The sequence below is a fragment of the Hippocampus guttulatus genome, chromosome 10 (genome assembly GCF_054856545.1).
Source record: "Hippocampus guttulatus isolate MCC_2025c chromosome 10, RoL_Hgut_1.0, whole genome shotgun sequence".
Lineage (NCBI taxonomy): Eukaryota > Metazoa > Chordata > Actinopteri > Syngnathiformes > Syngnathidae > Hippocampus > Hippocampus guttulatus.
The window spans coordinates 9,506,818-9,785,144 of record NC_141270.1 but is presented as its reverse complement, the minus strand read 5'-3'; the positions used below and the strand labels follow the sequence as shown (position 1 = coordinate 9,785,144).

The window sequence follows — 278,327 nt, the reverse complement described above, 5'->3', positions numbered from 1 at the left end:
TGGAGGCTGCAAACCACGCAGTGTACTCAAATGAATTCAGTCTCTGAACTAGTTTTTACTTTTTAGTTTCCTCAAAGAGAATCGTACCATATTCCGACAAATTATTTAATATGAAATTAGAAATGGAAAACTGTTGCATGGAAGAGTTTTTTTTTGGGGGGGGGGGGGGTTGTTTTTGTTTTTTACATTGGAAAGTCCAAAATATACATCTAAAGTCGAACGGACTTCACTTCAAACCAGTATCATGCATGATGTCACACAGGACTACAGAAAATGAAAAACCCTGCATGTTTTATTTGGGGGGGGGGGCATTAATGGGGACGTCAATGCAAAAATGTTCTTTCGAATAATTTCCATGCAGATCTACTAGTCTCAACACGGCAATCGGATTAATATTTGTGGAATATGAGTTAACCAGTAAAATCCACCCTTTTTGGCCATCTCAGGGGTCGGCCATTTTTCCATTTGCTGTCAACATTTGCTAAGAGATCCAAAAGAACCAATCTTGGCACAGCTTGAGAAAACAAGTGAGCTGTGATGTCATTTTCAGTTGACAGAAATTGCAAAATGGCTGAGCTAGCGAAAAACAGGTGGACGCTGCTTAACTCATGCTCCACAAACGCAATGTTCATCCAAATGCCGTGATGAGAGTAGTGGAGGCGCATAGAACATATTACTGTAAAAAACACTTTTGGATTGATTTTCCTGTTAGGGTACCATTAATGAAGAAGAGGAAAAGTGTGATGCTGATGGTCGACCTGACAATGGTGCTGATGCCGAAAGGGTCTGCCTGATCAATATGAGCAGTTCATTCGAGTAATTCCCACAAAGACAGGCAGCCGCAAGGCATTTCATAGCACATCAATTCCAGAAATACTGACGAAGTGAGTAGTTTTAATTCAATGTCGTTCAATTTAGTTGAGTTACAAACAATTGTCAGATAAGGATATTAATTAAAACAATGCCTGAACATTAAATAGAAATCTTACAATGGCAACAGGTTCAGGTTTGAAATGATTTACTTCACCCTACATTATTTTCAATGGGTGAATATCTGCTGTTATTATTAAAACAACTTGGAAGTCAACCAAAAGTTCACCTTTAGAGGTTCCACTGTATTATCAAACCAAAATTTTCCCTTGTTGTGGACTTTGACAAATTTCACATTTTGGTCATGTCATTGCCAAATATAATTTATTATGATCTATATTTTTTTTCCTTTTGGTTCTGATTGGAAGAGCTTACGTTGTTAGTTCTGGCTGATGCATTGCCAGAGTAGAAAGCAGAATAAAAGCGCCCGTGTCAAATGGCTGACAGCTGAAAGAAAAAAAACACATCTAAGTGCCCAACAAGGACATGGCATGAATGTGTTTTGTTTTGTTTTTAACCGTCTTTTCATCTCATGCAGTTGTGTGTGTTGTTTTGTTTATCTTTTTGGGGGTTTTAGCTTTTCTTTGCAAAGGATGAATTATTATTAGTCAGTGGATGACATGAGTGCAGTTATTGTGAAAGTGAATTCATTTGTTTGTATACAATTTGTTCCAGGTTGTCCCACAAGTGCGAATGCAGACCTCTGGAGTGGATGCTAAGCCTTTAAGTACACTACATTCTTCATTCCTGCCACAGCTGCTCTTGTCTATTTCCATCCTGCTGTTTCCCTTCCCATATATCTACTATCGCAGCACACAGCCGCACACTGCTGCGCTCGCCCGTCTGCCGTAGTTATTCTCCAACGTATTTGTGGTACAGTATATAGTACTCCAATCAGATTGAAAGCAGTGTTTGATTCTATAGGTTGTGTAGGTTGTATAATTCACCCATTACAATTCCTTTGCTTCTTAGAATAAACATTTGGTATGATTTTCATGAGATTATATTTACCAATTTCCAAAACATTTTATAGTTTTATACTGTATATATATATATATATATATATATATATATATATATTAGAGCTGTCAAACGATTAAAATATTTAATCTAATTAAAAATGCAACTGTCATAATTAACTCAAATTCACTAAAAATTAATCGTGATTCCCCAAGCATCTTTTATCGTTTCTGAATTTCCTTTTATTTTTTTTTTGTCCTATTTTTCCCCATTTTAATCCTCTCATCAACATGGAACCATGAATTAGTTTTCTATGTGCAAAATGCAAATATTTACTGAAATAATTTAGATTTTCAATTTTACCTGAACATTTTTCACATGGAGCAGTTATTCACACATAATCTCTCACACAATATTGCTGTCCATCAACAACAGTGAAAAAAATATTTTGTCACACAACAGCTCTTTTTATGGAATCAAAACAGAGCAATATAACATTATAAAGTGCAGATCTAAGGTAAACTAGTACTCAGCCTATAGTGGATTTAAGCAATGGTTGCATACTTCGTTTTTCTCAAGTTTGCTTTGAACACAGCAGTCATGCTGTGTTCATTCTATTGGTCCTTCTTGCGCGCAAGTCTCTCTACGGTTTTGTGTAGACACTGGCGACGTTTTATTTTCAGTGTTCGCTAGGTCACTACCACTGCACCGCTGAACTCACGACGTGCCTCAGCGCACCGTCACTGTCAGACGAACACAGAGAAGCTCCACCCGCTTTATTTATATGGACACGGAACACTGTAACCTTCCACACAAAATAGTTCCAAACAAGTAACAATCGCGTCAGCTTCAGCAAATTTGTTCTTCGTCGTGTCATCCATTTTCTTCGCTTTGTAATGATCCATAGCTGTCTGTCTGAGACGAGGGGGCGGAGTACTCACGTCAGCTGTGTGCTTGGCCATTAAGTGGTATTTCAGACTCGACGTGCTATGATGATAGCTCAGTTTACGACTGCAAAACATACAGGTAACTTTGGTCTTGTCAGTGGAACAATTTGGCAACTTTTTAAAAGAAACTTTCCATTCATAAACTTTTTCAGTATCCGTTTTTGGCGTCTCGCGCTGCCGTGGCTGGCAAAACAAACGTGCGTGGACCTGTGCAGCACGCTTGTTGTTTTGTTTCTGATTTATTTATAGAGCAATGTAATATCCGCTGTGACGAATTTAATCCCGTTAAAATTCTTTTAAATTAATGCCAATAAAAACTCGCTAAACTGACAGCTCTAATATATATACAGTATATATATATATATATATATATATATATATACACACACACATACATATACATATATATTTGTATTTATTTATTTGGGGGGCGGGATAGTGTATGAGCGCAATTCAATAGTGTGCATGTTTGAGAAAGTTAATTCTGAATTCTGTCCATGACGGACAGATAGACTCCTCGTTGCTGGCGCCCAGCACTGCAAGGCATGGGGCCAAGGGTCATTCTTAGTTTTTAAATATTAATGAAGACAAAAATTGGACTCCAACAGATATATCTTTGCTCCTGTGGGTCAAAAGGGCAGGTCCTTGTGCACCACTGGGGTCTAGCTGTGCATGTGCTTGCCATTGAGCTTGTTATTTGCTATTTTTGTCAAAGCAACGTGCTCATTGCAGAAAATAAACCTCTTCGACAGGGGACAAATGTAGTGGGTCACTAGAACAACTTTCACTCTTCTGGCTTTCAAGAAAATGTTGGAGTGCGTCTACGGCAATTATTTTCCTTTCATTTGGAAGAACATTTATGCAATCAGAGACCCCTTGAATTATACTGTGTAGAGCAGAGGTGCACAAATTACGGCTTGCGGGCCAGATCCGGCCCGTTGGCCTTTTTATTCCGGCCCACCGAAGGTTGGTGCACAATTACGGTTCGATGTGAATGATTGCATTCATTTCATTTGGACTTGTAATGGCAGGTTTTTCAACACCCGGTGGCGCAGTTACTTGAAGTTGTAGAGCACAGGAAGGGAGGGGGAGATGAAGAGAGAGGGAGAGAGATAGAGGGAGAAATCTTATCCACCACCTGCGGACCTCTGTCAAACGGAAATCCCCAAACCCGGTAAAAAAAACAAATTTATGGATTAAACTTTCTACTACTATATTATATTAATGATCGATTAATAACAACGGAAGTTTCGGAACCTGTAAGCAATACGGATAATACGGTCATAAATCTGTTCCAGCTCCTCATATTTAAACATATTTTTTAGCTGTTTTTACCTTATAGAGAACATACATGAATAACATAATTATCCGTCCATCCACTTTCTAATCCGTTTGTCCTCACGAGCTGTCCTCAGGCAGTAGGCGGGGTACACCCTGAACTGGTTCCCAGCCAATCGCAGATCTCCAAAATAATAAATATGACAGTATTTGTCAATGACTAATTTATCTGCAATTTAAAAAAAACTGCAATTGGAACAACCATTTTCTTGCGTTTGCTTTCAAGTCCCCTCAGTGGTTTCAAGTTTCCATGCGTTCAAGGTGGATAAAATGCGCTGTCAAAACATTCTAAAGGGACACAACTCTCTGAAATGTCTGAATCGGGTTGCGACTCTCTGCTGGGACCTTGTTGTGAGAGCTCTGCATCTTCATCAGACGTGGAGGGATGAGTAAGGATTATCCGCGGAATCTGTCAAAGAATTGAGACGTATTGGGTTTAGGATGCAAATAATATCAGGTGATGTGTTGCACAGAGAGCTATGGAATACAGATGAGGTTTGACAGAATCAGGCAATCGAAGAGTTGAAACAGTTTTCAATGACCAAAAAAAAGAAATAAATCAGAAAAACGGCTCTGTCACAAGTTATGAGGGAAAACATTGATTTGCAATCTATATTTGTGTATTTGTGTTGTCACATGATGTCTGAAAAAGATTTTGGCCAGACGGCACAATTCCTTATACTGATTATCTCCATTTTCTGCATGATTTGGCAGTGTGGCTGCAAAGATCACTGTGTCCACTTCATGTGCTACATTCGCAGATCTGCATCAGTCAGCCACTTTGCCACTTCCGAGATTTGAGCTCAAGTAGTCTCCAGCTAACTCAGCCCCATTGGCACCGGTGCTTCGGTTAAGAAAGGCTAATAAACTAAATTGACTTAATTTATTGATCCTTGGTGTAGTGTAACCCAAGCTTGTCACTGACATGTTACAAAGATATCTGGGAAGTGTTTGAAATTGTGGGGGGAAAGGGAATAAAACAATTCTTACATTCATTGCGTTTTTGTCCAAATGCAAATTTCTTTTGGTCAAAGCCTTTGCCCCAACTTGAGATCTCAGCAAGTCACTCTTGAAATCAGTCTGAAAAAAACCAAGAACAAAAAAGGAAATGAGACTGAGTTTGTAAGATTGTTATTGAGGGCATCATTTCAACGAGGCACCATGAGAATTACTGATGGGATTGAAATTCATTCTGTTTCTTCTCTACCCACAATGCCGTTGCCGTTGCACACCACCGCATCCATTTTCTTGGACAAACTGCCCTCCACCTTGTGCGGCGTGCCGCTGTGACATTTGGCGTCGTCGTGGCCGCATAGCCGCCAGCTCGCAGCATCTTCAGCATCACAAGTGTCATCTGTCACCTGCCGTCTCACATGCGAGCCTCCCCGCAACACTTTCATCTTAATACAGCTCCCGGCATTCCTCAGGGCTCGGACGGCCTCCAAGTGAGTCGCTCCCTGCATGCTGAGGTTGTTGACCTGGAGGGTGACATGAAACTTTTATCAAAAAGCCAAGCCTTACAACTTACACATGAATGTGAATCCTAAAATCTTTCTATTCTATTTCTATTTCCACCACGGCCACACAACTATTTTAATCCGGGAGGTAAAATTGGTAACGCGAGTATCGATTCAGATTTTCCATAAATTGTTGGGGTTTTTTTGTTTTCTAATGGTCAGTGGAGCAACGACACTTCAATAGTGACTCGGCCACTTCTGTCTATACTATAGTGCCCCCTACTGTGCAAAAGGGGAACTAAATCACAGTTTGTCCATCGGTACATATGGAAATGTTTACAGAAACTAAATAAAAAATATCAAAACACACATTTAAAAAGAATAATAATTAAAAGAAAGTGCCAAAAAAAATGAAGAATAGCAAGCAGGAGGAGGAGGCAAAAACAATAATACCTCCAGTAATCTGTCTCCAACGTGGACCCCTGCTTTTTCCGAGGGCCCCCCTTTTGTTACTCTGGAAATAAAAATACCCTGAAAGGGAATAAGCACACTTGAGTGACAGCTAAGGTCAGTCTTGCCCACTGACTGCCCTGACAGAAATTGATTTGCTCAAGGTAAACACGAGTCACATGAGGCTTCTTATTAAAATGCTTGGATTTGATTCAGAGTGGGGTTATAAAACAAATATATTGCAGGAAATGAAACGGCTTCAGTTGTTATTTACCAACCTCGTCGTGGTCTTTATAAGGCAAAGAACCTTTCCCACCAGCTATGCTTATGCCTAGCCCATCCTTCTGGCCTGATACTTTGATCTGTAACTAAACAGACAGCCATATAAATAACACTTCTAGACAATATACACTTATATTGATTGGCACCTTCAGGAAGGAACGCAGTGGAAATGAACCCAACAAAAGCGAGAAGCAGGAATTTGCCTCCATCAGTATTCACTTTATTACGTTGTGACATTTAGCAAAGGTGCAAGTACCCCTAATGGCACATGTGAGGTGAGCGATTCGTGAGGAGTCTGCAAAACAGGCTTCAGATGCCTGCTGACGGAGGGGAGCTTTGAACTGTGGGCAGAGTCTCCATGGAGACGGCATTTGGCATTAAGAGGTCCGTGCGGCTGAAATTTCCGTCCCTCTTGAGTGCCACTTCTCTGGTGGCGAAATCGACATTGGTGGCTATCACTCGACGTCAGCTGGCTCGTGGCATCCTGCTGATAAGGAATGAAAAGACAGCGAGATGCATTTTGAAGTGACAGCGGCGCAATGAGTGAGATCAAAACTGTGTGCAAGTGAGCGAGCACAGAGTATACAGAATAGAAAGAAAAATATACCAGGGTCAACGTGATGATTACCTACAGGGAAGGTCTCCATTACTTATAATGTGCAAACCCCTTATAAAGATAAACACACCTTAGTTGGTTCCTCACTTTTCTTCGAATGGCGAGTGCACACACCATCGATGCCTGGGAGGAGGTGGACGCCCCTGTGCAGACATACTTTTGCCACCTTGCCAACACCTGGAAGGGCCCAATTTTGGCAGCTGGCCCTGAGGGCCAGGCCCGCTTGATGGGTTGTACTCTCCTGGAGTATATTGGAAGACCCCACCTGCTGCTAAAATGTGATAATTATATTATGATCAGCTGGTTGATTTCAAATATCCGAGTGACTGTCATGTTGCTCATTTTGCTGATGGCGATGAGCAGTGAGGGACACTTTCTCCATGCTGATTGCAAGGACCCTGCTGACAAGTGACACTTTAAACCACATGGATGACAATCAAGTGATTAGTCAACGAGGCCATTATAGGAAAGTTTCTCCGAGATCCCAGGTTAGCCCAAGAAGTCCCAAGACTTGTGAAATGAGCAGAAAATAAACTGAATATTATGAAGAAAAAAGGGCTACACTTGAAAGTGTGCAGAGATGCAAGGCATCAAAGATGTGGATATAGCAAAATGAACATGCAAGCTGCTTGGTACACACTAAACAATACCCAAGAAGTAGCTCCCCGTTTCAAAAAGGTTGGTGACCCAAGATTTGGTCCAGCGGTAGTGAGATGTGACTTTGGTACGCAGACCAACTTGGACAAGAAATATAGAGGCTCAAAAGAATCAATGCTTGATCTGGCTACTGTTTGCAGATACTGTGCTTGAATCGACCTGGAACACAAGACACACCATTGTCGCTATGGTCCAATCACTTGAGTCCTCCTAACGGTTAGGGGATACTTACATAGTGAAGTCAACCATGTAAAAAAAAAAAAAATAATTCTCTCATTAAAACCAGATACGGGGGATCCTATACTTTTTTTGTAGCATGAATATGACAAAGAAGGTGCCTGAGGTAGGTAGAGACAAAGTCAATACATTCAAATCATACAATATTGATGTAAAAGCATGCAAGAGTTGGTCCGTGCAGGGTGGACAAGCTGAGCATTCCAAAAGCGCAAGCAAGCAATCGACTGGCAGGAAATAATCAACAAGACACTAGATTGCTTTATTGATGCGCAGGATATCCCAGAAAAATGTGCCTTCATTTCAAAAGGATGACAATTCTTTGGAACGCCCTGTATTTCTATGATTGTATTATCTTGTTTGAGTCTGTAAATGAAATAGATTAGCAGTGATAATAAACCCATTTAGTGTGGCATGATGAAAGTCAAAGTAATTATGGAAACATGACATTTAATGTTGCACTCGTTTTATTGCTCAGTGGTTAAAAGTCATCCAGATCTCAAGGTAAAAAAAAACGTCTTTTAAGATCCGAGTTTGTGCAGTTTGATCAGGAAATAATTACAGACAAATAAAACAACTCTCGAAAACCTGGTCCACAAATCATACACTAGATTACGTGTCCTCTTAAAAAAAAGAATGCGCTTGGAGGGAGGCTGACAAGTGCATTACGCTGGAATTTCCAAAACTGCATTTCTAAAGGATGCCATTGTTGTTTTGTCAGGCCTTGTATCAATCTCCCACTGTTTATTTTGAATAGTGGTCTTGGGGAGGGGAAAAAAAAGCTGGGAAAGGAACAGCTGTATTTTGGCATCTATTTTGAGAAACATGACAAATCAGTGAATTGTATTTCGACATTGGTGAACTGAAGTTATGTGCAGTCATTCAAACAGATGCTAAAAAAAAAAGGCTCTGAGGCCATCGTACTCAACGATATTTATGGACTGAATAAGACATGAGTGAAAGAGATTTTGCTAATTTCATTTTTTGATTTTTAAAGAATAAAAAAGAAAGTACCAAGTTCCAAAATGAAAGAACTTTTTTAAAAATAATAATAAATTTGCTATACATTTCTATTTACACTGCAGCTGCCAAAAAGTATAAAAGTATTCACATGAGACTATACAACAATCCGTAATCAGTAGATCCAAAACCTCCTGCTTTTATATATGCCCAGAATGGAAAAAATAATAATAATAAATCACCCAGTGTTTAAAAATCGATACTGAACACATACATACGACATTTTAAACGGTTTGACTGCATTATAGAGATTTAAAATAAAAGTGCAACTATCTAGTGTCTTTTTTTTCTCTTTAAAAACATAATTTTCATAGGAGCATTATTGCTGTGGATGTGAATTTAAAAACAGGAAGGCACAGCAGCCCTGAGGGACAACGAAGCTTTACAGGCGTTCCGGGGTTCAATCACAGGACGGGAAGGCCACAGTGGGGTTTGTCGGGTTAAAGGAAGGAGAAGAGGGGGGAAGAAAAAAACCCGTTGCTGGATTGTGCAGGACAACATGGTGAGACACGGGAGGTAAAAACACAAATCTAAAAAGAAGTAAAAGTAGAGGTGTCACACAGACGTGGTCACATTGTCTGCTGTGTTATTGACCTCGTTCTTGTTGGAGTCCAGGCCTTTGCTGGCATTCAGGTCATTGCGGAGGTTCTCGGCCGCTTTCTTCATTGTTTTCAGCTCGCCCGGGTGAGGGGTGGCGCGGCGCATGAGCGTTCCCTGAGAGGAGGACGCAAACTTGTGTTCACGATGCATGTGAAGCACTTGCGGTCGACATGAGTGGGGCTGATGCAGCCACAGAGACCCATGTAAAAGCCACTTTGCCTGTAACCACTTTCATATGCATGCACTGTAGCACAATCGAATAGAAATAAATACTTTTGTCATATTTTTTTCACGAAAATGTCCTTATATAGGAAAATGCTTCATGTTGAAAAAAGCTGTAATCATACAAGAAAAATGTCAACTTGTTGCAGGTGCACTTTTAGATTTGATATGTCACTTTAATGTCATGATTCATTCTTGCTACTCAACAGAATCTGACTTCAGTCACATAAAAATGACAACTTTTTGTCCTCGCGATGGTACGACTTTATTCTCTTCATTTGTCTTTTTTAGTTTGGCTCTAAAGCTCTTTCGCAGCCCGTTATTCGTGCTAGTATTACATTTGAAATCAGTAAATAAAACCCACTCTTGCTAACAAGCTGAGGGACAGCACACCGCAGGACTCATTTGAATTTAAACAGAAAGAGCTTGGCCGTGTCAAAGCGATTTTTGTTAGTGCACGTTGGCAACAACCTGTCCTCGAGTTCGAGGCTCTCACCTTTTCATCGTCTTCCTCCTCGTCCTCATCCAGAAAGTGAATGGCGCTGATCCTGTTCCTGGCTTTGTTGTCCCACGTGTCGTCTGCCATGTCGTTCACCAGGCTCTCCAGGGCTCCGAAGCGGGCGAGATTATCAGAGCCTGTGGTCGGTTATTGACGGGAGACGACACAATTGATATCAGGCTGACATTGAGACCGGAGCGAGTGCTGGAATGCTGGAGCAAGTCATATGCATTTGTTGACTTTGTACAAACTCATAAGATGAAAGGTGTCGTTCTTCATGAGCTGACGCACAAACTGCCAGATCACAGTTTCAAATCCCGGCTTAGTCACAAGCGTACAGCAACGCCATCGTCCCTGCCCCCCGCCATCAGTTTCCGCCTCATTTCAGTGGCCTGCTACGGTCTCATCTCAAACGTCATCATCCATGACATTTTAGTCTTCAGTAGGAAGCAATTTCTTTTCAAAACTTAAAACAACCACGAGGATGCATACAGACGCGTTTAAACTGTTGTATCCAGCAGCAAAAGAGCCAGCCGGCATTGAGGCGCGTCTTTATACCGAACAGGCAAGCTTTTCATGGAAGTGTGCCAGCCGTTGCTAAGCCTCTTGAGCTGTCCAATCTACCACATTTCAGAGGAACATTGCCAAGGACGGTCTCAAGTGTTCTGATCCTATACAGGACACACTCGTGATCAACAGACTCTACCGGGAAGGATCAGAGTGGAAGAACAAGAAGTGGGCGTCTACATTTTAAATCATGCGGTCATGACCAAGGAGGATGACAAAGATCACTCAAATGTCACTAGGGAGGAAACCCGACAGTGCATGTTGGCAGAGGAAGAAAACAACAGTAGCATGACGAGAATAAAGTAGCGATATCATGCACTCTTAAATCTGCTGGGTTAAAAGTAACCCAAATGGAGTGAACCAGCTCACCCAGAAATGGAGTCAGTGCTGGGGTATTTGTACCCAGCGCATTAGGTTGAGGTTTTGACACAGCCCGTTGGGTCACGAAACAAAACACGCCGCAAGATGCGATGCAAGATCTGATGGGGGGGGAAAATACTTACAGGCTACAATAGACTCACATATTTTCCTTGACAATCACATCATGTTTGAGGTTCAGTAACATAACAGCGTTGCCTTAAGATGTCATTAGGCAATAAGAACACCACGGGTCGCACTCTAATCCTTTGCACCTAGTCTGAAGGATCAGCAGCAAATTTGGCAAGGATCATTCAGACTGTAAGTGATTGTCCAGTTTAGTCTCATCGCTTGGTGCGCGGCTAGCCGGAGGCGCATTGAATGCACATACATGCCTGCTGCAAACGTATCCCACCAAAAGAGCAAAAAACAGTGCGTACCTTTGTTGTCAGTCTCAAAGGGCTGTTGAGGCAACAGCACGCAGGTGAGAACCTTCACGCCCGAATCGGGGTCCTCGTCCGTCTGAAAGGTGAGGAGGGGCTGCGACTGGTTTTCTGACAGCCATAATGCCTTCAGGCAAAGCTTAGTCAGAGACATGGGTAAGTGGGCGAGTCTGGTGGGGACACACAGCAGAACTCAGCAAAGCCAGGACATCATGCGTTCTTTGATTCTTGGATTTCTAGTTGGTGATACATGTGAGTACCCCTGCCATTTTCTTTGAAGCCGTGTGTCAAAATTCCGAACAGACAGTGTACCCTTTTCAGTAGATTTTGATTAAAAACTGCTTCACATACACACAGTATTGACTAGTAGCAGATGAAACGACGGACTAATCATCCTCCACTACCTTACTAATGAAAGCACAGACCTATTTCCAGAAACGTCAAGTACGTGCAGCTCCGTTGCTTGCGACAGCTCTGAGGGTATCCTCGTCAGTCGATTCTCCCGCACACAGAAGACATTCAGGCCACTGCAGCCTCCGATCTGAAGGAAAAAAACAACAACAGGATTCAATGAAACCAGCAGCCTGAGAAGCAAATTAACATCGTCTAAGGGTGTGTAAATATTGGGGCTTGTAACTGTTAGTACACTGAAAATAATGGATGGAAAAGCTGCTTTTAATCCGACTCAGAAACAAGGGTTGGGGGAATTTGTACACTTTGTTTCAGAAACATTAATGGCACTCGAGTCCAGTTAAGGCAACGTAATGTGGCAGGCAGCGCGACCTAAAATTAGGGACAATTAGGCTCGCACTTGATGAGCCATCTAATCTGACAAGTAATCTATTAATCTTATCAAACGCAGTGCATCGTGTTCAAAGGTTAAACACGAGTAAAATGCTTCAACAACGTAGATTTATGCCAAAAGGTAGACATTCGGGAAAAGAGCTTGTGGTGACAAACTGCCTTGCTCAGTTGAGAGCCAGTGAGAGAAAAATTAAGAAACAATCAATGGGATCTATAAATGTTGACCAATGGTCAAGTTGCTCGGCTAAACACACATCAATGCCGTGCACCGTGGTTACAATGTGAGCATTGATGTCATGCAACGGCCTCTTTGACAAAACGGTGACAGTGACATCATTGTAGAGGGCAAGTGTGCCATTATGTTTCTCCAAGCTCCGCATCATTATGACACAAGAGCATTGTACGGCAGTCCGGAGGAGCCCCTTACATAGTTTTGCGTCAGACCAGCCTCCACTTACACAGACAGTGGTGTAAAAGCACATCACATGCAGACGCAATCGAGACACTCAGATGGATGATTTGTATTTTTATTGCTTACAATTTGGAGCGGTCAATCAACCTACCATGTATGTTTTTGGAATGTGGGAGGAAACCGGAATACCCGGAGAAAACCCACACAGGCACGAGGAGAACATGCAAACGCCAGAAGGCCAGAGCCGGAATCGAACCCTGCACCTCTGCACTGTGAGGCCGATGCGCTAACCAATCGACCACCGTGCCGCCCATCATAATATATGAGAAGTACATTTGTAATGCTTCAAGAATACAGATTTTCTCCCAAAAAAAAAAAAAATATATATATATATATATATATATACACATATACTGTAACATGTTATGAGACGAATGTGGATTCAATGGGGTGGGGGGGGGGGGTGTGGACTAGAAAAAGGATGTACTGTCGTCACTACGGGAAAGGTCATTTTGAACATAACAAACAAAAAAGAATATTTCTTCCGAAGAAAAGCACTTCATTTTCTCTGCATTATTGTGATATCAGTTGACTGACTTAATCGTACTTGTAGAAGCTATTTACCTGCATAAAACAATGTATGTGTGTGTGTGATAAGCGTGTGGCTTTCAGCACATAATAAATAAATAGGACGATGCACTGATGCTTTAAATTTGACGACAAACCTCTTTGGGCAATGACGTCAGCAGGTTCCGGTCACAGTTGAAATTGGAAAGCCGCTTCAATTTCCCTATGCTTCTTGGTAAAATCTATAGGAACAGCAAAGAATACATTTTCATGTTTACAATCCAACCATATCGTCGGTGCGTCTGAACATCTTGTAGCATTTACAGATGGTTTCATTTTGACAGGCGAATCAATTGCACTATTAGCTAACAGTTTAGTTGCGAGATGTTGACCTTTCACGCTACTCATTCAGCAACAAACAAAAGAAAATATTCAGGCAAAATAGACAACTCTTTGCCTTTCATCGAAAGCGCAGGCATTGTAAGATGCAAGTACAGCATTTTAATGACACTTGAACAAATGAAGTTGTAAGTTGCAAACAAACCTGTATCTGATTCTCTGTGAGCACAAGTTCAGTCAGACTCTCACAGTTGCCAATGCTCTCCGGCAGGTACGACAGTCTGTTCTGATCAGCTTTCAGAATGGACAGATTACGCAGTTTTCCTGCGGGAAAAGAACAAAAGCAGTAAGTCTGACAACGTAGAGACAAGCACAAGTGGGCAGCTTTTCAAACAATTTACCGATGCTTTCTGGGAGAGCGTCAATGAGGTTCTGCGACACCAGCAAGTCAGTGAGTGCCAACATGCCTCCCAGTTCCACGGGAAGTCGCTCCAGTTTGTTTTCGGACACATCCAAACACAATAGGCTCTTCATGCTGCCCATCTCCTGAGGTTTCGTTTAAAAAAATTTTTTTTAAAAAACAGACGCATTTCAGATTAAAAGTGGCTGTCTCAAGATAGCCGCTCGTAGCGCTGACTGACACAAATCTATTTGAGTGGAGCAGTTACAGTGAATCGACAGAAGTCAAACACAATTCATTCAAAGAGGCTATTGACCCGATTAACTTTACACCTGATGCCTGAATAAAATACAATAAATCCTTTCTATAATGTATGTGCTCGCACTGTAAAACTGTTTAGGTCATGTTTATGTCACAGTTTAGCACTGTAATTGTCATGCAAATGAATTTTTCAAATACAATACAATACATGTATAACCTCAATGTTTCACAGAACAAAGAAAACATTTTACATTAATTCAAATTCTGAGTTACACAGCTACTGAAATGTTCGGGTGCTGAGGGGGCATCACTGCATGCATGCTACAAATGGGGGAAAAAAAAATAATAATAATAATAATCACACCAAAACTACTATTGAACATTCTGCAACCCAAATTTCAGCCACTTGAGAGGCAGTTTAGCCTTTAAAAATGTGAATGGAAAAGAGGTAGAAGAGGTGAAAATGTTTTTGAGCTGGAAATAAATTGCATGATGATCTTACCGCAGGTATTTCGGCCAACTGGTTTCCATCCAGCCACAAATCCTTTAAACTGACAAGACAGCCTATTGTGTCTGGCTGCGTGGGGGGGGGGGGGGAGAATGTCACAATGGAATGAACAGGCAAAAGGATTCTTTGACAACAAAATACAAGCAAAGACAACAGTGTCATTTTTAATCTTCCGCTTGGAATATATATTTGATTAACTCTACAAAAATATGAAAGCAATATTCTAAAACTGCATTTTGGACAATGTAAGGAGTTGGCTGTGGCTTTCAGCACACAGACAAAAAAAAAAAGAAACGCAACACGACAGCCACGTCACCGCGGCCTGCTTTTGGCTCTTGTGCCAGTAAATCACTCACACGATTTTGAGCGCTCAACATAAGATTACACCCTAAAACCCAAGCTGGAAACAGATGGGCCCCCTCCCATCTGCGTGATAAGACAGGAGGAAGCAGTTCTTGAGGAATTCTAATCTACTCTGATGTGATGACAGCAAGGAAATGGGGAAAAGTGACGTATTAGAGAATACAGATTTCCCAGAATCCACAAAGAAACTTACCAAACTATACAATTCATTATTTCCTAAGTCGAGTTCTTCCAGCCTATGGAGCAAGGACAGTGAACTGTGGATCAAAAGAGAACAACGTGAGTGAGGATCTACAACCGGTTGGAAAATATGCCAAAACGTGAACATCAGTACATAAAAACGGTCTGTATGTGCAACAAAGCAGGCAAACAGTTTGAATACTCACTCTGGGAGGAATGTCAAGAGATTTTCTCGGAGTTCTAGTGATACCAAATTGGAGAGGCTGCAATGACAAGGCAATGTTTATCTAGCACCTTTAAATTTCCACAGCACACGTAAACACTCAAGAGTGCTTTTTAAAACAAAGAGAGGGGACGAATCAAATCGGCCCGCAAACAGCCATAAAAGACCTCTTTGCCATCTTGACGTAAGGAACAGGAAACATTACGGAGGCCGGACCCGTCTTATCGCAAAGGGCAGCAGCCTAAACAAGTGAATCGCTTCAACGGAAAGCAAAATGTCTCCTGGGCCATCAAGAGAGCCAAGTACAGTGTGGCGTTTATCTTCGGGTGGTGTTTATGTACATCTTGTGCCCTTCTAATGGACAGTTTTATGACAGCAAGTCATAAAGTGCCGCCTTCCCGAGAGATTCCAAGGAAGCGTTTTGAAGGTACTTTTAGGAGTAGGTGATGATCATTTGAATTGAGTTCCTTGATTGACCACACTGGACAATTACTGCTCTAATAATTGCAAAAATGTTGCTTTCGACTACGCTTCCCAATAAAATGCATATATCGACAAACAATACACTAAATGGCGAAAACTGCGCCTACTTCAACCTCGCTATGTGGACTTTACGTCTCTTCAGTGTCATGTTGGTCAATCATTGGCTAAACGTAACATCATTTACATTTCTGGGTTTTGTTGTAAACTTTCTACTTTGAATGTTACGGTTTAAGTCGAACTTGCTGAAACAATCACTTTTTAAAGACATGCTTCACCCTTTCAGGGACAGCGGTCACCGCAGTGGACAGCTTATCATGTGATGTTGACAATAAAGTTGTACTTAATGTGACTTCTCAGGTTGCGGGGTGCATGAAAGGGTTAACTTTAATGGCGAATGAGGAAGGTGCAGTAAAAGCCGCCCAGTTAGATGTGCATTCCATAACATGAACATTCAAATGTGCCTTTGAGAATGAGTGGCAGTTGCTCCCCTGTTGGCGACCGGCTTGCGCCCGCACGAGAGAATGGCGTTTGCAGTCGAAAAAACATACGGTATGCTAGGATTTCAGCAGCACAGGCGTTTTGTCCCACCACCCCCCCAAGAATTTTGATCCAATTACAAATTGCCTTTCATGCATTTCCACTATACCTCCCCAAATACCACAACATTATTTGCAAAACTGCCTGCTCTGACAGCAAATTGTGTGGCTAAAACTCATCTTATTTTATAGTCATGACCTCAGACACCCCTCCAAAGAGTCTCAGGATTGCTTAATGAGACTTGTTTTGTGGACCCAGACTAAGTCGGATTCCGTCTCAAGCTAACAGCTCAATGATTCAAACAAAGTCTTCATGTTTGTGCCAGAGACATTTTTCATCAGGCGAAACTCCCCGATGCCACCCGGCCCCCAAGAACATCCATCTTATCCTCTTCGGCGAATCCAAAAGATGTTGTTCCGTAACTGTTTTCTTTCGCCTCGCCTCTTGACGATGAGCAGCACTCGAGTCAAGAGTGTTACGCAAGCGACGAGTTATGGGACATATGGGCACATCAGCCGTACCAAGAAGAACAAGGTGCAAGGAGATCATTTGACCCCTATGTGCTATATTTCATGGCTGTCGTCCATGCAGACTGCACAAGCACATGAAAAAGAAAAAGCTAATTTATTTTTAACAATGAAAAATAAAAAAAAGAATAATTCTCTCCATATTCAATGTTTAATTCAATGGATGTTGAGTATATCAAGCAGAGTTATTTGTAGATTTTAACAACCGATTGAACTGACTGTCAGTAGTTTTTTCTTGATAAATGCTTTATATTAGATGGCACCAGGTAGCACCCCCACGAAGAGCTGCCCGATGGCCCAGGGTCACCCGTGACTGTGTCTGGCCACACAAAGCTCTTGGTCTCTAGGAAAACACGCTTCAAACTCTCATCCACATGTAGGTCGAAATATATAATTCAGAATTTTGTGAAGTATTGTTTTACACCAAGACAACCCCAACTTAGTTCATCGGACGACCACCCAAAAAGGCTCAATGTCGGTCTCTGATGAATTCTTAACCGTATCATAAAACTAAATGTAATTTCATCATTTTCGTTTTTAATGTACCAAGCGGGTATCAAAGTGGTAGCACTTTGCATTAATCAGCACCAAGAATGGCACTCTTTTGCCACTTTTCCACTTGCCCCAAAAAGCCCCACACCCAAACACACCGCTTGGCCCGGCACCACACCACGGCGCCTCTTTTGCTTTTCCATTAGCTGCGGGACAGGATGGAGGCGCCTGAACGGAACTGTGTAAGGCTTCCACTTGCAGCGTGTGGGGTTGTGCCGAAACATTTCACGAGTGGTGAGTCTCGCTCACTGTTGTTGCGACGACTGAAAATATGAATCGCCGCTGCATGATGTGGCAATATCGCAAAATACAGCCCGTCAAATTTTTACAGGAAATCCCGTTTGACTTCGGCAAGCATTAAAGGATTTCCTTTATCTTTGGCTTTGTTTCTTCAACGCAATTTATTCCAATAAGATCGAGTGTCATTATGCAAGATATCAAGAGACATATGACGATATCACGAGAGCTCAATTCAGCTTGTATCAAATTATGTTTTGCTTGTGTGTTGGCTGTTTGTGACTTTAAAAAAAAAGCTGCAAAAATGCGTGTGAAGAGAAGAATATACAGTTTATGATAGTAAGCCTTAAGATACAAAGAAGTAAAGTTGAAGCGGCACCATGCGCACTGTTACTTGTTATGAGCGTTAAGGTGGCGCGTTTCATGAGGTCAACGTGCGGTATTTTTACATTTGTGTGTGGCAGTTAAGAATACTACAAAGTGAAACGCGCCAGGCAAGCGGATTTCATCTGTGTCATCAAATTTTTACATTTTACAAATTGGCATTGGATAACTGATTGTTACACTTGTATGACAGTTAAAGATGACCATGTTACGTCGCGATTACCCATACAATGAGTAAAGGCTTTGTGTTTGTGACATTTTGAGGGACCATTTTCCTCTTTATCTATTAATTTGGCAAGAAAAGTGGAAAAAAAGAAGACTGAGCAAATAGGTCATCGATCGGACTGTTTACCATTAAAGGTCCACTGTATTAATGTGCAAAGTTATTGAAAAAAGGGCGGAGGGGCGGGGGGTACAACAAGGATGAATGAGGGCGTCTGCAAAAGAAAATCAGGATATTGTTGACATTTCTCCCTTAAACAGTGCCCAGATTTTCTCACGAAATCCACCCTCTAAGGGCCGAAACTCAATTTCACGTCAAAGTCCACATTTCCATTAAAATAGCCCTTGTGGCAATTTGACCCACAAGTTCATAGCTGTGTTATTAAATCCAATTATAACTTGATAGGAACAAGAATGTTGGCAGACGGGCCTTTTTACGACAGGCTGATTATGTGACATCTGACAAGCCGTTCGCTTTTCAGAGAAAAAACAATGAAGGAAAGGTTATGTTCGCATAAATTAGATTCCAACTAGAGTCATACGGAATTTGCATATTTCAAAATAAGTTGCGGAGAATGTGGTGAAATGCTTGAACAAGCAATTTTATGTGCTTACTTGTAAGCAGGAATGATGGTGTGTTTTTAAATGGAACGCAAGATAGAAAGAGTAGGGAAAGGGAATCACTTAAAAAAACAAAGACAGAATATTGAAAATACATTTTCTTGCTCTTGCTACAGAATCATGCTCATCATGTCCAAGCAAATATGACACGGTGCTGCAGTGACTTACTTTCCAATGTTATCTGGTAGGACTTGCAATGAGATATCATTAATGGAAAGGCATGTTAGATTCCGGAGCTCTGGAAAGCTTTCGGGTAGCCTGGAAGAACATGGAAAGATGCAAGATACTCAATACTCAGGCATGATTCTGGTACACGTGTCGAGTTTGGTACATGAAGCACCAAGCAAACCGTGATGTCTTGTATGACGCAATAAAACCCATTGGCTCTGGTCTCCTATCCATCCATCCATTTTCCGAACCGCTTGATCCTCACTAGGGTCGCGGGGGGTGCTGGAGCCTATCCCAGCCGTCTTCGGGCAGTAGGCGGGGGACACCCTGAATCAGTTGCCAGCCAATCGCAGGGCACACAGAGACGAACAACCATCCACGCCCACACTCACACCTAGGGACAATTTAGAGCTTCCAATCAACCTGCCATGCATGTTTTTGGAATGAGGGAGGAAACCGGAGCACCCGGAGAAAACCCACGCAGGCCCGGGGAGAACATGCAAACTCCACACAGGGAGGCCGGAGCTGGAATCGAACTCGGTCTGGTCTCCTAATGGGCTATTATTTACAGATTTTCTCCCTCCCTATAGCTGCTTGCTTATCATTTCTTCCAAACCATTAGAGCTTGTCAGGCTTTGTCATGGTGATCTAGCAGATCTAAGCGCGATTAAAATGCTCGCTGTGGTCACGCCCTTTCCCCAGCAACAACACCATAATGTGTTTGTCACTTCCCACTTGTGCAAATAACTGTCAAATTACCTTGTTAATGGATTCCCACTGAAATCTGCCACTTGGAGGGCTTTGCAATGTGAAATGGTCTCTGGGATTTCCATAATATCTGCACACAACAAGAGCAAACCATGTAAAGCAGAGAACATAATTAAGGGAAGATGATATTGAAAGTGCTCATAGAAGGGCTCAAAAACATGATGACGGCAAGCAACCAGGTCGAACCAAAGGCCACAGGAGGTTCCTGCAAGCCTGTTCTTATTAGCCACCCTGTAATATGCGTCTAATTTGTTTTTAAATCCCACTTGCATCGGTATGAATTTGGAAATGGCAAGATTTAAAATGAATAGTATCATTCAAAGGCAACTATTGTGGCATATAACCAAACCACAACGTTCCAGGAGACAAGCTCGCAGGCGTAACGATGTTGGGAAGAGCATTTACACCCCCAAAAAGCATTCTACTTACCATTTCGCGAGACATCCAGCTCTACCAGTTGCATGAAGTTGGCGATTTCTGGAGGAATTCTCTGGATCTCATTGTCACTCAGGCTGAGTTTTCTTAGCTTCACCAGCTGGAAAAATGGCTGTAAGATGAAAAGAAAATTGCAGTCAAATATAATTTCCAAATTCTTTTAATCCCTTGATTTAACCCAGAAGGAGGAGGCACACTGATGTACCTCTCTTAGTACCTCTGGTGAAATGTAATCTCTTCCGTATTGGACTTTATAATCGCACAGGTCAGACTTCTGTGGTGCAGTGGTCAAAATCACACCTGATTTTGGTGCAGTTGGCTTCAGTTCCCAATCAGTGACAGTGTGAATGGTTGTCTGTCTCGATATGTACACTGTGATTGGCTGTACATCAGTCTACTGTCTTGTCTACTTTGACTACTTGACCCCGAACAAGAGAAGCAGTATGGACGCCGGATAATGACTTCAATGCTGTGCAACAGCAAGGCCAGTGTGGTGATTTGCAACATTTATGACTGGTGCCTTTAGGAGGACCAATGAGCAGATTTATTAGTGATGTGGTGAGGGAAGATTTGCAGACGGCTAGGAGATAGAACAGAGGATACAGAGGGTGATGTGCAAGAATGTTTTGATGTGGCGATCTCGCCAACTATGACTGATGAAAATTAGTGGTCTAGCTGGTTTGTGTGAAATTGAACTCAGTCATTCAAATTCGTACTGTTAGAGCAAACGTCTGCAAAACTTCCATGTATTAATCCGTCATTCCGCTATAACGGCTGCACTGATGATATCCAAACAAACATAAACCTATTTCTGTGTGTTGTGCAATGCATCTTTCTTTCCAAAGCAAAAAAAATATACAGTATGCATTGGGACTGAAACTAATTAAGAGCTAGAATCAACTTGCACTGAGAGCAAGCCAACTGGCAGGCGCATGCAGTTTATACATGCACATACTTGATACGACTCACAGGAAACAGCAGTCTCGCCTGGGTGACTGTTTCTGGCAAACAAAGCAATTGGGTCTTATTTTTATTGTTCCTTACTCAAGGAGAAAGAATCGCCTGGTTGAAAACTCAACACATATTTGTTATTATTTCTACCAAGGAAGTTATGTTTTCATCATTTGTTTGTCGCTACCGGCAAACTGAATGAATGAACGAATGAATGAAATCCGGACACTGAGAACCAGCTGGGTAAACATGGCTTCATTGGAGCACCTCGGTCCTTCTCAGAGTGCACACTTGATATTCGTGAGGTAGCCAGGTGTCACTATGGAGGTGGAAAATGTTTTCTTTGGGGGAGCGGGTCATCGCCCTGTTGTGGCCGCCTCAGACAGCACTACCACTAGGCACAATTTCGCCGATGGCCCACTAGATTCTAAGGGAGTCGACAATAAAGAGACATGCTGACCACAAGATGCCCACATACCAGGAACTAACCAATCAGGGGAAAGCTGTTTTGCATTTTAAATTAAGGATAGCTGACAATCACTTGCGAAACTTAATTCAACGGTGCATGTTATGTTGTGTGTATGTCATGTCATATACTCGTGTTGTCGCGAGGCGGACCAAACTTCCAACTTGGTGCAATACATTCACCCAATCACAGATGCCAGAAGTGGCTGCATTGAATGAATGCGGAAGCCGGTCCCGTGTTGACAGACATGTTGAACCTTTCCGAAAGATGTAAATAAAGCACTGGACAATCAGAATAGGAAAAGAAGAAAAGGGAAACGGTTAAATGAAGCGTTCTTGGAAACTCGTGTCATACAGGAGCAGAAAGACCTGTGGTCTTCCTCTCGCGTTTTATAACCAGGCTATGTATGTGGTGTTGTGATTTTTAAATGGACAGACATATGAGAAAGCACTCAATGGTGATAGCGTAAGATATGCAATCAAAAAATTATTTTTTTTAAAAAACACCCTTAATCCTTCATCACTTCATCAGTGCAAACACAGTGAGCAATTGTAACTGGGGGGGAAAAAAATGAAATCGCATTTTATACAACCAAAGCTGAAAATCTCAATTTGGCAATACCATCAAGGAGGCCCTCTTTGCGTAAAACCTGCACGTTGCCTGATTTAGCAATGTTCCTTTTGCAGTACTGTTCACCATTCACCTTGTGACAAACAATCACAAACACACAACTGCGGACCGATACACCTGTCATCAAAACACGCATCTCAAAAGAAATTTTATAGTGGCACATCAATCTGCTTGACAATGGCACGAAAGAAAAGTGCATGTTTGCAAGTTCAAACCTGTTCTTCCTGTTAATCAATCGGCTCCACACCCCTCAAAAAGAAAAAATAACCTCACGTACAACACGAAAATCCCAATAGGGTGAGTCAAGAGTTTAACCTCTGAAATCCTAAGTCAATGATTAAAATGTTGGTTTCACCTTCAGCACCATCTGTTTGGGTTGGAGCAGAAGACACAACCAACAGATGGTTGCAAACCACAGGAACAACCTTGTTTAAAAAAAAATGTTCAGCATATGACAGCGACTTGAAATGTAGTTGAGAGACAAATGGCTAGTCAAACCAATTACGGTAGACACGCGGCAATTCAGTTAGTATATATTGCTTATATCCTGGTAATTTGCCATCACGATTGTCCTTGGACGACTGACAAGAGCACTCCCCATAAGCCACAAACGTATACGGCTTCAAGCGACGAACGCCTCAATGGCATGCTGCATTCTAAATCACAGCAGCAAGCTTTAGCACCAGCTCAAGTGAATTCCGAAATCGCTTTCTAAATACATAATACGTGTTGAAGATAATTGCTTAAAATATGCAAATACTGTACGAACAACCGCATCAGAGATTTCATGCTCACCTTGACCCACAATCAGAATCAGATTTTTGGATCATGTATGCAAGAAACACACGAGGAATTTACTTCCCAGTTACAACCCGTTCAGAGGAACATAGACAAGACTGACATGGGCGAGACAGAACGAGGAGTCTTTTTGTGGGGTATGCAAAAGGAGAAAGTGTTCTCGATGAAGATGACAGATTTAAACCACATGCGGGAAGGCATTACCAGTCAAGCAATACATGCAAAGCGCATGAAATTATGCATTGAAATTTATGGAACTACAATGCCAATACTATTTATCAAATTTACAACTGAATAAAATCGTTTCATTTTAAGAACTGTGTGATTTTTTTTACCATGCACCCACACTTTATGTACACCCTGGAGTAACAAGTGGACATGCAGCATGAAATCGTTTTTCATTTTTTGATATTTTTTTTCATCCGTGGCTAATATGCAGTTAGCTAGCTAGCTCTGCCTACACAGAAAATAGTTCACACACATAAAAAGACTAAAGAGCAAGGTCTGTTTTAGTTTTTGCAAGTCCAACTTGACAGCCAGTGTGCGGACCAGGATTTATGCTAAGATTAGATTGAAGGCAAGTTAGCTGGCGATGCCTTACCATACTATATAGTTAATGCAATGTGTGCGGTCAGGCAGGAATGTGCGCCAGGTGGCGCGGATGAAGCGTTTGACACAAAAACAAAAAAACAAAAATTACTTCTTCGCCTGTTTCGCTGGGGCTTGCAAATGTGAATTTTTCATGACATTGCATCGCCGACAGCCAATGGGCGTTGACACTATACTACTATGTCCCACACGGCAGCATCATATACACAAACAGACACACACACACACTGCTCGGGGGGAAATAAAAGTGTGACAAATGCTTATTCGGACATGTCTATCACATCTTGTCCTAATCAAGATTGTAAACCAACAACAGGGTGCAAAGTTGCATGATGAACGCACTTATGAAATTGCAAGACCAATCAAGATAACCTACGACTCAAAGGGATCAAATCATAACAAACTGTCAGACCACTTACTCTTAGTGTGGTGCAACTCATTGTGTTTGTTCTCATGGCTCCTCTACATGACTTTATGTGCCCCTTCAAAATCACACGGCAAACGAAATGCTATGTTACGGTGCCCTCTATAATCATGTAGATATGAAGTTGGTCCAAAATAACATTCTGCAGTGTTACCAATCGGGATGCCAAGTGGTCAAACTTTCCCAGGAGGAATTCCCCTCTATGATGCAGAAATATCTTTTCATGCAACTGCACAGGTCAATTGTGAGGGTTTATTTTTTTATTAAAACAGCTTAAAATGAAAGCATTCAAAGCAACCAAAAGACACTCAATTTCAGCAAAGCAAAGAGTACTTCATAAATGCTGGACAGCTGCCAAAATGCTATCGCACATTGTTCTTTATAATTGCTCAGTTTGATGGGCATTTCATCAATCGGGTATTTACAAACCAGTCTGATGATATACTGTGCATCAGGAAACACACACACGGAATATCCACCACTGAAAAAGAAGTTTGGATTGTCACGGAAGACTCTTGTACTATATTTGATTTAAAATGTCGGGCTTCCAGAATTCAGTTGTCACACCTGAAGTTCTAACAGAAATGTGTTGAGTTTTCTATATGCACATATGACAAATTGAAGTGAGTTATGATTACCAAATGAATATTAAAAATGATTCCAATACTTCTCAAAAAGCTGGAATATTGGTGCCGATAATATCGATCCCTAGGTGAAATTATTACCAATTACACAGCCCCAAATTAATGAATAAGCTATTATGGAGTATGAGAATTTGGTATTTGTCTAGATCGGGGATCGGCAACCTGTGACTCTGGAGCCGCATCCGGCTCTTTAGCACCGCCCCAGTGGCTCCTCTGGAGCTTTTTCAAAAATTCTTGAAAAAAGGAAAAAGATGGGGGAGAGAATTTTTTGTTTTAATATGGTTTCTGTAAGAGGACAAACATGATACAAACATTCTTAACATTTTCCAATGCTGTAACAATGTGTAGAATGAATATTAAATTTCAACATTTCTGTCAATGAAGATATGTGTCATACCCTGCGACACATGTTTCTATTAGCAGACCGGGATGCCAGACAGGTGGCTGTTGTCAAGAAAAAAAAAGGTGTTTTATGTACAATTCACCCAGGGTACTGACAAAGAATGGGAATCCAGAGGGCAGAGAGAAGCATTTTTAAACGGTACACGTTAGCTACGATAGTTGAAACGCTGCAAAGGTGCGTCCCATGCCTCGCTCATCTTAGCGGCCGTTATGGCTGTTGCTCATTTTGGCATGCGTGTGTAAGTGCGTGGGTGTGCGGTAACGGGTCGAGCGCGGGAGGTTGGTTGATCGAGAAAAGGCAATTTAGTCATTTCGATAGTAGGCTAATATAGCAAATATACACATACAGCAAGTGTTAGCTTCATTATAAGGCTTTTAAATTTTTGCGGCTCCAGACTTTTTTGTTTTGTTTTGTTTTTGTGGTCCAATATGGCTCAACATTTTGGGTTGCCGACCCCTGGTCTAGATTGAAGCCTTTGCTTGTAAGGGTTTGACAATACAAGTGCCTCAGTGAGACGCTTACGGTTTTAAATGTGCTTGTAAAATGTTCATCTGAGGAAAACTACAACTCCTTTGGGGGAAAAGTGAGTGCCAAGCCATGTCCACTTAATCCACCACAGAGGCAAATTACAGACAGCAAGCGGTTGAAGTGGATGGTGAGCTAATACGAGGGTTCATCCAGTTATGTTTCTTGAGTTCACTCAGCGAGCATTGATGACATTAGTGACATGCCACTAAGCATGATTAACTGCTTCTCTTTGTGGGCATGCTTCGAAGAAACCCATCATTACGCTAAACATGCATAGAATACTGCTGAACTGGACTGTCACATCACTTGAATGTCACGTGCATGTACGTATGACAGCTGTCTCGAAAACAACACACCTGCCATTAGCATCCTCACAGGCAAGCAATAAAAGTAACGTGTACTTCACACTCCACAAGGTACTGGCAATGTACTTTTATCTGTGTTCATGTGATGCACCACCACAGGCCTGTACGTTGCAGCTCAATGATTCTTGAGCAGGAAATCATGCTGACTTGTACTGGTATGATCAGACCAGCAAGAGAAGTAAGAATGGTGCCCATGTTTAGAAACTAAACAACTGCAATTAAGAAGCTGAATGATTTCTCACCAGTTTTTTTAATAGAATTTTGTAAAATCAACTAATACCTTTAAAAAAAAAACTATAAATGTATTCACTGTGTTTATGGATTTGCTACTGTGTTCGTGATCTAATTCATGGCATAGTGTCAAACATACGGCTTGAGGTCCAGAATCGGACGGCCGGGGTCCAATCCGGCCCATGTGTATAGAGAAAACATTTACTCCAAATTGTTCAATAAAAGTTGTTGCTAATTTTGTCCACTCTAGGTCACACTGGTGACCACTGAAATGACATTGTGAAATTGACTGCTAATCAGTCATTGTCAACTGATATTGATGGAAGTGGCGAAAAGATGCCAGGTTTCAGGAGGAAACCAAGTCAAATTTTGGTAAAATGCTGCGCCACCTTTGCACTGTGAAGGATACGGTTCGGTGAAAATGACTACATCTTGTAAATATTTGAAGACAGTCAATAATGCAAAATATCAGTCAACAGCTTTCATTCAAAAGAGTTTGAGCTGGTGGAACACTTTTTTTTCTCTCATGCACTGCCACAACTTGAATGTGTGTGGTTCTCAGCCAGACGCTCAAACGCTGACCCACTTCGACGGTCAATATTTTTCCCCACGACAATCAATCAACATATTTCACTGCTTAGGATATTCCGTATATATTGCAGAGATCAAATAAACATCCTGACTGAGATTGGTGCCATTTAGGTGTGACTGCATTTTGAGTGGTGAAAAATAGCCATCACGACTACTTATACCCTTAAAAAGCATAACTTTCAAAACAGCATTGGTACTAATAAACTGGCAGCATGTCAATGCAACACAATACCGTTTAATCGAGTCCTACAATGCTCATAATGTGACATTAATGTATTTAACTAATGACATAATGACAATATTGACATATGAAGGTGTCTTGAGTAGCGAAGGCATATTTCAAAAGGTTGTTCAAACGCAAATACATAAAACTTGACAGGCATAAACAAAACAGCAGCATTCTCGCTACCCCGTCTGCTTCCACAAGTGTACGGCCAACGGTGCCCGTTTCAAATGAACACAATGAAAAATATGAATATAAAGTCAAGTTCATTTTGGCCACAACAAAGTTTGTGAAAAAGATAAGTAAAGCTTAAAAATGAACAGTATGGTTACTTTGCAACAAGTACAGATGCCTTAGCACTGTTAACATGTTAGAAGTTAAGAAGACATTTCGCAAGTAAGAACACGTTGCACATGGTAAGAAATATGACAGGATAAGGTTGCTTTCCCACTAAAACTGTTTCAATTGACCTCCTTCATTTTCCCCCTTGACGATTCACTTGGTCAGCAAAGGAATGGAACTTGGATGTGGACTAAGTCAACCTAGAACAGGTGCCGTTCTTGTTCTGGGCCCGCGCAAAACGCTGGTGCAGTTGTGGTGAGAAAGCAACCCGACCCCATCTGATGAACACATCGCATTCTGAACAGCGTAATGATGACCTGGTGTAGCGTGTAATGTGATGAGATCGTTAGACTTCAACATGTCATCGAATATCAGCGTGTCGTCATTTTATCGTGTGAAAAAGATGCCTCTCAAAAAGTCAACTTGAAGGGCACCTGCATAATTGCTGATGGATTACAGTGTGCGTCAATACGCCAAATATTCTCACGAAGGGAAGAGATGACGTGATGTCACAAGGTTTGTCATAGCGACCTGATGGGCATAATAATGGACGTTAAAGTGAGAAGGGTGGGCGTGAAAGAGGACGCTAAAGGCACGCCCCCTGTAGGTGTATGTTATATAGTACGTGCGGTGTGCAAAACAACATCCCAAAAAAGGAATTGACGAAGAAAGATGCTTACAAGTGTACGGTTAAAACTGCAGGGTATCAGTAACGCGGAAGACCACGGAAATCGAGCAGCTGCGAGAAAAGTCAAGATCAACTAATCCATGGTGCTTGGTGCTTTCGTTTTAGAATTCAGTTTTGCTCCTGCTGCCTTTTTAAAAACATATGCTCGCGTATATATATGTATATAACATATACAATGCGTCTTGTATATGTGTTGAATACAGAAATAGCACCCATAAATGACACTACGCCTTTTAATGTAGTGTGCCATATGGTCATGAAAATAGAATTCATAAACTCAGACCACTGCTATGGCAACTCTTTTGGGCAGCATTATTCTCCTCAATACAACAGCACATTCATATAAAAATTCTCCTATGCAATAAAAAATAAGGATCATAAATAAAACCACAAGTCGTGTAGTACAAGAATCAATCAATTAATTTTGTGTGGATGTGAAAGCACTTGAAAATGAACCTGTGGCTTTAAGGTACAGGACTAAAGGTAGACACAAAGAAGAACTTTTAAAGAATTGTTGTCGTATTACTTGCAATAATCACAGCTAGCATGTCATTTGCCTCAGTAGACAAGCAAATGTTTACTTTTGGGGGGGCAGGCTTAGCAGCATATCTCCTATTGCCTTGAACATATAACCCAGGTGAGTTGGAGTTAGAGTTCACTGAATGACTGGAGCATTTTTTTTTTTGCTTCCAACACATTACAAATCACTCATTGGCTTGCCACCAGTGCAGTGTGTACCTTGCCTCTTGCCCAAAAGTCAGCGATCATAGGCTCTACATTACTCATGATCTTAATGAGGACAAGCGCGATTGAAAATGGATGGACAATTATTTGAAGATTTTTTTCACAGCAGCACAGCTATTTACTATTATTTAAGGCCGATCTCAAGAGTGAGGCAGTAAAAAATAATTTATGAGTGATCACATGAATTGAAGACTGTTCCAAGTGGCCTTCATCCTGTTTCCACTTGTCAGGGTCAGAGGTACAGTAGAACTGGTTTGGCGGTCAAAACCGAGAGTACTAATGGAAATGAACAAAACCAAACAAGTTGTCAGACACAGAAACCAGGTCTGAATCTTGGATAGTATATAGCGACAATGTTGAAAAGGGACTAACGCTGCAAATCCTTTAAGTAGCCAAATTAATCCAGAAGACTGGGATCAAATGGGGCCAAATTTATGGCCCTCATCTCGGGGGGCCTGCAGTTTACCTTGCCTTCTATTTAGCTACTTGGGCCTCTGTTTTATCACACAAGGCTGTCAATCAGGGCCATATGCAGTATTTGGCTTTCACACAGTGCATGAAAGAGAGGTCGTCTTTTTGAGCTATTCTCAAATTCTGTGAAAGTCTGACAGGAATTTTCCTCCATTTCATAGTGTGGGGGAGGTGAGGGCAGAAGATAGGATATCACAGTTTTATTACCATGACCCACTTTGTACACGTTCTCTTCGTGATTGTACCACAAACTATAGGCCTACAATGTACTTCCTGGAGACGTTCCTGTCATGTCACATTACCATGAATATTACACAGAATAAACAATCAATAAAAGTTCAACAAATGAGGACGGCCAGAAATGTTATGACTACATACAACAGGTTAATTTATCATAAATCGGTGCTTATGTTAGTTGATAGACCCAAACACTTGCCTGACATGGTTTGATTGGGTTCTGTTGACCATTTTAAAATAATTGTTTGTTGCACTGAATGGGACAAACAGAGACAGACTTCTCTCTGACACCTGCGACCAAAACAGACATGGTTTGCCACACGAATGCATGTTGCCAACAGTACAGTGTAGTTAACCCGTGGAGTAGAGTGCGGGAAATTTCCACCTCCACGGGTTTGCCTGCCTTGCTGATCTTGCGTAATGATTGTCCCCAGGTCCCAGTGCGTTCTCACGGGATGGATGGATCAACTCAGCCGCCTGCTGTTCCGTGTCACCACTACTTTCAACTTCCAGCACAGAAGCGTGGCGGCCTTTTGTGATCGTGTGTATGCGTTCGTGAGTTGGTGGGTGGAGAAAGGTGTACGGAAGCTGCTCGTCGCTCGCTTACCTTGGGCAAGTCTCGAAGTTGGTTGGCGTCAAGTAAGAGTTCCTCCAAACTGCGTCCGTAGCGGTAAATCTCATCTGGCACAAATAGCAGCGAGCAGTGGCGTCTATCGATCACCTCCACATGACGGTTGCACCGCCACAGGGGGATACAGTGAAACATCACGAGGGTGGTGCGGCTGGATGTCGTACCCGGGCGAGAAACTGCACACGAACTCGGGGGAATGCAACAGATGGCGGCGGGACAGTCCCGGGTTTCAAAAAATATATACCGGCAAACGAAGCTAACAGGTGTTTCGCAGCGAAACTCCAGTCGTAAACAAGTCCAAGGTGGCGTTTGTTAAGTGGCAACCGACATGGGAATCACTCTCCGGTCGTGCGTCGTCACTTTGCTTAGTTTGAAGGCACCCGCCTAACCCCGCTTGGAAACACCGCCGCTTTTACCGCATTGAAGCCGGGCTACATCTCCGTGAGGCGGGGGGGAAACAGAGCCATTGCCGTGTCTTCGCGTAGTTCCCGGAGTGAATTTCCTCTCGCGTCCAGATTCTGACCCGGAACACTCACTCCCTCATTCCAATCTACGTCATCACTCCTGGCGGCTCCTCCCTCTCTCCTCACTAGGCCGCCATGTTGGGACGGAACGGGCCCACGGCTGGCTGGGGGTGCACCCCGCTGTGCCCGGGACGACCCCCCCCCCACACACACACACACAAACAATATATCTATAGATATATAAATATAAAAAGATACACAATGCAAAAATAGTCGTCATTTACAAGTCTATTTTCATCAGAGTACACTGCAAATTAATGTCAAATTGGACAGAATATGACAACTCAGACAGGTCAATTAAAACATAAAACACGACATAGGGAGATACTGACTATTATATTTGCACAATAGTGAGAACAATACCAAAACAGGCACCAAATGAACAGTAAATACATACCTCAAAATGATTGATACTCGAAACAATACAGAATCATGCAGACAAATACCTTATAATAAAACATTTTTAAACGTTTTCTGATACAGTTTCAGTTCAACGATTAGTTATCATGCCCTGGACCTCCCAACAGCTGATAATTAGATTTTAAAAAAAGAAAAAAAAGGAACATGCTTAACGCTCACTTTGTCACCACCCACAGACGAGAATTATCTACAATTGTATACGCCCAGCGAGCCCACTTCAGGCGCAAATCCAATCTATCTATGCCAGGGGTCCCCAACAAGGTGCCCGCGGGCACCAGGTAGCCCGTAAGTACCAAAAGAGTAGTCCGCCAGTTGTGATTTGCTCATAGAAAGTATGATTTTAAAATGTAAACACCTACAGTATTGTGAGATATCTGTTGTGATCAGTCTGAAAATTAAAATCAAGTATTAAAAATAACACATTCGTTCTTTCAGACGTGTATCAATTTGGTAGCCCTTCACACAATCATCACACATGAAGTAGCTCTCACCCTCAAAAAGGTTAGTGGCCCCTGATCTAAACACGCTTCAAATGAGACCCCCGGATGTTTCGTTTGTAGTTTTTGCACCCTCTGGTGGTTAGTTGTGTGAAAGCCTACTGCACGTTATTCTCGAGAGAAAATGATCGCAATACAAAATCAATATTTTAGGTTTGAAATATTTTTGAACCAGATTCTCGACTTCACTCGGCATGTCCCTTCAAACAGAATTGTATAAAGCAAGTTATTTGAAGCCGTCTATTTAAAGCATCTACATTACTACAGTACTACTGTTTCTTGCGTCAAATAGGACTACCTCTGCCGGCTATCCTCTGTGGGATGGTTTCCTCAGACAACACAGTGCCCCCTCAAAGAAAAATCTGCGCAAGGTACAACAACTCAGCCGAGACCGCTTCATGCCGGCTGTCTGTGATAAATCTCTCTGCAGTGATACTGTGTAACATGCCGTTAAGTAATTTCTTGTTTCAGGAAATACTTTGTTAATTTGTGTGCCTTAACACCTATTCATTTTGTATTGTATTAACTTTGTAAAACAGGTGATGGCTGTCATGATGTGTTTGCATGCGTGTGTATTTGCATGACACGTTTTGAGTGTTGAAGTTCTTGACATGCATTGACCCTTTTGCCGTGTGGCGATTGTGTCACTGTCACTGAAAGTGGTACAATTCTGTGTTTCAAAATAAGAGCACCTGGCGGAAGAACTGTGACAGGGAAAAGTAACTGCAGATTAACAGTGATTCTAATGAATGTGGTGAATAACCAAAATCTCTACTCAAACGCAAAAAAAAAAAAAAAAAAAAAAAAATCACCAGTACACGACCCAGTGAATCTAGGGCTGTGGGGCCCCGGGGCAGTCTGCTTCATATTTTAGGAAGTCTGCCACACTAACATGCCCTTTTTACTTTTTAATACAGTGCATTCACTTTGTTCTCAATCCCACCCACTTGTAACTACTCCAACAATTCAATGCTAAATTAAGTGAATACTGTAGTTGTGCAATCTTAAGGCACCTTCAAAAGAGCTCAATTTTATAAAAAGAAAGTGAAAATGAACAACTCAGGAGATTGTAAGAGCAGCTCCTCCGCGTAATTAGAAATGAAGCATGCAGGCATCATCATCTCCATGGGATATCTACCACAGGTGGTGCTGTGACACCTTTCCAACATTCTGCCAGCATCTCACCCATTTTTCTCAACATAGCCCAAATGCGGACAGAATGATGCTTGTGAAGTGGGAACCAGCAAAAGACAACAGATACTATAATTTGGCAAGTTTGTTTTTCATTTAAGACAATGTCACGATTGTCTATCGAAACCAAATGTATTAGAATAACTCACAAAGAAATAACTCGTATGCACGAGAACCAAATTTGAAATGTATTTAAAACATGCAATTTATTTACAGTATAGTGATGGTCAGTTTCTATGCCATTGTAGGTATGAGAATCAATTACCCAACAATTCCTCTAGAGGGAGCCACAACCCATTTGGTAATTGGGACGTTTTTAAACCCGTCAAAATGAACCAGTTTTGCATTTTATTACTGTTTATTATTCAATCATGGAGAAACTTAACATTTCCAGAGAAATATAGTCATCACTTGTATTAGTTGTCATACAGTTAATCCAAGGTGAACAGTTTCAATGACCCTGGCCCAACACAAAGTGCAAGATCATTCAAGTGCATGCATTTTATCGCCGTCCCAGTTGCTTCTTGAACGCCTTTAAGGACTTTGCCATCATTGGCGCCACCCCTGTGTTGACAAACATGACCCAAAAAATTATGCAAGCTATAATAAAATGGGCACAGTCACCTGTATAGCCTACAGAACAATTACACACACACACGCACGCACACACACACAAAAATACCTTTATCTGTACAGCCTGACAATGGAATTAAATCATGCTGCTCCTTTTAAGAAGCTGCAACAAATGTACAAATCTGCATCAAAAGCACTCAAGTGAGCTCACGTGTTTTCTTGCGAGGTTCTTGTGTGCTGCTTGGCCCTGAGGTCGTGCTGCTGTTTTTTGCGGGTTCATTGCTCAGCCTTGATTTGCTCTCCTGGGACTTGACGCTGTATATAGAACAAGTAAAAGTTTACAGAACTCTATCCATTCAAGATGTGTCACCTTCACTACAGCATGACCGACGGCTCACATTGCAAAGTAAGCCTGATAGCATTACTTGTCCAAGTCAGATTACATTCTCAGAAACCGAGGGGGGGGATTGCAAGCACATTGGTACTTTTATTGCTTTGGTAACAGTGAATTAATAACGATTGTGTTTGTGCTGTAAAATAATTTTACAGGTTCTGTTAACGTGATCTATAACCTGAACAACACAAAAAAATTAATAAATCTTTCTCAGATAAAATGGAAAACCTCACCTGTGTTTGCACAAGTCTTGTGGCTGGAAATCTGTCTCCGTTCAAAATTAACCAACATCATTCAAACTCATTAAATCAGAGTCAGGACACACCTACCACCTTTAAAGACCTCTGATTAACTGCAAATAACAAGTAAGGTGTTCTCATAGGCTTTTTCTTGTCGTTGCATCTTAAAAACCAAGCAATTATTCGCATCAAGGCATTAATAATACCATGGAACACATTAAGTCGAGAAAATACAGCACATCTACACACATTACCAAGAACCGATGTCACTCCAGAATGTACGTCAGATTCAATTAGCATTATTTAATGTATTCAGAACCAAAACAATTCAATGATTTATAGACCAGTCGCAGAACTTTACAATCTATTCAACAGCTGACTGGGAGCTATTGTAAAGCCTTTAGAATTAAGAGTAATATGTTCTGATCTCTGTGTTTTGGTCTGAACCCAAGATGCAGCACTCTCAATGAGCAACGGCCGTTTGATAGTCTTTTGAGGGAGTCAAAGTTAGAAGACCCTGACAATAAACAAGTCTACTGGAGATCAAAGCATTTAAGTGTAGGCCCCTTAAATGAGGTGTCTTAAGAGATGGCATTCCTGATGAAGTCACAAATATATTGGAAGAGTCGACACGTACCTGTTCCTGGGTTGCTGCGGTTGCTGAACCGCAGTGCCATGGATTTCTTGTTGAATACGCACGTCTCTCGGTGGCTTAGCAACAGTGTGAATAAATGCCATCTTCACTTGCCGGCCTAAACGGAGATGAGTGTAGACTGGGTCAAGAAAAATAAACAACGGTTGCCTCAAATTTTATTACTATAAAATGAGTGTATATATTGACACAAGAGGTAAGAGTCAGATGAGAAACTGGAGAGTTGCGATTGAATGATATTAATTATTTGTCTATAGGTTGTTTGTTCTAAGAGTTCAAGTGAGAAAATTCAAGATGACATCTGACATGTGCATGAAATGATTTTTTTTAGTAAGGATATCTAAACAATATAGTATGGACAAATTGTAAAAACACCTGGGCTTTACACCTTCAGGAAGTGAGAACAGAAGAAACATGAAGGCACAATCAAACTGGAACAAGGTTCCTCTTGCTCAACTGCTTCCCAAAGGTGGAGGCATAGATTTTCTTCCATACTATAAAATGGAAGCATTTTTCTATTTCCTCTTCAACTTTTGACCCCGTTTATTTTGGAAATTTTGTGCACACCTTTGGGTTTCTTGGAATGATCCAAAATTATTTTTTTGGCCAGCGTCTGGAATTTTCTTTCCCTCTCCTCGGACACTCTGATGTACATTTCCTTCCACGACTCGTACTGCTGAAGTTTGGCATCCTTGAAGTCCCTCTGGCAGTGTTTCCCCCACAGGTGGTCTGTAACTCCGATGTACAGCTGAAGACACGAACAAAAAAAGACAAAAGAGTAAATTGACATATCTGATCACAAAGCAAAAACAAGATAGTCTACAACACCGAGTCAAATTCTACAATCAGATTTGAATGTAGAAATATACTGGATCAGATCATACCTGTATATGACTCAATCACTGTGAGGAAAATCAGGAAGCCTGTTCAACGACTGCCTCTAGCTGGGCCCATTAACTCATTCACTCCCAAAGACGTTTTTAACCGTCTTTTCAGACTTGGTCAAGAATTGACTGGTACTGAATGAGTTAAACGCAACTCACTGATTGAGGTTAGGATGTCAAGCTATTCAAGCAAAATAACTAAGACATTGTGGCTTCTGCTTCCTCTTGTGCAACACAGTAATAAAAGACTGGGCAGACGCGGAATTTATGTCGACTGAATATTTGTGTCAGTTTGATGACCCTGGACTTTTTTTTAAGCATTGTTTTACATGCCTGGTAAAACCATAAAAGAGTCTTTGGCAGGTGCATTTGCTGATAAGATCTGTTCTAAATTTATTCCTACCGGATTGCAATCCTCAATACGTAGCAACTGCTCCGGGGTACACCTCTCCAAAACCGGCTCAAGGATTTCAAACGGGACTCCGCCGGTTTCATAAAGCACTGACAAAAAGAGAATGGTACACAAAGCAACAGAACCTCAAAACATCTTAAAAAAAAAAAAAAGAAAGAGAAATAAAAGAAACAAAAAGATTGCTCGGCCTCATTCACAGTTGATATTGTTCTGCAGCGTGCGGACACACTGCTGGTACAAGCTCATCATAGCAGGGAGGAAGACCGTCTTGGCTCCCGAGTAGACCTGCATTTTTTTATTTAGCCGATGGCCTGTGAAGAATGTGGAGTCCTCTGATAAGTCCCCGAAATCAGGCTCCTTCTCAACTTAAACAAAAACAAAACAAAACAAAAAAAGTTTAAGTTGTATATTAGTTAGTGAGAATGCATTCGTTGATTGGACAAACTGTACCTTTCTTCTCAAGGTATTCAAAACTGAATCCTTTGTCACATTCAGCTAGAAGGTCAGGTAATGGAATGTGAAGCGGGTCCTTTAGAGATTCCAGAAAAATCTAAAATCCAAGTTAATCACAGTTTAACCAGTCGTCCAGAAGTTCAATGTTCACCTTTGCCCGAGCACCTTTTTTGGAGAAACGGGCATCCTCGGGGACTTGGTGGGTTTTACGAGAGGCTGCTTCTTTATGACAGCATTGATCCGTTTGGAGGATTTCTTTCCATTGGAGCGATTCTTCTTCTTCGTGGCTTTTTGGTCGTAGCTCAAGTACGATTCAAAAGACATGGATGGCTCCTCCAGTTCACTCTCACTATTTTCTTGCTGTGTTTTGACCTTTTTGTGTGAGAGTTTCGACAGCTCATCATGTTCAGACTTTTCTTTCTCTCGTTTCTTCCTTTTCCTATTTCGTTTGTCTGAGCTACTCGATGATCCCGACGATCTGTCCTGTTGAGCATTGTTCAAGTTAGCGGACTTTTCTGAGTGTTTGTCACGGGATGAGAAGGTTTCCTTCAAGTCTTGCGGGAGTTCCTTCGACAGCTTTGACTTCTTTTTTGACTTCTCTTTCTTTCTTTCCAAAGATGAGACCTCACAGTGTAAGCCACTTTTGTCTTTGGGTTGTACCTGACAGCCAGACCTGGATTTACAATGTCCATTTTTCCTGCACTTAGAAACAGAACGATCACATTTGTCCTTGAGAACAGCATTTTTTAAACTCAAGATTCGATTTCCCAAACTCTTTGGGTCGTCTCTTTTACTCGTTTTGGACTTGTCCTTTTTTCTTTTGGCATTTTTGTGTATTTCCCCAGCAGGACATTTTTCAGTCAAATCTTCCAAACTCTTTCTCGCTGGTGTTAAGCAATTATTTTTTAAATCATCCACTTTATGGTCTTCATGTTCTGGGCTATTTCGGTCACAGATGATTCGCTCTTTGATGAACAAAGTGTCCGATATGTCTCTGTCTTCTGTATGACTGCGTTTAGGAGATGAAAATGTTAAATGATTTGAAGGCTAAAAAGCAACAACAAAAAAAGATGCGCACCTCGTTGACTTCTTGGGGATTAATTTCTTCCAACCTTTGACCAGTGACTTGGCCAATTCTCCAGCTTCTTTGTGCTTGCGAAAGGAATTCACAGTTCTCCCAATTCCAGTTTCCTAATTCATAAAGAACATTCACAAGTGAATGGACGATGAAAACAAATTCACATCCAAATAGTCTCATTCGCCACTTACGGCAAGAACATCTACAGTGATGTCTAGATTGTTGAGCTTCTGCAAGATTTTGAGAACCTGAAATGAAATTTATCAAGACCTGAATTGTAATTTAAACAAACATGAAACACTGTGTTACTGAACACACATTTTCATGCCTTATTCTGACACAAAAATGAACCTGAAACACCAAACATGGCATTCTGGGGTGCCACAGTTGCTAATTATGCATTCGAAGCTGAAGCTATGTATAGGACGCTTTCCCGCCCCCTTACTCGTTTTACTCCCAGCTATAAATGGACAAGCCCTCTACCCTTTGCTCTCCATTTTATCCATTGACATAAAGTGTGTAGCTTTAAGCTAAAAGCATTTATAATCTCCTTCAAGGATATTTAAGTACAGTTTAATACGATCTAGTCTTCATGTACTTCCTTGTTAAAGAGGCCTCGAGATGTGCAGGTTGTCACAGCTGATAGAAATGATAGACAACAGTCATAAATTTAACAACTGGCGGCGAAGCAATTTTAGCCGCAAACCACCTCCCATTTACGTTGCCTGACATCACTACTAGTGAGGCATCCATATGCATGGCGATGACTCAACTCCTGGCAATTCTTTATACTATATCATTTTACTGTACTTAGAAAATTGTTCTGTAACATCGGACGAAAGTACTTGTGTCCGGTATCATTAATCACTAGATCTAATTTTATTTCCATGACATTCTGGTACAATAAAACACAGTTAACAACCCCCAAAGTCTTGCGTTCAAAAACAATTCATTTCCATTCAGATGGGTGATTGAAACAATGTTATCATTGTGTGTGGTCAAACGCATTTAAGGATGTCTGAGTATTTATGAGAATCATTTGATTTTATGAACCATTTGAGGAGGGTTTTTTTCCACAAAATTTAAATTTGAAACTAGATTTTCTTTTATTCTAGGTTAACATACCAATACAAAGTATAATAAGTAACTCTGCCAAATGGTTACTTGTACGACTATTTTCAATCAATTGCTTTAAAAAAGTGATACAGTCTTGATCTTTTTTATGTCCGATTATGTGTCTGGGTACATCAAAATCTAAGTTGAATAAAATTGTGCATTATACCACTTTCCAAATATGTATCATCAACATTCATTTGTAAAGGAGCATCGAGGCTAGTTGTATTGTTTCTTTTATGCCAAATAAATAGTAAGTCACCTTGTTTACGTTTTCTCCAGGTGATATGGAACTAGTTTATTTTTAGAAACTGTGGTCATATTTAAAATTAAGAGTTTTCAATGAGCTGTCCTTCAATTTAAAATGAGTCATGTGATTGTTACTTCCGTTTTCATCACAGGTTTTTTTTCTTATACAATTTCTTAATGACTATTCTAGGATTCTTAATGTTTATAAAGTGTACACACAAACACACGCACATTTAAAAACAACTGCTTATTATAAATAAATAATAAACTAACTCAACTGCTCTGTCGAGTTAAACGTAATGCCTGGTACAAGACAAAATACTATGTACTGTACTATTTTTCAAGTGATACACGAAGCAATTATTGTGCAACCTGATGACGTAGCCTCACTGAACTCTGTATTGATACAATTGAATAAATCAGTGGTGCATTTAATGTAGCCTATGTGTAGGAATAAAGGAAGAATACAATGTTCGCTACCGTGGCAGACTGTGGCGTGTCTGATAGCTGAAGTTTGAAGCGTAAGACTCTCTTCACCACGTCCGAGATTCCTGCCATCACTTGGCTGGCATGTATGAGCGTCCACGCGCACCTGACGAACGGGCGACTCTAATTATCAGCAACGGAAGTGATGGAGACGGCCACTTCAGTTTCCTGTGGTAAAGTCGAAACAGTCGTGTGTGACGTCACGTATCGGAACGCCGTTATTATGCTGTCATGGTTACAGTTGATGAACGTGGCATTTGGAATGTATTTTAGGAAACAAATGTCACAGGATTGTTGTCAATATTCAAGAAAACAGACGACATACCCTCGTCACAAAAGGTTAGGGACACACAGAATAGAGTGCTTTTCCCCATGACGTCGCAGGTAGGCTACTTCAGAGTAGCGGAAGCTTTGATGAATTCTTGTATCTCTGTTCAACTATAAACGACACCCTCTTTACCAACTGGTTCTGATGAATTAATTTAGATTTTTATAAGGAAATCGGGGAAAACAATTAAATTGAATGGGGAATTTCATTTTGGTTTTGTTTTCTGTTCAACTGATGTATTTCCAAGGATGTCAATGTCTTTTTCTGACTCCTCAAGTCACATTCTGCATCTCTGTTGTTACCCGCTGATGACACTGCGGCAGTGACCTAAATCCCTCTCTGTATACTGTATAGTGTGTTTGCTATTTCGTAGTGCTATTTGAATATATAATGATTATTGGTTGCCCCCTACATAGTGAATTCAGTATATCCAATGATGCATTGCGCCAATACAGAAAAATTATTGGTGTCCAGGTATTTGATTTTTGACATGAAAAACACATTCATGAGTCATGGCACAAAAACACCTTCACGCAAAGGAAAGGATGTACTGTACTCCATTAATATTCAGGGGGCGAAGGAGTTGAAGTCCAACTACAATTGATTGACTACATTGATTATTAAGAGAAGCGTTTCAATACGTTTGTCCATTTAACGTGTGCCCTTACACCCAGTGCCAAAAATTAAAGGTCCTTTAAGACTCTCTGAATCTACCCTTACTCCTCCATCCTCCACTATATGTATCAGTCACACACACAAATACACTGATGCTTAAGAATGGAAAACTGCAAAAATCTAAACAGACAGATACTGGCGAGTTCACAGCCAAATTCTTGACATCAACTAATTGGAAATGATCGGTCAATGAGGCCTAACTAGAGGTCGGAGTTTTGGGGGTGGGAAGCTACTGTCTACCCCCTGCCACATGTATTTCACAATGTGTGATTGGCACCCAGACCCTGAGAGGAGGAGTTAGTGAGGATTTCTCTATCAGCGTGGGTGACTGCTGTCCTCTCTCTCCAGCTCTAGTAAGTGGAGGCACAAGTTCCTTTTCCCCCCCAGCCTCAACTTCATTCTTCAGGTATTTGGGATTTATTCGCAAAGTATTGCTAATTGTAGAGTTCATGATGCTATGTTTGATGTTATAGCTTTAGTTGTGAAGCATTTTATTTGGCCGTTGGTGGTTGGACGCCATGCTCGAAGTTGTTCAACAGTTTTATACATTGTTATAGGGACATGCTGGGCATGGTAGGTGAATTGTGTGGAGAGTCATTGTGCTTTAAAGTTTTGTAAATTGTGCTGACGAGAAAGTCATTCAGTTCAAGTTACAACTAGCAGTTATAAAATATATTTTTGAATTCTAAATTGAACCAAAATAGTAAGCGAGCACAAGGCCTGCTTCTGGTGCCTCAAAGTCTATAAAAGGAACATCAGTGCTGAGCCCTTCCAGTGTGCTATTCCTGGCCAAACAGCTGATAAAGTGTGACAGATGCAATGAGGGCTAGCTGCTGCATCACCTGGCACAACACATGCTTCAAAGGTGTCAGTCTCTGCTTGTGCCTTAAGATAATTTTTTTCAAGGAAAAACTTTTAGATTTCAATGTATTCACTTCCATGAATGGCGCAGATAAATTATGCTAGTGATAATTCGCTTTTGATTAATGACATTTAAAGCATAAAAGCATTTTTTTTGTCCAAATGTGACAAGTTATATTTATGCTTTCAAAAGGTCTGGGTTGTGCTCTGCCGCCTCAGCCATGGCCCCCAAAAAGAACAAGACGACCAAGAAGAATAAAGGAGACATCAACGAGATGACAATCATGGTTGAGGACAGCCCTGTCAACAAGATCAACGGGCTGAATGCACTGTTGGAAGGCGGCAACGGCTTCAGCTGCATTTCAACCGAGGTTACAGATTCGGTGTATGCCCCCAACCTCCTGGAAGGTCTGAGCACCATGAGGCATGACAGTTTCCTCTGTGATTTAACAGTTGCCACCAAGTCAAAGTCCTTTGATGTCCACAAGGTTGTCATGGCCTCTTGCAGTGAGTACATACGCAACATCTTGAAAAAGGATTCCACGCTGCAGAAGATCGACTTGAACGACCTCTCACCTGTCGGCCTTGCCACAAGCATCACATATGCGTACTCCGGAAAGCTCACCTTGTCGCTCTACAGCATCGGCAGCACCATTGCCGCGGCCATGCTCCTGCAGATCGGCACTCTCGTCAAGATGTGCAGTGACTTCCTCATGCGGGAGCTCAGCGTTGAGAACTGCATGTACGTGGCCAACATTGCAGATGCCTACGATCTCAAAGAAACCAAGGCAGCGGCGCAGAAGTACATGCGGGAGAACTTCATTGAGTTCTCAGAGATGGAGCAGTTCCTGAAGCTCACCTACGAGCAGATCAGCGACTTCCTCTCAGATGATTCCCTGCAGCTTCCCTCCGAGGTCACAGCCTTTCAGATCGCCATGAAATGGTTGGACTTTGACGAGAAGAGGTTGAAGTACGCTGCAGATCTCCTCACTCACATCCGCTTCGGCACAATCTCCGCCCAAGACTTGGTGAACCACATCCAGAGTGTGCCTAGAATGATGCAAGACCACGAGTGCCACCGTCTTCTCGTGGACGCCATGAACTACCACCTTCTGCCGTACCAACAGAATATCCTTCAGTCACGTAGAACAAAGGTACGCGGTGGCCTCAAGGTGATCGTCACAGTCGGAGGACGCCCAGCCTTGACGGAGAAATCCCTCAGCAAGGAAGTCCTCTACAGGGACATGGACAATGTGTGGAATCGGTTGACGGAAATGCCAGCAAAGAGCTTTAATCAGTGTGTGGCAATGCTGGATGGCTTCCTGTACGTGGCAGGAGGGGAGGACCAGAATGATGCAAGGAACCAGGCCAAGCATGCCGTCAGCAACTTCTGCAGGTAGAAACTGATCTCCTATGTCGCCATTTATCCAAGTGGTTTATGTCGGCTTTTTATGTATTAACCACCTTCACATTCTTAAGGTATGACCCCCGCTTCAACACCTGGATTCATCTGAACAACATGATCCAAAGGCGCACCCACTTTAGTCTCAGCACCTTCAATGGCCTTTTGTTTGCTGTTGGTGGCCGTAACGCTGACGGCGTTCAGGCATCGGTGGAGTGCTACGTGCCATCTTCCAACCAGTGGCAGATGAAAGCTCCAATGGAGGTGCCCCGCTGCTGTCACGCTAGCTCAGTCATTCATGGAAAGATCCTCGTTTCTGGCGGTTACATCAACAACGCCTACTCCAGGGCCGTGTGCTCATATGACCCATCCACTGACAGCTGGCAGGATAAGAGCAGTCTGAGCTCGCCTCGCGGTTGGCACTGCGCTGCCACCGTGGGAGATCGCGCCTACGTCATCGGTGGCAGTCAGCTTGGGGGTCGTGGGGAGAGGGTGGATGTCTTGCCCGTAGAGTCCTACAACCCTCACACCGGGCAGTGGAGCTACTGCGCTCCTCTTCACACGGGCGTGAGCACAGCCGGCGTTGCCATTTTGAACAGCAACATATATGTCCTCGGGGGCTGGAATGAGGGTGAGAAGAAGTACAAGAAGTGCATTCAGGTGTACAATGCTGACCTCAATGAATGGACTGAGGACGACGAGTTGCCAGAAGCTACAGTTGGCATTTCGTGCTGCGTCGTCACCATGCCCACTCGAAAAACATCACGAGAGTCTAGAGCCAGCTCAGTTTCGTCTGCGCCAGTCAGTATATAGGGATTGAGATCCTTATGATGATGTCGTTTACATGCTTCCTTAGCCTCGGGTTGTCTGTTACGTAAGCCTCGGATCTAATAACTCCCTGTGGTGAGCACGAGAAAGGTTATTCATAGGGTCTTTCATTTTAATAAAAGGAGCAAAGGAAGTGCAAACTGAGACATTTAAAGTTACAGTTTGGCAGCTGGATGTCTATGTCTGGCCTCATTAGGGATTCGCTACATTTATGATGCAAACAAACTGGGCAGTGATATCTATCACAACAATTTGCTTTTTATTAGGCAGACATTTTGTCTATGGGGCCAATAGAGATGTGAGCATTTACTTTGCCCTCCTGTTGCATATAAAAAAAATCTCTAAAATTTAAAGTTACAATGTAAAGTCATTTGTCATTCAATATTAATTTCAAAAGATCTATGGAGTTTCTCAGACACTTGAACAGCACCAGTTTTGGAATCAATGTTGGAATAACACCTACCAGGAGTAGGTGTTTACAATGAGCATTCTCAGCATTCAGTGGTCCTGTAGTGTGACAACAGAGAGCGAGGGGGGGAAACAGGTTCTTCTTCCGGAAAAATGCTGCAAGAGTGAGATATGAATGTGTTTAGAAAAAATAAAATGGAACTGGAGACAAATATTTCTGCCTGAGCTGTCTTGGGAGTTTTAAATAGTTCCCTGGTTGCTCATGATTTTTTTTCTTTGTTTTTAAATTAAAGATTTGATATTTTCACAGGACTGTTGTCATCATTTAATAAGACCTATACAGTATTTACATACTTAATTAAAAACTACCGGTGTTACTCGGATTATCTGAAAATAGTTCCATCTACCTAAAGTTTATGTGTTTTGGATCATAATGGGCTGACGTAATATTTTCAACATCAGGAGCTGTTGTACTGAAGTAAACCCGTCAGAGCCAAAGCAAACTGTGTGTGAGAATATCAAAGTACTATTGCAAATGTAAGCCAGTTCTTTTTTTTTTTTTTTTTATAAAGTATTTATCCCATTGAGGGTTATTTGGAGCTCCAAACTATCCCAGCCAGGCGAGTGTACAACTACGCAGTCAATGACTTACTCATATTGTAAGTGAAGTTGTGTTTGAGAATGTGTTTTCAGGGTTTGGGTATACAAAATATCACATCAACAAATATTGTATGGGCACATCACCTGAAACCCAGTTGTGGATTACCAGCGACATGTAGTTCGACCATTTTAATTTACATGTCGTATTAAAAATTAAAATAATGTGGCATGCTCCTTTGTATTCCCATTTGAGAAATAAGTCAGAAGCCAGATCTGGAACAACACAACAGCAGCCTGGCAGCTTGACAGTAGTTAAATACTTGGTTGAGTGTAATGAGTGACAGGTGCTCCACTGGAGGGAACCACCCACAATTACAGCTGGAACAGAGATCAAAACAAAACAGAGACATGTCAGGCTCAAAGGAAGTAGGAAGACTGCACTGTAATTCCTGGCAACCAGTTCTGGGTGTAACCTGCCTACTGCCCAAAGACAGCTGGGATAGGCATGCCCGCAACACTTGTGAGGATAAGCAATTCGGATGAAGGATCGATGGATGAATAAAATCAGCCCTAATTTGTTACTTTATTTTTAGCGCACAGTGCATTTTTAGCATAGTTAATTTAGTATATGGATCAATATGGTCCCATTTTATCCACTCATAAATAATGGAAAGCATGTCATTTCATAAATGACAAAAACTTCCACTCACCTGACCTCTGAAATGTGAGAAAGAGCCTGAGTTAAGAGGCTCGTAAACTACGGCCATGTTTGAACTTCCTCAGTGGAGCGGTTCGCGTGTTGTGTCACACCAGTGGTTGTGTGAGTGCATTTGTCAACGTATGCTTCAAACTATAGAACAACAACTCTGTGCACCCTTGGTCACACTATTGAAACTGTAAAGGGAGCGTGAATGGTGTGGTGTCCTATTTATTGATTAAACTGGGGCGGAAATGAAGGAATGAGTATAGAAATGTAATGTGTATGCGTGGTCTATGCGCCAGCGTCACCCTGTGCGCTCAGAAGGTTACGGCAGTGCGTAATTGCTCAGTGTACAGCTCAGAGGGAACATTGGTTAATATGTACAGTATCTGTGTTCATAGGGATTACAGACATGGGTGCAAATAAAATGTGTGCCGGTGCGCATGAGAACTGGAAATGTAATATTGCTTTCCAGTTCAAGTCTGTCATTGCGGTTGTGTTCACTAAGAGTAAGTCAGGCTAGCCTCAATTCAAAGTCAATTCTGCCCCCACAATTATTGTTTTTGAGGAACAATTTCAAAGTAAAAGCTAGGTGAAGCATTGCTGTGTCACTGTCTCACAGTAAATGTAGTTTAAGCGCGGGGGTCGGTGTCTGTGGTTGGTCAAGCCAGCCTCGTCAACCCAGCCGCCACACCGGTTGTTCAACGATGCGCAAGGGTCAACTTCAAAATAAAAGTGAAAGAAGTAAAACAGTACAGCAGGGGTCACCAACTCCGGTCCTTGAGGGACCCGATCGACAATGTTTTGGATGTCTCTCTCCTCTAACACACCAGCTCTGATGGTACGTCGAAATATATCCTTAGACGAAATCGGACGGTGTTGCAAAAAAATTGTGGACTGCGGACAGCTGCCCTAGAGAAACGTGCTAAGTAAGTTAGATGATTATATGGTCTTATACAATGTGTAACCTTGGTATAATTATGCCGTTGGGATTTGATTTGACTTTTTATTTGGTCTCCCATAGGAGAAACTTGTCTCGGGCGACATGCCCTCCTTGCTGCTACATGCATTGAACAATACATGCACATACGCTACACCACATACATTGGACAATACATACAGTACCGGACGATACATACTCTACACACAATGGATGGTACATCACAGTCACATGCACACCCCACACTGCCTTCATGTCCTCCTGCCTGTCTGTATGCCTTCCTCTAGGGATTAGGAAATAAAAACTGGAAACTGGGAAAAAAAAAATGAGAAAAAATATTTAAAAAGATACACTAAGTCACCTGAGGTGACCTCTAAAAATACTTTCACAGCTTCTCAAACAGGGGACAACGTCCACTCAGCCATGAAGTTATTTTTGTTTGAGTCTCATACAGAAGAGGATAAGGGCCTCTTCCGCATTAATGCCACTCAACCTGTCAACGCTATCGCTTCAAAAAAGCCATTGTTCACAGTAGAAACTGATAGGAAGCCATCTTAATGCAAGAAAGAAGGGGAGGCAGGGGGCTAAAACACATATGCTGGACCTCAACCAAAACAACAGAAATAAATAATTAGCCCACCAAAAGGGCTATCTGACTGTCAACCTGTTGAATTACTCGCGAAATTCTTTTTGAAACGTTCACTCCCCAGATAAATGTCTTGTGATTCTCTTGTGGCACCAGCCCGACAAATATTTTCTATTTCCTCCCGTTTCACATAAAAAAATGCAAACTTCCTTTAAACAGAGATGGTCAGTCTCTGTTGGTTACACCCTTCTCCCACTCCCACCCCTCCAAAAAAACAAAAAAAAAACAAGCTACTGAGATTTGCAGTGCAGTGTACCAGGTTTATTATAAGCAGATTTTGTGGTGGGCTTGTCTGGGTTGATTATTTTCTGTTTCGCATTTATATTTGTGCATATTTCAGGAAGTTTGATTTCTTTGGAGTCTTATGTTTCTTTGTGGACATTTGACTCCTCTGTCTTATCTAAATACTTTTACCTGATCTTTCTTATCTTTTAAGCCCCACCCTTTCCCCCTGAGTAAGCATTACTAATCATTTTCTCATGCTCTCTTCTGTTTTGTAGAAGCATTAGCTTAGCCTTTTTCTTCAACATTTGTGTGATCAATTTTTGGGGTGCTATTTACAACAATTCCTCTGGGATAATATTTGTTTCCAGAATTTCCTGGCAGGCCGAAACAAATGCTCTGAGGCAAAAGGATGGATATGGTTAATGGGACTGTGTTTTGGTGTAACTATAGTTACAGGGTGTGCCTTCATTCTTTTTCGCTCAGTTGTCATTTACTCCAGTCTAGAACCTAAAACACGTTTGTATGTTTGCTTTGTTGACATAAAACCTTTATCCAGCTTCATCCAACAAGACGTGTGGATTTAAACAGGACTGAAATGCTTACCTAAGTATAGCATAAAACAAGACCTGTTCTATTAATTATGCATTATTTTTTCTTTTCTAAACTTTATTGCTCCTTCTTCATCCTATCACTGCTGACTTTGGATGCGAAGCTGAGTACAAACTGGCCTGGTTGCCACCTAGTAGTAGGGCAGTTCATTTTGTTATAAGTGACAATGGTATTTGGGTCACATGTTTTCTCAGCACGATGGAACACTCTCATCATCGTTTGCTGTGTCATGCTTTGTTTACTTTGTCTTCCAGAGAGATTACATCAGGCATGAATAAAGTCAAGGTTCTTTAAAATAAAAACAATAATTTGAGGTACTGTACGTTATGAATTATATGTTATCTTTCTAACACTGAAGAAACAAACCTTAAAGTGCTAGGACAGTCTTGTATTTTAAAATATAAAAAAAATACTGTGACTATTACTGGACATTTAGCGCTTGGTTTAATATTTGTCTTTAATCCAAATCCTGAGACAATTTCAGTGTAGTAATTGAACAATAATGAATTGAGAAATTACATTTTAAAATAGATTTTACGAATAAAAAGTCTAGGAAAGTGGATATTGAAACATTGAATTGCTGAATAAAGTGTGACTATCTCACTTCATGTAAAGGTTGATGAAACTACAAAAGATATAATTGGAAGTATTGGAAAAGAAAAGTACAAATCTGCATCTATGGATTGTGACAAGTCGAGTTTCTGTGAAATGATGACGAGGAGAAAAATTGGAATTTTGAAATCTGCTTTCCAACAAAAATACTTCAGTCTCAGCGTTACTCAATTTTACGTTTTAATTGTTCCAATTTTACGAGGTAATCAGTCAAAAACATTCTTTCTTAATCTCCTATTTTTCCGCGGTCGTTTGGAAGGCATCAGCCTTCCGTATGCCTTGACAGGTGGCAGAGGAAAGCTTCTCGAAGAATGCTGAGTCATAGTTACGTCATGTAAAGTGGGGTTGGGGGGTGTCCATTATGTACGACAGCGTACTCTGGTGAAGTGGGCTGGCTCGGTAGCAACGGCCAAACCGGTTCAACCCACAACAGAAGTGAATACTTAAAAAGCGCCCAAGCGAGCAGGCAAGTGCAAGAAAAAGTCACAGAGCGCTTTCTGCGAGCATCGTTGCTACCGCAGCGTGTCTTTTCGCTCAGCAGATATTAGCAAGTGATGATCAGGGGCCCTTCTTATTTTTGCCTCTTCCGGGGAATAATTTTAAAGTTAAACGGGAATAATCTGGGGATAATCGAATCGAACAACACTTTTAGACAACCACTACATGTGTGTTATTCTGAAAAACAAATTAAGGATCATCCCGCTGGTTTCGTTCTCGGGGGTACGACTCTATGCTAGCTGAGCACAAGTTGGGACACGAGCTAGGGAGCTAGCACTCGGCGTAGTTAGCCGAAAAAGGCAGCGAGGCAAGCGATCGTCGCCTCCTCCTCACCCTCACCGAGCGTCTGCGAGATGGGCTTACTGAGTCAAGGATCCCCCCTCAACTGGGAAAACACCAAGAAGTATGCGGATTACATACGATCGCACGGCATCATTCAGTTCATCAACATTTACAACAACTTGAAGGACCGGCAGAAGGATGTACTCAAATGGGGCGATGAGGTAAAACATTTTCCCCTTTCTTTCATTTTGAGAACCTGCTACTGTTGCGTTCAGTGTCTTAGGGTATATTTTCCAGACGCACTGACAGTCATCTGTCATGTAGCGCCTCTGTGTGTGATTTAAACACCCAAGTCATGTGAGCAGAGCTATTAAAACAGTGAAACCGATTATTCCATTCAATAGTGCCCCGCATTCGAGCTTTCACGTTGTGTTCCATTGACCCGTGCACCAGTAAACGTGAAAGATTGGCTACATCGATTTTTTGTCCTTGCACAACTGCCATAAAAATTGTATCTTGCCGAGTTTGAATAACTAACGGAGCACCTAAATCAATAAAACCGGGCTTTACAATTGTCGTCACTCGCTTTGATCTGTCATGTGGAATGTGATTTCAAACAATGTGGAGTGCTGTTGTTATAGAAGAAGCCCTCTTTGAGCCATGGGATTACATGACTGAGGTAAAAGTCAAGGAAACTCATCTACACCCTCATGACTTGGGTGACTGGTAGAGTGAAAACAGGATGAATGTTTTCTCATGCAGAAGTGATCAGAATATTATCTGAATATGCAATATGATCATAGGTGGAGTACATGTTGGTGGAACTGGATGACAAGGATGAAAAGGTTCAACTGGTGTTGAATGGCGATGAAGTTTTGGATACCCTCCAAGGCCAAGGTGAAAAGATAAATCCCAAGTAAGTTACAGTAGCACTTAGACAGAGTCAGGAGAAACTTTGCCCTGCAGCCAAACTGCTGACTACTTTTGTTTCACGCTCACATTGTGTTTGCACACAAACATGTCATGTTAATGTGTCATAAGACGATTGGTTATACTGCCTAGGTTTCCCACAATTTTGAGCTGCCATACATTGACATGAGTGAAAGTCTTCAAAATAAAAATGCAATCGAACAAAAAAGTAACTCTCCTAACACATTAAAAGACATCTGACCCCATGTAATGGAAGAGGACTTGCTTATTTTCATGAGCAATTATCCTTTCAGTTACAAATTCGATCTACAATGAGGGCTATGTTGACTTACTAGTGCCCAACTATTTTACAACAAAGTGCTGTTTTTCGCATTTAAAACAAATACAAAGTTTGCTTTTTGCAGGGAGGATAAAATCAATGTTATAGTGAATGAGTTTTCAGCTTGGTCACGGAACAAATTCAATTCAAAATCTTTTCAAAGGTTCGCCCTCCCATTTTCGGTCTTGTCAGTTTTACTCTTGTGGTAACGTTAGAAAAGAAGAAAAGTTATTCAGAACAAAAGGATTGGAATTGGAAAATCGGGTTTTCATTTGCTGAAGCGGATCGTTACTTTTTAAAATCGTTGCATCCTTGAAGCGTATCGCACCCCATGTATCGAGTCGTCTTTTATGACGTTCACCAGGGATAAATCGCTACATGTCTTTTCTGCTACACCTGGAGGGTCCACTCCAAAAGACTGTAAAACCTATGGATCTGTTATTATAGAATGTGCTAGAATTACTGTATATCGAGAAACGAAAGTGAAATTGGAGCGTGATTCTCAGCTCATTATGTTTTCACACCCATGTGTTCATACCGTACAGGCCCCACCCTGCCCCAAGAGGGCATGTCATTGACAAAAGTCAATGACATGCCAGTTTGAGTGGTTTGAACATTTAGAATGTGGCCACTGGCTATCCTTGTTCAGAAAAGTCTGCTTGTTTGAGCAAATGGGTCTCGCAAAGTAGGTATCGAACTCTGCCTTGTGTTTAACTCGAATAAGCTTCATCCTCCTTCTCTAGATTTTAGGGGGGGGTCGTTATTATTATTTTTTTTAATATGATCAGAACTGCTTGCAGATGTGGCTTCCTCCAGACGTATCACCTTCCAGTCTCTAGCCCCCACCTTCTAAATTATTGTAAAGCTCCACATACCTCACTCTTGACGTATGCTGCACTTTTTATGTGCAGCAACGTGGCAGTTATTTAAAGTGACCAAATGAGCTTTGGATTTCTGATGTTGAGGTTGAAACTGAAAATTTAAAAAAAAAAATATATATATATATTTTATTAAAAGCTCTTCTGAAAATGTAATGCTATGCTGAGGCAAAGTAAAATTACTTTCACAATTTAAAATGTGGCTATGGTAAGTAGCGCTTCTTTTGCACAAGGTAACATTTGGTCTCATAAATTTCAGCAAATAGGGACATCATGGGTGAACATTTCCCTGCGTTTGAGTGCATGCTCCACAAAGACCGAAAATAAATGTGATATATTTTAATATAATCCCCTGAGAGGACATTCCCTCTATATGGTGCTTTATTTTAGTCACATGCATTACACGCATACATATGCAACCCACATGTAAAAATAGATTCTGCAGTTATGCAGGCGAGGGGATGGATGTTCCTTGCTTAAGTACACCTCAACAAAAAAGTAACCAGGAATCGATTCAACATTCCTCCAGTAACATTTCTGTATTTGGTTTACTGTGCGATGTTCTGTTAACTGCAGCTGTTGAAAGCGCAATGTAACTAGAGACGGATTGTACCGGTATTGTATTCACCACCAAATTGTCTCAATTCTTGCAGCATCATTTGACAGTTAAGTAGTTCCTCCAAAAATGTAAGGCTATTATATTCTCATAATGAACAGACATCTGCTTGGCAGACAAGTCCCCGCCCATTCTTTGGAATGTTTCAGGCACATCCCCAACCTGAAACTGCGTTACTTTCGAAAGGAAGGCCATGTTTGTACAAGCCTGCCACATTGTCCAGGACATTGCTCTAAATCTGCGCTGCCAGCTTCGCCCAGGGGAAATCCTGGTGGCAGTGAGAATAGTAGAGCCCAACATTCCACATCACTTCCCCTCTGGCACTCTCACACCGGTCCATTGGGTACTCTCGACCCGCCAAAATTATTGCTACCGTAGGCTAAAAGGGGGGGAGCGGTCGATTGAGAATTCTGATCATTTCAATTGAATGCTTTTCTTTCTTTGTGCAGCCATCCCACGCTTTGGAGGCCAGAATATGGCAGCTACATGATAGAAGGAACTCCAGGGCAGCCGTATGGCGGCACCATGTCGGAGTTTAACACTGTCGAGAGCAACATGGGGAAGAGACGACGAGAGGCTTCTTTTGTCCTCAACCAAAATGAAATTCTCTGCACAATCACCTCTTTTCCAAGGTACACAACAGAGATTTTTAAAAGGTAGCGCATCTTCAACAAACGTAACATCTCCTTCCCTATCGCAATACATCTGTAGGCGTTCAAGTCCATGCCAAAACCGCAGGTGGGGTTATTCTTGAACTCTAAAGCCATTATAACAATTTACAGAAAAAGAACAGGAATGGATTTAAGTGGGCATACTCATGACTAACACAAGTATGTATAAGGTAAAAAAAAACCTTACTAAACATAGTCATATAAGGCATTCCTCCCCTTTGTCTCTTAGGCTGGGTTGCCCCGGTTTTACAAAGCCTGAATATCCGCCAACGCCTTTTGAGAGTGGAGCATCAAAGTCACTGTTTTTCCCAGATGAAGCCATCAACCACCACCCAAGATTCAGGTGAGCACCAACTCGCTTAATACTTTGTATTCCAATACTTTTACTTAATGAATGAAAGCATTTGTGACATAACGATAAAATAGGTGTTGTCATGGCAGTTGTGCACGCCTGTTTGTGGACTTTCCTTTTCAGCACCCTCACCAGGAACATACGTCACAGACGAGGAGAGAAAGTCGCAGTCAATGTACCAAGTAAGTCTCAGTGATACATGAATGAGTTCATGATTTGATCCCAATTGTAAAACAAATGAAATTGTGTTGCAGTATTCAAAGACAAGTGCACGCCATCTCCTTTCATGGAGACGTTTCCTGAAGATGATGGGGAGTCGGCAAGGGCAGCTCTCCCTGACCACATCTATATGGACTGCATGGGCTTTGGGATGGGCAACTGCTGCCTGCAGGTAGTGACCCTGTCCATGTAGCCGAAGCAACATCTCTAACAGCCCTTGTTTTTTTTTTTTATTATTATTATTATTATTATTTCATCAGTCCGATAAGATGGTGCAATCCAGTCTGCCATAAATGTACGTCATTAAACGGTTTATTATATCTGCAGGTTACTTTCCAAGCTTGCAGCATTGATGAGGCAAGATACCTCTATGATCAACTGGCGACATTCTGCCCGATAGTGGTGAGTAGATCTAGAAGAGCGCGTGCCAGATAATTAGATCTCTCACATTTGTCGTCCAGCGTTACAATAATGTATATTTGACTTTATCATGAATGAAGTTTATCTACGATTGGTGTGCAAGTCCGCTGCCAGGCAGGCTACGAGCAAATGCATTGGCTACCCGCCTCTTCCTCATTCAATCACGAAACATCCCGGTTAGATGGCTGTGAGTGTGGTATCCAGACTTGGATGGTTATTTATTTAAACGGAAAGGATGTCACCCGACCCACAGCCCTCTGTGACACAGAGCAAGCAAAATGGGCGTCGTCAGTGACAGAGTGACAGACGGCACCGAATCTAGAAAATAGAGCGAATGACTCCGGATGGTCAAATTCTGACCAATAAAATGCCGCGTTGAATTGAGGAGATGGCACGGCCAAGACGGTTTCCAATGCCGCAACGTCGTGACTCCGCCTCTTTCAGGCAAGTCTGGCTGAGCGCATTAGCTGTCGTGGAGTCTCGAGAAATAGGTGCCACGAGTTACTATAAGCTTGTAACCGAAAACATATTTGGATGGTGACTTTGAGTAAAACAGCTCAGCAGTGACCCGGTTCTTGCAGTTCAATGGTCAAAGTCCCATTTATGCTCATGTAGTGGAAATATACAGACACACACACACACACACACACACACACACACAAACAAAGCAAAACATACTCATAGAGCTGATTATCACAAGATTCGCTGATGTGCATGATAAGGCTTTAAACTAAGTTTGAACGTTTTTAGGCATATATTCCGAAACAACTTGAACCACAAACTGTACGACTGAACGTGTTTCTGTATTGTAGCTTTAAACAAATACAGCCACCGGGATCAACAGTGTATTGTGGCTCTAATCATTTAAACGCTGCCACCACAGAGCACTAATTTGACTGTGTGCGTGCAGATGGCTCTGAGCGCAGCCTCTCCCTTCTACAGAGGCCACGTGTCGGACATCGATTGTCGCTGGGGGGTTATTTCTGCCTCAGTGGATGACAGGACGCAGGAGGAACGTGGCCTCAAGGTGAGCCGCTTAAACAACATGCTGTGTAGTCTGACACTTTTGCCATTTTCAATCATCCTGTCAAATTAGTTGCATTCATTTAGTTTCTTCCCTGACTTATTATTTAAAATATATATATATACTCGAATCTACATAGACAAGTCATCATTAAACATTTAATATTCATTACAGCTAATACTCATTTAAAGTGTCGTTTACAACATGGTGAAAAAAATGTTAACTGGCGCATGACCGTTTGTTTTGTTTGTTTTTATCTATTGCAGCCTTTAAAAAACGACAAATATAGAATCTTCAAGTCAAGATACGACTCCATTGACAGCTACTTGTCTAACTGTGGCGACAAGTATAACGACATTGAATTGACGATCGATGAGGACATCTACAATCAGCTACTGGGTGCAGGTATTAAATCTACGCGTATGGAGTAATGCGTCATCTTGAAGTCAAACGTACTGCAGCGGACGCATGATCATCTCCTGCAGGAATTGACAAGCTGCTGGCCCAGCACATTGCTCACCTCTTTATCCGAGATCCGCTGTGCGTCTATGAGGAGAAATTGCAACAGGACGACGAGAATGAGTCGGACCACTTTGAGGCGAGGATCTATCCTGTGCCTGCATGGAAACAAGGGCTTAACATTGGTTGTACTTGAGACGTAAACTGTTCATGGTACTGTTTGACAGAACATCCAGTCGACCAATTGGCAGACGATGAGGTTCAAACCACCTCCTCCCAACTCGGACATCGGCTGGAGAGTTGAGTTCCGCCCAATGGAGGTAAGTCGTGCGGTTTCACGTTTGGCCTGCTTAAGATGAGGATCACAGACATGGGCAGGACTTGTTTCACTTCTCAGGTGCAGCTCACTGATTTCGAGAACGCTGCTTATGTGGTCTTTGTCGTCCTGCTCACCAGAGTGATCTTGTCCTACAAACTGGACTTCCTCATCCCTTTATCCAAGGTGAAGAGATGTTTATTTGAAGACGCCTATGTAGGTTCAACATACTGACTTTTCTGTCATCAGGTGGATGAAAACCTAAAAGTGGCACAAAAGAGAAACGCAGTGAAGGATGGAATGTTCTACTTCCGAAAGGACATCTTCAAAGGTGATCTAAAAGGACAGCGTGATGTTCAGTGGGGCGCAGTCACACCTGAACACGTTTGTCTGCAAACAGGATGCAACCCAGGCCTGGATGGCACCTCCTCGGTCCAGAACGGCTTGGAGCCAGACGGAGCTCACGAGGAGTACACGCTGATGAGCATCGACACTATCATCAATGGACAAGTAAGAGTCGCCTCCTATGGGAAGAAACGACTGTAGCCTATGGAGCCCACAAATTTGTAGTGTCAGAACACTCACCATAGATCAGGCCATCACCCAGCTGTGCCTTTTCAATAGAACCATGTTCCAAAACTAACATGCCGCATTAAGGTGATTACATAACGGCGTGTAGTGAAATGTATAAATACTTAGCAGGCACAGACCATTGGTTTCACCACACCAGGGCTTCCTGGGGTGCGTTCCACCATCCTGGGGCATCTTGGTGCCAGGGAAGTATGTTGAAGCATTTCATTGACTGCTTTGCTGCCATCAATTGGTCATCATTCAACTTTTTGGGCAGAGGCATCAATTTCCCATGGATTCTATTACTGCAGGGCTCGGTCCCTATTCTCTGAAAGTAGCGTGGGCGCACTATATATCAGGGTGCAAATCTTAACGGCCCATGAATGGGTTTTTCAATGAGTCAAAGGTTTGTTTATGGAGGTCAGTCAGACCATGTGGTAATGTAATAATCACAACAGAATGGGGGGGCTTCTCCACAGGCTGTCTGTTTGCTTGGCATGGAGAAAAGTTCCGTTCAATGCGTGCTGACCCAACCTACAGTAAGTGTTGGTTAGTGAAGGAAACCAATGTGGCCTTTTTTTTTTATTAAATAACTAGGAGGGAGTTTTTCAAGGGCTCATTCCTATCCTCAATTGCTATCTGGAGAATATGGAGGTTGATGTGGACACCAGGTGCACCATTTTGAATTACCTGAAGCTTATCAAGAAGCGCGCCTCAGGTACAGTACATTTTAACCAAAATGCTGCACTACAATGTAACACGTCAACATTTTTTTCCCCAGAATTTTTCCAATCAGAGATGCAATTATACTTTTTTTGACATAAGTTTTTTTTCCAAAAATGTTTCTTTGGCACATCAGTTTTAATAATTATGATGATAATAACAATAATACTGTAAATGAAATATTTCTGAATGAAGAGCTAGGTGAGTTTATTTTTCTGAAACATCGGAGCTACAAATTACTCAGATCCGGCTTTTTTGGCATTCGAGTCAGTGTCTTTGGTTTAAAGTATCTGCCGATCCCAAGTTGCAATGCATTTTTTAAAATCAATGTAAAAAAATTGCTTAGGGACGCATAAAGCCATCTTTGATCTCTAAAATTTGCTGTTGACCAGTGTCAGCTTTGCATCTTGGGCTTTACTCTGCTTTGCTGTTCAGGCGAGCTGATGACAATGGCAAAGTGGATGAGGGAGTTTGTGGCCAAGCATCCCGAGTACAAGCAGGACAGCGTCATCAGCGACAAGATCAACTACGACCTCTTTGTGAAGTTCAACAGGATTGCCAGGGGCCAAGAACAATGTCCGGAGCTCATTGGGAATCCAGTCAACAAGGTTAAGTGAGAACCTTCGCTGGCAACATGCATCAGACAAAACGACCAAATATGTGGCTCTTGTTGAAATCGATCCAATGTTTAAGATATGATAAAACATTGTTTTTAAAAACAAAACACTTCTGCAGCAATCTCATGTACTGTACATATACTGTATCAGATTTTTCTGACTGGAAATTATTTTAATATGGTTAAGACATGCTCAAGTTGTGTCAGAAATGGTGTATTTATTTTTCTCTGGAAATCTGGATGACAATGTAAATGTAGCAAAGAGTTGTACAGTAGTTTTTCCCCTCCTCTCTACTGTTAATACTGCACTTGTGCTCTTTGCAACATTAACACAGCGTGCTGTGCTGTGTGTTTGTCTCGTTGCATCTGTGTGCGCTTTCTTCTACTTTGGGGATAAGCTCAGTTTGATTTCACCAAGATGATCTGTTTTTACTTTACTTGGAATTGTAGTCGCAGGAATACAAGTGGGGGTAGTTTACATGTGATGCTGCTTCAAATAAATCTGTATGACACATCTGCTTGTTCTTGGTTTGGAGAAATGTGTCTGTTTTTTTCACCCCTTCCAATCACGACCTGCGTAAGTACCATTGGCTGTTCACAATTTGGCATAATTTCTGAACAGGCCCATTTATTTTACACTCCCCGTGGAAGAGGGTTGGCCAATATGTCGGGCATTTTTTTATTTATTTTTTAATAACTAGGAGGGAGTTTTTCAAGGGCTCATTCCTATCCTCAATTGCTATCTGGAGAATATGGAGGTTGCCGTGGACACCAGGTGCACCATTTTGAATTACCTGAAGCTTATCAAGAAGCGCACCTCAGGTACAGTACATTTTAACCAAAATGCTGCACTACAATGTAACACATCAACATTTTGCAATTGCAAAAATCCACAATTACTGGAATAATAAACAATCAGGATGAATCCTAAAACCGAGCAGGCATTTCTGCCAGCCCCTGAGTGAATGTAACCTTAAGAGCTAGCGTGAAGGTGTAAAATGTAACAAAAGTGTAGACACAAAAAGGCACCATAAGTAGCCTTAAACAAAAAACTCCATCCCAATACAATCGGAAAAATGCATCTTATTAACTCCGCCCTCCCTTGTAATGCTGTCTTTTTTTATCCACTAGATGGAAGCAGTGAACTATAGACCAAACCTGACCAAATCATTAGCACCCTAAACTTAAGCTCATGGATGTAGTTGTCCCTTGCTAATGTTTATTTTGTCCAATGGACACTAGCTTTAGTGCCTATTGTCACCCTGACAACCTAGCAGCGCATTTACTATAAAGGGGATAGAGAAAGTAAAATGTCCAAATGATGTCCATCCATCCATTTTCGACACTGCTTATCCTGAATAGGATAGCGGGCAGTCACTGGAGCCTATCCCAGCTTACTTCAGGCGAAAGGCTGACTACACCCAGAACTGGTCTCCAGTCAGTCACATGGCACATATAGACACAAACGACCATTCATGCCCACATGCACGCCATCACCAATCCCACGCTGCCCGCACACAGGTCAAGCGAGTGTCCCACAACACCATCAGCGACTACACAAATGATGTCACAATTCATTTGTAACTTGACTGGACAATTTTTGCCCAGTATGTCCGTTTTCATGAAAATGAGGGAATGGTCTCCGTGACTGCAGAACCAGTACGGAGAAGGCATGCAGCTTCCTTTTGAGGAAGTGGAGAGTGATCCAGACTGGTGTGCGTGTGTGTGTGTGTCGGGGGGCGGGGGGGGGGGGGGGGGGGGTGTTAATGAAAGCATTTTCACTTGTGGAACGAGGTCATACATTTGTCCATGTGTGCCTGGATCTGTGCATATGGCGCAAGCAGCGAACACCCTGACAAACACAAATAACCCCATGCACACACAACGTCTAGCCTACATTTTCACCAAACTTATCAGAAGTATGAGCCGCTTATCAGAAGCTTACTTCTCGTTGTTGAAATCGATCCAATTTCAACAACGAGAGCAACAGTCTCTGAGAGCAAAAGTAGTTATCTGAAGAAACTAAACTGTGTATTTAACGGAACATAATGCAGTTCTGCTTACCTATTGCTGTTGACAAGACACGTTTCAGACAGCACAGTCCCGGCAGTTGCCTGAAAATGGTTTATCTGAATTATGACACAATTTATAACACAATTTAGCAAAAACTGTTTGTTCCTGGACAAATAATCTGAAATAGGCGATTAGAGGTGCTACAATGAATCGATTGATCAACAATCAATCACTTATCAAATGAAATGACGGTAAATAGTCTCAGAATTTAGTCCTCTGTAAAAACAGACATGAACAATGATCAACATGATTGCCTATTTTATGACAGTTAACAAATCAAAACAGTAACCAAATCCTAAAAAAACACGAGTGCTTTTTTTTTTGCAATTTCAAATGCCCTGTTTTGAATGAAGGGATTGAAAGCGTTTTTAAAATCCAGTTCATCTTTGCAGCCCGCTCCAACTTTTACACATCTTGTACCGTAACGTACGCAAAGTGTGTGTCATGTCACTGCGTGCGTGGGTGCGTGCGTGCGTACGAGCGCGCGTGGTTTCCTGGCTCATTCGTACTCCTCCCACTCTATACAGTATTATCTTTATTGAATGTCTCCGGTTTGTGCTCGCCGCCGGCCCTCAAGCCACGGTTGAACACAGATTTTTCCTCTTAAAAAAAGACAGAGAGCGAGAGAAAGCGAACGAGTGGGTCCACAGTCCGTGTGATCGCGTCCACTCTCGTGTCCGTCCGTGGGCGCTGTGACTTTTCTGGTGAGTGCGAAACATCGGCACAATTTGTCACTTTGAGCCGATGGTTAAAGCGTGTTTTGTGTATCCTGAGTGAGATGCGTTGAGAATCGCGTGTGGGTGTGTGGTGGTGGTAGCACGACGCCCAGTGCGAGAGCACTGTCAGGAAAGTAAAACGTTACATTGCTTCGTCAGTGAACGACATTTGCGTTTATAGTTATTACCTACGCTGCTTCGATGGACGGCTTAAAAGTGGAAAAACAGTCCCGGGACAAGTGCTAATGAATTTTCGATGTCGTTGCAAGGGTTGACAACTGAAGCAAAATAGGACAATGATGATAATGATCATACTAAAGCTTCATAACTATTAACCAGTTGTACATATTTGTTGTTGCTTAGCATAGTCTTCGCTGTGAAAGAATGCCATTTAATTGACGTATACAATGAATTCTACAATAAACATATAGTATTGCTAGCATCTTCAACTTGCACTTTGACATTCTATAATTCCACTGCTGCTTCAGCCCCCCCAAAAACCCTCGTTTTTTTGGTTACATGTTTTTAAGGAATAAAAATAGCACTGTATTGTTGATTCCCATTGACTGATTGTTGGCTTGATATGAAGATATAAACATCCATCCATCCATTTTGTAAAGCGCTTTTTGCTGAAGCCTCACAAATAAAAAGAAAATATTTACACAAAATAAAACTGTGGCAATGCATTTTAACCTTTGGCACAGTTTACATGTTCAAAAATGAGTAAGAGGAAGTAAAAAATTGATCTAGTGTAGTCCCACCTCTTGTTCTGTACATAATTTTCATTTACTATGTTATATTAATAATGTTATTCATACAGTACACTACAATAGATGTATGCAAATTATTTGAATAACAGGTCCATATTCACAATATGTACAATAATTGTTTTATGAAAATAAACATATGAACCCCTTCAAGGAACCAACAGTTTAAAACATCCTAAAAAAATGACTAACACACACACAAAAAACAAACAAAACAGAAAAAAAAACATAAAACCTGTAAATATAAAAATATCTAGAGAACCACTGCTATGCAATTAACTGAAGCAAAAGTTACACACGCTGAATTAGTCCTTTAAATGGCGTGGCCTAGTGAGTGCTTTGTAGTTCTCGACTTGACTCTGGTCCCTTGATCTGTTCTCCCCTGAGAGCCCTGACGGCAGCGGGGACCGGAGAAGGCTTACCTAACCAGCGAGAGCTCCGCAGACACAAACATTTCAGCGTTTCTTAATCGCTAATTCACAACGGACTGTAATTTTAATTACATAAAATAGAGCCCAGTCCACTTAAAAGGCCCTTTTGTCCAGTAATTGTCAAAGTCTGTTAGTTCCAGAACCATTGTTTACTGGTGCTGTGCACAATTAACAGAGACTGTTGTCACAGAGCAGACAAGAGCTGGCTAACGTGGTTATATGGCGGCCATGTTGGCAGGGGCGACATTCTCATCATACGTAGTGGCAGCGTTGGTAGCGACAACGAACTCATCAAAGACAATCAATGGAAAAACTGGCCATTAGCTTAGCACTGCTGCAGTCAGGCTGCTCAAAACGAGTGTGTCGTCGCTACTTATTCATATTAATGGGTATTGTTTACGGGATACTCTGATAGGTTTTAGCTCACCCTCAAATGAGAATGGATGGATTGAAGCAAAATGGAAATCTAACTTACGGTATTTGGATTTCAGTGCACAGTTCATTGCACAGAAATACGTATAATAATGTCTATTAAAATGCAGAGATGTCCTGTAGAGGCCATTATCATCACATTAAATAATGCCTGATTACTTTGCATGACTTGATCATGTTTTGTGCCGGAATGCAAGTCATTACTTGCCATACAGATGTCGGTAAAATGCTTTAAGGGCCCACTAGTAGTTAAGCATTGTCCATAGATGACTATAAATACATAGTTTGTCTAAAAGCACGTAAACAAAGTCATTGGTGCTTCTCCTACTGATCGGCAAGCCCAGAGATATTGCAATGTCCTATGACTGTGCAGAGGACGCATGCGGATTAAGTTTTCATGTTTTTTGCTGAATTTGATAACTCTCAAATCTCAATGCATGTTTGCGTCGCTTCATCCAAGGTTGTTGTAATCTCTTTAACCCTTCTGTGATTTTAATCTGAACAAGGCCCCTGCCCCACACAAATCTGCCATGAACCAAACAGATTGTAATCCCTTCGATGTTAAGTAATAATAAATGTAATAAGTGGCACTGTGTTGATGGACACAATGATGTAGTGCAGTGGAGTTTTGTTTCTTAACCATACAGGAAGGCTTTGCTAGTATTGTGCAATTTTTTTGTGGCTGGATAATACTGAATAGAAAGTGTGATATCACATCAGTGGTAAAAATGTCGGTTGCAGTAATACTGTGAATGTACACAAAGCGGCTTTTCTTTACTGTAAAGTGGAAGCCATTTGAAAAGAAAGTGTTAGGAAGGTGTTGTCATCAATGTTTCATTTTAGTGAAACAGTTCAGAAATCTGGTAACTTCCTTAGCATGAGTTAGCATAACCAAGTATCAGCATTGGTAAAGGCGATACTGCTCCTCTATTTACTTGGTATCAGATCGATACTAACATATGCAGTATCACACACCACGAGCTAACAGGCTAAAGTTTAAGATGTAAAAATTAGCTCCGCATTGCTAGCTGGTGTACAGAGTCATAATTCATAGTTTGTCTTTTAACAGGACACTTGTTATCTGTTGTTGATGTTTTATGACTTTCAGGTGACTATGGAGGCCTTGGATCAACGACTCAACACCTTCTTGGAATCATGGTTGGGTCCCAGAGGTAAGTGTCAACATAATGTACAATGTCTTCTGGGAGTTTGGCTTGATTAAAATGCAACTTTAAATACGGAAGACTGGGGCGCTATGTTGGTAGATCCTTGTTAATTCCATCTATGTCCTAATCTGATCGAACCTTGCCTATGACGTAATATTATTTCAGACCAGAGGGTGCGGGGTTGGCTGCTGCTCGACAACTACTCGCCGACTCTCACCCTCACCCTTGCGTACCTGGTGGTGGTGTGGACGGGGCCCAAATACATGAGACACAGGCAGGCGTTGTCGTGCAAAGGCCTCCTCGTAGTCTACAACATGAGCCTTATGCTCCTGTCGCTCTGCATCTTCTACCAGGTATGCGGGCACTCACAGCGATGGATAAACTGCAAAGATTGAAGACAGAATTATGTTAACATATTCACTCAAACCCCCAGTGTGTCAGTTTATTATTGCATCCATGCATTTTCTAATCCGCTTATCCTCATGAGGGTCACGGGCGTGCTAGAGCCTTTCCCAGCTGTCTCCGGGCAGTAGGCGGGGTACACCCTGAACCGGTTACCAGCCAATCCCAGGGCTTGCATAGACAAACAACCATTTGTGCTCATACTCACACCTAGGGAAAATTGAGTGTTCCATTAACCTGCCAGGGATGTTTTGGGAATGTGGGATGAAACCGGAGTACCTGGAGAAAATCTATGCAGGCACGGGGAGAACATGCAAATTCCACACAGGAAGGCCGGAGCTGGAATTGAACCCTGCACCGTGAGACTAACATGCTAACCGGTCATCCACCGTGCCACCCCAAGTTTACAATTTACTTTGGAAAAAAAAATTGTAATCCATGCTAAAATCAATCAGACTCTGATGGCAGGGGAGCTTGTTGTCAGGCAACAGACTCCAGGACATCCTGTTCAGACCACAGACTCCAAACCATGGAACCTAATCACCACAGGTTGCATTGGAGATTTAGGTAGAAATGTCATTTAAAATACACACCCACGGAGATCATCACCTGGGTTTCGTGTGAGTCATCCTTCCCCACTCAGTAAATTGTCGTAAGCACATAATAATGTAGTACATTGTTTGCTGAGCAAGAGCAAGAAGAGAAACCAGCAGTCCCTCTTTGTTTCAGCTCAGTCTTTTGGTTAACTGAAGTTGCGGTTGGTATAATCAGTGATGCCGGTAATGCGTTACTCAAAAATGGCTGCCGTTTTAAAGAACCAGTAATACAATGCATTATTATAGCGAACATTGTCACGGTAATAACATAACTGCCAAACCCACTTTATTTGTCAAAGTCAGTCAATGACTCCCCATAGCCCAAGGCAGATGTTGCAGCAAATGCCCAGCAAAAATATTGAAATAGGCTTTTTTTTTTTTTTTTTTTTGGCAACATCGACTCGGCCGCAGAAGTGACTAATAGATCAAATTCCACTATATAGCGAAATAAATAAAAACATCCAATTTTGAAGAAACATCTAGAGCCGCACCATGTTACTTACATTCAAGCTGACAAAAGTGCCAACAGGTTATGTGAAGCTGATTTTGTTTTTTGTGTGTTGCATTTACAAACAATGTACATTCTAAATGTTGTGTTTTACCATTGCAGTAAATACAGCTTAACAGATAAACGTATCACAATGAACGTGAATCATTGTTGAACAAATAAATAGGTTGAATAATTTTACTGTGCTAAAGCTAACCCTACTTTTGGGGAAGTCTGCGTGACCTTTTATGGGATGGCAACTCAAGCGTATCAGAAGTGTGTAGTCTAAAGTGTGTCTCCGCCTCTTCTGGCTGACTTCTTGCCTCCCCATCTGCATTGCATAAGGTTCATTAAACCCTGTGCTGCATGTGAGCTGATGAGATCCAAAGTACACGGCGGTTTGATTGCAATCAGTGATTTGACGAGGTTTTTCTTTTTTTTTTTGGAGTGCTTTTTGAACAGACAATCAAGCTACACCGCAGCCAGTTGTGTTAACACATGAATGATTAAAAAACTCTGTCACCCGGGGATTCATTCATTCAACAACCGAAGCTTTTACTTATTCTTCCACCAAAAAATCGTTGATTTGGGGCGCTGGCATTGAATTACATTTTTCAATCTAATTTCAGTTGAAGGCGGCCCGGTGGACAAGTGGTTAGTGTGTCGACCTCACAGTGCAGAGGTACCAGGTTCAATCCCAGCTCCGGCCTCCCTGTGTGGAGTTTGCATGTTGTCCCCGGGCCTGCGTGGGTTTTCTCCGGGTATGCCAGTTTCCTCCCACATTCCAAAAACATGCATGGCAGGCTGATTGAACACTCCAAATTGTGCCTAGGTGTGAGTGTGAGCGCGGATGGTTGTTCGTCTGTGTGTGCCCTGCGATTGGCTGGCAAACGGTTCAGGGTGTCCCCCGCCTACTGCCCGAAGACAGCTGGGATAGACTCCAGCACTCCCCATGACCCCTGTGAGTATTGCAGATTTCCCCAGTGTGGGACAAATAAAGGTTATCTTATCTTGTAAACGGATCGGAAAATGAATGAATAATTTCAATTGAGTTCATTTGTTCACAGGAAGCCTCATTCAAACGAGGAAACAAAGGATTCTGCGGTTCTTAGGTCCAAGAAAATAACTCAAAGCTCACCGAATTGTTTTTCAGTCGGTTATCACAATGCACTCCGTTGTGGCATGATGTGATGCTGCAACTAGTGCTTCCTTTCCAAGCTTTGCCATTTATTGGATGAACTTCATTGTGCTGTACATACTCATTGATCATGTAAAATGAGATGTGCGCAGAAACAGAGTCCAAAATGTATTTATAAAAAAATAAATAAAAATAAAAAAATGTACCTTCATTGTCACCATACAAAACAAGAATAACCACAGTGTTAAATCTTGTGTAATTGTGTGTGTTCATGCACACTTGTGTTTATCATATCTGATATTTCTGTATTTGCGTAAATACGACGCCTTCATTTGTCTTTGTCCTCAGCTCGTGTCTGCTCTGTGGAACAGCAGCTATGACTTGTACTGCCAGGACACAAACAGTGCACCGGAAGTGGATAATAAGGTGAGTCAGTCATACTGTACTCGCAATGTGCCAGTTCTCCGTGTGTCCCCCACCCCCTTCCCCTCATTCTTAATGACACCAACAGTAACATGATCTGGTGAGGGAGCGCCACCAAAATCTTTTTGGGGGAAAAATGGGTCTCTATGAGTCAAGTCAAACCACCGTCATGACTGACAATCAAGTACCTACAAATTTAAACCGATGTCAATGTCTCGGTATTGTTTTCAGCAATGTCGTTGAATCTCCCTTCTTTTGTGACTCACCTAAACATCCCGGCACTAACAACACGCTGATTTGCGTTTCTCCGCAGGTCATGAATGCGCTGTGGTGGTACTACTTCTCCAAGTTCATTGAGTTCATGGACACCGTCTTCTTCATTCTGCGAAAAAACAATCACCAGCTCACCTTTCTTCACGTCTATCACCACGTCAGCATGCTCAACATCTGGTGGTTTGTCCTCAACTGGCTCCCCTGTGGTCACTGTGAGTGATGGCAATCTGCATTACTGTGTAATAGCAATACCTTTGACTTTTTCTCCAGGCTGAATCGAGGTAAGAAGTGTCGAAAACTGATGAATGCGGATACTGCTTAGAACACAGCATCGATCCAACAGAATGAAATATCAGTGTTGAGGCTGTCCGATGAAAGCTGATAGGCCCCCGTTTCGGCGGCTGTCATAAGGCTTCAATTCCGACATAACTTGTCGACTGTACAGCTCTCTCAATAACAGCACTTAGTTAGCATTTAATCCAATTGCTCTGATTTGTACACTGTACCTACGCAGCTGTGTCTTCAAAAAAAAAAGAAGGCAAAATTGAATGAGTTATTCGCATGTGCCTTCCAGCCTACTTCGGGCCTACCCTCAACAGTTTCGTCCATGTGGTCATGTACTCGTACTACGGCCTGTCCGCCATCCCCGCCGTGCGGCCGTACCTCTGGTGGAAAAAGTACATCACGCAGCTCCAACTGGTAAACTCACTTCTGCTAAACGTGGAAGGAAAAAAGACATTTGAGCATCCATTAAAGATATTTTGGGCTTCGGATCGATCTTGTCTTTCTCGTCACCTTCTAACGGAAGTGTGTTTCTGCGTGTACATGTGTGTGTCATGTTTCCCCTGCAGATCCAGTTCTTCTTAACAGTGTTGCAGACCTTGGGTGCCATCATCTGGCCGTGTGGTGTGCCCATCGGTTGGCTCTACTTCCAAATCATTTACATGATCACCCTTACCGTCTTCTTCTCCAACTTCTACATTCAGGTCACTTTTGTCTGATATCTTTATTCAAAAATACATTGACATTATTAGCTGGATTTTTTCCCCGTCTATTGTCAAAATACAAGTGTTTAACTTTTTTTTTTTTTTAAATCAGAGAGGTAAGTCAACTTTTATAGAGGAAATATTTCTCAGCTGATTGTGAATCTGCCCTTGTTTTGTTTTAGTAAAAAAATAGTAATATTGTAAATCTTTCTAAATGAACGATTTTTTTTTTTTTTTTTTTTTTGCTGAAACGTCTGAGCTCGAAATTATACAGCATGGTAAAATCTGCAATGCATACGCTTTGAAGGCCAAATGTAAAAACAAAAAGTGAATCTCTTAATAACCTGATTTGCTGGTTAAAGGATTTTTTTAATCAGCATCAAAACATTTTAGTTACACTTAGATCCCAACCGTGAATTTAATTTACACCCACCTCTGAAAAATCTGTTCCTAAACAAAACAATAACCAGAAATTTTAGACTTTAAACCCTGTTCTTAAAACGTAATCCAAATCTTAAAATATGAAATTGTATTCCTTAACCTCGCTTTTAAACTTGAAACACTAACGCTACACTGCAACCTTAAAACACTAAACCTAACGCTACCTGAACCAAAAACGCTAATCCAAAACCCTAACTCTGAACCGTAATTATAAACCCAAACATGAAACCATCACCTGATATTCTCACCCGATCCCAAAACCTAAATTCTAACAAAATGCTAAAACAAAACCCTTTCATTCTTCTGTTTAAATCTTTTGCAAATAAGTCTCTTCCGTCGGCATTGTAACGATCATCTTGTTCTTCTCTTCGCCCTTCATCACAGACATACAAGAAGGACAAGAGGAGGGAGCTAAAAAACAGCGCTTCCCTGTCTACCAACGGACACTCGAAAAGGAACGCGACGCTCAAAACAAAGATGAACTGAGGCTGGATGAACACTGGCGACTCTCGGCCCTGCCCCTTTTGACACTGATAGTTTGTCGGCCAATGCTGCTAAGAGAGCGTCCTTGACATGTAACCAGAGAGCGCTTCTTGCGTCCTGCCTGTTGCGTAATCTCTAAACACTGTACTGGATGTCCTTTGCAGAGCCAGGACAGCGCAAGATGCTTCTCATCAAATAGTTACAGAGTAGACACGCTGATATGAAACATTAACCAAATCCCCTCACACTCATTTTTAATGCGTTATTCAGCAAAAAGGGGGCTGTATTTATTATGGGCACGATCACACTGCATACACCACTTTGTAGATTTTTTTTTTTTCCATAGATGCGGTGCCTTCATGGACCTGTTTATTTGGTTGCTAGTGCTCATGTCACCACAGTGATGCTGGTTCACTCTGTGCCTGACTTGACTGCTTGTGTTTTGACATCATCAGCAATGGAGAGGAATCAACGACATTATTAAAGAATTGTTTTGAGTAGACGTGGTGACGTTTATTCCACTTCATGCAGACGAAGTGCGCTTCTTTATAATGACAACACAAGCAGACAGACGCTCGTTTCATCCCACACAGGAAGTCTCACCCACGACGACGTCATACTTGCCATTATAGAGTAGAAAATCTGACTGATGCATTTCCTGTTCTTGCAGTGCATTGGAGTATAAAGAAGGGGGGGGGGCGCACAATGCTCTGATGTTTAAATTGCGCATGATTCTGAATAAACGTTCCTCAGGCACTTCACGGGTGGTTGTTAACCTCGTGAATCAAATGCTGAATGTCTTTTGAGATGACTTTTCACTGATAAACTCAACGAACCAACAATGTCAGATTTATCATTAAGTTGCATTTGTGTTGGAATGCCATTATACAGATAGACATTATGTGCTCACATGCAAAAGACAGTCCAGTCCATTCATGACTCATCCAGACTGGGGTGACATACAATACAATACAATACAATACATGCTGATTTATATAGCGCTTTCACAACAGCGGCAGCTGTAACAAAGCGCTTAACAAAGCAGTTAACATAAAGTAAAATAATAAACACAACGCAACATAAAACACGGACAGTCGTGCAGTCCTGCAGACATGACATGACATGAGAGATCAATAACAGGAACACTGGTGAACACGCCAGCAATAAACTCACAGTACAATATCAGCAATGCACTCTTAGGCTTTTAAAATACAATTTTTGTCAGGATTTGGAACATTATTATCGACATGTGGTCACAACTCTGCACCTACATTCAAGAGGCTTGAAATAATTGAAGCTCAATTTAAAACCGCTTCTTCCCTCCCCTCTCTATAAATCCTGTTTGATCCGTCCATGTTCCGTTCTCAGGAAAAAAAAAAGGAATTATAATAACAGCTGACGTGTCTCGTGTTCATATTTGAGAACACTGCGATATGATGTACAATGCGTACTATGCATGATTAGAACATGCTGTCAAATGAAACAATTGAAACAATCATGTCATCACTTTATTTGAAGGAGAAAAGTGCACCGTGAGACAAAACCAGTACGAACATTCATTGGCGGGAACATGTGCACTGGAGCTGCTCGTTACGTAGTGCTCAACCACTAAGCAACATTACTGAAAATCACAAGAATAACTTGAGTTATTGTCACGTGCAGGCATGTTTAGTTTTGACGTTGGTTTTTTAAATGACGCATCAACCGGTGGTCTTTGTAGGTGATCGTGCAGGATTCTTAGAGTGGCTGATCTGAGAATGCGGTGTAACTCTTGACGCGTCCGAAGATGAAAGGCGTGTACATCTTGTTAAGGTCAAAAGCGCTGATAACAGTTTCTCCAGTCAGTCTAAAAAAAGAATGTTGAAAATGTATTTTGAAACGTTCCTCTTTTTTTGTAGGGCTTCAATATTCTGGGATTTAAAATAAATAAATCTGTGAAACATGTCATGCTTTTTAATTGATATATTATCTGTCCATGGGCGTCTGCATTTGACAAAATGTTTATATTCATGCTTGAATGACACTTTCCATTCATCCTCCCAATTTGGAATATTTCCCAAATCGCTCATCTTAACGTCCCATTGTAATTTACCCAAAATGTTCCACCACTTTGCAACAACCCTCCTTGTGTGTGGCAGGTCTTACTTGTAAGTGATGTGGCAGGAATGGTGGATCCACGCCAGCTTATTGAAACTCTGGCGACCCCCAGAGGACAGAAGAAGTCCCACGTGAAAAGTGTGCTCGGCCTCCGGGGCGGGGTTCCGCCTGCAGAACCGATTCTTTTGCATCTCGGACGATTTCTGGACACAGGTAGACACACGCACACACAAGGACAAATGATTTAATTAATCAACATGTTACAAAAAATATGTTCAGTTTACTTTGTCAAATTAAAACAAATGTAACGTTTCATTCAAGAACTAAAATCCTCGTTGAAGCCACAAAATACTCTCACCTCCTCCTTTCTCTTGCGGACGACAGCGTAAACTTTGGTTTGGTTGTCCGTCTCCTGGGACAGACGGAAGTGGCCGAACTTGACGGCGTCCATTCTGCAGAAGCAACACAGATGCCTCTTGAAATAATGACACTCGGCTTTCACTGACTGAGATACTTGCCATGTTTCTCACTCAGAGCTCTGAAGATGGTTAACATTCCTTCCGGGTGAGGGATAAAACTTGCTACAACCTGGCCTCACCTGACGTTTTGAGTGCGTAAGCGAGGGACAATCGAGAGAGGCTCCTCGGGTGTGGTCAGCATGAGCACGGTGCCATCAGGGAAAAAGCGCAGGTACCTGACAACACACATAAACAAGCACAATTTATATTGACCTACTAGTTGACAAGAGCAAAAATAGTAAGCGTGTGTGTGTATGTCCCAAATCAACCTGTAGAAATCGACATGGTGCCAAGGCCGGTAGAAGCCATCCAGAGATTGCTCTCCCTGACGAATATACGACGTCCTGCTGATGTAGACACCTGCTCGGACAATGTGAGAATTACGTTGTTTTTTTCTACCTCCCATTGAAGCATTGCCACAGTGCATAAATACCATCGAAACGGACACGGGGCCTCTGCAAGAACATCTCTCTCCAAGACAGGAAGTGTCCCAACTTGGTGCAGTTCCGTCCCCACACTCTTTGACAGGCCGAACGCCAAATCTCCGGATCCCTGCCATACACATGAAAAGGGAACCATCAAGGAGTGTGTGCGAAGGAGGCAGTTATTCTCGAACTGACATCCTCTGGCTCCCTCTAATGGTGCGTGAAAAAAAATCACTGTATTAGAGTGACTTAAACATGTTTTAATGTTTTAAACACTACATATGTTAAGCACAGATCAGTCGTATTTACCCTTTGAACAACACAATTGAATTTCACCTTTCAAAACTGAACACTTATTAGAGGCATTATTTAAAATGTAATTTGTTTAAAAAAATTTGACTAAAATGTTATTTCAATATGTGTAATTTTAATATATATTACATTACATACATAATGTAAATTTACCCTGTGTGGGACAAATAAAGGATATCTTATATCTTATATCCAAGCAAAGTGTTAATGTCATACTTTGCATTGTGTGAGAGTGGCTTCCAATCTTATAAGTGTATAACTTATAAGGAGCCTCTGCTGCATTTGAAATACACTTGGGCCTCCTACGGTCGCCTTTATTTTTAACTACTTTACTGTATTCTCAACACATAAAATTTAGATGAGATTAGTGGTTGACATGCTGTACTTGTGACAGTAACAGAGAATATTCAGACAGAGATTAAAGAGTGTTTCATTAATTGTAATTTCAATCAAGCAGTGCTGAATTGTATGAAAATGGTCGAACATTACTTTAAACCTGTACAGATTTTATGATGTTGACAGTTTTTTCTTTTTTTTTTACCAACATGATAGCATACAGTGTAAGCGGTGCTGACCTTGCACAAATGTAAAAGCCGCGGCACACCAATGACAGCTGCTCCAGGGCTCGCATGTCCAGGTCGCGCGACACGACCCAACGAAATATGTACATGATGATCTCCCGTGGCAAGGCTACGGTCATGTAGGAACACATCACCAAGTTGAGCATGGGGTGATAATCTCGGGAGAGAGAGTGGGGGGGGGACAATATGACATGATGAGGATGCCCGCTACCTGATAGATGCACCTGAGATTTTTCCACCTCAGGGGGGCAAATCTTGGGAAGGGAAGTTGCCAAAGTGAGCTGCTGCTCAAAGTAGGCAACCAGATCCTCAATCTCGCCATCGGCGTCTCTCTCCTCCCTGCTGTGTGTGATACAACATATGAATGAATCTGTGAGAGTGAGCACTTCTCCTTTGCCGAGATAATGCAATACGGTATAGCCAGACATTTTAGAGTAACCTTTCATTGTGGGCAGGCTACGGCGCACTTGAATAATAATCATGCCGTCTAATCAGCATCTCGATATGCCAGATCTGTGAAATGGGATGGATTATCTCAACTAAGGAGAAGTGCTCAATAATATAGTTTGACAGATTTGCGGATTTCTCCATTGTGAGACAAATAAAAGTTTTATCTTCTTATATTGTCAACAGTACTGGAGAGAACTAGGCCTTTCGTGTCCATAGAAACATTTAGATCACTTGAGTTCGGCTCAGGGAAAATGAGAGTAAAAACAAAAGTGCGGCATTCATATTTTTGTATAGACTCTACTTTAACTTGGCATGAATGGCATTTTTATTTTCAGACCATAACAACACCAGACATTCAGTACCCCTCAAAAGTGTGGGGAAGATTTAAAAATGTACCGGTACTCAATTTTGAAAGAAAAGCATTTTTGAAAGCAAGGCATTGTTTTTTTCAGTTAATTCATTCGTTAAAAAGATAGAGGCCAGACATTGTTAACGTGGTTGAGGAAAAAAAAGCACTGTGCTTTTCTTGAAAAATGAATGACATTTCTAAGTGTGCTCCAAAACTGTGACTGACAGTACATATTTGCAACAAAGTTGGTGACCCCAAACTTTTGTGTATCACTGTGTCAACAATGTCAAGCGTCTTACTAGTTTCCCTCAACTTGATCAGCTTCAGGGTGGCTGTAGTTGATCTTTGATTCGATATCAGGTACAAGCTGCATAGCCAGGCGGTAGAACTTGATAGCTGCCATCAACGACAAAAAAGTTCTTATCATAAAATATATCACCTGTGCAGTTAATAAATGTCACGCTTTGAGGAGGAAACACATTGGTAATCATGTGGAGTGGTGGTTAGCATGTCTGCTTCACAGTTCAGTGGTTTGGGGTTCAAATACCTCTTTGCGGCTTAGGACTGGCTGACTCACCTTCATAGAACGCTCCATTCTGCTCTTCCTGAACAGCTCTCAAGTACAACTCTGCAGCCTGACAGGAAGAATTGTTCAAAAAGACTCACTCAACAGAACAGGTCCAGTCAAATATGGTGGGGACGTACCTCTTCCTCCCGAGCAATTTCTTGCGCCCTCCTCTGACCCGAGGCTCGCAGCAGCCTTGTATCGCAGCTCGGTTTGAGTTCGGACATCCACTTAGCTCGGAAAGCATTGAGCTGCAACTGCAGTTGAATCATTACATGTTAGACATTTGCTAATGGTGAACATTTTAGGGATACTTATCCATTTTTAAACAATACATTATACATGATGTTAAAGTGGAAAGAGCGTCATCCCAAACAATGTAGGAACGGTGGTTTATGCTGAGCAAGGCTATTTATTTTACCTCAAGATTTGGGTCGTCAGAACCCTCATCTTCCTCCTCCAGCGTGCCACCAACATCCACATTTTCTTCAGCCTAGTAAAAGTGGACAAACATTAACCAAAGACTTTTATCACCGTGACCCTAAAGCTGATAACAGAACAAATTTGGACAAACAACCATTTGACTGTCTACTTTAAACCAGTGATTCCCAACCAAGGTGTCAATTACTCGATTTCCCTGAATTCATCTGCAAATTATTTATTCAATAGAACTATATATTTGTTGATCTAGTGATGCCAATGGTGTACAGTGACAGGCAGAACAACTAAATGGTCCTCCATAAGATGGTAGAAGGTGCAGTTGTCAATTAATATGATAATCGGTTAGTTGTGGATTCATTTTGACCGATCTCGTATCCACTCCCCACCATTCATACAACAGAATAAGTCATGGCTTCCAGCGCGTGAGCATATCAGCTTTGTGTTCAACTAAAGACGAAGATTTTACACTGATTGACATTGTTGTTTGGTAGTGTGTCATATTTATTTTTTGTCATGTAAATTATGGGACTTGGCTTGAGAAGCACTGGTGTAAACACACTTTATTTTTTTGTCACGTAAATTGTGTGACTTGCCCGACTACTTTACCCTTACTATTCATTTATTGCCAACAGTATATTTAGAAAAGTCTTGACCTATAATTAACATTTTATATACATACTAATTGTGCATGATTTTTGCCACGATATAGTCTTTATTTAATGGGTAATTTCTTTAATTACATTAATACAATATCCACAACATATTGCTCTAGTGTATGTTGTCATGTGCCACATCTATAATTTAGTAGGTATACATTGAGCAGCTCGTTAACTTTCACAACTAACCAATAGCGATCCTGAGCTTTATATGAATCATCTTGATCAGTTTACTGCCCTGCTTTCTCCAAACCCCCTCAAGGAGCCTCGCCTGCCTGTTGGACCTCTACTGGAATCTTTCGTTCTGCTGCCAAGCCGATCGGCTATCAGGGGGTGACTACTCATACTCTGTGTTGTTACTCAGGAGTCATATTAAAGCGCCCTTTGATGCCCTGAAATGCGCTGCACAAATCTTGAGCTTCTATCATGAGTTCGATCATGATGATTGTTATTATTATTATTATAAGATTCACTAAATAGAAAATGAGAAAAAAATGAATTGAACTAGAATCAGTAACCTAGATTCATCCTTTGTGCATTACTATGATATGATTGATAATCTACACAGACGTCATGGGGGAGGAGGAAAAACGCTATTTTCAGCGGCCACGTTGGTATTTTTGTTGATCATGTTGTGACAGTAACTTAAAAAAAACACTAAAGCAATTGTGTCATTAGGCCAATGTTATTGGACTTGGTAAGTTGGTATTCAAATGTGTTCAAATGAAACACTGCTAAATACGTTCCAGTATTTGACAACTTAACTAGTTAGTTCCTTGTGGACATGAATGTTACTTGCAGACAAGTGACGACAGGCGTGTTGGCTAAAGTTAGCTAAGTGCTAGCTAGACGACTCGCTTGCTAATGGCGAACACGCGCGGTGACATACCATAACAACTTGTCCAAGAAAGTCCTTTTAGTAAACACGTGTCTTCACCAACGTTCGGCAAGGCGTTTACAGGTCACGGTCGGAGAAACGGACCACACAACGAACATATTTACGAGCTCGCAAGAACGCAGCCATTTCGATGGAAGGTCCGAGCTGAGCCTGGAGACTGAGAGTCAAGTAATCCGGAAGTCGCGCACCTGTATGCCTTATTTGGATTGTCACTGTTTAGATTGTACAAGCCAACTTTACGAAATGAAGCCAAGTAGGTTATTTTACGACAAAAAAAATCTTAACACCTCCCGTGACCTCGGGTCAACGTTAATGTTTTCCTCACGCTTTTCGAATGAATTGTGCAACCGACACATTTACAACTGGCAATTTACACTCTCAACCGTGGTAGTAGTTAAAATAATACCTTTGTGGTACGAATATTTTCATCAACGCGAATTTTATTGTGAGATTCTGGGGATATCCTTTCTGTCTCTGTAAACGGGATAAAAATGATTTTTTTTAAATTAACCACACTCAAAATAGTTCACACCCACTCATTTCTGCATATGTGACATAACTAAAAAGTCCCACCCTATTACATGCATTTGTACATCACGTTTTTCGAACCGACGAGTTGTTGCTGTATACAGTACAGTATTTAATCCCTGCATCATATTCCAACTTCTTATTTAAATGGGTCTTCACGTGAACTTTAGATTCAAGAGTTTCTCGCTGTAATTCTTCTGCCTTCATACTTACATGCCTTCATACTGCATTTTAAGGGCTGAACATACTGGAACATTTAATAATTTGTTGTAAAAACACTCAAATCGAACACATCGTGACGAGGACGATTACTATTAAATTCAACATCGTGTCTTTGGTATCAATGACGAGCTGTGATTTGTTGTGAAGGTGCAGCAAATATCGCATCCAAACATCGCGAGATTTGGGTGAATCCGCTCCCAGCGAGATTGGGCCTGGTTTTGATTGCATTTACTGTATATTATGTGAAGAACACACAGGAGATGGAGATGTTCACAGCTAACCCGTAAAGGTGTAATTTTGCTACAATTTGTTGCACATGTTTGACTATGTGCTCTTGTGGAAGTGAGGCGAGGAAGGTGAGAAATGTTTTGCTGTTTTAATTTTAGCACCGCTCGAGGGTCTCTTTGGTTCTGTTGCATTCTGTAGCGCTGTTTGTTTTCTGTCCAGTGGACCGGAGTCGACCACTTCGTGTGTTCCAATTTGCTTCACAAAAGTAGTACCGTTCAACCAAAACGTAACACAAATTACATGTTTGGGGGGAAAAAACAAGCGACGACGAATACTGTACATTCACGGGATTTGCATAATTGTGCTAACTCTATGTTTGCTAGCTTTAAATGACACATGTTTAAACATTGTTATGAATAGAATGTGTGTACGCTTGTTCGCGCAGGTCCCGTTACTCTTGGCCAAGTACCGGACATGCGCCACATGACGCTGAAACGGCGCTACATTTCATTAAGTGAAGTGACCCAACTCCCCTCTGCAACCGATTTAGTTGAATCTGGACATCGTAATCCCCTCGAAGTGAGGATTTCATGTAAAGCTCTTATGATGAAGTGGCAAAACAGTCGCATTGCACTGATGTGTGGTTCCATCCATGCATTATCCAAATTGCTTATCCTCACGAGGCTCGCGGACCTGCTGAAGCCTATCCCAGCTATCTTTGGGCAGTTGGCGGGGTACACCCTGAACTGGTTGCCAGCCAATCGCAGGCACATATAGACAAGGAACCATGCACACACACAACCACACTAAGGGGCAATATAGGGTGTTCAACCTACTACGCATGTTTTTGGAATGTGGGAGGAAACCGGAGAACTGTATATTTACACAAGAAGGCCGGAGGCACTATTCAAACGCTTGACCTCTGTACTGTGAGGCGGACGTGCTAACCAGCTGTCCACTGTGCCGCCATGGGTGTTTCCATTGTAGCTTAGTCCCTGTCATGCTTGTTTAATACAGGATGGGGCAAAAGTAAGTACTGTAGGGGATGGATGGCACAGAAGAGGTCAGAAAGTATGGTGGGGGAAAAAAGGAAGGCAGAAACGTTGGTTTCAACCAAGTAAGGATACAAATTAGAGATGAGAGCATTATAAAGCTTCTCTAAAGGAAGGAGATATTCTGGAAATAAGCAATGAGGTCAGGTGGTAAGCAATGCCAAAAACAAAACAAAACAAAAAAAACCCATAAATGTAATACAATGAAAAAAGTTTAAAATGTAGTCCGTAATTGATCTCACGCAGTATGCTAATAATCATTTTCCTATGCTTTCCCCACCCCAGCCGGGAGGAGTCAAGCGCATGACACAATGAGTCCTCCAGCTCTCCAGCAGCAGGCAAGCAAATCTCAGCTCCCAACCCAATTGACCTCTTCCCCAGGGTGAGGGTATGGACAGACGAGCACAATGAACAGATACAGCACCCTCAAACAACTCGGGGACGGCACATATGGCTCGGTCATCCTCGGACGCAACCTGGAGTCCGGAGAGCTTGTGGCCATTAAGAAGTGAGTGTGTGTGTGGTTTGTTTAAACTTGAACTGTGCACTGCGTTGTCTAACTGTAAAGTGAACTCAAACAATGCTTGGCAACGAGAGCATCAATCAGAATATCTCTGTAACCTGAAGTATATTTTGCATTTAGAATGAAAAGAAAGTTCTACTCGTGGGAAGAATGCATGAATCTCCGTGAAGTTAAGGTCGGTAATGCTGTCTGTTGCACAGTTACACGTTTTTCCATGATTTGCATAACACAAATACAATTCAGAGGAAGAGCAAAGGAAAAGAATTGCATTGTGTTTTTGCACTTACTGTATTTTGACGACCAGAGGGCGCACCATATTTAGAGGCCCGGTGTCAGTTACGGATGCTATTTCTGTATTTAACACCTACACAAGACGCACTGTGTTAATGGAAGCAGGCGTGATAAAACGTGCGCCACATTAAACCCCCACCCTCAGCTTTTGAGACATTTAGTCTTCAGGCAGTCTGCGTGTGTTGGTAAAGGTGTCTACCATAACACATGGTGGTAGACGCGCCCAGATAATCACTTCAGTGGCACCACGTTATTTTTCTCCTGAGGTGAAAAGCCAGGTCAGGCATTTATTTATTCAAGTGGACCCTTTTTCTGTATTTGAGAAGTGAACTATACATTGACGGACGCTGGAGTGATGTGAAACACTCAGTTTGTTGTGCTTTCTTTTCACACTCAGACAGAATGTTACACTCAACCCACAGCGGCTCTTAAGAGTCAAAGGTGATTCTTGTGTGTTATTGTCAGCTCTTTCCCCCCACCTTGAACTTATGGACCCCGTTTCTGAGAGCTTGACTTTTTGAAGTTGTTGGAGATTTATCCGGCTCAAAACTACTACAGCATGTCAAGGCATCAAAAGTAAAAATCCCAGTATGGCCTCCTCACTAAAATGTAGCATGATGAAACCTGAATCATCCCTGTGCATCCTGCCTTGCGATAACAATTTTACCTTGTTTTTAACTGCACGTCCGTATGTACGTAATTTGATGCTGAAAGACTTGTCTTTTCATTTCAGTCCTTAAAGAAGCTCAACCATGCTAACGTGATTAAGCTGAAGGAGGTCATCAGGGAGAATGACCACTTGTACTTTATCTTTGAGTACATGAAAGAAAACCTGTATCAGCTAATGAAAGACAGGTACTGTATGCCAACGGCATTTGGAAATTCTCACTTCTCTACATTTAGTGGGGTTTTTTTTCTTTCTTCTTTCTTCTTCTTGCTTCAGGACTCGGTTGTTCCCAGAATCTGCTGTTCGAAATATCATGTTTCAGATCCTCCAGGGCCTTGCATTCATTCATAAACATGGTTTGTTGCACCACAGCACCTTTGAAATACTCAGTTAACCCATGTAACTAGATACGGTAATCGGGCATCTCTTTTAGGATTTTTTCACAGAGACATGAAGCCTGAGAATCTTCTGTGCATGGGCCCAGAGTTGGTGAAGATAGCCGATTTTGGCCTCGCCCGTGAAATAAGATCTCGACCACCATACACAGACTATGTGTCAACCAGATGGCAAGTGAATATTGTCTTGAAAATTCATGCATTACTCACTGGCAAATTAGGTGGCTCCAGTCTGTGCTCCTTCTTAAAAAGAGGGATCCACCAACCCGGTCTGCCAATCCAGAGGCACTGTCCCCGATGTCCAGAGTGTACCCTGCCTCTTGCCCAAAGTCAGCTAGGATATGTTCCAGCTCACCCTGAGGAAGACAAGCAGTTAAAACAAACAGACAAACTTAATAAAAAAAGAAAAATCAATCCAACCAGTATATGGGGAATCAAGAATGTATTTCTGGACAGGTACCGAGCACCAGAGGTCCTCCTCAGATCCATATCCTACAGTTCCCCCATAGACCAATGGGCAGTGGGCTGCATCATGGCAGAGCTTTATACCCTCAGGCCTTTATTCCCGGGTTCCAGTGAGGTGGACACCATATTCAAGATTTGCCAAGTTTTGGGTACACCAAAGAAGGTAACCTTTTCAGTGTGCGAGCAGGATCGAATTAAAGTGTAGCTGAAATGAAATTCAGTTTTAATTTGATCACAAATATGAGTGTAACATGGAGGTCTTCATCATTTTCCATCTAGAATGATTGGTCAGAGGGATTCCAGCTAGCCAGTGCCATGTATTTCCGATGGCCTCAGTGTGTTCCCAGTAATCTGAAGACACTAATTCCGAATGCCAGTCCTGAAGCCATCCACCTGATGACTGACCTGCTTCAATGGGACCCCAAGAAAAGACCAACGTCTGCTCAGGTAAGCCCTGAGGGAATTTATATTTGTGTTCAATTCTGGCAGACAAGTGTATATACAATGTAATGTACAGCTGTGTGAATTACAATTCATGTCGGGTGGAACTTGCTCTTAACACAAAAGAAAAATCAATAATTTAAGAGAAACGGGAAGAACAAATGCAACGCTATTGGAACATACTAATAATGCACACAATTTGACATCTTGGTCATGTAGGTGTGGGCTCAAACAGGTTGTTGGTATTTCTATTCATTTCAATGGGGAACGATGATTTGAGGTACAATAATTGCTTTTGTACTGTATCGTCAGTTTATTTCAAAAGCAAAAATACTGACCTGTACGATATCGTGTGCAGGCTCTCAGGTACTCGTACTTCCACGTGGGCCAGGCTTTGGGCACCCCTCAGCAGATCCTTGAGCAGGGCAGACCCCAGTCTCATCCGTTCCCCCCGCCGCCACCATTATTACAGTCCCAACAGACTCCACAGCAGCAACCGTTACATCTGAGGCCTGTGCCTCCCTCTCAGCCACCGCCAGCGCACAACCAACACTGCACACCCTCCAGGCCTGTGCAGCAGCTCCAGCCCTCCCCAGCCCCGCCAGCGGCATACCAACGGCACATGGAGCTGGTTCGAGAGCAGCAACCGAAGCACCTTCTCAAGCAGGAACCCAGAGAAGGAACACCACAAATTCATTTACCTTACATTCTTGACAAGAGCAAGGTGAGACTCTCCACGGTCACATTTCAGACCCAGGCTCCATATTTTCTACTTGTGCCACTACATATATTTGCAATGTTTCCCTATATTTTTATACAGATACAAATGTCTCTGTCCCATTCAATTTTATATTTCTATTCACAGATGAGGCAGGAAAGTGACAACACAAACCCGCTGACCTATCAGATGAAAGCAAAGGGCGGACGTCGCCGCTGGGGTCACAGCACAGGACACCTTAAAGAGGACGAGTGGGACGACTACGAAGACACTGAATTGATGCCATCGAATATTCTTGGAAAAAGCAACTCCTCTAAAGACAAGTCCAGACAGGCAGATGAACCACTTAGAAGGTGAGACGATTGATTCACAAAGCTAATGTTGTTTTCTTTTTTTTTTCTCTCTCCTTTTTTAAGATTTTTGGTTTAACTCTAAATCATACCACTTTAAGACTTTGCAGGTTCCACTTTGCGTACCTCATGTGTAGTACTACATGATGCTGAGCTCGACTGAATATATACAGTATGTAGCATGATTAAAGGAATACATTCCCCAATGAGTGTCCTGTGCCCCTCAGATATAGCGACATTCTGGACTTCAGTCACCCTAACGGCAAAGAAGAAGCACCTTTAAACCTCAACAAAGCTTCGGGCTACCAGGAATCGGCAAGGACTGCGTCTGCCAAACAACACTACTTGAGGCAGTCTCGATATTTACCAGGTACTGTATCAATTTATAAATGCAACGCCATTAGGTTTATGTTTTTAAAATCTTTCTCCATGTCCCTCAGGTATCACTACAAAGATAAATGTGGCCATAAACACAAATAAAGACATGTCTGGAAGCCATCTGTGGGGCGACAGCAGTATACCATTTGGTGGTACACTACCAAGCAGAGGTCTTCATGGTAATCTCACTGTAATCATTGCACCATTTGTCGCATTCAAATGTATGTAAAATAAGAACGAAAGTCATTACATCATACGATCTCCCACTTATCTGTACCGTATCGAATTGAATCAAACTGTCCTGAATTGTTTCACTCTTAAATCAAACCTTCCTTGAATCATTTAACACCCCACGTATCGAAAACCGTATAGAATTGTCTTTTGTGGAGAGATGAAAACCCCTGATTTCTTTACAAGTAAATAAAAAAAAACATTTTACTAAAAATGAAAACAACCAAAGCTGGGATTTGTTTTGAATGTTGTTTTGTCATTGTAATTGTAAACTATTTCAACTAATTACAGTCAGTCAATTAAGTATATTTTATTTATTTTATTTGCTGCCTTTTTGGGGGGCTTGAAAAGGCACAAATACAATTCCAGCTGGAAGCTTGCCAAGATTTTACACAAAAGATGTCGGTTCTGCTGGTCACAGAAGTCATCAGGGTCCTTCTTTGGAATCAACAGCATCAAGTTAGGATTCTTCATTATTATTATTATTATTTATTTTAATATGTTTTATTGTTGCATTAATTGCATGTCCATTTTTTATTCATTTTTTTTTAGATTATGCAACATGGCGATCCACTCGGAGCCAGAGGACCCCCTCCACCAATGTGGCCAACAAAAGCCCCCCTTGTCTTTTACCACGTGTACCAGTACAGAGCATCCACGGGCGAATCGACTGGTCTGCCAAATATGGACACCGCTAGTGGCCTGGAAGACACTCTCTAATTTACCTCCCAAAGAGTAATCAAAGGCTGTACATACATCTTAACAGCAATAATGTTTGCTTCACTACACATTACCGTGTGTGTGTGTGTGTGTGTGTGTGTGTGTGTGTGTGTGTGTGTGTGTGTGTGTGTGTGTGTGTGTGTGTGTGTGTGGTTACATGCCACTCCCCCATGTTTGCACCTCTGTAATATAATTATTTACTCTCCTTTCTGGCTGTTGTTACATTATATGTTTTGTATGAATTATTATCGGACCTGTTTGCCAACATGTAAAAATGAAATGCATATTATGGGGGCACTGTGAGTTGTTTACAAACAATGGATTACTTTGCTACTGTATATTACTTTCTATAAATATGTGGCTACTGTATATTACTTTCTATAAATAAGTTGCTATTTTTTTACTTTGATGCTGATGTAGTTTGCATGTATTCTTTCTTCAAATAAAGTCATGGCAGTGATTTAGCTTTCCACTTGTGTTCCATTGTTATGATGCAGTATACCATTACTGAACATTCAATGGACATTTTTTTTCAAATTACATTTGACATGTACCCAATGAAAACCAATGGTGGCAATTGTATTTTGTTAAATTAAAATTAAATTAAATTAAAAATATTGCTTTTAAAAGTTGAGCTCTCAATTAATCTATGACATTAACTACGTTTTGTATTTTCTTTTCTATTTATTCACTTAAATGTTTTCATCCATCCATCCATCCATCCATCCATCCATCCATCTTCTACCGCTTATCCGGGGCCGGGTCGCGGGGGCAACAGCTTTAGCAGGGAAGCCCAGACTTCCCTCTCCCTAGCTACTTCTTCCAGCTCTCCCCGGGGGATCCCGAGGCGTTCCCAGGCCAGCTGGGTGACAGTCACTCCAGCGTGTCCTGGATCTTCCTCGGGGTCTCCTCCCGGTGGGACATGCCCGGAACACCTCACCAGGGAGGCGTTCAGGAGGCATCCGAATCAGATGCCCAAGCCACCTCATCTGGCTCCTCTCGATGTGGAGGAGAAGCGGCTCGACTCTGAGCCCCTCCCGGATGACCGAGCTTCTCACCTTATCTCTAAGGGAGAGCCCGGACACCCTGCGGAGAAAACTCATTTCGGCCGCTTGTATCAGACAAAGCACGGCTCACAAAGCCCCTTATGATAGATAAAATCGATGGCACTCAGTTTCCCTTGCCCGGACGCGGGTCACCGGGGCCCCCCTCTGGAGCCAGGCCTGGAGGTGGGGCTCGTTGGCGAGCGCCTGGTGGCCGGGCCTACACCCATGGGGCCCGGCCGGGCTCAGCCCGAAGAGGCAACGTGGGTCCCCCTTCTCATGGTCTCACCACCCGTGGGAGGGGTCAAAGGGGTCGGGTGCAATGCGAGCTGGGCGGCAGCCAAAGGCGGGGACCCTGGCGGTCCGATCCTCGGCTGCAGAAGCTAGCTCTTGGGACATGGAATGTCACTTAAATGTTTTAAGAAACCAAAATAAGCAACAAATTAGCAATTTGCATGAGTTAATTTCAGTAAAAATGTCATTGATGTACAGTAATCAGAGGGGTTAAAAAAGGAAGGCAGACTGCCACATGCAGCGCCGCAATTGGATGTGTCTGAAGCTTGGAGCTTGACTTCCCTACGTTTCTCCTACAAATGGGCCTTGAGCTTGTTTGGAGGTTCTAGCAGGGGAGCGCAGCTACTGGTATACCGATGAGTGGTCGTCCGTCGGGGGGACGTCGTCCGCTGCCACCGAGCGCTGAGCTTCGGGAGGGACACACATGGAACGGTGAGGGAGGAAGGGGACACCCGCCTAGCCAGCCAGATCAGCCGAATCAACCCTAGCGATCAATGGGGTGACAGATGTCGCAGCCAGATCGCCCTCACATCCGCATATAAAATGGGAAGCCATAGCTAGATATAGCCCACTTGAACGGAAAGTGTCACGGTTACGGTGTGGATTAATTTTCGCGTTTCTGTTGTAATTACCACCTAACGTCAGAAAAATACACGTTTTATTCTTAACGTGTGTCGATAGACCGTGATCGACTTAAAAATACAGAGCAGTAAGCCAGTAAGCAATTTCCCAGAATGCTTAGGGGAAAATGAAATATGCTAATCTCAAGTCTTCCTATTGGTTAGCCTCTGCCAATAACATTCGACTGGTTTAAACGCTCCTCACGTCTTCCCTTACAAATGGAATTTGAAATGACAAAATCCGCCCACTCTTCATCCAGAACATTGAGGAGGTGACGCATGTAAGTATGGGAAATAATGTTAAACGTCGTATTTTTAGTTGTGAAAATTGTTCTTTTTTTCCATCCTCATATTTCCTTTCAACTTTCAGACCAACAACCATGAGTGAAAGGGTAAAGCTGCACTACTTCAATGGGAGAGGGAAAATGGAGTCAATCCGCTGGCTGCTCACTGTTGCAGGAGTGGAGGTGAGTGAGTCTTGATGCCTAAGCTACCACATCAATTGGCTGTATACCACTGCCAATCATGCCGATGAACACTACTTATTTTATTTTAATATCGCAACCCATGCAGCATATTATCTCATTATACTCTGAAATGAAAGTACAGGGAAAAATAATTCAAGGTATTATTAGTCAATCTGATAATAACAGAGAAGGCTGGACCCAGAATCGAACCCTGCACCTTTGCACTGTGAGACAGACGTGCTAACCAGTCCTCCACCGTGCCGCCATCACTTTTTTTTGGAGAAAGTTCTTAAGAACATTATTACATAAGTTTCCATAAATATGTAGCACTTCACTCTTCTGTTCAGCTCACCCCAAACCATCTCGATGGGGTTTAAATCTGTTGACTGTGTGTCCACTCCTTTTATTCACATTTACCATTTTGGTGTAGAAGTCACTAATACCAAGTTTTCAAGCCCCGATCTACCTCCATTGCTGCAGAACAGCTTTGAATGCTCAACTCATCTCTTTTTTCCTGAAAAATATATGTATGTACAGTTATGAAATGTACATTATTTATCATTCTGGATAGTATACCACTTTCCCGTGTATCATTTCAAACTATTCATTGGACTAGAAACTCATGATTTTCAGGAATGCACTGGAGAAATGTATGCCTTGTAAACCATTTGACGGGTAGTATTCTTACGTTATTAACTTTTATACCACTTGACGTCCACAGTTTGATGAGTTCCTTCTGACCACCCGAGAACAGTACGTCAAACTGCTGAATGGTGAGTTTTATTTCCCCAAAAGTGACTTCATGTGAGTGTGGGAATTGGTCACTGTGTTCTTTAAATCATGTTGATTCATCACTTGGTTCACCTCAACTAAACTAATGACTCACCTGAGATTAGCCATCGCAATGAAATGGCACAAATGACCTTTGCGCAGGTGAACTTGGTCCCAATGATTCAGCTTGTTTTCGTGGGTGTGGCTCTCTCTGCAGATGGAGACCTCATGTTTCAGCAGGTCCCATTGGTGGAAATCGACGGAATGAAGCTCATTCAAACAAAGGCCATCTTGAATTACATTGCAGAAAAGTACAATCTGCATGGAAAAGACATCAAAGATCGTGTTAAGTATGAACCACAAATCGAATCATTTTGAAATAGATCCTCTAATGTTTCCAACTGGGAATTTATTTCATTTTATTTCTTTATTTATTTCATTGGGACAGTCAACACAAGAATAAACAGTGTAAATGTGGCGGATAATATCAATATTAAAAAAATAATAATCATTAGCTGAAAAGTTTTTATTAGTATTCATGACTTTTAGCCAAGGGCGGCCCGGTAGTCCAGTGGTTAGCACGTCGGCTTCACAGTGCAGAGGCACCGGGTTCGATTCCAGCTCCGGCCTCCCTGTGTGGAGTTTACATGTTCTCCCCGGGCCTGCGTGGGTTTTCTCCGGGTGCTCCGGTTTCCTCCCACATTCCAAAAACATGCATGTCAGGCTGATTGGACGCTCTAAATTCTCCCTAGGTGTGAGTGTGGGCGTGGATGGTTGTTCGTCTCTGTGTGCCCTGCGATTGGCTGGCAACTGATTCAGGGTGTCCCCCGCCTACTGCCCGGAGATGGCTGGGATAGGCTCCAGCACCCCCCGCGACCCTAGTGAGGATCAAGCGGTTCGGAAAATGGATGGATGGATGGACTTTTAGACATGTGAATAGAATAAAGCTACTCAACCTTTGTTGATATGGGGATGGAACATTTTTGTTTCATCCGATATATCGATTAATCGCCAAAATACTTGAGAGATTAATGAGATTATTGAAATATTCATTAGCTGCAGTGGTTTATCCAAGCCCTTTCCCCGATCTAGCTCATTATAGAACTTCATGATTTCCTAGGAATATTATTGTTCTCATATGACAATAGAAACACTTATTAATAGTGTGACATATTTAAGTAATATTACGAGCTGGAGTGCTGTTTTACGTCTTTTTGTCCCTATTTATATTTAAACGGTGAGCCCTTCACGCTAACAGTACAGTGTGATCTGATGGAATAAAACAGCATAAAAATTCCAGATGAATACATAATATACATAATATCAGGTTCCACTGTGTTGTTGCATGCTTCATTAGAGCCAATTTAACATTGACCCTTATCCTTCAGAATCAACATGTACTCCGAAGGACTAATGGACCTCATGGAAATGATCATGATTCTGCCCTTCGCTCAAGACCCAAAGTCCAAATTGGGCAACATCGAAACCAAAGCAAAGGAGCGCTACCTGCCCGTGTTTGAAAAGGTAGCATCACATAAGGCATAAGAAGTTGGCCTTCTCTAGGCTCGCTGTTTAAAAGAATGGTTGTGTGCAGCAACTGTTGAGCCACATTTACCTGGTGGGAGGTCGGCTGAGTGTTGCGGACGTGCTCCTGATGGAATGCACGCTCATGCTGGAGGAAAAGTTTGTGGGGATCCTTGCGGACTTCCCTAATGTCAAGGTGTGTAAGCGACAAATGAGTCAATCCTAACTAGGCGTGTGTAGACTTTTGAGATCAACTGTAAGTGCAGGTGTGACATTCCTAGTGGTGTCTCCTTGTAGGCTTTTCAGGGCCGCATGTCAAGAAACGAGGCCATCGCCAGATTCCTGCAGCCGGAAAGCAAGAGGAAGCCTCAGCCTGATGACATTTACATCAAAAGCGTCAAGGAGGTCCTTAACTTAAACATATCGTTTCCATAAAATGCTCTAATGGTGTTGAAAGGCAGAGATGAATCTGAATGTGTCACCCATTAAAAGGTCCATTTTCTCTTCAAACATTGCACCATTTATTGATTTCACCAAACAAATCATGCTGTGGTGGTTTGTTCAGTCAAACTCTCTTGGTCCATTAGGAAATCAATGACGCAGTTTCCTCTGTGATTTATATAACATCTATTTAGCTTTTGTTCAAACATCACTGAAGACAGTCTCCATCTCAGACATTTTCTCATCTGTCCAAAATTTAAGTATGAATTATTGTACTATTCCAATTACATATTGAAGCAGGTCTGCTGAAACCTTTTTTCCTCCTCTAGGAGTAGGCAATTGATTTTTATAAGGTCCTCTGAGGGCCTTAGTACATCTTTCTATCAAAATCTGGTGCTACAATCAAACAAATGTATAGTTTTTCTTTGTTGTGAGCATGTGTCAGTTCAATTTTTTTTTTTAAAGCATTGCTGTTTTTTCATGGCGGGCAGGATCAGATGCTCGCCGTAGGCTCCTCGGTGCCCCCTCTCTAGATTCTTGCAAAGCATGAAGCTGCTCGGAATTCAAGCAAAATTGTTCTAAAGTAAAAAATGTTTGATTTGTGTTGTCAAAATCAAACTTGGAATCATGTATCATGTCAAACTGCTCATCTGCATCCTCTCTTCAATCACACCACCATCTGGAGCAAAAGTCGGAACACCATCAACAAACTGCAGAAAGAAAGCGGCCAACATTACACAACCTCGAAACCAGTGAGACAAGTGTTTACAATGTGTCTTATGGATCACATCAGAGTTTAAAATTCTGACCTTAGAACCGTCATAATTCCAGCTGGCACCAGTTTGCCTGACTTCTTGTACCTGGTCCCCATGACCACCGCAAGGAGCCCAGACGCAACTGATAGAACACAATTGCGGTAACGCTGAACACTTGAATGCCTCATGACTGACACGCATACATTGTGTCTTGTGCCAACCGAATAACCAGGGCCGGCTTGACTATTACACAACAGAGGCAAAGGTTCAGGTTGCCATAGCCTTCCTTTAGTGGGCGCACTAAAATTGTCTTGACTTTTCTTTGATGACTTGCTTCTGAATGATTAGCCTCAACATGGTACGATAGTCATTAAATAACCACTTTCATATTTTTGCAACTTCATTCCACAGAGGGGTCTTAACAGTTTTTGGATCATTTGTAGCGATTAGGCCAATGTAAACCGACTGGGTTTACATTGGCCTAGTCCACAGACAAGTGTCTGTACTAGTGCGAGAGTGTGAGCACGTTTTCCACCCAATACTTACACAGTGACACCTTGATGTCGGTGGGCTTGTTGGAGATGTTGTAAGCGCCATAAGCAGACAGTCCACTAAAGACCAAGCCGGCCATCAGAGACATGACGCTGCCTTCAAAAGACACACGATAATGATCACGACTTCAACATTGTTTTTTGCTTTCGCCTGTCAAAGATAACACTGATGGAGCTTCCTACTCTCAACCTTTTCTCTTGTATCCCATATATCCTCCCAGCAAGATGGCTGCAGCATAGCCATATCCAATCCAGTCGATGGCCATTTAAGAGCTGCGAAAACAGTTCATATTGATTAGGTTTCATATCAATGTAACATTTAAAACATGAAACACAATCAAACATATTAGGATGAAACTTGTGGGTATCCATACGGCCTTTGCAGCTTTTTTAAAAAATCCAGTATTTATTTTTTCATGCACAGTACATTAATTTTTCAAGTACACTTTAGTTGTACAGTTTCTTTTAAGTAAGAGTACTATAAAATACGTTTGTATTTCATCTTCGTTTTTAACAATGTATTAATTGTAATATTCAGGTGCAATGCATTTGGATTTAATGATTGTTTTAAGTTGTTTTTCATTTCCTATATTTAAGCACAGCCTTGGTTTTTATCTGTGCACAATGTTACGGTATCTTACCAGTATAATAAGTGTTTTCAGTAAAAGAGTCATTTGGTTAATTATTTTGGTTTAAAAAAAAACAATGGGCTAAAATAATGTGCAGTGCAAGACCAACAGCGTTATAAAGTGTAAAAAAGCTTCTTCGCAATCAAGTGAAGCAAATACTAAAATGATATGACTGAGCTGAGGTGACAAAGTTAAAGTTGAATAAGTGGTCTTAAAACTATGTTCCAAATGGACACAAGCTTTACTTAAAAATTCAAAATAAACTACCATTCCTTGATCAGAGTAACCTTTTTTATGTTAGTTTTACCACGACACTGCAAAGTCTGTTGCAATTGGGGGCTCCTCGTGGTCGCAGGGCTCTAAGCAGGTGCTTCGTTCGCTTTTATTTTGGGCCAGCTGTACAGCATTTGACATTAACGTGACACCTCACGGTGTATAGTAGATGCAGCTTCAACAAAAATATATACTGTACTGTACATTTTTGAGCGGTGACATTTTCTCGAGTTGACCGCTAGATGTTGCTATTTATTGAACATTATGACGCGACGCACGCTCACTGTATCAACTACTGTATCCGGCGACTGTATTTACAAACCAAATATTAACGATACGAAGGTCCTGTAACGTAAAAAGTGCGTTTTCGGGCTTTATAAGTACATACCTTGCGTATAAACGATGTTAAAGTCCAGAAAAAAGGCTCCTATTTGACTACACTTCCTTGTTCATCAGGAAATAGTCGCACGCATGCGCTCTATAGTCAGTGCTACGTTCAAATACAGCAATAAAGTAGAAAATTTGCTGCTTCTAGTTTTACGCAACAAGTCGTTCGAAATGTATAAAGTACAGGTATTCAGCCGTCAACTGCATGAAACAGTTTAAAATTCCCTCCAAATTGTCAAAGGCCACAGTTCAAGTTGAATAAAAATAGTCCCAAAGCATGATGCTGCCCCCACCATCCTTCACCATAGTTTTGGTCTACTCCGCTAAACATACCTTTCAGAATTATGGAGGAAAAGTCCATTAACAAAATCTCCCAAAACACATGTGGAGAAGGTGGAGTTATGTAGACCTTTTACATATTGTGACTACATTTTACTTTTATTTATATATTTAGATAGATTTCAAAAATCAAAATTTCATTTTCGTTTCACAATTTATTCCATTATTTAAAATTAAAAAAAAAAGCTAATTGAAACTTAAAACCAATAATTGAGAAGTATAAAACATGTTTTAATAAACCAAAATTTTTTTTGGGGTGGGGTGTGTGCTCAATAAATGCACCGAATTTTACAGGGCAGGGCATCGGCTGCATTCGCTCAGCTACAGCTAGCCGTGATTCTGAACAGGATAAGCACTTTACAAAATGGATTATTAGAGGTCTCTTAATTAAAAGTGTAATTGCTCTGTGAGTTGGATTAAAGAATGGAGCTGGCCGCAGCCACCCTGCTTTAGGGACAGTCTGTGTAACATCTTAGCGGAAATTGAAATTGTGAAAAGGCCCATAATATGTAAAAGGTTTTAAAGACTAAGGGCTAATTGAATAGCTCCAGGATTTTTTTTCACCCCCAGATACACGAGAGAGAGAGAGAGAGAGAGAGAGAGAGAGAAAATAATATATCAATATGTTTTGCAAATATCAAGTCAAATGCTGGATGGGAGGGGGCTGTAACTCAGAGCTACACAGAATTCTGATAGGATTGAAGCCTCCCTTAGCCCCGGTGTGGCGCCATCCCTGAACCATCCATTTTGTATACCACAGGGCACAGAATGATAAACAACCATTCGCACTCAGTCACTCCTAAGGACAATCTAGACTCTAAATTTTGGAGTCTTCAATCAGTGCACGTTTTTAAATGTGTGAGGAAGCCGGAGTACCCAGAGGAAGAACATGCAAACTCCCCACAGGAAGGCTGGAGCTGAGATTCAAACCTAGAAACTCGGAACTTTGAGGCAGACGTGCTAACCACTTGGATGCTGCGCTGCCCCCAGAATAATTTCAGCATTCCTTTTAATAAACAAAAAAACCCAATAAAAGACACTAAGAAAGTTAATGGACCATAGTGAGATGGTGCATTTAACAGTGTCTTTAGAGAGCACAAAAACAAACTAACTCATCAGTCCAGCCATCTGAGACAGACAATGCAAAAATGGGCAGGAAAAAAGTGACCATCTGGCATTTTTGCATTTTGTTCAATACCCCAACACGCGCGTGCACGCGCACGCACGCACACACACACACACACACACACACACACACACACACACACACACACACACACACACACACACACACACACACACACACACACACACACACGTGACTCTTTCCAATGGGAAAACATCTTTATTTCACTCCAACTATATACCCATACCCGCAACACATCAAGTCTGTATTCCGTTAAAACCTGTAAATCATATCGCATTCCCGAGCAAAATAAGCCACTTTGAGTGCAGAAAGTGAGCGCACAGGGCCGCTGAACGCCTCTGTGACTTCAAGACTGTAAAGAGCCGCTGAGGTCCTCCAGCTGGGGGAGGTACGAGAACCCGCTCCTCCAAAGAGAAGGCACACGTTTGCGCAGAGTTGGCATTTTTTAAATGCTGTCGACAGAAAACAATTCCTGACAGGACAAAAGTTCTGACAAAATATCTGAAAAAACGTCACATAGGAACCAGGAAAATGACTGAACTGAGTGAAGTACAGCGTGAAGTACAACAGCAAAGAGTAAAAACCGTCCATTTACTTTACCTTAAATTAAAATAGACCTTTGACTAAATCCGGGATTGCCAATGTGCAAAGTGAATTGTGGAAAAAGGAGATATAAAAGATGACAACATAACGAAAACAAAACACAGACAGTGCTTTTCATAATACAGAGATGCGGAAGAGTATAATACAAATGGCTTTTTTTTTTTTAGTTTGCATGGCTTTGTAAGCTTTTTTTTTTGCTTTAAGCAAAGTAGATCTTGTCATGTGAGGAGTATCATGGTAACAACACAAACATTAAGAGTTCAAAAGAAATATAGAGTCAAAACAAATGGTGCAACATGGCTGGCATTGGTAAAGTATTGCTCAACATAAGACGTGAACATTGTGGCAAAGATCACCAAGTTTGGCAATTTGCTTTTTTTTTTCTTTTAAAGCTGTTTTACTTTAGTTTATCAAAGGGGAATTCTTTTTTTCTACTGTTGATTTATAAAACCTCTGAGGGTTATTACATTTGTACACATACAGTACATGATGCAAGAATCAAACATGATCATTAGTATTATGAGCATTTTTAACAGTTCCTCTGGGGTTTATTTTTTGTTTGCAGTTCATTTTTTTTTTTTTTTTTTTTTTTTTTGCATTGCGGGCCAGAACATATGCTCTGGCAGGATTATTATAGCCCACTGCTCCTAAATTTGGAAGCCCGCTTTCGTGGAACAATTTATGTAGTGACAAGCATTCATGAGATTGCTTCTCATGCCTTTTCTTGTCATGTTCGTTGTTAAACAACATAATGCATATATTTTCGAAGGGAAACATTCGTTTTGACTATGAAAGAGATATAATTATCCTTTATATTACAAAAAGTGCCGTAGGTATCAGGCTGATAAAGCCCTTCTGACTACTGCAAACTAGAAGTATGTTGCATTCATCACACACCAAGTCATTTAAAAGTTCAGTGGAAGCCCCAAAGTAGAATGCCCCAAAATGCCGACGGAGAAGGGCGATGACAACCATAGAACATTATAAAAAAATTATTGTGAAATGTCAAAATGATCAGAAAACGTCAATCCACCTAGCCCATTATCAACGCACCCTGATTGGAGGTCTGGCTGAGCTGGAGCCGATCCCAGCTAACTTTGGGTGAGAGGAAGCAAAGTGTGTACTGTAAACTGGTTGTCCGTCTACAACATGGCAAATGTAGACAATCAATCAGTCAGCCTCGTTCTCACCTAAAGACAACTAAGCATTTTCAATCAAGCTAACAAACATGTCTATGGAAAGCATGATGAGGAAGCCAAAGCACCTGGAGGAAACAATTTCAACTTCACAAACTAATTAATTTGACAGAGAAGATTATATAACCACTACTACACAGCTGTCTATTCCCTTTCCATTTTTTTCAAAGCATGCATTTCAATTTTTATTTTTCCAAACTTTTATCGGGTGTTTAAGTCTCTATTCGTATGACAATTAAGGAGGGTACAATGTTAGTGAAAACACTGTCATACGGCATGGGTTCTCAAGGTTTGATGATGAGGACTGTCTTGAATCAATGAATTCCCTTCACATTATTTCCGACTTGAGGAGGAATTGTTGAGAACAACTTTTAAGTCAGTGGCATCACAGAACAGAATAGAGGTTCCAAAATGAACAACCTTAGTGCAAATTCGGAATGTGGAAACCTTCCATCCATCCATCCATTTTCCAAACCGCTTTATCCTCACAAGGGTCGCGGGGGTTGTTGGAGCCTATCCCAGCCGTCTTCGGCAAGTAGGCGGGGGAACACCCTGAACCGGTTGCCGATCGCAGAGCACACAGAGAAATACAACCATCCGCGCTCACACTCACACCTCGGGACAATTTAGAGAGTTCAATCAGCCTGCCATGCATGTTTTTCGAATGTGCGGGGAAACCGGAGTACCCGGAGAAAACCCAAGCAGGCCTGGGGAGAACATGCAAACTCCACACAGCAAGGCCGGAGCCTAACTCATGAAATACATGAATGCTGTCCCTCTGAAAAATGACTTCCGTTTGAGTATCCAAGATAAATGCCATGGGTAGAGATTGGCCAACCTCTACTGGAGCAATGAGGAGCATGCGAGGATACACATCTGAATGATTTGAGCGATTTGGGAGCGGTGGGGAGTGGGTGAGGTTCATTGTTATTTTTAGCTCGAATGAGAAATTTCATGTAGTTTCTTTTGAACAAATCCACTGTTGTTTCCCCAAAGCCTGATCATTCCGGGAAACAAGTCGTAGCACAAGACGAATAATTCTTTGCATCAGTTTAGCACAGTGAGTCACGTGTGGTGCGAGCGTGTGCGCCGGCGGCGTGTTTGTACTTTACGTACCGCAGTCTTCTGCTTCTGCAACACAACCTGCGTGGCAATACTGAAACATGGCACCGCTTTTGCGCATCTTATGGCTGTGCGTTAAGGAAGCAAATTGACCCACAGCCAACCGAGAAGAGTCCCGTACACCCAGGTTCTCCAGTACACCTTCCTGCCGGTGTCAGTCAGCAGCAGAGGCAGCGTCAGACCCCCCAAGACGAGCATGGCCGGGAGGGTTTTGGAGAGTCCCAAGGGGGAACGTCTGCCCTCCCCGGGGAAGCTGCATAGTTTGACTCCGTTGCCACGCTTGTAGAAATCAGCCAGCAGCCTTTGAAAAGGGAGACACATTTGTGAGGAATGTGCACAAATGTTGCTGCAATTTAACACTTCACATTGCCTTCTAATCATTATATTGAACCAGCCCCATTTGCACATCTTGTAATTGTAATGCATGCATTATTCACGAGGGAATCTAGGTAACAGTTGATAAAACTTACGGGAGGCACCGATCTACTTGACCTGCATAAATGATTGAATAGCTTGTTACTATGCAACAAACTCTTCACTGGGTAACATGTTGCCTCCTTGTTGGTGTGTGTGTGTGTATATTTATACACACACACACACACATATATATATATATACACACATGCACACACACACACACACGCGCACACGCACACACACAAAGTGAGATATTTTTGCGAAAGTGCACTTTTTCCATGAGAGGCCACCCACCCCTCAATCAGACAGCATTAAGCAATTAAAAAATTGCATGTCTCAAACATTTTTACAATTTTTTAAATGTTATATTTTACTATTAATCCATTTACCAATTACTGAACAATTTTAGGGATAAAAAATGAATGAGTGTATTGCAGGACTGTTGACAATGTGAGTGCTCAGTTGGCTGCATGAGATAACAGAGCTTGCCATGTTTTGCCCACCACTGCCAGACACCCACACACACTCAGACATTTTCTCAGCAGACAGCTTATTCCTAAACGTTGACCTGTGCCAATTGTGCAAAAGAGCAACATAAAAAGGTGAGAAAAAGACGTTTCCATTTGTGCGTCAAATCTATTGAACACACTAATGATATCACTTTAAGATGAGTTGCCTTCCGTCTCTCACAGCACTTTACCAGAATGTTCAGATTAGAGATGAAAGCACAAAGTATGATGAAGTTGGATAAGACAGGGCACTCTCTCCATGGCTCACAGGCAACATTCTCACATTTGTCAGGTGATCATGCTTGCTGCCAGGCCCTTTCTGTACTCCAAATGATTGCCTTCAAATTCTAGATATGTGGCAAATGATACAGTTCTACAATTACATAGGAGGACCTGGAAATGATTTGATATTTAATATTTAATTAGCAATAATGTGTTTTCCACAGAAATATTGTTTCTGCTGATAAGCTTTTTTTGGACTGAAAAACCTAACAAATACATCAAGAAAAAAATTGGAGCACAGATGTCAGTAGTGAGTCTTTACAGATAAGCTAAAATTACATGTGCCGTATACAGAGCGAAGTATTTGACTTAAGTTATTACTGTGTTGTGTTTGTGCTTTCGCCCTGATGTTTTGTTTGGGTTGATAGTGACGTCAACCAAGCACGACGGGATGTTTCAATGGGGGAGTGTGCGAGCGAAATATGACTGCTAGTTGACTTCGCCGCACGTATACTTACCGGTCCTTAATTTCAAAGCGCTCGTGCAGCCACCTGCGGAAGAAGTGTGGCTCGGGAGGAATTTCCTTGACATCCACACGCTCAAAGTGGATGTGGACCCTCGGACATTCTTTGCACAGGAATTCTGCACGGCATAAAACAAAACAAAAAACAAACTAATAATAAGGAGACTAAACAAAAACAGGAAGAGGCTTTCAGAAAAGCAGCACATAAAGGGTGAGTCAGTTGCTCTTGCATGAAGTAGGGTTGTGCACCAAGTGGTGCCGCCAGCGGTAAAGAGAGAACAATCAAAGTTGGATTAGTCTAACTGAAGAAGAGTTGTATTAAATCACACCTCCACTGAAGCACTTATCACCTGGGAAATCAAGGATGGAATGACCAAGAACCTTGGCTCTTCACAGCTTAAAAGAGGGGGAAAATTTCATCTAGATTTTAAGGTAGCATTTCTCACATAAAGGATTCACAAAGTGTTTCACACAGTTAAAATTCAATCCTGCATCTACAGTATAAAATACAGAATTAATGCATGTCATGGCGGTCACTGTACTGCCCCTCATTCAAATCAGACATGAGAGATTTCCTAATATAAGAGATGGGAAGATTTTTTTTTTCAACAACAAGAACAACAACAATCGAGGTGGATCTACATACAGATAAACAATCAGGCGAAAAAGAGTAAATCATTAACACAAAGCACCAGAAAAGTGTGAACGCTCAAGGCTACACGTGATTCTCCTGAGAATTTAAACTTCCTGTTTCCACAACATCCAATCGTATCCGGAAAACTTGGTGCAGCGGCCAAGAGGGGAAACCAAGTTGAAGTCAACAGCAGAAAGCCATTTTACTTCGAGCCTAACATGAAATATGGACCGTAAATAAACACTGGGGGCACAGTGAGAGTGAAAAAAAATATCTTGGACTAGGATTTCCTTTCTTTTATGGGGGGAGGCATCATGCATTTTTGAGTTGCTCTGGCTGCTGACTGGTTAACTTCAGAATAAAAGGCAACTAAGGGATTGATGTGCATACGCTATTACTTGTGAGGCTTTTATTTTGATATTGGCATCATGGCACATTGTGTCCTACAAGCAACCATTACAGTGGACGGGGTGACTTTGCTGGCTCTCATGCAAATGGCCGCTGCTCTTGTTGGCTTGCACTTCTGATACACATTCACAACATGATCAAAACAGCGCATACTTGATGTTTTAGTTTGACTTCCTAAAGGCTGCAGAGATTGAACGTGCCGGATGTGGCCCTGGGCCCTACTTTTCCCAGATGTGCTGTATGTCCTGAAGTTCATCCATGAGGTCACTGGGTCGGGAAAGAAATGAAACCAAACAATGATCTCCGGTGCTCATCTGAACCAGACCAATATTTTTGTGTGCACCCCACAGAATATAAGACCCCGGAATGCTACCATGGTCAGAAGGAGGAATAGTTCCGTCAAAATCTCCATTGATGCAAATACTTTGAAAAAAGACCCACAATAAATTGTAAACTGTTCACCTTGTCAACTGATTTTGCCAAGAAATGTTGCAATGACCGTTTTTCGGCACAGACTATTAGAGCAGTCTCAAGCAGAGCGCACTAAGCTGCTGCTGCCAATTACTGATGCACAGGCACTCAGCACGCAGACTGGCTTATCGGTAGTCAGTCAACAGCTGGCGCGAGACTCTCATTCACCAACTCCCATTTCACTGGCCACACCAGGTGCAACTTGAACACCACACACACTCTAAAGTATTATAACATGAAATGTGAGCATGGGGACCTCAAGTGGACAACAATTTTGGTCGCCTCTTATGTGCACAATTGGTTGCTTAGTAATTACTTTAAACCATGTACACAATTAATCCATGGGATAGTCTGTAAAATAATCCATTCTCAAGATCTTTGACCGCTGCGAGCCTACATGAATCCAAACTTGTATTTTTCCAAGTACACGCACACAACATATGAACTTGACCCAAATAAAATTGTTAACTGTGTCCTGAGACTGAGAACCTGAACGGACCAGTTATCAATCTATTTGAAATGGATATGATGGCATTAATTCATTACCATTATTTCAATTTGAACTATTTCTTGTTTTATATTATTAAACGAGCATGGGATTTATTTGTTGTAAATTTCATTGTAAAATTACCATAGTTTTAAATTATAAAAAATATTTGGAAGGAAAAAACAATTTTGTTTGTTAATCTTTGATTTCACCTATTGTGTCTGAGTCACAAGCAGGCACGCACGCACTCACTCAAAGTCAACTTCGTCCCATGACATCAGGAAGTGAGTGAGGAGAAAGAAGTTCTACCATCTTTGATCTTTTTGCTGCTGTTTATTCCCGACAGTGAGGGGATGTTTTTTCTAAACCCTGCCAGAGAACTCGCTGAATCACAGCGAATCGCAATAATGAAAAAAAAAATCCAAAACAGGGAGTCACGCTGTTTACAGGAAATCACCCAATGGCAGTAGGTTATTTTGCCTTTGTGATTAATTCCTGAGGGCCTTGTTCAGAATGCCGAATCGATCGTACAACAATACGTGCGACCGTGTAAACACTTGATGAACAAAGAATGCTTGGCAGCTGTTGATCCAGACTATTTTAAAAGTGGCTGTGAAATTGAATAATCAGTCGTTACAGGTACTCTTTGCTGTTTCCGGGAACAATTTTGAATAGCAATTGCGGCTGTAGGCTATGTAGGAAAATGCCACTAATTAAACATGCAAGAGAGATCACAGTCATGTGTCGACTCCTGATCATTAAAGAGACCAAGCACTTGCATTCCACGGCTACTTGAAAAAGGACAAAACGATTAGATCAAAAGAGATAAAGTGATGATGAGAAGTAACATTAAAGTACCTGGCATTGAAGGTGCTGGTTTTCTTTGGTTGTCAGTGCCAAGCGTTCCCTCGTAGGCCACTGTGATGTCATAGACGGCATCCAAGTGGGCCCTCATAGTCTCCAGGGCAATATGTGAAGCTTTCATTCGGGGCGTTAATGTGTGTTGCAGAACAGCCAGCCCTACAGAACAAAGACATTAATTCAATGGGGTTTGTTTTGCATCTCCTGGCAAGCTTCTCATCATTTTCACACTGCTCATCAGCCGTTATGCTTGCAGATACATGGATATATTTTTGAATGCAATTGCTACTTTATTAAAGTGTGAAGCTCTGGTAAAACCAAGCCGGAACAAATGTTCCGTCTCTGGTTGTATGGTTTACATGACACCCTTGTGTGGCAGCTTCTAAAACATTACTTAAAAAACAGACTTAAGTCTCAATAGAATGTTTTATGAGGTTCAAGAAATTTTCTGAACTTCAAATTGCGAGACTTTGGGGGATGGTTAACTTGCCTGCGATTATTCCACCAATGACGCCGAGTTTTCATGAGTGTGCTATTGTTGTTTTTCCTTCGCAAGTTTACACGATAACTTAATCAACGTTGTCAAAGGCGTAGGCTCATGAAGAAAACATTATATTTCATAATCATGTTTTTTTCCCCCTTCTTTCAGGGTATTTTTCTAAATTTCTAATAACTGTCATGAATCTTGATGACTGCGGTTTATGACAATTTGTTCAGGCTTAGGAGTTCTGCACTCTATCGAGCAGAGTGACTCCAGAACAGAATAAGTCAATGAAAATGCTTGGGCTGAGACATCACTTACCGTGGAGTACGTTCAGTGTGGAAGTGGCACGCTTATCTACTCACGAATACCACTAACATTCATTAATTGCAGATAATGTCATGTGCATGTCAGCTCCTGTGAGTGAGTTGCATTAATGGGAGGCAGGGGGAGGGGGGTGTTACATTAAAGCTGGGGCTCAAAGATATAAGATTTAAGATATCCTTTATTTGTCCCACACTTAGGAAATTTACAGCCTCCAGCAGCAAGAATGTGGGTAGAAAGAAGAAAGAAGAAAAAACAAACAAACACCGTTCAATTAAGTGCAATATAAATACAAAAGGGATAAATCGCAGTGCTATTTACAATTGTTTTTCACATCATGTAATTATTATTATTATTATTGTTATTTTCATTCAGCAGCCTGACAGCAGTCGGTAGGAAATGAAAATGTTAATATAGATACACTTTGTGTCTGCAGAGCAAGAGAGCATGACCTCAATGCTTCATCAAACATCAGACGAAATGCATGAAAGCAGAAAATCCAGGAAAGTTGAAAATGTTTGAAGTCACGCAATGTAAATCAATTTTATTCAACAACTTTTCACTTTATTAGATTTATTGTCACTGGTTATCCCCGTAAAGCCCCTATCTGGCGAGGCGGCAGAGGTTTGCGAGCGTCTACGCACGCAGCGAATGCCGTTTTCTTATTGGGGTTCGGTCAAGTTTGCAAAGATGTTTGCAAACACTTAACGGTCAGAAACACTATTTCTTTTTATTATTAGCATAAGACTAGTATTAGCTCCCTACATTTACATTTTATGAACATTGAATGAAGGTTAATGGAACTATTACATTATTGGTACTCAATATTTTCCTCTTAATGGTTGGGCTTTAATTAATTTATCTTTAATCAATTTAACTGCTGCTTCTTATTTAAAATAGGTTTTAAAAAATCAATAATTGTGAATACAGACCGATATGAAATACGGATAGTCAGTTATTTTGACCAGTTTATTTGACTTTTTCATAGTTGCACCGACCTCTTTTTAAAGGTTAAATATTGTATGTCAAAATAAAATTACTTAAGATCAGCCTTTTTTTTTTCTCCGGGTCTTCATTTTAAATACCGGTAGTTAAAAAAAAAGAGTCAATAATTATCAATAACGACCAAGACAAAATATTTACTTTTTAGCCATGTTACCCAACCCAAGGTGTGTTTCATTGTAGTTTATTCTTAAGATATTTAAAAAGCACAAATAAAAAGGCAATGTGTGTGTGTGTGTGTGTGTGTATTACAGTGTATATATATATATATATATATATGTATATGCTATCAACATTGTCCCATATGAAATACTTATATTGTGATACACTTTTCAGCCATATTGTCCAGCCCTAATACATACATACAAAAACAACACACACACACACACACACTTTTTGAGAGAGAGAAGGGGTTGGTGGGTGCGCGCTTTCAATTGCTATCATTTCCGACTGGAAAAACTGTATCAAAATTCCAGCAAATTGGAAGTCTCCCAACCAATGACAAATTGTGTTGAACCTTTAAGGTTCCACTGTAATTATTTGAGCATGCAATAACACACTTACACACTTATATAATAAATGCTTACAGTATGTCGGTGGTCAAACAGTTACTTGCAACGATGACCAGAACTCCTAGTCAGCTGTTTACAGACTGTGTGTGTGTCATCAGCATGTAGCAGTGTAGGCATCGCAGTTTGCTGTCAAGACAGTACCTTCTTTAGTAGCAAAGGCCTGACTATCGGCGATTACATTCTTGAGCTCGGGATTATAGCGCGTTCCTTCTGGAAAAATGACGAGGTACATCTGTGGGAAGAGGACATGTTAAATTAAGCGCTTTAAAATTTGACTGCGGGCTTCAAGGCGGTCAAGGAGAAAAACATAAAGCTGATCCATTACTATTGCAAGAGCTTTTAATGTCAATTATGGTCTCCAGGGCAATTTGTGTAGAATACACTACTGGTATACACGTGTACACACACACACGTGTACACGCACGCACGCACACACATACACACACGCACACACACACACACCGAGCATCCGGGAAAAAAGCAATCACAATGCTCTACAGTCTACACAAAAACACTCAAATGAAAACCCATTGGTTAAGAGGCAGTCATTGATCAGGGTCCAGAAGCCTTTCCATACAAACACTGATAGTTTAACCAGCACAATATGGTTAATATCTTTGGTTAAGTTTAAGTCGTCCTTCCATTCCAGTGTGAAAATCAGCAATAAATGATGTTAAAAAAAAAGAAGAAATAAAACAAGTACAATAATGTACAAATATAGAAATACTGAAAAATTAAAACCTGCAAAATGTATAATTTTGGCCTTGTGGTCTTTTTTTTCCCTTAACTCCTCAGGAATCAGCTACATCCTAAATTAAACAGATCAATTCTAGCCCTAAAATAAAATGCATACTGGTAATAAATATAATCAGTTTTGGTTCAGTTTTCATGTTTTCTTATCTATGTATTTGTTTATTTTAAAACTATAGCCATTATTTTAGGAAGGTGACGATATTTGTCACTTTGTGTTTGTTGTTACGTCGTGTGGACCTGATGTCGCCTTTTTTCAGCATTTTTTGGCCACGACATTCATCAAGGAGGAAACTCTGTGCTTGGTGGATGCGCCTTCTCGGCAGCATGGGTATACCAGCAGTGTTTTTGACTGGGAGGAATGTCGGCGCCATTTGACTGTCGTTGCTGGACAGTCCCGGAAAGCTTGTGTCTTGCGCCTGTTATGGGCAGCATTTTTCACAGCCCCATTTTGTTCAGTGGAGAGATCGGTGCTGTTGAACGGTCTGCGGCTGGATGGATGTAAGGCTTGAGGAGCCGACGATGAGAAGAAAGGAGCGTTAGCGCGGAGCACCGATGCGGATGTGGAACTGGGAGTCGCGGCTTGGAATTGAAGTGGATTTACATGGGACAGGAGATGTGAGCCAATCTCTTTTTCATCAATGGACGCTACAGCTTCGTGTTGTATGCAGAAAAGTGGTGAAGATTGCACGACAGTCTGTGTCCTATGTGTTGTGTTGTGTTGTGTTATTTTGACTTCAAAATGGCGCCGCGTGATTGGCTGTCTTTCCAGCAGCTCCTATATTTTGTTGTTCTACTTCTTCCTTTCATAACTTTGCTGCTGTGAATCGGGAATTTCTCCATTGCGAGACTAATAAAGGTTTTCTTATCTTATATCCTAAGGGGGGGGGGGGGGGGGGGGGAGTAAAACTTATGCCTATCCCTTATTCGTAATTTCATTATCTAACTCCCTTATTACTAATATCTATTAACAGGACCTCAATGGACTTATTCGATTACCAATTATCTTACAAAATATACTTCAACTGCAAAATACATCTTAATAAAAATGATTGCTTATGTTTTGCAGAGTTTACATACAACCTACATACGGTACATACAAAAAAGGCAACAAATAAATCACTAAATACATAAATTCATCTATAAATACATAACCAGGAATCGCTTTGAGAATGTCAAAGACCCTCATTCCTGGATAAATTACAAACTATATCTTCTTTTCAAATTGGATTATGCTTAGACATAGTTTCAACCTTGTCCCCCCCCCCCCCCCCCTTCAATTTGTACAGTTGGTCTTTTCATTTTACATGCAGTGGAGGACAACTAAATACTGTAATTAGCCCTTTGAATGCTATAGATGATGTCCCTGATGTTGGCTTGAAGAAAATTTCTTGCATTGGACATCATTAACTTTTGAGGACCCCTGCTCCAGAAGATTTACTGACAACAAAACACAATACTAATTATGTCTCTACTTAATTGCAATGTTCCACGATGGGGGTTGTTCGACTGTATTTATATCAACACTACTTAGTTTTGATGAATACAAGTCATTTCTTTAAATTGGGGGCGGGACATGCACGTCACATGAAAGTGGCAAGTAGGGTGTATTTGCCAATGTATCTCAAAATAGAACCCCATTTCAGTGTGTGAGTCATGGTATCAAGTGGACCCCTGGTTCCATAACTGTGTCCTTCTTCACAGCAGAGTGAAGACAAACAATCGGCTACACATCGGCCCAGCAGAAAACAACAATGCGTTGACCATTTAGACCGAGATCCCATTTCAGACACTATGATTGTCTTACTGGTGCTCCCAACTGATTCTGAGAGACAAGCTTCTTCTTCATAGCCTCTGCGTTAAACTTGGCACTTCGTTTCACGTAGATCCCCCCATGCTGAGATGAAAAGAGCAACATTATGACAACAGAGTACAAACCTGACATTAAAGCACTTACACAGGGGCATTACCTGAGAGAAATACCATCCGTAGAGTGGAAGCCACTTGAGTCCATCTTTAAGAACATATCTGACATGGCCAAGGGCACTCTGCCTGATCGCCAACATGTCAGCAATGATCCAGTCCGCTGCAAGAGAGATTCAGACTTTATTCCCATTGTGTGCCACATTAGATTATGTTTCAGGCACATATATGCACACATGGTTTACCTGTACATTGATGATTCGACAGATAGATCACATTCTCTTTGGTTTTTGGTATATCTCCATATATGACGATCTAGAATTGAAAGAGATAGAGCAGGTTAGCATTTGTTTTGAAAGAGAACCACATTGTACAGACTAGTGGGTGGTCACATTCGACATGGAGAAAAAAGCAGCATTCATTGATATCATGACCCATTTTGAAAGCTTGTTAAATTTAGAGTTTGACCCAAGTTTGGGGGTGGAAATAATGTGGCACAAAATGTGGGGAAAATGAACATATCATACATCACCACAGGTCATGAAAGCCAGCATCGGTGTATTCTTTTTTTTTTTGATGCTGACTTTTTTCTCTCATAATGTTGGGGGGGACAATATCTACTGGAAGCTATTACGTAAGCGGACTGATTTTAAATGAGAAAAAGATTACGCTACAAACATTTTTGTGCGTTTCAGTATCAAAATAGTTAGAGACGATCAACTTTAGCCACCTGGACAACTAAATATTTGCTGTTGTTACCTTTTTTGTGTGTTTTTGTTCACAGGTTTGTTTTGCATCATTCTCACTGGCTTTTCAGGACTCCCAGATGGAGCCAGTTTTGATTTGCATACAGAATTGTACATATTATGAGTATACATTTGAGTGCATCTGTTGTTGCTGTTTGGCAAAAAGGCACACCCAGTGAAAAAATTATATGATATGATACTTCTCGAGCTGCTGACGGGTAAGCTGCCAGATACATTAGTTTTCACGTGACCAATAGGTAGTGCTGTGTGTGTGTGTGTGTGTGTGTGTGTGAGAGAGAGAGAGAGAGAGAGAGAGAGAGAGAGAGAGAGAGAGAGAGAATAACGACAGACTTTTTTTTTGTTTTTTACTTGTGTGACATTAAAACAATGTGCAAGATGCATACTGACATTTTTAACAGCTTCCTTATTAGTCATTTGAAAGTGAGTGTTTTTTTTCTGTTGAGTCTACCTGATTGGGCTATTTTACAAGAACCGAGAATGTACATTGATACAATAACTTGTCTAACAACTGACTGATTAGCTGCCAGATATTCGTCACATTAAATGGAATTAAACGTAGAGTGTTATACTGTGTTTTACATAAATAGTTGAATTCGAATTTTGCTTGTGAGAGAGTGCTTGAGATGCATAATCACCCTTAATAACAAAAACGTTTAGACTGTAAAGTGTTTTACTTCTACAATCATGTTTGACGTGTCACTGGTACAGGTTCCATCAAAAGGTGTGGCCCACAAAATAAAGGAATGGAAACAGGCTTATCTGGTTCTGTTTGAAGACTTCACAGTCAGAAGATATTTCGAAGCATGCAACATTCAAATTGATTTTGCCCACAAGTGTCATTTAGAACATGTGTACAGGAATAACAGGTGTACAGGCATAACTCATACTCGCCTCCACCCCTGTGTAGTTCTCGAAGAAGAAGAGGACCATGCTCTGGTAGATGGAGTACAGCCTGTCGTCTAAAGTGTGGTACAGTCTGGCCGGCAATAGCGTGGAAAGAAAACGCCAGGCCCCCCACGAGAGCAAGTAAACCGGTGCCGTGCCCAGCATGACGGTTGCCGGAAACCAGTACCGGAGCGAGTGCGTATGCACGACAAGGGATAGGAGCATGTTGCCACCTCACAACTCACTTAACCAACACTCTCACAAAAGTCCCAAACTGTTTCACTTACACTTACTTCTTTCACTCGCCTACTTATTAAAGCAAACTTGTCCGCACCAATCGGCATTAAAAAGTAAATTAAGTGAGGAGCGGGCTAAAGCTAACTTTAACCTTGTGTACATGACTCACTTAGCCGAGCCGGCTTTAATTATTCATCCGTGCTGGCATACGAAACCGAATAAATTATCTCAAGTTAAATGTTGTACGTTGCAGAGCTAAAACGACACTCCAAAGCACAAGTGGGTCTACTGTACAAGTTAGTCCTTATCGTTAGCCTACTCTACAAAGTGTGTAATCATAACACTGGTTTTAAAATAAAACCCTACATTAAAACATGCCATAGCGTAGGTAAATAGGAAAGCGAGTCCGAATTTTAGCGAAGCGGTTACGAGGGGGGGCAAAAAATGTACAAAAATAAGTTGTTTCCTCTCATCGGTTAGCTGTTAAGACCTAGCTTCTTCTGGCAGCAAATGTCATAGACATATCACACCGGCATACGTAACAAGGATGAATATGATTGGTCGAATTCACTAATGGGCGTTTCTAATCTTAAAGGACCACACGAGTGCAAATGACAGGAAAATAACATCGACTGTACCGATTTACTGTATTTAATTTTTTGTTGTAGCTGTGTATTTGAAAGATTCAACAATACAAAAATAAGGTCCAAATTGCATACGTTTCAGAATGTGATTGCAAAACAGTAATATTAGTTTTTATATTTTTCCTTTTGTGAGTGACCGAGCATCAATCTGCACAGTGCAAAATGCAATAGTGATGGGATTTTATACAACACTATAATTTGAGTTAATTACTAAAGTTGGTCAATTATTCCATTGTTTAATATAAATAATAACTTATCTGTGCGATAAAATCGAATGATATACCTATTTTACAGGTGAGTGTTGCCCACGGCTATCAATTAATTGGAACTAGCACAAAGTGAAAACAAAAATACACCTCTTAAGTGTTAGGTTCAAATGGTTCACGTCTCACATTATGCATTGTATTATGTACTGTATACACAATATTATTTACATATAGAGCATAGAGGGTATGATCATGTCAAAGTGAAAGTCGAGGTTCCCTTCATGAATTTATTATGAATGACTATCTTCACCTACATGTTGATTATATCACTTTGCTCATAATTCACTTTATGCCAAACTCATTCTACAATCTGACAGGCTGCTATATTTCACAGTGTGGCATAATTATTCATTCATCATTCAGAGATTGCACGACTTTCAGACGGTTCTCTCTTTTTTTTTTATCACAACAAAACAGACATTTTGATTAAGTACTTTCATTTTCCCTGTGACAGTAAATAAGAAAACAGCACAATCTAATAGGAATATTTATTTACAATGACAGTAGGTCTCTTGACCCGCCATGGGTTTGGATCACAGAATCTGGCTCATTCAAAATTATGAAATTGAACAAAAACAAACAGATAAACAAAAACAACCCCCCCCCCCCCCCACACACACACACACATCACATCCTACCGCCCTGTACAACAGTTTTGGCCTGTGGCTCAAATTGTTTAAAAAAAATAGATTTGATGTGAGAAAAGGTCATTGTAAAAAAAATTGTGACATTAAAAAGAAGCAGGACCATGTTTCAGAAACACGGTACTTATAGTGGTGCAACTTACACAACACAAAGTTAAAATGTAATGAGACAGTCTAGTTCTTGATGCGTAACGACAGACAAAAAGGAATTTTATATTTCAGAGATTTTACCATATTAATGTAAATTGTGACGAGGCTGCAGGCCTTTTTTTTCTGTTTACTGTCTATCGAAATGCATGTCAATTAAAACAAAAATTTAAAACAAAACCAAATACGTTATCGAGAAATGCACAATGTCCATAATATAGCGCCACCACGCAAGAGCCTAATGCAACCCCCTAATCATTATTGAAGAAACCATCTCTGCATAATCTAATAATGTGATTAAGACTGTGCATGAAACGTATTTACAACATGCGTTTGGACACCACACTTTGATTTCACACAGAAAGCGTTTATAAGCAACAGTAAGGGCAGCTGTTTTTGTTAGGAAAACTTCTTAGAATGTTTTTTGGCAACAATGAAGTTATCAAGGTCACTCAATCAAAGAAAGGGATTTAAATGGGCTCAACAGTTAACTAATGTCAGTGTCTAATATTTAAAAAAAAGTAATACAAAAACACACTTCCTAGAATTACCCTAATGGGGGGAAAGATGTTGTCTACCTCAGGGAGGTGATGATCTGTCCTGAAATGATGATGCACTTGGTCTCTCCTGGAGGGATAACTATTTGAGGAAATACGAGACATTAAGCTTCAGCACATGTTTCCAAAGAAAGATGAGAGGCAGAAAGATGTGCGTGCAGCAGTTTTTATACCAAGTCATAATTTTCATATGAAAGGTTCTTCAAATTAGTGATGCTGTCTGAAATGGAAGCACAGAAAAAAAACCAACAACAATTACACCACAAATTCCCAAGTGGGATCATCAGGTCTAATTTGATTGAAGAGCCACAAAGAATGCATCTTACCAAGCACCCACAGCTCAGACAGGATCCTACTTCCCACCGGCCTCCTCCCACTGTATCTCCCTATACAGATTCCGGCCTGACGTACGGAATTGCACACCATCCCCCCGCACAGCTGGATCAGCTCTACCAAACTGGGAGCAGGCGGCTGGGAATGCTGGGACACAAACATGGGTGGCTGATCCTGGAACAGGTCCTGCTGGTAGTGGTCTCCGAAAGATAGATGCTTCTGAAGACGGCAGATCTGGGCACAGATAATCCAAGTTCCAAATATGAAATGACCTGTTTAATAATTAATCATAAAATAAAAAGTCTGGATGGATTGAAGCACATATTCACACTATCGGTGGAAAATATAAATTACTGACTTACGGCCAGAATGTTACTTGGTGGAACAAAGCAAGCTAGTTGTTTTTACTTGTAGCTTGAAGTAGGGGTTCCATAAAAAAAAAAAAAAAAAAAGACAACTGTTCCATCAACTCTCATTTCTTTGTTGTGAAATGCAGGAAAAGGGTATTTTTTTCCTCAGCGGCAAAACTTAAAACATTTAGTTAAATTGACCAACTTAAAATGTTTGTTGCCTGGAAATTTGGAGTCCACCGAACATTTTTTACACTGTTATGCTAACAGGTTTATTTTTCAAAAATCTGCATCTTTTGGAGTAGCTACAGTTCACCCTGGAGGCTCTCTCCCGCACATGCATGTGTGCACACACGGACTACGGCTGTAATGCAACTTCCAGTAACTACCATAAAACATAGCTACTATAGTTTATCAATAAACATACAAATAAACCAAAAACGAATAAAAACCTATGTGCCAATAGTTTGAGTTGAGAGTGGATACCAGACAATAAATTGAGAATTTATTTGAGAAGAGTGTTCCAGGGACTAGTGAATGAGGCTCTGAGCTCTCACCACAGGCTTGTTTGGTATCCAGCAGGGGTCACTTACTAAACTGAATGGGACATTCTGCCCGATTGCGAGTTGAATGCCAGGAAACAAGCGTTAAGGATTTTATCCCTTTGTAAATGTTCACACCGGTTTCATTTTACACCAAGTAATCAGGGATAGACCCGAGGAGTTCAGGGACAGGGTCAGGTTAACATGAACCCATATTGTGTACTTGCAAGGGAGCGACTCAACACTTAACATGGGTCCTATTGTGTGACTAAACGTGCTTGAAAAGGCATTCGGGCTCATAATAGGAAGACGTGGAACATAATAAAACTTTGTTGTAACAAAACACACAAACACATCACTAGTGTTACCGTTAGAGCGAGAATAACATGTTTTGCGCAGAATGTTGGCACTTGGAAATCGCGTTTGTGTTGAAGTATTGAAAGCAGCAATGGTCCTCTGCTTGTGACTAAAGGTCACACCCGTGAGTTAAAAACAAAAAAGACTACCGTACTTTAATTCTTGAAAACATTCATGAATATCATAACATCTCTTACTAAGGGGAAATCCCTGTTTTCAAGCTCGCTGTGGTTTATGTCCTGTCAGTACGTCTCATCTGCTCATTTAAAAAAAAGCCGTTTTTGTGAATGCAATGTAATTTAGCAAATTTGTTTATGCGTGCTACAATGGATTGTCAGATAAATAGAGTAGTACTCGAACGGCTTTTGCAATCTTCCCTTCATTCATGCAGGCAACGTTGCCATGAAAATTATTGGCTTATTGACCGTGAATCGAACCTAAAAGCTTCCAGCTACAAGATGACCACTGGAACACTTTTGTAGAATGGGCTGCATATACAGCACATTTTTAGCTTACCATTAAAGTAAACTGACAGTTTGAATCAAACAATACATCTGTAACAGCGACCAGCTCAGGCTGGTTTAAATTTTTTTTTTTTTTTTCCGGCAATAGTACAGCCGGAGAAGCAAGGAGGTACCTGTTTGATGTTCAGGGCATTTACATAAGACAGTAGGGAAAATTAAGATGAGCAAAAAACATTGGAAACAAGATTTGAATACGAGTTAGTATTTGTTGGAGTGATTTAGAGTCACAGAGGTAGCCGCTGATGGGACAAGCCGAAGGTCGCAACGACAACAGCATGAACACCTGCAACGTCACCGTTTTGGGAGAATGACGACATGCTCTTCCTCTGCTGTAATGTGCCTTCAATATTTTGCATTTCCCGTCACTGTAGAATATTACATCAGCTGACTTCCTGCAATTCTGTTTCACTCTATTTGTGAAGCTTACCGCTCCAAGAAAGAAATGTGGTCGAGTTGGACTTTGTTTTTTTTTTGGGGGGGCGGAAAAAAAGTGAAACTGAAATGTGAGAGATTAACAAAAATGCGTGACTTTTCAAATAAGGGGGCTTAAAGGGTGAATCTCCTGAAACAAAAGTATACTGAATGCGATTTGGGCACATTCTTGCCGTGTAGAACAACACATCTTCATGTGTTTTTCCTGCACTATGTCCCCCACGGAGACATGAGCTCCCACAGGCAGACAACTTCACACAAGAAATGGCGCCATTAACAGTGCAACTGAGGTAAAATGAATATTTTGTTTTTCTGAGGATTCACCTGGCAAAATGTAAACATTCATTTTCAAAAACACAATATAAGAAAAACATGCTGGTGACATGGATTTCTGAAAATATTTTCTTTCACATCAACACATTCAGTAAATATCTGGTATCCGATCTTTAGACAGCTGTATTTTTTTATTAAATAATTTTTGTCAGAAAATTTGGCCCTGACACAAAAATAATTCACTTGATATCCTCAGTATGACCTGTGATTGACTGTAAACTCGAGCAATATGGACACCACTTTTCAGCAGGAATCCACATACACACTATCCTCACGAGACCAGTAGCCTTTTATTCGTATTATTATATCATGAAGGAATTAATTATTGCATGAAAATTAGTTGGAAAATCAAAACAAGTCAACCAGAGTGAAAGAGCAGCACAGAATATGTTTTAATTAAAAAAAAAGCAATGTAAATAATATGGCGTTAAAAATGTTCTGAAAAAATTCTATTGAATGTGAAGCAATAGAACAGCCTTTGCCACATTTTTGCTCTGCGCCTTCTGTTGTGTACACCCTAGCCACCTGGGGGCAGTATAACACCCATTCATCCATTTTCTAATCCACTTATTCTCACTAGGGGCGTGCTGGAGCCTATCCTCGCTGTCTTCAGCTACTAGGCGAGGTACACCGTGAGCTGGTTGCCAGCCAATCGCAGGCACATATGGACAAATAACCATTTGCACCCATATTTACACCAAGGGACAATTTAGAGTGTTCCATTAGCCTGCCATGCATGATTTTGTAATGCGGGAGGAAATCGGAGTACCCGGAGAAAACCCACCCAGGCACGTGCAGAACATGCAAACTCCACACAGGAAGGCCAGAGCTCGAACCAAACCCTGCACGTCTGCACTGTCAGGCCGCCCACAATAAAATAGACCAGGTCTCAGCCCCTCAATAAGCCACAGTAGTAGTATTCATACATTTTCACAGAGGATAAAGAAGATGCCTATGAGCACTGTTATACAGTATTATCTATCTACATACTGTATGCTGTTCCATTGTTTGTATTTAGATATCTGTCGCTGAAAGGGTTATTAACACGGCAACACCAATGGTTGGCTCGTCTTCGGCATTTCCCATTACGTGTTCACATTAAGCTAACGGACTTTAAGGCAAAGTTATGAGATTGTTTTAAACACACAATAATTCTCTTTGTTATATATATATATATATATATATATATAGTTTGACGGTAAAGTTCAACTCGGAATGGCATTAAACAGCTTGAAGACTTTTTTTTTTTCAAATGTCTTACCAAACTGCTGTTTGTTGTGAATTATGTTGAGGTTAGTGCCATCTAACACCGCTCATATCTCCTGTTTTTTGGTTGCGACTTAAAGCAAATAAATTAGCCGAACGATGGCTTGTATCTCAAAAAAACTGCATCACTTGTACCTCAAGGCACAACTAGATATCAACTGCCCATCAAAAGGGTAAAAAGGGAGACACTCCATCTTTATTCAGCACCCATGGTTTATTTGTTTATTGATTATATATTTAAAATCTTTAAATACTGCAATCTCTTTTTTTTTTGCAAACAGAACGTATAAAATTATATAATTTAACTTTTAATACATGAAGAATTTGAAACACTTTATTGGTATCTCTTTTTAAAAAGTAGAAGATGAATGTCAAAAAGAGATGTTGATATAATATAAACTGCGGGGCTTTTCAATCCATCATTGAAAAACAAAACAAATCAATTGGGCCCCGCAAAAACCTGAATGTTTTCTGAAGGACTGGCAAATATTTTTCAATGGGCTGTTGGCTGCCACTGTGACTATAACACTGTGGCGGAGGTGTACAGCTGCATCCTGCGTAGCTGTTTAACCAGTGGAGGGAAAAACACGTGGGCATTGTGTAGGATATAGTAGAGAATGTGTAGTTTGTGCATCTGCCTCAATGTGTTGTTGGTGTGGATTAGAATAGATGCTGCGCTTCACTGGGTGGCCACATGGCAGGGGGAGTGGTTAAAGTCACAGTTAGCGAATGGGGGGGGGGGGGGGGGGTGTCGAGGGCAGCTCAAACAAGTGGCTGGAGCCTTGATGAAAAATGCTCACATGCAGTCTGGCACCGGTAAACTGCGGGAATGAGCCTCTGATTTTTTTCTTCCAACTGAATGGTCATAGAAGGACCCTGCAGAATCTCAAGGGGATTTAAAGTTGAATGCCATTGGGAAAAGCAACATTTTAAAGAGAAACCTTTGGAGCCTCACAACAAACTCTGAAGAGGAAAATGTTGCACGGCGTCTTGTTCGTTTTCAGTGTCTTAAGCGTGGGGAGGGGATATCGGACGAGTTCAGACAGCACTGTGGGCAAGAGACAATATCAGATCCAAAACGGCCCATGCAGCTACACCTTTCTACTGCCTGAGCAGGAGAACTGCCAAAGCCCGAGCAGCCGCTACAATTATCCAGTTCAAAAGGACGGGCCCGCAGACAATGATGAGTCATCTCACAGGCTGGAACAGCTTGAGATGGTCATGGAGAACAACACACAGTGGCTACTTAAGGTAAAGTTGTGTCTGCCCAATATGTCCCATAATTGCATGAGAAACAGATCTTGGTCAACACACATTGAGTGTCGCACTATAACAGTTAAAGAGACTTTGGTATTTCATAGGACGAAATGAGCATTATGTGAGCCAAACAATTTCAAGTTTGACTACAGAATTTATAAATCACATGATTAAAAAGTTGAGCTGATTTCTAGCTAAACCTTTTAGGAAGTACACACATCCAGGTCGAACCCGGACAGGAAGGTGTATCAGCTATTGTCATTTTATTATTTTTCACATTTTTAAAAATTGTGGAAAATTGCAGGAGAATATTCTTAACCAAGGTATGCTGAGGGATACCTTGGATAATAGTCCATCTGCACCTCAGCGATTTTTCATGCGCAATCATCAGGCTCCGATTTTATTCGAATCACATTCCAATTTTGCATGGCTGTAACAGTACTTAAGATCACTACTTGGACTAAGACGGCAGTTTTGATCAAGTTGAAACCCGATTCATTTGTGAAACAACTTTTATGGTTCATTGAGAGCACTAGCCTTGAGTCTAGACCAGTGGTTTTAACCTGAGTTTGATCGAACCCTAGGGCATTCAGTGAATCGGTCTCAGGGGTTCGACAGAGCCTCTGCCATACAATTAAACAAAAAAACTACCTATGTCTTGAAATTTTATTTACTTTTTTTCTGTTTTAATAAATGTGTTTTTAATGTCTTGAAATTTTATTTACTTTTTTCTGTTTTAATAAATGTGTTTTTAATGTCTTGAATTTGTAAAAAATCATATTTTTTATTTTTCACTAATGAAGGCTTCGGTGAATGTGCATGTGAACTCGTTGGGTTCCGTACCTCTAACAAGGTTAAGAACCACTGGTCTACATAATTGAAGAGCTTGAGCTGTGTGTCTTAACTTTTGACTTGGCCAGTTGCATAACTGTATAAAGTCTTACATTCGCAAAATACGCACGGTGCGATAATTTTGGTCATTTACAATGATCTCCAGATTAGAAACTCGAAAAGGTAATAGATGTATGATAATAACCTTACAGCACACAATAATTATCTCTGTATATAAGCAATGCTCTACAATAATGTCCCAACAGAAGTTTACTTTTCGCATAAGGCCCAGATGGCTTCCAAAGAGACAAAAAACTTGTAACAGGTGTCCGGCGGACAAGTGTGCACGTCCCTTGCAGTTTGCCGAGCCATTCTTTGAGGCATAAAAGAGAAGACCTCATTTTTTGCACTCCTTCTTCAGATTTTTAATGAAGAGAACCAGATAAGAGCCCTTCACAGTTTGAGTGCACAAATACATTCTCCCAACATAATGCAAGTTACGATCTTTTCCAAACATCAGTTCAGCAGGGAATTCTTTTGATGCTCTTTAAGGAACTAAACCTCAGCAGATCATCAAAGAGAAAAATAAACATTGTGTAAGGGTTTCAGCAAAGGCTTAGCTGTATAACTAAGCTAAATCCATTTTTACTTTCAAATATGTACTTTAGGTGTGATGGTTACTAGCATGACAGCCAATTAATTGACCAATTAAATAAAGAAAACTAAACAAACTGAACAGGGCCATGCGCCAACTTTTCATTAGTCTCTGTATTATTAAAAAGTGCTTTGCTTTCTGCCCTTTTGATTCAATCAATCACCAGACAGCAGTGTGTATAGCTCCCCCCATCACAAGCATACATAAGGGTAACACGCAGACTGGCACCCAAAAAAAACGGGGTTCTAAAAAGTGGGACTGTTCAGATTGGATATTCCACCATCTTAGACCATGAAAATGCAACTAAATACAGATGCGTACAAGACCAAACTGAATTGAACCATAAAGCCAGCTGGAACCCAGACACCAGTGGTGAAATGCCGGTGTTAGTTATTCAGGATACCTGGGCTGGTTGAGGGACTCAAATTTGAATCATAACCACTTTGCTTTGGCTGCCATTTCTACAGAAAAGCTTGCTGAAGACACCATTTCTCCAGTAAAATTGAGAGTGCGAATTTGACTTTTCACTCAAGATATGTGGAGCGTTCGAAGAATTCACTTACTTGACAACGTCTCTGTTAAATGAATCAATGGAAAAAGCTAGAAAGTGGGGGTGTTTATTTGAAATGCGGGAGTTTTAGTATAATTTCAAATGTAATAAATAATAGCAGGAAATAATGAGTAAGAGTATTTCTATTTAAACTCTTAAAAGTTGCCTTTGCATATTGACCAGTTGGGGAAATATGATGTCACGTTGTGTGTGTGTGTGTGTGTGTGTGTGTGTGTGTGTGTGTGTGTGTGTGTGTGTGTGTGTGCGTGTGTGTGTGTGTGTGAGTGAGACTGAGGAACACAGTCATTTTTTTAACTGGATGACTCGGAGCCTAGCGGAATAAACAACAGATTAGATCATTAGCTGTAAACAAGATATCCTGACAATAATTCAAAAGTCCGCTCATCAACTGTGGATGTGTCACAAGAAACGACCGACCGCTGGGAGATGAAGACAAACTAAATATGCACTGCTTGAAGACAATTTGTGAAAATGTTTTTCAAACTGCATGCAGATCAGCAAAATGTATATTCAGCTGAGGTGAGCTTCCAGCTTTAACACGTCATGGTGTCATGAAGGATGTAACTCCTCACTCAACACTTCCATCCTGTTTACGAGTCGGGTGACCTGATTGGCACTCAGGAACACCATGCAGGAAATAACTTAATGATTGGTCCTGGTCTAAATCCGGAATACCGTAAGGTACATAAGAACATATCGAGTTAAAATTAAAACAGTGACCTTTTCCCATCTTCAGGCTAAAGACGATTGTAATAAAGTGTTTCATACGGACGTAAAAAGGCAGAGACTGATCATGTCATGATAATATACTGATTTGTGACCCCTAATATCGCAACATACATTATACATACTTCTAATACAACGAATTGGCTCAAATTACCTTGAATAATGATAGTTATGTTAATTGATGTGTAGACACTGATCATGTTATTGATTTGTCATAATTAGGGATAAAGAAAAATAGGGCTGCATTATTTTAATGATCCACTAGTCCATTGATTATTTTGTCAATTAACTGATGAGTCGGATTAAAAGCCTTTTTTTTTTTTTTTTTACTATCCGCCCCTTTATTAAAAAAACAGAAAATTACTTCACATTTCCAGTGTAGAAAATAAACTGATCACAATTCAATTATTGGTTTGGTCTGTAACAGGTCAGAAAACGGGCAAAAAAATCATTTTCCAAAGTAAGGTGCAAATTATGTTTGCATATGTCTTATTTTGATGAAACACAAAGACAATTAGTCTTCTTTTATGGAGGACTACAACAATGTGTGAATGCAGCATTTACTGTGGAGGCTGAAATTCCTTGGATTTGATTATGAAAATATTGAACGATCGATTTGTTGTAAATTAATTGTGACTCCTTTAAATGTCAATACATAACCCTATTTTTATAACCCTTTGCCTTACATTTTCTCACAATCACTTGCACAGCATTCCCTCCAAAATAGAAATGTCTCAAAACGGCTGAGCTATTTTTAGAACAGGCTTGCGACCGATGTGGTCCTTGGGGGGGTACAGAGTGCCTGGGGGCACAACGTTGGTGACCGCTGCATTATATTATGCATTATTAATTATCCTGTTTTAGAAATACAGTAGATATGGTGACAGATGTAGTTTTAAGGATTGCATTCTGATGGGAAGGTTAAGAAAAAAGGGACAATATGGAAACTTCTTGCTTGGCTGATGCTCCTTCCCTTCTTGAGCACTGCCTGTGTGCCATTGAGCAAGACATGAGTTATTTTGTCCTTAGAGGTTATGTTACACTGTGTGTTCACTCTTGTTTGTTTGGATTGCAGTTAATTCATTTGTTGGTCCAAATTTGTGCGTCAATTTGTAACTCATAAAACCCGTTCAACAACATCTTTGATTTGTGCCACAGCTCCAGAATTACATCCAAGAGAGAATGAAGCAGGATATGGTCCAAATCCAACAGAGTGCAGTGCAAAATCACACAGCGACAATGATTGAAATCGGAACAAATTTGCTCAGTCAGACTGCAGAGCAAACAAGGAAACTGACCAATGTGGAGACACAGGTGAGAGCCTTCTCTGACTGCTTATAAATTAAAACAAAAACACACCAATGTTGGACTGTAATGCTTTCACACAAACTAAGAAAAGCAATACGAGATCTGTTCATATAATTACCTTGCATGTTTCAGTTTCATCTGTCGGTTGAAACAATCCATGTTAACATTTCATTTCACTTCACTTCCAATAAAACATTCGCTGCGAAATACTGCACACAATTGTATAGATGCAGATATAGATATTGATCAAATGTAGTGGAAAAACAAAAATGGATGTGTCAGTCTATTATTGTCGCTTAACATCAATGACCTTATGTGAGCCAACAGAACAGCATTTCCTGTTATTAGCACACTTGTATTCCCACAGAAACAGTCTATCAGTTTTTCACAATCAGACATCCGTCTGTTCCAACACATCAACAGAACCAACGTAAAAGTACAAGTAGATTCCACGTAAACAAGCTGCTTTTTCTCAGAACCTGGAAAGTACAGAATTTAGTTAAAGTACATCTGCGCCGTTGGAATTTAGTTGCTTTCCTGTCACTTTTTTTTTTCCATTTCGCAAATGCCTGTTTGTAGAGGTGCAAAGTAAGCTCGAATTGAAATAATCCTACCAAACAGGGCACAGAAGCAGACACAGTATCGACTAGTTAGAACACAATGAACATCAAACCTGAGGTGTTTTTGTCACTACTGGGGAAGAAAGAGCTTTGTATTGAAAAATCCGATTGGATGGCAATCACCTTAAAAGTATTTTCCATAGCAGCTTCAAACACTAAACTGCGTTCTTTTGCATCATATTCTTTAGAGAGCCCATTTCCTATTTTTGCAAAGAGAATTTCAATATGGCATCGTTCATAAAACACCCTCTCCCGAGTGGCTCGCATGGCTCTTAACACTCGGGACTAGTGAGTTACTTTGATCTGCACATCACCATTAGCAACTACGCTTCTGTGAGAGTGTCTGTGTTGTGAAACCTGACTATCTGTTTAAATCAATGCACGCGCGTACACACACAAAATGGACTGGATTGTTTTGAAAAATTAGGTTGTTTGAAGGACTGATTGTTTGATATTCTCTCGTATCGCCAGGTTATTAATCACACAACTCGACTTGAGCGGCAACTGCTTGAGAATTCCTTGTCGACAAATAAACTGGAAAAACAAGTGATTGTTCAAACTAATGAAATAAGTAAGCTGAATGACAAAAACAGGTGAGTACACGATAAAATACTTGACATTCAAAAACGAAAGCATGAGACGAACAAAACCCCTAAATTAGTAAGCTAAATTATATGAATCTACCGCTTCAGCTTGTTGGAGAAGAAAGTAAAGGAGCTGGAAGAGCAGAGGCAGGTGGAGCAGAAGATGCTTCAAATTGAAAAGGATCAGCTTCAGATCCTAATACAGAGGCAGACGGCCATCATTGGCGAGCTGGAGCAACAGCTGCTCAGGTTGTCATCCAACAACAGCCTCCTGCAGCATCAGCAACAGGAGCTTCTGGACACTGTGAACCACCTAATTCACACCTTTGCCACTGGCACAGCCCAAAGTAGGCCACCAGGAAAAGACCACAAGATTTGAACAAGTTTGACTCAATGAAATGTGACTACCGGCAACGTCAAGAATATGCATCTCAACCATGAAGCAAAATTTACTCAACCCAAACTAATCCAACCACAATCATTGCAGCAGAAAACACATTACCACTCACTTTCGCAAACAAAATACCACACATAACCATGACCCACATCGACAGAGTTAATTAAACCCCTCACATTAGTGTAATATATCTTTTTCATGGGACAGCAACGGAGACTCAGCATTCAAAATAACTCAAAACACAGCCATTTATGTCTAAACTGCTGGCAGCAAAAGTGAGTACACCGCCAAATGAAAATGTCCAAATTGGGCCTAAAGTGTCAATATTTTCACAGACACTGGAATTCTTTTCCACATCTCCATGACAACATCACCGAGCTACTGGATGTTAGTGACCTTGTGCCTTTCCATCTTCCGCTTGAGGATGCTCCATATATACTGAATAATGTCCAGGGCTGGGGATGGACTTAGCTAGCCTATCGGCTTTATTGTCAGCTTTTTCGGTTTTGGTATCCTCAGCAAGGCAATGATCGATCGTCTTGAGGTGAGTTTGGGGTTGTTATTATGTTGGAACGTTTCTTTTACTGCCCAGCGGAGGAAGGGAAGGGATTGTTTCAGTATATCACTATGCATGTTGGAATTCCTAGCTTCAATTGTAGCTCCACAGTGTGAGAAGCACTCATAGAGCCCATGATCATAACACTCACATTATTTGACTATAATCAAGGCACTCTTGTCTTTGCACTCCGACTGTTTTTTTTGCCACACCTGAGAACATGGTTAAAGTAATCTGTGTCTTTAGTTTGCTTGAGTTAAATGGTTGATCATGGCGAGGCCCGTTCTGTGTGGAACCTCTCCCGTTAAATCGCTGGATGGTCTTAGCTACTGTGCTGAAGCTCGGTTTTAGGGTGTTGGCAATCTTCTTCCTTCTTCGGCCATCTTTACAGTGAGCAAAATTGACCTTCCAAGGGTTTTGGCAAGATGTGCCATAATGAACCTCCAGTGACCAGTATGACAGTGCGAGAGAGCAAAAACACCAAATTGAACAAATCTGCTACCCATTCACAACAGAGACCTATAACGTAACACAAATGAGTCACGCGACTCCAGGGAGAGAAAATGGCTCATTGGGGCCAGTTTACACAATTTCACTGAAGGGTTTATTCAGTTGTGTTGACAGACAATAATGGCTGTGTTGAGGAAAAAATATATACTTAGTTGTACTGCAGATGAAAATGGGTTTTCTGCTAAATGTGGTACCAGCATCTCTTCATGTCTTTGATACAGATTGTGAACATTGTCCTTGACTTACTAAAAAATAAAAAAGCTGCTAAACAAGCTGTACAATGACAACTTGTCATGTTGTGATGAAGTGACATTTTTTCAGTGCTCTCCCATGGAAAGGTTTAATACAATATTTCCAAAAATGTGAGGGGTACACTCACGTTTTGTGATCCACTCTACATTACAGTATACAATTCTGACATTATGAATGAACGAGGAGTGAAGATGATTCTTTACTTTGCAACGTTGTGAAATAGAAATTTAACAGGTTTGTGCTATCAAACAAACTGCACTTTTTTTTCCTACATTGCAGAGACAAAATCTGCCATGATGCAGGACACTCCGTCCACATTCATGGACTGTGCTGCCATCTTCAAGTCAGGAAACACGAAGAGTGGCGTCTATACTCTCACGTTACCCAATACTACAGTGGAGGTTAAGGTGAGGTACATTCCGTTACATTTTGTTACCGTCAAACGAAAACCACATATGTAATGTTAAAAAATAATAAGCAAGTAGAAGAAGACAAGCAGATGAAACCACTGTTTTAGTGTATCCAGTTTTTAACTAGCATCAAAAACACACCTCTGAATTAAGCCAAACTGTGCTTCCTCCAATGGTTGTGTTACTTTGTTTTAATGATCCAAATGTCAACAACTTTTTATGTATTTGTGTGAATGTCCCCCACCCCCCAAAAAAATCATCTGACTGACGTGTACAGCTCAAACTGGTGGCAACATTTATTATTAAATCATAAAGGACGTTGATTTAAATATAAAACGAATCTATTGCTTTGCTGACATGAGACCTGCACATTTACGCTTCACAATCAATAATGATCACACACAAAGTGTATAAAAATTGGATCATATTTTTTTGTTATTGTTTTATGTGACAAGTCAGAGTTTTGCAAAAGAACACATTCTCTCGATCTCAGCAACAAGTTCTCCTGACTTGCCCAGCCTTACATAAGTAGCACACATGGCAGCATTGGATTAGCTGTTCAAACAGCAGAGAAACTAAAACGTCCGGACAACCCCCATGATGATGTGCATGCTTGAGCTAAAACTGTGATCTCCTTAGATACCTGGTACTTTTCAGCGTTTAATACTGGACTTGAACCTTTTTAACATGCAATGAAATTCTTTGAAAGTGTCTTATGAAATAAAATACTATGTTGTCGCAGTTCTGTTGTAAATCGACTTTTGCAGGGAATGGAAATTGAATTAATAGGAATTACTGATCAAATGATTTTTCTTTTTGTTTGCAGGCTTTCTGTGACATGGAGACAGAGGGAGGTGGCTGGACAATACTACAAAAACGATTTGATGGCAGTGTTGACTTTCACCGTACGTGGCAAGAGTATAAAAAGGTAATGATCGGTGAGGAGGAAATACTCGCCTAGAGAAAAAAAAAATATTGCCTAGGCTACGGGTTTCATTCCAACTTCTCAAAGTAGTTCCTCTGTTGATGCTTGATTGAAGTTGCTTGTGTGCCTTTGTGTAGGGTTTTGGAGATCCATCAGGCGAATTTTGGTTAGGAAATGAATTTGTATTCAGGCTAACAAGTCAACACGCCTACAGCCTAAGGATCCAATTGAGTGACTGGGAAGGGAACTCTGCATTCTCCCAGTATGACCAGTTCTCACTTGATGGTGAAGGGCAAAACTACAGGTAAGTGGCGTTCAGAACATCCAATTAACTACGGGGCTGAGAAATGCAACAAATGCTTGGTGGACTTCAAAGCAGGTAACCATACATGTTTGTTTGAAAAGCCCATAACTAAAGAATCCCCCTCTGTCAATTCCATAAACATGCATGCCAGTCAGAACGAGTGTTTGATATAAGAAGGTATGTCCGTTGTAGTTTGAGGAACAAGCGGTATTGACTTCCTCCTTCTACTTCCTTAATTTTTCCTTTTCCATTCTACAGGATACACCTTAAAGGCTACAGTGGAACAGCAGGCAAAATAAGCAGCATCGGTCAGCCAGGAAGTGATTTCAGTACAAAGGACGCAGACAATGACAAATGTGTTTGCAAATGCTCACAACTGACAACCGGGGGTAAGAAACTTTGTCTCATAGAATGTGCAATTTACAATTGTATGCATTCAATAAACTGCAATGATTACAGCACAACATGGTGGATGCCAGAATCTCAAACTCCCCACTCTCCTAAATGTATCTTGCCACTTTCCTAAAATCTTGGAAGGACATTATGAGGACTCCTGTTCTTTCTGGCCAGGCCAAAGAGCGCAATTAGACAGAGTTAATCACTGATTAACTCTTGAGGGAATTCAGCCACTACAAGCGCTGACATGAAAGAGCCTGGGAACAGAGCTTTCTCTTTCTCCTTTTGTAGATTAGATCCTCCCTCCATTGCTTTGCAAGTGACTCTGCTGCCAGAACTTTTGCCTGCCTCTACATTAGAGCGCCGTCAAGTGAGCATAAAAGCAAGAAAACCCTAACCCTGTCCTTTTTTCCCATGAGAGTTCTGTCTCAAAGGGGACACTCTCAATGGATATCATTCACAACTCCACTGACAGAGAGAGAGACACGAGCGAACAGAGTCTGGCGATGTGAATCTTGGCAATATGAAGCTGTCCATCATGAAAGACCAAATCTTTATATAAACAAACATAATCCTGAAGTAAATGACAAGTTTTAAAAGCGGAATGGGAGAATGCAAACAGACTATAGATTCTAGGCCTGCAGAGAATACTCATGAGCCTCACTCAGAGTCATTTCAAAGATTTCAAAAACGAAATTTGATTTCGGGATGCAGTTACAGTGGCATCCATTTATCATCATTGTGATCAATTGGCATGAGAATTGACATCTTTTAAGTATCTCCTGGGATGGATTTAGTGCTGTCCGAACACTACGTCACAAAGAATTTGTTGCCTTTTTTTAAATTTAAGATGAAGCCACCTTGTTCAAATATAATTGGGCAACTGAAATGGAAGGCCAATGCAAAAAAGAAAAAAAAAACACACAAATTACCCAATATTATTAGGGATACTGTGAAACCTTTGAAAATAAAGTTGAAAGTCTACACTTTGTCAATGCCCAAATACATTTGCACCTACCATTATAAAAAAGCTTTTCCTCTTTAAAATCAAAATCATTACTGAATGAACGCAACATTTGCTGTTTATTTGTGTTTTAGGTTGGTGGTTTGACGCTTGTGGACCGTCCAATTTAAATGGCATGTATTACCAGCAAGGCCAAAACTCCAATCGCTTCAATGGCATTAAATGGTACTACTGGAAGGGCTCCGGATATTCACTGAAGGCCACGTCTCTGATGATTAGGCCAGCAGACTTCTAAGTTTGATCATTTGAATGGGCACTAAACAAGATGGAGCCCAAAGCACCTCATGACATTCCTGAAAGGGCTAACAGGGGAAGTACTAATTGGTTGTATTAACTCTTAATGATTTGAACCAAAAATGGTCAAATTAAGGCACGCCGTACACCGAGATGCAGCCAATCCGATTTATCTGTTGCAGTTTGCACCGTTCCATATCTAGACCATCGGCTACTAGCTTTGATGCTTTTCAAAATTAGACTGCAGATCAACAGCGGTGCAACGTTGCAGAAATAATGGACGATCATGAATGCCATGTCGTATTACATCAGCTTTCATTCCAAAAACATATGTGTCAGGGTACAAAGCGTGAGGCAGCTGACTGCCACCAAGCCGTACCAATACACAATAATATTTAGCTAAACTGAATTGTACCTCGGGTAAAAAGCAAAATGCACGAGTGCAATCAAGGAATGAGAAAATCATTTCCAACAGCCCCTAAATATCTACACTGTCTCCTTTATTTCTCCCCCCCCATTTACTTTCATTGTATTAACATAATATAGCTGCGGCGGCGCGGGCAATCAATTTCTTCCCTGACAATTGCACAATGTTATTTATTGTTCAATAAAAATTAATATAGTACAGCACATCTGGTGCCTCAGAATTTTGGGCAAAAAAAATAAAAGGGATTGTGATTGTGATTATGATTGTGCGTGAGTTGCAGTCTGCAATTGTTCATGATTGCCCAGTTTGTCACGTTCGGTGGCATCGCTCGGTGTGCGGTGGGCCTGACATGAAAGGCAATGAAAAGGGGATGTATTAACAACTTTGGCAATTAGAAATTACACTGTAAGTCTCATTTGTGGTAAAAGTGTACAGTTACTGAGTAATATATATGTTGCTATACAGTTGCTATACTCTGTGTTTCAACCATGGTTGCCAATGACACTCCCCAGAAATAGAGGCTCTGGTACAACATGAACATTGGGTGGAAAACAATTGGCTCTTCATATTTATAATTAATTGCTTGACATTTGTTTCTGTTGTAGATGTCAATAAGCCTAATTGTAAATGACACTGAGAATTTCAGTTTCGAAAATGTTTCTTGTGGCAAATGTTTTCACTAGAGTACATTTTGTGTTTTATTTATGTGCGGAATTATTTGAAGATTTCTTTGACTCGTTCTTTTTTATCATCACGTCACCTGTATGTGAATCGTTAGAGAACTAGCATTTATATTGCACATTAGCAGTGCTTTTGGGAAAAATACATCTTTATTTATGTAATGGTTCATTTGAATCTCTCTTCCAACACTGAGTTTTTATGATAATGTACCTGTAAAAATTTGTTTGTATATAATGATGTTCTCAAGGTCAATTATCACCTTTGGTATTTCAAACAAGCCAAGAGGTTTGGCGTGGGTGTAGCTCGTGGACATATGCAATACTTAAATGTGAAGTACATTTCAGTGGTGGTGGGGTTGCATACTTTTATCAAGCAGAAGCTATGAGTTGCATAAAGCGTAGATCGAAAGGAAAAAAAAACTATTGAAAAACAATTTCTTGTAACCACATCACACTGCAAAGAAATGGCTGAAAAGAAGGCATGCATGTGGTTCTGCATCAACACAATTATAAAGTGTACCGCGACAGAAATGTGCTGACATTTGTCTACGTCAAGAGGCTGTCGTTGCTCGCTGTGGCAGCAGAGGACAGTGACTCATGAGTTCAGGAAGAGGCAACATCCACATTTCTCACAGGATACTTCAGGAAAAACAAGCTGACTGAAAATGGATGGCTGGCAATAAAAACTAACAGGCGGCCAACTGACTTCCTCCGCCTAGCATTTATGAGCAATTATTGGATTGAGCGACAGCGAGGGGATCATCACAAATGCTTTGTATTGTGAACATGATTCATAACAGCAGGCACTGCACAATGCAAAAATAATTTACAACTGTATTTGTCAGAAAGTAAAGAATATAAATCTTTCACTTAAAGAGCAACGTTAAATAGAAGTTAAGATCACAAAACCCTGCACCTATAATAACTGAGAAAATGTGAAGTGAGGGAACTAGAATAAGCACGAGCATAGCGATTTTTCATTGTTTTAATATTTCATACTTGTCGGTTTAACCAGTTGTATGTTTTTGATCCAGCATACCTGGGGATATTCATTAATTCACTTACAACACCATATTACCATATTACCATATTTACCGTATGTGCAGAGGGTAAATATTGTATTACAAGTCAATGAATTTCTGGATTCCGTCAATGTCTTTTATATTTTATTTTTATGCTCTGCAATTTGGTGTTGAGAGTTCATATCGTGCTTATTTATGTGGAGGATGAATAAAAAAATTCAATTCTAAAATTCAGGTCACATGTATGAGCTCCTATACAGAAACTTGTGGAAATGTAAGACTGAGGTTGGAAAATTTTCCATATAAGTCATCATGCATGCAGTGTTTTTAAGATGAAACTAGTGGTTGAAAATAATTATCTAGTTCGAAGAATCCAACTTTTACCCTCAACGCCCTTCAAAACAAAAATTGCCATGTGAAGAAGCAGGGGATGGGCATAGCCCGTGTTGTATCAAAGCGACGATGCTGCTGTTTAAATGCAGAATTTCAGCCTATGGTACGACAGGAGCTTTGCACTGCAGCTTTAACCGATAAAAATCAGGCATCACGTGAATTTTGTGATCATAATTTAAGCCTCCTCCATGTTCCACCGTAGGCTGTGTTCTTTTCATTGCATGCGTTATTTTTGAATGAGTAAACATAGAGCTTACATTTTTTATCTCATTTGTCCAAAGAATCTTTCCCCGAAGGTTTCTGCTTTGTCAATATACATTTAGGCAAACTCTGGTTCCATCAGTGTGATTTTTTTTGTTTTGTTTTTATTGAGCATACACAAAAGAAATCAGCAAAAGTGTATTTTTTTTTCCAGATAGTCATTTCAGTAATAATATGGTTATGCTTCAACATGTCTCTATTGATGAGTAAATTTAATAGTCAGCAGCCAGGACTGAAACTCTTTTAAAAAATGGCCTGGGTACGCACCTGTGCTGCTGGAAACTGCTCCAAAAGTTCATATGGTTCCTCAGGAACCCACTGCCTTTGCTCCAAGCACCACACAATCTATTGAGGAACATTGAAAATGCATTTTTTAAAAATCCTGAAGATGGTTTTGTGATTGGTGCCCTAAACAAACAATATACCCATTCAAATGAGAGGATCCAGCAGCCGCGAGCAATGCCCAGCAAAACATTCAGAGTCCGCCGGTGTTCCCCAGAAACCACATGAGTTGTACTCTCACAAACTCGATCAGCGATAGAAAAGCCACCCAGTGCCTTCACAACCTGAATGACTGTGTTCTGTTTCCTGGGAGAGAGGAGCAATGGTAGGATAGGAGGATAAATACACTCATTTCTACACATTGCTTTAAATGCCTATTTCTGTTTGTTTTTAGCACGTTTGAATATATTCTCAAGTGCTACTTACTCAGTGGGCATGCTTGTCATGACCAGTGTTCTCACCGACTGCAAGACAGGAGGGATAAACATAATTAGTCATGTATCTATTTTCACAGCGGGCATCTAGCCACTGAAAATGTATGAGCGAAACATTTTACACCCCGTTCTCAATAAGCGCTATGTGTGACTGTATGACAGCATAAACCAGATGAAAGTGTGAATAAATGTGTGGGGTGAAAAAAAAACGATCAAAGTAGTAAAGAAAATCCAGCAACAACAGCGCTTTAAATATTTCCTTTGGGAGTCCACTAGTTTACACTGACACAAGCATCATCATCAAAGGAGACCAGAGTGAGCAAATCTAGTAACATAAGGGGTGTTCACACGGCAAGATTTGGTCCGGTGCTACGCCGGGGCTGCCCCAGTAGAGCGTTCACACGTGCAAATTAGCTCCGGCGTAGCCCCGGAAAACAGCTTACACCGGACCAAATTTGATCCACCTCAGGGTAGCCGGTGCAGACACGCTCAGCGGCTTTGTACGTGTGAATGCTCAACACAATTTGCTGCGGTGCAAAATTTATCGCAACAAAATACATCGGTGCAGCGCCGGAGCAAATGTGTGCCGTGTGAACAACCCTTTTGTCACATACATTTGAACACAGTGGACAAAAAGGCATCAAACACTAAATATAGGCACCGAAGCAGAAGTGTGAACTTGTCACCCGAAGGCATGACAATTTGGTGTCTTCACGTCATACAATAGTCAGAAGCAGTTACAAACAGTTCTCTGATATCTGGCCCTCCAGCTGGAAGGACCAAGAGCAACCTGCCAATCAAAGTGTGGTATCGACCCTCATCTCTTGACCTCGCCCCTGTTCCAACATCCCATTAATACTGATAAGAAGCGAGGGAGAATTAATCACCAACACACCACAATTACTACTGCACTGTTGGCCACGACTGTGATGTGTGCTTCCGATTCACAAACGGGGTCAATAATGATTCATTCTCGGCCCTTTCAAACAAACAATTGCACCAAGAAAAGGGTGGATTAACTCATGAATAGGAAGACGGTGACGCAAGCGACCCTCAGCAGAAGCTAAGGAATTCCTTCAGTGAATGACATGATCATATTGACGTCTTGAAAGTGACGCTATTCAACTAAATCGGAGGGACAAGGAAGCTGGGCTGTGAACAAGCCATCAAGTGGCTTTTGTGGCACAATTCGTCAATGGCAGCAAGACAGCCACCCATTCATTTTGTGCACTGTTCTTCCCATTACAAGATGAAATCACATGAAAAATATAAGATCAGATATCCTTTATTAGTCCCTATAAATATGGAGGGGAAAAAAATCACATTATTGAGTTTGTGACCACCAACACTCCTGGCTGTGTTTACAGCACAAGTAGATCATTTCGAGATGGAGAAAAGGCTGGACAATTTAACCTTGACCTCTGAGGGACCCCTGTGTTGTTACCTCACGATCTTTACAGAGCAGACAGACAATCTTCCTAGCTATTTTGAACATTTCGCATTTCTCCCTTGGGTTAAAGGCTGTGATGTTTAGCTCTTTTCGGCTGTGGCATGACGAGGTTTACGACATAAAGAAAACAAAGGCCAGGTGCATTTCACAAACGAGGAAGCTATATTCTATCATCACAAAATCAAAACACAGGAAGACCCAAAGACCAGACAGACAGAAGCCCCATGGCGAGATGCAGCCGTACCGAGGAAATACTCGACCTAAACATGGCTGGTGCACATCCTAAACTGTCTGTATCATGGAATTCAATTTCATGTGTATTTGGAATACACATGATTAGATCGTATTTTGAGTGTACAAGATAAATACAGCAGATTTAACATATCACCCTCAAAAGCCCCATGAAAAATTGGTAATCATTCCATTTTAACATGTCATTTTTATGTGAACCAGGCAAAAGTGGGAGCATAAAATTCAGCTCTGCACTATTTTATGGGAAATGTAAGGAATTATGAACGCCAGATACTGCTGATTTAAAAAAGATTCTGTTATTATTACCTTTGCTCTGCCGACTTTCTGAAGAAAAGAGCAGGGGCGCTTATTGGGCTTCCCCTGGTTGTCCTTTGGGATTTCTGTTGAAGTAACTGGAGCCGAACTTTCACTTCCTCTGCCTACATTGGTAACAAAGCAAAAAAACTGAAAACATTCAAGCAGATATTGCTGCCATTGTCTGACTTTAAACTGCAACACCACAAATGCATAAAACAGGCACCAGACTTCAGAAGAATATTCAGTAACATTCAGATTCAATACTAAATTTTGCAAACAGTCTGATCCAAAATGAAAGCGCATTAATTAATGTGCAATATGAAACTGACATTGACAATCACCTAAGTGACCCAGCGATTATAAAGCGCCAACATGTATTATGAGAATATTAGTTCATTAGGTTTGTTGTTTATTCATGTGCAGTGTAATTTGTAAACTTTGGCACCTTTGCTACTCACTTTGAAAAGTGTGAGATAATTGACAAACACCAGAGTGACTCTCCAGTTCTAAGGTTGTCATCTTCTCCTTTAGCTTTGCTGGATCAACAAAGACGGGTGCTTTTTGAAGCCTTGATGCAGTTTCACTGGTGACTACAAATGGTAAGGTGCTTTGCTTTCTGACTTTCGCAGCCAGTGTTCTGGTACCATTTGGATGATCAAAAGCAGGCAGATTTTCTTTGAAATCATTTTGTGGACAGGCATTTAAAACAGGCTGCGGCATGCAAATGTGTTCACTATCGTCTAATTTTCTTTTCTTTGAGCTGTTAGTTTCCGTAAGGGCACTTTTACATCTCCTTTGTTTTCCTTTCTTTGGGACATAGTCCAACTCAGCGGGGATGTCAAAATCGGTCAGGTCAGGCAAAGCGGGCAAGAGGGGTCTCTTGGGGTTCTTGTGGTGACTGGCTGAAGAGAAGAAGTCGTCAAACACATCATCGTCTCCATCGGTGTAACTCGAAGCAACCTTGCGAGATTTTTTGGAAGCGCTATAGGAGAACGCCAGCGTAGAAAGAGAACGTCTGCCTTGCGTTCGCTTGCTCTGTCGTTCTGACTGGTCATTAAATAGCATGCCACCAAACATCTCACCACATGAGCTTGCACCATGAGGAATCTGACTGTTCTTCACCTCCGCCCAGTGATTACTTTGCCTTCCCTTATCAGACTTGTCAATTGTCTGCTCCAGCATTTTATTAAGAGAACTGCAGGAATGCATCTGTGACGTCCGCTTTCTTTTGCTTGCGTCCTCGTCATCAACAGATTTTACCTCCTCCCCCAGGCTTTGTGTTTCACCCGCAGATTTAGGTTTCTCTATTAATGATTTTGTTCCTGATGTCATCCTTTGCTTTTCTGGCGTCTTCCCTTCCACTTCATTTATTGTAAAGTCAGGACATGTTAAAGGACTAAAGGACGGGTGTTTTGAAATGTCACGACAGGGCGAGAGCCAAGGTTTTGCCAAGTCTTTGCTGAAGGGTTTGTCAGGGCTGTTTTGCTCAGTCACATCACTCTCTTTACAATCTTTTTCCTTGTCAGGGGCATGACCGAGCACAGCAACAGATGCACTAGAGTCCTCATCAGAATTTTCATCTATAAAAAAAACAAAAGAAAAATCTGAGCTTAAAATGTTGCAAGCTTAGCCTTAAAGTGCACTCGACTGAAATATGATTGCACACTTCTTTCAGCATTTTGCACACAAGCAGATTGTTTGCCACCCACCCACTGAGACATTGTGAAAAAGCAAATAAAGATTGGGCAACAGGATGATATATTCTGCCACTGTGAATTATTTCTTAGAAGCCGTCAGAGAAAATAAGGATGCAACACAAGTAGTCCACATGAGATGAGACTAGATTGTTGTATTTCAAGATCAGTTTTTTTTCTTGGTTGGCTTACAAAAAAACCTGAAGACAGTCGGTGAGTTCTCCAGTGAGGGCTTCACTCCTGGTGATGAAGACATTTGTGAGACTGAAAAAAATCAAAACGAATGTTGTGATTTTTAAAAAACTATTATTTTAAAAAAGTGTTGTGAAATTATCCATTCACATATGTGACAAGAATTACCTGTGGGCGAGATATTTTCGCGTTTCTCTTTCATGTGTTTCAAGCGCTCTGCCATATAATCAGCCCTTTTACACGCCGGGCTATACACAATTCCACTGTCTTCATCAATAACAAAAGGTGAATCATCTGTGACTGTGGAGGAGAAACATTAGTAAGAAAGAAAGCTATATTATTTAATTCGCAAAAATGTAAAAAAAAAAAAATTCTAATTAAAAAAATAAAAAGAAAAATGGGAAAAAGCAGCACTTTTTTACCCATTGTTTGCTTGGGAGCAATGTCTTTCATCAGTTTATCTAACTTCTTCTTCATGCGTCTGTCATTTTCTGGTGTCCTCTCTGGACAGTCTCTAGGTTGCATGCAACGATGCTGCACCATTCAAACAAACATGATATCAACAGGAAAATGAAATTGACTCTTATCACAATATTTTACTGCAAACATTTGTTAAATTGACGCACATGGTTATACACCCCGAACATAAAAAAATAGAAGAAAATAAAGCATGCCCTTGTGGGAGTTAAGAAAAACAACCCAAACTCTGACAGCTTTGAAAGTCGAGTGCTATACAGTATTTACAAATTTGTTAAACGGTGGATTCAGCACAAGCCAATCTGTCCCACAAGCCATCATGCGTGTTTCGGGGGCAATCCCTGGAAAAGCAACTAAAAGTAAAGAAAGATTTTGCACACACCACGATATTTACATGAATTTATTGTGTTAGGCAAAGCAACTATGTTTCAATCAGAGTTTGTGTTATTAAATCTACATCAGGCTTAAACTCCCATTTGACAGGGCTTATTTTTCTTTTGAAAATTGGCATTTGAGAATAATAATGTAACAGCGTTTAAAGTAAAATATATGAACCCAAGAATCAATTTCATATATCGGAGACTTTACAGATGAAGAAAAACTAAACTTCTGCATGTAAAATGAGTCAAGTGGCAGTGAAAACAACAGGAAAACATTGACAGAATAGAATAAAAAAACAAACAAACAGATTGAGCTTTCACAGATGGAGAGAAAATTACTCCAGCCATCCAGCAGTTGGCAATTCTACAAACAATAGCACATGAAATGACTTCACAAGGACAGAAAGAATCTACTTACTTGCTTGTTCCTTAATACCAAATTGCTTTCATCATTGAAGGCAGGATACAGCTCTTCATCTACCAGCACAGCATCATCATGACATCTGGGCATAATTTCGGCAGCATTATGTCTCCAAACAATACATACATACACTAAAGAAACTACACTAGTTCAGTACCAAGAGAGTCATGCATACATACCTTCCGATCCACAAAACAGAGACCAGCTTCACATGACTCTTTTTGGCTTTCTTCCATGTGGCAGCATGACCATTGTTAAAGACCACATGCGTAACTTGTTTATTGAACGTTTTTGATACCTGTAATGAAAAACATATTGTCAATTATTTGTGTGCAGACTCACTGTTTGTGCATCATACAACATTACCGCGTGAATGCTGAGAGAAAAAACATTTACAACTATTCACCTATTTTTTTTTTAGATATTTTTCCCCCTCGATAAAATTGTACAATTATGTTCCATGGTCAACTGCCGCCAGTCATTTTAAGTAACATATTGACATTGTAATTTGTCAGAGCACTGTGAAAAATAGATTTTGCTCCTGCTCAATTTGTTTTTGATGGCAAAGAATAATAGAAGTAAGGCATGTTTTGTATATTTCATTTCAAAACACTGTTCCTTAATTAATTTTGATAAATGTCAACACAAATGCTCAATGAAAGAAAGTATTGGTTCAAGCTGTCATCTTTTACAGCTCTGACAACACCAAACGATAATCCTTTATGATTGACTGAAATGAGGCCCTGCGAGGCAGTCCGTCTTTTGTTGCATTAAAATCCACACACACAAAAATAAAATGGCCCAGATTTTAAAATCATTAGATGCTTTCTCATCTGAGGTCCCCTGTAACGGTGACATTTAAACACTGTGACTTTCAAGGTGGATTTTTCCAGAAAATATTGGTTGAATTCTAAGTTTAACCCACTTCAGCTGCATTTGATAGCGGCATATTTCTTTCCCCTCTGTCTGAGTGCGTGTTTTCTCTCTCTCCGTCTCTGTCTCTCTCTCCGTCTGTCTCTCTCTCCGTCTGTCTCTCTCTCTCTCTCTCTCTCTCTCAGCATTCACACTGTACTTATAGGAAATTGTCATTTCTACTTATGTGAATCTGACATATCACCTGAGCACCCATTTTCTGTAGCTGTTGGATGAAAGGTTCCGAATAGTTGGCTCTCTTGTCAGATGACCACACATCCACATAGGCAACTACATCTGGAAAAGACATTTTAAGCCATGAGATGCAGCACTGTGCATTTGTTTAGGACAGTCAACGTAGTGCTGAAGATGCATTACCTTTAAGAACTGTACCGCTGTTGCTAGTAGTCATTACTGGCGTCTTTTGCTCCAAGATTCCCCTTGACAAAAAAACAATTGATAAGCATGCTGACTTTTTTGTTCGTCTGTTTGGTTTTTTAAATGCACTCTATAGGTTGTTTTCGACTTGGAAAAAACGGGCTCTAAAAATTGGAATCCAGGAGTTTGCTTAACAGGTCGTTTTGTCTTGATTCACACTTACTAACGGGGCACCAGCGACAACCAAGAGTCTGAACATTACAGATATTTATAGTTCAAAATGTAATTGTCATATTAATCGCCCTTTATTTTAGCCGTGGCTAACTTTCACGAGAGTTAGCACGGGCTAACTCTTCCGCACTATCCCGACAAAGCGTGTTAACTATCAGCAACACAATATAAATGGTCGTATCTACTCAAACGTGTATCGAGTACTTACTTTCACACTAAGATTAAAATCACCCACTCTTGACAAAGTATACAGTGTGAATTCGCGCCTGTTGTTCGTGGGCCAATGCATTGTGGGATACAATCAGCTGATTGGCGGAAAGGTTAATACGTCACATCTATAAAACTCGGAGGGAAATTAAGAAAGTAATACATGAATGAAGTCCATCAACACTGTGTCCTGTGGAGGCCTTAATGCTTTAGATTTGCCTTTGAATTTAACACTGGATGTAATAATGTAAATTAAATATTATTGTTTTGTAAAAGCAGCTTCCTCTCTAATACGTCTATTGTAACAATATTAAACAAATGACTCCTCGGTAAACCGACTAGATATACAAAATTTTCAGCATCACCCAACTGTCACTCTTCTGAGTCTTTTTCACAAACACAAACCAGTCTTCACTGTGTCATCCAGAGGAAAAGTATACATTTTTTACATAATGGCATTTAAGTTTGCCATTTAGCCCACACACTCATTTGTATTTACACACTGGTAGTTAATATAGACAAAAGAATTGTGTGTGTGTGTGTGTGTGTGTGAGTGATGCTCATGTACAAGGAATGGTGGGCAAGTCAGTTCTAAATCACTCTGACATTTATTAATTTATAGTGAGACCTTTGAATGTAAGTGTCCACATGGATTTCCGCATTATCACAAAACAGCATAACACATCACGATTTCCCTTTAAAACGCATTTCACAGTACAGATGTGATGCATACAAAATTAATTTAACATACAGGAAAATATATACATAATAAAACCTTTTTTTCCTTCTCTCCTTTTTCATCACATTAATGCACTTGTGTTAACCTTGTACAGACAGACAGATATTTAATTGTAGAGCATATGCCTTTGAAGGACTTCATGCAGCAACATCTGCACAAACAAGCAACTTTGAAAACAGGGTTAGGGATCCTTTTTCCTATTAGTGGTCATTTGTGTTGTTAGAAAGTCCTTAAAAGGGACAATGTAATGTAAAATTCAAACTCAATTGATGAGTTAGTGTTTTGCTTTGTCTAACAGTTCCTCCACTGCTTTGTGAAATTTATGGAGAGCCAAATCAAATGTTCATATATGACCCGCAGGCTGTAGGCCCCCCCCCACCCCTGCTTTAGTGAAAAATTTATGTGGTGACATGCATTCAAAGACTGAATCTCGGTTTCCTTTCATATTGATGTCGTAAAGCAATGTCATGCTGTATATACACTTGAAATGGTTCATTTTGACAATGACTACTATTAAGTCGAAATCGCATACTTAAGGTGCACAGTGCAGCTTGTGTCAGGTTAATATGAACCCCTTTGGGAGACTCCAAACTGTACTCTTAGTTTTTATGATTTTACAAATGAAAGCTGAAAGGCTTGCAAATGTCATAGTGACCAAACCTAGGAAACAGGTGAGCCATTCTTGTACCTGCTATAGTGTGTGATGCACTTAAGATAACCAACACAGCACACCATGTACATAACGATAGCACTGTTGACAATCCAAGGTATCCTCCCCTAAATGTCCATCGTAGTACTGATACTGACCTGTGAGAATCAGCATGTCACCACAGGGCAACAAAACTGCTGGAAAATACAAAGAAGAAGTGATGATACTACTACTACTACCACTAATACTACTACTAATAATAATCATCATCATCATCATCATCATCATAATCCATGCATCTATTTTCTAATCCATTTATCCTCACGGAGGTCGTGGGCATGCTGGAAATAATAATAATAAAAAGAAGAAGAAGGAGAACAATAATAATAGTAATAACTGTAGCAGTAGTAGTAGTAATCGTAGTATTAGTAGTCGTAGAAGCAGTAGTACAGTACTACAAAGTAGTAGTAGTAGAATCAGAAGAAGCTCGGGTAACTGTTAGCTTGTCAGGAAACTGCAAACTCTACTATTTGTCATTTGTATTGTGTTGAAGGATTTAGGAGACATTCTATAAACACGTTCAGCAACACGAGTTGCGATTTGTGTCAGGTCACGTCCAAATTGGCTATTGTTCCATCACAATGACTGAGTCCATGGCTGGGCCAAAATCGGTGTATGATTTATGATCCTATTTGTTGAACAGGTTTAATATTGATGGTTGTCGGACGGACTGTTTTTCGAGGAGATCACAGAGGGAGAAAAATGTCAACACATCCCACATCACAGGATAATCACTCACAATAATATTTCAGAGATAGCCAAGAATCTGAATTACTGATTTTGATTGCATGGGAAAATGCACAAAAATTGGCCCCATTTTAGAATGCAATTACCTTGTTTTAGGTAGGAAAATGCCCGGTTGAATTCATCCTTGCCATTCTATGTTGTTGCAATTTACACAGAACAGCAATATAGGAAAAGTTTGGCTTTTAGAGCATTTTCTGAGCAGCTTGGGGAGGGGGGAAAATCACTCTTAACATACCCAGCAATACAGCATATTTGCTTAAGATAGAGGGTGAATTTGGCTCAATTTGGCTCAATTGTACGTGTGTGTGTGAACATTCGTAATGACTTTGTAGTTTATATTGTAATGACACCGTTGAGCACTGCATGAAAGGTTTATTTCATTTGAAACTGCTCACAATCAAGGCCTTTGCAATGCAGTATTCAGTCATAGTAACAAGCTTTTTTGTATTAAGGCAGGGGTGGGCTTTTTTTTTTTTTAATTTTATTTTTGCTCAGGGACTACATTTAATCATTACATTTCAAAGTTTGGACATTTCATTAAAATTATGTAAAATGAATAAATAACTAAATATGATAACTCCGTAGAATAGTTCATCTTAATAATAAAGTATAATTCACGTGCATTTTGTTGAACAGTGTAAATAAAAAATGCAGAATACATGATTATCATTTTTGAAATCTGTCGTTATGAAGATTACGAAAGAAGCTCCATTAAAAGTTATCAAAAGAGATTTGTGTCCATCTCGACTATTAAACAGAGTTACTCCTGCAGGCGAGTGGCACCGAGGTGCGAGACACCTCCATGTGCACGGTGGACATGGGGAAGCGCTCACACTCTTCCTCCAGGGGGCGGCAGCAGCAGTGCTGGATCACCTCCTTCACCTCCTGCCTAAAGTTGGAGTTGAGGAAGCCGTAGATGATGGGGTTGATGCAGGTGGACGACATGGCCAGGAGGTGACAGAGCGAGAAGAGCAGGTTGTGGTGGCACACAGGCAGCGCCTCCTGGTTCCAGTCGGCCACGGCGTTGAAGATGGTGAGCGGCAGCCAGCACAGGGCAAAGGCCGTGATCAGGGCCACCAGCATGATGTTGATGCGACGGCTGTGGGTCATGTGCTGGCTCTCGGGCATTCTGGCGCGGTTCAGCATGTCTTTGCGGTGACGCAGGCGCACAAACACTCGGACGTAACACAGCAGAACGAGAATGAGAGGGCCGCAGTACTGGAAAAGCAGCAGCCACGTGGTGTAAGTCAGCCGGTGATGCTGGGAGGGCCAGCGCTCCAGACAGGCCTCCATGTGCAAGGATGCGTAAAGGTTGTGAAAATGGAGGGAATTCGGAAGCACGGATGAGTTAGCAGCCGAGACGTGATGCGGAGGTGACATATCGTGAAAGAGAGCAGACTGGGGAAGGATCACGTTGGCGTAGGGCTCCTTCGTGAGCAGCTGAAAGGCCAGGAAAGGCGAGGAGGTGAAACAGGCCAGAATCCAGATGACAACGACTGCTGTGTAGGCTTGCGGAATGCTGGGCTTCCAGCCAGTCGGGTTGATGATGAGTTGGTGTCTCTCCAGGGCGATGAAAACCAGGGAAAGGATGGAGACGGTCACAGACATGCATTGAATGAAGGGCACCAGGCGGCACAGCAGTGACCCAAACACCCAGTGGTCCATGAGCGTGTATATGAGTGTGAAAGGGAGGCAGAAGACACACACCAGAATGTCAGAGAATGACAGGTTACAGATGAAAATGCTGGTGACGTTGGCTTTCTCCCGGCGCCGAGTAATTATGCAAATAAGGCCGACATTGCCCACAAGGCCCAGCACCATTGTGACACTGTACCATGCCACCAGAAATGCCGTGAGGACCGGAGACGTGTGACATTGGTCGTCGTGGCCCAGACCCAACAGGTCTGGGAACAGAGTTTCGTTCTCGCGAGGCTTCTCCCACGGTGGGGCTCGTGACGGGGACGTTTGGTTGAGGGACGGCGCGGAAGGGGGGTGCTGGCTCGCGTCACCACTGAAGGACATCTCGCCGGCACTTAAGGGTCACCAACCCCCAGGATGAAGACATCCATCTTAAAACTTAGCAGGTTATCGGCATCTGTGATGGATGGGGAAGAACACAACAACTTCATTCAGAGGTCAAAAGATCAGCTCAAGTTACATGGGAACCCATGAAATGCTATCCATGCTTTTGCATTTTGTCAGTGAAAAAAATATAATAAGGCTGATCCAATTTTAAAACAATTTATTTGTGCAATAAATACTACAAGATGCAACTGCATGGAAAGGGTGGGCATTTAATACATTCAATATTTTGAGGAAAAAACTATTTTGTTTCTGGAAAACCTTTTACAATCATAACAATCATAATAATAAGAAATATTTGCAAAACATAATGCAAAAATACATTACAATTGTTTTTCTTAAATTAAGCAGGAGCGTTATGTCCAGTTCATAATAAAATGGAATAGGACCAGAAAAAAAAGAAACAAAATATCGTTTGATATTGATGATCACTCACACTTTCAAACTCAATGCATTAGAAGAACAAAATAAAATCCAACACTACATTTCCAACTGAGGACATGATGGCCAGTGATGGAGCAAAGTTTTCGCACCCTTGCTCTAAAAGAAGATTTCACACGACTATACGTATGTCATCATGTACAATACACTTGCTAATCCATCTGGATAGGATGTGACGTGTAATCCCTCAATCAGGCGAAACGCAAAAAGGCATGATGACAGTCAACGGACCGTGTAGTACGCAACGCCAGCAGACTTCTGCTTTCCAAGTCGCACAATATAGCGTGTGTCAAAACAAAAGGCCATGACATTGTGAGAATCCTAAAAATGGATTGTTTACGTCTCCCGCGAAACCTTAGCCGTGGAAATCGTGCTTGGCACATACAATGAGCCTGTCATTTTGCGTCAAAGGCACATACTAGTTGTTATCAGTCACTTCACAGTGCATCATTACTAACACACAGTGTCAGTGTGTTGAATGAGCTGCAGGCGAGGTAGCAGAACATTGATGTGGCTGCACTACAAAAAAAATAAATACCACAGCCATTATAAAGCAGACGAGATACATCCCAGAAAAAAAAAAAGACTCGGTGTGATAATCTCAGGAACACAGCTGACCCTGTATTGCAGTGTTTGAGTGCAATGTGACCTGGCACCACAGTGTCCACCGTATTCTTCCATTCTCATTGAAAGCACAGTCATTAACTCATTCAGTACCAGCCAATTCTGTACCAAGTCTGAAAAGACGTTTAAAAACGTCTTTGGGAGTGAATGAGTTAATCACAGAGAAATCAGCCCACAATGACAGAAAATTAAGTGAAGATAAATGATGATGAATTTCAGATGAGGAGAAATTACCACCACACCCATCCGCACACCCCACACACAAGCACTTTATTGCAAGGCTTGTAGAACCCATGTGTTGGTCGGCTTGCATTTTTAATCGATTTACATTTTAATTGGCACTGGCACCAGTGTGGGTCCAACGATGTCTCTGATTACTTCACACCATCGGACGTAATATCAGACATTCAATATTATGACAGGTTAGTTTTGGAGGACTGCAACTCTTTTTGTGACTACAGTCATGCATTAGTTGAGAGGAATATGAAGAAAAAATGTTTATAGGTTAGCTCATGATAAAACAGAATATTACCATAATTAAATTTTACACAGTTCAGAGTAAGATAGAATCCAGGAGAGGAAAAATTAATCAAATAATAACATAAAACACATAAATCGCTGAAATTACATAAACGAAATACGTATGACATGTCAGCTCATCTCAGAAGAAGACCATAAAAATGCAATTAAAATGAAATAAGACCATCGTTTAGTAAAGGTATTTAAAAAAAAAAAAGGAATCTGACAATAAAATAGGACAACCCATAGACCGGCAGTTATAAATTGATTGAAGTGAATTGATTTACTTTTTATCCATTTCATGCACCCTGTAACCCGATAACACGAGCTGTCCACTGTGGTAACCGCTCTCCCGGAAAGGGTTAATGACTGCACTTTTCCAATCTTAATCTATATTTGTGATTACAGTCATGCAATAGGCTTGGGGTCAGCAATATAGGTAGCCCCCAAGGACCATAAGTAACCCGTGGACCTGTTCTAAAAATAGTTCACCAGTGAGACGGCGATTTTTTTTTTGTATTGCTATATAATAAAAATACAATAAAAAAATACTACCATGTACCATTAGCTGTTAAAAAAACGTCTTTTTTGCTTTTCTTTCGTCTATTCTATTTGCTTCAATTTAAAAATGACAATCAAAAAAAGAGAAAAAGTTCAAAGGTCAGCATCGTGTCGCACGACCAAATCATAGCTTTCATTCAGACAAGCGGCTGCAGCGACCATAAGCTGATTTACCCCAAATAATTCGAGCAAATTTGTTCTTTCAAAAGTGTATATGTAGGTGGTACCCCTTTGGCTTAATCAGGACCCAAGAAGTAGCTCACGATCCCAAAAAGATTGGCGACACCGGCGACAAGTTATGAAATAAAGACACAAATAAATAAATAAATAAATGACAAGATAGATTCCTCTACAATATGTAGCGGCTGTAAAATAAATCTCTCAGTTCTTGGTATTTTGTCATGTAATGTAAATTGTGCTCCCAATCATCACATATCGCCCCCCTGCTTCACTGCACGGCTTATTTGTGAATTAATGTGCACACACGTGTCCAACTCTGCTGTTCACATACTGTAAATCCCTCCTCCCCTTTCTGCATGGAGATGTGGAATAACAGCATCCGACCAAATGCTTGACCTAAGATAATGATCCCAGCCTCATTATTCCCGGCTGGGCTTTATTGCGTGTATGTGCGTGACCGTCCCGAGAATTACCCCACCACATATTGCAGTCATATCTTTTCATCACAATATGTGTAACTTGTTGGCAATTCATTTATCTGAGCAGAAAGTGGATGCATATTCTTAGAAAGCAAAAATTAAAATGTGCATTTTATATCATGAATACTGCTTGAATTAAAATAATATATATATACAGATAATTTACAAGAAAGATAAGCATGACCTTATTTTATGTGGGGAAAAAAGATAAGCACTTACGTTTTGGATTCGATGCTTCAAGTAGGTGTGAATCCACAGAGGAGAGTAGCAGAAGGAGCAGAGCATCCTGAGGAGCGGAATGCCTTAGTGAGAGGCAGAACTGAGAGGACTTTGGCTATTAATGGACTGATGGAGCCCTCCGGGTTGCTGAGACCTTCGGTGCGCCGAGCTCTGCTGTCACGCTGTGGTGATTGTATTCAATTGCATCCTGGAAATGCCGCGTGCTGCAAAATTGGACAGCATTGAATGTTACAAGAAAGCAGCAGGGAGCATGAATGTGGACGGGAGGCACCCAGGAAACATGTTAGATTTTTTACTTACCACTGAGGGGTTACTCTGGCAAGTGTTGGATTGTTGACACTATCGGCATATATTTAGTCTGCACTAGATCTCATGGTTGACAGCTACCTTGGTTATCACACTTGAAATCTTAGGTTTCAAAATTTGCATTTTGTGCAGGAACAAGATAAGGCAGAAGCTTTTTAATATGTTATTTTTGTGTTTTCTTTTCTCAAGCATTTAAAGTAATATAGAAGCGCATCCTTTCAGCCTTTCAAATCTATACCACAAAAAAGCAAAAACGGAATAGATACAGAACAAAAAAACATGAAAAGACTTTTCTGTTGCCAGTAAAGAATTTGGTGGTGTGATGTGATGAAAATTGTACTGTATATACAGGATAGTGGTGCCTTGAGATACAAGTGACTTAACTTGGAGTTATTCAGGATACACGGCCTTTGTTCGATAGAAATCTTTTTCTTTGACTTACGAACTCACATTTCAGACATACAATACCACGAAGTCACTTTTCAATGAGGAACAATTCTTCCAAAAGAGCTCCTCCGAAACAGTTTATTGCCAAGCTTAATACTAATGCTAACACAGAATGGAAAACACCATAAATAGATGGGCTGACAAATAGCATCAATAGTCTCATTTCCGAAACCTTTAAGCTGCTGGCATTTATACACAAACAGTGGGGCATCACATGTAGCCAGGCAATATAACAATTTTGTTGTTAAATTTTTTCCTAATAAAAATGCATTCAATACTCTTGTACTGTATAATTCACACAGTTAGAACATTTGCTCTCTGTATAACTTCAAACACAGAAAATTAGCACAATCCTAATGACGCATTCCTGCCACCATGCTAATATTGTCCTTCCACTGCAAGGAAGCCAGTTGAAATGATGGTGGCTGAATGTTGTAAATTGTGTATGATAGATAACAGGTATATAAAGCAGCGATAAAGTAATGGTAATGCTGTGAAACTTAATTTGATAGTTACAGGAATAGGAATGTAACATACATGTAATGAGCACAATTGACTTGAAGACTATGTTTTACTTTCATAATTACAAATAAGTAACACATCTATCTTTGTAACGGAGACTGTGACGCACATATATTGTAGTTAAGGCTAATTATGCGAGAAAAAAAATGTGTGTGTGTGTGCGTGCGTACGTGTGTGTAGTTAAGGCTAATTATGCGAGAAAAAAAATGTGTGTGTGTGCGCGTGCGTTCGTGTGTGTGTGTGTGTGTGTTTGCATAGATACAGTAGATGTAATGGTATGGACACGAATCGAAAGATAATTTATCCACTGTGCGCTACATGAGGGAGGAATCGAGCTTTCAATCATAGGACACAAATAGCTACACTGCTACTGTATCACACACCTAATGGCGGTTGTCATGGCAACCCTGCTTTTGGAGGGGTTTTCAAAAAAAAAAATCAACATCAGCAGCAAGCTGAGGGAGGCAAAAGGAGTGTGCTGGGCTCAGTTCTAAACTAATGAATTTAAACAGTTGGGAGGTCTAAGAGAATAAACCATGGACGGCCACTTAACTCTTTCAGTGCCATTGACCACGCTAGACGTCCAACGCATTAGAATGAATGTTCATTCGCTGCCATTCTCCCAGTTCCAATGGACGTCTACGAGTAATGAACTAATTTAAGTGCATCGCAGAAAGTTGAAAAGAACCACACGATTGGACGTGTATCATCATCAATGGGACTGAAATAGTTAAATGCTGTGGTGTCACAATTTTTCATCAGTGCTAATAGGTGTGTCTAGATGTACAGTATAATAAGCAAAATTACTATTTTAAAAATGGACAAAACTGAAAAATACTCTTAGGGGTCTTAATATATTTGATTTTTATTTAAAAAAAAGTTTAAAAAGATCCACTATCCTAACCCAACAACAAAGTGTTTGAAGCAAACAACAAAATAACCACACACTGTATTTATTTCCATTTCCAAGAACGTTTTTCCCTCAAAAATAAACTCACACAAAATGTGAACATTGATGTACTGTTTGTCCTGTTTTTTCTGTTCTGTAAAAAATACAAGGCCAACTCATGCCGCAGTATAGGGCAGTACCCATCTTGAATCTATTGGAATAGATAAAGAGGAAAAAGTGACATTATACAGTATACACGGCTGCCAAGAAGTAATACAGTGGATATTTGGCTTTCGTGTAAAATTTGAGGCTGAATTTAAAGCGCATCATAACCTGTAAAAACGTGACAATACATATATCGCTAACGTTTTGTGAGTGTTGCATGTTGTAATTTTCAGTTGAAGAATCCGAAAATGACTGCGAGTAAAGAGGAACGGCAGTCAACGGATGAAACAAGCATCTCCTGATGTTGAGTTGTATGGGCAAACAGAAGACCAAATGAAAGGGGAACTGTTGCCACTTCAGACTGGACATAAATCACGAGAATGTGCTTATCTAAAAACAAAAAAAAAAAAAAAGTCTTGTCACGAGCCAAGCTAGTCCCCCACCATCACCCCCTCCCTCATACATTCCCTTGTTTCACCGTCTTCATTGTTTATGTCTTGTGACCTGTTGTAACTGTCATATGCTTGTGCAGGATGTTTTTGCCTCACTCAAATTATCCTCAAATGAGGGTAGTTCGAGCGTGGGGGTTTTTTTCTCCCCCTCTCCCTCCCTTGTTTCTTTCTGACTTTCGGGTTGAGTGAACGCTGGCGCGTTTTGGCTGCCGCTGCTCAACCCGTATTGTTTTGTGTTTTTTGTTATTGTAAAGTGTCCTTGGGTGTCTTGAAAGGCGCTTATAAATAAAATCTATTATTATGTTATTATTATTATAAGACCCATTGTAAGCGCAACTAAGACATGAAACAAATCCCCCAAAAGATTTTTTTTTTCAAAAATCTCTTTTATTTGATTGCATTAAGCAAGGGGCCACTCAGAGTGTAGTTGCCCATGCCTGGAATAGACAGTGGAATCCATGTGCACATTTCTGCACATTTGTTGTCACACTGCCTTCACGCACCTGTCTCAACACAGCCTTTTTAGAGCTTCTCGCCATTGGCAGGGATTGGGATGTTTTATTCATCAGCTGATGAAGGGATGGGCACACACAGATGTCAGTAAATTTCAACCAAGCATGTAAGACTCCTGTCTCTCTCTCTCTCCCTCTCTCTCTCTCTCAGCCATCCACACTTGGTTACATCAGATCTTTTTCTCCAAATTGTACAGTGTTGCCGCTACGCATGACTGCACCTTAAAAGACAAATTGAAGGAAGTGAAACCACTGTTACGTAGTTCACGCAAGTTGTACACAAAAGTATGTGATAACTGCACTGTCAAACATTGCTGTCCATTGTTGTATGCTGGCTCATCATAGGGAGAAACTGGGATCGACTCTCTGTCATTGCCATGGCAACAAGAAATCACCTGCACTTAAATTTCGGTGGTCCAGCACCTCGAATGTGGTTTTAACACAAGCATCAGTGCTTATGTTTGTATTTAGAGATGGCTAGCCCTTGCACAGATTATGCTACAACCTTAATTTATAGATGACAATACAGGTACACAGTTAGCATGGTAAGAAAGTGTTTAGCACAACTGCCTTGCAGTTCTTAAGTTCTGTGTTCGAATCTTAGCTCTGGCCTTTCTGTGTGGAGTTTTTGCTATGCTTGTGTTGTTTTCCACAAAAAAAAGTACATGTAAGATTCATTCAAGACTCGAATTTTTTTTATAAGTATGAATGTGAGCGTAAATGCTGGTCTGCCGGGAGGGGGGATGTCAACACAGTAAGACCAATATAAATCACTTCAAAGCCTTTCCACCCTTAATATAACGTGTATAACTAAGTTGGGGGGGGGGGGGAACATCTTTGCAAGAGGGTAAGTAAAAATAAAAACTAAGAATTTAGTTGCACGTGTGGACACCCTCTTTTAACCGGGAAATGGCTGTGTTCATAATTAACCATCACATTCGAGGTTTATTTTCATTATTGAAAAGTAACAATAAAAAAATAAAGCTAAAATAAAAAAAAATAATTCAGTTTTGTCAAGTAATATCATACACGAGCTTTTAGAGCTCATTCATACGTTTCTTCACATTACTACACAATACTGTTTTTTTTATCTTGCACTCAACTAATATTCAACATTTAAAAAGTAAACCACTAATGATAAAACTTTAACTAACCAGTTGTAAAAAGAATTCAAAAACAAATTTTTAAACAATTAAAATTAAGAAAAATAAATTAAAAAACGATCATAAAAATATACAGTATATTTACTAAAAGATTACATAATTCATGGTATCCCTCCTGTATTTCATTCCTTGCTAATAAAGCCTTCATATAATTTGAATGCCTTATGCACACTTCCATTTTTCCCATTAAGAAAAACCAGAAAAGGACAGCGGCCAAGCGGTGAGATTTTTCAGCCTTGCAAGCAATGAATCTCGTTGCAGAGCCCAGAGGTTCCAAATCCACACACCATTTAGAGCAAGTCCCCAACAATGTCATTTATTTTTCTGTGATTGATCTTTCAAATGCAATCTTTCCTGTTTGGGTGCACCCAGAAAGTCATTATTAGTTTGCTGTCTCCTTGACAGAGAAAACATACACCTAAATGCTTAGTGTAGAAGGATAAATGGAAAGTTCAACATACTTTCATGGACAGATTCTGCAGAAAAGTTATTAGAGATTGTTCACGCATAGAAGCACTTGTATATGTTTTAATTAAAAATAATCCACAAATTAGTTCAAATCAACTTCAACAGTCAGTATAAAATATAAAAACTTGCTGCTCTTGTAAACATTGGGTAGGCAAGCCAAAAGGCATTCCGATTATCACTTGCATTGCAAATAAAAACATAAATTGTAAACAATCACATGAAACGCATATGCACTATTGCATAGTTGCTGTTCTTTTAAAGCCCTTTTTTTTGGCTAATGAGCCGCTGACATGAGTAGGTGCAGCACACTCTCATGTAAGACAAAAAAAGCTTCCGTTCTCAAAAGTCATAGCATTACATTACACAAATAAATTAGAGTGTCAATGCCTCTCGCAGAACAGCAAGTATTGTCCAGAAGAAACTTCTTTGGTAGCAAAAACTGCGCTTGAACACTTACTAAAATGTGACTTAACTCTGTGAAACCCCATCCAACTTTTTCATACGAATGCTGGGTGGGATCAATTGGAATACCACAGCAGTAATAATATATTAAGGCAAAAGCGATACTTGTGCACTCCATCCAGGATGTGTTCAGTGCATGGAGACCATCCCACCCTACCACCAATTCAATTATATCATGTGCAAAAATAGAAAAAAAAAGTTATTAGGTTAATGAAGCTCTCATTTGAAATAAACAAATATCTTTGGCTTCCTTGGGTGACAACCTTCATCTTATCTGCGGTCTGTATGCAGACATAAAAAAATCATCTTAAACTAATATTTGAGCTGGAACACAAACTCGAGATGAACGGAGCGTGGCTGATGAAGGGGGCAAGCATTTACAGTCTACCCAATGAGTGTCTTCATGAAGGCAGGTTTACTGAAAGGCCAGTGATACTGGTTGGGAACGGGTCCGTTCACGTTGCACTCGAAGAAGGAGAACATGGGGAACCAGATGCGAGCCCTCCGGCTCTGCTGGTAGGCGCGGGTGTTGGCCAAGGTGTGGTAGTACAGGAAAAGGCGCGTGGTGATATAGAAGGCGATGAAGACGTCGATTGAGTAGTGCTCGTGTGCCGCCAGGATGAAGAAAATCCCGAAGAGGTTCAACACCCAGGAGATGGTGTGAATTAAATTCCACGTTCTAGGAGTGTCTGCCAAAGGGGGAGTCGAAGATATTATTCTAAGGTTTTGATCATTGCAATTTATTTACAAGAGCAGAGCAAACCAACTTACTTTCATTTGCCTAAACTTTGGGTAAGTCAACATCACATGTGCCAAACTAATTTAATGAATAAAACGCCCATGAGTCAAAATTTTAGCACTGTGTTGAGCCAGTGCCACATACACCATCTGGCTGTGTAAACAGTCATTATCACACCAAATATGTGTTATCACTAAAAATAGACTTCCCCGCCACCACTACTATGGATTAAAACGGTTCACTCTGGGCCATATGATGTTCATTTTGTTGGTTGATTTTGTAATAAGATGTTAAAATAACACCTAAATTGTTCCTCTGAATGAGTCTGAATGATTAAATGTGACAGAAAATGTCATAAATGCTACTCCAGTCTCTTGAAATGTAAGCGGCTAAGCATAACAAGCTCAGAGACAGTGAGCCCATTTTGACATCCATGATGAGAATCGAATATGTTTTCACAAGTGGCTGGCTGGCCTTTAATTGCTAATTATCCTGCCCTCTTTAAAATTCAAATAGTTGATTAAAGATTTATGGCTTGAGAACAAATGGTTTCCAGACAGAGTGGCACAAGGATAATTATGTGCACATGCTCGTTTTCATTTATTAAAAAATAAAAAATAAAATAAAACAATGATTTGTTCATTTTTTCATATCAACAAATCACATAACCGCAGCTCCTCAAATGGATGCAGCGCACCAACTAGGGTGGAACCTCAGTTTTTGTGGTTCATCCGTTGCGCTAAGTAAGGGTCGAACCAAATACCAAAACCATAAATCGGAAATAATGAAATCCAATTTATCTGTTACAGAGTCCGGAATCTAGATCCCCAAATATATTAAGAGAAAAAAACATGCTCTGTACAGAGATTAATCAAACATTTTTTCAGTGGAATTGTTGCATTACAAAGTATTCGGGGATGTTTATCTTATTGTCAGGCGATGAAAAACGACAATAAAAAATGTGAGATGCTCCTGCTCAATGGTTGCTTGGTTTTCTCAGTTTAGAAAAGAGTGCATTCTTCAGGCGCATGATGTTTGCTGTCACGTCCAGTGAGGAATGCACTCATGCATGTGGTGGGGAAACCAAGCAACCACTGAGTGGGCGCATGTCACAACACAAACGGGTTAACTCTTCAGGTCAAGACTCAGCAATTCACCAGTGGCGGAGAATACACTTATATTACTGTTGTGAAAAATTGGGGGTTGAGTTCCCCTTTAAGGATACGCAGTTGTGAAATTGATTGATTGGTAGTAAATAATAATGCCAGTGTTACTTGTCTACTACTGTTGTAAATGATTCGTGCACATAAATCCATTTCCAATCCGCTTTATCCTCACAAGGGTGGCAGGGAGTGCTGGAGCCTATCCCAGCTGTCTTCGTGCAGTAGGCAGGGGACACCCTGAACTGGTTGCCAGCCAATCGCAGGGCACACACAGACGAACAACCATTCATGCTCACACTCCCCCCTAGGGACAATTTTAGAGTGTCCAATCAGGCTAGCATGCATGTTTTTGGAATGTGGGAGGAAACCGGAGTACCCGGAGAAAACCCACGCAGGCCCGGGGAGAACATGCAAACTCCACACAGGAAGGATGGAGCCGGAATCAAACCCTGCACCCCTGCACTGTGAGGCGGAAGCTATCCATTTAAAAATTGTAATGAGGATTTAACTGATTAGAATAAGACAAGTCATTGCAATATCATTAAAATGAATGGAAAAGACGATTCAAATTTAAAAAATCTGATTTTTAAAATGTATTTTCCAGTATGTGATGGCTACATAATGTTATTTGTGTCCATGTGTATGACTTCCGATTCATTTCTCTCAGTTTGCTTCTGTTCTGTTCAAAAGTTGTAATATATAGTTTGAATTGTTTTATTGTTTTCTCCTATAATAAAGATGCACCTCCCCCACACACAAAACACTGTAAGCCTCCCTAACGGCATCTGAGTAAATAAAGGCTCACGGCCACGATTTGCATAAAGAAGGTAGATACGGCCAAAATGTTCCACTCACATTCTGTCACAAAAAAGTTGAGCAGGGTAATGACAACCGTGTGTCCGCTGAACATGTAGTCTCCACATGTTTGGACGCCGGTCAGAGTCATCCCGAATCCGACCCATATTGTCAGTGCCCTCTGTATCTTTTCCATCAAATTGCCGTACGTCTGAGTGAACAAGAGAGCCTAGTTAGCGGCACGAATGCGCTGACCCAGAGCTGGAGCACAGCTCCTTTGAAACAACTCGCAGCATTTCTAATCCGAGTCGACAGAACGCACGTGGAAGCTTCTCACCTTGCTGGTGCACTTGAGATGATGTCCAGGCACGGAGAGCGAGGTGACAAACATGGTGCAGCAGCGAAGTAAAAACACAGTTCCCATCAGAGAACACAACCGCCTTATGAGAATGGACCTAAAGACAAATTAAAAGTAAGGTCGGGAGGAGAAATGCTGATTGATTATTACCTCTGCCAAGCACAGGAGTGTGATAACCGATTGATTGTTGACAGCGTGGAATTGTATAGGACAGTAATTGCTTCTTGAAGCAACTGAGGCAATACAGATGTGCTGTTCAATCAGCCTTAAGCAGTATCTGTCTAAACATTTAATTTCATCCCTGTTCTGTAAAACCCAACATTTTCCCATTTTTCTGTCACTATTTTGCCGCTCTGTATTAAGTGTACAAACACAGAATGGGGGGGAATTCCACCTGAAGTGGAGCCAGCATTCTCCTGCTACACTGCAGATTTTGAAAGCAGCTTGTTTTTTAAAGGGGAAGTCAGAGAATATGGGGTTTGGCTTCCCCTTCTCCTTCCTCTGTTTTCAAATTGTTAAACACAGCATGTAGGTATTATTTTTGTCTAATTTTGTCCTCTTCGGCTTGCCATCGTCCTGTTTTACTGTAGTATCTGTGACTTTTGAGTGTGCATGGCTTTAAATAGTTGAAATAATTTATAATGTGACTCTATAAATTCGGTGCTTAATAAGCGCAATCCTCATTTTTACAAATCAGTGTTTCACGAAACATGAAATGTTGAAGTGATCAAGCCATGGATTTGTTTGCAATGTTGTTGTCATCTCATCTATGACTTATAGAATGATGTGGTACATTTTTGCTTTATTTTAGCATAAGCCTAACCTCGACAACAAAAAATTTCATGTGTAATAAAACTGATAGTATTTATTTTAATGCGGTACTTTATTGCTTGGATTTGTCAAAAACATACATGGGAAGAGGACCTGGAAAAAAAATAGTCACATATGAAATCACAATCCCAATATGAAGGGGGAATCACAATTTCATTATTTTTCGAAATCGTTCAGACTTAGTAGGCAATATTAGCTCATATTAATACGCTTTCCTGTGTTAAGCAATCATTGACGCATTATTGTGGAACACATTGGACTTGATCTTCTTTGTCAAGTGGGAAATAATCCCAAAGTTTCAGTATTTGTCGATTACAGACTCTTCATTTTTGCAGTCCTGTGACAGTCGTATAAAATTTGACCCTCACTTCTTCTGCACTGTTGGATTTGAAAGCATTGGCCATCCAAGAATTTGAGACATGATGCTGACGTCATCTAATATCTGAACGCAGGATGGATGCCCTGTCGCACAGTCGAGGCAATATCTCGCTCGGCTAGGCTCTGTGTAAAAGGCGCAGGTGGATAAATGCTTCTCTGTGGATAAATGCTTCTGCCAACTTTATGGATTCTTCCATTCCAGAAAAAAGCTTTTGTGGTGAGCAAGAAGGCATTCAATTTAGAAATCCGGATAGAGGACTTTATCCTCTCTTTTCACCATTGTGTCTCAATGGTAGCATTCCTCCCACATCCTGGGAGTCCCATCAGTCTAATCCTAACATTGTTTTGTAACAAAGTAGTCTGCTAGCTAGCAAACGGGCAAACCAAAAAATGCCGTGCCCCACCATATTCCCCTCCTCATGTTGGAAGAATGCATCTTGTATTTCTCCCTTCTCAAATCCATACTATATAGGTATGATATTATCAAGTGACATAAGCCCACCCCATGATTCACTTCTATTGATCCAATTTTTGGTTGCACCGGGACTACTCCAGCACGTGCTCCCCACTGCAGTGTGCTCAGACCAAAAGAACAAAAATACAGCACTCGCTTTTGTTTGCAGAATCATTCCGATTTTGAAATTGGTCCAGTCCTCTCACATTTTGTCATGTGAGCTGTGTGATCGAGTTAAATTGCAGCACTCTGTGATTTTTGGTGCAGGACTGTCCTATGTGTTCACTTGAGTAGAATTCACTGTATGTCATGAGTTGAAACTGATTTTTTTCATGGAGCTCGGTCTACGCACTGAATGAAATGTGTGATGACTATTTTCAGGCCGGGTAACATTTTAACGGGGAGGAGGCCTTAGGTGTTACCTGTGTTTATGAAGCAGCAGGATCAACATAAGCATGTAGCACAGGATGAGTCCACAGGCTTCAGCCATTGCAAAAGCCCATGGGATTCTCGGAACACTGTCAGGGGTTAAAATGCATCAATGTCAGCATGCAGATTAGATATGGGGACAAGGTGCACATGAACCAAGGCTAACATAGATATACCGGTATCAATTTAACAGACCAGTTTTGTGAATCAATGCAACTTTCTAACTTTGTGGAGATTTATTTTTTTTGATGGTTAATCCCAGGGAACTGAAGCTAGGTTTTTATTTAACAATAAAAATATGACAATATAATGAACAATTGTTTTTCTTTTTCTTTACATTGATTTTTTTTTAAAGCTCTGTTGTAATATCAATCCATCCATTTTCTGAACCGCAGTATCCTCATGGGGGTCGAGGGACATGCTGGAGTCTATCCCAGCTGTCTTGAGGCAGTAGCCGGGGTACACCCTGAACTACTTGCCAGCAATTCGCAGGGCGCACATAAATGAACAACAATTCACGCTCACAATCATGCCGAGGGACAATCTGGAGTGCCTAATCAACCTGCAATGCATGTTTTTGGAGTGTGGGAGGAAACCGGCATACCCGGAGAAAACCCACGCAGGCACAGGGGGAATATGCGAGCTCCACACAGGAAAATTGTGACAGTGGAAATTTGTGACAATTTCCACTGTCACAAATTATTTGCCCTGTTTTGGAGAAGATTCTCTCGGGATGGACTGACATTGCTACAATGCAGTTTCCATCGAGCTTCAAGGAGCAACAGTTGCATTAGAGAAACTGTTTTTTTGGGGGGGGGGTTCCTTGCAGACTCTACAGTCTGCCTTTGTACTCTCAATAAAGTTTAAATGTGTCCAGATATAACTCTTTTCCTCAAGTCCCTCATTTTCTCCACTATTTCTTACCAGCATTGCTGCTCTGTGCAGTGTGTGACTAATTGACAGTCATTGACTATCATGTCTCTCTCAAGTGATGCGAACCACTCCCAGTACAACGCGTTACTACTTTTGCCGATTGTGTTTGACTCTCTGTTTTGTGATTCAATGTGTATTAAAGGGGCTCAATTTTGATCCGCAAACTGCAATGCGAAACCCGCTTATTTTGAACCAGAGTGCACAATCTCGATGTAGTTTATCACGGTGCATGTAAAGCTAGTACCTGTCCAAGAAGATGTCAGGAAGCGGTGGATAGGTTCTCATGTCTGGAACACGCTCATGTACGATGACCATAACAAAGGAAGTAAAGCCAAACACTAAAAAGACATAAATGACACTCAAGATGGTCTTCCACACCTCCGGGTCAAGCCTTCCGGCCAGGTGCTGCCGACATCTTCCGTTGGAGTGAGTGTGACGCAGCGGCGCTCCGGAGCCATATTCAGTTTGGGTGCCATTCCTCTGTCGGAGCGCAATGCCATTCCCGGTGAACTCTCCTCCGTTGCAGTGCCTGTCGCCTCTGTCCCAGGTCCAGTCGGCCGCTGGGAGACTGTCACTAGGCTGGAGACCCAGCTCCTGCACCTGAGCATGGTTCTGTCTCTGAAGCTGGCGGAGGGATATTGCCAGCCTCTTGATGTCCCCTAGCACAGTGAGGCTCAGAGGAGGTCCACGTAGGTCGGCCTCAGTCAGAGCCAGGAGACTGGGCCCATCCAGGCGGTGGTCAGCACACAGCAGATCCACATAGTCGGCGAATCCTTCCGCCTGTAGCCACTGGGCCACCTGCTTACAGCTCCATGCACTCACACCGCTCTCTGATGCCATGCCTCTGCAGACAGACACACAACGCTTGACGGTACAGAGGACTCCATGATTCAACAGATGCTTTGAAAGGGACCATTCAGAGCATGCAGGAGGCTACGCTTACTGATCAAAGCCTCCTAATGCCTTCCAACGTCATCACCACTTGAAAGAAACGACAGGTTCATTACATCACTTAAATAAGCGTAACTGAATGAATAAGCCCATTATTTAGACCTTAACCAGGATAAAATTGGAGATAAAGATATTAGCCGACAGGGAGCAAGTATTGTTTTCATCATCGCTTATTATGCAACCAGTGCTTTATGTATGGGAATACAATATAAGATGCTAGCTTAATGATGATACACAATTAAAAATGCCAATCATCAATGTCTTAGTGTTGTAACCGTTTCACACTAAATACAAACAGTGCAGCCACACATGTAGTCAGACACCATAATATTTGTGTGTGTGTGTGTGTGTGTGTGTGTGTGTGTGTGTGTGTGTGTGTGTGTGTGTGTGTGTGTGTGAATATCTGTATTTTACATGTGGGTGCCCCAAAAACTTTAATAATTGGAAAGTTATTTCAACAATTACTTTCAAAAGTGAAAGTTGTAGGTTATATTATTTCAACACACACACAAAATGAAATATTTCAAGCCTTTGGTTAAATGTTGATGATTATGGCATGAAGACAAAAAATAATCTAGTTTTTCCCAAAATTTTAATATTATGCGAAAGTTCAACATTGTAGGCTCGCTGTGTCCCAATCTAACTGCGGAGGATTTGCTCAGCCTTGGTCTCAATCTGGTTTAGCAGGCTTCAGAGTCATGGGGAAGAGTGTCGACGTGACAGTTGTGCAGAAAACCATCATTGGGGAAAATGTGGCGGGAAAAGTGCACAAGTGACAGGGATGACCGTAGCCTAGAGAAGGTTATCAAGCAACTACAATTCAGAAGTCTGGGAGAGCTTCATAAAGAGTGGACTGAGATCCGGATCTCTGAGATGGTGATAGCACATTTTGTTTTGTTTTGTTTTTTTCTCAAAAACCTGGACAATGTTGTTTTTCTATTGTTAACACCATCCAAAATGTCATTAATTTAAGTGTCATTAATTTAAAACAAAATTCCAAAAACATTAACCTGAGAAATGGTAAAAATGCTTGTCAATGGATGAACATTTACATTATAATTCTAATGTTCCAGAGGTGATTTAAGAGGTACATAAATCAAGATGACTCACGTGATGATTAGCTATTTGTTCACTCCTGCCGGCTAGATACATCCTCTGCATTCTGATGACTGCTTATTGGCTGTGATCTTTGTGGAATCAAAGATTGTATTTTTCATTTTTTTTAAAAAACACGCAAAGTTGGCAGCGGTAATTAATACCCCAGTCAGGTGTTTGCTTCCTGCTACTGAAATGCATACAGATTATTAAGAAAAACTGTCCTTGCCCTTTAACCTTAGATAAGACCACCACAGCTCAGCCCGTTGAGCTCCTCCCTACGGCTCAAGGGTCAACCAGACCAGAAAAACATGAACAGAATAATTACAAATGCAGGGCTCCACATGCTGATGGACAGTGTACCCAGAGTCAACATGTGTCAGTACATCTTGTCACGTGTTCAGTTTTTGAGATATATTTTACTGTGACAGCTGGTTTGTCAAGGCAGGAAGGATGAAATATTATTCTTGGATTAAATTTGGAGACAGTGTAATTTTTTTATTATAACAGAATATCAGTCATAATTAAAATAGGAATGCATTTCATCTTTAACAGTGATGCAAATCATGACGTCAATATTTCTCAGATTAATGATATTGTCAGTATCGGGTCTGTAAAGCAAAGTCAAAATTACATTAACATTTTTTTTGATAGACAAAAATGCTACCGCATTTTGAAATTTAGCTTTCACGACTTCTCCCCTAAATTCCTTTTTTTTTTTAAATCCATGTTATCGGTCACGCCCCAAAGGATGTCACATGACGCAAGCAGCTGAAAAACAACAGCAGCAACATCAACAGAAACTGCCAAAAGGCTGGACAGATTACTTGTAGACAAGACTAAGAGACTTAAAGAATGGTCCGTTTTCATTTTCCTTGGAATTAATAATCTAGCACTGCAATATCCCATTTAAGACGTCTCATTTGTTGTCCTAATATTAGGGCAAATATTTTATCCCCATTGAGAGATTGAAAGGTGGAAGGATGGAAGGGTGAAAGAAACAACAGCAACAACAACAACGTTTATCAGGGCAAGCACACTGTATAGTTTAACTCCTACAAACGTTCCCATGATAATTTAACCATTCCGATTAAAGCACCATACAAAGCAAACCCTCCAAAAAAAAACTGCCAACGAGAGCAGCCCTCTGGGATGGCCTGCGTTAAGTTTCAAGACTTGTTTTGCTTGTTGAGTCACACACTGACAAAGAAGACGTGATCAGCCTGTAAAATAACTCGGAAGATTCCTGCAAACACTGCAAATTAGAAGAACAACCGCAATACACCCTGAGGGCTAACCAATACAAAGTGGGAGAAACTCAGGACAGTAACGTGCTTTCTATTTGTTACTAGAGTAACATAATAATAAACAACTGTGTGAAACTAAAATGAAACCAAACAAAGACGTGAGGTCAAACGTGTGCAGGTGTAAACTAAATACTTTTGGGAAGAAGTAGATTTTTTTCTTACCAAAGAACCAGTGTCAGTGCTTGTGTCAGAGTGGGGAGAAGGAAGAGCTGGGCCGTCTTCCTCTCGCATTGCAGGAGTGTTTCATGCCTTCTACTTTCACAACCAGGCAACAGCAAACAGGAAATGGCAATAACCAACAACAGCAGACAAGAGGAGCCACAAACGTCTCTTGGGAGGTATGTTTCAGCGCACTGCCATCTGCTGTCCAAATGTAGGAAGATGATTCCCGTTTACTGAAACAATGCCTCTCCACATAGAAAAAATTAAAAATAAAAATAAAGAAAATAACGATGAATGCTGTGATATCAATAAAAATGGCGTATCAAATGATCCATTTGATGATGAAGCAAAGTCATAAAATATAAACAAATAAATATAAACATTAATTTTTTTCCCCCTCCCCCAGGTACAGTATATGAAGGCCCCAAAACTGCAGTCTCGATGTAAGCTTTTTCTGGTTATGGATACAGATTTGCCTTGACCATTACTTGAATGACCAATGCTCAAAATATTTTTTAAAATGTATTTTAATACGGCACTAAAGTAGTTAAAAGTAATTCCTATTGTGAGAATCTCCGAAAATTATTGTGATAGGCAACATCACAATTTTTTTTGGGGCTTACTATAATTTTTTTTAAAGCAATGTAATCATTAATGCATTCAATTCAAATTCGACGAATCTTTATGATTTATCACTTTCATATACTGTACCCTTTTGCTATTACGTGGGGTATTCCCAAAGCAATGTTTCCCAACCTTTAAGCTGTGGCACACATTTTGAAAACAGTCCCATGAAAGTCTTTCCTCTGCCAAACAACCCCACCTGTCTTCAGCAGTCAAATGGCATGAAAGTGCATAGAGGGCAACAGAGCATGTGAGTGTTTTAGTTTTAGGGTTTAAAAAAACATCTCCTTTGCTTTGTCATGAGTGGCTTGTCACCAGCGAAATGCGACACTGAAGACTCCGGGAATGATTATCATTCCCGGAGTGAGAGAAGATGGCACACAGGGTGAGCATTCGACAACAGAGCTCTCTCTCAAAGAGCTGGTGGAGGTTTTACATGCACCGCCTCACTTCTGTCGTCATGGAGATGAGGTGTGGCCCAACCTATACCTGGGAGACATGTGAGTGTACTTTATAGCAAGCCGAAACTGTCAAAATCTGGGGCCCTCATGTCTGTCAGAATAATGCTTGGAACAAAATAGGCAGTAATAAGTGCAGATATGACTTCTTTATTTGTTGTAGGTCTCATGATAAATTCCGACTGTGGACGCTGGGCATCACTCACGTGCTGAATGCATCACGTGGTAAACTATGTTGCAAAGGCAGCGACGACTTCTACGGAACCACGGTGAAATACTACGGCGTGCCAGCCAATGACCTGCCCACATTTGACCTTTCACCTTTCTTCTACCCCGCTGCTGCCTTCATCGACCAGGCTCTGACGTCAGGAGGTAATGTGTGTGATGCTGCTGCGATAGCCTCCCTGAAGGTGTTGGAACAACTTCCAATAAATCGCTTTTCTCACCAGGAAGGATACTGGTGCACTGCGCTGTGGGTGTGAGTCGCTCAGCCACGTTGGTCCTTGCCTACCTGATGATTCACCATCACCTCACACTCCTGTCTGCCATAAAGTGTGTGCAGCAGAAACGCTGGATCTTTCCAAACAGAGGCTTCCTGCAGCAGCTTATGCCCCTCCAACAAACCCTGCAGAGCAAAGGAGAGACCGTGCCAAAATAAAAGTCCATCTAACACTGCTTTCTTGCTTCTTGATCAATTCACCACATGCAAAATCGAGTAGCCTATGAATTTATAATCTAATGGAATACGATATAAGATATTAAATTAATACAACTTCAAATATGATCCAATGAGGAATATTGATATCTGAACACATCACAGTTTCTGGTAGCAAAAGTGGTAATTTAAGTGGGCCAATTATTTAAATGTGTTTTCATGGCTTCTACTAGGCAATATTAATATACAGTACAGTAATTTACTTGTGTAATGAAAAGATGTTTTAATGTGTAAAATAATTGCATAAGAATGTATACAATTGTTTAATAAAATAATTATTTGAATTTAAAAACATGGAAAGAAAATAATCACATTGTGTCAAAAACATTTTTTTTGAGTGCTCTATAAATGCTTCGAATTGCTTCTAAATTGATTTAGAATTACATGCAATGCAGAAGAATATTGCTTTTTTACCATTGCCGTCAACAGTGCAGAGGTGCAGGGTTCCATTCTGGCTCCTGCCTTCCCGTGTGGTGTTTTCGTGTTCTCTATGTGCCTGTATGGGTTTTCTTCGGGTACTCCGGTTTCCCCCCCCACATTCCAAAAACATGCATGACAGGCTGATTGAGCACTCTAAATTTGCAATAATTTCATTAAAAAAAAAATATATATATATATATATATTTTTTTTTTTTTTTTATTAGATAGCTGACAGAATTTTACTTTTGTGTTCTGACAATCTTCAACCCTAATAAAAACTGAGCGTATCCCGATTATGTCCTAACCTGCAATTTGGCCAACACCTGTGTTCATGATTTTATACCAGTTCTCATCCATGGAAGAATAGCTTCCAAGTTTCGCTACTTTTAGTCAACATGCTTTTCGTGTTGAAGTATGAAAAGCAGTAGAGAGGAAGTCTTATTGCTGGAGTGACATCTTTTTGTCTGACGTCTGGCTATCATGCAATGTCAAATAACGACACGGAGCCAAAGAAAGAGCAGTGAGCTAATTTTGGAGGCCAGCAATGTCCATACAAGCAGCTGCTGGGGTCCTTCAGCGAGCGGCGAGCAGACTTTGGCAGTGAAGTGACACTCTAGTCTCTCTCACTCACTCACTCACACGCACAGACACATACACAGACACACACACACAGACACACACACGCACACGCACACACACGCACGCACACACGTTGTGGCGCTTGGAGAGGAGATAATGTCAAGGCGCAAGGAGCAAAAGGACCTGGCGCTCATTAAACAAGGGGAACTCATTCTGGATTCCTGCACACTGGAGCTCACTGCAGTGGATGAAGTCTGGCCAAACCTCTACATAGGAAATTTGTGAGTCACGCCTCAGTTGAGTGCAAGGTTAGTGCAGTTTAGGGAAGTTACGAATCCAAACTTTAGAATCATTCTAATTGAGATCAACTTAATAATAGAGAGCGTTGCAGTCATTCAAACGATGACATTGAAAATATATGTGGTGGTATGGAATGAAAATAATGTAGTTGTTCCACTTCATTAAAGTGGCTTTGCCTCTGTTCTTGTATGTTTTGCTAGAGCTGTAGCACAGAATAAAAAGACTTTATCCAAGCTGGGCATCACTCACATCCTGAATGCAGCTCACTCCAAGCAGGGTAGCATCGGGGACCAACGTTTCTATGGCGACGCTTACGTTTACTGCGGCATACCAGCAGAAGACTCGGACCACTTTGACCTCAGTCAGTATTTCAAACCCGCAGCAGACTTCATCCATAAAGGCCTAAAGAAGGACCACGGTGAGCTTGTGTCACCCACTCTCTGTATTTGTCATCTCGCTTTTGACTTTCTTCCTCCAACTTTTCAGGGAAAGTCCTGGTGCATTGCATTATGGGCGTAAGCCGCTCAGCCACACTGGCGCTGGCTTACTTGATGCTGCATCAGCGTCTCACCCTCCACGATGCTCTGAGGCACGTCGTGCAAAAACGTGCCATATACCCCAATCGGAACTTCCTGTTGCTCCTCCACAAGCGGAGTGAACAGTTGGCATTCAAAAGGAGGTTGTGTCCCCTTCTTTGATGCGACACCTCCTTTCCACTACGACTCCCTGACAAACATTTTGCACGGACAACACTTTGAAGAGATGTTTTGAGTTTCTATATTTTTCATTTTAGTCACACATTAAAATATCCGCAACTTTGTACATTCTGTATTACTTCACAACCTTTTAAGAAACACAGAGATCTTGTTTATAATAAGAATACACAGTTTTTGCTTGTTTTTAACCGCACATACTAACCTTAACTATAGGTTATATCCATAGCAATTGTAATAAAAGTGGTGTAAATTGAATTAAATGAAAAAAAACTACACATTGTATTGCATCATTGATCTAGAAATCATCCCATCCCCAACTATGCAACTGCTTTTCGATTACTTCTATTTTAATGGTATTTATAAAGAAAAACATTATCATAAAGATAAAATAACACAACTCTAGAAAAATGATTCATTCAATGACCATGAATGATCCATTCGGATAGGCTAATTAAATATACGTGTTTAATAATCACAATATTTGATAATATAAGTGGAAATGTTATGTTCGTTACTGCATCTAAATATCATGTATCACAGTTTTCTGTTTCACTGATGATATTATTATTTCATATTATTATGGTTGTTGTTACTTAAAATGAATACCATCAATACATTTTATGAACAACATTGTGTTTTAAGTAGTGCCAAATCATTTACACGTTTTCCTCACAAGGCCAAAGGTAGGTCATGTGATCCAGGAAAATGTCAGTTGCAATCATCGTCATACAAAACAACAACTACAACATGATAGCTAAATCATATAAAATACCACAAATTCATTTCAACGCATATTATCTGCACGTGTTCATCTATCCTAAAAATAGAGCATACAGTACTGGTGAATGTCAGTTCTTCTCCAAGGAGAGCAGACGTGTTCCCCATCGACATGTTACATAACAATGCACACTCGTGGAACTAAGTGAGGCGACAAATGTTAAAGTTCATTGGATAATGCCACATTGTTTTTCTGTTGAGAGGACCTGCGGGGGGTTGTCACAGTGCTCTGTTTGAATCTGTTGTAGAAAATCTGTCTTGATTTTGTCATGAGTTCAACGTTCAAGTGCTATCAAAGGAAGTCGTTGATTTTCATTGACGGTGCATTTGTGCCCTGATCTTGTGGGGTTTTTTTGCAGCATCATAAAAATAATAACGTGATACATGAACAAAAGAAATTGCTACAGCCACTTAGATGAGTTAATATACAGTCCAATCTAAGGAACATACTCATTTACAAAGCATATCTAGTGCCGTGTACAGTAGTTTTATTTGTTGTGCAGGTGTGTGTGTTGAACTAGAAAGTCTCTTGAGGGATGCACTGCATGAACACCCCCATTGCGATAGAGCTCTCTGAGCTGCTGCTCAAACACAGACGACTCATAGGACATGTCAATCAAGTGTGGTCTAACCTTTACATTTGCAATAAATATTTGCGCGCACGGACACACACACACACACAAACACACTAACCCAACTTAATCCATATATTAATACCACCGGATTGCAAATATAGACACCATCAATACTTTATAAAAATTGTGAAATAACAGCAAGGAACGGTGCCGTTTACATCATCTGGAGCAGTTCAGTCCTTTCATCTTATGTCACATTGCATGTACCAGGAAGTAGCCTGCTATCGAGCAACACAAAGGCGAATCACCACAATGTTGGCGCTCTTTATTTCCCATTTGAATTGTAATATGTGTTCCACCCTTCCATGTAATGTCATTCTCCATGAACCAGGAAATAGCCTGCTAGTTTACATACAATTTTTACTGAAGCCGTTATATTTCTGGGGACCAACTCCAAAAAATAAACAAATGTGACAATAATGTGTTAGTTCTACAAATGGTTCTCAATCTGCTGTTAGCTGAGCTCAAACACATTTGTTTAAAACACATCTGAGATTCTTAACATGACCGTGATGCAACACGTCACTCCCTTTAAACATTTTGTGTGCCTCGTATTGGATTTTAAATATTTCCAGTCTGTCATTCACTACAAGAGGTATCACAAGGTTTGAAACAAGCAGTTGTTGTCACGCTGATGTGGGGGGTCATGGCGGGCAGAGGCCTAAAAATATCACGTGAAACACAGCGAGAGCAGTTAGCATGTGTCCTCATGCCGACTGTGAAGGAACAGGTCCTGTTTGGAAACAAATCACAAATTTCACACCACTGCAGTACGTATATGACAGGTAAGTGATTTTTTTTTCTGCTTTATACTCGGCTTCACACACTCATAATAATAATGAGGATCTTGATGAGTTGAATATTTTTTGGCTTTGAGAACAGTGATTCTTAACCTTGTTAGAGGTACTGAACCCAACCAGGTCATATGCACATTCACCGAACCCTTCATTCGAGAAAAATAAAAATATGTTTTGTTTTGTTTCCAAATTCAAGACATTAAAAAAAAAACACATTTATTAAAAACAGAAAAAATGTCAACACAATTAGTATAAGTATAAAGTATACGTTTTTTTAATTGTGCACAAAATGAACCAGCCAGTGATGGCCAAGCGGACATGTCATCAATAATTGACATGTTGCGTCGTGTGTGTCTTAACCTCCATGGCAGAGGCTCCGTCGAACCCCTGAGACTGATTCACCGAACCCTGAGGGTTCGATCGAACCTAGGTTAAGAACCACTGCTTTAATGTTTAACTTGCTTTTAGAATTGCATACTACGCCGTATGAAATCTTCTCAAGGGACGTAAATGGCTAACAGGCCATAGGATCCGAATGAGACCGATTATAATGCACAAGTTGAATGACATCCTCAGATTCTTTTGGTTTTATTGATATGTGTAGGTACATTCGCAGTAATAATTTGCAGATCTGTTTCTTACAATATATTCAGTGGCGGTTTCTGGCATCAGCATTATGTGCGGTTGCACAGGGCAGCATTGCTGGGAGATATTGTTACATGTCATGGATTGTCAAGGCATGACATGTCAATCACTGGCATTTGTATGGGGACTTTGCACTGCCGCATGAACGCGCCTACTATAGAAGAGATATGAGTCTAAACAAGGAGGAAAGTGGAAAAATTAATCTTAAAAATATCTACAAGAAAACATCTAACTAGTTTAAGTTTAAATCATTATTTTCATACATATATTATTTTCCTTGGTGCCTACAGGTGAACCATGTCCTCCTGTGGAGTAAAATCAAGAGGAAAGAACCCCTACATGGCGGTTCAAGTGGACCCAGACAGTGATTACATCACACCAGGTACTCTAGACCTGGAGCAGCTTTTCTGGACCGGCAGCAGCGTTCAATATGCACACTTCAACCAAGTCTGGCCCAATGTCTTCATCGGGGATGAGTAAGTCAACACGCACAAACTGCTGGAGTTATTCAGAAAGGAAGAAAAGGAAAAGAAATCATGACTAGAATTGATTTTATAAACGAATTCAGCGGTATGTGTTGTTTGGGAAACAGGAAGACGGCTCTGGAGCGACCTGGTCTGAAGGAGCTGGGTATCACGCATGTGTTGAATGCTGCAGAGGGGAAGTACAACAATGTGCTGACTGGTGCAGAATACTACACAGACATGGACATCCAGTATTTTGGGGTGGAGGCCGACGACAAACCCACGTTCAACATCTCGCAGTTCTTCTACCCGGCGACACGGTTCATCAGCGAGGCCCTGGGACAACCACAGAGTAAGTTAAGGGTGCAGTCTTGAAGCTGAAGTAACAAAGTAGCATTACAGTACTTCATTACTGGACTTAAATGAGTTTATATATTTCTTTTGTCTCTTCCGGGTAAGACAATTGAGAACAGATTCTCGTTTGCAATGCTGACCTGGCTGCAGACAGAGGAGTAAAACACAGTACAGTTCAGTTGTATTTAACTTCCAAGATAAACACAACTGAACTGTTTGTTTTTAAACATTTGATTATATTTTTATGTGCAGCACATTTACATTTTTTAGACCTTACTTGGGGGAAAAAAAAAGTTCAATACCCACAACATTTAGCAAGCATAAAGAAAAATTCACTGCCCAAATGAAAGCAAGCCTTCGCCATCCGCCACAACCATTCTGCAATTATTCTCACCTTATGACTGGTTCCAGACAAGGTGTTGGTGCACTGCGTGATGGGTCGCAGCAGGTCAGCGTCACTGGTCTTGGCCTACCTGATGATGGAGCAAGGCTTAACAGTGGTGGACGCCATTGAGCATGTGCGACGCCGCCGTTGCGTCCTGCCCAACCACGGTTTCCTGAAACAGCTCAGAGCTCTGGACATCACGCTGCAAGAGGAGAAGCTAAAACGACAAAAGACGCAAGATCAACAGTCGTGATTGGGATCACATTTTAAAAGGGGTTTGGGGTCCACTGGGTTTCATATCTCATTTTTATCTCGGCAACCTGCTTTCTTGTAGCAGTGAACGTGTTGAGCAAATGTGCAAGTGATGTGTGGATGTTAAGTGGTACTATAGGTCGGGTGGATGTTGTTTAGAGTACATCAGGGGAGATGCAGTAACTTCAGAAAAAGGAAGAATCATTTCTAAATTTTCGACTACTTCTTCTGACAGACAAGCGCAGTCTGTATTGTTAACTTTAGAAAGTAGTAGAAAATAAAAGGAATAAAACACATGTTTTAACACAAGCTGATATTATAAGGTCCACCATACAGGAGACTAAGAGTAAAATATGAGTCCTGTGGAACAATTGATACTTTTATTAATCCATCATGAAATGTATTAAATGCATCTCATTTACCTTTATAAAGGGTTTAAATGTTATCAGCAATGCAATGTTGAAAAATTGAATTATAAAAGGGAAAAAAATCCAACACTCGCGATTTTGGTTTGGTTTTGTTTTCATTGTATTTGTCCATGCTAGACAAAGTCTGGCAACAACAAGACAAAAGGGTCACTTGAGGCCTCTTGTTTGAGCACATATTGTGGAAAAGGATGGAACAGGATTGTACATCCAAGATTTTAAAACAATTACAATAAAAGGAAGAAAATACCATTGTGCATCATCAAAAATTGTCTCGTGTATTCAAGTATTGATTGATCCAAATCAAACACAAAGAGATGAAAACGAAATCTTATCCCGATGTGATAAACGTGTATTTATGTCGAATTAAAGAAAGCCAAGTCTTGAGGTACTTGGAAAATGGGTAATAAAAAAAAATAAAAAATTACACAACACAATTACAATGGCCACTGCCACAATGCCCGCAATTATCCTTTGATTGTTGGTCTTGGGTTCCAATAGTAAGAGCATATGTGCACTATTACTTTGCATACTGATGACAAAAGTGGCTTCAAGTCTTTAAACGTTTGCAACAAAGAATAAAAGGCACTCATTATTTGCACACAGTTGAGTGTCACAGTTCTGCTTCCTGTGGCCAGTGGCTTTGACACCTACTAATAATGCATTTGAAAAAAAAAACTTTGTCCTGTCCTTAACTGGCCTAATCGATCACACACAAATTAATTCTTTGATTTGCCGATCTTGCATCTGAATGACTGACAAATCCCTATTAATAGTCTCTGCAGCGCAACCAGGTGGAAAAAAGAATACATACTCATGTGAGGTGGCACAAAGGTAACAATTAAAAAGAAGTCGGATGGTAGGTTAAAAAAATATATCTGATGGATGGGGAAAACCGGGATAAAAAGCATTCCGGGTGACATGTTTGTGTTCAACGATGGACATTTTTGGGGTGAAACAGAACAACAATAAAAACACATCAAACAAAGTCTGACTTTTCAGGGAACGTGCAACCCAATCTTCTAATAATGACGTTGGCAGCATAGTGAGCTGCTCTCACGCATTGGTCCAGTGTTTTTTCTCGGACCAGCCCAGACAGGAAACCTGCGAAAGAGAAGGATTTTTTTTTTGTTTGTTTCAAAACTGGGAAGAAACACTGTAACCTAACAAGACAGAGAAGCATACATGGCAAGCTCTCACCTCCTACAAAGGCGTCACCAGCACCGTTTGTGTCCACTAGGTCTTTGGGATCAATTGCCATCACTGGAAAGGTCTCAATTTTATCACCTGAACATAAAGAGGAGAAATAATTACACCTCAAATACAGGATTGTTTTCTTTGAAGGGGGGTGGGGGGGGGGGGGGGAAGCAATGGAAATCTTACTGAGCGCCATCACAGTTTCATCCGTCCCCTGAGTCAAGACAACAATTCTTTGTCGCTTGGTGTTGATTTTGGGCAGGGCCTGCACTTTCTTGGCAATCTCCTTAATGTCTTTGGTCTGCAGAGATGTGACCGCAGGGCGCATGTTTTATACAAAATGCATGAAAGAGCAGCGGCGAGAACAGGAGGGACATTGAATCACCTCAAAAGCTTGCTCTTTCGCGAATGCAGCTGCCTCCTGTAGGATAGAATCAAAACCAAAAAAAATAAAAAATCTTTAGTTAATGTTTGTTGATCCTCACATGGAAAAAATGTCACATTTTTAATCTGGCACAACAAGCATGTTATAGCCCCCTCTCCCCTAACATTGTGAATTAAATCAATACATTTTAGTCATTTTGAGAGGGAAAGGGGAAAAAAACAATTGAAATAATGCAGTTGCACACCCTCCATAACAGGGAACTGGCTCTGTTTGGAATTAACCAATCAGATTTACTCATTTTCTCTTGGATTCACGAAATTTAATGTGCCTCTGATTAACCACGAATAAAGTTAAACTGTTGTAGTAGGCTTTTCTTTGCATCTTTTTAAGTAAATGACTTTTACTTTGAACTGTCCACGATTCCCTCCACCTTGCCTAAATTCCACCTGGTTACCTCAGACCATAACAAACTCTCCCAAACACAAGTGACAATGTTATTATGGTTCAATGAAGCCATGTTGAACCTTTTGGCCAAAGGTTTCTAAACAGAAAAAAAAACAACAACAACTATGCTTCAAGAATTAGCTTTCCGTGCAAATCACTTCATCTATACATTGATCTATAACCGCTGTTTCTGAGGATTGCTTTGCAGAAAACTGCTACTCTAGCCTAAGATGACGAGACGATGACGCTGGAAATCTTTAAGACACCTATGGGAATCCAAGCTGTTGACAAGAAGCCCCTGCGAAGTCCAGTAGTTGGGGGGTGGTGGGGGTCAAAGAGGCAACAATTTGTTAAAGGACACACTCACTGGCCCAAAAGCGAAATTGAGCAATTTTCTGGACTGAGGAAAGCAAGATTGCTTTTTTGGGGACGAAGAGGGACTGCAGACAGTTTGTCAGAAGAAAAATACGCTGCCATAATGCTATGGGGATGTTTCTCATTCTGTCGTGCTGGACCAATTTTTGTCTTAGCATGAGCCATGGATGAGTTTGAATACATCTGAATTTTTGAAGAGGCAATGGTTCCTCATGGTGAAGGAGAAAACAATGAGTCCAGGCGCACCTGTCGGCAGACCCGATTCCCAGACCATAACACAATAGAGAACTCGTGGGGGCAAGCCAAAAAAATTCAGAATGTAGTGTAATCATGTTGTGTCAGAAGTTGGAGCAACACAGACACTTACCTTCCAAAAAGGAATAACACATTTGCTACATTTTATTCATGTTTGATTTGGAGTAGTAGAATGCGCGGAGGTCCCTGTGCATTTGCGTGTACGGAAATAAAAACTATAATAAAGATTCTAATTTTTTTTGCTTGACTCCCTTTTGTTTTTCACACAGTGCTATTATTCGGAACCCAAGCGCACATATAAGGTGGAAAGCTGCCTTACCGTCTCATTGCCAAAGAGCACATCCACGTAAGGCAAGAGCTGCATGAGATGGTCCTTGAAAAACTGACAGATGAAGGGTGCCGACAGGTTAAGGCAGAACAGTTTGTTATTTTCCGATGCGTGCTTGGCCACTTTCAGCATGGACTCCAAAGACACTGTGACAAAGAAACCCTGGGAGGAAACGGTCAACATCTGCATCAATACATGTGGGAACACATAGGACAGCAGTGGTAAAATACTATACGAAGCCACGAGCAAAAAGAAATGTTTCATTACATCCGATTAAATACACATACGACACTATGAAACAGTGTCCCCCGAAACTTTGAGCCAAGGCACACATTTAACTTTAGAAAAATCTCACAACACACCATTAAATAAAAAGTATCCAGACTGAACTACTGATAACCACGTCTCAGTTTACTAACAAATTCACTGAATGTGAAATTTTTTGGACTTTTCAAAATAAAACTTCTGCTATCTATTGGAGTAGAATTGAATTGCTCTCAATAAATCAATATATCACAATGGACCAGCGGTCGGCAACCCGCAAGAACGGAGCTGCACGCGACATCCTTATGTTGTAATAAATTAAAAGTGTTCGATTGAAGTGTATGATATTTGTCTCAGAAACGTGTATCACTTCTTTCTTCAGACTTTGTGCAATTTCGGTGATCAGCATTTGCCGTCCGCATCCCTGTAAAGATAAAGGTGACTTCCTACAGCCCTGATTTGCACACACTGGGCGTAGAAGTCCCAATAACCAGGTACGTACAATAAATACTTAGGCAGTAATTTTGCAAATATTTCTTTCCCTGTTCAGTGAAATTGTTCTCTTTTTTCCAGAGTACTTTTAAATCGGGGCAAGACTCCACTACACGCTCCAAAAGTTGAAAGGATGATGGCTGAAGTTCAGCTCTCGAAGTTTGCTCTACGTTCAGCTTTTTAATTAAATTACCTGAATCTTTGCAATTTTTTTTTGGGAAGACTTCAAAACGTGTTCATTTAATACATAAAATTTAATTTTCTGAAACATGGATTTCATAATTTTTTTTGGAGAGTGTGGGACAAATAAAGGATATCTTATCTTAAGCAACACACTATTTTAAGTTTCTTTCTCTTTCTCTTACTCAATGATAGTTGATGGAATCACTGTGAAACAATCCAAATCCAGGTCATAAATCCATTTTGATTACTTGGTCTGAAAGGTTAGATAACTACTGGAGTTAAGCTATTATTGTATTGAGTGACAAGCAGGTCATTTTCATGTGGAATCAAGTTTCTAAAGTTCACCTCGAAAGTTTGAGGTGAACAAGAGGGTCAAGCAACATTCGCAAATCAGTACTCACGGCAATATAGTAAACTTTAGCCTTTTCCACCAACTTCCAATTTTCTTCAAGGTCCAGATGTTTCTCCTTCTTATAACAATTAGCGGCAGCCAGGTTAGCCACCAGTGACCTTAAAGAAAGGGGGGAAACGCCAGAGAATAACAAACCATGTACTGCATGTTTCAAGTAAACAAAACGAGCTTACGTGTGTGTGGCCCTTACCGGTTCGCTCCAGTGACGCACGCTGCACACGAGCCCGTGGGTTCCTTGTCTTGCTCGTAATAGTGGGCATCGATGTGGGCCTCCTCTGCCTTCTGCTTCAGGATCTCCCCAAACTTGTCTTTGCCGATGCATCCGAAGAAAGTGCCCACGTTGTGAGGCTCCTGGATCATCCACTGCACACAGTGAAGGCGCAGATTACAACTCCACATTAAATGAAGGACGGAATCACTGCGGTGATTTTCACAGCACGACGCATGCGTCTAACCTGAGCAATCTTGATGGAGTTCTGTGTGGCTCCCCCAGCGTGGTATTCCGCTTTGAACTTGTTCACTATCTCATCAAATCTGCATGTGGAAAAAAATAACAAATGCACAAAAATAATAAATAAAGCAAGACCTATAATCACACTTGATCGAACAGATATTGCCAGGCTTAAGTAACCGATTCTAAGATGGTTTTGGAATCACACTTGAAAGGTCCTAACACTCCTAATGTGTTTAAGTAGCATGTAGAGACTCCACATGCTTGTATGCACTCTCTGATGGGTGGTATCCCCCAAAACATTCATGCCAATACAGTACATGTATGCGGTAGAACTTCAATCGGTCTCAAATCAACTACTTGTTCCAGAGTAGGCAATGACCTCTAGTGGCATCAGACGTGCACTACAACACACACCACATGTACAGTGTTGCCTACTGGCCCTACTTCGTTTGAGCAGAGAAACCTAGACGTTTTACTCCTCCATAATATGCAGTAAAATAGGCTGAACTTTGCAATTTATTATACATTATAAATCAATATTAATAGCAGGACTAAAAGCACCAAATTTGCCTTGTTTGATGTACAGTTGTTCTGTCCGGGATGGTGGGCAGGACACCTGCTGTTAAATGTTCTGAGACAGAGCCAGATGCTGCAGCGTGGGGCTCACTGTAAACATTTCCTTGCTAAACAAAGAAACAACGGGTTATCCTACAAGAGCGGAGGATAAAACGACACATGTGATGGATGGGCCTATTTAAGTTAGAAAACAAATTCATGTTGGATGTTTCAATGGTTCCGAACTCATTTGCCATCTCTTGAAAACACTTTTGCACAAGGCAGGGCTTGATATGCATGCTTATTCGCCAAATCTAAAAATGCATGATATACTGCAATGGCCACTTTTTACAGCGTATGCTGACGACAGCCCAGATGCCAGGTTGAGGCTTATTGTGATGACAATAGCCACCTTCACAGTGCTCTGTCTACAATGCAAAAGACGGCTTAATGCTCTGAAGCATTGTTTGCGTGGGATCTCTTTGTAAAAAGACTCCCCGTCACCCACCACTCCCCACAAATGTGTCAGCACTGCAATGACTTCCTGGTCTCTTTTTCTGATTCATCTTGGATAAGCACCGTCTCATAGGTCGTGGTTTCCATTTTGCACTTTTTACCAACTCCTTGTGGGTATTTGCAATTTACCGGTACTTGAGGTTTGCCAAATGGATTAACAAGTGTATTGGGTGACTACCCGCCGCATTTATGAATAACTACAGCGAGATTGACTGCTCAACTTTATCTCCTGCTGTTTGCTTTGTGGCTCTTGTCTGACAGGAACTGGGAGGTGAAAAGTCCTGCTCTGCTATTGGCTCACACACACTCGCCGTGCGAGATCTGCTGCCCTACTATTGCTGTTCTATAACCAAATGGAGTTCAACGCGGGCGATTCACAGGGCTGTTGTGACTGGTCCGCTGCAGCCTTGAGAGGAGCCCGTTAGAATGTCGATGGAACAGTTAACGGACAAGCATGTGACATCAAATAGTCAATATTCTACAAGAGAGGCTCTTAAGGGGGAAATACGCACAGTGCTTTGTGCTTGTCCTCAGCCAGGATCTGGTCATTTGGCTTGAGTGTGTATCTACAAATTAAAAAGCACAAAAAAAAAGTGTTATTGACATTCATTTAGAAAAAGAAATACACAACAGCCCTCACACACGACTTGGTTTATCTTCACAGGGAGTACAGACAAAATAGTGGTTCTCCAAAACATTTTTCATGCCTGACGCACAGTTTCATTTCTGCTTTATTTGGAAGAGAGGCTGAATTCGATGTACAGTATGTGCTCGGCTGTTTTAAATCTAATCCCAGCATTTACGCAAGGGCTTCCTTGCAGGGTGGACTCTGGACTTGAAGCCACATGAGCACTTTGTCCTGCTCACTTCAGTGCAGCATGGACAATGCTGAGGGAAAAAACTGCTGTTTATTACAGAGGATACAAAGTCAACGAAATAGGTAAATAAATAGTTTGGCTGGTGCCAACTGGTATTAGGAAATCAAACAGTTATTTTCTGTGCCCACTTCAGAGGTTAAACAGAAAACAAGACCGAAATGACACATTATTGCCCATTCTGCACTTGAAGCTGCCAGTTTGTATTTCGCGTTGTGCTTCTTAGACCAACAGACACAAATTATTTTGACTGTTATTGAACTTACTTGTCCAAGAAGTCTTTGTCCACCATGGCACAAATGTCAAGCAAGGGATTTCCCATCCCGAACAGTGAATTAGGGCTGCAACATAAGCGTAAAAAGAGGATTTAGTCATCGCTTTCCTCTAAGTAAGCAAGGAGCATCTTGAGATTACATGTCGTGGCATCCTGTTTGTTTACTTTCTCCGAGTCTGCTCTCGGTAAGTCAGCAAGTGTGCCAGAAATGCCACCATGGGCATATGTGTGACTTGAATGTATTTACCGGTACTATTCTTTTGCAAAGGCTAGCGCCTTGTGACCACAATCACATGACGATGAAAAGGAGAAATAGTGCACGTCTATGACATTGTGTTGTCAAAGTATACAGAGAGAGCCCAGTCAACCCATGCGTGTCATTATGTTAAGATGGCACCACCGGGCTTGTGGGTTGTTTCTGCGGCAACACTGCACTTGAACACTTCATAAAAGGCAGGGGTGCGAAACTGACAGATATCGGGCCATATATGGCTGACTTATTTTTCCCTGCCGTGCAATTCTACAACAAATACAGCATAGAGGAACTGTTGTAACATTTAACCCACAAAGGGTCATAATCTAGTCTGGACACTGAGGCAAAAATACACATTCTATTGAATTAGAATATAAGCATATAGCATCTTCAATATGCATCTAGCATCTTCGATGTGCGTTCCAAAATCTATTAAACAAAGAGTGAAGAACTTTGTAAGATTCTGAGCAATTGAATGAAATGACGCCACAAAACTGTCAATTGCCTTAGTGTCCAGACTTTAAAGACTCCTCGTAACTGACAATTGCATCTTTTCTTCCCCCTCATAAATGCTGTATGGGCCTCCTTGGATTTAGGAAAGAGTACCGCATTAAACGGCAGTCATGTGATTCCATTTGCAAAAGGACACTGATATGACCGGCATATGACCCGTTTCCAGACCCCTAGGCCATGTGTCAGTGAAAAACATCCACATATGCAACATCAGCGAATGGCTGTCGCGTAACTTGTTGCTTTTCTAATCCACAAAATCTTGCAGTACAGAGTACATAGCCTACATTTACACGCCTCCCTTTGGTAACTAGAGCCATTTACCAAAACATAGAAGAATAACGTTTATTTATTCGAAAGACCATGCATGGACCCCTGTGGATGCCACACCCTCGCTATCTTGTCCAACAGCACATATATCGTCCTTCTATGCAAGTCAGATAATATCTGTGCAGCCAATTATTTAAGCATTACATTAATCCTCTTTGCCACTGGAGACTTACCTCAATACAGACATCTCTCTGTCAGTCTGTGCAGGTGCTCGAGACCTGTTGAGCGAGCTAAATGAGAAAGGAGCAAAGAATTACCAAACTGCTCATTTTCAGCACAAATGTGTGGCAGATCGATGATACCCCCCGCCCCCCCCAACCGCAACCCCAGCTCCTCCTCCTCCTCCTAACTGGATGACTGGCATCTAAAGGAGGTAGGGCCACGAGGAGTCTTTCTCTGGCAGGCTATTGGCTCAGTCTCCCCTCAACACATCTCTCGTGAAAAATACTTAGATATTCGTGAGAGGTGTGCTGATAAGCGCTTCAAGGGAGCTGGATTAAGTGCGAAGAGTGGCACGGCGGTGCGTCCAAGTGCCCTCGCGGGGGACTGGGTATAAAAACGGTGCCTTGTCGAAGTCACGTGACTGCCATGCCACTAGTTGTGGCGGGCGGGCTATGGTGCGTTCAAGTGTCACCCCAACAAACCTGGCACCGGAACAGCAATTCAATGACGGGGAGTGAACTATTTTTCTACATACCAAGGGTCACCTTGAACCGGCAATGGCAACTCAAGGGACAATGACAAGGGAAGACATTGTAATAGCGCTACTCGAAGACGATTCTGTTTCAATTCCACTACAGATTTTACTCTAGATTTCACGTATACCGTAACAACTAGGTTACACACAAGCGTTGACCTTATTTCTTCTCATTCACATTCGTGTAAACAAAATATGACCGCAAGGGAAGTTTATATTTTGTTTCAACAACTATACTGAACCACGCATTTTTACACCCCAGGACTGTGGTTACCTTTGTTTGACAGGAGATGTTTTGGGTGCACAGTCCGTCTCCCCATGTGCAGAAATTTTAGGTTTCTTAGCTTTGGGTTCTTCGGAGGAGGCCATTGTTGGTCAGGCTAGGCACGTAGCGTTCAACCGTCTTACCGGCGAGATAGCGTGCAAGTATCATGTTAGTTAATAAATAGACCTTTATTATTCACCCTGATTGTGGGCTCGCAGGCGACTAAAGCTCGGCCGTCCAAGACGGCCCCACCAATCACATGGTGTATTTCGTGAATTGAACAGCGTTATTAAAAATATTAACAATAGTCACTCGACTTTTGGAGTTACACTGTTCTAAAACGAATATTAAATGTAGCTGAATGAGGACGCCCCATCCGCGATTCTAAAAAGCCACTGATTCTCATCACAATTAAAGCCAGGCAGTCAATAAAGTAATTGATTAGCAGAAATGAATAACTAGGAAATATGATAATTTAATCCCAAAACTAGAAACGGGTCATTGACTTCATTTTTGGGCTCCATTTCGGATTTTAGACAATACCAAGTTTCGATACTTTCGTTGAAGGTTATCTATAATGAATAGAGTCCAAGTTAAGAATTTGCTGACAAACACGCGCACTCAGGAATAATGCACAGTTGACGTAAAATTGTAACTCACACATATCAGTGTGTTTTATTCATTTCTGAGCACTCCACATTTTGTGTAACGAAAATCCTGAAAGACGAAAATGAGGTAACATACAACAGTCGCCTTTAAAATTTGCCTGAAAAGAAAAAATAGAACAGTTGCCTCGTACATTTAATTCTCCCGATAAATGTTTACATTATTATTTCAGGCTCTTAAAAACCTTAATGTGGATTCTAGCTTATTAAATTTATTGCCATAAAATATTACCTCAGGTTTGTTATGCGTTTCGCTGGAGCAGGCATTCTCTCGGCCTTTCCTGCCTAGTGGCAAGTGGCAACATCATCAGCTTGTCGACCAAACTGCAGTCAGCAGGTAAAACTTTTAAGTGTCACACGGAACTTTTCTATTCATAAGCTGTTCTCCATATGCAATTCAGCGGTTCGTGTCATCGTAGTTAGAATTTGTTGTATGCTGGAAATATGCATATGCCTGTACATTTATTCCCGAATCTATAACCTGAAAGTTAAGGAACTGCTCGAAGTGAACTCGATCGACTCAGTGAGTTCTTCAGATTTGACACAACCATGTGACACTTCCTTTCTGACACCATCAATTCTGAATGAATACAGGAAAGAGAATGTGAATTTAGTATGATGCTTTACTTTGTTGACAACAACGACCACTTTGTTTTTTCAGCTGAGATGATTCACAGTCTGTTCCTCATTAATTACACGGGAGACATCTTCCTGGAGAAACACTGGAAGAGCGTCATCAACCGGAGCGTGTGTGACTACTTCTTCGAAGCCAAGGAGAAGGCGCTAGAACCCGAGAATGTGCCCCCCATCCTGCAGACCCCACACCATTATCTCATTAATATATACAGAGGGAAGCTCTTCTTCCTCGCTGTCATCCAGACTGAAGTGCCTCCGCTGTTTGTCATTGAATTTCTGCACAGGGTTGCAGACACACTTCAGGTAAGACAAAACATAGGAGGGGAAACAACAGTGGATTTAAAAGTCTACATATCCGTCTTCAAGTGCCAAAAGAGACTTAATAATTTCAAGACATTTTCCACCATGTATGCCTTGTAAGTACAACTCATTTGACTTAGAAAGAAAATCTTTTCAAGAAAGGAAGTAAAAAATAAGTCCAGTACCTAAAATCACATTCAACCTGATGTTACATGGGAGTCAACACACATCTTAACATTGTTTTTTTTTTTACCTCAGGGTTTTCAGTGCTGTTCAAATTGCTCCCCTCTCCCTCCAGTCTCTGGCCCCAGACAAGCTGTGTTATGTTTGCCGAATGCATACCTTGAATCACGCATGCCTTTTTAAACTATAGCGAAAAGGTTCAACACCAACAACAGACCACAACAAAATCTCCTTCATTGGTGAAAAAAAAAGTGTTTTCAAATGAATGCAGTGTTTTGAAACTATTTAACTTATGCGCTTGGCATTTGAACAGGGGTGTGCAGACTTTATATTCAGTGTATAATCCTTGCAGGGGCTATTTCTGTCTTTATAAAATTCTCTGAAGAAAGCTGAGCTTTTATTTAGCAATCCTGGATGTCCAGTTTAAGGTTCATGTTGAGTGTGCTCTTTGTCCTCACTAGTTAGACAATGTTGGCACATGAGAAGCACAGTAGGTTTAAGGTTTCATTATTTTACCAAAAATATTACTGGTAAGACACAGTCATTCTACGCGGTCGCGAAATAGTCTTGCTAATGAGGACAAAGAGCATACTAGCACACGGACCTTAAGCATGATATCAAGGACATCGACCAAATGCTCAAATGGCTTTACATACAACAGGACTACTTTGGAGATTGCTCCGAAGGCGTGATCAAAGACAACCTGGTGACGGTGTACGAAATACTCGAAGAAATGCTCGACAACGGCTTTCCGCTGGCAACCGAGTCCAACGTCCTCAAGGAGATGATCAGGCCTCCCACAATCCTCCGATCGGTCGTCAATACTCTCACCGGTAAACAGATGGCTAGTATTTACTTGATCTTAAAATGTGTAGGAACATAATCCAAATCTTGTGCTGCCTTTCTCCTTAGGGGGGAGCAATGTAGGAGACACGCTCCCCACGGGTCAGTTGTCCAATATCCCCTGGAGGCGTGCTGGTGTGAAATATACCAACAATGAAGCATACTTTGATGTCATTGAGGAAATAGATGCCATTTTGGACAAATCAGGTTTGAAGGCACTGCCTACTGAAATATCCACCATTTGGTTTGGTTTAGCAGAGTATATTCCAGATAATGCATTTACATGTAATATTCAGTACAGAGGAAAAAGAGCTCTAAAGGAGTAGGCTGAAGCAGAAGCATATAAAAATCTACACCACCATATCAAGGGTATCCAATCTTTGGGAACTGTGCTTGTTGCTCAGGTTCCACAGTGTTTGCAGAAATTCAAGGTGTGATTGAAGCCTGCGTCAGACTCACGGGGATGCCCGACCTCACTCTGTCCTTCATGGTGAGTGCTCAGCTTTGAGGATATACTGTACAGTGGTGCCTTGACTTACAAATGGAAATGGCGTTAGAAGAACAACTGTTTGAGTGTCACAATTTACATGCATTAATTCAATGAACAGTAGGGAAGTATAATTCAGAGTGATACTAAATGCAAATTTGATTAAGAAACGCGCAACATTGTTGCAACTAAGCTGCAGTAAGATTAAGTATTTTTTTTACAGAGGATAAAGAATGTATTGCTGTGAGTATTATTATTTGTCTGCCTGAATGTGTTGCTACCGTTTGTGTTTTCATTGTGTTCATGTAGAAGTTGCTTCCTCCCACCCCCCATTGTTAAATGTATAGCAGTGTCCGTGCTAGTTTTGTTAGCCTGTCTGTGGTGTTTTGTCACAAGTGGAGGTGCAACTGCACTTTTAATGGTTTTAAGGTCTGTTTGTGTGCAATTGGTCCCGTGTCATTGTTTTGTGCATTGAAGAATCCCCGTCTCCTGGACGATGTCAGCTTTCACCCCTGTGTGCGGTTCAAGCGCTGGGAGTCGGAGCGCGTCCTCTCTTTCATCCCGCCCGACGGCAACTTCACCCTAATGACTTATCACGTCAGCTCCCAAAAGTAAGTACAGTACAGTCGAGGTCACTCTGCAGCGACTTTAAATTGTCTGGAGGTGTGAATGTGAGTGGGAAGGGTTCTGCGTCTTTTAGTCTTTTGTTCCTATCTTGTGTCATGTCCAGCAAAAAGATGTGTCGTATATCTTCAACTCACAATAGTTTTTTTTTTGATGAGCAAAATCAACCCCGTTGCCTTCTTCAGTCTGGTGGCCATTCCGGTATACGTGAAGCAGAACATCAGCTTTATGGAAACGGGCTCTTGCGGCCGTCTGGACATCACAATCGGGCCAAAGCAGACAATGGGGAAGACGGTGGAGGGCTTGCTGGTCACCATCCACATGCCCAAAGCCGTGCTCAGTGCCAACCTCACCGCCACGCAGGGGAACTACACGTACGACCTCGCCACCAAGGTGAATGCCCACTCAGCTCATAAGATGCCATCATCTTGCCAGTGAACCAGGGTCTGAGGAGTCAATTGTATTCCACTCAGAAAGGTACAATGGATGCAGTTGTTTGGCGGACATCGCCACATTTTTATTTAACGCAGTTTAAAGTTTTACTTGGGAGATGCTCACATTTCTCTGCTTATAGCTTGCTGTCTCAACTCCACTTGTTGTATTTTACCATTTTCACGCAGCTAAAAAGATAACTCAAAATTGGGCCAGGTAATGAATACTCTCAGACTAGTTATTACAAAGCAGTAGATGCGAGAGCTGATCATAACTTTATTATTGGAACTTTGTTAACGTACTTTAGTACTACACAAATTTGAGAATATCTTGTAGGATACAGAGTGCGATGCTGTAATTCTTTTAAAGTAATATGAACAAAAAGAACTTGAAATGTGGTTACATACCCATGAAATGTTACGGTTAGCTTGGGCCACTGGAATGTAGGACCCCACCATGGCCCTTTCGCTTGCATTGAGGAGGAGCTACAGTATTTCACATGTCAAACTATTAATGACAGTCTGTCTGTGAAAATGTGCGCGTCCTGCACCTGAAATGCGTCCGAAATCAGAAAAGAAAAATAAGCGAAATAACGTTGCTCATCATTGATGTTATACTTTTCATTCGGCGCATAGTAAAATGTGGTTTATTTGCAACCACATGGTTTTAGCTGTGTCGCCGATGGTGTCGTGGTACAATCACTTGACTTGTGTGCGGGCAGCATGGGATCGGTTCCCACTCAGTGACGGTGCGAATGTGGGTGTGTATGGTTGTTTGTCTCTATATGTGCCCTAGAACTGACTGGCAACCATTTTAGGGGGTAATCTGTCTTTTGCCTGAAGGAGTTGGGATAGGCTCCAGCAAACCCCGCGACCCTCTTCAGGATAAGCAGTGTTGGTTGGACGAATGGATGGATGAATGGTTTTAGCTGTGTTTTTGACAGCATCCGTGTGTGTTTTGTGTAGGTTTTGCTTTGGGATGTGGGGAAGCTGAACCCCCAGAAGCTTCCGAATCTGCGAGGCAGTCTGAGTGTGCAGTCGGGTGCTCCGAAACCTGAGGAGAACCCCTCGCTCAACATCGACATGAAGATTCAGCAGCTGGCCATATCAGGTAATACAAACAACAGGTGAATGTCACAATACGTTGTTCTAACAATGAACTCTTGCTCTCTACAGGCCTGAAGGTGAACCGTCTGGACATGTACGGGGAGAAGTACAAACCTTTTAAAGGGGTCAAATACCTCACCAGAGCTGGGAAGTTCCAAGTGAGGACCTGACTCAATCACCACTCGGCAATCATGCTCCAGACCCAGCGATCCAAATCTATCCTAACCTCAGCAATATTAACAAGTCATTTTGCATTCTAACAGTTATTTATTAAATCCACATTACGGCATTACAGGCTCTGTAAATATCAAGCGGCTTACGTGTGGCCTCTGAAGGGAAGCCTTAATAATAACAATAATAATATAAGTAACCCATGTGACCAATTCCTCCAAATGTCGTTTTGCTGAAGGGAATATGTTGCTTTGTAAATGGGCACTGGGCCCACACAATCAGTCATGAAATATGGCTTGCATGTTGCCTTTCTGCGCATCTTTTTTTTTCTACTTTGAATGTGACATACTATTCAATGTCTTTGCACACTTTAACTCTGTAATGTGGCCTTGTAAGGTGCTTCCTTCAGGACTTTATACCAATCTGTTTTATAGATAGAGTATGGTGCAGTAAGATAAGTGCTCCGTTATGATCTGCTCACTATTACGTCAGGCTGTGAGTGGCTGTGGGGAACACTTACTCAGAAATCTGCACAACCTTGACGTGTTCTTGAATGCAACTTCCTTGCATTAGCCTCGCCTTTGCACAACCTTTTCTCTATGTGAAAAAAATCCTTCTCTCTTAGTCTGAACTTCAGTGCACAAGAGGTCTTTTAAAAATATTTGCCAGAATAAAATGTACTCTACTTATTTGTGTGCTTCTTTTATGTTAATGTGCATGAAACAATGTTAAGAATGTATCTAAAAATCCACAACAGAATTACAGAATAAAATAGAGTGAAATGGCCAATATAAGTACTGGTATGTTTTTAGCAGACATCTGGAAGTGATGTGTGTTAGAGCATTCTGATATATATCAAATTCAATACAATTGTGAAATTCTACCATAGAGTAATTATGACTTGATTTGGTCTGATTCTGAGTGATGAGAACTCACAAGCTTACAAATCGGGCTTCCCTTGTAAAGCGACGGCCTTGGATAAGTGGCAAAAATGGACAGATGGAAGATTACAACTGTTTAAAATCTTTATTTATTTATTTATTTTAACCAAAAAGAATTGAAGTCAACTCCACATCTGATAGAGTTAAAAGAAATTTGGCTCTGCTGAAGTAAAGTTGGAAGATATTCCATTTACATGTGTTTAAATAATAAAAAGTATTATTATTATTATTATGGTATTATTAATTTAAATGGGCACTCTCAGTCAATGAACACTAAATTGTCGGTGTGATTGTGAGACCTTGGTTTGTGGTTATATAACTACAATGTCAGACAAAAGGCTACAAGAAAACCTGAACTTCATTTTGGGGTAAATCAGAGGCACTTAAAATAGTGGCTTGCACGTGATAACTCTCATTTAACATGAATTGGAATGACATTGCCCTTTCTAAAAGTTTATTTATTTTTAATCAATTGAGTGGTACGGGTTACACTGGAAAAAGTTTAAAAAACGTTTTTCTGGGTCTCATTTTATATCACAAAACATGGCATTTGAACAGGGGTGTGTAGACTTATTTTTTAAAAATAAACTCCCCTGTTCTAATAACGGAATCACAAACGTAGCAAGTAAGAGCTGAGGTCCAGTTTCGAGTGACCATACCAAACGCAGAAAAAGGCAAACTTGCAGGTAAAGTGTCATTCATAATCAGTCTTTTTATTCTTCCAAGGCACAAACAGCCCATGTGTTTGCATGGCCATAAGCTCTCTGGATACATTCAGGGTGCATGGGACACATGACACGTACATATATACTGTGATGTACATACACCCTGTCGCTCTCAGCAAGCGGCTGCTACATGCTCACTACATTATGTCCCTTTAATGGCGTGTTTATTATGTTCTCATGCGCACACTTGAACCGGTTCTCCATTTAAAAGTTACATTTGCCCAGCAAGCATACAAAACACGGTATAAACCATAAAGTCAAAGCGAAACGAGAGCTTAAAATGTCTTAAGAGTGGTGTTGGTTTGCATCTAATTTTGTTACCTTGTGACGCCACCTCTCCAGATACACGATGACCCCCAAACAGTTCAACTGTTCAGGAAAATAAATGTTCTACATGTGAAATAAGACAAAAAAAAAGAGTATGGTGGTAGTGTGCTCTTTGAATTTTTCGAGTTTTAAAATGGTGTACCGTAAATGCGTCATTTGGCTTCAAAATCTAAAAAAATAAAATAAAATCAGTATGCAGCCATAAAAACTTCACATTTGGATAGGGATGGAAATTTGATCGGCTATGTGGAAAATGTTAATTTGAAATTTGTTGTAATAATCTGAATGTTCTTAAATCCTGTTTTCAAGCCAGCGCTGTATTGAATTTGCTGAGGAGTTGTGTACATAGATGTAGCTACACTTCGCATACGCGTGTGCAACCTAGTAATGTTGATCTTCTATAGACAGACAACTAGTTGACACTGAGCCAACAATTACTGTACTCCGTTATGCATCAATTAAAACAGCTAATTACCAGTAAATTTCACACAATCAAAATTCATCATGATGCCCATCCCTACAAATAATCATGAGTTGTCACGCACACAAGCCAAAACTAAGCAAATACTTCATTACTTCAGCAGTCCCTCATTTATGTAATCACACATTTCATCGTCACACACTTCCAATCCAGAAGACTTCATAGTTCAAGTATAAGCGAAATGTAGACGATAACGTCACAACTTCAAATTGACAGACAGCTCTTCAAGCAGCAGCGTTAATTGTCAAAGTAAACATGAGCGTTTTTAAAGATGGTGAGAATCTCTCACAGCTCAGTGTATCTATACACACCCACCCACACACAAACACACACACAAGACTTCATTATTAAGAAACAAACCTCTGTTAAACAGAAAAGTCCTATCACAATGTCTCGAGTTGCCTTTTAGAAAATAGAAAACATCTTCATGCAAAAAATATTGTGCTACCAGCAATCAACATAGCAAAAATATATATTAATATAAATGCTTTCTTCGTGTCCTCCTAAAAAGGGACATGAAGAGCTTTAAATGAACATGGATGATGGAGAACCATCTAAGTCAATGTTGCTACTTTTTTTTTAACCCTCTGTAGTGTGTGCCGCTGTTCATAAAGTCAGTGCTGGGGTCACTGGTACCAGGGGGTCTTACGCACCCAACGGAGGGTGAACCCTGCATCCGTGCGGATCTTAATGGAGGCCGCCTCAGCTTCCCTCACCGTCTCCTTCACGGACTGCATTAGGTTCTGAGCATTGTGGACCAGCATCTCTGTGGCCTGCACAAAGCAACGGGATATTGGGAAGCAAGACATAACAATGGAGAAGGCACAAACTGATTTTTTTGTTTTAATGTTGTTGTGGGGACATTCCATCCATCCATTTTCAACATCTGAAGAGGGTCGTGGGGTTGCTGGAGCCTTTCCCAGCTGATTTTGAGCGAAAGGCGTACCACCCCCTTAACTGGTCGCCAGTCAGTCACAAGGCGTACGTAGAGACAGACAACCATTCACACCCACAATCACAAAGTCACTGGGTGGTAACTGATCCCATGCTGCCTGCACACAAGTCAGGTTAGTGGACCACGACATCATCAGTGACTTGTTGTGGGGTCATTTTAGAAAAAACTGTATAGTAATTGTAAAGTCATAATGCCCGTCCACCTATTAAGTGTGAAATAGAAATAATGTGTTTGATTTCAAATTACAAGTTTATAAAAGTTGAACTTGCTTATGTTCCATAACCACGAGGGGGCAGTGTAATCAACATAAACACACCACGAAGATCTGTCACACAGTTCATGTTCTGTTACTACTCTGAAATGTCAGTCCCATATATCCAAATGACAAATTGATAATTGTACCTGCTCGGACTCCTCTTCACTAATGTTTGTTCTTCCCAACATGGTTGCTTTCACAGTGGAGAGGATCTTCAACTGAGTGCTGATGGTGGGGATGCGCTCACACACCTTTCACAAGAAAAGAAGAGAAGAAGAGTAAAATTAGTTCAGTTGATGAATTGTCATAAAATGGTGATTTTAACAACCGGGCAAGTGGAGCAATGCTCGACAAGAAACTGCTGAGGGCAAAGCTTGTCATGTTCTCTCACAAGAGAGTGAATCAATAAATAATTCAAGCCAACAATAAAAAATAAATATAACATTTTGTTGTCTCGGCAGTTTATAAAAACACAGCATACAGTACAGTATTCTGTCGTACTTGATACCATTTCTCATTAAAAAACAAAACAAACCTGCAGCAGGTTCGTCCTGATGCGTCTGTCCGTGCACTGCTTGGCCACTTCCTTGGCGAGTCTTGTCACCTCGTCCGACGCTTTTGCGATGTCCTTGGCACATTGGATCAACGCTCGCTTATTGCCGCTGCCGCCACGGACCAGCCGGGACATCTCAGCCATCAGCAGTGCCATGCGCTTGGCGGCTGCGATGATGTCGTTGCCCTGAGACGAGGATGCGATAAGAGAGACGAGGAGAAAGAGGATGGAATTTTCACAATTGAGGAAATGGAATGGAGAAACTCTCATGGACAATAGTACTGGGTCAAATCTACTAAATGTTGGCACGGCTTCAGTGCTGCTTCCAAGTTTGTAGGAATAGTTTGTGGAAGGCCTTTTTCTTTTCCAGCATGACGACTGCAAGGCACGGTTTGATAATTTTGGTTGTGAAAGAATCTCATTAGAAACCTTAGGGATGATGGACAACAGAGTTTGTGAGACAACAACCCCTCCCAAAATAAAATTTGAACGTCCCCATTGTCAACAATGGCCTTTGGTGCCAATACTTTTGTCCATATATCACATGAGGTTTCCAAGCTTATTTCTGCTGATTTCAATGAAGGGTTAAAATCATGAAAACGGCAGCGAATGCTAATGACAAGCATCCATTTAGTAGTTGCATGCAGTGTACACACACAGAATAATATCATTGTGAAATTTACCAGCATGCGAACATAATTCACAGTACTTTAAGATTAGTAACCAACCAGGTAGTAGGAAGTTGCAACAACACTACATCACCCAGACGTCTTTGGGAAACTGTCATCATTGGCATCACAAGTTGCCTTGACAACAAGTGATTGACAACAGCGAGGCCCCGCCTTTAAATCACCAACATAAGGGCGGGAAATCCTGAAGCTAGTTGGTGCATCAATTAAAAAAAAAAAGCCATTCCATCAAGTGTCAACTTTTAGTACAATTTAGCACCATCTGAGCAGCCACAGTTCGTTGAGGTTGCCATGGTAGCAGCTGATGCAATTTGTTTGAGTGATTTTTTTGTTTGTTTTTGCATGCGTTTGTAGAGAGAAGTGGTGGAGTCAAATCATCCAGCGCCAAAAAATGCGCTTGGGATGTCATGTCAGACCTTGCTGGACCACTTGCGGGCCTCCTGGTGAAGCGCCTGGGCAGCCGCCAGCATGGGTTGATTGACAGGCTGGTTGGAGGGCATCAGCAGGAGCTCGGGCTCATAGTCATCCTCACCATCAGTAAATTCATCTTCATCGTCTACCTCTACTGCCTCCTGGCAGGGCAAGGCGGGGAAGGGGTATATTGGCGGCGGTTGGCGGAGGATTGATTGGGGAAGGAGGGGAAAGGGGGTGGGGAGAGAGCCAGGAGGCGTTTAGTACACTATGAGAAGCAGTAGGTGGGAGAACAGAGGAATTGAAGGAGGAGTACAGGCATCATGGAGGAGCGGGGAGGGAAGGCGGGACTACGGAGTGAAGGTGTGGCAGACTGCAGCTGTGGTTGTGGTCGAACAGGAATGAGGCCTCCTTCCGCAATATGAGTGGGATGCAACTAAAGTGACTTTTTGATCACGGTTTCCGAAGGCAGATGTGCAAAGACAAGAGCTAGCAACAACTCTCTTATCCTCATCCAGGAAGCAGGTGAGCTGGGATCTATAAAGACTGACTTTGGCTGTGACACCACCAGCCAATCACAGGGGACATATAGATAATCATTCACACATGTATTCACAACAACGGACAATTTGGAACCTTTAAGGAGCCTAACGTGCAAGTGACTTGAACCCAGAACCTCTTTACTTTGAAGTAGAGCCACTTCACCATTGTGCAGACCACCCCAATAATATTTACAGCGGTGCCTTGCGATGCAAGTTTAACTTTTGTAATAGCTTTTTAATAAGAGAAAACAGCACTCTATATTTTTGTACTTCATAAAAACAAAGGGCATTAACATAACTAAATAAAATGTAAGGAATTAAAAACCATTCAGGCTCTTTGCATTGTACAAGTGTACATAATGAATTGCCCAGTAAAAGTGCGTGCGCACCACTTTTTTTTTTTTAACCAGATGTCAGTTTCCAGGTTCCTTCTGAAATTGGAATCAAGGCCCTGATGTCCATATTTCAGCATCACCATGACACCCAATATATGAATTCACAGTCAACAGAGAGAACGTATTCCATGACTATAATAGTGGAAAATCAGTTTTACAAATTGAGGTCGTTGTGCAGCTGTGGACTGACCTTGCTAGACCACTTGCGAGCCTCGTCGTGCAGCTGTTTGGCGGCCACCATCATGGGCTCACTCACGACTTCCCCAGCCTTCTGCTCGGGGAATTCTTCATCCTTTTCCTCTGGAGGAGGAGGTCGAGGGGGCGGCACCTCGCCTTCTGGCAGGGGAGGCTTGGGTGGAGCCTGCTCGTCACTTACCTGAATGGAAAACACATCATTGGTCCAAATTCGATGGAGAGACTATTCGCGGACCGCATCCAGTGTTTCAGTTTAAAAAATATTATCATCATCCTTATTCTTAGTTGATGAAAAAGAGAATCACTGAAGTTCATTATGCATATAGTTTTAATTAAACACAAAGGAAAACACTTCCCAGAAAGCCAATTGCTCTCTAAATGAATGCAATCCGAAAATCATTTGTGACTGTTTATGTAATACACTAATGTCTTGAAATGGTGAATTGTGGGATTTTGTTAGCTGTGAGCGGTAACCATCGCTCCCCAAAAATAAAAAATAAAATGAATAAAAGAATTCGTGAAATATTTCATGTGTTTAGTATATAATTGAATTTGAGATTTTTTTTTCTTATCTGGAAAAATGTTTTACCTTTCTTCTCATTGGCAGTAAGCAATCACTGTCTAGTTCTTCAAGTAGTACTACAGTAAATACTGTATAGTGATGAATAGCGAAAAAGAAGCTTGAGGGCACCCCGATGCCACACAATAACGTAATGCTCACTTACTGCATTACAGCACTCCATGGACAATATGGGGCTTAATGATAACAGTGAATACATGTTGGACTTACTTGTAGCTGATCTAGATCAGGTGGTGGAGGGGGGAAATCCAGCTCCTGAGGTTGGAAGGCCTCTCTGACCTTTCCCACAGCAGCCAAGATCCTCAGACAGGAGTCCAAATAGGTCTTTTGCGTTGCTATGGAAGGATCAGAGGTCATCTGGACCATGCAGATTGTTTATGGCTTTTATTGACAGTGTGTACCTTTATCTTGTATGTTGCCAGCCACTGCCTTGGCGTCCATGACCATGGGGGAGATGGTGTGGGACAGGACGTCTGACGCGTGTTTCACCAGGTCTCTGAAGCGCGGATCTTCCGAGTTCTCCACTTCCCTCTTGGCCACCAGCAGAACCCGATTGGCTCGCCGCGCGATGCTCGTCGCCCCGGCAACAAGCATTTGGGGCTGAACATTCGCCATGGCAACTCGGCACTTGTCGATGTCTTTTTTGATGGCTTCCTCGGAGGCGTCGAGCAGTGACTTGGTGTCTATGGCCTCATCAACCAGACCTGGACACGCAGACGCGGATTCACGTACAAACACAAAATAAGAAAATTGAACTCTATTGATGTCAACTTTTATTACGTATACGTATACCTGTACATGAATCTCCAACCCACCACAATAATTAAATATCTATAACAGTGATTTAGCCGTTTCGCAAAATGAAAAATAAAAATGAAACAGTTTGATAATCAGTTTCATCAAACTAAAAATTAAAACATTATTGAAACAAGAACCGAAAAATAAACTACATCCATAAATTCTCATTTAGCATAAATCATTGCATAATATCTACATGTATTCACACAAAGGCATCTGACCTGTGAGTTTCTCTACATTGTCGATCCACTGGTTCTTCATGGTGTCAAAGTGCTCGTATGCTGCTTTGCTACCAGGATTTTTCAACAGGATCCGAGCAGCAGAAGTTACCTGGACCAGGCGTGGATTTGGCATTAGACAAACGGAGGCAAATGCCCCCAAATGTCTCAGACAAGATAATTAATAACGTTTTCTTTGATTGGAAGCAATTGCTAACATGTCACATCAAAATGTTTAATCTATCATGATCGTTTCGAGTGCTCCCCGCTACTTATCATGCAGTCGAGATGATTCTTTTTACTGTTCTTATTGATTACAGTAAACGTGTTGAGATGATTCACTTTCATGGTTAATAACCTCAAAAATGATTCTACTCTCTTGGTCTATCTCAGAAAATAGGAGACTTTTCTCAAACTCCTATTTTTTCAAAAATGACTAATTGCGGTCCTCATCCAGACAAAAACATTTATTTTGAAACAAATTCAAACATGGTGAAAAAAAAAACGGATAAATAAATAAATAACGACAAGCACCTGTGGTGTGAGTTCACGGGCATGTTTGACAGCAGCGTGAATCCCCTCCACTGTGCTCTTATTGGCTGTTCCCACAGCAGCCGCCTTCTCAGCTGTTGCCCCCAGACGACCTGTGTGGGCCTCAAAATTCCCAGCACGCTCCTCAAAAACCTACAATGAGAACACAGAGACTCAAACATCTTATTCAGCGCAATTCTTCTCCTTGTGAAGTTGCGCACACCACGACCAACCTCCTCTCTGTTGGGGGCATCCGGGGGTGCAGTCGCAGACACGGCCAGCAATTTGATTGGCGTTGTGGTGTCACTGAAGACGTCGGATACTTCCTGGGTCATCACCTCCTGCATTTTCTGCCTCAGGTCCTGTTGTTGGGTATATGTTGCATTATCAGTCCACTAGGTGACACACTCCACTACTGCATTTTATCAGCTGACAAGCATCCCTCTACTCTGGTTTGATTTTCCCTGTTTTCAGTTGGCCCCGCGACCCTAGTGAGGGTCTAGCGGTTCGGAAAATGGATGGATGGATACACTTGGCTTGTGCCTTCGATTTTAAAAATGGACAGATGAGCATGGCCCAAAAATTTTAGATTTTTATTCACATTGCATTTCTTAGAACTCACAAAGTGCTTTAAATAGTTAAAATATACACAGTTAACATACTGTATGAAGTCACTTTATTAAAGTGTATGTCTGTATATAAAGTGGATATTAAATTTGATACTAAAGGACCCCCCAAAAAAGGGTACTAAAGCACATTAACTTTATTTTTTAAGGCACTTAAAATGGCAGCAGGTGTGTGCTGGCTCCCATTTAACAATAGTTTGAATGTGATTGGTTAATTCGGAAGACAGACAATTCAGTTCTGAGAGGGTAACCGTATTATTTCATTAGTTTATATTGACATTGTGGGCATTATGTGGCACATACTTTGTCCATTCCCTGTTTACCCCCACCCAGAGGCCAGAAAATAAATGAAATAAAAAAATAGTTCAGGGAAATGTTGGTTGCACAATATATAAAGGAGGCAGTCCTTATATGAACTACCTTAAGGCCGTCATGTAGCTGCGCAGCAGTCGCCCGAGTCTGCGGGGCCTCGGCTTCCCCCCTGCCAGCCATGTCTGCCAAGGATGTCATGAGAGCCTCTGCTCGGTCACAACGTCCCATCAGGTCCTGGCGGTACGGCCCCAAGAGGCCTCCTGCCAGCCTCCTGCCTTCTCCAACCATCCCTCTGATAGCCGCCTGACCTGAGGACACGAAAATGGTCAAAGGTCGTCCTCCATATCACATTTCAATACCGGCTATCATCTTGCTCTTGGATAAAAACAAACACATCTATGGAGGTGATAAAGGGAGGAAATGAAAATAATTTGTACTTAAACAATAATTCAATTGAACTGTATAGGACATAAAAGTTAAAAAGAACAACATGTTCAAAAAAATCCATCAACACTTTGTAATAGTTAAATACAACAGAACTGTATTCAAGCAGTGATTCTTTTGCTGACCCTTAGGGGAGCCAGTGTACCCCGACTGGTAGCAGTACAATACCACCATTTGAAAGTCACTGCCCTGAAGTATATTTCAAGAATGTGGGAGCATCTTCAGTGGAAGGTAAAAAGTGAAAGACAGTACCTGTGTTCCACTCTAGTCTCTCACACTCTGTCCTCGAGAGGCAGCGTGGGAGAGAATAGGCGACAATTAAAAGAAACAGACACACAAAACCAGCAATACCAAACATGTTTCTTCTTTCTTAATGTAGTTCAAATCGGTGAATGGACTTTCCTCTATGAATGGCACCTACACGTTTTTTTCTCAATAAGTGTCTGTCAGATTTTCAGAAGCCCTCATTCCCTTATTTTCAAACCCACTCACCTACACCTCTGTCATCCACTCCGGGGTTTGCGACCCAGCGCAGCGCTTGCTCCATTTTGCCCTCCAGAGTGACCGCAGGCTTGGCGGGCCTCATGTTGGCCACAGCCCGGTTGGTCTTGGCCTGCAAGGTCAGTAGGGCCGCCCCAATTTGTTTTGCAAAGGCACGGGCTTCCGGACTGTCACCTTTCCCTCTGAAACAACAAACCGAAATGGAGAGAAAATGTTTAATAACGTGCAAAATAATAAGAGCATTAAACATGAAGGGAAATAAGGTGTTCAGTTATCCAAAGTGTTCTCCACCTTTAAAGAGGAAGAAAAAAGTTTTTTTTTTTGGTTATTTTGTTAGAATCCCAACTTCTTATGAACCCGTGGTTAGACAATCATTCTTAAAGGGAAATATCATTGATGTTTAAATGCATCTGATTAACCTTAAATGAAGTTCAGATCTTGTAGTAGGCTTTTCATTCCTTTTTTGGGGCTGTCTAATAGAAAAAAACCTGAAGGTTTTGTGCTAACACCAACTAGTATGGAACCAGCGTGTTACGTAATTAATAATACGTTGGTTGTTCGGTCACTATACCACCGATGTCAGAGTTTGGTTCGCATTGCCGGCAGTAAGTCGGAATCGTTTCCAGTGGGGGTAGGACTCCGCCAAGGCTGCCCTTTGTCGCCGATTCTGTTCATAACCTTTATGGACAGAATTTCTAGGCGCAGCCGAAGCGTTGAGGGGATCCGTTTTGGGGGCCTCAGTATTGCATCCCTGCTTTTTGCAGATGATGTGGTGCTGTTGGCTCCTTCAAACAGGGCTCTCCAACTCTCACTGGAGCATTTCGCAGCCGAGTGTGAAGCGGTTGGGATGAAGATCAGCACCTCCAAATCTGAAACCATGGGCCTCAGTCGGAAAAGGGTGGAGTGTCCCCTACGGGTCGGGGAGGAGATCTTGCCCCAAGTGGAGGAGTTCAAGTATCTTGGGGTCTTGTTCACGAGTGGGGGCAGGAGGGAGCGGGAGATCGACAGGCGGATCGGTGCAGCGTCTGCTGTGATGCGGACATTGTATCGGTCTGTCGTGGTGAAGAAGGAGCTGAGCCAAAGGGCGAAGCTCTCAATTTACCGGTCGATCTACGTTCCAACCCTCATTTATGGTCACGAGCTATGGGTCGTGACCGAAAGAACGAGATCCCGGCTACAAGCGGCCGAAATGAGTTTTCTCCGCAGGGTGTCCGGGCTCTCCCTTAGAGATAAGGTGAGAAGCTCGGTCATCCGGGAGGGGCTCAGAGTCGAGCCGCTTCTCCTCCACATCGAGAGGAGCCAGATGAGGTGGCTTGGGCATCTGATTCGGATGCCCCCTGAGCGCCTCCCTGGTGAGGTGTTCCGGGCATGTCCCACCGGGAGGAGACCCCGAGGAAGACCCAGGACACGCTGGAGAGACTATGTCACCCAGCTGGCCTGGGAACGTCTCGGGATCCCCCGGGGAGAGCTGGAAGAAGTAGCTAGGGAGAGGGAAGTCTGGGCTTCCCTGCTAAAGCTGTTGCCCCCGCGACCCGGCCCCGGATAAGCGGTAGATGATGGATGGATGGATGGATGGTTAAATACCAGAAATTACAAGTTTAATATATGATAATGATAGTGTTGAAAACGTTTATATTATCAAAATGAGCTTTTCAGAAGAATTTCTGATTTTGTACTTATTTAATAGATCATAGACCAGATTGAGATTTTTCATTGGCCCGTGCCAAATATATTTTATTACCAGATTTCGAGTAAATAAGTCTTATTGCACTTCTGAAAAAATTTTACATAGCCAAAGGGAAAAAATTTTTTTTTTTTAATTCAATAAAGCACAAATGCAATATGAACAATAAACTTTATACAATCAATAGAGCGTCGGTATAGACTTTCTGGCAGTGCAGCCAATAAAAAAAATGTATTGAGCAATGTCTGCTCTCATGTTTCACACCATGTCATGGGACAAAAGTGTTACTCAATGTGTTTATGGTCATTGTATTCAGATTCTAGAGAAATGATGATTCATGTTGTTATGACTCACTGGACTCTTTGAATTAAGAGGCTCAAACTTCAATGTGCTATTTCCCTTTAATTTCTGCACTCATTTTCCTTTTTTTTTTTTGTTAAACCATCTAAATAATTAACCCCGTTACCGCTTCATATTCAAACATTTTAGCAACCTTATTGCAGGACGGGTGCCTAAAGTTGAGAGGCAACAACATAACCTCCATGCAGGGAAAATGTGCCAGGTATTGTTGACACAAGTCTGCGCTCTGACCCTGGGAATGAAGGGTCTTAGAATGAGATAAAAATACAGTATAGTTAGGAGTGTCAGAGGAGGGAAAATAAACATACTGTTTGCGAAGCTCCACAAGTCTGGAGGTGAGGCCTGCAATCTCACTGATGGACCGCAGAATGTCGTCCCGGTCTTTGGGGTCCTCACACAGCTCGGCAATGCGTTTGGCCTCTGCGAGTAGCGCCCTGATGTTCTCTTCACCCTCCAGACCGCCATTCGGGTCAGCCAACCAGGCCTCAATGAAATAAAATTGGGATATTTTGTAAATGCCATCTTGAGAATGTTAAAAGCGCAAAAATGCCAATGTTGCGGTGCCTCATGAGACCTGGGCAGCATCCAGTCTCCTAGCGATGGCTTGCTTGGCATTGATAAGAGCCTCCAGTCTGCGAGCGGCATTTTCCACTTTGCCTAATAACAAGTCTAAGCCCTGAGAGCATTGGCTTGCACGCTGCACACACGCCTGGCTCGAACCCTGGCCTCTGCCACAAATAAACACAAAGGAATGAAGACATAAATGTTAATACATGCATATTTTTCCAGTGGTGACAACAGCAGTCACACTCCCCACCTAAAAGTAGAGATACTAATGCAAAAAAAAAAAAATAGAGCTACTGATTCAATTCTTGTACTTAAGTAAAAGTAGAAAAGTACAGACTTGAACATGTACAGTTTTGCCAGATGCCCGTCTTGACGCAAACCACTTAGATTTTTTTTAACTTAACATCTGTTGATTTATGCTCTTTTGACATTTCGTCGCCATCTACAAAGAATTAAAAAGATAACCAGTCTATTTTGAAAAAAGTAAGTCGTACAAAGTACAGACATCTGTTTTCAGATGTAGGTAGTGAAAGTAAAAAGTCATCATAAAGAAACTGGAAATACTTGAGCAAAGTATAGTAACAAAATACTTGTACTGTGTTACTTCCTATCACTGCATGCGATACCTGACTCGAAGATCTGCAATCTGGTCGGTCATTTGTCCCAAAGCCTTGTGTGTCGCCAAGATATCCTTCCTCTCCTTCCCAGCACAAAGTTCTCCCACCTTTCCCGCCTCGTCCAGGATCACACGCAATGCGATCTCACCCGGTTCTCCTGGTGAGAGCGACATGCCAAAACATTGTTCTTTCATGTCAATAAAAAGCAGAGTCCATCAGAAAACCTTCAGATTCAAACCTGGCTGTCCGTACGGGTCTTTCAGCCAACTTTTCGCTTGGATCATCTTCGATTCAATCAAGACCAAAGATCTCTTGAGTGCTTCCATATCCTAAGAAATTATTAAAATGTCAAAATAAATATTCATTATTAAATTGAAATGCGGTCATCATGAGGAAAAACAGCAAATACATAACTAACTAAATAAATAAAATGCCTTATGTAGAATCACAATCAAGGACTTTGATATAAACAAACATTTCATGTCAGTATATTTTTGCTTTCTGATTAAATGGAAAATGTTCTCAAACTGCACGTTTTTTTTTGCAGACAGCAATGTTTTACTCATTTTTAAAAATATGTGGGTAGGAAACAGCAATTTTCTGAAATAGTTGAGTCTTTTTTTTTTTTTTAAAGCAAATCTTACACAACTACTGTTTTAATGAAAAGGCTGTTTTTAGTTGTTGGTGAATCATTTTTGTGAATGGCCTCAACCACTTTGGTGCCCAAGAAGTCATATTTACAAATAAAAATAGAGCATGACCTTCTTCCTCTTCTGCAGTCATTACGCAGTAGCAGAATTTTTGCGGGCATTTCTGAACAAGGTTGGCTCCCGTCAAATAATATAGATAATGTAAAACAGCAGCAAAGTTTATAATGAGCCAACAAATGCTATGCTAGCTCCGGCTTAACAGTAAACTCCAGTTAACCTCATTTGCTTTCCAAAATAATTTATTGCACAAAATTGATCTTTTCATCGATCACTATCCTCAACCATAATTTATAGGTCACTTAAAATGTTCTAATTATGATTACTATACCGCGCATAGTCACAGCAGTCATTAATTCATTGCATGCCATCAAACATGCATGTTATGTTATCACAAAACTTTAGTTAGGTAAATATTAACTCAAATCGTATAAAGACGCCCGTTTTCACCAAATAATAGAGAAAAACATTTATCTTCCAGCTCAGAGGATGATGAAACGCTTGAGTGGAACCGTTCAGTAGGTCATGTATCACAAATGGGTCTGGACCATCTTATTTTATATAATTCATGACCCTGAGAGGGAGGGCAGCACTTGCCCCTCATGATGACTGGGACTGGCCACAATATGCGCACGTCAACCATTCAGACACACAAAGACAAATCATTGTGTGGACCGGTTATGTGTGTTGAAACATGCAGAGTGACAAGTTGGACGAGGGAAATTGATCTTATCATTTATGATGTTCTAAAAAAAAATAGAACGGAAGGGGAAAGAAATCATCCGAATCATTTCTGAGGCAAGTGCTTTTAAAAACAACATGTTGTGTAACACAATATGGCATAAACTGTAGAGAAAATACAGTATATGAGGTTACCTTATATGAATACATCATTGAATTGTGTCAACAAATACGTGGCTATGATATTTAAGTACCGGTAGGCTTTTCAAATATCTTGACTTGAGTATTAATTGTTGACAACTTTCTACTTCTACGCAGTACACGATGATATCAAATATCGGTCCGTTCTAATTTTTACTTTGTCAAAACAGGCTTTTTTTTTTCTTTTTCTTTTTTCAAAAGTCTGAAATTAGTTGAATCAGTACTTGAAGACAGAGTGTATGTAATTTCGTCACCTCTGCTCAAATCACACACACAGATGCACATAAAACAATACACGTTGTGATGAGTTACAGATAGACAGAACATCATCACATCAGCTGACTAAAACACGGGACAAACAAGGCTGTTCAGGATCAGCATAGCATTTTACGCCCAAATGCGTTTAACCAAGTGGCACACACACGTGCACTGGAGGCTGCAGATGGGGAGAGAAACAGGCTTACCTTCTATAAGGAGGGAAAATAATGGAGGAGGAAGGTACAGAAAGAAAAAGGAGAAGGGGTTACACCAGCAAGCAAAAAGAAAAAGTGAATCACAGAAGGTAAAAAGATGCCCTCTGCAGGAAAGAGGCTTGTGTGGCTAACACTGCTTGACTGCGTGTGTGTGTGCGTGTGTGTGCATGTGTGTGCATGTGTATGTGTGTGTGTGATCAGGCTTTCCGCATCAAAACCGCAATTAAATAAGTGTCTGGGGATTAACTTGAGAGGGTTTATAATGAGAATCTGCATAGTCAGCTGAGGGGTACCTTGTTGGCCCAGGCGTCTTCGTCCCACGTGGTGAGCTGTAAGACTCTGATGATCTCAGTGATCTCACCGCTCATCTTCTCAAAGGTAAAGCGGCGGTTCCTCTCGGCCTCCTCCAAGCCGGCGCCGCGCCCGCTCTTGGTTGCCACGAAAATTTTTATTGCTGAGCGTGGAAAGACGAGACGTAATTATTGGGAACGTTGTCGGAAATGAGGAAATATTTTCACTTAAAATGGGCCAAACATTTGTCGCGGTTAATTAAAATTCATTCTGGATGAAAGAGAAAAAAATAAAATAACAGTAGCATGCATGTTGAGGGCTGAAGGGGGGGTGGAGAATTCACAAAGGGTTAAAGGGCACTCCCACCCCAGTTACAGAAAGATTCACAAATGTTTAATAAACGCACAGGTTTTCTTTTTTTGTCTTCATCTTGTGTATTCCATTTCTTTGTGCACTCTCGTGTTTGAGATCAAGAAATGACTCTTTTTAGATTACAAAATTATTATTATTATTTTTTTTTACCCGATGAATTATCTTGATATGACACTGAAATTGATATGACCGAGTGAGCTTACAAATGCTTAAAAAAATGAAAATACAACCACGCATATGTGAAGTAAGCCATAAGTGAAAATTCCAAATTAAAAGAATCAAAAATGCAACCGAAGGAGATAATGAACTGCATGACAAAGTGAAGCTAGTTTTTATCAGTTCTTGTACAATTTGGCTGTTTATTTCTTCCCACCAGACCGGAAACTGTTATCACCGTAAGTCTGCTTTCCCTCAATTTCACGTCCTGTTCACAGGCGTGACGATCTTGGTGTTCCAATACTTCTGTCTACATCATATAGAGTGTTGCCCAGCTCTTGTTAGTCGATCCAGGACAACAGGCAGCAGCTGGCGCGTGTGCCTGTTGTCAATCTTACTGTACAACGCAACTAATGACTGTCATGAACAGCGTTGCTATAACAACCGCGCCGCATGCTCAGTGACCTCCTCTCCTTGGCTTTTTGTGGCGCCGTCGGTCCACGCACGCATGGACGCGTACACTCACCTGATATCAGGACGGGCAGCAGTTCTTTGACCGTGCTCATGGAGTTGACGAGCATCTGTCTGTGCTCCTGGTGTGTCAGCTCCTGTTGTCTCTCCTCTATCATCTTTGACATCTTGGTCATCCCTGAGCATAGGCGACCAGTTACTAAAGAACTGAGTAATTTGGTCACAGGCAGCCAGGCAGCAAATAAGGGCTTTGCGAACCACTGGTCTCACGCAGAGTCAACACCGGACATGTGTGACAACACAACATAACCTCACCATCATATTTCAGACAACCAATGCATGCAACTTAACCGATTTAACATTTTTATCCGTGCTGACGAGAAGAATTTTACAGATGAGGATGACATGATCCAAAATGATCAGAGAGGTGAACACTTTCTTAGTAGGAACCTTTGACCGTGGAAACTGTTTGTGCTTTACCGGTATTTGTGTATGTTTTGTGTCACTTCATCCAAATAACTTCTGTAAAACTCACAGTGACGATTGGCTTACAGCAAGTCTAAATTTGTTTGCATGCTCACCTCCTTTTCTGCTGATTTACTTCAGCAATCTTTTCATATATTAACACAAGACCTTAAAACGTGCTTTTTGCCCCATGGTACTTTATGATGCCCTTCTTTATATTTCTTGCACCATTCTAGAATAATTACTTAATATGGTGTAATAGCAAATAGACGTTTAGACATTGATAAAAAGAAACTATAGAATGCTGTAATTATTTTATTGTTTGTGTATTTTGATGGGAAAATGTCAGAGACCTTTTAGTCAGACACGTGGGAACTGTTTAAAAAAAATCATAAGTGCCCTTTGAAGGGTCCAATTATTATACAGCCAAACCTTGGTTTTCGAACGTCTCTGTTCTCGACCAAATCGGTTTTGACCAAAAATTGTGAGTTTTTTTATGCCTCGGATTACGACCGAAAATCACTTCTCGACCAAACTGAGCGCACTTGAATGCGTCACTTGACTCCTCTCGCCTTCCTTACACGAGGAAAGCGTTCCATTGTGAGCAGAGGTGTTCAAGAAAGATTTTTTTTTTTTAAAGAGCATGGTTTCGGTTTTCGAACAGCCTTCTGGAACGGATTATGGTCAAAAACCGAAGTATGACTGTATTTCCAAGAGCTAAGCATGAATGTGTACAATTGGGTATTGATCCAAATTATTATAATTCAGCCTTGACGGACATTATTGCTTTATTCTTTTTCAGATGTTGCGATTCTGTTTTTTTATTGCAAAGTGTTCGGGAACAGTTCTCGCTGACCTGGTCCCAGGTTTTTAGTGTACGTGACGAGGTCCTCCATAGTCTCCACCACTTCAGATACTGTCAGATACTCCAGAATACCTTTGCACACGCGGATAATCTTACGCACCTGGGACACAACACAGATGCAGAGAGTAGCATCACAGACGAAAAGACTAGGAGTATTAGAGCCTCTTATTGCTCTTCCTCAAGTAGCCACACACACACACAAACTCACGCACACACACACACACACACCAATTCTGCATTATGATAGAGCTAAGTCATTTGATCTGACTGATTAAATCTAACTGTGACTCCCATTAGTGAGCTGCTTGAAGCTCTGAGCTCAGTTCCTCCTCCCGTGCGCCGCTATAAAAAGCTGTCTTTCCCTGAAAGATATCCCCGAGCAGACGAACACGTACACACCTCGGCCTCATCGAACGTAAGCAGCAGGTCAGACGTGCCTGACAAAATCCCTCTGGATCCGTCGATGAGGTAATCCCGAGCAGGGACCGAGTAGGGGTCCGTCTTCAGCATCTGAGCCGCTTGGACCAGTTTAGAAGACGAGTTCTCCACCCTGCACACATCCAGAACACATATTTCTTGTTTTCTGTTATATTTTAAACAAAACCAAAAAAAAGGGGGGGGGGGTTATTGAGCAAACATAAGGCACGGGAATGTATAGCAATGTTTAGATGTTATATGTTTTCTTAGGTTGAATAAGGTGACGGATTTAAGCGCATGAAAGAAGCCAAAGGCACGTCCTCCTTCTTCTGACCCCCGCTGGTCAGGGTATCGATGGCTGCTACTTCATCTATATTTAGTCAGGTTCACATTACACATTTCCCACCTCCTAGCCTGGTGGGTGAGATTTACGATGTGTATATACACTGAATGTGTATCTGGGAGGGGCGGGGGGGGGGGTGCACTTTGCAGATCTATATCTGTTTAAGATCTGGAATCTGCTTTTAAAACTGCAGATCGACAAAGGCAGCTGATAAGTCATTATCTTAAACCAATGTTATGCCGCCGCACTTCATTCATTGAGCTCCGTAATTCTGTCACGACAGAACAACTCAAGTCAATGCAGCCTGATTTCAGAGGTGCAGCACTGCTGAGTCGCCGCTTTCGGCCACCCTATCAGACCTTTGGAAGCACGCTGGGACACAACAAACAGCCTCTCAGCCGGATGAATGCTTGATGGCGGACAAGTCATCCGTGGGTCGCTTCTGACTGGGCAATCGGTTCAGAAGTGGCTCTTTGTTGCAGCTGGGGCACGCTGCCATATTTCCTAACATTAAACTGCTCGGAATCCTCTTCCGTTATTTTTCAAAACAAGTTCTCTGTCGCTCAGTGATAAAGTGGATTCATTCCACAGGCGCAGAGTCAGCGGTAAACACGCTTACTTGATGAACGCAGGGGGCATGTCTCTCTTCATCACCTGGTCCTCGGTGGTTTGAACCGTTTCCTTCCCAACCTGCAACGCATAAACGGACGATTATAGGTTTGTGTCGTTAACTGCATCGAAAACAGAAACTATTTCAAGTTACTATGTTATAAAACATCCACACAAACTATTTGAGTGAAGATATGGCAAGGAACTGTAATATTTTGGTGCAGATCTGAGTAAAGATGCACGCTGTTGTGGTTTCTTCTATCCATCCATCTTCTTTATTACTTGTCCTCATTAGGTGAGCTAAAACTTATGCCAGGCCGGGAACAATGGTGTTTTGAGACAAGATATAATCTGGTCTGTGGTGACGCTCATAACTCGAAAGACTCGCATCTAAAAGCATCTTTACCCATTGAAAGGACAAAAATGCCATCTAGCCTCTCTCCGCCTCGCAAAACCCCCCCAAAAACAACCTGTAATTTGTTGTTGTTGTTGTTTTTAAATAGGAAAACTATAATATTGTGCTTTATTAATAATAAATAAATCCACAGAGATGACTTAGATAGAATGTGAAACACACAACCACGGTATTACGGAAAGGAGTCGGGTTCGTTTTCGCAGAGGATAAAGAATATATGCTCGCTAGTGTTGTGACATTGTCTGTCTACATGTGTTTGTCATCCATTTGTGTTTACTGTTGCTTGAATGGTTATAACGTCACAACAATCAGTGTTAAGTGTTGGCCCCTCCTGGCATTTTCCATTATGTGTTAGCATTAAGCACTCTTAAGGCGATGTAATTTGGTTGTTTTAAATACGCGATGTGCCATTCTCTTTATTTCACGTTTAGTTTGACAGTACATTTCAAACTGGGAGGTGTAATATAAACAACTTGAAGACTCTTGTTTTGAAGAATTGTTTAGTATCTGCTAAACTATCGTGAAGTGAGTGTGGTTGAGTTCACGGCCACCGTATAATAAAACAGCACGGTGAACTCTAACTTCCCTTGGGGATGTTCTTATCAACAGAGATGCAGACGGCTGGCAGAGGACCCAGACATTCACACGACCTACATACAAACACAAATGCGCAAACGTGGCCACGCACACACACCGGAGATGCAATTTCAGGAAAAATGATGACACCGGTCTCTCAGTGCTGCATTGGTGAACTTCACTTAATAGACTTTGTGGCCCCCAGAAAGTCACAGGAAGATGTATTCTTTGCGAGAAGCAACCCCGAGCAACGTCTGGCATCCAATCTTAATGCAAAAGATTCCTTGAGATTTGCAGGAATGAAGCTCTGCGAGTATAGCGAGCGTGTCCTGATGAAACTTCAGACAAAGAACCTGCTTGAGTGCAAGTGGCCCTGCAGATAAGTGTCCACACAGTGACATTCTGTGTATGTGTTGGAAAGGTGTGCAGCTGGCCAAAATGAAGACACATTTAAACTGGAAAATTTCTCCCCAGAGCAGGATTATACTGATAATCATATTTAGAGTGATGATTGTTTGAATTTCCCTCTGGCAGTAGTGTTTTTCTTTTTTTTTTTTTTTTTTAGGAAAAGCAAACTTACAGTTATTGCGGTTCCACTTAAAATCGTGTAGGTGTCGCTTTCAAATTCTTGCTGACTGTCAAATCAATTAAAAAAAAGAAAGCATTTGCGTTGTCTGTGCATTAGGGATGCTCATGCTAAATGCAGTGCTAACATGAGTTTAGTTGGCTCAATTCTGCTTCAACTATACAAGACCACTGTGGGGACAAACTACAATGTTTCTCTTTTGGCCACTTACTGAGACAAACTAGCTTTAATAGTACGATCATGGTTCGCACTTCATCATGTTTTGCATTTGGGTGATTCAGTCGTTTAATAGCTTCAGTGATAGAGTCTTCAATTGTCTACCACCAGGCGGCTGTAAAATAATCCTTACTTCATTTGATGCTTTTGCATCGGAGTTGTGGGTGTGCCAGGAATTAGGGCACTGAACTCATGTCGCATGGAGTGCATAAATAGAAAAAAATGATTTACTGTTTTTTTTTTTCCCTCTGTGATTAATTAAGTGAAAATACCAAACTGGAGTCCCGGCTCTAATGAATACACGACTATTATGTGGCATTTCAGAATAGAGTAAGGAGGGCAAAGTAGGAAAGGTAATCCAGGCTCATCCAATGAATTACATCCCAAACAGAAGCAGGTGACTCTTCTGCTCACTTCTCAACAGTAAATCTATTTATTCCTCCCTCCCCCTCCCGGCAGACATACTCGGCATTGAGATCGACATCGCCTCCTTGGGGAGCTCAAACTTCCAAGAGCGGCTCCGTCATCTGCAAAACTCCAGTGAGCTCACGTGTTTCCAAACAAATGCAGCTTTTAGATGTTTATTTGAATCGTCAGCCCACACACGTGCAGCTTCTCTGACAGATTGACACCATCTTGTTTGCGTCTGGAAGAATCTCAGTGACCTACTTTCTCTATCCATGGCCCACCATGCTGGGGGTTAACAGTGTAACTGTATCAGTGTGCAGAGGGACTCTACTCTTTTACATCTTTGCATCAACTGACTGTGATTGCGAAAATAACGCTCACAAAAAGGGCCTCCATCATGTCCAATTAAGTTTTTCTGCCCGGCAACCAGCAGGCTGTGTGCTCTCGCTCAACACTTCCTTCTGTCATCCCCATCCATAACCAACTACTTGTCTCCTATTCAGCAGCATTGCTGCACCATTAGCAGGCGTCATCCGGAGATGAAAATGAGCCCCCAATTTTTAAATCCTTAATTACATCCGATAAGAGCAGCTTCCTCTATCTGGTCTTTAGCTTCTCATCAAATGCATCAGGGACACATAGGCATTCCGGGGGCTGCAATTAGCCACCCATTGCTCGCTGTCTGGATGAATGTACTGAAGTGATTTAGACAAGCAGAGAAACAGAGTGTTTGGGGTGTTTGCCTAAATGTGCCTAGTGATTGATTTCAAAACAGTCCAAGGTTTGGGGTTTGATTCTGTATGTTCTCCCCATGCTTGTGCGGGCTTTCTTTGAGAACCCTGTCTTCTCCTCAAGTTTCAAAAGCAAGCATGTTCAGTTCATTACGAACTCTGAAAAATAAGTGCCATGAAATTGTCTGTTGACCAGTCCAGGGTGGAACTCATTTCACCGAAAAGGTCAACTCGGGTAGGCTCCAGCTCACCCGTAAACCAAATGAGGACAATCACTACATAAAATAGGTGGGTTGATCAAATGTGCTTGTAGGATGTGTCCAACCAATTGGAAGATGTACTACAGTGCAATTAGCTTCCCTTTTTTCTTTCTATCTACAATAATACATCAATCAGGGTGTGTTAACATTGCCAAGAAATTTTGGTGCGGAGCTGGACAAAGATAAAGGGGATCCAGGATGTTTTGTCACTTTTTTATCGTGCATTATTTGACATTTTTGTTTTCATTTCAACAGTGAGTAGTTAAGTAACAATATTCAGGCTGTCACTGGCACCGTATGTTTGATTCTGATCCAATATGTCCCATAATAGGCCAAAGCGAAACCAAATGACTGATGTCTGTGTCTCTTGAGTGTTGTCGCTTGACTGCAGGGCTCGTATTGATTTTGCCAGTCAGTGCACAGACAAAGTGACCCACTGTGTAATATCAGTTTAAATTAAAGATGACCAATGTGTGTGTGTGTCAAAATCAATCTTCCGCTCCACAAACTCCATTGAGCGCAGAGGGTCCATCTGATTAGCGGCAAGGGCAAAGTTGAACATGTCATGTTGCGTTTGTGTGCGCCACTTTTACACCATTTTAATGGTGTGCAAAGATCAAACACCATAAAATGTTCTCTTGACTCAAAATGTGTTTAAATGTCTTATCTGGCATCGATTCTGTCACACGAACTGACGTTGGCATGATGAATGGCAAGAAAGCAAACTGGTAGAATAAAACTCACATCGACTCACCCGCACAAGGTTGCTGACTGCAGCCTGCACCGCCTGCACCGGTAGGGACAGGTCCGGGATGGCTTTCCCGTCCACCTCGCCTTCTTCGTGCATGATGACCAGGTGAGAGATCTGCTGGGCCACCGGCTCCAGGATACTCTCGATGGTCTTGGTGTGAAACACCGGCATGGTCACCGACTTTTACCGCAGCCTCCAGCACACACACACACACACAAAGGTGGTCGGTGGCTTCCTTGCAAAGAAACCCTCCTTTCTTGCTTTTTATTCTCCCCTAACTCGCGAGAGGAGCATCACCCACGTCCGCTCTGACGGTTAAAGCTGGACCCGGATCCCTCCGGTGGGTCTACCCTAGTCGTGCAAGAAGGAATCACCGCCCTCCGCCCAATCACGGCGAAGACGCAGTTTGCTCCGTGCCTGTGCGGAGGAGGAGGCTCGGTACGGGTGCGCGCTCACGCAGCATGCACATGCACGAGCGCAGTACCGCGTGCAAGTGACAGCTCTTTCCAACATACGTCATGCATAAATGCCTGTGTGCCCCCACCCCCAAAAAAGGAAAGGGCAAAATTAATGAGAAGAGATGGGAATTCCTCCATTGTATGAGGACGTTGAGTGCAGTGCCCCCAATAGGAAGAACGTGGTACCGCAATGAGTGGTAGGTAGTCTTCTCCCCAAGTCAGTTTAGACCAGGGCTGCCCAAGTCCGGTTCTCAAGAGCCCCTATGCAGTCTGTTTTAGATGCCTTCCTCCTCCAAAGCCTGATTGAGCTCATCAGCAACGTCTGAGAAACCTGATAACGATCCTGCTCATTTAAATTACGTATGTTGGGGGAGGGAGTACTGTACAGTAATTTAAAACAGGCTCGAATAGGGGCTGTCAAAGACTGGACTTGGGCACCCTAGATGCTACATTATATCTGTGTGTGTGTGTGTGTGTGTGTGTGTGTGTGTGTGTGTGTGTGTGTGTGTGTGTGTGTGTGTGTGTGGCCACCAATTTTAGGTGCCGACCATCCACAGAATCAAGACCACTGGAGATGAGATGCACCGTTGTGAAACAAAGAGCAGTTTCTCTTTGATAAAGCTATAAAATTACGTTTGACACATCGTCTACGTTCATCAAATGCTGGGTCAGGAGTCCACATCTCGAAGCCGGTCAAGTCTATATTAAGACCAGGAATTTATTTTGCTGCAAACCAAAGACGAAGAGAGTCTCTTCATGGGCCACAAACATCTTTAGAACCTCACATTGAATTCCATGCATCAATGCATGTCAATACATTGCAGGAAGGTGTAATGGTGCATTAAAGTTGCCGGGATTAGGAATGAGTGACTTCCTGAATGTGCTGCTGTAATGGGGACACTCTCAAAGTGTGCTGAGGAAACCACAGACGTAGCATGCAAAAAAACAGCCGTATTTATACCCTGGAGACATTCATTACCACAGTGCCCGTAGCTGTGCGTGTGTGTATATGTGAATGTGTGGGGGTGTGAACAAGAGGCTTTTGTCATCCGGGCTGGAGAGACGAGACACTCTGGTTCACCTGTTTGAAGAGGCTCTTGTCTGTTCTTCTTGAATGGACAGCATTTATCTACTCAATCTAATCACATCTATCACAAGCACTCTTAAAATGGCTGCCATTGCAAAGATAAAAAGTGCAGTAAAACAACATCAGCCTGAGAGGTTTCAAGGGGCTATTCTCATCTAACAGTAAGGTCCCTTAAATATGACATCTTCTTGTATGATGCAGTGCAACAATGACATGTAAACAATGTCAAATGAATGTGTGACTGTTAACGATCCTTGGTCTTATTGGCTGATGTGTATTATTGTTTTTGATCCACGATTGCTTGTTTTGTACTTCAGAAAAAAAAACAACACGTAAATTTATGAAAGTCAAGAAAACGGTATCGAAGGAATGGTCCAATTAAAATTTGACATATAAAAGCTTAATACAAAGTGTACCTGAAGAAAAAGCTCAAAGACAAAACAGTTCTTAAAGGTAGAATGCTTTAAACGTTACATACAACTTATCATTCGTTTGTATTTCAATTGACTCACACAGTGTCCGTTTTATTATATATATTCAAAAATAAAATGCGGCATCTTAATTTCTGTACTCTCTATACCCTTCCATGAAAGGGAAGTAACCATCTCATCCCCACTCTGATGATGAAGCATCAGGATTAACTTGGGTGGGAAGCGGGGGGATCCAACCTGAAAGCTTCCAGCTGCGAGGCAATCTTTGACCCTGATCTATCCATAACCTTCTCCTTGGAAATGTCCTTTCAGGGGAGTGAGACTCATACTCTTAGTGCATCTCAAAGCCATGTATGGTTTGAGGCACAGTAATAAAGTAAACAGATTTGTGTGAGTATCGTTGAGGTGTGTGTAGGGGGACAAGCTACAGTTGTGATTGGCCCAAGCAGTGCTGTTGTAAACGATTTTGGCTTGGTATTTGCTATTACAAACAAAAAAAGACCTGTTAGAAGTTCCTTGGAAATGTTTTGAAGTTAAAAACAACAACATGGCCATGGTTTATACTGTACATAAAAAGTCCCCTTGCAATATACAAAGCATGTTTATTTTTATAAGATTTGATGATTTGAAGGTATTGCTCATATATTTGGTTCAATTAAAGGATCTCCGGGAAACACGGTGGTCGAGTGGTTTGCTGGCCTCACAGTGCAGCGGTGCAGAGTTTGATTCTGACTCCAGCCTTCCTGTGTGGAGTTTGCATGTTCTCCCCCTGAGTGCGTGGATTTTCTCCCACATTCCGAAAACATGCATGGCAGGTTAATAGAACTGCAATTATTTTCTTGGATGCACATCACTTACTCTAAAAGTAAATAAATGATGACCAACAAAAGTACTAAACTTCATCTTCTCACATGACTTGGGGACACTTTTTTGTAAGTGACAGCAGGTTTACCTCCATCACGTAATAGCGCCCTCTGGTGTTCTGCGTGCATTTTACTCCACCATATGATACAGTTTTGTTTTATCTGTATTTATTTATTTTGCAGTGAGCTTATACAGTAGGGTGGATCGCTCCACTTATTAGCACATTATTTTTTACACAATATGAAAATAGCAGTAGTAAAGTATTTACATTTCAATCGATTAAAAATATTAAGGGACAAATTTTCTCTTGAATATGCTTAGCCTTTGCAGAAAATGCATATGGTACATTAAATTGTACAAAACAGATCTGTTAAATATGTAAAAATAAAAGTATATGAAATTATTGTACATCAAATACAATAAATAAAATGAAAACATTCCTTTAGAAAAACGACAAGAAATCCTTGAAGGATTGTCTCTGTCAATGTGCAGTCAATGCCAGTTAGCTGCCCCTCCGTTTACAGTGCAAACAACAAAATGCACGTACCACCAACCTGCACCCAGAGCCTTCACCTCTGCTTCCAAATATTCCTTTAGGAATTTAACTTTAGCACAAGGGTCTCTCTGTTGCCCACCTTCATTTTGGGGGGTACATGACACCTACTGTATACTGCGGTAGTTTTATTTTCTCTGCAATCCATTTGTTGTAATTGGTGAGCTGAGTGTAAACTCCCGGATTGTTCTCCTCTGCGCAGCCATCCCCCCAGCTCACAATTCCAAATTGAAACAGCCGTCCGGAGGCTTCACACACTAGTGGACCACCAGAGTCTCCCTGTGAGATGAAGAAATACGTCAATCAGTGCCTCATGCACAATGTGAGAAGTCATGTGCAGCCATCCATGATCCAACACAAGAGTCGTATGGAACATGACACCTTAAAAGTTCCATTTGTATTTATGTCCCTGATGAGAACAAGTAATATATAAAAATGGGTGGTTGGACTGAGTCATATTTTCACCAGTAAGGAGGCTGATTATTTTATTCAATTTTTTTTTTTACGAAATGCACTCTGGAGTGGCACCCCAATTTCATTGTATGCAATACAATAACAATAAAGGGGGTTCTGAAAAGTTGGAGATGCCGGGGATTGAACCCGGGGCCTCATACATGCAAAGCATGCGCTCTACCACTGAGCTACATCCCCTTTGTGCTCATGGTTCTCATATTCAGCAATTGTCGTACGCCCTCTAGGGGCGTATGGCAAATTCAAAGTAAAGCCCGAAACATTTAGAAGTTCAACTCAAGACGTCTTGAGAAGACTCAAAAACATAACCATGCGAGGCTTCAGCAAATTTCATGAGACTTCAGTTCTTCTAGTTACTCAAGGATTAATTCCAGCATTGTCTTTTGATGTTTCTTTTCGTATTTTAATACATTTTTTGACAATTTGTCTCAGGATACGCTGTGTCAATATAATTGACGAGGACATTGTTTTCTGCTGTTTTCGTCAGGCTTTGTGATTGAGACCATTAAACTCAACCAACACAAGAAATCTTCCTGTGCGTCATCAATATTCTTAAACGCAATACAGTCGGACAACACTAGTTACAGCCCCTTTGCAGTTTGGAAATACTGTACTGATTTCCTGTAGTTGCTTATGTTCACACAGCCAAATTAAGGGTGCAATGTGCTGAAATTCTGGGAATGGACGAGCTTGCTCACCTGGCAGGAGTCCATGCTCCAACTGGGTTCCGCCGCACAGAACATGTTTTCAGTGAGCAGATTTGCATACGCAGAATTTTTTTTACATTGAGACTGGGAAAGAAGATTCACACGGGCCTTCTTCAAGTACTGAGAGTAATGCAGCGCCCCTGCAGACAACACATCTGTTAGAATCTTGTTAGAAATGCTCAATTGTTATCTACAGTGTCCCCGACTATTTCACAGTTTATCCACTGTCGAATCAACGTATCACAGATTTTGGTGTGGAATTCATCTTCTTGTCTGACACGGAAATCAGTGCTAAATTTCTAAAATCTGAAATGTATGGGTTTTTGAAATTATTTCAATTAAAATAAGGGTTTAGCCAGATATGGCTGGACGTGTGCAGCTGGTCTTAGGTATTACTGCCATCCGGGAATAATCACAGCACACAGCTCTTATCAGTGTTTTCTTTTTTTTTTCGTTTGTTTGTTTATGAACTAAATACAATTGTTAGGCCACACCTCTTTTCCCATTGACCAAAGCTTGTGAATTTGTCGCTCTTATAGCTACACAGGGGATACTGTATCAATAGTATATAGTTTTACCATTACTGTAGTAGAAAAACATACCAGGTTTCCCCAATATTTTTGTCTACAGAGTGTTTGTTTGATATTGTACCTACCGGATTTCTCCCTCCCAAATCCTGCGATAACGCACTGAAAACCAACAGGAAGTTGAGTGCGAGCTGGAGGAAGACAAACCGTGCGAACAGATTCCGATCGCACAGCACATCGCCCATCACTGCTTTTAATCTTCAACAGCGCTGAAAAGACAAAATAAAAACTCTTCATCAAGTGCACAGATAGCTTTTTACACAAAGCCTTGTTTGTGCTCACCTATGTCATTATTGTAGTTGGTCTTATTGTATGCTTGGTGGAGGATCATTTTTTCCACAGTGAATTTCTGCTCGTTGACCTCATCCGTTTCATTGATGGCACTCTTTCCCAGGAACACAGACAAACGCTGGAGATTGGTCCCTTCCCTGAACCGAACGCACACGCACATTGTTCAAAATGAGTCAGTGCTTTTATCAAATGAGAATTGCAGCAGAGGAAGTGAACACGCATTATTTGTGTTTGGCCTCACCCGTCAGAGAAGCAATGCGCAGCCGTAAGCACCCAGCATGGCGCAATAAGCGAGCCGCCGCACAAGAACCTGCGGCGCTGATGAAAAATGGCGGCAACCCACGGCTGAGACTGCGCCGTTATGAATGAGCCGCCCACAATTTTGTGCATCCTCCGCTCAGATGTCTCACCACACGTCAGTTCTGCAATGACGGTCAGGAAGGGACTCATCAGTGCCGGTGCGTCATCAAGGGATGTTATTGTAACAAGGTGGTGCCCTAGTAGATTACCTGTATCCACAGTAACACGAGGCTTTACTGTTGTGGAACCTAGAAGGGAACATGAGAACCTTAGAAAGTGCAAATCAAACTGAGAACAAAGTATTATTATTTCAATCTCTTACATTTGGGAACATCACAGAATTCTCTCACGACTCTCTTCCCTCTTTTGACGCGACACCATGGCTTCAGGCTTTGGTCAGGATTCCTAGAAGTTAGAAAGTACAGGTAAGTCTTGTCCTTGATACTCAAACCTTTAACTTATCACATAAAATATAAGAAACACAACTGGGGTTGACTAATTTGGAATTCCAGAAAATGATGCGTCCAAAGGCTCTTAAAACAGATTTGCTTTTTCTTTGGTTTCTTCCTCAGTCTAATTCATTAGAAGGCCATCATTAATAGTGAGAAGCAAAATGAAAAATACTCAGCGCGCAAGGCCGCAGCATACCTCATAAGTTCAGCAAGCCAGATTTGATTAACTCTGAGTAGCCCCAATTGTACAGTTGTAGTTTTGTTATTAAAATCAGTCATGGCCTTAATATTAACAGGCATGATTAATTTCTTCTTTTTCATTGACTTACTTTTATGGAAAATAAAATGTATAAAGGTGATCAAATTCTCATGACGCCTATTGTGTGCACTCGGATAAAAATTACCACCGTTTTCAAACGGGAATTTGTTTTGAATGCATTGTGTTTGAAATTAAAAGTTTCACTGTACATTAATAGTGTAGTAGCTGAAGCCTGGGATCTTTCGGTATCAATTGATGCCTACCTGCAGTATCTATGATTCCCGGTTCCAGATGAGGTGCCCCAGGGGTTTTTGAACCTGTTCCAGTGAAGACAACGACGCCCACTTGTTGTTGTGGAAATAATTCCCCTGTAACTGCTGCCATCCCCTGACCAACAGCCCTCTGGAGCATCATCTTTGAAAACAGTAAAAAAAGAAAAAAGAAAAAAAAAAAGAATGAATCTACACGTAATAAAACCAAAATACACACACACAAGTGAAGAACAGTCAGCTCACCTCGATGTGAGCGTGTCTGGCGTGGTGTCCACTTAAGCCACCTCTTTGAAAATGCCTGAAAAAGTGAAAGATTCACTGATGCATTAAAAAAAAAAAACCCAACTGGGCTCAGTTGTCAAGAATAAAATGAAATCTTGCATTTGAAATGTACTTACCACTTCAATACTGACAACGGCAATGAAAGACAAGATGACTAAGAGGTTCATCTTTACTTCTGCTTTTGTGATATTTTGGTCTGGGCACGGAAAAAAAAAGGAAAACAAGATATCAACACTGAATGCTTTTAAAAGGGAATTATCTGAAGGGACACAAGAGGACAGATTTTATTATTCGGGGGAACATGTTATTATTCGGGAAAGACGATGAAGACAAGGTGATAAAATGCGCCAGTCACATAGTAGACACATTTCTGTCAGTGGCATATGCTCATTTATTACAGTATCAGACAAGTTTGCAGTATCAAAATATTTTCTCTTAAAAGAACACGGTATCAATGTAATAGTAATGAACATACACGATTGCACGGTCAGAGCGGTACTTTCTCTTAACTTTCTGATAAGATAAAATGATACAAATTCATAGAATAAGAATTGCATAACATAGAATAAGAATTGCTATGTCTACATAATAGACTGGAAAATTTGATCAGAGATTCATACCTTTCTGTTGCAAGAGAGCGCAAAAGAGCCAGATGAAGATGATTTTTCCGAAGTCCTTTTTTTCCTCCACGTGTCTTGCTTCTTGCTGTTTGAGTCCTGAGCTACCGTGCATCCCTCCAATTTATAAATGTGGAAGGTGGGAGGAGGAGTTTAATGCGAGGCCCACGAAACAGCAGTCAGATGAAACAGCTGACCATTACATTTGGCTTCACCAAAGAATTGCTCATAATGTGTGACATCAGCACTGTCGAATAGAAGAAGTACTGTACGTATATCCAAACTTGGTAATAAAACAGGCACCCACGCTTTCGTAAAGATGAGCGCACCAACACAATGTCACTTTATTGTACAGTCAATTTTCTAATAAAACACAAAAAGAAAAGTCTATAACTGACTTTAATCTGAGAATGCGGACATTAATTTGAACGGGCTAGGTATTGACAACTGCTAATTAAAGTTTGGGTTTATATTAAATGTATTGGTATACCGTGGTGCAGACAGGTACTATATATTGCAAAATTTATGCTTATCGATTCTGACCCTAAATACTGAATTCACCAAACATCAATTGTTGGAATTGTAGAGATTAGATGCCACATTATGTACAGAAACATGTTTTGATTAAATTGTTTGTCATTGACATGAGCCCAAAATGGTTTGCACACATACAAACTGACAAAAACTATCCTCAGTTTGCACATGAATAAAGTATTCGGCAAATCTTACTGTGTTGTACAATGAAATCAATTGCAATCATGTAATAATGAAAAATAATCACATTTAGTTTGTAGAATAGCTGTGGCATATTCAGGAGGGACAATGTTGTCTTTGAAATCCCCCTCCAAAACATTACCTCATCCATGATGGCTTCATTAGTCACATTTCCGCTTTCCTGATCACCACTTTATTAGGGATGACGACAGTACTTGCTACAGTCAAATAATGGCCAAGACAGGAAGCGGGAAACATAAACAGGAACAGGAATGAAAACATTCATTTACTTATTGTCTTCAGTTGTTCCATATCAGGTAGTCCTGTCAAGGTTACATGCACTCAAACCTATTGTTTTGTTTTAAAATGCAAGACGATTCCCTCCTTGCAATGAGCACACATCACCTTACTCATCCTGGAGGCCTCAGACTATCTTTACAATATAGCTAAGATGAAACCCTAACCCTAACCCAAACCATAAAACTAACACCCTGATCCGAACCCGTAACCCTAACTCCTAAATCCCAACCCTAATTTAACCCGAACCCCCTAACCCTAACCCTAACCCTCACACCCTAACCCCTAACTTGGTCAAAACCAAAAGGAAAGCAGAGCTACTGTACATTGAGAAATGATAAATTCAGGCGTTATCCATCCTAGTGTTACGCACTTGCTGGAAAGATACATGCTGCTTTAAGAAAACAAATGTGCAATGACAGTACATGCACTGTAACTACCCAGACTGAAGCTAATACCATAAAACAAAGCTTGTCTTTCCATCAAAATGTATAACCTCTACATAAAATACTCCATTAGATCTTCGGTACTACTTTCGTTTGTCGACAAGGCTTGGGCACTGTCTTGTAGCATCTCGGAGTTTTCTTAAAGGGCACAAAACCCTACCAAACTGCTGATTTCAGCAAGACAAGAACAGCGTGTGTAAAGTATACCATGATACTGTACCATGCAGTACATAATATGGATGGATGCGTCCTTTAAAATAAGCGTTTCAAGTCAGTCAAAAGATACACCAACGAAATACAGTAACTAAAATGAGTATATGACGCCATCTGCAGACCAAATATAAAACTTTTCCCGTTTGAATGAGACTATTTATGGAGCAGGGGTGGTAACAATGAAAAAAGAAATTGGCTGCAAGACATTTTTGCATAAAAAAAGTTAATCCAAGCAAAGTAAATTACTAGTTGTAGGCTACAACGACGAACCTCAATTTCGCATTCTTCTGAGGCGACCCTCTCACGCATGCGCAGAAGTTCTTCAGCGTTGACATACTTTCACTTTGTTTGGAACGCAATTTCGGATCAATTTACCCCCACCGACAGAATAAATAAACCACAAATATCTCCAGTGACAAGCGCCTGGGGAAGCTGACGGTTTTGGTACTTTAAGTCGTAAACAGTGGCATTAAAGGACCGTCATTAATAGTTAGCTAACTTGGAATGCTGATAACTTGTTCACGGTTGAAACGTTGTTTAGCTATTAAGCCATGGCATAACCTGATCTGACGTCTTAGATAGGTAAGTAAAATTGTACCGTATTTACGAGTTGGAGTTTTTCTACAGATAATGTTATCTTCTTGCTTACTGCCAGTCAGTTTTGTAGTATCTACTCGCTTATAAGTGTATGTGTTAGCTGCGCCTAGCAAAATACATCATGTAAAAAAAAAAAGTCATTCTCACCCAAAACGTCTTTAGACACCAATATGTTCGTGACTGCATTGTTGAAAGAATGTGCAACAGTATTAGGGTGCTATTGTTTTTGTTGTAAACAGTATTTGTCTCATGTCAAAATTGTAAACGATTAACCCTGCAACGCACAATTACTGTGTCTAGAGCTGGTGACAATGGAGCGGGTTTCAATCAAACAGAATCAGCTGTGTGGACCGTGGGAGATGAAGGAGCGACTCGGGATGGGAGGCTTCGGGCACGTCTATCTGTACCAGAATCATGTAAGTCTTCTGATCCACGTTGCACTTCACAACACAATATGAATGAGCACCACAAACACCCTGAATTGAGATGGTGTTAAGTTGCTGTCGGAGATGAGAAGTTGGGCAGAATTCCAGCCATTATTCCGTCGCTCTTACAGTTTTCCGAGTCGCATAAACTTTGGAAACCGGGAGCTACTATTTTGGTACTGATTAATGTACCTACATTAATGTACCGACATTAATGTACCTACCAGTTCAATGTCCACTTCTGAAATAACATTTTTGCTTAAATTACATGTAATAATACAGTGGTGCCTTGAGATGCACTCAACCAATAATTGGTCACTAAACAAATTAACTTTGTATCTCAAGGAACCACCATATGTTATACTTAAAAATTAATTCGATCATGTCAGGCTTGTAAGTGATGTGTTATTATTTAATGTGTTGAGCAGAAGTCAGGGGAGAAGTTAGCTGTGAAAATCTGCCGTCTCGAACTGAGCTCCAAGAACAAGGAACGCTGGGGGAGAGAGATCCAAATCATGAAGAAGTGAATATGGATAATCAACTGCGGTACGGCACGAAAAACCTTGATTTTGACTGTGGTATTCATCCACTTCAGGTTGAACCACGTGAATGTTGTTCAGGCCAGTGAAGTTCCAGAAGAATTGAGCTTGATTGCTCGAAATGACCTTCCGCTCCTAGCTATGGAGTACTGCTCTGGAGGAGACTTACGCAAAGTAGTTATCATCTGTTATAAAGTGTTTTAATCAAGGTTTTAAGCGTTGAATTGTCACTGCATATGTATATTTCCTGAAAATATGTTTAGGTTCTCAGTAAACCAGAAAACTGTTGTGGTTTGAAGGAGAGTGAAGTGCTCGCCCTGCTCCGTGACATTGGTAAGACTTTTTTTTTTGCTGTAAAAGCCCTCATGTGATGGCGCAGGATCATACATTTGAATTTTTTTGACAGGATGTGGTATCGAGTACCTTCATGAAAATAAGATTATACACAGAGACTTAAAGCCAGAGAATATAGTTCTGCAAGAAATCAGCGGCAAGGTAAACCACAATCTTGCATGTTTACAAAGTGCCCCCTGTAATCTCCTAATTAATAGTATTGTACTGGGACACTTGTACAATTTCTCACTTTCATTTTCCTCCAGCTTGTCCATAAAATTATAGATCTCGGTTACGCAAAAGACCTTGACCAAGGCAGTGTCTGTACATCATTCGTTGGAACACTCCAATATCTTGTAAGCGAGTGCAAAAATTATATGTTACTATGCTGTGTAACATATATATATTTTTCTTTTTAAATCAAAACCATTCGTGAAGTGCTATGTCGTGTGTTCCAGGCTCCAGAGCTGTTTGAGAGTAAACCTTACACTGTAACTGTGGACTATTGGAGTTTCGGAACAGTGATTTTTGAGTGCACCTGTGGCTTTCGCCCATTTCTACACCATATGCAGCCCGTACAATGGTAAATTTGATAAATGCTTTCTAATTATACACACTCTCTCTCTTTCCCTCTCTCTGGTGGAGTTTGGGAGTTGTGTTGTCAGTAGTTTTAGAATGAAACTAAAATGTGCTTGTCAAAACTAAACTCTTTTCCTCTTGTGCTATAATGAACGGTCGTCAAAATTGATCTAGACTGTGCTAGAAAAGTGTTTGAATGTGACTGAATGTGACTTTGTAAATGGCGAAAGACCTCAGCTCGAAACACCTCATGATGAATGTTTACAATGTTTGGTGTGTGTGTAATATTTGTGCCTTTGTAATAGGACAAGCCAAGTTAAGAATAAAGGTGCCAAAGACATCATGGCAGTGGAGGACATGAATGGAGAAGTTCGATTTTCAACACATCTTCCATATCCCAATAACCTCAGCAGGTAGAGACAAAAGCGACAATTTGATTACATTGTAAATCAACTACCTCATGTGATGCTAATTTCAAATATTTGCACGTCTTTGTGTTAAGGCCGTTGCTGGCACCAGTTGAGAATTTGCTGCAGATGTTGTTACTGTGGGACCCGGCAGCACGTGGCGGAGGGTTGGATCCGGTTACAAATAAGGCAAACTGTTACAGAACTCTCCAGAATATTCTCAACATGAAGGTCAATAATAAGAACAGCTTCACTCTATTTAAGACATACTTTTATGTTTTTAGTCATACATCGATTCTTGCGCTACCTATACATTCATCGGCAACGACATTTAAATTCACCTGCTCAATCTTGATGTCATAAATTTGCCTTTATAACGATAATAATTCCCAGATTTGGTGCTTAGGTGATCCATGTTTTGGATATGACATCAGCCCAGCTGCACTCCTTGATCCTGGAGGCCGAAGAGAGCTTACACTCCTTGCAGCTTCGTCTGGAGACACACACACAAACACACATCTCCCCTCTGAATCAAGAGCTACTGTTGGAGACGGGAATCTCCCTCGACCCGCGCAGACCTCCTGCACACTGTCTGCCAGATGGTTTGGTACGTGACGCCTACACAGAAGTTAATTTGCATTAAATTATTTTCTGGCAGCCAGTCTTTCCTAACTGGTGACAATATCTAGGCAATACCTCTGCAGTGTGTGCCTTAATATTTGTTGTTGTGTTCTATCAGAGAGGCTGGGACACCTTTATCGTCTTTCTGTTTGATAAGAGCCTATCTAAGTACTCAGGACCCCTGACTGCCAGACCGCTGCCTGACAGTGTCAACTTTATAGGTGAGACTTTTCTCTTTAAAGTAGGATCCAAATCTTCCTCTTGCCTCTTTCTTCAATTCAAATTAAATTATTGAATGTGCTCATGTAGGGCTTGACTCCCATAAAAAATAAGTCATTTTGAAGTGCTGGGAACACATGTTTGTTTCCGTAGTCAGAGAGACGAAGACACAGCTCCCGCTGGCTGCATTGAGGAAGGTATGGGGGGAAGCGGTCAGCTACATTTGTGGATTAAAAGAGGACTACACTCGCCTGTACCAGGGACAAAGGGCTGCTATGTAAGTCAATTTATGGAATTGCACTTTGATTGCTCCTTCAGAATCGTGGTAAACAGTTGGGGCAACAACAATTAATAAATTGGAAGAACAGGAATCTGTTCCAGATTCAAGCTGTCACCATCTTAAAACATTTACTGTCTTCACGGATCATTTTTAAGTGACTGTTTTTTTTTTCTAAAAACAGCTGATGGCGCTAGGAAACTTTGAAAGTGAAATTCCCCCACCTCTGACATTCTTCACCGGTGGCACAGGGGCGGAGAACTGACACGGTCTCGTCGGGGAGTTATGTCATTTGCATAGTCTTACCTTGACAATTTAAGTGCAAAGGTGTGGCTCATGCCTCTCGCTTATTTTTATTGACATACAAGTCTAAAAAGAACCTAACCATTGTTATCATTGCTAGTGTTACTGCTTTGAATGAGAGTGCCCTTTTAGAAAAAAAATTATTGCAAAAAAAAAGTCAAAGAAAAAACAAAACGTAACCCAAGACTGATATTCACTGAGGTTTTCTTCGATTTTGTATGATATCATGCGTGAAATATTTTGTGAAACTAACAGCGATTCCACTGTATGTACTTTATTTCATTTTGCTGAAGAAAGGGCACCCTGGGAGCTGTACCTTCCCCTAAAACACATTCCTTTGTTCGTTTGTACGTAGGCTGAGTCTGCTGCGTTACAACACCAACTTAACACGCTACAAGAACCTACTCTTCTCCCAGTCGCAGCAGCTGCAAGCCAAGCTGGCTTTCTTCAAAACCAGCATCCAGCATGACTTGGAGCAATACACCAAGCAGAGACACACGGGCATCTGTGAGTGTCTCTCCTTTGGTCCTATTCCATTCATGCATCTATCCGTGTACATACCATTGAGAGAGAAAGTCTACACACCCCTGTACAAATGCCAGGTTTTTGTGATTTTTTTAAAAAGGAGCATAATTCCAAAAGGTATATCTAACGCAAACACAATGCTGTTCATCACCAAAAGAACACCATCCCTACAGTGAAGAATGGTGGTGGCATCTTTGGGATTTGGGGAGTTTTTTTAATTCATCTGGAAGGGTAATTATGAACAGTTAGTGATAGCACAAACCCTCCAGACTTCTGCTAGAAAGTACAAATAAAAAGGTGACTGTAAGTCTATTAGAATGGCTGAATTTAATTTGGGATTAATACGAGCCATGTGAAATAGTGGTGGCAGTTGTGTCCTGACTCCTAACATGAATTGGAATTGATGGCTTCATTTTTAAAGCAGCGACATCGAAGTTAAAAGAGGATGTGCACTTGTTCATATCACAAAAAGCTCGGACTTGAATAAGGGTGTTTAGACTTTTTTATATTCACTGTCATTAAAATCATTACATAAGCAAATGGTCTGCTTTTGTATTTACCGCGAAGCTTCAGAGAAGATGCTCAGGACGTGGCATGAAAACGAAGCAATGGCCGATGGCTTTACAAAGGTATCGGACAAAATGTCATAATTGCAGACACTCTGTACTTCCGTTTGAGACTTCACACATTTAACAAATATTTTCTGCTGCAGGTCGCTGATGTGGGATATCTGGATGAAGAGATAGTTGCGCTTTATTCTGAAATTGTGGAATTGCAGCGTAGTCCATTTTTGAGGAGACAAGGAGACTTAATGGAACAGCTGTCAGTGTGTTTGTCATGATGTAACAATCATATCAGTGCTGTGCGTGGCACAGCACTGATATGATTGTTAAGTTAAGTTCATGTACTTTTTCACAGTGAGGGAAAAGCTATCGAACTCTACAAGCAACTAAAAGCGAAATGCAAAAGTCAGTGAAGATCTTCACATTTATTATTATCAATATGTGTATACATTTAGACATCGACTGTAATTAAGGAGTGTTTCCCTTAATTCTCTGTAATTGTTTACAAAGGTGAATGAATAAATGCTGCCTCCAGCCACTATTTGTGAAAATAAAGTATATTTGTTTGTTTGTACAGGCCCCGACCCACCACATGGTTACAGTGACAGCTCAAGCATGGTCAAGGCCATACTACAAATGGTTCAGAACCAAGATCGAGTGCTGAAAGATTTGTACACTCACCTGAGGTAATTCATTCACCAACAACCAAGCAAGTGCACCACGAATGTTTGATCATTCTACTTAATCCACACGTGTCTCACTCGGCAGTACAATTCTGGTGTGCAAGCAGCGCATCGTTGATTTGTTCCCAAAGCTGGAAAAGGCAGTTGAGAGCATAAAAACGGCAGAGGCAGCCGTAATGCAGATGCAAACAAAGCGGCAGAAAGAGTTCTGGTACCTTCTTAAGATTGCCTGTGTGAGTAAGAGTAATCAGCAAAGTGTCTAAAAATAATAGTCAGTAGCTATGATATTTATAGGCGGTTGAAAAAAGACTGTAGTGTTTGTGTCTTCAGGCCCAGGGCGATTCACAGATTTGTGTTCAGCCATCCAGTGATAGGTAATGTGTTTGGATTAGATAGCTTTGCACTGTATTACCAAATAAGTCTAAATGATGATTTTGTACAAACTCAAGACATTTTTTCAAGTTAAATTAACAATCTTGTTTTTTCTTTTTCAGTGAAACAGTTTCTCAGTTATTGGATGAAAACTGGCATTATCTAAGTAAGCTCACTTCTTTGCTGCAGGATGTCAGCCAGGAAAGGGAGCAAAGTATAACGGTATGTGATACAGATTGTTTTTGTTTCTTCTGGTGATGATTGTTGGAAATGTCCAAACACAAGAAGCACACCTGACCAATTGCGTGCCTTGCAAGTCCTCCCACGTGACACTGCGCAGAATTATTTATTCAGAGTAGAGTCGAGCAAGTGTGCGTCTAAATCTTTTTTTTAAAAAAATTATTGCAACATTCTTTGTCTTGTGATCCTCGCTGTTTACGTGAGCTCCTTCTAACTGAGGACAAGGAGAACAAAAGAGGAGCGAGGAGGGACACTTTTTTGGTATAATGAGATTTACACTCCTCTATGTCGTCATTTAGATACATCAATTAAAGGTGTCACGTCATTGACACGTTACAAATCAACCGTGTCTGTGTCTAAATGATTTCAATCACAGCACACATTTTTCAATATAATTACATTTAATTACATTGATCACCACTGTTATTCTCTTTAGTCTATGTTTCCCCAGGACCTCACCACCCATGCCCCTTCAGCCACAGCGTATTTTTTGGGGTGGCTTGTAAATATGGATACTTTGTTGATAAGTTGCTAATGCATCACATGGAATGCAAATACGATGTAGAACTATCAACCCTTTCCATCTTCTTCATGTGGCCACTGCCGGAATGCAAAATGACATCGTAACCGAGAACCAATTGGACAGATTTTGTGGAAATGGATCATTTTCTTGCAGCACCCGGGATGATCTCTCATGACACACAAGGGTGCCACGGCACCCAGGTTGGGAATCACTGCATGTAAAAACAAAAAAACAAAAACAAAACATGAATAATGAAATGTGCACATGTCTGCCACGTGGTTGCGTGTTTTCCCCTGTAATTCTCTTATTTAAGTTCAGTCAACTCAAGTGTCATTTACCCCACGGTTCATTGCATTTTAGCAGCTTTGAGATAAGGAAACCTTTTCAAGTCCTCCATTTACAAAACCCTGCAGATCTGTGTTAAAATATAACGTTAGTGAAAAGATTTGAACCATGTATCATTTATAAGGAACAACTTCCCCAATTTACTCTCCAAACAAGATTGCAGCAATTCATTTCCTGCCTCGTAATGACATATTTAGTCTTGTTGTTCTCTCTTCAGGATCAAGACTGGAGTTGGATCCCAAGTGGCGCAGCGAAACCCAACCAAAAGGCTTCGAGTAGCCAACCAAAACCCCAATGAGTCAAAGATACATAAGCGGTGCCTTACAACATGTATGCTGCCAGTATTTTTTTTGTTTTGTTGGTATCTTGTCCTTACACAGAATGGTGTATTGAACACAGACTTTATGTTAAAGTCCGAAAGCAATGATATGAGCTATATGTTTTTTGATTGTGTGTGTAACATCCTGTAAGATAAATCTTATTTATACTGTATAGTGAAACTGAGCAGAGTGAATTACTGCAAAGAAAGTGATATAATGATGTCTCCAAAGGCTATGTGTGCCAAATCCTCTTGCACAGCGTATTCAACGCAGAATTTACAGTTACGATAAGGAAAGCACTTCGATATGTATGAATTTAAATATTTTTTGCTTTTTTAAAATTTGAAACAAATGTATTTTCTGCACTTCAGGACATAATGTCATTGGAATAAAATACATCAATCACATTCAAAACCAATATGGACAGTTTAGAGTCTTCACTGAATCTAACATGCGGTTGTCTGTCTCTTAATCTGTCATGCGTTGAAAAGTTGTGGTCGACGGGCCGTCATGCCCCGAAACAAACGTTGTTGGTTAAGGGGTGCGGCCATCATCTGCCTAAAAATAATCTTTGACAGGGCGCGGTCGATGGGAAAATTAACATATTTTCCCGAAATACCTGATGCCCCCCCCCTTGTATTACATGAGGTGTGGCACGTGGTCTCTCTTTCTGCGTAGATTTGTTTATTGAAGTACAATTTAATAAATTTTAATGTTATCGATATTTATCAAACGTATGTTCCCCTTTCGATTAGTATGTTGGCCTTCCGAAGTACTGCTTTTGAAAGTTTGCCGTGATGGTGATATAATGATAGCGACAATTTTTAGGCGTTAATTTGGTGTAAAAAGTATGAGAACGACTTTTCCCTTATCGAAGCGTCTAATCATTCCGACAGTTCGTGAATGCAGCATTGTAACGAGTAAAACCAAATCTGTGGGAGGCGGTTGAGCCCTTGAACGCACACCAGAAGAGGTGATTGTTCGCGATAGTGGTAATTTCATTTTACTACAATTTGTTATTCAACTCGGCATTCGCACTTTGTTACACGTTTTAGGGTGGTTTCGTCCAAAACAGGGTTACGCCTTGCTATATGGCTCGCGAACGTTATCAATCCGCCCCCCGGTAGTGAACCATAGCTACACGGCTAACTATGGCTATCTAACGTCGTTTGGCTGTCAGCTATGGGTCTGTTGCGTTTTAAGTATGTCTTCATTGTCACAAGAATGCTTTTGGTTGATGATAGTTCAGCGGAACTCATTCTGTCTTCATGCCGAACGGTGTGCTAATGCCTGTTAGCTGTATAGTAATTGTCACCTGCCACTGTAAAAATGAACCGTCGCGACAGTTGTGTGGATGTTCTAACGTTGCGGTTCACGTATTTAAATTGCAAGGATTCTGTGGATGTGGTCATGACTAATATGGCTGTATTTATTTGCATTTAAAAAAAAATCAAACTGTTATAACGACGGAATAAGTGCGACCTGCAGTCCCAAATAACGAGACAGTTTATTTATAATTATTGAAATGTATGAGTATTTTTTTCCTATTCGATGTGGATAGCTGGATGTTACCCCAGAACCACGAAACAATGGGGTTGTTACATAATGTGGAATGTGTGCCATTTAGTGCCTTTTTCCCCATTTGGATACCCCCTTGAGATGTGTCATCTTATTTCATACGTGTGAAACATCGTAGTGAATGCCCAAAAGGCAAAAGAAAACAAGAGACAGCTGTACATAAATAAAATGCAGTGCAACAGAAATCAATGACATGCAGTAGACCAGCGTTTCACAACATTTATTGAGCCAAGCCACAGTTGACATTAGAAAAATCTCCGCAAAATGTACTCGCAGAATGTGAAATGTAGGTATTTTTAGCTGAACACTAAAGCTGGACACTTGCAGGAATTGAGGTGAAGACAGAGAAAGAGCCAAAAGTTTACATTTTGGACCAATTAAGTGAACTTGGATTATTTCCTGCAGTACACCTGATGATCTCTCCTGTCATACTAACGGGATTGGGAATCACTGCAGTTGACAACCTAAATGGCCATTGAAAAATACATCATAAGGTGAATTGGATCACCAATTACATTATAGCGCAGAACCGTCAAACACTGATATGCACGACCAACAAGTAGGTTGAAAGCAAAGACACGATCAACAGTCGATACAATAAAAACATGAACAGACCATTTTATTTTGCTCATGTCATTTGGTAAATTATTCAAAATAACTTTTATTTCACGCCAATCCTGTTTGGCTGCACTTGTTTTACTTGCTTGTGATAAAAAGGCAGAAAAGTAACTCCATCTTGTTTACTATACCTATTTAAATATTTTAGAATGTTTAAATAATGGACGTCTGTCTGCAGGTGAGAGCCAGTGAGGATGATGCCGCATGTCGGGGCTGTGTTTGCAGCAATAGCAGGGGTGACGGCTGTCCTGCTACATTCCTCCATTCACAAAATAGACGAAGGCCACCTTGCTGTCTACTACAGGTATTGTTAACACTGACTCTTTAGATCCAAATCAAACATAAAATACAGCAGAGTAGTAAGCCCAAAGTAGAAAAACCAGGCAGCGGTTTAATTAAAAAAAAAAATTATGTTACCGTCCATCCTTTTTGTAAACAACTAGCCCCTATTAGGGTGACTGGTAACTGGACCATAGCCTATCAGACCATGGGGAGAAGGTGGGTTACACCGTTATAAAATGATTTTACGAAGCAGATGCTTATGTCATTAGCGCAGAGCTGGCCAGAATAGCTTGCCAACAAGCTATTCCCTTTTGCCATTCTGTTGAATGTAAGTCAGGTGTCTTGAGCTGGTGAGTGTTTTTTCTTTGTTTTAGGTTTATAAGTCGGTGGTTGATTTTTCTCTTGGTACTTATACAACAGTTGAGTGGTAAATAAAATGTTACCTAAAACTTAATCAAGTTAAAAAAGGTTTTACGATGGTAGTTGAAGTCGAATCGAAACATTTATTTAGAAAGAAACTGCCGTTACAGATCGGATTAAGTTCTGCTGAAACGTTTCTCTTGTAAGACATTCAGTGTGACCTTACTTGCTCATAACTTTGTGCCCTGCAGGTTGTTTCCCTTTCTCCATCCTCCTGCACTGTAATCAGCAGATAATCAGCTATTACGAAATCTTTTCAGAAGTCTCTCTTTTTTTTTTTATCTCTTTTTAGGGGTGGGGCTTTGCTGACGGGTCCCAATGGCCCCGGATATCATATCATGCTGCCTTTCATTACCACCTACAGATCAGTCCAGGTAATCTCTTCTGGCATCATTCTCACAAGAAAGGAAGTTCGAGTTAACATTGCGTTTCAACACACACAAATGTAACAGGCACCTATAGATTGCGCGTTCAAAGAGTTGCCTCCTCATCTTAATGCTAGATTAAACATAAAATGGAAAAAAATATTGTAATTGTTGTGTTATCTGAGCTGTTATTGTCATTTCATTGTTCATACATGTTTCAGACTACCCTTCAGACTGATGAGATCAAGAATGTACCATGTGGAACAAGGTACAAAAGGACAGAATTTTTATTATTTTGCTTCTTTTTCCTCCATAACTTGTATGTGTCTAAAAAAAAGAATAGCTAGAATAGATAGTAGTATGAGAATAAAATAAAAAGTATTTCAAAAATGTGTTTGCTTGTCAAAGTGACCTCAGTCCTCGTTTTGTTGTTCAGAGATATTGACACATTTTGTATGTCCTTGACAGCGGCGGGGTGATGATCTATTTTGACAGAATCGAGGTTGTCAACATGCTGGTCTCCTCAGCAGGTACAAAATGTTCAGAATCAATTGCAATAGTTCCCTTTCTTTTCACATACAACTGTTGTCCGCTGCCCGGCGTCACGATAGTTTGATTGTTTGTCTTCCTGCTGTGTTTCTAGTGGTGGACATAGTGAGGAACTACACGGCCGACTATGACAAAACTCTCATTTTCAACAAGATTCACCATGAATTAAACCAGTTTTGCAGTGTGCACACACTACAGGAAGTCTACATAGAGCTCTTTGGTTCGTCTCTACGTGGATGTTGAAATCAACGGGGAGCTATCATGTCATGTGCAATTTATAAAAATGTGGCGTTTTTCTTGTATAGATATCATTGATGAAAACCTGAAGACTGCCTTGCAGAAAGATCTGAATATGATGGCCCCTGGACTTACCATACAGGTACCTTTTGTACAAATGTCATTTGGCCAGTTGGCTATTACAGTTCCATACCATTTGAAGACCTTTTGTTTTGTTAGTGTGGTCCATGCAAAAACTCTGTTCAGTTTTATTTAGAGCACTTTAAAAAAATGCAGCTGCAATGAAACATAAAACATGACGTTTGTTAATGAGAGAAAGGAATGTGATTCAAGTCTCCTCTGACTAGCACGAGGGCACTGGGGGTTTTTTTCTTAACATGATGGTCATTAGTGACATTAGGTGCCATCAGACTTGTCCATGATCCATAATAATCCCTCATACTGGTCTTAAACCTTTAACGTGACAATTCTAAGTTACCACATTATGTACAAAATTAATGTGTGGTGGATTCAAAGGCCTTTTTCTTTCTTCCCACTCAAACTCAACCGTATGCAGGCTGTCCGTGTAACCAAGCCAAAGATCCCAGAGTCTATCAGGAGGAACTTTGAACTCATGTGAGTGTGACCTCAAGTCGCTCTGTATCATTCATTTCTCGACCAATGACCCACCAAGTAAGTTCAAGAGCATGACGACAAATGTGAAGTATCTGTCACTTTCTGTCTTATCTATGTGCGTGCGTAGGGAAGCAGAGAAGACCCGTCTCCTAATTACCGCTCAGACCCAGAAGGTGGTGGAAAAGGAGGCGGAGACTGAGAGGAAGAAAGCCATTATCGGTAAATGCGGTTTGGTTTTTTTTTTTTTGCTGGTGGTTTAATTTGCACACTCTCCAATTCTGCTCACCACAAAACCCACCTGCTGTGTTTTTTCTTTGTTGTGTGTAGAGGCTCAAAAAGTCGCTCAGGTAGCCGAGATCCAGTTTCAGCAGAAAGTGATGGAGAAAGAGACAGAGAAGAGGATCTCCGAAATCGAGGGTCAGCTGCTTTGCTTCATCACATACAATAGTTGTTGTTCTTCTCTTGAGATGCATATTTATTATATTTCTGTCTCGTCTTGTCATGTCATGTATCTCCTTCAGATGCCGCCTATTTGGCCAGGGAAAAGGCCAAGGCAGATGCGGAATACTACACGGCTGCCAAGTTTGCTGAAGCAAACCAGGTACAAGTCATTGTGTATACACACACACACACACACACACACACACATGCTTGTCCAACGTGCTGCCCGTCTTAAGACATTAATGATGGTACAATAAGGCAATTGAAACACATGATTATCACGTTTCCTCTTTGTGTTGTGTTCCTGCTCTAGTTGAATTTGTCGCTGGTTTCAATGTTTCAGTCAGCACAAGTTGAACTTTGTACACAAGTGAAATTCTGGTTATGTGGCTTAACAATCACATACGCTCGGTCTTGCAGCTGAAGTTAACCCCCCAGTACCTGGAGCTGATGAAGTACCAGGCCATAGCGACCAATAGCAAGATCTACTTCGGTCAGGAGATCCCCAACATGTTTGTGGACGGAAACCTCGGCCCACTCAAAGCCGAAAACAGTCACCCCTAGGCACCCGAGCAGGACTGGCTGAAATCTTAAAAGTGCCATTTGCATTGAGTCTTAAAACAGCAAAGAGAGATTGGGAGGATTTGAGATGATTCAAAAGCAGAAGGAAGAAGATAATGAAAGGGAATTGTATTTTTTTTCTTTTTTGGGGGAGGGGGGAGTCAGCATAAGAATGAAAAGCCTGCTGAAAGCTTATCTGCCTGTAAGGTGACAGCAAGGAGTCGCTCTAATTTGCTTGTTTAACTTTATTTTAAATGCTTTTGGCTAACCTTGTATGCAAAGATGATGATTGTTGACATGACCTATCTAGACTGGAATGCAGCAAGTGACACAAATTAGAAACAAGAGGCCATTTGTTTGCTTGTTTTTTCTCTGTGAGGGATGTTCAGTCAGTGGCAGATGAATCATTTCTTTATTCCTTTAATGTCTAGTTGGGCATTTCTTGGTTGTGGGTCAAACAGTGCACTGTGGCGTTTGCCAGCTGCTAAAAGAAAACCGACTTGAAAATACTCATGAGAACTCAAACCACGTTGCAGCGGAAGAGCTTCCTGTTCTTATTTGGTCCGCTGGTATCTTGGGGCGTCCCATATAATCCGATACTGTTTTTTTGGGCTGACATTGGACCAATATGCGATAACAATATCGGATCGGGGCGCCCGTACTGGTTTGTTTTGTTGTGGCCTGGTGCTGATGATGAAAGTTGTGCCTGCTCATATCTGCCAACGCTTTATGTTTGGAGCTTATTGAGATATCTCAGGAAAATTACAATTTGTCAGATACTCACAAGGACTTTTTCCTAATGGTGGTACTGGATCTGAATGCAAATCCCTTTCAAGTTAACTTGGGGTCGCGCTCAAGTTTACTATTGTAGGATCAGAAGAAAGTTGTGGGACTGTGACACGGGAAAATAAGCGTAACAGGTTACACAACTGCTCGAAAGTCAGCACATTGTGATGTTGTGTACAAACTGCACAGTGTCGGTCTTTGCCAAACAAAATAAAACTTGTAATAACACTATCATCCTCTTTTTTAAAAATTTTTTGGAGTAAAATGCAGTTAATTAATAGCGCTTGTGCAGGGGCTCGTTTGACTTTTTCTTCTTCTTGGCTTTTTTTAAGGAAAATGCAAGTTAGCCAGGTTTAACAATGATGGTGGTCAGTCACACTGGTGCAGCAGTGTCGACGTGAGCCGAGAGAAAGCTACTACAGTACTTGTGTTGAGAGAGAGATGCGCTGATGTTTACGTGACCGCCGAATGGCCGCACTCTTCCTCCCCTTGCTGTTGCGGCGGCTGCAAATAACCATGCAAATGAGGGGTATAAATCACTCAACATGATTTCTTTGTTTCTTCTCGTTGAGATTTTGTACAATCTGTGAAATTCTCCAAAATTGTTTCTCCTTGTTTTTAAAGGTATATGCAAAAAACAAAACATGTTTTGCCAATGTTCTTAAATAAAGCCTATTTTGGTACCTCTCTTCTCCATGCATTGATTGACTGAATTATTCACCTTCGTATATTCTGAATCGGTCAATCAAATCAACTTTGTTTTAATTGCTCACTGAAAACTTGTATTGGCTGCAGTCTCCCAGTATACGGCTAGCTCAACAAACAATGCATCTATAAAAGTATTTTTAATGCTGCAGCATATATGTGAACTGTTTTGGTTTGTGTCTTATAAAAGACAACATTTCAAGAGATAGCAAATCACAAAACGCGAAACAGCCTGAGCCATTTACAATAGTACAATTATACACTGGAATGCACATTGTGAGATAAAATTATTTTGGCAATTATTCAGCTACAGTCGTGTGTTTATGATATACCAAAAGTGAGATACTTTTCAAATACAGGAGTTCAATAAATGTTGGGAAACATTAATTAAAACCAACGTAAAAGCATCTTTGAATACCCTGAAAAGTGAGGTTTGAACCCCAAACTCCACAGCTGTACGGCAGAAATGCTAACGTGACAACTAAAATAATTTCCAACATGCAGCATTCATGAACAGATATGATGCATTGCTGACAAACGTTTCTTAGTCGTACACGTTATTTCCTTCACAGCGAAGAGTCGCAGAGGTGCAATTCCAATAGTTTCCAACAAGAGGAGCACTGACATCACAAATGCACAGCTGGAATTAAGAGCCAGAATGCTCAATGAATAATTCACCAAAAACAATAGACACAAATTCTGGGATTTTGACACGTGACCGTTGTTTGTGACCACGTGTGGATGACTAGTCCGACATACACAGCGTCACTCCTCATTTGTCATGAGCACAATGTAAATGCATTAACAGCTCCATGGTCCCCGAAGGAGGGTCAGCTGTTCACGCAGGAGGCACTCACTCAACATGTGTGAGCATGTGAGGCACGGCTTCCTCTTAGTCATTGAGACGGCCGCTACCAGCCAAAAGGTTACTTTTATCAAGTACATTCAAGCCATTTTGGGGCGTTTCTAGACGCCAAGAAGGACCATAGAGCAGGGCTCCCCAACTGCCGGTCCGCGGACCGGTACCGGTCCGCAGGGCATTTGGTACCAGGCCTCACAGAAAGAACTTGCCTTAATTCCGTTTTATTTATTTCGGAATACGAAAGATGTTGTATTTTGAAAAATTACCGGATTCTCCGTTATATCCGCCTGTGTCACGCTTGACTCACGTCAAACCACGCTTCTCCGTCACGTGACCGATTACGCTAAAAACAAAACGTTGGAGGTCGCAAAATGAGTTAAAAAACTGCTGGAGATCGCAAATGACGGCGGCCTTAAACGTACATTCGAGACAACTGGATTAAAGTTATGGCTAAATACTCTGAGATCACCACAATAGCACTGTTGCTATTTCCAACATCCTACCTGTGTGAAGTGAGGGGTTTCTGCAGCAACGGCGACTAAAACAAAATTACGAAGTAGACTGGACATAAACCACACACTTGAGGTGTCATTGTCTATTACCCCGAGATGGGACCGTCTAGTTGCAGAAAATCAGGCTCGGGGCTGTGGTGAGTCGTCATTTTCATGCACTTTGAATTTGCGTTGTATCGTATTTTGAAGGCATTAAACATTACCATAGCGATCAGTGTTGCGGCCAGATTAGACGCTCGTTGTGTTTATTATTATATTTTGAAAACACCACAGTTTTCATGCAGCTCATACCATATTATTTTGTTGTATTAATCCGCCACATCTCAAATGCCGGTCCCTGAAAATATTGTCTGACATAAACTGGTCCGTGGGGCAAAAAAGGTTGGGGACCCCTGCCATAGAGGTAGATGTCTCCCAAAATAAAAACCAGTATGGTTATAAGTAAAGATATGTTTAATTAAATAATTATCATCAGCAAAGCCTGCCTTCAATAAACATTGTTAGAAGGGGGGCCCCACTGTGGCTGGGTTGATGGGGTTCCAGTTGTGTCACTGGCAAGGACAAATATCAGCCATCTCACTTGGCCCTCTTTGGCTCGGGACAGAGGCAATTGCCTTTCTTGCCTAGATATTTTTTTAATACTGAGCATCTGACCCAGATTTCATTACTTTGTTCAAACATATGAGCAAGACAAATAAGCCTTGCTAATGCTAATATTGATGTTGACTGTGTTCAGTTAAATGGGTGGTCTGGTGCTGTCAGGAAGTCGGGTCAAGTCCCTGTCTGCTGAAGCCCACCACATTTAGGGCGTGGCTGCTGGTGTGAGGATCTGGAATGATCCTTAGATTCAAAAGAAGAGTGACAGGGTGATTCAGTCATCAGTGCAGCTTTGTACTCTGCTTCTTCTCCCTTAAATTCCAATCCTGTGTGCTGGAGTTTCACACTCATGCTAAAAACATCACCTTTCCGAATAACTCTATTTTTTACTGCTCTTTCACTGTTTTCTGCCCCTTACTCAGCTCTTTGTCATTCAACAATAATACTCTCACAAGCCATATTCGACCTATGACTATTCATTTTATTTCGACTTTAAACTTGTTACTTTTGCTTCATTCTACATATATCAACTCATAAATGTTAGAGAGCATTTTTTTGAGAACACCGGTGCCTTAATTTACAATTTGAATTTGTTCTTGACCACTCTTCCAACTAAAAGCAATTGCGTCGCAAATCATCTTCCTCGTTAGAAAAGGCCATCAATCCATTGTTGCCGCGCCAAAAATCAACAAAAACCTTTTTGGGGGCAAAAAGAATAGCACTAATGCTTTAACAACGGCTTGTGTGCCTTGGCCATGAGGGTGCAGTATAATACAGACAGAATAAATACTTGAAGATGTTCACAACTAAGTGGCTCAGGAAACTGCAGAACTATTAGTCATTTTTCATAGAAGCCAAGGAATATATGCTTGTGAGTATTGTCATATTGTCTGTCTACATGTGTTACTGCACTTTTTGTGTTGGCTTGCAACTCAAGACAAAAAAATGGGCTGAGCTATGGCTAGTATCTCAAAAATCTATACCTGTACTTTGCAGTTGTTCAGTGTTTTTTTGGGGGGGGGGTGTTTAGGTTATTTCCATTCATGTCAGTTGGAAAATGACGCTTATCTTTTTCTTTTTTTTCTCTCAGAATAGTGATTCGATTGTGAAATCGATGTGAAATTCGTCGTAAGAAGCGTATGTGAACTGTAAAGCACATGTAAGCCACTATTAAGTCAGCACTGTTTGTATTTTCACTCTTGAAAGCAGCACTTCCACTTGCTAAAGAATCGGCATTGTAGGTAACTTTGGTAAAGTATAGTATGTTTATTTTCTTTGGCAAAGGGGAGCACAAATTCTGCCTGGCAACACGATCTTGTGCAAATGGGGGGAAACGGCCAGTATCTGAGTTATGTTGTTTATGTCTGCGAAATAGCTAGGACGTTGTTTTCCTTGTGAAATGTTAAATAATGATAGAGACTGTTTTATGGTTTAGTCTTGAGTGCTTTTCTGTCTTCAAGCGAGCCTGTTCCAAAATGACCTACTTGTGTCAACTTTCGAACATGAGCAAATGCTTTCTCATTAGACCAGAACAGGCCATGATGCTGAATCATCAATAACTTATTCTTACACCTGTCAGCCTCATCTTGTTAATGGTGGTGAAAAATGTGCTATCTATAAGCAAAAGTCACACTTGACCGGAAACAGGAGTTGCTTTAAAAATAAGTTGTCACACTTTTAGATGAGTCTGAGGAACTGACAGTGCTTGTGAGTAAACCTAACACTGCATGTCATTGTGTTCGCAGCTTATTTCTCAACAAGTCACGTTGGGAAAATAAAGCAGTTAGACAATTTATTGAGCACGGGGTGGTCAGACGGTACAAGCTGTACAAAGGATTGCAGATATGTTAAAAAAAAAAAGCACATTCAGATTTCACACAGAGCGGGACTTCATAAAGAATGCATCAACTCAATACAGTCTTAGTAAATCACAATAAAGGCAAATAAATATACTGTACAGTAAATCTCCCTTACTTAAAACTTTGATAAATAGATACAACAAATAAAGTTGCTGCTGTATTTTATAGTATTCCCTTATAAAAAAAATATATATTTGAATTCACTATTAATTGTAACTCAAAAATCATTTTCACCATTTTATGGATGAATAACGCATGCATTCGAGAAATCTTGAGGGATATTCTAGAACCGGACTACATTCGTGTTATGTTTAAGTATTCTTGACTTGTTAGATCTTAAATACAATGTAGTAGAAGTACTATATGTGACTATGAAGAAGGATCCCTTGCAGTATATTTTAAATCAATTACTATTATATTGTTGTAGGATACTTAAGTTTATACTTAATTACAAATAAGTTCAGCCGATTTTGGCCGATAAGAGTTACTGAACTTGTGTTCTCGTGACAATTTAGTCAGTCAATTTTCCACTAACTGTGTAATACTTTTGGACTAAAGCCTACAAAATCCTCAGTGTTCTCTTTTAAAAAAAAAAAAGCAGATGGTGCTATGTCACAACATTTTTCTGGAAAAGTCCTAAATGTCACCAATGCTCAGTTCCTCTCGCATCAAATGATTAACTCTGTTTTTGTTCTTTTGTCATTTTGAGGCTTTTTTTTTAAATATTCCAAAAATTCTTAACCAGACTCAACAAGAAAAGATTATAAGGCTGAAAAGAATTAAAGTCCGAGCAGTGAAGTCAACTGCTAATGTTAGCTAGCTACTACCATCGCTAGTTGCTGACTGACTTGCTACTATATGGGTCACTTTCTGGCTTATGCCATTTGAGAGTACCGGTAACTTCTTTTTCACTTTTGTGAGCTGAAAAAATTATTTAAATTTCCATTATTTCCAATAGGGGGAAAAAAAATCCTGGTTCGACCGTGAAATATATGAGACCTTTTTTTTGTAAGGGATGAATTGAAGATAAGCAAATCAAAGAAATTGCTTTTCAGTGCTTAAATGCTGTTGGGTTTAGAATCTGTGTGCTTTCCTTTCAGACAGGTACACATCTCCAGATTGTGCCTCATGTCATCTATCCGCATGTCCTTTAGCTGTATCAGGCGCTCCAACTTGCTCACCTTCATTTGCAGGATCTACGCACGCACACAAGCCAATGCGGAGAAGAGAAAACAACAGGCAGTGCATTAGATGAAAGTCAGCAATGAGCGAGGAAAAAAAAAGAGGAAGTGTTGCACGTTTGTGTCCTTTTGTTGCCTCTTGCCTCACATGCAGATGTTGTCACACATTGCGAGTTATATCCGCTGAGGTAAAACTGACTCACGAACCACTGCTGACACAGCTTGTGCCATATATGCGTGCACACACACATGCAAAATGTCTGTATGACCTGCTTTTTTCCAGCAGAGAATGAAAATAGGAAGACAAGTCAAGCGATGTGTTTCCCAGATTGAAGTGTGTGTGTGTGTGTGTGTGTGTGTGTGTGTGTGTGTGTGTGTGTGTGTGTGTGTGTGTGTGTGTGTGTGTGCGTGCGTGCGTGCGTGTGTACCTCCACTGTCTCCTGCAAAGCCATGGCTGCATGCTCTTTTTCCTTTAGAATTTGGCGCACCGCTGGGTCCATGTTGGAGTAAAACTGAGCTGTGTGTTGTAGTTTGCTGCAACATCAAAGGCCAATTTTTTTTTTCAAAGTGGATACACAAAACAATCCACACACCCAGTTGAAATGATGAAATGAAAAAAAATGAGAGAAAGATGAATCACGTCAGACATCTTTCCATCTTGGAAATGAACTGTGACGAGACAATTCGATTGCAAAAGAAAGTCAAATTGTTTCAGGGAAAAATGTTGAATAGTTCACGCTTCATCAATTACACTGAAACGAATTTCTGTAATTTTACTGTGAAAAAAATAATTGTAAAATACCGTGAAATAAAGTTGTATTATATAAATATTCATTAGCATTGAAATCAGTCTGTCAACAAGAACAGTAGGTAACTGCGGTAAGATGCGGTGTTAAAATTGCTACACCACCCACTGTTTTCTGATGATAACATACTGTAATTTCAAATACAGTAGTATACTTACTTAATAAATTACAGGACAGTAAATTACTGGCATCCCTGCTGCCAGCAATCTACTGTTATTTTACAGAGAACGTCTTTACAATGTAGAGGAGATTATTTCAAAGAATTTCCAAGCCGTTCAATGGCACAGCAGTGACGGAAACAAGAGATGGATTTGCCAAAATTGCTGAAAAGACCAGAAGAAAACTACCGGAGGCTGTGAAAGGTTTCTGGCAAGCACTGGCCGCGTCTAACACGGGACAATAATCACCTGTATTCCTAATTCGTCTGCGTGATGGACAGCTTTTCTTACAAAACATACGGCATATCCACAGTAAAGCATTATATCAGTTTGACCTGAAGGGTGTGTATATTTATGCAACCAGGCTATTTCCTCCCGTGGGGCTGTCGTTTTTTTTGTTTGTTTATTTGGTAGATGGCAGTGAAATACGTCAAGTTTGATTTTGTTACCTTGTCTCCATTTTTAATTTGTCATCCCGTTTCACCTCCTCACGTACCATCTCGGACAGATATCGGGCCTCACACTGACTAAACTCTGAAGCAAAGAGAAGAAAAAAAAGTGAGACTCCCTTCACAATCATGTCAGCTCTTTTAAAATAGGTGACTAGTTTGCTGTTGTTGGACACACTAAGCGGTCCAGTAAATCTTCCCAGCCCAAACAATGGTGGGGGGGGGGGGGGACAGAGAATGAGCGTGATGAAGAGAAGCAGAACAAGGGAGGGAAGGCCTTGAAGTTCTGCCATGCTGATCTTTAGTCAGTGATAAGGGCATCTGCTGATATAAGGATGTGTGCTCTGTGTCTCTCTCTGTGATAGCACACAGGGTGGAGGGGAGGAGAGGAAAGAGGAGCTGGTCTGAGGTCAGCTCACAAAGTTATTTGGCGGGGACGGATGAGGTGCGAGAATTGGAAGAGAGCCGTGTCAGCGACTGACGCCCAAAAGGTTGCGACATTGGTTTATCACATGCGCGTGTGTGTGTGTGTGTGTGTGTGTGTGTGGTCACGATGATCTGGACAGGAAGACATGCACTTACGGGGCGGGTAGCTGAGCGGATCAGGGGAAAATCCTCTAGAATCAGCATGTAAAAAGGTATCATATTTGAGCTATTAATCGAATTCAAATCGATGTCGCAATATAGTAAAATGCAATTTTCAAATCGCCACGGCTGCAAATTTGTAAAACAGCAGCACTTTGGAAACTAGCCAACAATTTTTGAAAAGAAAAAAGAGGCTTCGCGCCACTCCCATCAAACTAAGACAATTACATGTTTTTGATTTAAAACAACCAAAGAATGTTTCTCTCTGAATGGCCCCGTAATTTAATGCTAACATGGAATGAAAATTGACATGCTTAACAATACTCACAGTCATAGAATCTTTATCCTTCACGAAATAACTAATTTTCCAACAATTTAAGGAGTCACGGTAATCGAAGAAGAGTACTTTTCTTTGTTTGTGTCTGCGTGACTATCATATATTAATTACGACCTCAAATTGGCCAAGGCGGGCATATCATATGGCGCAGCACAATGAAACGGATTGCAGCATTAAACCCCAAAAACGTTCTTTGCAGTCTATAGAATTGTTATTACTTCTTTCGATAAGAACAATATTAGAGTGGTAATTCTCCTTATTAAAAACAAAACTTTTTTGGATTAATGGCCTTTCGATTCATCTCAATGGGGAAATAGCGAGGTGACTCAAAAAAATCAAACCTGTAAGCACCACTAAATATTAATTTTAAAAAAACTATTTGGAAACATATTTGTACTCCAGCTTTTTCCTACATTTCATGCATGCAAGGTCAGAATTGTCTATTGGTGAGAAATTGAGTGTGAATGTTTGTTTTCAGTATACTGTATGTGCGATGCGATTGGCTGCGGACCCATCTAGGGCATATCCCGCCTTTCACGCCAAGTCAGCTAGGATAGGCTCTAACTCACGTGAGACCCTAATGAGGAGAAGCAATATAGAAAATGGGTGGTATGTAGTACGAATTCTCTTGGAGTAAAAGAACCAAGGATAAAGTTACCTGTGAGGGTTTTCTCTGGGTTCCTGGTGTCATAGTATTCCAAATCCTGTATTGAAAATAGACATTTAGCGATGCACACAATACATTTCAATGTAGGCTTGCATCACATACTGATATGGTGTGTGGCTTATGGTCCAACTTCTGTTGTATCTTCTCTCTGAGGCCGCTCAGCACACTCTCGATCACCCCCGCAGATCGCAGTATAATCTTCTTCACCGACTTCTCAGGTACGTGGAAGTTCAGCTTGGAAAACACCTTCCTGTGTTTGCAAAACTGACATTGAACAACGCACACGCACATCTGTTTGCAATTAGGAAAGAAGCAGCAGATGGAAGGCGTTTTATACCGACATTGCATGTTGTGATGATTAACACTACAGGGATCCTCAGGGGCTGGCCCTGTGCCCTTGAAATGGTTCAGGACAGTGTTTGGACTGGTTCACACGGCCAGATGAAGAGAGTTTAGCTAAGTTCAGCCACTGAATATCTTGACGGGCCCACTGGGAGTGGTGGGTGAGAGTGAATTCCCATTGTGCCCATTTTCCATCAGAATGACGATATTTATGAGCTATACTGTAAAAAATATTTACACTGTGTGAATTTGTTCCTCGGTCATGGCCAAACAAAGACGCCACAGGAACTCTCAAGTCAAGTATGTTTAGGATACACACTCACTGGCCACTCACATCATTAATTACCAGTGCACATCTTATGCAGCAGTGGGAAACCGACTTCCTGAGGTCTGTGTACGGCCTGCAATAGGATTTGCATCCAAATCTTTTTTTTTTTTTAATTTGATATATGAATGCACGGACAATGTGTTGCATCTCGCCTGTTAAGGAGGTTCCAATTGCTGAGTTTTTGCTGAGTGGAGCTGGCAGGAGTGTAGTTGTGCAAGTCGATAATCTTTGGGAAGAAATGTTTGACGACCTCAGCCACCATCACTGCGGACAGAAAGCCAATACATTCATGAAATATTAACTCATATAATGTTATGCAGAGCACACAATTAACTTATTTGTGCAGCAGTGTAGATGGGGCAAAGGCCCAGGTACCACTACTGTTGTTTGATTTGTTGGCCCAGAATACTTTTTTCCATCCATCGATTCAGTCTATCCAATCCATCCATATATATATATATATATATATATATATAAAACACCAAATAAAATGAACAATAAAAACACACATCATTATGAATAGTCTACTCTTGTGACTCAATACAAGAAGTACATTAAAAATTCAAGTCCACTTGATGCGATTTTTACGCCTTCGCCTCAATGAACATAATATGTTTGTCATTGTAAATTAAAACTAAGAACTTTTATCTTTGTCAAAGTGCATTCCACAATGACTTTCATTACATTGATGCCCGAGTATTGGTTTTTAGCTTTAGCCTAGCTTGAAGTACCTCCATCGCTGAAGTCATTGGCGATGTTTCTTTTTGGTCTTGAAAGACGAATTTTATCTATCCACGCGTACAAATCCTGCAACTCGTCCTCGTCTAACTCTCGCTCCATTCGCTATTCGCGTTTCTTTATATCTTAAGAATTCAATTCAAGCACGAGACGATTTCGCTTGGTTGTTTTAAGCGGTTGCATAGCAACGCAGCGTAAGGGGTCCTTGCGGAAGGAGCACAATTACGTCAGCAGACGTATAGATTACGTTATGTACTGATATAATGTGTTTTATGCAATGGTTTACCGACGTTTATAATTAAACACACCACATTAATGAGGCAACGAAGAAGCGCACCTCTCACTGCGACTTAAATATGTGCATTCATTCAGTCTTTTTAAAATAATTTTTTTCAGCTTTTCAAAGCTGAACATCCATGCAACAAAGAAAGTGTCCTGAGTCTTGCAAGAAAAGCATTGTTTTTCATTTAAGATGAAACTAAATTATTGAGAAATTATTAAATGAATAAATTATTCCGTCTCAGTCTCAAGATTGTTAATGAGGTTTTAAAAAAGTTCTTCATTTTAGAAAGATAAAGCAATTTTTATGTGACTTCCAAACCTTTTACGATTGATCGATTAAGAGATTTTAAGGTGACTGTTAAAAGAAATCAGGCAATTTTAGATACGGATAAACGCTGCAACTGATGAAACGTATTTTTTAAAAGGTGAAAAAAAAGCAATTCCAGCATGTTGTTTCAAAGCGGTTGGTGAACATTTAATGCCATTGCACTGATTTTATTGACGAGCCTGTTCACGGCCATCAAGTGCTATCTGGGAGTTTCTATGGTATGCAGTAATGTACTGTGTCAATGTCCTCAAATAATTGCACAGAGGAAAAAATTAAGTTTTCTGTAATTTTATTTAAACACATGCATGCGCACACGATGGTCTTTATAAATAGAAATAAAACTCGGATTGAATTTTGAGTCCTCGTTAAATGAGTTATTATTACTTCTATAAGGGACAATGTGACGGCAACTACTGCATAGAACATACATTTTTTTAAAATCCCTTGAGAAGTTAAAATCCACATGGGTTGCAATGTGAAAAAGACAATTGTCAAGCACAAATTCGTACATTCATACAGTCCCACAAATGGATTCAAGGCAAATTCATTCAATCGACATCAGTGGGTCTCCAAGTCTGGTCCTGGGGGAGCAACTATCCAGTCTGATTTAGATGCTTCCCTAGCTCCAACAAACCTCATTCAAATGAGGGACCATTACCAAGTTTGTGCGCAGCTTGCTGATGAGCTGATAATTTGACTCGGATATATTGGAGCTAGAGAAACATCTAAAACAGGCTGGGTAGGGGCTCCCGAAACCCCCGGCTACGCTCTGTGCTTTTATCATACAAAAATATTTAAAGTGCCCACATTGGTGCCACATGTGAAAACTTCTCTTCGTACCAAAACAATGAGAAAAGAGTTACAGCATCAGCAGTGCAATCATAAAGCGTTCACATATCTCAGGATCGAGGAGAAGCGGGAGAGATGTTTCCCTTCAAACAGATCATCGTCGTCTCATCATGGTGGCGCAGCAAAAAGAGCTGTCAATCACAGTTTTAAAAAGAAGCAAGGCAGATGGTGGTAATCCTCACGGCGTAAGAAAAAAGAAAAACAAAAAGAAATTACGCAGATTTTTGTTGTTGATCCTTCAGCTGGGTCTTGTCCCTGCATGAACCTACACCAACGTCTCCTGAGAGCTTTTTTTTCTCCCTTCTTTTTAAGTCCTTGTAGGTGATATAAGAGCATCAGTATCTGGGGATTTCAGAAGTGGAATGATTCCCCTCGGTCATCTGGGTCTACTGAGTCGAGTCAGGGCAGCTTTTCCTGCAAGCTATACACATAAATACAATCAGCAAGCACACATCAGAAGCATCTTTCAATACAATCTCTTCAGACGTGCAGCCAATGATGAACTTAGCACTTTTGTTGCTTGATTTAGCCACTTTATACATCCATTTTCAGTATTGCTTATCCTCATTACACACAGCCAATCCCAGCTGACTTTGAACAAAGCACAATTAGTTGACAATAATGTGTCGATGTCCTTTCTCTTTTTTTGATTTATTATTTTTTTTAAACATACTGGATATTACTTTTCAGGGGAGCTAATACCAAGCCACTGCTAGTTCATTAAATCGCTATATTGGGATGATGGCCAAAAATCCACAATTGTGAATGCAGATTCCTTGGGGATAACAATGAGAGTCTGACAAGACGAGGCGTGGCGGAGTTAGCGAAACACCGCTGTGGTCTCGAGACGTACCAGCTGAGTGTGAGGCAGCTGCAGAGGGACAACGGCGGGCTTTGGCTTCACTGGAGGCGTGACAGGTTTCGGCTTTGTGACCTGTGAGAACGCAAATGATTACATCGAAACAACAAAAACATTGGCCACGTGGATGATTAAATCTTGACTTACTGGTTTGGACGTTAGTGGTGGTAGAGGTCTGGACGGAGGTAGCGGCCTAGCCTGGAAGTCATCACAAATCAATATGTGAATAATCACATTACATGTTTTGGGACACGCCTCTTAATGATTACTGTTTGGCTGCTCGGCCCTGAAGTTTCCCCTGAGTCATAGTGCAGGAACAATGTGGGGAAGGCCCCCTTTTTTCTTCCAACCCTGTACAAAGCCAGCTGATTTTTGCAGATTTGTTAAAGATAAAAAACAAATAAAAATGCATAAAAAAACAACTGCGTAATTACTTTCCAGACTGAACTTTGTGCTACAAAAAAACAAACAAACTGAAATTATTAAGCAGGGGAGTTATACCCATGGGTATGAGGGTGTTTCATAGCCCACCCTTATAATAGGGTTCAAAGTTCAGTTTCGCCACAGGTTAGACACATTTGTTGTTAACAAACACACACACACACACACACACACACACGCACACAAAGTTTTCATTTATTGATCATTTTGACAGGCAATTCCGTTGATCCATATATTCATCATGAACTGATTGTACAATTAAAACGATGAGCCGTTTTGCGAACATTTGATTCCAGTCGATTTTATACATTACCTCAATAGGCTTGCTTGGCACTGCTGGTGGTTGCAAGAGTGGCCTTAAACCCTAAAAGAAAAAAAAACCATGATGTGACTGAAGTAGGAATATAAACACTGATGAGGATGATAAGAGTGGCTTTTGTGGGGGTTCTGTGCTAACGTCTGGATCAAATTACCTGTTGGATCTTTGATGGCTGAGGTACAGTTGGTTCCTTTTTAGGGGGCTGTAGGACACAACGAGGTGGAAAGAAAAGCATGATGAGTGCTTCCCTAGGAAGTTGACTTTGTAAAGACTTGGCTTAGTGACTGGAAAATAAAAGGTTCCAGACACAATATGGGTCTTTTGGGGGCAATGCTATCGAGACAATTATGAAGGCTTGTTATTGGGACCCCAAAAATATGGATAATTTTCTCAGGATACACACGCAATATGACTGTGTTACATTCCTATCAGTAGTGACTGTCACCGAAATCGATTGGAAGCTACGGGTAGGTTTGGCCTGAGATGCTAACGGAATTAAAACCATCATCATGTGTGTCATTTGACTTCAATTCAGCGAGACTCTAAAGCAGGGGTGTCAAACTCATTTTCGTCACCAATTTGGAGTTATGTCTTCCGTCAGAGGGACTTTATGACAGTGAAACCACAAAATTATTACTTGTACACAATAAATGAATGGATTACTAGTTTTGGAAGCAGTCAAGTCAATTATAATAGTTTGTTCAATTATTGCTCAAGTAAGTGTAAACTGGGTAACAAAATTGTTGCAAAACCTTAATGGCATTTTTTTACACATGACAATTTGAGATTTCGAGACAGATTTTAGCAAGTTGGCACACATGATTTGCTTTCACGGGCCACATAAAATGACCTGGCGGGCCACATCTGGCCCCCGGGCCATGAGTTTGAAACCTGTGCTCTAAAGGAAACACTCCACGTTTGTTTTGGTTACATGAAGAGCAATACAATTAGTCCTCACTACAATTACAACATGAGGTGTCTTCCAAAGAAAGCGGTCCAAAGAAAGCGGTTTGACTGTACTTTCGTTTGACACAGTTTTAAACTTGTCTTTTTACTTGTTTGACCTTTAGCAATGTGAAAATGTTAATTGCATCACAACCTGCACATATAATTATGGTTTTATAATGGAGACAGCTGGAACAAATTCATTCACTACACATACGTTGTGGGAATAGATGATTTCATTTTCAACCTTTCTTGGTTCCACTGGACCCCAAATGCTTCATTTATTGTCCAATTTTGTCTATTAGACCATTTTAGTCTTGATGGGACCCTTTCCCTCACAGGAGTTCCTCATAATCCGAACCGGGCAAAACTTCCTGTTTGTTTTTGGCTTTTAAAACATTTTGAAGAGGCAAAAGCTGCGCGATCTAACTGACGAACCTCAGGAGCTGTTCTGCAGGCTTTGAACCTGGCATTCGATGGTCCAACCATGGAGAAGGAATGCGGTTTACACACTTGAGTAGCTGACGACTCTACAAAAGTTGGTTGGCTGATGGTTGTGGAACGAAGGTGAGGGCTGCCCCGCGCATTGCCTGATGGGAACAAAGGATTTGTCTGTCCTGAGGTAGATGGGAGGCATCTGGAAAATAAATACCCACAGAAACTAAGATAAAAAAGACACGAGGGCTTATTGATCCATCAAGACCAAGAGAGTTGAATGTCAAACCTCTTTGAAGGTTGTATTTTCTGGCAGCAGCACACGGAGCCCCCGATGAGAAGGGTTGCGACTATGAGCAAGCTTACAGCCAGGGACACAATAAGCCCCATTCCCCCGCCTGTAAAGACACATCACATTATCAATCTCCATTCGTTGCTTGAGGGTAGCGACAGTAAATGACGTTTAATGTCATTACTGTATCTACGAAGCGGAATTCCACCATACTGGTGCCTCTATTTGATCACAAAAGCACACTTGTCCGACCCCATGTGGAATGCATTCCAAGTCATAAGTGTCAAGGAAAACAAGGCAGAGTCACAAAAAAACCCCGACTTTCTCATCAAGTTCACCTACAGGCACGTACTGTATGTACAGTGCGATATCAATGCGATTAGCTTCGTGCCTGTGTGATTGTTCGAGTTCATACATGGTTGATTATACTAGTGGAGCCATCCTGTTTTTGTCCTTTCTTGTTTTGTATTCCTACTCCTTTTTTTCCTTTCTGTATCTTTTATACGCAGAAAATAGTGCATCATTTTTGTTGCTTTATCTGTAAAATCTGACACGCAGCACATTATTGTTTCCGTTTTCCATTACTGCTAAGCTGTCCACTGTATTAACCGCTGTCCCTGAAAGGGTGAATGTCTGTGTCTGGAAAGTACCGGAAAGCATCTGAGATCATTAAAGTTACTACCTGTATTTTTTCCTCATCTACATGAGGAAAAGTTTTTTGCATTTTTGGGCACAGCGTCGATCAAAGGCATGGCCACTATTTGAGAAAATCCTAAGAATTTGAGCTTGGACATTTCAAGCTTCAGACCAACATATGCTTCACACACAACAGTAAGGGTGTCAGACACAAAGAAAACATGAGGACATCTTCAATATTCACACGATCACACAAAATGATTATATACTGTGCATGAGTACAGTACCGTCGGACACTTGCGATTCCAGCACCTCACAGTAAGGTGGAGCCCAACCAGGATCGCAGTGACACTTGCTCTGATGGTTACAAACCTATCGAAGATCAATTCAGTCAGATACTTCAAATATTGAGTGTGTGTGAGCGTGTGTCTGTGTGGGTAAAATATTCACCCCGTGGTTGTTGCATTTGGCGGAGCAGTCGTTGGTTCCGTACGCTCTTATGTTTGTGATGTCTTGACACTTTTGGTTGTGGCATACCTTCAAGATGGATCAGTACACATGTTAGCAGCGCATACTGTCTAGAGCAGCTCCAATCTAAAGCGACACTAAGTTTTACCATATTGTTGCCACACTTGGTACCGGTGGGCACCATGCCCAGGTCTGCAGGGTAGTTGTCTTCAGGGTTCATGGTCGCCTCGTTGCATTCCTCGTTTCCTACTTTGTAAAAGGACTTCCTGGCTGTCACTGGGAACTCCCACCCTCCCGAGCAGAAAAGTGTCCCGCATGATTGCTCTCTGCATACAAAGCAATCAATCACAAAGTCAAAAATGCTATCCAAATATGTGTCATTGTCATTGTGTCAAAACATACTGGCCAAAACATCTACGGGTAAACAGGCTCTTTCTGCAGCCTCCGTGCTGATAGAAACAAGCATCTGCAGCCACTTCAGCATCTATAATATAAGGCACAAGACAAGTGACCAGTGTTGTTAAACAGAATCAATACTGTCGTTTTTCATGAAGTGTGCAAGGAAATATTATTTAGTGCACTTAGCACATCTCGCAGAGAGGACTCACGAAGTGCTTCGTGTGGTTAAAATATGGAATCACAAACCTTTTACATTCACATCTAAAACAATAAATCACACAATGAATCAAAATAAATTAATCAATTAAGTCTTATTTAGAATAACTGCCGACAAAATGTGTTTTTAACTGCTTTTTACAGACTCCAATGGAAGTGCATGTCATAATTTGGAAGCAACGGAGTGCAAGGATGGGGCACATCCGCCTTTTAGTTTTGAGGTTGGGCACAGGAAGCCAGTGCAGGCAAGTGATATAGTCGAACTTATGAGAGTTAGACCAAAATATATTTTGGTGTTCTACCTGGTCCCCACAGTCTCTTGCAGTGTTGCTGTCGCGACGGACACTGTCCGTTGTAGCAGTATCCTTTCCCACGGTTGCATGGCAGCCCGTTCTGGGCGTAGGCGTCGGCAGGACAGGAGGCAGATAGTCCAGAGCAGTGTTCTGCCAAGTCACAGTTTCCTGTCTTTGGCCGACAGACGCTGCCAGACGCTTTCAGCTGAAAATGGCCATGGACCACAAATGCAATTGATCACACACAACCGACGAGCCTGCAAATTGTCACAGCCACGACTAGCACGTTGAGTGGACGCACGGAGAGCGCATACGCACTTGACAGTTGTGGCAGCATTCACCCTCGGCACACTGGGCTCCTGCGCTAAGTCTGCAATTCGTAGCGTTGCAACAGGGATTCTTGCATTCCTTGGAAGTCGGTATTATATTACAACCCAGCCTTGCTTGTTGAGATTTGGTCATGTAAATGTTTGCGTGAGCGCAGCCTACCTCTACAGTTCCGCAGTCACACTCCTCACCGGGCTCCAGGAAGGCATTGCCGCACACTGGCCCACCATAAAGGCGACCGGTAGAGGGGGTATCCAACAGACACGCTGGGTTGATCTCCTCCAGGAACCTGTTGAGCTGGTGCTGGCTGCAGCTGCTGAACATCTTTGGAGGCACGGCACTAGAGGAGCATTCAAGATGCCCTGATGTTTACTCGTGTTTGAGTCGTACAAATCAGGCTCAGTCGGAGTTTAAATTCACATACCCGATGCTCTCTGCCATAATGCAGCCTTTTTTTGATGTCAAAGAACCGCAGATACAATTCTCCGTATCGTGAGACAAGCCCAAGTTGTGACCCATCTCGTGGGCGATGGTAGAGGACACTCCTATTGCGTTATTGTTGTGGTCCTGTGGGCACAGAGGAGGGGTGTTAAGACAAGTGAAATCGAAACACTGGAGCCCATGAAGTCTGGCACCCACCCACATTTACAAAATATATCTATATATATATATATTTGTATTATACTTATATTGACCTGTGTACAGCTCTCTTTTTGTGTTACATTTATTTTTGTGCATGCAAACACTTTGTTTTTAATTCTTTCTACCCCCCAATTTTGCTGCTGTAGACTGTAAATTTCCCCAGTGTGGGACAAATAAAGGATATCTTAAAATACGCACTCAAACTGCTGTCAAGTTTATCTATGGACTGAATGTTCCTCTTTTCCTTATCTCTGACTCTTGTAGAAATTTAGGAGACTCAGTCCAAAAAAAATGAGAAGAGGAATATCCACCAAGTCATATAAAGTAAGCATCAGCTGACATATTGATTGTCACTTGACTTTCAAAATAATAGTGTTTTTTTTTTTTTTTTTTACAATTAACTACTGGTATCTTTCACACTTGTATAACATTGAATTATATTCAAGCATGGTTTTTGTTAGTTTAATTTGATATTTTGGTATTAATTAATTGCTCAATTGTGTGAAACTGGTTGCTCTAGAAGATGAGGCGATATAGACAAATCGCACTGTTGAGTCAGTCTTAAATATCAAGAAGGACAACATGACTTCATCTATGGGAAATCGATACCACCATTTTGGCACAACTCTTCTGCACAACATTACTCTGATCAATATGCTGCACTGTTCATAAATGATATACATAGTGTATGAGCTGCAGTCTATCTAGATGACTTTTGGGTCAAAGGCGGAGTCCACCTTGGACTTGCCACCAGCCAATCACAGGGCAAAAATAGACACAACCATTGTATACAGTACACACACACACAGAGTAAATTGATGTAACAATAATCAATCAATCATCCATCCATTATCAATTAATATATTGTTAGTTTGACCAATTTGTGGATCCAAGACGTTTTCCCCAAAGCCCAACTATCAACAGCCACGGTCTTTTGATGATTATAGATGACTGTATGAAACAAAAGTAAGCAGCCACCTCATTGACCGCTCCCGAGCTCGAGGTGCACATTGCATTTGTGTTGGCCAGACCGACTGTAACCCCTTCGAAATCCAAGCCTCTAAACAAGAAAAAGAGAACATTTTTCACATCGTAGTCAGAGCAGACGAGAGGCTCTTTGTGTGAGCCAAAAAATACGGCTGAGTCTTACGTGATGAATTGCGCGTTGTCATGCTTCATCCTCGGCAGGAGGTTCCGCTGGCGCCACTCGAGAAAGCGGCTGAGGGTTTGTTCGGGACTGGAGCTGACCACTATTTGATCTCTGTACGACCAGATCTCAAGTCCAACCAACATCACTCGGACACCCACAGGACGATACAGCTGGAACACAATAGCGGAATGCACTTTCAAAGGGAAAGCGAAAAAGTCGGATCCCTCGATACAGTTTGTGGAGGAAAGTTCAAAGGCGAGTCAGACATGACGCTACGAAGGACATGAGCGGGGATCATGCTGTCGCAGACCGCCACTGCTGGGTCTACTGTCTGATGAGTCACAGACGTTGGCCCAATTTTGAGAGAATATGTAAACTTGCAGAGTGTGATATGTGTGAAACTCCTCTGCTTAGGTGTTAAGATTCACAGTTGAAGTGCGAGAACTTCTCCTTTTAATCACTTGGAGGGAACAGACCGTATCAGCACACTTTTTCCTCCATTTCTGCTATCCAGACGCAAAGCAGGTTGTGCATGCACATGAAATATTCCCAGACCACATAAAAAGAATCGAGGAGTTGTGTGAATTTGAAAAAGAACCTATTTCACGGTACTGACTATTTCTGTCTGTGTGAGGGACACGTACCCTGTCAACGTTGTTTGCTATTTCAAGCACTCTGGCCTCCACTGTCCTTTGATTACCAAACCTCTTGTACTGGAAAGGAAAACATTGACATTAGCAGATATGGGAATGCATATTATTGATTAAAATCAAATATACGGCAGGCTATTTTGGATCTGAGAAAGAGGAATCAAACCTCCGTGTTGTCGACCACCACAGCGAGCTCCACTGTTCTGGGTTTTCGTTCTCTGTCTCTGGTCTGGCCTCTGCTTCTCTGAGGAAGTTAGATATTTTCCAAGGGAAAAAAAGACATTAGTACAGTCGTAAAAGATATACAGTAGGGTGCTTGGAATTGAAGGTATGGGGATGGTATCCAATCATCTGAGAATTTCGATCATCACACTGAACTGAATAATTTTGTCGTCTGTGTGGATGTAAAATATGAGTGTGCTACTTGGCTGCAAAATGTATGGATGTGTCTATGCTGCGTCTGTCTTTACCAGACTGCTGAGCTGGAGCAGTCCAGACGGACGAGCGATATGATCATAGTACATGGTTGTGTTGCCATGGGAACAGGAGCTCCTCTTCCTTCTCAGGTGTTTATAGTTGTAAATCGCATGAAGACCCTCATCACTGTGAACTTCAGCCTGCAGTGAGGCCAAAGGTTCTATCAGGTACGTCTCATCTTGGAGGTGCACAAACCCCCTGTAGGGAAAAACAGGAACTTCAGGGACAGAGCAAAGACGAAAATTGCCCTCATATCAAACTGAAATCTTGTTCATAGGAAATACTTGAAGAGGTTAAGACTGAGACATCTGGATCTCAAACACAGTCATACTCAATCTTATTAATTCTCACGGAGGAACTGGCTGCAGGGGAGTCTGTATTTAACATGCTGGACATGAGTCATGGTGGGCAGTCTCAAACCATTGTGGTTTTAAATGAATTTGGCATGCCATGCTATGGCAACGATAACCTGTTTGGAATTAAGTTTACCGGATGGGAAGCAGGGAGGCAAAAAGACTTACTTTAATCCTGAGCACAGCTCCATGCTGGCAGAGGAGTCGCTGACTCCCACGACATGTCCGTGGTAGTAGCAGTGATTCTGAACATGTCAGGAAGAGACAGATTTGAACACAAATATCTCAGTGGCAGCAGAATATGAGGCCAAACTTGACGTGTTGCACTTTATGAGTCACGGTCAAAGGGAAATGAGAAATCAAGAACATACATTAGCATTACTAATCAACTTCCTGTGTGAGATGTCAGAATTAGAGGAAGGAACTATGTCATTAAGTAATCGACATGTCCACCTCATACGTCAAATCATAGTCCATTTGGGTGGATATGAAGTAAATCTGACAAAAGTACATCGCAGATGGGTATGATGCCACAGGATTTCCTGTACTTGATGAATACATGCCACAATCTCCTGTGTTGCAAGCATTACATTTAAAATCATATGAACACAAATGATTTGGACACACAGTGAAATTAATAACTAATCAATCCAGGGTTAGACTGGACCGATCATTCTCAACTGGTAGACCAGCCATCCATCCATTTTTTTATATTGTCTTCAGTGGCATCGCTGGTGGGCTGGAGCCCTTCCCAGCTGACTTTCCGATCACAAAGTACATATTGACAAACAACCATTCGGACTCGCATGTAGAGTCTTCAATTTAACGAACGTGCATGTTTTTGGAATGTTGGAGGAAGACGGAGTATATGAAAAAAAACACGCAAGCATGAGGAGAACACGCAAACTACACATAAGAAGGAGAGGGGCCTGGATTTCAACCCCCAACCTTTGAACTGACTCAAATGTATTAATCTTGACATATGCAAAGATCACGTTCACTGAAATGAGGATTACACATGTAATTAGTTGCAATTACGTGTTTCTGAAGGCTATTTAAAAAAAAAAACAATTATTTGCCTTGTCTGACTCCTACAAAAATGGGTCACAATTTAAAGACCATGGGAAAATGTGAGTCCCTAAGGGAAAATCATTTGAGAACTGCTGAATTACAGCCTCTTTAGTCATGTAAAGTCCTTATCTTATCCAGACATGTCGGACCATGTTGAGATTCCAACTTTGGGAATCACTTGGACATGCCTGTTTCATACAAAACAAGACCCATTGAGGCATTATTAAATGAATTCAACCTCTCTCTCTCTCTCTCTCTCTCTATATATATATATATATATTAACCTTTATTTTATGATTACATTATCTTATTCATGGATTTAGTAGGCTGTGACCCTTATATGACTGATAGCCCCTGACTGAAAGGAAAAAGTTTACCCACCCTTGCCTTACATTAATACATTTCAGTCATTGTAAAAACATACGCCCCTCATTCTCAACACACAACCCTCATGAAACAACACATACCTCAAGAGCAGGCGTCGCTGTTAGTTGGGTGCCTTGCTCGGAATAATGTGTCACAAAGAAGGATTTTCCAATGAGCTCCCTGAAATGATCATTGTGGTTGATGTACACGAATATGCACTCAAGAAGACAACAATAAAACTCTCTTACGTATTTCTTTCCAAATGTAGTGTGCAGTTTTGTCCTGCAATCCTCAAAGAGTACCTCAGTACATCAGGATACTTCTGCACAACATACACAAGATTACATGTACATGAGAGATTTTAGAGGTTAAAATGAGCTGCAGGGTGTGTGTGTGAGGAAAGGTGACTTACCTGATGGGTGGAAGCACCAGTGATGTGAGATGAATTCTTCAGATTCTGAGGTATCACTGTTTGATACTTCATCACATGAGGTAGAGTCCACACACTCCCTGCAAAGAGGAATATCCCAATGAGCCAACAAAGAAAGAAAGAAAAAACTATGAAAGAACATAGAAAGCGAGAGATATGGAGGGGAAAAGGAAAAGAGAAATACCTGTACCCCACGCGGAGAAGAAAATCCATATTACATATCCAAAGTGGGTCATATTGCTCGGACGGACTCAGTCATTTGTGAGCTGGAATGGTCTGACAAAATGCCGAAGACTATGCATCTCTCCGCCCCTCTCTGTTGTAATTTCCTCAAACTGACCCTCTGACGCGTAGAAATCCCAAGAGAATTAAAAAAAGAAAAGATCTCTAACTTTGCTCTTTAAAAACCCATTAAATATTTTGTATGACACCATGTATGTTAAAATTAGGACCTATCCATAATGAATAAGATTGTTTGATTCAGTAAAAATTCACAAAGCTGCTTTAAATCCCAAGCATTAGAAATACAAGCACAACGAATTCAAAATGATTGATCATCTGATGAAAAAGAAATATAACATATATACGGCTGCATTCTGACACTGAATGGGGCATAATAAAATAAAATTAAATGTAAAAAAAAAATCAATGAGTCGGACAAAGTTTAGGAGCAGCGTGTTTGCTACCATCTGCTGGCCGTTTATTGTACTGCATATACCAGAAATTAATCCAGAAAATACACCTTCGGTGCTCAGTTATCCCTCTCAAACACTTGCAAATATTCGATTATGCCTTTGTGGCAATAATAGAAATAATTAAAAAATAAAGTCCGTCATCATCAGCTTAATTTAAATTGGTCCCAGTTTGACGCCATTTCCGTCTTTAATCCCAGCGTCATCATTCAGCGACACGCGCAACTGCAACCAAAACGGCGAACGAAAAATGCATTTTTGATTTCGTGGACGTTGAGAAACAGGAATGTTACAACCAAAATCGTTTCTGACTACGGTAGGGAACCGCAAAAATGAAGACTGCACGACTGACGACATTTCGCAGGAGGAGAACCCGTTTAACTTCAGCCCACAGCTCATCTACCTTCACAAGGACCATGAGCTGTTTGAGGTAACGAAACCTGAACTACTTTTGAATTAAAAGAAACCGTACTGTACTCCCATTTAATTCAGTGGGCATTTTATTTTCAGGATGGAGACGTTGAAAGACATCTTTACCTTCAAGACCTCTATATTTCAGAGGCAATCGACGACAAACAAACCCTCAGGTATGACAGTTGTACGCATGCATCTCCTGTGGGTAGCTAGACTGCTCGAGCGTTTAATTTGCGGTGGCAAAAGTACTTCAACAACGGATCTAAGTACATAGAAGTACAGATACGTTTGTGTTAAAAAAGGTAAAAAATAGAAGTACTGTAATACAATGATTCAACTCTTTAAGTAAAATACAGACTGGAATGTACAAGTACAAAAATATAAATACACAAAATATCAATTGGGTTTTACAGTAATTTTTTTATTGATTGCCGGTATTTTTCAGGGGCTCAGAAGTTCAAGACGTTTTTGTGTGGTTCTTTCTCCAGTGTTTCAGAGTTTGCCTGTCACATCTCTGGCTGCAACGCAGTCCACGGCACTTTAGAGGAGTATGAGCATCACTACAACTCCTTACACAGACACGTGTGCTCCATTTGCCGGCGCTCACTTCCCACCGCCCGCCTCCTGGACATTCACATTCAGGAGTGGCATGACTCTCTCTTCATAGTCCTCGCACAGCGGCAAGACATGGTACGAAACACGAGAATCAAAACTGAGTTCCTTGGTGGAGGAATCCGATGTTGTGAATGGTTTCACAATCGGTATGTCTACGGAAAGTGGCTTTACATGGCACGCGTGATTTACAGTACCAGTGTTTGGTGGAGGGCTGTGAAGACAAATTCAGGACGAGCGCACTTCGGAAGGACCACCTGATACAAATTCACAAGTACCCTCCAGACTTCAGATTTGACAAACCCAAAAAAGAGACAGGGTGAGACTGCACTTAATTCATTTGCTCGGTAGATGGCAGCAGCGTTCTCTATGTACAGTACATGTTTATCTTGATTGTATAGTACGTAAACTATCTACATATATAACTATCAATATATAATCTATAAACATATTATTGACAGCTAAATATAAGTATGCTTTTATTTTGTCTTACTGTGTTAGTTTATTTAAAATCATTCATACTGATTCAGGGGTGAGAAGGCGATGAAGTTGTACTCAATTACTTTTACTTTATAGAATAATATGACCCAATTAAAAGTAATAAGTATTCCTTCAAATAATTATTTGAGTAAGCGTAAGTGTTGGTAAGTATTGAGTGAACAAAAAGTAAGATCATACATGCCAGATAGACAAAAATATAAAAAACGGATCTGCAAATTAAGACATTGCCCACCAATATTTTTACCTAATGTAGGTGGCAATGTCACTGAAAACATCACAGTTTCGAAAGTGGCTGTTACCCTGTAATGACAGGGTGCATTTTCAAGGACACATGCAAAGTGTTCATTTTTATTAGTAAAATACAATTTACATGACCACAGTTACTCATTTTATCAGGGCACTTGTTGTGCGCAATAAAACCATGTTAAATTTTTTTTTGATTTAGGATAATTTAAATGCGTCTTCGTGCACAATAGTGAGCAATATAATGTGGGGGACATCCCAAAATCATCATTACACAATAAAATAAATGCATAAAAAGCAGAAAACATATTTCAAAATACTTAAAATTGTACCGTATGTTTGCAATTGTTGGCCACTTATAAGACCTCCAAGTTTCATTATTCTGCTATTATTGTCATGATGAGAGTGTGATTCTAATGAAGACACAAATGGTGTTCTATTGTGAGATTAACCCAGCTATTTTTTCCTCTGTTGTTTCTCCTGTGCCTCATGTAAATGCTGAGTCATTTTGAAAACTTTGCCTCTTTGTGGGGCAGTACATGGAGACTTTGTGTCCAGTCATGTGACTGCCTGGCTCTGTTTGAATGATAAACTGGAGTCCATATTCAGTCATGTGATACCACCTGAGGCACAGGTCTCTTTAAAGAAATATAGATAGGTAAAAATAAAAATTGTGAGCAGAAGGTAGCTCATCGTAACAGAGTAAAAGCACTCTTTCTTCATAATGAAAATACTTAATTTGAAAGTAAAGTATGTTCACTTAAAGGTACTCCGACAAAGTTCCATAATTCAACGTAACTGAGTAAATGTAGCATATTATTACCCACCTCTGTTGAGATTCCAAAGTAACTTTTTGTTTCACTTGTGAGTTGCGACCTTTGTTTACAATTCTTAGTATTAACAATAATAATATTCCGCTAAAATGTCTCAATTTATTTTGTCAGACTTCGAGAGGCAAAGCAGCAGCAGCAAATGGACATAGCGATGGAGGTAGTGGATCATGCGTGTGAGGTACTTTGTGAGGAGCAGTCCAAACAGGTAGATCAAGAGGAATCCATGGAGATGCCCGCATCTGCGACAGGGAGCTCCTCCACTGAAAAAAGCGCCTCTCATGAGCAGCTGGCAGCAGGTCCCAACACAAATAATGAGCAGCTGGCAGCAGGTCCCAACACAAATAATGAGCATCTGAAACCACGATACTCCAACAGGTTAGCGGGGCTGCTTTCATAGCATTTCAGTCATTTTCAGCTTTTTGACCTAGAATTCAAATTTCACTTAAATATTCCATTCTAAATTGAACAATCTTGCTTTACTTTTTTTCTCCTCTCTCTCTAGGGTTCCCTCGAATGTGTGCTTTGGTCACGGCTCCATTCGAGGCTTCAGAGGTCACAGAGGAAGGAGGAAATGAAACATTTTCAGAAATCACAAATATGAACTCGGTTATTTCAGATGACAGTAAATAAAATATTTATTTGCATTTGAATATCATTTGTTTCAGGCAGTCCTTTGTGTGACATACACATTACTTATTGTCTGGCTTCAAAACTGACATTTTAAAACAAAATACAAACAAACCTCAGTATATTTGTAATAAACTTTAATTGTGCCCCTTAAAAATGTCAGCCAAGAAGTATATATAAAATACACTTAATCACTCTTGAGTATAAAATAAGTCATCATTTTTTATTTACAGACACAAATGGTGCTTGCTGTTGTCTTGGAAGGGGAAAAAAAGTAAATTTGAATTTAAAGGTCAATAGTGTAAAAATGATTAATGTTGGGGAAACAAACATATTTTGACTTTGTATAATGTGGAGTATCTTATAAATTCACATGGAAAGGTCATGATCCATTTTAAATTTGAATACAATTATTGCTTAATATAGCTCTTCTGTGCCATGCTGTTGGACAGGCTACTTGTATCTTTGGATGAACATTTTAGGATGGGCACAAAATACATTTTTGGCTTGTAAATCCTGTTCAAAATCTGTACATAAATATCCATTCAAAGTTAAAACACAGAAGTGTTTCACTTTCTGCTTTTTAACTTAAGTTTTAAAAGTATAATCATTTTTAAGAAATGATTTTTTACAGAAAACATCTCATTTTAAAGGGAATTTCAAAAGATATGCATTTTGTTGTTTTTGACAGCTTTTTACATTGCAAAAATGACCATTTTTAATTAACCAGCCAAGTGTAAAATGTTTAAGGCCTCCTAGAAATTATTTAACGGCTTATATATTCGCTATAGTTTTTATTCATTGTTAACAATTTTACATGAAAGTTTTTTTCCAACCAAATAAATATTCTCACGTAAATTTCTTAATTAAACATGTTGCTTTGTGGCGTGGAGATCATTTTAAATGTAAAGGCACACACACTCATACCCGCAGAGTGTCCAATCAATGCGGTGTTAAGACAAGTAGTACATCCCATAGGGTCCACCGAATAGTCTTGGAACCGGTAAGGCAGGTCGCGGGCCATTCACAGCCCCATAGAGGGCCGGTGCGCCCATGGGTGCACTCACGGGGAAGGGGAAGGCGAAGGCCGGCAGCAGCGGCTTGGCTGCCAGCTTGAATTTCTCCAACTCGGCCTCCTGCAGTCTCTTGGCCTTTGCCCTGCGGTTCTGAAACCAAATCTTCACTTGTGTCTCTGTGAGGCTGAGGGAGCTGGAAAACTCGGCTCTCTCGGCGATGGACAGGTACTGTTTCTGGCGGAACTTTCTCTCCAGGGACAGCAGTTGAGTGCTCGTGAACGGAGTTCGGGGTTTTCTGTTGTTCTTGTGTTTGCGCAGGTTGCAGTGGCTCGGGCTGGGGAGTCCTGCGAGGACACACAGATCATTAACAATCGCATCCTTTCACCAGAAAGTCAATTTTAATTGCATAATAGCTGTAGGGGGGGGGGGGCGAGATATTTATACACTCAGTGGACACTTAATTGCTTTGACGCTTGCAGAATTGAATAAATTATATAACAGGCTAATGACTATAATTGGTACTGAGATAACAGTACGTCCACTTCATTGTCTTTTGTAGTTTGCCGACGCCTTGTGTAATAAGAAGAGGAGTATCTACAATATTTTTTTTATCTTTATTGAGATGCTAAAAATATTAGAAACACGTCACGGTAGTATTTGCAGTGCATTTCTACCACAACAGGAACACGTTCACGATATTTTATTAAAGTAGGATTTGCAGTTCAGTGAAACGTAAGCCTTGTTTAAACCACCCCCAAAAAACGTATTCTGTATTTTTATGCACCGCTTTAAAATATTACTTTCGTTTTAACATTTACTAAAACACGAAGACGCTTTAGTATCTATAAAATAAATGTAGACAAATGTTAAGTATATTCTTTTTGTAATCAGGATACGGTATATTTTATATATTACCAGATGTACCTAAACTGACCTGTGGATGTACTGCACATGATAATCCACCAAATCAAATCTAGCCCAGTGCGCGAAACCACTTATTTTACTTGTAGCCCTCCTGATCTACTCCACCATAAATAAATAAATACAGGTAAATATATCTGTAATTCTTGGACACGATTAATCAATAATTAAGTGCTTCCACTCACTGGGAGGTGATGCGTAGGAAGACTGTAACCAGGGGCTGCTCTCCTTGTCGTTGACATCCACGTTCTCCGTTTTGAACCGATTAAGTTCCACTGGCGAAGCTCTCTCCGCGTCCTCTTCCATCCGCGCGCTGGACTCCGTGGATTGCTGACATGTAGCCTGCGTCCGGTCCGACATGAGCGACTCCACGCTGAAAGGCAGATCCACACATTTGCCTTTACACCTGGCGACAGGTGACGAGTCGAGCTGCTCGGGTGCGGATCCCCCCGAGGCGCGCTCCTCCGCGGTAATGTCCCCCGGTGCGGCCGAAGGTGGCGATCCCTGCGCAGGATTCATGACGCACAGTTGAGGTGCCATACAATCAAAAGTCCCTCCTCACTCTCCGTCGATGTTTGCTTGCTTTACCCCAGTAAAGTGTTTTTTGCCTTTTTTATTCCTTTTTTTATGATAGGACCACGCACCGACTTGTTACACACGGAGTTAAGTGCTTTCCCGACTCACCGTACCACAAGCCTTCTTCTGTCTTGGCTCTCCGTGACTCCACCCAAACTCTCTGATAGGGCAGGAAAGCTCATGACAGTGTTGTGATGCTCACTTCGAGCCAAGGGCTTAATTTGAGACCCTAAAAATGTTATATTGCTTGCACTCTCGTCCCTTTGAACATTCCAGCAGGGTTTCCCCTGTTATTTGACATTCCTTACTGTATCTCAGTCATTTTACAGTCAGCATTTTACTCTCTTGTGCTGATGACTCTTAGTCCGGGGTGGCACATCGTTTTCTTCCAAGGACACTTTGACACTGTCAATATTCAGTCTTGATTAATTTAACACTCGAAAATCAATTCACCAGTGTAGGTTGAAGTGATACAAACCAACCCAGAGTAAATGTTCACTTATAAGCTGTACGTCTGGGTGTTACTCAAAGATTTGTCAGCATCATATTCTCAGAACCATTAATAATGAAATGAAAGGAAATTTCCATCGGGACACAAACTTCCATTATTCTTGCTAAGATCTGTACGAAAATTTTAAATTGCGGTAAATAAAAAACATCGCACTACTGGAAGAATGTTCTCGTTCCCAAACCCATTTTTACAATAACTTCAACAATAGTTGAACAAAATATTATACTTGACCTCAAATTTCAAAATTATGTAGCCATAAACACATTTTTTCAAGGCTAAATGGTTTGGGCGTTCTCCTTGGAAAAAGTAAAGCAACATCACTTCCCTTCCCCCAGTAGTTGAGTACAGAGTAGAGAATAATTGCCACATTCATAGTACAATGATGGCAGGATGGTGAACAATGGCGAAAAAACTGGTTCAGCTACTTGACTTGCCCTTTTGTTATGGAAATTTGAAAACGCAAATTGCTGGGCTGTTCACATCTGAGTGAAGATATTCATCCAAAACTTATCAAGCCATTTGGCTCCCCTTCGCATTTAAGGTAGAAAAGCCAAATGGCTCGGCTGTATACGTTCTAGTTTAATGGGCTGCGTTCCAGTCCAAATACTGTACCTCGGTTTTCAGATGAAATATGAGTCTCCCCCCCCCACCCCCAAAAAAAAAATTCCGAAATGACGTCACACCCCGGTTGTGGCTTTCTAGTAAAAATTGATGGATGCCTACAGGAAATCATCGGTCAGTCACTCAAAATAGAAAAGTTTTGTTTCAAAACCAAAAGATGACTGAAAGGGGATGACACCACACGCGGTCGTCTCACGGTGATTGCAAAACTGCGGCTTTACAGTTTTAGTTTTGTCTTTTTGGTTAAGTTGACTCTTCCGGGATAGGTAAGTCATTTTTAGACACAGCATGAGCTGGGAATCAGTGGAATAGACAACTGTTAATTGGATTTTTGCCGCGCAAGTTTCCAAAAATGCCTGTTTTCCACAAAAAAAAAAGACAGAGTTATGACCACATTCTGTCGGTATCATGGAAGCTCAGTGGAGTTGCTCCAATTTCCAGGTGATATTTTGTCGCTGCGGCAACTTACACACAATTGTTGTTAAAAGTCATTCAGTACCACCCAATTCTAGACCAAGTCTGAAAAGACGTTTAAAAACGTCTTTGGGAGTGAATGAGTTAAATAAAGATAAATGGATAAAGAAATTGATGCTATTGTCCCCATCTAAACACTGGCAAGATGAGTGTCACTCATGTCATAGCCCACTCACCTAGCTAGCTCTGAAAATTGATCAAGGCTTCCTTATCTGAGCAGTTGTGTTTGAAAGTATGCGGACACTTTCATCAGTGTGTTTTTATCAAGGGCAGGAATTGATCAAATCCGGTTTATTTACAGTACTCGAATACACTGGAATCACTGTAAAGTTTCTGCCTCCTGGCCTAGTGTTAATGAAATGATCTATGGCTGCGTATTGGCCGTATTTCAACCTATTGTGGACTTTGTCTGCCATCCACTGGACCACAGTGAAACCCCAAATCAAATGAGGCCCCATTAAAGAGGCCCGTCCAAATGGATCTTGCTTTGCAGCACTTTAACTCAAGTCAAATTGTTTTGTGAGAAACCTGATATGTTTTTTTTTCTCCTTATGGGAACTTCTTTTTTTCAATTTTATTTGGGGCAAGGGGGGCACTACTAGCACACTGACGATCTGTGGGACAATTGGTTAAATGGAGTTAACCGTTTCTTTCCCTGGGGTACTTTTCTTGCTTTGATCCTGCTGTGACTGGCGCCTGTCTGCTCCATGTCTATCCCCCAACCCTTGTAGCTACCCGCCACCCCCTCGTCCCTCCCACCTTTGCTCTTTTCGTGTGTGTGTGTGTGTGTGTGTGTGTGTGCGCTCATGTGCATGTGTGACTGATAGATTGCTGAGTAACCAGACAACATTTCAGTGCCTGTAATTTAGTGTTGAACATGACATTCTCCCTCCTTAATGTGAACGTAGCAACTTTTGGCTTTGATTCCAACTCTTTGAAAAAGGATCTGGGATGGCTGTGCGGGCTTGTTATGTTTATTTTAAATGTATACAGTACGTAGTTATTTTTGTCACTCGCACAGACAGCAGCATGCACATTCCTCAAAAGTCATCATTGAATATTTTTCTTTGAAAAATAATTTGTGGAAAGAATAAAAGTAGGAACTGCGTATAGCCGAATGATATTCGGTATGTAATGAAATGTTGTCGGCTGACTGAGGGACAAGACACCCTTTGACTTTAGTCCATCTCTACTTCTGTCATCTTGGCTTGTAAATATGAAAGCTTCAGCATTAGTAACACGCCGTGTAAATTTGGAGTGGACAAAGTTGCGCTCATTTCTGCGAAGGCAAGGATTGTTTAATGAGATAAGTGTGGGCTTCCTCTCAAACAAAACAGGTTGGAGCAGGCTTTACTTCATTTAAAAAAGTGTTCTCATTTCATTAGACTTTTGGCATGCTTCTCCTGGGAAGACCTTGGGAGGGTGCAGAGTCATCTGGTATAAACATTTCTAAAACGCGCGGCAGGGGAGTTTTGTGGTGTGAGTGTAACATCTTTAAAAGTAAGCATAGCAGAAAATCATCCCGTGCGTATGTGAGTGCCAACACCGGCTCGTCAGAAAGGATGTTGGATGACATCCTTTCCTCGCCATCTATAACAGCTCACATGCCATTGAAATTATCTTTACATCGGGCTCAAGTGTTGGTTAAGTTCATGCAGACGTGAGCTATTTTGTACGATTTGGAAAGGCACACACCTGCCTTTATATGATCCCGGATTTGATAGCGCATGTCAGAGCACAAACCAAGCATGAAGTCATAAGAATTATCTGCAGATCTCTGAGGCGCACTTCTGAGAGTAAGGGGAAAGCTAAGAACCCCAAGGGCTCTTCCTTGAGCTGGCCACCCGTCTTAACGCAGCGATCTGGGAGAAGGGCCTTTGTCAGGGAAGTGACCAAGAACCCGGCGGTGACTCTGTCAGACCGCCAGCGGTCCTCTGCGGAGACAGGAGAACATTGCTGCTGTTTAGTCAGGATGGCTGGTCAGATGTTTGTGGGACAGGACATTTTTTTTGTTCAGGATTAAAAACAATACACTGTTATTTTGATTAGGAATAGAGAATCTCTCTTTAAATGTTCGGAACCCCTGTTTTTAATGCCAATGTTGTATTTCGGGTAGAGCATGTGGTCATCGCTCACCTTCCCATAGCTTGATTTGATGTTATTTTCTCTTCTTTCCACAGCAAATTAGTAGCTCATTTTTTTTCTTAATTGCTTCAAGATATGATGAAAAATAATCCATTCCGTCATATTCTTCATGATGAATTCCTGATTTTTGGCAGCCAACACCAAGCCCGACGTTGGAGCAAACGTTTTGAGAAATTGATGCAGTAGCATGAATTTAGACACTCGGTGAGACAAAGGCGACAGATGATACTCTTTGTAATTACCTGATGGTCTGTTGATGTACTCAAATGCTCTTCATGTAGCCTCTGTATGTTAGCATGACTCGGCTGCCACGGAAAGTGCTGACAGGTGAGGGGCGAGCGGCTTGCGATTCTCCTGTGCGTTTTGCGGGTTGAAGGCTTTGGTGACAGGGAGGCGTGTTCCACATGGCGTCGGGCCAAGTGTTGGATTGACAGCGACTCCGCGCCGAGGAGTGCTAACAGGTGAACACAGATACTGTATATTGTTCTGATCTGGCTGGAGACGAGGGGAACGAGTGGAACCAGACACCACCGCGTGGACCTGGTGCTGGGGTGAGCTCAGGATGGGTGCTGACAGCAGGGCAGGGGACTTGGACTCTAAGCGATGATAATGGCATTGATGAAGACTTTAGAGCATGAGCCACGAGAAGAGGCTGGAGATGGACAATTATCACAGGCTCCCTTTTTTGTCTGGCCATGATAGTCGAAGTTGGCGTCATTCGTCCGAGGGTGATGACAGGACAGGAGTTGGACCGAAGGCAGCGAGAAACCTGAGACACTCTCAAAGGTTTTCGTTCTAAAATATTGTTAATAAAAACCTCTCATAATCGTAGCCAATACACAATGGATTACGACAACAACATGCAAACAGACACTAGATCTGATTGTTTTTTTTTTTCTGCAAATGGTTGTGGAGTCTCATTCTGTTCTTCATGTTTTGGCCCGTTTGTCTTAAATATACAACACTAATATTGTGTATGAATGGCAATGGGTTGTTGAATGAGTTTAGGCCACATTTCAACAAGACAATTTGAAATCGGACATGCTCAATAGGAGATGATGGGGGAGTGTGATACTGATCCATCTCACAAAAATGTTCTAATTGACTAAATTCAAATAGATGGAGATTATGTAATCTTTGAAAAAAAATCTGAAATGAATAAATCAACATACGCACATGATGATTAACCCATCGTATGGATTTGAGAACAAAATGTGAAATTGATCAAATTTGCATTTCTGAGGTTTCCCCAAGGCAGTGATGATATTTACTGTGTGTATGAAGAACATAGAGGAATTCATTGACACTGCATTTGTAATAATAGCTTCGTGTCACAGGTATTTAGAGAGTAGTAATGCACGGCAAACAGCAGAAAATGTACTTTATATACAGTACATTACATCAGTGATACTTGGGGAAAATAAAAAACACAACATAACTATACGATGAGTGTATAAAGCATTCAACTCCAAATCCCCTAAAAACTAAGAAGAAAAACAGAACTTTTTTGGTACAGCATGTCCGTGGCACATCATCCAATTGCTGTGCTTGTAGAGAGATAGGCATGACAATTCACATTTCATTACATGTGTTTATTATTATTATTATTATTAATATTGCCTAATTATTAGTGCATTTATTGATGTATTTATTATTATTATTATTATCTGTAATATTTTATGGGTTTTTTTTTCTTGCATTGGCACCTGATATCATTTTACCCATTCTTTGGAGTGACTGAAGCATTTTGAAAACATTGTATATATTTATATTATTTTTACCCCGATACAGCTCGGGTAGGCCAGTTCAAACATACTACCAAACTTGTTTAAATATTGCGCTCCTTGCCCGCTTTTATTCTATCAAATGGTTTTCTTTGTTGTGATCATCTACAGTAGTTTTTTTCTCTCTTTTTCCTTCATCACTTAACAATACTACAATAACATTCACAACTACAGCAAAGGAATTCACAAAGTTAAGTTCCAATGTGGGTAAGGCTAAAGCTGATTTTATTTGAAGATTGGAATTGGCTTGTGTTGGGCCTACAGATGAAATTTTGGTGTCTTGGATTCATTTTTCATCAGTCTTTGGGAAGCTATCTTTTATGTGAAAAAAAATGACGGTATGACGTCTCTTCGAGGCGGTTATGGGGTTGGGCTTGGAGGAGTCAAAACTGGAACAAATTGGGGTTACATGCTTTAGTCAAGGGCACTTATGTGGTAGCTCTCGATGGTGGGAATAGATTCACTTTGTGTTCACTTCCTTTCAATTAGGCCGTTGGTGGATCAGAGCCGCAGCGTGACGGTCTGTCACCCTGCCACTTCAGTGACCTTCGTGTCGTTGCTGTACTTTTAAATGTAGAGATGTGACGTGGGAGTCTGTGGACAAAAGCATTGATTAAATGTTTGCCGCGTCTACATGTGTCTGTGTGAAAATGCAAGGTCGTTCCTGTGATCTCGGCATCGTGACAACCCGAACAAATATGTTGGGCTGATTCTTGGTTGATGACAAAAGATGCCACGTTGTCTCTAGGAGCTGTGAAAGAGATGGGAGGGCACAGCAGAGGCCCCTGAATAAACAACCATTAAATTCTCGCTTAGGAGGCGAACGGTCAAACTTGGGGATGACAAAAAAAGAGAAAAAAAAAGGCTCAAAACGTAAATTACGAGAGACATTCGTTTTAATAAGAATGGCCGTTTTTACCTCCTCCACTTCATCTTTTTAAGATTGGATGTTTGAAACAAGAGGCAGATTAGTAGACAGCGGGGTAAAGACCAAATGATGGGTGGAGGGAGAGAAAGAGCGGCGGGACGAAGGAGAAGATGAAAGCTTTGTTGTGCTTGATGGTTAATGAGCTGGAAAACACAATTGAACTTTTCTGACTGTGGAAATCGCTGTGAGGGCATCATAAATTAGCGCCAGTGTGGGAGCTAGGCGGCAGACAGAAAAAAAAAAAGGGGGCTTTGTCTTGCGGGCCTGCTGCCTCTGAAGTTGCTCAACTCTCTCCAGCACTCTGGGCTCTGTCATCCTGCCTGGTGTGATGGCTTTAAGACTCCGATCCGACGTGCTGTTCCTTTTCCATCGCGCTCTAAGCGAGCAGAGGCGGAGATAGGATGGGAAGAAAGGAGCGACGACGGGTCTTTGCTGATATTTTCAAAGGCTGACTCCTCATCCTGCCTTTGCAGGCTTGGCACATGCCTTCTGTTACTAAGTGGCTTCATATTGAAAGAGTCGGCGGCCGCTATTCTCTATCCCACTGGGTGCCAGCCTCTGTGCCCTGGCAGCTGCTGGGCTTCAGAATAGACCCATAGTTTCCCCTCTGCAGGTGAGCTGCAAAGCCAAAACGGGGGCCCCTCAAAGGTCCTTTCACTGCCTCAATAGGAAACTGACTTGGGGAGAGAGGAGCGGGCGCACAATGGCCGCCTTCTCCTCCCAGACAGAGAAGATGGAGATGAGCTTTTTGGGTGCCGCTATAGTGTCGCTTATAACCATATCGGGGATAGAGGAGAGGATGACTTCGCTCAGTCAAGTTTGGGAAGGCGTGGTTCTCTCCCCTCTGGGGTGTTTGTCTCTCTCCTGTCATCCTCGCATCTCCCAAGTAATCGTTGTGTTTTTAAAAGTTGACTGCACTGTTTGTGTGTGTGTGTGTGCGCATGTGTGAAACGGGCGACACTCTGCTCCAATCCACTCGGAACATGAGCACCTCCCTTCGTTGACTCCCTTCAATGCAATACTCCCTTTAGCCACACTCTTCCCATGCTCGCAGGAAAGAATGCACCTCCCTCCACACCCTCTCACCTCCTTTTCATCTGCTTTTTAACTTTTATTAGCAACAGCCTTCACTGACACAAGAAAAGTTGGCAACGGAGTGGAGATGTTGGGGGGGGGGGGGGGTCCGGGGGGGGGGGGGTGGAGAGAGAGAAGGGAGAGGGAGTAAAAATTTTGTAAATAGTAAATTACGATGTGGTTGCATGGTCATTTTGTTCTAATGAATTCCGGTTGATTTTGATCATAATAAAAGAATGAGTCAGAGTCATGATTCATGTTTATCTTTGTAGTTTTTTTGTTCTGTTTCTTGCCGCGAGTTTGGCCTCAGAACTGGAATCATAAATGTTAGATTTTTTTTGGGGGGGGCGGGGGGTCCAATTTTAATACATTTGCATCATTAATGATTTATATCGTAATAACATGATAACACCAGAGGTGAGCGTGTCAGTAAATTTTAATACCCGTCATTCGGCAGCAGCTTGAGCATCATGTCAGTCCGTCATTATTACAAGATGAAACAAATTCTAATCCTCACTCTGTCAGTCTGTAATCGTTATTTTAACTAGGTATCAGTCATCGCTTACGTCAGGAAATTTCAGGAGCGGAGCTACGTTGTGAGCAGGGCCACACCTTGTCACTCATTCCAGTGCACGCAGAGAGCCCAGCCAGCAGAATCTTCTGCAGTGGTGGGCCTAGAAACAAGGACAGGTTTCCCCGTATGGCCAAGTTGTGCAAAAAATTACTTGGCTGTCCCAGGAGCAAGAACACGGAGCGAGACAAACCTTTCTCTGGTTGTCTCACACTACAGGAGGCAAGCCACTTCCGTGCTCTTGTGTTCTGTAACTGGGATAATTTCCTGGAAAAGATGTCCATTATTGGTGAATATAGAATATTGTGAAGCATTCTCTCCGGTAATTTTTATATATACTGTATATATAATTTTAATATGAGTAGCATACTGGAAAAAATAGTAATCATGCAATCAGAGATACATCAGTGCTAATATCTAAAGTTGTGCAGCCAAAATGGCATATTCTGGAAATGCTTATGAAGAGATTGAATTGTGTTTTTTTTTTTTTTTACTCGCAATTGAGTTATAAATTTCATTTTAATCCCTTAATTTAAAAAATTATTTGTATTTCGTAACCGCCGGTAAAAAATTTCGACGAGTAGCCCTGTCAACATTTGCACCTGTTGTTTTGGCATTCTTGTTCAAATTCATAACTTCGAATTCTATTTTGGTGGAATTAAAAGTAGCAGAAATTGCGGTACACGTTACAGTTCAGAAGCTCTCATTTTGTCATGCCATTTCTTTGAAGTAAAAATGACTGTTAATGTATAATACAATATGTTACATTTTGGAAGTAACTTCCCTATACACTGCACAGCACACTGTGTTCAAAGTCGAATCAAACTTTGACTTTGATTTTTTATTTTCCACTGCAATTTCCGAAAACAGTTCTCGCTCATATTCCTCAATGTTATTGTTTACATCTGGCACGAGGTTTAAACACCATTTTAGCGTCTTAAGCTGTCTGTTCTCGCTGCGCAGGGTGAGATGTTATCAGTCGCTATCTCTTTTTTCCTCTTTTCTTTCTCTCCCCTAATCAGTTCCACTCTGTTGTTGCTGGCCCGGGGCCATTGCTAAACTGCTTTCATAAGCATGAGGCCAAAGCCCGCTCAGATGTCCACTAGACCCTTTAAATATCCCCGAGGACCCCCGGTCACGGTGTGGCTGACCCCACAGCAATTGCTGACATCATTATGGAAGCAGTACTTCATCCCTCACACCTTCCTAAACCTGGCATCTTCTTCTCAAGTATCCTGAGCACATTTGAACAGCTAGCTTAAGCTAAGAGAGGGGGTGGGAGGAGGGGGGGGGGTGCACCAAAAAGGCAACACATGGCTGGCCGCATCCCTAAAGGACATAAAATGCTTTAAAATCCAGGACAGACATTAGTTGCGAGGACAGACATGCTCGCGAACGCGCCGCACTTCATGTACTATTTGCTCTGAGGTTTTGAGACGAAAGCGCATTTCCTGCACGCGGGCCAGCTGGGAGTGATTTTCGGACTTCAGTAAAATCCCACTTTGGCGAGCGTCTTTCCGCAGGGATCAGTTCATAGGCCTACATGTATATAAAGCAATAATGTAATAATAGCCCCTTTTAGCGGGGTTTCATCTTGTGTTGGCTGGCTTGTTTGAAGAAGACGCAACGCATATCCGTACTGGGTTATGCTAATTACAAAAGAACACTGCGGGCATACACTTCAAATGCATTTTACTCATTTCTTTGGTATTTCAAAAACAACAAAAACAAACAACAACAACAACAAAAAAACATACTGCTTGCAACCCGGATTTACAGAACACAAAAGTTTACGTCACTGTAAATAAATGAATGATTATTTACAAATAAAATAAGAATGAGTCATCTTAACAATTGATGAAAAATATAGAGAAAAGTCCATCGCCACTACCTTTTGTGTCCTCCACATGGCTCTTTTTCCGAACCTCTAAATCACTTTGAAATACACTGTAAACATCACTGCTCCTTATCACCAGCGTTGTGCTTCTGCTCTTTTTCTCTTCCCGCCTTGTTTGACTCTTCATTATCAGTAACATTATATAAATACGTCCAACCACAGAGGTCTTATCACCGAAGACACAACTTATGGTGCTGTTACACATTTATCCCCCGCTCCAGTTAAGATGAATCACTCACTGCTGATCGAGTTAGTGTTAAAAGAAAAACAAGTCAATTCACTGCAGACTTATAAATACCATTTCAGCGCAATTGCTCCAGATAAATTATCCTTAGCTACGTATGTGATGGTGGCAGACCTGCTCTCGACCAATACTCTAAGTGCGGGCTTGTTGCTGGAGCGGATGTAAGCATAGATGAGATGTCCTTGAGCAAGTACGCCAAAATGGATTCAGGGTTTTCTTCAGTTTCATCCATTCACATGCACATTGGACCTGAGGTCAGACACGAGCATAGAAATGTTTTACTTATCAATGAGCCATTCTGTTTTTACAAAAGGCCATAAGTATGTACCCCAAAAGCTGACATTATAAACATAGCCATTTCTCATCCAAATGATCTCAAAGGAATGTGTAAAAATGTGATTTAAATATGATCCCAATTCTATGACTTGCTTTTGTCAAAATAGGATCGAGAAATGGAACGTTTTGAAATTGGTTTTCAAATCTATGCCCATGGACGATAGGTTCCCCTCCCTGATCCAACACACTGATTTCTCTGCCTTTGCCAGTACACTACTCATCCACCATCATTTCATCACCCCTGGTAGTTTTGGCACAGACAAGGAAGTATCTCCATTGACAGAGATAATAAGGAAGTCAAATTTGCCAACGAAGCTGCGCAGAGCAGGCACATGTTTCTTTAATAAGGATGAAAGCGCCGAGTTCTTGTAACCGGATCTTTCTGTAGCAGGCAGCTTTCCATCAAGGAACAGCAGGATCCTCCCTTTTTAGCCCAGAAGCATCAGGACAGATGGGAGCATGACACGCAAAGCCACACGGATGCACACACTCACAAGTGCCCACTGAGTGGAATCCTGTGATGTCACCGAGGTCATTTTTATGATGCGTAATAGGAAATCAGTGGCACCTGTATGAGTTTTCAACACCTGTGCACATCCTTCCTCTCCGGTGTCGTGGCGGCGTTACGCAGGAAGTACTCCCCGCCGTGTACATTGATCTGACAGCTCTGTGATGAATTCTGTACCGCTGGGGGTCACGGGTTAAAGGTTAGAGGGTACTCCAGCTGGCAACCGGGGCTGCCATGGACCCCAGCGAGGAGGCATTCATTGAGCGAAGCAGGAGGGGGGCACAGCGTTTGATGTGCTCATCCTGGAGGCATTTCTCTCTCTTTCTTCTGCGGGAAAGGTGTCATTTGTTGTGATGACCCCGAAAATGATTATCACATGACTCTGCAGTCGTACTCAGCCTTTACAGAGCTTTTCAGCAACTTTGAAGTCACTGTTTTCCCAGCTTGTAAATTCATTGGTTTGGTTCGCACTGAGGCACCAAGTCCCACTTAATCGCAACATGGGGAAAAAAAGTCCTCTAAGACATTGGATGGAATCTGCTTCATTTTTCATGAATTGTATACCCAAAACCGGAAAATAGGGAAAACGGCAGTGTAAACAACAAACAGACAATGACAAAGTGAAAAAACAAAAACTGTATTTGTGACAAGGCAAGGACAGATCCTGGTGGCTGCATATAATTTACCGTCGAGTGGAAGCTCCGAGGTCGAACGCAAATTGTTGGTTGGTCTTTGATTCATTTGTATCTGGAAATAATTTTTCTCATTGGGGCTAGCATGTTTTCCTCGCAGTTGAGAGACGCCAATGACAAAAATGCATTTGTGGAGTTAATCCTTTTGATAAACTGAAGTCTCTGCTCTTTAATGTCACACATGATAATGGTTTGAAATCAAGATTTGGGAGGCACATTTTGGTGGAGCTCCAACTTGTTGGACATGGTTTTCATTGACCGTGGCATGGCGCCCGATTTGTTGGCGGTCCTCGGATAAAAACTGCATCTGCGCTCGTGCATATTCTCCCCATACTGTAGTTGTGTGTGCTTTCTCCAGGTACTCTCGCTTCCTCCGACTTTCGAAAAACATGCACGTTGGGTTCATTCAAGACTGAATTGCCCATGATGTGATTGTCAGTGTGAAACTTTGTGCCCCTGTGACGTGTAGCCCACCCCCAAGTCAGCTTGGATATGTGTGTGTTTGGATATTGCGAAACATCAATTGATTTAAAAAAAATAAAAATAATAACTTGCAGAAATTTTAACAACTTTATATTTGTTAAACAGCACACACTGAGTTTGCTAACTGTTTGAATCATGTTGCTCAACAGATCACCATATGCTCGTCAAATGCCAACATCAGCTAAAAATGTCCTGTGAGCAACCTCACATATCGTCACTGCCCCGTGAAAAATACGAATGTCCATTTTCGTGATTTTTACAAATTTTTTGCCGTAATGGTCTGTCCGAAAAGACATTTTACTCTATTCTAATCTTTCTGTTAATTTATGAAATCAACAAAAAAGTGCGGGAGCTTGACCAAACCATTTTCAACAGCCCTGCATCTACTAAATACAATGAATATGAAGTTCAACAGAAAATCTCCACTTTTTTGGGTGAAAGAGGACACCTGGTGATATTGTCTGAGGAAAGGTGACCTGAGCGACGGTTGCGTGACTAAAAATCTCATAAGCCTAAAGAATTTAGCAGACTAAACTGTAGCAGACAGAATTAGTGACATCAATCCAAGATGCCATCATTAAGTTTGTCTTGAGGGTCAGTGCTGTTTATTCTACTGAGGTTTCGTGCTTATATTGCTCGTCACACTTGCTCGATTTATCAGAAAGGGGGCGTTTCTTCGTCAAAGACCCACCTGAACAAGAATGTTTGTCTTTTCAAAGCCCAAACACGTGATGGAAAATATACCTAATCAGTACATGGCAAAACAACTTTTAATTGCTATTTAACTTGATTTAACCACTTCCACATGTTTACTGAGTTTACGAGGAGCGCGATGAAGGCTGGATAATGGTGTGTGTTTGCATTGAGACTGAGCGGATCTCTTGTGCGTTCCCTCTAATTATTATGCCTGTCATAATAATACACATTTAAATGGTTTATCCACGTGAGTAGGGAGGCGCAGAACAGCTCGGCAAACCAACTATCTAGCATCAGAAAAACTATTGTTAATACTCTGGGAATTGCAAGATGTGGATGAACACTTCTCAAGACATTCACTTGTGGCAGAATTGCAGAGTAACTCATTTTACATACATACAAATGAAAGAATTGAACCGTTTTTGTCACACTGCACAACTCGGGGCATCATAAAAAAGCCCAAAAAAAAAAAGACTGTGAGCACTGTTATTTTGTCTTTATATATGTGTTGCTACACCGAGTGTATTCATTCCGTTGCTTAAAGCCTTATTAGCGCCGTAATATATGTGTTAATTAGCATTAGCATGAAGGTAGGAGATTGAAAGTCTAAGCTCCGTGGTTGTTTTAATTACAAAAGTTTTAATTCTTTTTAATTAAATTTAATTTAATTTTACGTTTAATTTGACTGTAAACTTCAAATGGGAGTGGCAATAAACAGCTTGAAGCCTTTTTTAAAAGTATTTTTTTTTTTTACATATATTCACTATTTGCCAAAGTGATACTTATTGTGAAGTGAGTCGGGAATGATTAATCTAATAAAACACAGTGCCATAGGCAAATAAATAAATGAATAAATAAATAAAAACATAAACACAAAGATGACAACTCTGGTCAGTGAATGCCATGAAATAGACATGAAGTGAGGGGCAAGTCTATTTTGTGTGTGTGTGTGTGTGTGTGGGGGCGGGGGGATGATGACTTTTTCCTCTACCTACCAGATAGATACATGACAAAGGGTGTGAGTATATTTCCTCTTCCCTCTTCCTCAGCTGTCACCACCTCCATTGTAGCTGGGAAAGTGTGAGGATCACACGGTACAAGGCCCCAGACTGACTGTCTCATTCTGTCCCCTTCTTTGGACTCACCTGCTCAGGAACGAGTTCACTTTTCTCCCGACCAAAAGGCCCACATCATGTGGAAGCTGAAACTTCTTTCACTACACACAACTGTTCAGCAGATGATTCCCTGTGTGGCGCATCCATAAGTCAGACTTCTCCCTCGTCACTGCGTTCGTGTTTGCGTCCTCTCCACGGTGGAGGTCTTTCTCGCAGCCCTGTAATTTGTGCGGTCAAATTCCACCGAGAGATGCCTAATGAGCGCTTAATGGGCATTGGTGAAAGCATCAATTAACTTAATTGTAGATCATTGTGTTAATTTTAGTCATTTAGAAAACCCCAGCTTTCCTAAATGTTGTGAGTGTGTGGGGAGATGACGGAAGAGCGCGAGGGGAGGCTAAGCGGGCGGTTTGCCTCAAATGCTGAGACAACCTTCATGTGATTTATTGCAAGTAATGATGGTGGCCTGGAGCTGATGATTGTTTTAGAAGTGGGAGGGTTTGTGTTTTCATGCGGTGCATACAATGTGTAGATAATTACATTTCAAACGCCGTGTTTGGAGGTTTCGCGTGGTGTCAGCAGCTACTCGTCTCATTTTGACTATTGTTTGTCGGTGGTTTGCCACTTCAAGTCAGTGGGGGCGACGGTGGCTCAGGACTTGGCTTTAAAGACTGTGAGGGATTTATTATTTTTTTTATGGACCAGTTGAGCTTGCGACTAGCGACTAGAGAGATATTGCCGTGCTTCACAAAGCACCAAAAGTATCCGTGCTCAGACGCACACCTAGGGACAATTTTGAGTGTTCAATCAGCTTTTTTTGGAATGTGGGAGGAAACCGGAGTACCCGGAGAAAACCCTTACAGGCACAGGGAGAAAATGCAAACTCCACACAGGGAGGCCAGAGCCAGAATCGAACCCTGCACCGTGAGGTCGACACGCTAACCACTGGACCACCGGGCTGCCTCAAACACATTTTCCTCATTAAAATGTATTGAAATACCCCAAATCCATTCTAGCCTCAAAAGAGTAATGTATTTTTAATAGGGAAAAAAAAATGCACTTTCTTGTATAAAAACATCTCATGAACCCTTTCATGCACCCGGTGACCTGATAACGTGGTATGCTGTCCACTGTAGTAGCCGCTGTCCCTGAAAGGGTTAAAGAAACTGTGCGAAACTGCTTCTACAAAGTGTAATTCATTGAAATTGATTGCTGTAATGATTGCAATGTCTTTGTAGGTTAAAGAAATGGCAGTGCAACTGCAAACTATGAAGCTGTGCTTTTTCATTGGAGCCCACACACTCAGGCACAACATCTGCGCAACAGAAACATTATGCAAAGTCAGGCCAGAATCATTCTTCCTCAAAGAGCAATTAAGACAAATATTCATTTTGGTGTTGGGCTGAGCCATAAATTGCTGCGAGCTGTAACATTCGCTGCGTGTTTTGCCATCCCCGAATTACAGGCGTAAATCAAGACTTAAGGCTACATTTAAATACTTACAGACAGGCAATTTATTCTTGGCCCCCACTGGCATTTAGCGCTATAACACTGTGTGAACATATGAGCGTTTCTTTCACAATACACACAATCCTGCCCGACAACTCCCACTGGCTGTGGTCTTCTTCTTTGCCCGCACGTTTTTCAAGAGGTTTGTCAGTGACACAAAAACAAGCGGGATGTGAGGTATGCACTCTTGCAACAAAGAGGAAAATAGTTGCTCTTCAACAATGCGTGGGATGGATTAATTTCTCTCTAGCTTTTGGTTATGGTAGACTTTGCAGTTATTTTCAGTCACACGCAAAGTAATTCAACTCCATATGTATATTAATCCATCTATTTGAAAAATGTACAGACACATAATGAGGATGGACACATTCGATAAATAGTGAGCGCTTTCAAAATTGGATGCGTTGAGCGAATTTGTGTTGTTAAACTACTCTAAGTTTGTAGCAATTGCAAATAAATAATTAGGATTTTTTTGAATGTAATAATTTTGAGTGCAACTGAATATGACGAGTCAAAATATTAGAGACATCTCTCGATATAAAGTAGTGCAAGTGTACCTCTCTGCAAACAATAAGCACAATATTCAACATCCATTCATCCATCCATTTTCTAATCCGCGTCTCCTCACGAGTGTCGCATGCGTGCTGGGGCCTATCCCAACTGTGTTGGGGCAGTAGGCAGGGGACACCCTGAACCGGTTGACAGCCAATCGTAGGGCACACACAGACGAACAACCGTCAGCGCTCCTAGGGACAATTTAGAGTGTTCAATAAGCCTGCCGTGCATGTTTTTGGAATGTGGGAGGAAATCGGAGTGCATGGAGAAAACCCACATAGGCACGAGGAGAGCATCCAAACTCCACACAGGAAGGCCGGAGATTGGAATCGAACCCCAGACTTTTGCACTGTGTAGCGGATGTGCTAACCGGTCGACCACCAAGCCGCTCAATGTTGAACATATTAAATTGATACAATTAAAACCAAAATGGAGCATTTTCTTTGTTAGATCTTTTTCATACAGCCCTTTAAATTTGATTTATGCATCAATTATGAGTATCTGATGGCTTTTAGCAAGACAAAAGAACTATCTGGATAAGTGTTAAATTATCATGACCAAGCATGACTACTCGGCTCCCACGTTCCCAAAAATATACTATGGAAGAAAGATGGGAAAGGAAAATGTAAAAGAAATAAAAAAGTAGGCTACTTAATGATACAAATAAAGTGTATGACACATAAAGTTGAAATACAAATTGTACCCAATTCAGTGTTTAAAAACAGTCCTGTAACTGAAGAGCAAATACGATATATTGAACTATAAAAAAAGAAGGGAAAAAAATTGATTGAACTTAAGAGATACATCTAACTGAACTATACTTAGGCGTTGTATTCTTTGACTGGATATATTGATAGATAGATACTTTATTAATCCCATGAGGGAAACTAAAATACTGTTAGTTAATAATTCATGTCATGACACTTAGCCTACATGTTGCTCTTAAAGTTTCTCATAATTTCATTTGGATCGCATATCCTTTTGACTCCAGAAATCTTTCACATCAATACAAAGTGACCCCTGTCTGTAGCCACAAGGTTCTACTGATCTGGGCTCTTCTAAATTGAATCAGAACTGGCATGTTTCTCCACACGGGACAGCTGGGACTCCGAGCCGTCGAGGGGGAACCCAACACTCGTGTGGTTGATCCGTGCGTGTAGATGCTGCCTCTCGGGCCTCCGTGCACATGAAAGCCGTTCCACTGGTGCGCACAAGATTCGCGAGGGCAGGTCGGACGGGGGGCTGCGTCGGTCCAATCTGTGGCACACTTGATCCATCAGACCTGAGGGGTTGCACTCAAGGTTGCGGTTTCTCCGAGACTGACGGAACTTTGCCGTAATGGGCCACATCTCCTGGCCTCAAGGTCTGTTTGACAGCCCAGCCTCGGCGACACAGTAACTGGAGGGCTGTTTCTATTATCTTGAAGGCGGCGGTCTGATTTAAGTCGTTTGATCAGCGATGGGGAACACAGTTGTGTTTGATGTTGTTGTTACGGTTGTGTGGTAAAGAGAGCAAAGCCACTTCGCTGTGGCCATGTCTGAATACAAACATCGATTATTATTTATTTCTTGTACATAATTAGGTGTTGTTTACAGTTCAGCCAATTAGAGGGCGAGGAACCGTATTTGATAATTGGATGAATGGATGCCACGCGCCTCACTCGAATGCAATGGAACCACAGGATTTTCGCCATTTGTGAATAAATGGTTGAATAAATGCCATTGAATTAAATATATTGAAATAAATCAGGAAAGTCTACTATAAGTCTGTGCCATTATGAATAGAGGGCCGTTAAATTTCTCTTTAGTAAATTTGAAAGGAATTCTCATGTTTAAAAAATACAAATAAATACATATGATACTAATGATAATATAGATTAGTGCGCTAAAATGCTTATGATTTGGACAAAATGCTGAGAGACCAACTCTATCTGTGTACAATGGAAAATCATTAACACAAAGAAAGATCAAGGATGAATATAATCATCCACATATGAATATGATAATAAAATGTAGTAACTTGTATTCCATCGTTGTGATTCAATGCTAATAGTTTTACCCTTCTACTCCTTACTGTCTTTGATAAGATAAAGCAACTAGCTGCTGAATATATGTTTAAAATGATCAAAAGTTCAATCTGAGAATATTATTTTGCCAAAACGATTGAATGTGGGTCGCAGACAAATACACACTTTGTTAAGTACACCCTGGTTCCAAAAAATACATTCTTTGATCAGACTTATTGCACGTTTATTATTGCGATCACGATATTAAACAGATTTTAATTACCAGTAAAGCCTCTCTGTGACAGTCAATCATTTTGGATCTCCTTGGCTCATGCTGCCAAATGTAAAGATGTGGCCTGAGTCTCCAACCAATGAGATTTTTTCATTTTTTTCCCTTGGTAACATATCGCACATGATGTTGAAGATGTTTGGCATTTGCACAGGGAGTGGAGGACAGTAGATCACAGTGTGACCCGGAGCGCTGCAACATTGGGCTGACACATATGGATTCCATAGTGAGGAGCAGATAACCCGGCAGACGCACTGGAGCCATCCCTGGTCGAGACAGGAAGTGACTCCTGTTGCTCTTAAAAAAAAAAAATCCAAGCGAGCGCTTGCTTGCTGACATTAATAAAGCCTCTGTTGACTTAATGACGCTCCTGCTGTTGTACGGACAGTCAACAAATAGTCTGGCGGGAACGTTGCCAACACGCAACTTTAAGGCCACGGCAGTAGATTTATGGAAGTAAATTACATCTCCGAGGAGTGCGTGTGTTCTACTCGCTGATTTGAAATGGATGCATTTTTCATGCTTGTGCTGTTTAACATCACAACATACAAAGCCTTTGTCATTCCAAACAAGATACTTTAACAGGAAGTTGAAACATAAAGCCATGAAGTGACGCCGGTCACAAGTTGCCGCGCGTTATGTATGGCAACATCACAGACTGATCATCTGCTTTCACTTTGCTCTTGGTGAAGTGTGCATATTTGTGTGCGATGTAATAGTTAATATATGCATGATTGAAAATATAACGATACTGACAGGCATATATTATTTTTCCTTTGTGGAAAACCATGAAGAATATGACTGCAGCGTATTGTACCGTGTGTCGCTATGATTGTATTATAATGCCCCCAGGTGGTTAAGGAAGACACAGTAGAGGGAGTAGTACAATATCTATTAATTGAAGCAAGAAGTTGGCCAAAAAAGTTTAATTCTTCACATTCGATATAATTACATGACTACATGTTTTTAGAAAGCACGAGATTATAGAGTTCTGTCATTTATTTATTTCTGTATTTATTTTCATTAGTAATGTTGGTACCACCATCACAACTGTCCTGGCTGGTCCACCGGCGTGACGGACTACTAAAGTAGATGATCCAGTGTCACCACGGCAACAACAAGGATTGTCTTCTCTCTCGTTCTCAGTGAGCTTGCCACCAAAATTACTTTGAGGCTGTTATTTTAAGAAACAACTAATACACTGGTGACGATAACTGCAATATAGAGTTGATTAAATGATCATTACAAAACATCTCACTGGGAATTGGAATTGTAATCGCTCGCTTTCGATAAGGTTGATTAGTCACACTGTAGCCATTGAATGGAGATGATAGCTTTTTCATTACCTGCATTGGAAAAATTGTTCCGTGCCATCAAAGAGGCGAATTTAAACAAATTGTCTGAGCTGCATTTCGTCTTAATGGTTTAATCTCCGTTTGGAATGTAAAATGAGAGTGTCTTGAGTTTATAAACATTGGCGCCGTATCAAGTATGACATATAGGCTAGATAAAGATTTGATGTTGCAGTATTGAAAAAGATCCAAGGGTCAAGTGAGTGCATTTATTGTTGGAACTTTGGACTGTCGTTTTGTACTGGGGCTGACGTGAAGGCACGTCGTCCCTCACACTTTGAAGACACCACGCAAACAGGGGAACACCATGTTCAGGTAAGCAAGTAGTTATTCTTCATACATGTTAGAAAGTGCTGAGTTGGAAAAAAAAGATCATATTATCATACCTGTCAACTTTTCGGAGCGCCAAAAATCCTTATAATAATCCTAAAATCCTTATAAAGAGCAAAAAATCCTTATAACATACCAAAGCATTTTATATGTCAAAATAACGGCACAAAAAAACCCACGAAATGTTCAATGATATTTTTTGTAGATCTCCATAATACAATGTCTGGTTAATGTCTAATCATCATTCTACTTAGTGGCATTACTGTGTTCAGAGTTGTATTCCTGCGTTACTGTTTTCACCAACTCCAAATCATTTGGAGTTGGTGAAAAAAAACCCGGAAATTTTCAGAATCCGTATGATTTGTGCGATACGGCCATATACGTAAGATTCACCACAAAATCCGTATGAACTATGGCTAAACCGTATGAGTTGACAGGTATGTATTATTCATCTTCAATCTTTCCAATTGTAGGATTGCTCTTTTGGTCACGCTGATATTTGGCATTGCTGCCAAACCATATAAGCCATGGGTATGTACATCATATATGTTGAGATGAAACTAAAAACTGCTTCAAATGTGTGCCTGTAAAGGGAATGAATACAATATTGATACAGTATCTGTGATCTCTGACGAATATTGACGTTGAGCTCTATTCTCAGAATAAACTTGGCGAGAACGCCTTCCAGGACAGAGTCAGGTAAGACTTTTTTCCCCCTATTAAATATGTTTTCTTTGGGTGGCACCTCACAGTTCTGAAGTTCAGGGTTCAAACTTTGACTCAGGCCCCGCTGTGTGGAGTTTATCTCCCTGCTCTAAAATGTACTCAAATGAAAAAATATATTTCTGACTGTCGATTATCTACAACCTTTCTTTTGATAACTCTGCAAAACGAGAATAAAAAGTTTTGTCTTCTTCACGTAGCTCGCATCGGTTCAGGCCATTATGCTGTCAAATATGTCTTCCTACTGCATTGTCATCTTCGTAAATAGAAACTGACAAAAAAAAAAATTCAAACAATGACAACTGCAAAAATATAATTTACCTGAATGTCTTTTATTTATTTATTTATTATTATTATTTTTTTAGTTCAGTTTAGACGGCGTATTTTTGGAGCCGGCAGTCATTGAAATGAGGTTGCCTTGATGTGAGGTATTTCATCTTAGTTTAGTTATTAAAATGTATAAGTCCCCAAGATCTCAGTCAATATCTACCTCGATGACAATGGATGTTATCTCTCCCCCTCGTGACACCTTTTTACATCGCGTTGTCATCAGTGCAGGTCGAAAAACATAATAAACTAGTACAGGTGATCTGAAGGCATAGGAGTAAATGTTAAAAAAAAAACAAAAAAACCAAACCTCAGAGAACTACATACTGAAAGTATAGATAACTAAAAAAAATTACCATGAACTTTCTGGTTATTTAATGACAATTTTCCACCTTATGAACTCTCTTGCTGACATGTTGGGATGCTTATTGCAGGTCAGAAGTCGGAAATATGCTTTTGAGTGTGGAAGTAGAGCCTCCGGAGGAAATGGATCAAACTGACGATGACATTGACCCCAAAATGAAGATCTGGGAGGATGGAGCCGCTACAGGGAAGGAAAAACGAACCCTGGTGGCAGAAGTGGACTTAGATGTTGTTCATCATCCTTCTATCAAGAAGTTTCCGGCTGAATATGAAGAAGTGGAGCAGGACTGGGATGCCGCCTACCACAAAGCCCGAGTGCAACTAGATGAATATCTTGCCCCGCTCACCGCTGAATACAAAATGGCTCGACTTGCACAACGCCTTGAACAGGTGAGAGATCACCTGGAGCCTGAAGAAGACATGGATGACTTGCACCATCCTGACATGCAAAGCTGGTTGCCAAGTTTCCAAGATGATGACAGCGCCGCTGCTCCTGTTGAATGGCAGCCAGATAGGAATTATGATGAACCGGAGGAAGATCTGGATGATCTCTACCACCACTGATCATTCACAGCAACATGTAGAAATGCAAGTTTGAAGATCACGACAATGTATCCCACTGGAAATCCTCAAGTTGTTGATAAGATG

General features: G+C 41.1%; 28 protein-coding genes and 1 non-coding gene across 54 annotated transcripts in view; 14 read left to right on the top strand and 15 right to left on the bottom strand.

Annotated features, from left to right (window-relative positions):
- Nucleotides 1–3,222: 3,222 nt before the first annotated feature.
- On the bottom strand, nt 3,223–31,008 carry lrrc1 (leucine rich repeat containing 1). Of its 2 annotated transcripts, none has more exons than XM_086121850.1 (21): nt 30,463–31,008; nt 20,505–20,622; nt 20,067–20,145; nt 19,308–19,397; nt 15,560–15,616; nt 15,367–15,430; nt 14,805–14,879; nt 14,043–14,187; nt 13,847–13,965; nt 13,461–13,544; nt 11,945–12,060; nt 11,517–11,689; nt 10,150–10,289; nt 9,426–9,545; nt 6,991–7,191; nt 6,561–6,791; nt 6,301–6,390; nt 6,026–6,103; nt 5,327–5,593; nt 5,106–5,195; nt 3,223–4,524 (listed from the first exon to the last, which is right to left on the bottom strand). In XM_086121850.1, exons 1-21 carry the CDS (start codon nt 30,619–30,621, stop codon nt 4,372–4,374), a joined length of 2,649 nt encoding a protein of 882 aa, XP_085977976.1. In that variant the 5' UTR covers nt 30,622–31,008; the 3' UTR covers nt 3,223–4,371. The 2 variants fall into 2 exon arrangements, with proteins under 2 accessions (XP_085977976.1, XP_085977977.1); XM_086121851.1 differs by having other exon boundaries at nt 6,561–6,788.
- A 2,583-nt stretch (nt 31,009–33,591) lies between these two features.
- Nucleotides 33,592–39,764, bottom strand: eloal (elongin A, like). Its single transcript, XM_086122273.1, has 11 exons — nt 39,646–39,764; nt 37,995–38,051; nt 37,804–37,916; nt 36,891–37,734; nt 36,723–36,822; nt 36,470–36,637; nt 36,264–36,361; nt 35,544–35,724; nt 34,962–35,076; nt 33,903–34,006; nt 33,592–33,682 (listed from the first exon to the last, which is right to left on the bottom strand). The coding sequence occupies exons 1-11, from the start codon at nt 39,721–39,723 to the stop codon at nt 33,621–33,623; spliced, it is 1,920 nt and encodes a 639-aa protein (XP_085978399.1). The 5' UTR covers nt 39,724–39,764; the 3' UTR covers nt 33,592–33,620.
- Nucleotides 39,765–40,885: 1,121 nt separating this feature from the next.
- On the top strand, nt 40,886–44,460 carry klhl31 (kelch-like family member 31). Of its 4 annotated transcripts, XM_086122609.1 has the most exons (5): nt 40,886–41,060; nt 41,709–41,923; nt 42,004–42,022; nt 42,156–42,911; nt 42,995–44,460. In XM_086122609.1, the coding sequence occupies exons 2-5, from the start codon at nt 41,737–41,739 to the stop codon at nt 43,728–43,730; spliced, it is 1,698 nt and encodes a 565-aa protein (XP_085978735.1). In that variant the 5' UTR covers nt 40,886–41,060; nt 41,709–41,736; the 3' UTR covers nt 43,731–44,460. The 4 variants fall into 4 exon arrangements, with proteins under 4 accessions (XP_085978735.1, XP_085978733.1, XP_085978736.1 ...); XM_086122607.1 differs by having other exon boundaries at nt 41,709–42,911; XM_086122610.1 differs by lacking the exon at nt 40,886–41,060 and having other exon boundaries at nt 41,739–41,886; nt 41,969–42,911.
- Nucleotides 44,461–48,856: 4,396 nt separating this feature from the next.
- Nucleotides 48,857–57,892, top strand: gclc (glutamate-cysteine ligase, catalytic subunit). 3 transcript variants are annotated; one of them, XM_086122232.1, is made up of 17 exons: nt 49,342–49,486; nt 49,907–49,944; nt 50,069–50,181; nt 52,458–52,640; nt 52,909–53,022; nt 53,155–53,213; nt 53,286–53,422; nt 53,578–53,652; nt 54,581–54,697; nt 54,961–55,099; nt 55,180–55,292; nt 55,381–55,473; nt 55,551–55,655; nt 55,719–55,800; nt 55,870–55,979; nt 56,637–56,757; nt 57,198–57,892. In XM_086122232.1, exons 2-17 carry the CDS (start codon nt 49,936–49,938, stop codon nt 57,377–57,379), a joined length of 1,752 nt encoding a protein of 583 aa, XP_085978358.1. In that variant the 5' UTR covers nt 49,342–49,486; nt 49,907–49,935; the 3' UTR covers nt 57,380–57,892. The 3 variants fall into 3 exon arrangements, with proteins under 3 accessions (XP_085978355.1, XP_085978358.1, XP_085978356.1); XM_086122229.1 differs by lacking the exon at nt 49,907–49,944 and having other exon boundaries at nt 48,857–49,486; XM_086122230.1 differs by lacking the exon at nt 49,342–49,486 and having other exon boundaries at nt 49,493–49,944.
- Nucleotides 57,893–60,008: 2,116 nt separating this feature from the next.
- elovl5 (ELOVL fatty acid elongase 5) lies at nt 60,009–68,692 on the top strand. The gene is made up of 8 exons (XM_086121674.1): nt 60,009–60,155; nt 62,906–62,969; nt 63,129–63,316; nt 65,935–66,012; nt 66,323–66,494; nt 66,857–66,981; nt 67,134–67,268; nt 68,094–68,692. Exons 2-8 carry the CDS (start codon nt 62,912–62,914, stop codon nt 68,193–68,195), a joined length of 858 nt encoding a protein of 285 aa, XP_085977800.1. The 5' UTR covers nt 60,009–60,155; nt 62,906–62,911; the 3' UTR covers nt 68,196–68,692.
- Nucleotides 68,693–69,025: 333 nt separating this feature from the next.
- fbxo9 (F-box protein 9) lies at nt 69,026–79,745 on the bottom strand. 2 transcript variants are annotated; one of them, XM_086121671.1, is made up of 13 exons: nt 79,601–79,745; nt 73,911–73,982; nt 73,630–73,746; nt 73,502–73,559; nt 73,224–73,320; nt 72,337–72,467; nt 72,120–72,234; nt 71,241–71,359; nt 71,077–71,167; nt 70,888–70,983; nt 70,648–70,741; nt 70,338–70,492; nt 69,026–70,038 (listed from the first exon to the last, which is right to left on the bottom strand). In XM_086121671.1, the coding sequence occupies exons 3-13, from the start codon at nt 73,714–73,716 to the stop codon at nt 69,930–69,932; spliced, it is 1,152 nt and encodes a 383-aa protein (XP_085977797.1). In that variant the 5' UTR covers nt 73,717–73,746; nt 73,911–73,982; nt 79,601–79,745; the 3' UTR covers nt 69,026–69,929. The 2 variants fall into 2 exon arrangements, with proteins under 2 accessions (XP_085977797.1, XP_085977795.1); XM_086121669.1 differs by lacking the exon at nt 79,601–79,745 and adding an exon at nt 75,476–75,657.
- Nucleotides 76,405–83,153, top strand: LOC147199209 (serine/threonine-protein kinase ICK-like). 3 transcript variants are annotated; one of them, XM_086121667.1, is made up of 14 exons: nt 76,406–76,590; nt 77,800–78,022; nt 78,158–78,212; nt 79,062–79,183; nt 79,272–79,351; nt 79,429–79,762; nt 79,847–80,018; nt 80,135–80,302; nt 80,655–81,020; nt 81,162–81,367; nt 81,592–81,734; nt 81,805–81,921; nt 82,325–82,432; nt 82,526–83,153. In XM_086121667.1, exons 2-14 carry the CDS (start codon nt 77,922–77,924, stop codon nt 82,669–82,671), a joined length of 2,118 nt encoding a protein of 705 aa, XP_085977793.1. In that variant the 5' UTR covers nt 76,406–76,590; nt 77,800–77,921; the 3' UTR covers nt 82,672–83,153. The 3 variants fall into 3 exon arrangements, with proteins under 3 accessions (XP_085977792.1, XP_085977793.1, XP_085977794.1); XM_086121668.1 differs by having other exon boundaries at nt 76,407–76,590; nt 79,429–79,561; XM_086121666.1 differs by having other exon boundaries at nt 76,405–76,590; nt 79,429–80,018.
- Nucleotides 83,154–84,835: 1,682 nt separating this feature from the next.
- Nucleotides 84,836–87,922, top strand: LOC147199208 (glutathione S-transferase A4-like). The gene is made up of 7 exons (XM_086121676.1): nt 84,836–84,931; nt 85,021–85,117; nt 85,839–85,890; nt 86,106–86,238; nt 87,277–87,412; nt 87,483–87,608; nt 87,710–87,922. Exons 2-7 carry the CDS (start codon nt 85,031–85,033, stop codon nt 87,845–87,847), a joined length of 672 nt encoding a protein of 223 aa, XP_085977802.1. The 5' UTR covers nt 84,836–84,931; nt 85,021–85,030; the 3' UTR covers nt 87,848–87,922.
- tmem14a (transmembrane protein 14A) lies at nt 87,910–90,705 on the bottom strand. The gene is made up of 5 exons (XM_086121677.1): nt 90,450–90,705; nt 89,350–89,432; nt 89,155–89,256; nt 88,663–88,750; nt 87,910–88,563 (listed from the first exon to the last, which is right to left on the bottom strand). The coding sequence occupies exons 2-5, from the start codon at nt 89,423–89,425 to the stop codon at nt 88,521–88,523; spliced, it is 309 nt and encodes a 102-aa protein (XP_085977803.1). The 5' UTR covers nt 89,426–89,432; nt 90,450–90,705; the 3' UTR covers nt 87,910–88,520.
- Nucleotides 90,706–92,112: 1,407 nt separating this feature from the next.
- On the bottom strand, nt 92,113–106,840 carry agpat5 (1-acylglycerol-3-phosphate O-acyltransferase 5 (lysophosphatidic acid acyltransferase, epsilon)). 2 transcript variants are annotated; one of them, XM_086121672.1, is made up of 8 exons: nt 106,098–106,840; nt 104,685–104,754; nt 104,487–104,602; nt 104,324–104,413; nt 101,908–101,998; nt 99,385–99,546; nt 96,522–96,645; nt 92,113–95,156 (listed from the first exon to the last, which is right to left on the bottom strand). In XM_086121672.1, the coding sequence occupies exons 1-8, from the start codon at nt 106,314–106,316 to the stop codon at nt 94,931–94,933; spliced, it is 1,098 nt and encodes a 365-aa protein (XP_085977798.1). In that variant the 5' UTR covers nt 106,317–106,840; the 3' UTR covers nt 92,113–94,930. The 2 variants fall into 2 exon arrangements, with proteins under 2 accessions (XP_085977798.1, XP_085977799.1); XM_086121673.1 differs by lacking the exons at nt 92,113–95,156; nt 96,522–96,645 and adding an exon at nt 97,143–97,835.
- A 1,046-nt stretch (nt 106,841–107,886) lies between these two features.
- mcph1 (microcephalin 1) lies at nt 107,887–134,744 on the bottom strand. Of its 2 annotated transcripts, XM_086122318.1 has the most exons (16): nt 134,675–134,744; nt 134,236–134,297; nt 134,063–134,154; nt 133,125–133,243; nt 132,943–133,027; nt 132,090–132,201; nt 131,836–131,967; nt 131,668–131,739; nt 130,240–131,361; nt 129,791–129,903; nt 127,775–127,812; nt 127,492–127,654; nt 127,334–127,411; nt 108,913–109,153; nt 108,760–108,806; nt 107,887–108,668 (listed from the first exon to the last, which is right to left on the bottom strand). In XM_086122318.1, the coding sequence occupies exons 2-16, from the start codon at nt 134,267–134,269 to the stop codon at nt 108,609–108,611; spliced, it is 2,508 nt and encodes an 835-aa protein (XP_085978444.1). In that variant the 5' UTR covers nt 134,270–134,297; nt 134,675–134,744; the 3' UTR covers nt 107,887–108,608. The 2 variants fall into 2 exon arrangements, with proteins under 2 accessions (XP_085978444.1, XP_085978445.1); XM_086122319.1 differs by having other exon boundaries at nt 107,887–108,806.
- Nucleotides 113,537–127,138, top strand: angpt2a (angiopoietin 2a). 2 transcript variants are annotated; one of them, XM_086122321.1, is made up of 10 exons: nt 113,537–113,644; nt 113,728–113,974; nt 117,922–118,077; nt 119,163–119,284; nt 119,384–119,622; nt 121,270–121,397; nt 122,227–122,328; nt 122,463–122,629; nt 122,888–123,018; nt 124,124–127,138. In XM_086122321.1, the coding sequence occupies exons 1-10, from the start codon at nt 113,583–113,585 to the stop codon at nt 124,282–124,284; spliced, it is 1,515 nt and encodes a 504-aa protein (XP_085978447.1). In that variant the 5' UTR covers nt 113,537–113,582; the 3' UTR covers nt 124,285–127,138. The 2 variants fall into 2 exon arrangements, with proteins under 2 accessions (XP_085978447.1, XP_085978446.1); XM_086122320.1 differs by having other exon boundaries at nt 113,553–113,974.
- A 2,657-nt stretch (nt 134,745–137,401) lies between the features above and the next one.
- On the bottom strand, nt 137,402–138,890 carry npy4r (neuropeptide Y receptor Y4). The gene has a single exon (XM_086122154.1). It carries the CDS (start codon nt 138,888–138,890, stop codon nt 137,619–137,621), a length of 1,272 nt encoding a protein of 423 aa, XP_085978280.1. The 3' UTR covers nt 137,402–137,618.
- Nucleotides 138,891–146,964: 8,074 nt separating this feature from the next.
- Nucleotides 146,965–157,113, bottom strand: LOC147199202 (sphingomyelin synthase-related protein 1-like). The gene is made up of 6 exons (XM_086122445.1): nt 156,976–157,113; nt 153,705–154,304; nt 152,521–152,616; nt 150,415–150,532; nt 150,138–150,288; nt 146,965–148,069 (listed from the first exon to the last, which is right to left on the bottom strand). The coding sequence occupies exons 2-6, from the start codon at nt 154,298–154,300 to the stop codon at nt 147,765–147,767; spliced, it is 1,266 nt and encodes a 421-aa protein (XP_085978571.1). The 5' UTR covers nt 154,301–154,304; nt 156,976–157,113; the 3' UTR covers nt 146,965–147,764.
- Nucleotides 157,114–157,753: 640 nt separating this feature from the next.
- Nucleotides 157,754–158,715, top strand: LOC147199201 (dual specificity protein phosphatase 13A-like). The gene is made up of 3 exons (XM_086122472.1): nt 157,754–158,099; nt 158,221–158,429; nt 158,507–158,715. Exons 1-3 carry the CDS (start codon nt 157,945–157,947, stop codon nt 158,713–158,715), a joined length of 573 nt encoding a protein of 190 aa, XP_085978598.1. The 5' UTR covers nt 157,754–157,944.
- Nucleotides 158,716–159,862: 1,147 nt separating this feature from the next.
- On the top strand, nt 159,863–161,006 carry LOC147199200 (dual specificity protein phosphatase 13A). Its single transcript, XM_086121285.1, has 3 exons — nt 159,863–160,052; nt 160,272–160,489; nt 160,558–161,006. Exons 1-3 carry the CDS (start codon nt 159,928–159,930, stop codon nt 160,767–160,769), a joined length of 555 nt encoding a protein of 184 aa, XP_085977411.1. The 5' UTR covers nt 159,863–159,927; the 3' UTR covers nt 160,770–161,006.
- A 2,932-nt stretch (nt 161,007–163,938) lies between these two features.
- Nucleotides 163,939–165,097, top strand: LOC147199199 (dual specificity phosphatase 29-like). Its single transcript, XM_086121286.1, has 3 exons — nt 163,939–164,117; nt 164,234–164,457; nt 164,871–165,097. The coding sequence occupies exons 1-3, from the start codon at nt 163,939–163,941 to the stop codon at nt 165,095–165,097; spliced, it is 630 nt and encodes a 209-aa protein (XP_085977412.1).
- A 365-nt stretch (nt 165,098–165,462) lies between these two features.
- On the bottom strand, nt 165,463–174,735 carry LOC147199198 (adenosine kinase-like). Of its 2 annotated transcripts, XM_086121283.1 has the most exons (12): nt 174,595–174,735; nt 173,797–173,853; nt 172,523–172,597; nt 171,894–171,947; nt 170,312–170,390; nt 170,047–170,219; nt 169,846–169,954; nt 168,497–168,667; nt 167,104–167,139; nt 166,905–167,019; nt 166,722–166,808; nt 165,463–166,625 (listed from the first exon to the last, which is right to left on the bottom strand). In XM_086121283.1, the coding sequence occupies exons 1-12, from the start codon at nt 174,687–174,689 to the stop codon at nt 166,501–166,503; spliced, it is 1,176 nt and encodes a 391-aa protein (XP_085977409.1). In that variant the 5' UTR covers nt 174,690–174,735; the 3' UTR covers nt 165,463–166,500. The 2 variants fall into 2 exon arrangements, with proteins under 2 accessions (XP_085977409.1, XP_085977410.1); XM_086121284.1 differs by lacking the exon at nt 173,797–173,853 and having other exon boundaries at nt 174,595–174,724.
- On the top strand, nt 172,189–180,721 carry ap3m1 (adaptor related protein complex 3 subunit mu 1). 5 transcript variants are annotated; one of them, XM_086121277.1, is made up of 9 exons: nt 172,189–172,321; nt 175,912–176,189; nt 177,031–177,202; nt 177,282–177,419; nt 177,617–177,702; nt 178,177–178,310; nt 178,509–178,716; nt 179,721–179,865; nt 179,931–180,721. In XM_086121277.1, exons 1-9 carry the CDS (start codon nt 172,267–172,269, stop codon nt 180,029–180,031), a joined length of 1,317 nt encoding a protein of 438 aa, XP_085977403.1. In that variant the 5' UTR covers nt 172,189–172,266; the 3' UTR covers nt 180,032–180,721. The 5 variants fall into 5 exon arrangements, with proteins under 5 accessions (XP_085977403.1, XP_085977407.1, XP_085977408.1 ...); XM_086121281.1 differs by lacking the exon at nt 172,189–172,321 and adding an exon at nt 172,567–172,715; XM_086121282.1 differs by lacking the exon at nt 172,189–172,321 and adding an exon at nt 173,831–173,996.
- A 939-nt stretch (nt 180,722–181,660) lies between these two features.
- Nucleotides 181,661–204,193, bottom strand: LOC147199196 (vinculin-like). Of its 5 annotated transcripts, XM_086121900.1 has the most exons (24): nt 203,738–204,193; nt 199,802–199,872; nt 198,822–198,972; nt 198,414–198,522; nt 197,148–197,270; nt 196,096–196,256; nt 193,979–194,069; nt 193,750–193,897; nt 193,131–193,284; nt 192,865–193,040; nt 192,690–192,788; nt 190,504–190,694; nt 190,264–190,290; nt 189,676–189,875; nt 188,863–188,991; nt 188,633–188,782; nt 188,102–188,210; nt 187,484–187,786; nt 187,293–187,417; nt 186,498–186,683; nt 185,376–185,531; nt 184,253–184,456; nt 183,864–183,968; nt 181,661–183,279 (listed from the first exon to the last, which is right to left on the bottom strand). In XM_086121900.1, the coding sequence occupies exons 1-24, from the start codon at nt 203,903–203,905 to the stop codon at nt 183,133–183,135; spliced, it is 3,483 nt and encodes a 1,160-aa protein (XP_085978026.1). In that variant the 5' UTR covers nt 203,906–204,193; the 3' UTR covers nt 181,661–183,132. The 5 variants fall into 5 exon arrangements, with proteins under 5 accessions (XP_085978026.1, XP_085978027.1, XP_085978028.1 ...); XM_086121901.1 differs by lacking the exon at nt 190,264–190,290 and having other exon boundaries at nt 203,738–204,192; XM_086121902.1 differs by lacking the exon at nt 192,690–192,788 and having other exon boundaries at nt 203,738–204,192.
- A 2,543-nt stretch (nt 204,194–206,736) lies between these two features.
- LOC147199194 (urokinase-type plasminogen activator-like) lies at nt 206,737–211,567 on the bottom strand. Its single transcript, XM_086122086.1, has 11 exons — nt 211,369–211,567; nt 210,865–210,944; nt 210,710–210,764; nt 210,458–210,608; nt 209,806–209,888; nt 209,693–209,731; nt 209,425–209,605; nt 209,175–209,320; nt 208,961–209,101; nt 208,297–208,445; nt 206,737–207,406 (listed from the first exon to the last, which is right to left on the bottom strand). Exons 1-11 carry the CDS (start codon nt 211,478–211,480, stop codon nt 207,212–207,214), a joined length of 1,332 nt encoding a protein of 443 aa, XP_085978212.1. The 5' UTR covers nt 211,481–211,567; the 3' UTR covers nt 206,737–207,211.
- trnaa-ugc (transfer RNA alanine (anticodon UGC)) lies at nt 207,707–207,778 on the bottom strand. The gene has a single exon. It is a non-coding gene; the product is annotated as a tRNA-Ala (tRNA).
- A 1,800-nt stretch (nt 211,568–213,367) lies between the features above and the next one.
- On the top strand, nt 213,368–221,324 carry LOC147199193 (inhibitor of nuclear factor kappa-B kinase subunit alpha-like). 3 transcript variants are annotated; one of them, XM_086121799.1, is made up of 22 exons: nt 213,368–213,617; nt 213,968–214,048; nt 214,486–214,580; nt 214,653–214,770; nt 214,860–214,929; nt 215,003–215,091; nt 215,196–215,285; nt 215,388–215,512; nt 215,814–215,921; nt 216,011–216,146; nt 216,322–216,522; nt 216,655–216,757; nt 216,909–217,032; nt 217,691–217,842; nt 218,428–218,489; nt 218,573–218,682; nt 218,779–218,828; nt 219,001–219,109; nt 219,192–219,339; nt 219,422–219,480; nt 219,601–219,700; nt 220,804–221,324. In XM_086121799.1, exons 2-22 carry the CDS (start codon nt 213,992–213,994, stop codon nt 220,882–220,884), a joined length of 2,187 nt encoding a protein of 728 aa, XP_085977925.1. In that variant the 5' UTR covers nt 213,368–213,617; nt 213,968–213,991; the 3' UTR covers nt 220,885–221,324. The 3 variants fall into 3 exon arrangements, with proteins under 3 accessions (XP_085977925.1, XP_085977924.1, XP_085977923.1); XM_086121798.1 differs by having other exon boundaries at nt 213,933–214,048; nt 219,437–219,480; XM_086121797.1 differs by having other exon boundaries at nt 213,933–214,048.
- Nucleotides 221,325–221,812: 488 nt separating this feature from the next.
- erlin1 (ER lipid raft associated 1) lies at nt 221,813–228,052 on the top strand. Its single transcript, XM_086121801.1, has 12 exons — nt 221,813–221,898; nt 223,281–223,406; nt 224,097–224,178; nt 224,391–224,437; nt 224,638–224,699; nt 224,813–224,938; nt 225,024–225,097; nt 225,512–225,570; nt 225,698–225,789; nt 225,898–225,987; nt 226,092–226,171; nt 226,432–228,052. The coding sequence occupies exons 2-12, from the start codon at nt 223,297–223,299 to the stop codon at nt 226,573–226,575; spliced, it is 966 nt and encodes a 321-aa protein (XP_085977927.1). The 5' UTR covers nt 221,813–221,898; nt 223,281–223,296; the 3' UTR covers nt 226,576–228,052.
- Nucleotides 228,053–231,812: 3,760 nt separating this feature from the next.
- On the bottom strand, nt 231,813–238,249 carry spef1 (sperm flagellar and cilia associated 1). The gene is made up of 7 exons (XM_086122279.1): nt 237,478–238,249; nt 236,899–237,010; nt 236,179–236,326; nt 236,068–236,113; nt 234,488–234,572; nt 233,503–233,608; nt 231,813–233,089 (listed from the first exon to the last, which is right to left on the bottom strand). The coding sequence occupies exons 1-7, from the start codon at nt 237,584–237,586 to the stop codon at nt 232,952–232,954; spliced, it is 744 nt and encodes a 247-aa protein (XP_085978405.1). The 5' UTR covers nt 237,587–238,249; the 3' UTR covers nt 231,813–232,951.
- A 117-nt stretch (nt 238,250–238,366) lies between these two features.
- Nucleotides 238,367–249,990, bottom strand: adam8a (ADAM metallopeptidase domain 8a). 2 transcript variants are annotated; one of them, XM_086122276.1, is made up of 25 exons: nt 249,897–249,990; nt 249,695–249,792; nt 249,531–249,604; nt 249,384–249,462; nt 248,014–248,090; nt 247,486–247,690; nt 247,182–247,259; nt 247,010–247,078; nt 246,366–246,535; nt 246,194–246,275; nt 244,998–245,140; nt 244,736–244,913; nt 244,565–244,654; nt 244,256–244,451; nt 243,741–243,822; nt 243,487–243,664; nt 243,321–243,407; nt 243,158–243,242; nt 242,232–242,340; nt 241,946–242,144; nt 240,717–240,764; nt 240,557–240,607; nt 239,950–240,000; nt 239,797–239,877; nt 238,367–239,364 (listed from the first exon to the last, which is right to left on the bottom strand). In XM_086122276.1, the coding sequence occupies exons 1-25, from the start codon at nt 249,946–249,948 to the stop codon at nt 239,320–239,322; spliced, it is 2,607 nt and encodes an 868-aa protein (XP_085978402.1). In that variant the 5' UTR covers nt 249,949–249,990; the 3' UTR covers nt 238,367–239,319. The 2 variants fall into 2 exon arrangements, with proteins under 2 accessions (XP_085978402.1, XP_085978403.1); XM_086122277.1 differs by having other exon boundaries at nt 249,903–249,984.
- A 615-nt stretch (nt 249,991–250,605) lies between these two features.
- On the top strand, nt 250,606–253,651 carry znf511 (zinc finger protein 511). 2 transcript variants are annotated; one of them, XM_086122767.1, is made up of 7 exons: nt 250,606–250,834; nt 250,915–250,991; nt 251,307–251,508; nt 251,625–251,749; nt 253,119–253,303; nt 253,337–253,382; nt 253,510–253,651. In XM_086122767.1, exons 1-7 carry the CDS (start codon nt 250,691–250,693, stop codon nt 253,580–253,582), a joined length of 852 nt encoding a protein of 283 aa, XP_085978893.1. In that variant the 5' UTR covers nt 250,606–250,690; the 3' UTR covers nt 253,583–253,651. The 2 variants fall into 2 exon arrangements, with proteins under 2 accessions (XP_085978893.1, XP_085978892.1); XM_086122766.1 differs by having other exon boundaries at nt 253,119–253,382.
- Nucleotides 253,615–256,232, bottom strand: msx3 (muscle segment homeobox 3). The gene is made up of 2 exons (XM_086122768.1): nt 255,757–256,232; nt 253,615–254,994 (listed from the first exon to the last, which is right to left on the bottom strand). Exons 1-2 carry the CDS (start codon nt 256,109–256,111, stop codon nt 254,588–254,590), a joined length of 762 nt encoding a protein of 253 aa, XP_085978894.1. The 5' UTR covers nt 256,112–256,232; the 3' UTR covers nt 253,615–254,587.
- A 20,005-nt stretch (nt 256,233–276,237) lies between these two features.
- LOC147199187 (uncharacterized) overlaps nt 276,238–278,327 on the top strand; it is a 2,864-nt gene continuing 774 nt past the window's right edge. Inside the window, exons 1-4 of the mRNA XM_086122417.1 lie at nt 276,238–276,251; nt 276,740–276,797; nt 276,928–276,965; nt 277,751–278,327. The exon at nt 277,751–278,327 is cut by the window's right edge and continues 774 nt beyond it. Coding sequence (XP_085978543.1) covers nt 276,244–276,251; nt 276,740–276,797; nt 276,928–276,965; nt 277,751–278,243 — 597 coding nt within the window. The 5' untranslated portion in view covers nt 276,238–276,243 and the 3' untranslated portion in view covers nt 278,244–278,327. The remainder of the gene's footprint in view (nt 276,252–276,739; nt 276,798–276,927; nt 276,966–277,750) is intronic.

What these genes read in the sequence shown, in the direction of transcription:
- LOC147199208 (XM_086121676.1), top strand. Translation starts at nt 85,031, where the DNA reads ATGAGTGAAAGGGTAAAGCTGCACTACTTCAATGGGAGAGGGAAAATG. An exon ending in TCACTGTTGCAGGAGTGGAG is followed by an intron (nt 85,118 to 85,838) that starts GTGAGTGAGTCT and finishes TGACGTCCACAG; the next exon opens with TTTGATGAGTTCCTTCTGAC. An exon ending in GACATCAAAGATCGTGTTAA is followed by an intron (nt 86,239 to 87,276) that starts GTATGAACCACA and finishes CTTATCCTTCAG; the next exon opens with AATCAACATGTACTCCGAAG.
- elovl5 (XM_086121674.1), top strand. Translation starts at nt 62,912, where the DNA reads ATGGAGGCCTTGGATCAACGACTCAACACCTTCTTGGAATCATGGTTG. An exon ending in CACCGGAAGTGGATAATAAG is followed by an intron (nt 66,013 to 66,322) that starts GTGAGTCAGTCA and finishes GTTTCTCCGCAG; the next exon opens with GTCATGAATGCGCTGTGGTG. An exon ending in ACATCACGCAGCTCCAACTG is followed by an intron (nt 66,982 to 67,133) that starts GTAAACTCACTT and finishes TTTCCCCTGCAG; the next exon opens with ATCCAGTTCTTCTTAACAGT.
- tmem14a (XM_086121677.1), bottom strand. Translation starts at nt 89,425, where the DNA reads ATGGCCATCGACTGGATTGGATATGGCTATGCTGCAGCCATCTTGCTG. An exon ending in TATGGGATACAAGAGAAAAG is followed by an intron (nt 89,257 to 89,349) that starts GTTGAGAGTAGG and finishes TGTCTTTTGAAG; the next exon opens with GCAGCGTCATGTCTCTGATG. An exon ending in CGACATCAAGGTGTCACTGT is followed by an intron (nt 88,751 to 89,154) that starts GTAAGTATTGGG and finishes GTGTTCTATCAG; the next exon opens with TTGCGTCTGGGCTCCTTGCG.
- msx3 (XM_086122768.1), bottom strand. Translation starts at nt 256,111, where the DNA reads ATGGCACCTCAACTGTGCGTCATGAATCCTGCGCAGGGATCGCCACCT. An exon ending in TTCCTACGCATCACCTCCCA is followed by an intron (nt 254,995 to 255,756) that starts GTGAGTGGAAGC and finishes GTGTCCTCGCAG; the next exon opens with GACTCCCCAGCCCGAGCCAC.
- znf511 (XM_086122766.1), top strand. Translation starts at nt 250,691, where the DNA reads ATGTTACAACCAAAATCGTTTCTGACTACGGTAGGGAACCGCAAAAAT. An exon ending in AGGACCATGAGCTGTTTGAG is followed by an intron (nt 250,835 to 250,914) that starts GTAACGAAACCT and finishes TTTTATTTTCAG; the next exon opens with GATGGAGACGTTGAAAGACA. An exon ending in TCGCACAGCGGCAAGACATG is followed by an intron (nt 251,509 to 251,624) that starts GTACGAAACACG and finishes CGTGATTTACAG; the next exon opens with TACCAGTGTTTGGTGGAGGG.
- fbxo9 (XM_086121669.1), bottom strand. An exon ending in GCCCCGTGTCCGTTTCGATG is followed by an intron (nt 71,168 to 71,240) that starts GTATTTATGCAC and finishes TTGTCCGAGCAG; the next exon opens with GTGTCTACATCAGCAGGACG. An exon ending in CACCATGTCGATTTCTACAG is followed by an intron (nt 70,984 to 71,076) that starts GTTGATTTGGGA and finishes GTGTGTTGTCAG; the next exon opens with GTACCTGCGCTTTTTCCCTG.
- LOC147199198 (XM_086121283.1), bottom strand. Translation starts at nt 174,689, where the DNA reads ATGGCCTCCTCCGAAGAACCCAAAGCTAAGAAACCTAAAATTTCTGCA. An exon ending in ACTCCATCAAGATTGCTCAG is followed by an intron (nt 170,220 to 170,311) that starts GTTAGACGCATG and finishes CACTGTGTGCAG; the next exon opens with TGGATGATCCAGGAGCCTCA. An exon ending in CTAAAGTTTACTATATTGCC is followed by an intron (nt 168,668 to 169,845) that starts GTGAGTACTGAT and finishes GTTTCCTCCCAG; the next exon opens with GGTTTCTTTGTCACAGTGTC.
- LOC147199200 (XM_086121285.1), top strand. Translation starts at nt 159,928, where the DNA reads ATGTCAAGGCGCAAGGAGCAAAAGGACCTGGCGCTCATTAAACAAGGG. An exon ending in AACCTCTACATAGGAAATTT is followed by an intron (nt 160,053 to 160,271) that starts GTGAGTCACGCC and finishes ATGTTTTGCTAG; the next exon opens with AGCTGTAGCACAGAATAAAA. An exon ending in AGGCCTAAAGAAGGACCACG is followed by an intron (nt 160,490 to 160,557) that starts GTGAGCTTGTGT and finishes CCAACTTTTCAG; the next exon opens with GGAAAGTCCTGGTGCATTGC.
- LOC147199199 (XM_086121286.1), top strand. Translation starts at nt 163,939, where the DNA reads ATGTCCTCCTGTGGAGTAAAATCAAGAGGAAAGAACCCCTACATGGCG. An exon ending in AATGTCTTCATCGGGGATGA is followed by an intron (nt 164,118 to 164,233) that starts GTAAGTCAACAC and finishes TTTGGGAAACAG; the next exon opens with GAAGACGGCTCTGGAGCGAC. An exon ending in GGCCCTGGGACAACCACAGA is followed by an intron (nt 164,458 to 164,870) that starts GTAAGTTAAGGG and finishes GACTGGTTCCAG; the next exon opens with ACAAGGTGTTGGTGCACTGC.
- LOC147199202 (XM_086122445.1), bottom strand. Translation starts at nt 154,300, where the DNA reads ATGGCATCAGAGAGCGGTGTGAGTGCATGGAGCTGTAAGCAGGTGGCC. An exon ending in CTGCTGCTTCATAAACACAG is followed by an intron (nt 150,533 to 152,520) that starts GTAACACCTAAG and finishes ATTTGTCTTTAG; the next exon opens with GTCCATTCTCATAAGGCGGT. An exon ending in ATCTCAAGTGCACCAGCAAG is followed by an intron (nt 150,289 to 150,414) that starts GTGAGAAGCTTC and finishes TTGTTCACTCAG; the next exon opens with ACGTACGGCAATTTGATGGA.
- LOC147199194 (XM_086122086.1), bottom strand. Translation starts at nt 211,480, where the DNA reads ATGCACGGTAGCTCAGGACTCAAACAGCAAGAAGCAAGACACGTGGAG. An exon ending in CCAGACACGCTCACATCGAG is followed by an intron (nt 210,609 to 210,709) that starts GTGAGCTGACTG and finishes CTGTTTTCAAAG; the next exon opens with ATGATGCTCCAGAGGGCTGT. An exon ending in ATTTGGGAGGGAGAAATCCG is followed by an intron (nt 208,446 to 208,960) that starts GTAGGTACAATA and finishes TGTTGTCTGCAG; the next exon opens with GGGCGCTGCATTACTCTCAG.
- eloal (XM_086122273.1), bottom strand. Translation starts at nt 39,723, where the DNA reads ATGGCAGGAATCTCGGACGTGGTGAAGAGAGTCTTACGCTTCAAACTT. An exon ending in GCTGCAGAACAATATCAACT is followed by an intron (nt 36,362 to 36,469) that starts GTGAATGAGGCC and finishes TCTTTTTGTCAG; the next exon opens with TGCTTTATGAAACCGGCGGA. An exon ending in CCGCAGCAACCCAGGAACAG is followed by an intron (nt 34,007 to 34,961) that starts GTACGTGTCGAC and finishes TTCTATATACAG; the next exon opens with CGTCAAGTCCCAGGAGAGCA.
- gclc (XM_086122229.1), top strand. Translation starts at nt 49,337, where the DNA reads ATGGGCTTACTGAGTCAAGGATCCCCCCTCAACTGGGAAAACACCAAG. An exon ending in AGTCGCAGTCAATGTACCAA is followed by an intron (nt 53,214 to 53,285) that starts GTAAGTCTCAGT and finishes ATTGTGTTGCAG; the next exon opens with TATTCAAAGACAAGTGCACG. An exon ending in CAATCAGCTACTGGGTGCAG is followed by an intron (nt 55,100 to 55,179) that starts GTATTAAATCTA and finishes CATCTCCTGCAG; the next exon opens with GAATTGACAAGCTGCTGGCC.
- LOC147199209 (XM_086121666.1), top strand. Translation starts at nt 77,922, where the DNA reads ATGAACAGATACAGCACCCTCAAACAACTCGGGGACGGCACATATGGC. An exon ending in TTTTGGGTACACCAAAGAAG is followed by an intron (nt 80,019 to 80,134) that starts GTAACCTTTTCA and finishes TTTTCCATCTAG; the next exon opens with AATGATTGGTCAGAGGGATT. An exon ending in AAAGACCAACGTCTGCTCAG is followed by an intron (nt 80,303 to 80,654) that starts GTAAGCCCTGAG and finishes TATCGTGTGCAG; the next exon opens with GCTCTCAGGTACTCGTACTT.
- spef1 (XM_086122279.1), bottom strand. Translation starts at nt 237,586, where the DNA reads ATGGAGCGAGAGTTAGACGAGGACGAGTTGCAGGATTTGTACGCGTGG. An exon ending in AATTGGAACCTCCTTAACAG is followed by an intron (nt 236,327 to 236,898) that starts GCGAGATGCAAC and finishes TTGCAAACACAG; the next exon opens with GAAGGTGTTTTCCAAGCTGA. An exon ending in CCCAGAGAAAACCCTCACAG is followed by an intron (nt 234,573 to 236,067) that starts GTAACTTTATCC and finishes TCTTTGCTTCAG; the next exon opens with AGTTTAGTCAGTGTGAGGCC.
- erlin1 (XM_086121801.1), top strand. Translation starts at nt 223,297, where the DNA reads ATGATGCCGCATGTCGGGGCTGTGTTTGCAGCAATAGCAGGGGTGACG. An exon ending in CACCTTGCTGTCTACTACAG is followed by an intron (nt 223,407 to 224,096) that starts GTATTGTTAACA and finishes ATCTCTTTTTAG; the next exon opens with GGGTGGGGCTTTGCTGACGG. An exon ending in GAGGATCTCCGAAATCGAGG is followed by an intron (nt 225,988 to 226,091) that starts GTCAGCTGCTTT and finishes TATCTCCTTCAG; the next exon opens with ATGCCGCCTATTTGGCCAGG.
- angpt2a (XM_086122321.1), top strand. Translation starts at nt 113,583, where the DNA reads ATGGTCATAGAAGGACCCTGCAGAATCTCAAGGGGATTTAAAGTTGAA. An exon ending in AAGCTGAATGACAAAAACAG is followed by an intron (nt 119,285 to 119,383) that starts GTGAGTACACGA and finishes CTACCGCTTCAG; the next exon opens with CTTGTTGGAGAAGAAAGTAA. An exon ending in CTCACAACTGACAACCGGGG is followed by an intron (nt 123,019 to 124,123) that starts GTAAGAAACTTT and finishes TTTGTGTTTTAG; the next exon opens with GTTGGTGGTTTGACGCTTGT.
- lrrc1 (XM_086121850.1), bottom strand. Translation starts at nt 30,621, where the DNA reads ATGTTTCACTGTATCCCCCTGTGGCGGTGCAACCGTCATGTGGAGGTG. An exon ending in GCTGGATGTCTCGCGAAATG is followed by an intron (nt 20,146 to 20,504) that starts GTAAGTAGAATG and finishes TGTTGTGTGCAG; the next exon opens with ATATTATGGAAATCCCAGAG. An exon ending in ATAATGAATTGTATAGTTTG is followed by an intron (nt 14,880 to 15,366) that starts GTAAGTTTCTTT and finishes CCCCCCACGCAG; the next exon opens with CCAGACACAATAGGCTGTCT.
- npy4r (XM_086122154.1), bottom strand. Translation starts at nt 138,890, where the DNA reads ATGTCCTTCAGTGGTGACGCGAGCCAGCACCCCCCTTCCGCGCCGTCC.
- LOC147199193 (XM_086121797.1), top strand. Translation starts at nt 213,944, where the DNA reads ATGGAGCGGGTTTCAATCAAACAGAATCAGCTGTGTGGACCGTGGGAG. An exon ending in CTGGAGGAGACTTACGCAAA is followed by an intron (nt 214,771 to 214,859) that starts GTAGTTATCATC and finishes AAATATGTTTAG; the next exon opens with GTTCTCAGTAAACCAGAAAA. An exon ending in GGAGACTTAATGGAACAGCT is followed by an intron (nt 218,683 to 218,778) that starts GTCAGTGTGTTT and finishes ACTTTTTCACAG; the next exon opens with TGAGGGAAAAGCTATCGAAC.
- ap3m1 (XM_086121277.1), top strand. Translation starts at nt 172,267, where the DNA reads ATGCTGAGGGAAAAAACTGCTGTTTATTACAGAGGATACAAAGTCAAC. An exon ending in ATACAAAGTCAACGAAATAG is followed by an intron (nt 172,322 to 175,911) that starts GTAAATAAATAG and finishes TTGTTTTTTCAG; the next exon opens with CTGAGATGATTCACAGTCTG. An exon ending in TGCCATTTTGGACAAATCAG is followed by an intron (nt 177,420 to 177,616) that starts GTTTGAAGGCAC and finishes CTTGTTGCTCAG; the next exon opens with GTTCCACAGTGTTTGCAGAA.
- LOC147199196 (XM_086121900.1), bottom strand. Translation starts at nt 203,905, where the DNA reads ATGCCGGTGTTTCACACCAAGACCATCGAGAGTATCCTGGAGCCGGTG. An exon ending in ATTGCAGATCTTCGAGTCAG is followed by an intron (nt 193,285 to 193,749) that starts GTATCGCATGCA and finishes TATTTGTGGCAG; the next exon opens with AGGCCAGGGTTCGAGCCAGG. An exon ending in CAATGTAGAGAAACTCACAG is followed by an intron (nt 187,787 to 188,101) that starts GTCAGATGCCTT and finishes CTGCGTGTCCAG; the next exon opens with GTCTGGTTGATGAGGCCATA.
- LOC147199201 (XM_086122472.1), top strand. Translation starts at nt 157,945, where the DNA reads ATGATTATCATTCCCGGAGTGAGAGAAGATGGCACACAGGGTGAGCAT. An exon ending in AACCTATACCTGGGAGACAT is followed by an intron (nt 158,100 to 158,220) that starts GTGAGTGTACTT and finishes TATTTGTTGTAG; the next exon opens with GTCTCATGATAAATTCCGAC. An exon ending in CCAGGCTCTGACGTCAGGAG is followed by an intron (nt 158,430 to 158,506) that starts GTAATGTGTGTG and finishes TTTTCTCACCAG; the next exon opens with GAAGGATACTGGTGCACTGC.
- mcph1 (XM_086122318.1), bottom strand. Translation starts at nt 134,269, where the DNA reads ATGACTACTAGCAACAGCGGTACAGTTCTTAAAG. An exon ending in CAGCGGTACAGTTCTTAAAG is followed by an intron (nt 134,155 to 134,235) that starts GTAATGCATCTT and finishes TGTCTTTTCCAG; the next exon opens with ATGTAGTTGCCTATGTGGAT. An exon ending in CGAAAATATCTCGCCCACAG is followed by an intron (nt 131,740 to 131,835) that starts GTAATTCTTGTC and finishes GATTTTTTTCAG; the next exon opens with TCTCACAAATGTCTTCATCA.
- klhl31 (XM_086122607.1), top strand. Translation starts at nt 41,737, where the DNA reads ATGGCCCCCAAAAAGAACAAGACGACCAAGAAGAATAAAGGAGACATC. An exon ending in GCCGTCAGCAACTTCTGCAG is followed by an intron (nt 42,912 to 42,994) that starts GTAGAAACTGAT and finishes CACATTCTTAAG; the next exon opens with GTATGACCCCCGCTTCAACA.
- agpat5 (XM_086121672.1), bottom strand. Translation starts at nt 106,316, where the DNA reads ATGCTCCTATCCCTTGTCGTGCATACGCACTCGCTCCGGTACTGGTTT. An exon ending in AGAATCAGTTGGGAGCACCA is followed by an intron (nt 101,999 to 104,323) that starts GTAAGACAATCA and finishes CTCTTCCCACAG; the next exon opens with ATGTACCTCGTCATTTTTCC. An exon ending in ACCAGCACCTTCAATGCCAG is followed by an intron (nt 96,646 to 99,384) that starts GTACTTTAATGT and finishes TATGCCGTGCAG; the next exon opens with AATTCCTGTGCAAAGAATGT.
- adam8a (XM_086122276.1), bottom strand. Translation starts at nt 249,948, where the DNA reads ATGACCCACTTTGGATATGTAATATGGATTTTCTTCTCCGCGTGGGGT. An exon ending in TGCTCCAGCTCAGCAGTCTG is followed by an intron (nt 247,260 to 247,485) that starts GTAAAGACAGAC and finishes TAACTTCCTCAG; the next exon opens with AGAAGCAGAGGCCAGACCAG. An exon ending in AGCCATCAAAGATCCAACAG is followed by an intron (nt 240,608 to 240,716) that starts GTAATTTGATCC and finishes TTTTTCTTTTAG; the next exon opens with GGTTTAAGGCCACTCTTGCA.